We start from the raw sequence: 288,358 nt of genomic DNA, 5'->3' as shown, positions 1-288,358 counted from the left end.
AAGTTATGGAGGAGTTGTCAATATGTATCTATGAAGAGAATTTCCACACTGAAAAATGGTGACTAGTTTTCTGACCTATTAGAATGCCACTTAACCTCTTCATGCCCTCAAGCAATTGTCTAAGACTTAAGTTACAAACAAGGTGCCAATATGTATTAGTGGAGGGAGTTCCATACTGGGAATTTCTTAAACCAATGAAATCATAGATCTCCCCCCCCACACACAATTCCTCCCCCATCTCCACCCCCTTAAAAATGAAAGGAACTATGGGTACATTACAAAGGCTTACAAAGTACTTTTCTCATAAACTTGTGGGAGTAGATAGTACAAGTATTATCACCATTTTAAGGATAAGGAAATTAAAACTCAGAGCAATTATGTAGAGATCAAGCGACTTGGCAAAGGTCGCACTCAGTGTTGTTGCCACTGAGCTGTGGCTGAACCAAATAATATGAGAATTTGCCCAATCCACTCCAAGAAACAGATCTTTGCTTTAGGAAACTTAAATTCACCATGTGTAGATGACAGAGCCCAAATCTTAGCTCAGCCGAGTGGCTCAGGCAGGAAGTATAATTAGGGGAGGCTGAACATCACTTCACCTCTGAGTCTGAAGTCCCATGGAGCCATCAACTCCTCTTAGCAGTTACAGTGCTTTGTTATGAACTGTGGTGAGAGATGAGAGACTGTATAGACTAAACATCTCGTGACTAGAGCAGCCTAAAGCTTGATGACCCTCGCTGATTTCTGCATCTTCTTCTAACATCACTCTTTGGATCGCCGCCTGCCGAGGGACTGCTGTTCCATACGTTCATGGCCTGGGATGAGTCAGTAACATTGTTATGCATTTATTGACCCTGAGCTCAGATGTGGAGAAAAAGATGGTTTCATGACGCATAGCAGCATCGACTGGGACTAATTAGCATGGGATAGAATTAGCGGCTTTTTTTAGGTAGCGACTTGTTCTTTGGAAAGAACATTAAGAAAGCATCTGGTCCAGCCTCCTGCCTTCAGGCAGGTGAACAGTTGAACCATTCAGACAGATCACTATCTGTTCTTTAGCAGGAATTTTTAAAAAATATATTTATTTACTATTTTATTTTTTCCCCAATTATATATAAAACCAATTTTAACATTAATTTTTAAAAATTTTGAGGTCAAAATTCTTTCCCTATCCCATCCAATTCCCCCTTCATTTAAGAAGGCAAGCATTTTGATATAAGTTATACACGTGCAGTCATTTAGCAGAAGTTCTTAACTCAGATCTGTGAACTTTAAAAAAAAATTGATAAATGTATCTCAACATAATTTGTTCCCTTTATAATATTATGTATTTTATTTTATGCATTTGGATTTTTTTTTCTGAGAAGGGCTTTACCAGACTGCCAAAGGGTGAAAAATCCCCACTCTAGATTTCTAGGGATGTAAAGGACAAAATGTTTAATAGTAGCTAGAATTTATATGATGTGTCAAGGTTTGCAAAATAACTTACATGTGTTAACTCATTTGATTCTCACAACTACCCTGTGAGGTAAATGCTAATATTATCTCCATTTTACAGATGAGGAAACTGAGGCTGAAATAGGCTATGTACCTTGCCCAGAGTCATACCACTAATAAGTATCTGAGGCCAAATTTGAACTCAGCTCCTCATGACTACAGGTCCAACACTCTATCTACTGTAGCACCTCACCGTCTCGGAGAATGTAGGGAAAGTGGACAGTTCCCTGAACTTAGAATGAGTTCTTAGAAATTAGAATGGATTTAGAGAAGAATGAAAAAAGAGAAAATGAGTGAGAAGTCCCTTCAAGAAATTCATCATGTGAGAGAGGATTATACTAGGAGAAGAAAAAAGGGAGAGATAGAATGGGGTAAATTATCTCACAAAAAAAAAACCCACAAAAGAAAAGGCTCTTACAGTGGAGGGGAAAGGGAGGAAGTTGAGAGGGAATGAGTGAATCTTATTCTCATAGGATTTGGCTTATGGAGGGAATAACATACACATTCAATTGGGTATGGAAATCTGTCTTACCCTACAGGCAAATAGGGGGAAAAGGGGACAAGAGAGCAGGGGGATGATAGAGAGGAGGGCAGATGGGGAAAGGGGGTAATCAGAAGCAAATACTTCTGAGGAGGGACAGGATCAAAAGAAAGAATAGAATAAATGAGAGGGCAGGATAGAATTAAGGGAAATAGAGTTAGTTTTTCACAACACGTCTACTGTGGAAGTATTTTGCATAACTGCACATGTGTAACCTATATTGAGTTGCTTGCCTTTTCAATGAGGGTGGGTGGGGAGGGAGGAAGGGAGAAAATTTGGAACCCAAAGTTTTAAAAACACATGTTTTAAAAAAAATGTTTTCACATGCAGCTGGGAAATAAGAAATACAGGAAATGGGGTACAGAAGTCTATCCTGCCCTATAGGAAAATAGAAGGGGAAGGGGATAAGAGGAGAGATAGAAGAGAGATAGCAGAGAGGGCAGACTAGGGGAAGGGACATTCAGAATGCATGCCATCTTGGGGTGGGGGGAGGGGTGAGACGGGGTGAAAATTTGGAACTCAAAATCTTGTGGAAGTAAATGTTGAAAACTAAAAATAAATAAATTTATATTTTTTTTTTAAAAAAGAAGTGCATCATGTCTGACATCTTCCACAGACCCTATAATGCCTAGTACAATGCTTGGGTGGAGGAACTAGATACATTGTGATTGGTTTGTCAGGAAGCCAGGACAGCTTGGGTACTAGGACAATTATGAGACAGACTCCTCAGACTGTGTATGGCTCCCCCTAGTGTTGAATCCACTCCTCCTGACAGCAGCCCCAACATGTCTGAGAACAGTAAGATGTTGTAGCTGAAAAGGACTTCACAGAAATTTTCTAGTCCAACATTCTCTTTTTGCTGATGAGGATACTGAGTCCCTGGGAAAGGAAGTGATTTTTTAGGATCCTTGAATGATCTATGATTATGCCTTGTCTGAGGTCTCACTGAGGCAGCCAGTGGCATAGATAGAGCGCCAGGCCTGAAGCCAGGAAGACCTGAGTTCAAATCTGGTTTCAGATACTTACAAGCTGTGTGACCTTGGCTGAGTCACTTCACCCTGTTTGCCTCATTTTCCTCATCTGTAAAATGAGCTGGAGAAGGAAATGGCAAACCACCATCTTTGCCAAGAAAACCCCTAATGCCGTCATGAAGCACTGAACATGACCGAAAAAAACGACTGAACTACAACAAGGTCACATTACTGGACAATGACAGGGATAGGTCTAGCAGCTTAGGTCTCTAGAAGATTTTCGCCCTTTTTCCTAGCTCTGAGTCTTCCGTGGTATGATTCCATCTGCTTTCTGAGCATCTGCTCCTACTTAGAATTCTTAGAAACTTGGAGTCGTAGAATCCCAGAGCTGAAAAAGATTTTAGAGGTCATCTAATCCAAACCCTTTTACTGAAGCATGAATCCTCTCTGTAACATCCTTAACAAATGAGGCTAGTACGGCCCATTTTCCAATCCTCTCACCATCGCGGTCACCCCCACCCCCCACCTTCCTTAAAGGAGATACCTACATGATAGCAATCTCCGGGTGAGGTCTGCTCAGGCCACACAGTACAATGGGACAATTACTTACCTCCCTTATCCTGCCACTATACTTCATAGCACGAAATCTTTGGCTGTCACGTGTCCCTGCTGACTCACATTGAGCTTCAAGTCTACTAGAACTCCCTGGTTTGTTTTGATTTGGGTAGACAAAAATAAAAAAAAATTTAAAAGCCCATGTTTAATATTTCTGTCCAGTTGTTTTTCAGTTGAGTCTGACAGTTTGTGACCCTATTTGGGGTTTTCTTGGCAAAGATACTGGAGTGCTTTGCTGTTTCCTTCTCCAGCTCATTTTACAATTGAGGAAACCGAGGCAAACAAGGTAAAGTGACTTGCCCAGGGTCACATGGTTAATAAGCGTCTAAGGCTAGATTTGAACTCAGGAATAAGGAAGACTCATCTTTCTCATTCCAAACCCAGTACTCTATCCACTATGTCACCTAGCTACCCAAGTTTAATATTAGTCATTTACAGTTACAGATGCATAGAAAGCAATATGGTATTGAAGAGTATGCAGGGGTGGCCCTCTAGGTCCTCAAGTGCAGCCCTTTGACTGAATCCAAACTTCCCAGAACAAATCCCTTTTATAAAAGGATTTGTTCTATAAAACTTGGACTCAGGCAAAGGGCTGCACCCAAGGACCTAGAAGGCCATGTGTGGCCTCGAGGCCTTAGGTTCCCCACCTCTAATTCTAGTGGATGCAGTTTTACACTTGAAGTTAGGAAGACCTAAGCTCGGATACCTCCTCCGACCCTTAACGTCTTAATGTGTGATCGTTCTCAAGTCACTTAACCTCTCTATGCCTGATGAAACTCCTCAGGTTTGAACTATTAGGTCATAGACTGGCTGCGTGTTCTGCCTCTGGTACAAGACGAAATCGTCCAACTTCCTCTTCCTCCACAGCTCAACAGCTGTATCTGCATATCTTCTTAGTGTGTACACTCACATTAAAAAAACAATGCTGTTAGTCACGTCATTTATGGACCTTAGCAGACTGACTGTATCTCCCCAGGAAGAACCTTGTCTCTAACAAATGTTTCAGAACAGGTGTGTTTTTCATTTTCATTGTCTTTGAAGCGGTTCCTGATGAGCAGACAGAGATCTGAGCAACCCACATTCCACAGGTGCTGAGCTTCCATCAATGGGGGGAGAGCAGCTGACTAAATTTTGTTCCTTTGAATGAGAGGGTGTATCTGGATTGCCGATTGCCCCCTTTACTATATCCATTGTTATTTTAAGATTATAGCTGGGAAAGAAAAAAAAAACAACTAAACATCGTGCAATTCCAATGATCAGGCTTGGCCACAGAAAAGAGTTAAGAAAATAAACCTCCCACCCTTCTTTACAGAGGGTAGGACTAGGAGTATGAAATATCGCATTTGCTGTCAGACAAGATTGATGTTTTGGTTAGTTTTGATGAATTTTTTGTGGTTCATTTTTAAACTCTGTTATAAGAGATGTGTTAGAGGTAGTACAGGGCAGTGGCTAGAGCTGGCTTCAAGTCAGCAAGACCTGGCTTTGAGTCCCACCTCTGACACATGACACCCTGTGCCTAGAATGCTCTACATCTTCATCTCTGCTTCCTGGCTTCTTTGAAGTCCCAGCTAAAACCTCACTTTCTACAGGCAGCCTTTTCCCCTTAATTCTAGTGCCTTCCCTCTACTGATCATCTCCAATTTATCCTGCATACATCTTATTTGTACAAAATAATTTGTATGTTGTTTCCTTCATTAGATTGTGAGCTCCTTGAGGGCAGGGACTGTCTTGTGTCTTTCTTTGTATCCCCAGGGCTTAGCATAGTGCCTGGCAAACAGTAGGTACTTGCTAAATGTTTATTGACTGACACATACTGACTGCGTGATGCTGGGCAAATCACTTAACCTTTCAGTTATTAGTTTTTTGAATTTTGTTTATTATTTTATTACATTTTGAGTTGAGCTGTCTCCCTCCCTCCCAACACCATACTAGAGAATGCCAGTGTTTCACACAAACACACACACACATACACACACATACATATATGCATACACACACACACATACACACACACACACACACACACACACACACACACACACACACACACACATATATATATATATATATATATATATATATATATATATGTATGTATGTGAAACCATATAACGCATACCTCCATGCATCAATTTTTTCTCTGGATATAGATAGCATCTTCCTTCATAAGTTGTTTGCAGTTTATCTGAATATTCCTATTGCTCAGAATAGCTTAGTAATTCACAGTTACTCTTCAAGCAATGCTGCTGTTACTGTATCCAACATTGTCTTGGTTCTGCTTGTTTTACTCAGCATTACTTCATGCAAATCTTCCCATGTTTTTCTAAAATCAACCTGCTCATTATTTGTTATAACACAGTAGTATTCCTTCACAATCATATACCACAACTTAATTAGCCATTCTCCAGTTGATGGGCATCCCCTCAATTTCCAGTCCTATGCTACCACAAAGAGAGCTGCTGTAAATATTTTAGAACATATAGGCTTGTTTCCTTTTCCCCTAATCACCTTGGGAAACACATTTAATAGTGGTATTGCTGGGTCATAGGGTGTACACAGTTTTATAACTCTTGGGGCATAATTCCAGATTACTCTCCAAAATGGTTAGATCAATTCACAGTTCCACCAAAAGTGTATTAGTGTTCCAAATTTTCCACATCTACTCCAACATTTGTCATTTTCCCCTTCTATCATTTTAGCCAATCTGATAGGTGTGAGATGGAATCACAAAGATATTTTAACTTATATTTCTCTAATCAGAAATGATTTAGAGCATTTTTTCATGTGACTATATATAGCTTTGATTTCTTCTTCCAAAAACTGCCTGTTCATATCCTTTAACTATTTATCAATTGGGGAATTGATAAATGGCTTACATTCTTATACATTTTCCAAAGTTCTCTATATATTTGAGATATGAAGCCTTTATCCAAGAAAGTGTCTCCATATGCCCCCCCCAATTTCCTGCTTTCATTCTAATCGTGGCTACGTTGGTTTTATTTGAATAAAAACTTTAAAATTTAATGTAATGAAAATTATCCATGTTACATCCCACAATGCTCTCAATCTCTTTATTCATAAATTCTTCTTTTGTTCATAAATCGGATAGGTAATATGTTCCATAGTCTTCTAATTTACTTATGATATTTCTCTTTCTGTCTAGGTTATGTATCCATTTTGACCTAATCTTGGTAAATGGTGTAATATATTGGTCTTTGCCTAATTTTTGCCAAACTGCTTTCAAGTTTTCCCAACAATTTTTACCAAATACTGAAGTCTTATCCCCACAAAACTTACATCTTTACATTTCTCAAACACAAGATTACTATAATTTACTACTATGTATTGTATATCTACTCTATTCCACTAATCTACCATTTTATTTCTTAGTAATAGACGGTTTTGATAATTACCATCTTATAATACAGTTTAAGATCTGGTAGTGCTAGACTGCCTTCCTTTATATTTTTTTTCATTAATTCTTTTGATATTCTTGACCTTTTGTTCCTTCAAATGAATTCTATTATTTTTTCTAACAATAAAATAATTTTTGGTAATTTAATTATAATGGCATTGAATAAGTAGATTAGTTTAGGCAGAATTGTCATTTTTATTATATTGGCCTGCCCCCCCCCAACAATTACTATTTCTCCAATTATTTACATCTGACTTTTTTGTGTAAAAAGTATTTTATAATTATGTTCACATAGTTCCTGGGTTTGTCTTGGCAGGTATGCTCCCACGTATTGTCTATGGCTATTTTATTTCATTTTAAAAAAAATAATTTCCCCTCAATTACATGTAAAAACAATTTTTAACATTCATTTTTTTTAAGCTTTGAGTTCCAAATTCTATTCGTCCCTCCTTCACTGCCTCCTTCCCAGAGATGGTAAGCAATATGAAATAGGTTAAAAATGTGCAATCGTGTAAAATGTTTCCATGTTAGTCATTTTGTGCAAGAAAACTCAAATGGGAAAGGAAGGAAGGAAGGAAAGAAGGAAGGAAGGAAGGAAGGAAGGAAGGAAGGAAGGAAGGAAGGAAGGAAGGAAGGAAGGTAGGAAGGAAGGGAAAAAATAGTATACTTCAGTCTGTATTCAGACAGTATCAGTTCTTTCTCTGGAGTCCTTTGGGATTGTCTTGGATCATTGTATTGTTGAGAATAACTAAGTCATCCACAGTTCTTCATTGTAAAATATTGTTGTTACTGTGTACAATTTTCTCCTGGTTCTGCTCACTTCACTTTCATAGAAATCTTTCTAGGTTTTTCTGAAATCATCCCACTTGTCATTTCTTATAGCACAATAACATTTCATTACAATTGTATACCACAACTTGTTCAGCCATTCCCCAATTGATGGGTATCCTTTGGATTTCCAATTCTTATCCACCACAAAAAGAATTGCTATAAATATTTTTGTATAAATAGGTCCCCCTCCCCTTTTTTAATATCTTTGGGATACAGATCTAACAGAGCTATTGTTAGATCAAAGGTATGTACAGTTCTATAGCCCTTTGGACATAGTTACAAATTGCTCTCCAGAATGGTTGGAGCACTTTACAATGGCAGTAGGGTCTCAGTTTTCCCACATCCCCTCCAACATTTGATATTTTCCTTTCTTGTCATATTAACCAATCTGATGGGTATGGGGTGGTACCTCAGAGTTGCTTTAATTTGTATTTCTTTAATCAATAATGGTTTACAACATTTTTCCATATGACTATAAATAGCTTTGATTTCTTTGTCTGAAAACTGCCTGTTCATATCCTTTGACCATTTATCATTTGGGAAATGACTTGTATTCTTATAAATCTGACTCATCTCTCTATATATTTGAGAAATGAGGCCTTTATCAGAGATACTTGCTGTAAATTCCCCCCCCCCAGTTTTCTTCTTTCCTTCTAATTTTCTTTGCATTGGTTTTATTTGTGCAAAAGCTTTTTAATTTTATATAACCAAAATTATCCATTTTATATTTTGTAATGCTCTCTAGATCTTGTTTGATCCAAAATTCTTCCCTTATCCACAGATCTGACCAATAAACTATTCTATGCTCTCCTAGTTTGCTTATGGTATCACCTTTTATGTCTAAATCATGTCTCCATTTTCACCTTCTCTTGGTATATAACATGAGATGTTAATCTATACCCAGTTTCTGCCATACTGTTTTCTGGTTTTCCCAGCAGTTTTTGCCAACTAATAAGTTTTTTCCCCAAAAGCTTTGGCTTTATCAAACACTCAATTACTATGGTCACTTACTACAGTGTATTGTATACCTAATCTATTCCACTGATCCACCACTTTATTTCTTAGTCAGTACGAGATTGTTTTGATAACTACTGCCTTCTAACACAGTTTGAGATCTGGTATGGCTAGACTACCTTCCTTCACTTTTTTTTTTCATTGATTCCATTGATATTCTTGATTTTTTGTTCTTCCAGATCAATTTTGTTACTATTTTTTCTAGCTCTATAAGATGATTTTTGGTAGTTTGATTGGTGTGGCACTGAGTAAGTAGATTAATTTAGGTAGAATTTTAACTACATTGGCTTGGCCTAACCATGAACAACTAATGTTTCTTCAATTATTTAAATCTGACTTTATTTGTATAAAAAGTGTTTTATAATTATATTTATATAGTTCCCGGATTTGTCTTGGCAAGTATACTCCCAGGTATTTTATATTGTCTATGGTTATTTTAAATGAAATATCTCTTACTATCTCTTCTTGCAGGGCTTAAAATGCTGATGATTTGTGTGGGTTTATTTTATATCTTGACACTTTGCTAAAGTTAATGTTTCAATTAATTTTTTAGTCGAATCTCTAAGATTTTCCAACTACATCATCACATCATTTGCAAAAAGAGATTTGCTTTATTACCTCATTGCCCATTCTAATTCCTTTGTTTTTTTTCCCCTTATTTTTATTGCTAGCATTTCTAGTACAATACTGAATAATATTGGTGATAATGGGCATCCTTATTTCACTCCTGATCTTATTGGGAAGGTTTCTAGCTTATCCCCATTATAGAGAGTGCTTGCTGATGGTTTTAGGTAGATGCTTCTTATCATATTCATTTATACCTATGCTTTCAATTTAATAGGAATGATTGTTGTATTTTGTCAAAAGCTTTTTCTGTATCTATTGATATAATCATGATTTTTATTACTTTTTAAATTTTTATTAGTTTTTATTGATACAATCTATTATGTTAATAGTTTTCCTTATGTTGAGCCAACCCTGAATTCCTGGCATAAATCCCATTTGATCACAATGTATAGGTTTTTGTGACTTTTTTATGTATTTATGATAACTGCTCAGTTACTTGAGCAACTTTTTTTTTTTTTAGGCAATTGGGGTTAAGTGACTTGCCAGAGTCACAAGGCTGGTGTCAAGTGTCTGGTCTGAGTCCGAATTTGAACTCAGGTCCTCCTGACTCTAGGGCCGGTGCTCTATCCACTGTGCCACCTAGCTGCCCGGTTGGGCAACTTTTTAAGACTGGAACTTACAGAGAGTTGCTGACTTGAATTGGTAGGAGTGTCTTCACCTGAGAGTTCTTTTTAACTAGTGAAATCACAGATCTAATCCCTATCCCTTAAAAGGGATAGCTCACTACGTAGAAGGGAGAAAAGGAATATATTTGAAAGTGAGGGTGACATTAAAACAAAAAAAAATCAATAAAAACAAGATTTACACTTAAAAAAGTGATGCCCATTGGATTGACACTTTATTGTTGACCTCACTTTCTTTCATCCATATATCTCTTCAATTTTTAAATGTTTTTGTAAGGAATAAATTGATTTGGAGCTTATAGAGTTTAATATAATCGCAAGATAGATATAAGAAAGTGTCTTTTGTTTCTCCCTTCCTTAAAAAAAATCATCTCTTCTTCATATCAGAAATACTACTGCTACCATGGCTGGTTCCCAGTATTGTTCCTGCTATTGGGGTTGAGGACAAACAGCAGAGGATTCCCTGAATTTGGAGTCAGATGACCGAGGTTTGAATCCAGGATGTTTCTTACTATCTTTGTGACCATGGTAAAGTCATTCTCTGTCTGTGTTCGTCAGTTTCCTCCTTTGTTAAATGAGGAGGTTAGATTTGGTTCCAATTTCAGGTCTAGTTGGTCCTTCCAGTTCTGAGAGGGGGGACAGAGAGTGTGTGAATGTGACTTATGGCTTCCCCTATATTTATATCTGTCTTTTTTCAACGTTGGAGAAATGGGGAGAGAGTAGGAGCCCTAGAGGTCTATCTACTACCTACCTAGAAAGTTCTTCCTGGACCTGGGTATGGGGAGAATTTTTTGGGTATACTTGCGGAGGTCTTAGGTCTCTTACTTACCACTAAACTCAGCCAGAAAGGAGGCCCTGCCCCCTGCAGGCAGAACTGAGAACTGGCTTTTCTTCTCCCGGTTTGGTTTTGGACTGCTTGTCTAATCTTGGGGATAAGTCCCTTAAAAAACAACAGCTCTGGGCCTCAGTTTTCCTACCTGTGTAATAGGGATAGTGATCCTAGTCTCATTCTTAGCTGGCAGGTATAAATGAAGGAGGATAACTGAAATTAGGGCTGTGACTAAGTATTCCTGAGCCGTGGTAGGTTCTTCAGCGTTCCCCCGGCCCCCCCCCCATCCCTCCACCTCAACAAAATCCAGACTTTAAAGAAGTCCACACTGTTTGCTTAGCTTTAGAATGAGCTTACCACTTAGGGGGACACTGTCAGTAAACATTATTTTGTGGAGGTGTAAGCCTCCCAAAACATATGAACCATGAAGATAGGGGTAAGTAGGTAGAGATGGTGTCACCTTTTTCCTTAGTGTCAAGAATACTGACCCCTGTACATGATCAGTGCTCAGTTATTTTGACTGCTTAATGAACAGAGGGACAAACTGCCCCTATTTGGTTCAATGGACTCCATTAGCTATTGGAATTGCGTCTTCTGCCTTTCATTAGAATTGGGAGATGGCATTTTAAAGGAGCCAGTGCTCCTTAAGAGGTGGTGTTGTGCTGCAGAAAGGCATCCCAAACTGAATGGCTGAACAAGCTGTGGTATACAATTGTAATGGAATACTGCTGTTCAATAAGAAATGATGAACAAGCGGACTTCAGAAAAATCCAGAAGGACTTATATGAACTGATGCAAAGTGAAGTGAGCAGAACCAGAGAACACTGTACACAATAACAACATTGTGTGGTGACCAACTTTGATAGACTTAGCCCTCTTAGCAATGCAGTGATCCAAGACAATTACAAAGGACTTCTGATGGAAAATGCTATCCACATCCAGAGAAAGAACTATGGAGTCTGAATCCAGATCAAAGCATACTATTTTTGCTTTATTTTTCTCATGGTTTTTTTTTCCTTTTGGTCTGTTACTTCTTTCACAACTATGACTAATATGGAACTATGTTTTACATGATTGCACATATATAGCCTATATCAAATTGCTAACCATTTTAGGAAGAGGGGAGGGGAGGAAGGGAGGTAGAAAAATTTGGAACCTCGTTTGTGCAAACCCTTTTTAATTTAATGTAATCAAATTTCTTCATTTGACATCCCATAATGCTCTTGTTTGGTCACAGATTCTTCCGTTATCTATAGATCTGACAGGTAAGATATTCCATGTTTGCCTGTGGTTATAATTACTATGAATTTCCCTCCATTTTACTCCCTCCCTCCTTTATCTTCTCTCTCTCCCTCCTTTTACCCTGCTTCCCCTCAAAAGTGTTTTGCTTCTGATCATGGCCTTCCCCAATCTACCCTCCCTTCTATTGTCACCCCCCAACACATACTTTTTTAATCCCCCCTCCCCTCCTACTTGCTGTAGGGCAGACCTGCACAACTTGTAAACTTCCTCTGGCTGCAGATAGGTGAGACTAGAGACAGACTGACAGTGGTTGGTTGCTGTGGGTCACGTGACAGTTTAAACTAGAGACAGACTGACAGTGGTTGGTTGCTGTAGGTCATGTGATAGCCACCTGCAATCCTTTGGTGGGCTGCCAGTGCAGGCCTGCTCTAGGGTAAGGTGTATTTCTATTTCAAACTGAGTGTGTATGTTATTTCTTCTTTGAGTCATTTCTGATGACAGTAAGGCTCAAACATTGCCCCCTCCCTAGCTTCCCCTCCACTGCAAAAGCTCTCTTGCACCTCTTTCATGTGAGATAATTTATCCCATCCTACCTCTCCCTTCCCCCTTCTCCCAGTGCATTCCTCTTTCTCATTCCTTAATTTTACTTTTTGGATATTATCCCATCAGGGTCAACTCGCCCCCGTGCCCTCTAATACATAGATTGTATGACTCTAATAATTAGTAACTGTCTTAATAATGATGAAGTTCTTAGGAGTTACAAGTATCATCTTCCCATGTAGGAATGTAAACAGTTTAACCTTATTGAGTCCCTTATGATTTTTCTTTCCCGTTTACCTTTTTGTGCTTCACTGGAGTCTTGTATTTGAAAGTCAAATTTTCTATTCAGCTTTGGTCTTTTCATCAGGAATGCTTGAAAGTCCTCTATTCAATTAAATATCTATTTTTTCCCCTGAAGGATTATACTCAGTTTTGCTGGGTAGATGATTCTTGGTTATAATCCTAGCTCCTTTACTTTCTGGAAATATTATATTCCATGCCTTCTGTTCCTTCATTGTAGAAGCTGCTAGATCTTGTTTTATCCTGACTGTGGTTCCATGATATTTGAATTGTTTCTTTCTAGCTGCTTGCAAAAATTTCTCCTTAACCTGGGAGCTCGGGAATTTGGCCATAATATTCTTGCGAGTTTTTATTTTGAGATCTCTTTCAGGAAGTGATCAGTGGAATCTTTTGATTCTATTTTGCCCTCTGATTCTAGAATATCAGGGCATTTTCCTTGATAATTTCTTGAAAGATGATGTCCAGGCTCATGATCATGGCTTTCAGATAGTCTAGTAATTCTTATCTTATGTCTCCAGGATGTATTTTCCAGATCAATTGTTTTTCTGATGAGATATATCACATTCTCTTCTATTTTTTTTCCTTTGACTTCATTTTATTGTTTCTTGGTATCTCTTGGAGTCGCTTGCTCTTGCCCAATTCTAATTTTCAAGGAATTATTTTCTTCAATGAACTTTTATACCTTCTTTTCTGTTTGGCCAGTTCTGCTTTTTAATGAGTTCTTCTCTTCAGTGGATTTTTGTGTCTTTTTTACCGTTCTGTTTTTTAAGGCATTATTTTCTACAATATTTTTTGTGCCTCCTTTACCAAGCTGTTGACTCTTTTTCCATGATTTTCTTTTATCACTGTCATTTCTTTTCCCAATTTTTCCACTATATCTCTTATTTGTTTTTAAAATCCTTTTTGAGCTCTTCTAGGAATTCTTTTTGGGCCTGAGACCAATTCACATTTTTTGCTCAGGATTTGCATGTAGTTGTTTTGATATTATTGTATTCTTCTGAGTTTATGCTTTAATCTTCCCTGTCACCAAAGTAACATTCTATGGTCAGATTCTTTTTTGTTGTTGTTTGCTCATTTTCTCAGCCTATTTCTTGACTTTTAATTTTATCTTAAAGTTGGTCTCTGCTCCCAGGGTGGAAAGGACACTGTCCCAAGCTTCAGGTTATTTTTTTGTGCTGCTATTTTCAGAGCTAGTTCTGGGGGTCTGTAACTTTTCAGTTCTTCCAAGGAGGTATGATCTAAGGAGAGCTGTGGTCACTGCTCTCCTGGCCTGTGCTCTGGTCTGTGAGCAACCACAAGCACTCTTTTCTACCCTGGAATTGTGACTAGGGTCCCTACTCTTGCTAGTCACCTTGGGACTTTGACCCAGAACGCCATATGGCAATACAACAGTGCCACTGCCCGCAAAGGATGCCCTGTAATCTTTTCTGACCTGTTGTCTGACCCCCTCACTGTCTGGGCTGAAAGCTCCAGAAGATGCTACCACCGATTCAGCTGTCCCCTAGGCCTCCTGCTGGTTTGCCAGGACATGGTCTGTGCAGGACTCCACTCCACTCTCACCCTAGTGAACCAGACCTTTCTTGCTGACTTTCTAAGTTGTCTTGAGCTAGCAAATTATTTCACTCTATTCTTTTGTTGGTTCTGCCATTACAGAATTTATTTTGAGGCATTATTTTAATGTTGTTTGGAGGGGAATTTAGGAGTGCTCAGGCAAGTCCCTGCCTTTACTCTGCCATCTTGGCTCTGCCCCCCCCCCCAGCCTTTTCTGAAGATCTATAGAGAAGGGAAATCCACTACCTCCTAAGACAGACCACTTCACTTTTGGATAGCTCTAGTTGTTAGGAAGGTTTTCCTTAGCATCAGGCTGAAATGTGCGTCTTTGTCCATTGTCTCCCTAGTTTGACAGAATAAGCAAAATGAGTATACACAGGTTTCAAACCTGAAACATTTGAATTTTTCAAATCGCAAATTTTATTTTCATTGTTTTTTTTTCATTGGCTGGGAGAATGATGATGTAACAGTACTTTCCTGGATGACAGGGCAGAGTTGGTTAAGGAGCTTTGGAAAAGGAAGGGATATTTCATTCTTTCTTCCAGAGGTACACACAGTTTTAGACTCCTTTTAGATAGTGATCCATGGAGAAAGGATAATATTTGGAAAGCACATATGTAGGGGAAAGTTGTCTGCTCAACATATCCATGACTTCTAGCTTACCTTCCTAGACAAGGTGAGGGAGGAGGGCGAGATCAGAGCCTCGGACTGTTTCCCTTGGGTGAGTCAGGGCCTTTTTCTCTTTTGGTTGAGCAAGATCTCAGCCTCCTCCCATCTAAAAAGCTCATTCATTTTGTCTACTTTTTGATATATTCTAATCTGTACAACTTATCTGATTTCTGTTTGCTATCTGCTTGGATAAATGGGTTTGCTTGTTATTCCCTGCTTGTGATGTAAACTCCTTGCATAACTAGCATTTGGGGGAGTCAAGCCTGCAGGTGTAAACTTGTGGTTACTCCTTCCCCTTTGTGATTAGGAAAGTGACTTGAACCTGAAAAATTAATTCCCCTAGATCAACAATATTTAGGACAGTAGATAGATAGAATTCTTACTTGATATACCTGTCTCTCAGAGAAAAACTGTGGCTAGCCTTGTGGCATCTTCTCTTGCTGCCTCCTAGGCAGGAATCAGTCTCCCTTGGAGAGGGATAGTCAAGATTCTAGAAATATGCAGCAATACCTCCCCATGAGCAGCATATGGATAGCCCATATAAACATCTTACATAGGCAGTGCATACACTTTATACAAGTCTAATCCCTCTTTCTAAAGATAAGCACCTCAGATGCATGAAAATAGCTATCATTCCCCCACCCCCTCTCAATCCTCCCTAAATAGAATAAAATTAAATGGGAAAAATAAATAGTTCTCCCTAGTAGAAAGTGAACTGGATTTGTAATCAAAGAACTTGAATTAACTGACTCTAACACTTGTGACCTGTGAGACCTTGGACAAGTCACTAAATTTCTCTGGGCCCCAGCTGTGAAATGAGGGGTTTAGACTAAATGACCTCTAAGGCCCATTCTTGGGGCAGCTAGGTAGCACAGTGGAAAAAGCGTTGGTACTGGAGTCAGAAAGACTCATCTTTATGAGTTCAAATCCAGCCTCAGACATGTACTAGCTGTGTGACCCTAGGCAAGTCACTTAACCTTGTTTGCTTCAGTTTACTCATCTGTAAAATTAGAAGGAAATGGCAAACCACTCCAGTATTTTTGCCAAGAAAACTCCAAACAGGGTCCTGAAGAGTTAGACACAACTGAAAAAATGACTGAATAATGACAAAAAAATCCTTTTCAGCTCTAAACCTATGATCCTATGTTTTATCTCTCATCTGAGCTAAAACATCTCTGTTTCTTTCAACTAATTGTCATATGACATGATCATAAAGTGCTCCTACATCCTACATTGTGAAGTTATTTTTTAACCCTTTGGAAGGCTTAACATTTATTCTTTTAAAAAATACATTTTTAATTGATAGCTTTTTTATACCACCAAAATTTTTTCCAGTATCCTTTCCCCTTTCCCTCCCAGAAAGCCAAACCATATAATAATATTTTTAAAGAAAAAAATTAGCAAAACTGATCAATACATCAAAAAAGTCTGAAAATATATGCAACGTACCATGTCCACGATGGGCCTTCCACCTCTACAAAAGCACTGGTTGAGTATGTCTTCTTCTATCTCTTCTTTAGATTAGTGTTTTTTCTTTGTGATTTTTCAACATTCATTTTGGATTATTTTGTGGTTGTTCTTTCCATTTACATTATTGTAGTAATTGTGTATATTGTTTTCTTGTCTTTGCTTACTTTATTTTACATCAATTCACGTAAATCTTTCCACACTTTATTCATTGTATTAATTGTTTCTCACAGAACACTAATATTTCTGGGGCAGCTAGGTGGCGCAGTGGATAGAGCACTGGCCCTGAAGTCAAGAGGACCTGAGTTCAAATCTGGTCTCAGATCAAACACTTGACACTTACTAGATGTGTGACCCTGGGCAAGTCACTTAACCCCAACTGCCTAAAAAAAACCCAAACAAAACAAAAAAATTTAAAAAAAGAACAATAATATTTTTATACAGTTTGTTTAGTCATTCTCCAATGGATGAGCATCCACTTTGTTCTCAATCTGTGCTATCATACAAAAAATGCTGCTATAAATATTTCAGAATATATGGAGACTTTCTTCTTACCAACAATCTCCTTGGAGATTAGTAGAATTTCTGGGTCATAATTGCATAATTCCAAACTGCTTTTCAAAATGGTCGCACTGATTCACAGTTCCACCAACAATGCATTAGTGCACCTATCTTCCCACAACTCCTCCCACACTGACTTCCCATCTTTTATCATCTTTACCGCGTTGCAAGAGTGCGAGATGAAACCTTGAGACTTTTTTAATTTGTATTTTCTTGTTATTAGTGATTTGGAGTATTCTTTAGTTCACAATTCTTTATTTAAGAGCTGTTAATTACATATATTCTTATCCCATTTGGCCAAACACCATAACCTGTCAATGTATTTCTGGACTCTGACTCTGTCATCCAGTGTGTTAGCTCTCCTTTCCAATCTGGTGTCAGCTACAAATTTGGTAAGTCTAGCACATATACCTCATCCAAGTCATTGATAAAAATGATCCCACATAACACTGCCAAAGAGCAAGTACAGATCTCTGGTGCACTTTCTGCTAGAGATCTTTTTCCAAGTTGGCATTGAACCATTTCATGGGAATTGTACCAGCACCTAGCCCACGTGCCTCCATTATGTTCACAAGAAAAACTAACATCTAGGTAAACAATATCTATAAAATTTCCATCATCTGCCATCTTTGAAACTTTATCAGAAAAGGGAAATGGAGAATGTGGACCACATTTGAGAACCATTGGTCTGATGGATATAGATGCTTAGACAAGCTCTTAGCTCTGTGCCTCTTTTCTGGCCCATCTCTGACAGGAATGAGTCAACTACCTACCCTCTCAGGACAGATACAAAAGAAAATGAGATGATACATGCACTTCTGTGCCCTGTGGAGGGAAAGTACCTCCTTGCTATCTCTCTAAATCTAAATGGCTCATATCTTTTGTTGGAGAATTAGGGCCTCCTTCACCTCTCCCTCTACTGATGTGGCAGACAGGGGGCCAGTATTTGGAATTCAGATATCAGCTCCCAATTCTCTAGGACTAACCTGTCCCATCTCTTCCCTTCCCTCCAGTGAAACCTAAATCCCAGGCAGCCCAGGAAGAAATTTCAGTGAAGCAATGGTTGATTTCATTTAGTGACTGATTCCTTTGGGAGATGAGAATGGTGGAGTAGAAATGAACACAGAGCCTTCAGAAAACAAATAGATGAAGGCATTCCCCATCATCCTGAAGTAGACATATTTTGAAACCCAGCCTTTTGACAATATTAGACAATTTCAGAGATTCCTTTCTGAAGGTTCCTATGATGCCAGAACTTTATTTCAGAGAAGGAAATGTACCCAAGCCTAGATAGGTACATGAAATCCCAAATCATAAAAGCAGAGGATTGAAGGAAGGTTTATTTCAGTGCCTTCCCACCTGGATTTTTGATAACTCTTTCCCTGCCTCCTTGTCCTAAGAGCTGACTCCTTTTACTCTTCTAACCTATTTTCACTGAAAAGTAATCCTTGTACCTCCCCCCTCTCACCCCACCAAGATGTCAGCCAATGTTGGATTAATTTATCCATTCCAACAATTTATTGAATGCCTGCTATGTGCAAGGCATTGTACAGATATAAAAGTCTGTAAAAATCACAGCCATGTTGTATGATCTGACAAATAATTTTGTTTTTGCAAATTTTCTTTAAAATATTTTATCATAGTAAAACCAATTCTATCCTTGATCTTCATGGAAACATGCTCATATTATATATTAAACATGGGTCCTGCCCTAGAGGAGTTCATAGTTTGCTAGGTGGGAATAAGAAAACTATACAAATAACCATTTTCTAAGCAAAGGAGAATTGTGATTAAGTTTGGGTAAGAGATGTAGGAGCAAAGACTGAGAAAACTGAGAGGTGAGGAAGATCATAAGGTGTTTGATACCTCCTAGGAGTATTTATATTTGAATAAGCACTAGAAAATCCTCTGGATCCAAAAGAATTAATATCTAAAGGTAGAATTTCAGGCCTGCTGACAGAGTGGAGCCACATATCACAAAGACAGGCACTAGGTGGGTGGAAGGAGAAAGGAATATGCATTTATATAGTATCGATTATGTGCCAGGCACTATGCTAAGCACTTTTACAAATATTATTTGATTTGATCCTCTTATTATTGACTCCATTTTATAGTTGAGGAAACTGAGGCAGAGTTAAAATAATTTACCTAGGGTCACCCAGTAATAAATGTCTGAGCAGAGAACTGAACTCTGGTCTTCCTAATTCCAGTCACAGTGCCCTATCCACTGTGCCACTAGCTGCCCCACAGACATATTCTGCTTACTGTCATGTGAGTGGGCCAGATTATTACAAAGAATTTCTGGGATTGGCACACCCCTTCCAGCTCTTTAGTTCAGGTTTCTTTGCATTTGTAATTCAATTCAATTCAGCAAATATTTATTTTCCAACCCTCTTCTCACCATGCTGCCCACTCTGGGGCTGACATACCTATCTCTCTCCCACCGAAACTTATCTTGCTAGGTCCCAGGTCTCCATTGCCATTTCCTATCTCTCTCTCCCTCTTCTATCTCAAGTGCCCCATTTGTAAATTGTCTTCTCCCATTAGAATATGAAGTTCCTTGAAGGCAGAGAAGGTATGGCTTGCTTGTATTTGCATCCTCAGGACTTAGCACAGTGTCTGGTACACAGTATGCACTTAAGAAATGCTTTATCATTCTTTCTGCCTTACTCTCTGACTGCCTATCTATGTGTCTGTCTATCTATCATCTATCTATCTATGTTTGCATCTGTGTATGTACCTATGTATGTATCTATCTGTTTATATCTATGTATCTATGTATATACCTATATATGTATCTGTCCATGAATGTATACATATGTATCTGTTTATATATCTATGAAATACATGTATGTATATACATCTGTCTATATATGTGTCATGTATCTGTCTATGTATCTATGTATAAATATTTGTATTTGTCTATGAATGTATGTATCTACCTATGTATCTGTCTATATATGTATATATGTATCTATATATCTATATCTATATCTATATCTATATCTATATCTATATCTATATCTATATCTATATCTATATCTATATCTATATCTATATCTATATCTATATTATTACAATGGGCAAGGCACCATGCTAGGAGCTAGGGATACAGAGATAAAACTGGCAATAGTTCCTATCCTCAAGAAGGTTACATGTTTGTATAGCACTTTATACTCTTCAAAGAGCTTTCTTAAACATATAATCTCCAGAACTGTCATATTACCCTCATAATAAGGATGAATAAACTGAGGCATCAGGGCCAGAGATAACTTGCCTCTTTAGAATTTGTTTAGAGCCATTTTTTACAGGTATTTGGAGGGGTTTGGGGGAGAGCTCAAGCAAGTCACTGCTTTTACTCGTCATTCTCATTTTATCCAGAGATGACTTGCCCAAAGGCATCCAGGGAGTTGACCCATAGGCTGTTATGCAGTTAACCTACCTAGAGAGAAGATAGAGCAGCATGCAGAATAATCCTTGCACAGGATAGAAGGGAGGGCACTTCATTGGGACAGACAAGATTTTCTGGAATGGTGCCCTGCCCACAATGAATATGCAATAATAGTTGCTGGCTGAGTGGCTAACAGAAGTCACTACAGGGTTGAGAGAGAGCATTGACAGCAAAAATAACACTAGATTTTAAGTCAGAAGACTGGTATTCAAATCCCTGCTCTGTCATCTACTACATGTGTGACCTTAAGCAAGTCACTTCACTTCTGCCTCAGTTTCCTCATCTATAAAATGAGGGAGGTTAGACTAGGTGAACTTGAAGGTCCTCTGTATCTACAATTCTTGTAGGGGGGAGTTTATTTCTCATATATTCTTATAAAGGTACAAGTTGTTTCACCAATAGAATGTATGCTCCTTGAAGGTAGAGTCAGTTTCAGTATTATCCATTAACTTTTTTAATCCATATCGCCTAACAGTGCCTGGCACTGGTAGGCATCCAATAAATAAGTCCTCGCTGGTTGACTGGCACATTAGGATTTTTGGACAGAAGCTCAGACTTTTGCTGAGCCTCCCCTGGAGCCTGCAACAGGTGCCCCATGAGGACGGTGCCTTTCCTACTTGGCAAAGCCAATTTGGTCGGCTCACACCTTCAGGGCATTCCAACTGGCTGAGCTGGAGGTGGGGGGTGGCCCTCCTGGGACATGAGCGCTTCCCGAGAAGGCCAGGTGTTCAGAGGCTGACAATTCAGGGAAGTGACTGTGCCCCCTGGCTCTGTGAGCATTGTGAGCATGGGGGGCCGCAGTCGCCAGGGGCAGCAGGCAGGAAGCACTGATCTGTTTACTCACCCCGGCACCTGCACACGGCTGGAATGCATGCCACTGTTTGCGTTGCTCAGCAGCTGCGGACCAGCTCCCTCGTGCTGAGGGTCAACTTCACCAGCCCGCTCCAAGGGTACTGGGGGGGGGGCAGGATGTGTGAGGGGGAAATGTGTCTGGACCCCCGGATATCCCTTGCGGCAGCCTGCACCTGCAGTTCCAACAAGCTCTGCCACCTGTTCCCCTGCCTCCGCTACTTGCCAGGAGCTGGGACCTCGTGGTCGAGGACAGGGAGAAAAGCATCCCCTGCCAAGGCTGCGATCAGGCAGAGGGGGGGCCTGGATCTGGGGCATGTGGATGAACATCCCCAAAGCAGCAGAGATGCATGGACCCTTGGGGTTGGAAGGGACCTACCTCACAGGCCTCCAAGTCCAGCCTGGACATGAACACAAAGAAATCTTCTCTACTCTTCCCTTGACAGATACTGAGATACTCAAATATATACATATATATATATATATATAAGGTATATGTATATACATATATATATACACACTGAGGCTAACTGAGATATATAATATATATATATATACATATACATACATATATGCAAATATATACTGAGATACTAAAAATACTCGAATACCAACAAAAGTCGGTCAGTCAACAATCATTTATTTAGCACTTATTTATTATTTGTTAACACAGTGCCAGACACTGTTAAACACTGGGCTTACAGAGAAAAGGCAAAAGACAGGCCCTGCTCATAAGTGGTCATACTTTAATGAGCTCCCAAGAGGCCTTTCCTGATCTCTGGCATACTGAGCCTTCCCTCTTCTTATTGTCTCCAATTTATCCTGTAAATAGCTTGTTTGCAACTAGTCGTTTACATGTTTTCTCCCCTGTTAGACTGTGAGCTCCTTGAGGGCAAGGACTAGTTTTGCCTTTCTTTCCCTTGAGGCAGCTAGGTGGTGTGATGGATAGAACGATGGGCCTGGAATTAGGAAGACCTGAGTTCAAATTTGACCTCAGGTACTTACTAGCTGTGTGACCCTGGGTAAGTCACTTAAGTTTGCTCTGCCTCAATTTCGTCAAGTAGAAAATGGGGATGGTAACAGTGACTTCCTTGTAAAGCAGTTCATGAAAAGGCATCGCTCACCATTCCCATCAGAATCTGATTATTACCTACAGTGAAGATGGGCTCTTAAAGCTCTGGAAACCTAATTTCATAATTTTATTTCTACAAGACTGCAAGTATATAACTTAAAAGAAAAGACATTTACATGTTTTTTTGTTTGTGTTTATTTTTCAAGGGGGAAAATTGCCTAAATGTGCCACAAGAGTAATTTTGGCTAAATTTCTCATTGAAGTTGAAGTGACCCTTTTTACATATATTTTAAAAATATTAGTTGATCTGCTTCTAAAGAAGCAGGTGCTTATCGATAGTGTTTTCAATAATCTTGTACCTGAAGAGTAAAACAATGTCCTTTCTGTAACAAGTGCCATGCCTTTTGATTATTTGTAATGCCGGCTAATATGTGCTTTCTAAAGTGAAATTCTAAGTATTGAGTAAGCTCCAATTTTCCATCACTGTTTATTAGCCATTTTCAGTTTCATTTCATTTCTTTGAAATCCTATGATACAATACATTTTATTACCCACATGGGGGAGGGTGGACAAAAGGCACAGAATTCCTAGAGCTTAATAAATGCTAGTTCCCTTCCTTCCCTTCTTACCTCCAGCACTTAGCACTGGGTGTGGCAAATTATATGCTTAATAAATGTTTATTGACTAAATGAAATTACCTTGTATTTATTTTGTACACGTAATGGGGGTGATATGGGTACAGGTTGTCTCCCATGAGAGAATATAAGCTCCTTGAAGGCAGAGAATATTTCAGTTTTACCAGTTCTGCCTAAACTGAGGCATCCGGAAATGGACATAATACTACAGCTAGAGTCTGATCAGATAGAAGGGCCAAGGACTGCTGCCACCATCCACTTCCTTGTTCTGGATGTCTTGTTTCAATTAATGAAATTCAATATGAAATTAATTTAAGCTCATAGTCCACCGAAGTCCAGGGATGTGCTGGTAAATGTTTAACAGCTGATCTTCTGTTAAACAAATGTATGAATGACACACTTTTAAGTTTAATCTGTATTGTTGACATCTTGATCACTTTCTTAAGTCTATACAATCAACACAATAATAAATCAATTCCTGGTTTGTGGTGTTTGCTGTATTTCTCCTCCCCTCCCCTCCCTCCCCTTTCCTTCCTTCCCCTCCCCTCCTCTCCTCTCCTCTCCTCTTCTCTCCTCTCCTTTTCCTCTCTTCTCCCTTCCTCTTCCTCTCCTCTTCCTCTTCTTTCCTCTCCTCTCCTCTCCCTCTCTCTCCCCCCTCCTTCCATTTCTCTATCACACTTTTCTCATCCAATATTCCTGGTTGACAAGCACAAAAGTCTAAGACTTTGCAAGTTCAGGATAAGATAAATCTCACAGGGTAAGACAAGACCTGCCCAGGTCTGGGAGCCTAGCTCTCCTGGGTTCTTATCCATACAGTCCTGCATCACAATAGCTACCTCTCTGCATTCTTGAAGATTCTATGTACCAAAAGATATCAGAAAGGCATCCTCCTCTCCCCAACAGGAACCAAGTAGAAGATAGATAAGAGAATGGTACAGAGAATAGCCAGGGACATGGGTACCCCAGTAGGGTTGGCAGCTAGCAGGGAGATGGGAGGGGATATATATCCATGGCAGGCCCTGACTTTTTATTTTTTTCTGACCATAGCTTGACCACAGGCTGCTTTCTAAATGACTACAGCTTGTTACAAGTTCTTGGCTGCTAGAAAGAGGACCTTAGGGAGAAGTCCAGAGGATGAGAGTCTCTTGTTAACATCCTTTCAGAGTTTAGAAGATAGAACTTGAGGTGTCCAGTGGAGCCCAGAGTTAGGCCCCTAGGCAGAGAATAGGTCAGTGGTAGTTATCATGGAAACTTTAGTAGTAATAGTAGTCTTAGGAGTAGTAGTAGTTGTAGTAAGCAGTAGCAATAGCTAACATTTATATAGCACTTTAAGTTTTTCAAAGCACTTTACATACATTATCATTTCATCATTTGATCCTAACAATAACCCTGTCAAGTGTAATTCCTAATTTACAGATGAAGAAACTGAAGCTGGGAGAGTTTAAGTGAGTAGCCCAGGGTCATACAGCGAAGTATATTAGGCAGGATTTGAACTCTGGTCTTCCTGACTTTGAATGCATTACTCGATCCTGAGTTTCTCGGTATGTAAAGAGGCATGCTAGGACTGTCACTCTGCCACGAAGGGTACCTGGCATCAGAGAAGACCTTATGGGAGTCCCAGGGTGGACCTTACAAGAACAGCTCCTCTGCTCTTCTTTCTTCCTCTCTCCCCAACAAACCAGTTCAGTCTTGAGCCTGTCCACTTCCTCCTCATCCTTCTCTTTTCCCGACAACATCCCTTGGGCTTTGTGTGATTTGGGCTTCAGCCAAATTGGCCCCTCTCCAGGTGGATTTAGGGGCAGGTCCCTGCTCTGCTGGGATGAACACTTCCTGCTCTCAATGGATAACAGCCTAGAGCTGGAGGCTGAAGTGACTCCAAAATCCTCTCCAAAATGTTCCCGGCATCGAGAGAGAAGGGAGGCAGAAAAGAAAATGCCCCCTAGCTTTTGAAGCTGACATACCACATGAGGCGACAATATCACCCCAATTCTGACTTTTTCTTTTCACAGCCCTAGTTACCTTTCTCTGAATATGGTCCAATTTATTAACATCCTTCCAAAAATGTGGCACTTCCTTACTTCTACTTTATAAGACCCAAATCAGAGATTCTCACCAATGAAGCCTGGTGTCAACTAGCTGAAGAATTTCTGAGTTGAAAGGAACCTCAGAGGCTCACAAAGTCCATACATTAGATGTGTCAAAAAAAGAGAGGTTGAATTCCAAGAGTAGAGAGGGGCCCACATATGGTGAGGGCTGCTGTCGTGCAGCTCAAAGGGAGGCAGAATAGGTGTCTCTAGCCTCTTCTCTCCCTACCCTTCTCCAAGAGAGACTTTCATTCCTTCTGGGAGGGGAAGTAGGAAGTTGGGGGCAGAGACTACCACTCTGCTCTCCTCAGAGAGAGGAGGTTTGGGATTAGGAGTATATCTGCTCTTTTAAAGGATATGATCAAAATCCAACTAACTCCTGATCACTTTGTCATTTTAAGGAAGAAGGTCGACCCTAAGTTCTATATCCAAGGCTTGACCCCCTTTCCCACTAAATACCAATTTCACCATAAACACACATAGAGAATGGTAAAGAAACCTAATTATGCAAGTCAGTAGCAAAACAAAAACCAGGGAAGATATACATAGAAGAATATACATACCAGACAATACAGAGTGAAGGAGTTCTCCCATTCAGAGTAAGATAATTCAGCTTAACCTAGTGTCCTAGATCTCACCTAAGGAGAAAACTCCCCAAAGTCTCTAGAGTAGCAAGTTGTATATAGGGACATGATGAAGAGTACCAGCTCCTCCCATGTTTTTCCAGAGTCTTTTCCTTTAGCAACCTGAAGTGGGATTGGCCTCTTCCATCTTCTCTCTCTACACTGGAAGCCAGGAGCACCCAAAGTGACGCAATGATCAAAGAAAAATATTTGAAAGTTGCCAAGTCTCAAAGGGGACTGTCCCTGAAAAGTCCTAAAGTCCCCACTCAAAGGGGGCTATCACTTGGAGAGTCCCAGAAGGGACTGGTGAAGGCTGGAGCTCTCTGTCCTCTTGCCAACTTCTCCCCACACAGCAGGATCTTCATCTCCACTAATAAGGAGAGAGTCCCATATCAATGGGCTTTAGAATGGGCATTACATAGCTAGATCTGGCTTTGCATTAGACAGGCAGTGGAGTAGAGAGGAAAGAGTGTTGGATTTGGAATCAGAGAAGCTGGATTCAAAACCTAGCTGTGCCACCTCCTGGTATGCATCATGGTCTAGTGGACAAAGTGTTGAGTTCAAAATCCTGGCTCTGTTGTGTTGAAGAAGAACAGCGACATTTTTTCCCCATACTGGAAAAATCTCTCAGAAGAAGGGTTATGTCCTAGGGTGGAGCAAGACAATGAGCCAGCTATTTGATTAGGAGTCAGAGGGGCTCCTGGGGGTGATTCCAGTAAAGATGGATGGAGAGATTGCTAGAGACAGGGTTGAGGCCCAGAAGATAAACCACCACTAGGGTGGAACCAGCACTGAGGGACAGAAGGGACCAGGAGTGATCCTCCCATACCAGAGTCATAGGGCACATGCCTGGGGCCCAGGTAAGAGACAGGTCTGTTACTGAACAAGAAGACTAATTCAGACGTAGATATTTGCCTCCCCTCCCCCAGCCTTCCCACCCACCATGTTCCCCCACCAGGAAAGAAAGCAGATGTTAAGCCCAAAGTCTTCCTGGTCTTTACAGTTACATTTATAATTTCCACCTAATTAGTTGAGAATTTGCTAGTTAAATAAAGTGATTAATCATAACATTTTTAAAGATCCAATTTTGGCGGCTTGCTACCTGTGTGATCGTGAACAAATCATTTAACCTCTCCATGCCTGAATTTCCTCCTCTGGAGTGGGAAAATGTAAAATGAAAAACGAGGGGTTTGGACTGATGACCTCAGAAGTTCCTTCTAGTACTAAATCCACATCCCCACGATTTGCAAGGGACCTTAAAAGTCATGTAGTTCAACCCCCTCATCTTACAAATGAGAAAACTGGAGACCAAAGAATGACTTGCCTAAGGTCACATATGCAACAAGCATCATAGGCAAGGTTTTAAACGCAGTACTCTCCCCATTATATACCAATAAATACAACTCATGCCTAACAAGAAGCACTCTCTACAATATACTGGAAAAGCAGTCATTTAGCTTTTTCTTGAAGACCTCCATTAAAGGAAAACCCACTACCTTTTAAGGCATCTCTGGTTGTAGCTCATCCTCTTTCCCCTCTGTTCACTGGGATTTTTTAAATTACTTTTTTTTCAATTAACAAAAAATCTGTTTTCTCTCCCATCTACTCCCCCCCCCCTTTTAAAAAACAGAAGAGAAAAACAAAGCCCTTGTGCCCTTGTAACATATACGCATAGTCAAGCAAAACCAATCCCACATTGACCATGTCCAAAAAACAGATGCCTCAGTCTGCACCCTGGGTCCATCACCTCTCTAACATGCTTCATCATGAGTCCTCTGGAATAGTGATTGATCACTGCATTGGTCAAAGTTCTTAATTCTTTCAAATTTGTTAATCTTTACAATGTTGTTGTTATTGTAGAAATTGTCCTCTTGGTTCTGCTCATTTCACTATACATCAATTCATACAAGTCATCCTAAGAGTCTCTGAAACTGTACCCTTCATCATTTCTGTCATCAAGCTGTCCGCTTCGGCACAATAGAATTCCATTACATTCACATACTATAATTTGTTCCAGGCTTGGCTTTTACTCAATAGATCACCATGGTTATCCCAGAACTGCAGCTTAGCTACCCCAGAAAATCTTCAGGCACTACAGTCACTTGAGCCTTTTTTTTTGTATTTTCCCAGGATAGGGGGAGGGAAAAACAGTGATCAAGAGTCTTAGAGATCATGTCTCAGGGCTTGTCACCACTGAGATTGTTCCCACCTGCTTGGCTGAAGTCATTTGATTCTGGCTGGAAATTCTAGCCTTAGCACTTCAGGAGAGCTAAACAGCTAACCAGATCCAGAGCATGGCACCTTCACTTGCAGAAAAGCCTCCTCCTGCCTGGCTACCTGAAGCTCTTGAGCAAAGAGAGCACTTTCTAGGAACCCTGGCAGCTCTATTTGTCCATTCTTCCAAATATTCAACAAAAATTTTTTACTTTCAATTAACAAACTTTTTTATAATTTTTATTTTTATAATATATAATTGCCCCATTTTATAAGTGCTTCCTTTAATCTTTTCCTACCCAATTTTGTTTTTTAGAATCATCCTATCATGTACAACTCAGCCCCAACCTTTCTTTCCAACTCCTTAGTAATGATGATAGTTTTAAGACTACTGATAACATTTTCATATATATGTATATGTATATATGTATATATACACACATATGTATATATACGTATATATATATATGTATATATAAATATATATATGAAATAAGTAAACAGTTTGACTTTAATGAGCGTCTTATAATTACTTTTTAAAGTTTTCCTTATATTTCTTCTGGATCTTTTATATGGAATTTTCCATGGAGTTCTGGGTTTTTTTTGTTACAAATACCTGAAAGCCTTTTAGTTTATCAAATATCCATTTTTTTTCATGCAATATTGTACTCAAACATTTTTTGAGTACTACTGTGTACCAGGAACTATTCTAGGGGATAGAAAGATGTATATAGGAAGGGACCTCAGCCCTCTCATGGGAAGATGATAATAATTATAATGTGGGAGCTGCTAGGTAACTTGGTGGATAGAGTTCTGGGCCTAGAGTCAGGAAGACTCATCTTCCTGAGTTCACATTGGACCTCAGATACTTACTGGCTGTGTGACTCTGAGCAAGTCACTCAACCCTGTTTGCCTCAGTTTCCTCATGTGTAAAATGAGCTGGAGAAGGAAATGGAAAACCACTCCAGGATCTTTGCCAAGAAAACCCCAAATGGGGTCACGAAGAGTTGGACGTGACTGAACAACAACAACAACAAATTATTATGTAGACAAGCAATTTAGGAGTTTCCTCATCTGTAAAATGGAGGGACTAAACAGAATGATTTCTCAGGTCCCTTCCAGATTGTAAGATCACACATTTAGTGTTAGAAGGGACAGGGTCACAGAGGTCTTCTAAAACAACCCTCTCATTTTAAAGATAAGGAAACTCAGGCATGGAGAGTTGGGGTGATTTGCTCAAGGATAACAGAAGTGGCAAAGTGGCAGTTTTGCTGCCACTCCAGTTCAGTCTTCCCTTACCACTCTCACCTTTGTTAATGCAACAGCCTCCAAATTGCTGTCTTTGCTTTCCTCCTCTCCCTCAATATCCCTAACCCCTCCATTGCCAGGTTAAACTTTGAAATGTTTAGTTCTTACTATCTTCATAAAAGCTGACATTTATATAGAGATATGAGATTTATAGAGCACTTTACATAATATTATCTCATTTGATCATATCATTCCCATATTGGAAAACCGTCAATGCTTCTTCATTGCCAGTTCTTTAGCTTGGCATTCAGGATGCCCTCAAACGTGGCTCCAATTAATATCCCACAGAAGAGTAGTTAAGGGGTCTCGCTGAAGCAGCAAGTTACCCTGAGGTTGACAGAGGAGGCAGTATGTGCCAGGCAAAGAAAAACCAGCACCGCCATCTTGACTGCCATCTCCCCTCAGACCCAAGAGCCTTGGGAACAGCAGTAACCCCCAAGCCATGAGATCTACTTCCATCCCAGCTCCCACAGTCATCACTAAGGGGAGAAGTTATTGTGGAGAATAGGTCTACCTTCCTCATCTCCACCAGCAATAACTGCAGACCAACTGCCATCAACTGGAAGAAAAGTACAGGAGCTAGGAATGGGAGCATCCCTCAGACATGGGTCCTGCTTCTAGCCCAGCCCTCATAGCTATTATCCAGGGAAGCAACTCCTGTGGAGTACAGGTCAGCCATCCCCACCAATTGCCAACCCAAGGCCACCCACAGAGCAGGTGAGTCAGCTTAACTGAAGCAGCAAGGCACCCTCAGGGAGATGGAGGAGTCAGTATGTGTCAAGCAAGTCAAACCACTACCACCACCTTGACCACCATCTTCCCTCAGACTGTGATAGAGACAATCCAGGATTCTAAGCCCAAGAGTCTTGGATATAGCCATGGTTCCAACCCAGTGTCTTCAGCCATCATCCTGGGAAGCAACTCTTATGGAAACGCAGCCTGACCAATGTTCCTGCAAGTGCTACAGTACAGCTACTCAAGACCCAGAAAAGTTCTTTTCATAAGAGTCCTTGATATTGTCAAATAGTTCAACATCAGAAACTAATATAATTTTATCAGTGGAAATGGCATTAAAGAAGATGCATTTTAACTCTGTGTGTATCTCTCATTCTTAAATATATTTCTTGTGAACATCATATTGTTGGATTCTGATTTTTAATCCATTATGCTATGCATTTCCATTTTATGTGTGAGTTCGTGCTATTCACATTCAAAGTTATACTATTAGTATATACCAGTAGTATTAGTTATACTACTAGTTATACTCTATGTGAATTTCACTTCATCTTATTTTTACTCACTATTTTCCTTTTCAGCCTCTCTTTTTATCCTATCCCTATTACCTTATTAATGGTAGCCATCTCTAAGGTAGGAGCGAGGGAGAGGGAAGGAAAACAAAAGGAAAAAAAAAGAAATTTACATGATAATTTTATTATATATTTAAAAGGAATAGCAAGTTGTATATAACAGATTTGCAATTTCATGTGCAATCATCTTTTTTTTTATTATACTATGTTATGGAAATGCTTGTCTTATCCCATGAATTAAAAATAAAATAATTTTTTTTAAAAAGAAGAGGCATCAGTTATCTGCTTTATTGCTGCACTGTAAGCTTGATGGGGCCTTTCCATCTGACTTGAAGCTAAAACCTTACATATATGTTGTCTCCTCCATTAGAATGTGAGCTCCTTGAGGGCTGGGACTGTCTTATTTTTCTATCTGTATTCTCAGCATTTAGCACAGTGATTTCTTTGCACTTAATAAATTCTTTATTCACTGATTTACTCACAGAAGCCTGTGCTCCAAACAAACTAGTCTGTTTGCTACCCCTCAAAGACATCCCATTCACTTCCATTTTGATATCTTTGCTTATGTAATTCCCCCTGCCTGAAGTATCCTCCATACTACCTCTTCCTTTTAAAACATTTCAGGGTCCTTCCAAGAAGTGCAATAGGTGAACTGGGGGCAGCTAGGTGGTGCAGTGGATAGAGCACTGGCCCTGAAGTCAGGAGTACCTGAGTTCAAGTCCGGTCTCAGATCAAACACTTGACACTTACTAGCTGTGTGACCCTGGGCAAGTCACTTAACCCCAACTGCCAAAAAAAAAAATAGGTGAACTGGACATCCCTGAATTGTGCCTACCACAGGTAGATAGAGATCTGCTCTGAATCTTCCTATCATGGCAAGACACTGGCTCGCACTCCATTCTTTGAATCTTATACTTCCAGTAAGAAGGGTGGGCACCTTTGGGGCAATTGGAAAAGACCCTGATGTTGGGAAAGAATGGAGGCAAAAGGAAAAGAGGACAGCAGATGAATACATAGTGTGATGGAAGCAATGAACGTGAGCTTGGACAGACTTTGGGAGACAGTGGAGGGTAGAAGGGCCTGGTGTGCTATGGTCCACAGGATCATGAAGAGTCAGACACGATTGAATAACAACAACAACAACAACCTTTAAGAACAAGACCACTTTCCTGGTGCCAGTAGTAGCCTGATCCATTGAAGTGGTCTCTAGGGAGCTTCTGGGACTAGGTGGGAGGGCTCCACAGGATTAGCCTGTCTCTCTTGTTAATGCTCCTACTAATCTCTATTCCCCAGCTCATTCCTCTCTGGACTGACGTGCTGCCCTTCCACCAGCCCCATAGAAGCATTGATTTAGAGCTGGAAGGGACTTTAGAAACCATCTAGTTTATAGATGTTTTATAGATGAGAAAAGTGGACGCCCAAAGAGGTTAAGTAGTTCACCCGAGCCCCTGATCCTCTTGACTCCAAGTTCAACGCTTTATCCAGCAAACAACCAGGCTGCTTCTCAGGCGTCTCCCAGCTGCAAATACTCTGGAGGGCCCTAGGGAATTAGCCACACACTCTCCAGAACAGCTGTAATCTTCCTCTGACACCCAAAACTTCTTCCTTCCCTCCCCTTTCTCTTCCAGCCCCATGCTAATGACTATGGAGCATTCCTGCTCCATGTCCCACCAGATGGTGTTATTAGATTGCCATTCATGTGTGTGTGTGTGTGTGTGTGTGTGTGTGTGTGTGTGTGTGTGTGTATATGTATGTATGTATGTTTGTGGATATTGGGTTATATAACCCAAGAGAGTTCCTTGGAAGGTGGGAACAGATAAGAACAGAAAATCCTCCCTTCACCCTTTCCCATTAGGAGCATTGACTGAAGGATTCTGATATCTTACAGTAACAAATAGCAAATTTCTATGATTTTCCAGGTTGAAACCATGGTAACAGAATCATAGGGTCATGGATTCATAGATGGCAAGGACCTTAGAAAACACTGAATCCTTTCATTTTACAAATGAAAAAGCTGAGGCCCAGAGAATATAAGTCATTTGCCCAGGGTCACAGTTAGTAAGTATCCATGGCAGGATTTGAACTAAGGTCTTCCAAACTCCAAGGCCATGCTTCCTTGTAGTAACTAGCCCTGAGTTGCTAGAAGTTGGCACATGGTAACTTCTCCTCTGCCTCAAGATCTCAGGCCCTGCTATAGTCCCATGCCACAGTCCTATGTCTAGGCAGTGAACCAGGAGGTGAGCTGTGTGGAAAGCTAGTTATAGGTTCATGGGGTCATAGATTTAGAGATGGGGGGAACCTTTGCGGTCAATGAGTACAAGCCCTTTATTTTACAAGGGAAGAACCTGGGGTTCAGAGTGGTGAGGTGATCTTGCCCGAGGTCACACATATAACAAGCAGAAGAGCTGAAATTCAAATCCTGGTCCACTGATTTCAAATCCAGTTTGCTCTCTTCTGTTTCTCTGTGGTTGCTGGAGAGTGGAGTGAAACCTGTTCATTCTGTGGTCTTCACTCCCAGCCCCACAGGGACATGAAAGTACAGAGGGATGTGTGTGTGTGTGTGTGTGTGTGTGTGTGTGTGTGTGTGTGTGTTTGAGAGAGAGAAGAGAAGAGAAGAGAAGAGAAGAGAAGAGAAGAGAAGAGAAGAGAAGAGAAGAGAAGAGAAGAGAAGAGAAGAGAAGAGACGAGGAGAGGAGAGGAGAGGAGAGGAGAGGAGAGGAGAGGAGAGGAGAGGAGAGAAGAGAAGAGAATGATGGGCTATTCCTCCCCCTAGATTTCTGTGATGAGAAGAACTTTGGAGGAATAGAGTAAGGCCTGGGGCCTGGGATTAGTGCTGGATGTTTTAGCGTCCTTCAGAGCTCAAATATCGACTTTCTAGGAGTTGGGGTTACTGTCCCAGCTCTTTCATTCACTGTCTTGCTAATGGACCATGACGGCTCCAGAGGAGAGAGGGAGGCTGGTGACTTGGCACATCCCTCCCTCACATCCAATTCACTTGCAAGTCATGGCATCACCTTCCTGATGCTGTGGTCCTCTTCAAAAACAAAGGGCAAAGAACAGCAACAGCAGCAACCTTGATCAGATCACTAAACCTTTCTCTCTAAGCCTCATCTACTCTATGAGCAGAAGGAATCTGGGCTAGATGCTTCCTTATGTCTCTTACAGATCATTTGTAGCTAGAATTTATCTTTGTCCACTTAGGATGAAGCAAAAGCAGATTTAAATTGTAGCAAAAGAGATTTAGGAGACTAAAGGAAGAACTAAAGGCTACTGGGGGAATGCTATAGAATCTGTTGTCATAGTAATGAAAAAGATAGGAAGGAAGGAGTCCTAGAAGTACCAGATCTCAAACTATACTACAATGCAATAATTATCAAAATGCTTTGATACTGGTTAAAAAATAGGGGTTGATCAGGAATATATTAAGTTCTCCACACACAGAAGCAAGTAAGCACAGTAGCCTAGTGTCTGATAACACCAAAGATTCCAGCTATTGGACATTATTCAACAAACACTTCTGGGAAAATTGGAAAATAACCTGGCAGAAACTAGGTATAAACTAACATCTCAAACCTTATACTAGTCAGGATATGACTTAGACACAAAAGGTGACACCATAAACAAATTAGAGGAGCTACTTTTCAGATCTATGGAGAGAGGAAGAAAGAATTTGTGACCAAAGAATGGAGAAGATCACAGAAGACAAAAATGGACAATTTTGATTGCATGTAAAATTTTAAACTGTTACCCAAACAAAACCAATTTAGCTAAAATTAGAAAGGAAATAGGTAGCTGGGGGAAGAAATCTTTGCAGCAAATTTCTATGACAAAGTCTCATTTCTAAAATATATAGGGAACTGATTCAACTTTATAAAAATAAGAGCCATTCCCCAACTGACAAATGATGAAAGGACATAAATGGGCAGTTTTCAGAGGAAGAAATCCAACCTACTAAGAACCATATGAAAAAATACTTTGGGGCAGCTAGGTGGTGCAGTAGTTAGAGCTCTAGCCTTGGAGTCAAGAGGACCTGAGTTCAATTCCGGCCTCAGACACTTGAAACTTACTAGCTGTATGACCCTGGGCAAGTCACTTAACCCCAATTGCCTCATCAAAAAACAATATTTCAAATCACTAATCACAATCACAAATCACTAATAATTAAAGAAATGCAGGTTAAAGCATTCCACTTCTCATACATCAGACTAGCAAAATTGAGAGAAAAGAAAAATGACAAATGTTGGAGGGACTATGGGAAAACAGATACTTTAATGCAGTGATTGTGGAGGCTATGAATTGGTCCAACAATTCTGGAAAGTAATTTGGAATTGTGCCCCAAAAAGTTACTAAACTGTGCTTATCTTATGATCCAGTGATACTACTACTAAGTCTAAAACTCAAAGAGATCAAAGAAAGAGAAAAAGGACCTATAGGTACAAAAATATTTATAGTAGCTCTTTTTGAGGTAACAAAAATCTTAAAATTAAGGGGGTACCCATCAATTGGGGAATGATTGAACAAATTATTATAATGAATGTAATGGAATACTATTTTCTACAAGAAATGATAAAGGGGATGATTTCAGAGAATCCTGGGAAGACTTATATGAACTGATACAGAGTGAAGTGAGTAGAACTAGAACAATTTATACAATAACAGTAACATTGTAAAGGCAAACAACTTTCAAAGATTTAAGAACTCTGACCAATGCAATGACCAGCCATGATTCCAGAGGATCCACAAGGAAGCACCACCTCCAGACATAGAGGTGATGAATTAAGGATGCAGATTGAGACGTAGGTTTTGCATATGGCCAACGTGGAAATCTGTTTTGCTTTGACTATACATAGTTGTTATACGGGTGATGTTTTTCTTTCTTTTTCAATAGGGGAATGGGGAAAGAGAGAACAGATTTTTGTTCATTTTAAAAAGTTGTAGTAATCTGCCAAAGTGAGGTATAATAAAAAGATATCTATCCTTTGAATAATAATAACTCACATTTGTAGCACTTTAAGCTCTACAAAGCTATATCCGGCAGGAGACTGGACTAGATGAACTTTGGAAATATGCTTTAGCTACATGATTATTAAAAGGAATCAACATGACTGTTGAGTGCCAGACTGAGGCTTTGAAGGGTATTTTCCCACAAATACTTCTCCCCTTTCTCCACTGAGATTTTTACCTCTGGCTCTATCCCTTTCTGTTCTCTGCAGCTGTGAAGGGACTGTGCCTTGTGAGGGGAGTCTGAGGTTATGTCCAGAGGAAAGGGATTAGCCTGATGAACCTTCTCCTCTGTCTTGTGAACAGTATTCTGACTAGTCCTGCAGAATCATTTTATCCTCCATATCCTGATTCTCTCCTCTCAGTACTAAGTCACTTCCTCAGCCAGTACCTTATCCTCATGTCCCCAAACTGGCCCCTTCCCCACTGGTGTCCCAGAGAGTAGCCCCAAACATTTACACAGTAGTACACCCCCACAAACACCAACAACTTAGCCTGCCTCTTCCCTAGGCTGCATCTCTGGCCCCCAGCTATTGCCCAGAGCGTTATCCAAACCTTAAGGAGAGATGCCAACACTGGACAGGATTCTTGGTTGGGGATGAGATGGAATGGAGCCTTGGGTGAAGCTGGGGAAGTCCCCAAATTGAATAACTAGATGCCATACTGTCCACCAAAGTAGACCTGAGTGAAGTAATGTCTATACAACATTGTGAATGATACCAGTCAAAGACATATCTTAGCCACTGTATTTCCTCATCTTCCTATTTTGGGCTGCAGGTATTCTACCATCCTTTCCTCTACTTCAAAAGAATAGAGGAACTTGGCATTCTTGGTTGATTTTATTTTAATGTGCAAATTCCCCAAGTGACTTTCTGGTACATTTTTAGAGACCTATTCCTTAGAAAAATCACTAGGCAGATACCAGGAGGGCACAGGAGACATCTTTGGCAGTGGTCTTTGTTTTCTTCTTTCTCATTCCAGGCTAGGTCCTTCTTTGTGGATGGGAGGTCTGAACTGGCTGCTTCTGGAGAGCTGGCTAGCAGGAGGCTGAGTGGGAGGTGAGTCATTAATCACCATTATTCATGATGTATTATGTAACAAGTAATGCTGTACCAGGCACTATAAGGAACACATAAAAGACAATTTTTGCTCAAGAAAAGCTGTGCTGACAGATGTGTCAGGTAGGATTGGTGGCTACCAGATAAGAAGAGTGGAGAGAGAAAAATAGATTTGTCTTTGGCTTGAGGAATGTATGGTTTGGGGGAAGAGGGGGAAGGGACACACTACTTTGACTTGAGGTTTGAAGATATAAGGAATGTTTGTATGATGATAGATTTAGAACGCAGCTTAGAGACCATCTAGAGGCCTTCACTTTAGCAACGTGGAAACCGAGACTCAGAAAAGTTAAATGATTGACCCAAGGCCACATGGGTCAGAGCTCAGATTAGATCTTGAGTCCCAGGATTCCAAGTTCAACATTCCTTCTGCTGAACCACGGCTCGGTTGTTTTTAAGGACAATACAGTTTTTTCTGAGGATCTCTGTGTGGGGAAATATCTTTCTAGCCCATCATTTTCTGGGATGCCCTCACCATGCCCCCTTCACTTCTGCCGCCCATTCCCAGGCTCAGCTCAGTATTTCTCTTTGGGTGGCCCTGAATTACAGATGGCGCTGTGAAAACCTTGACCCTGAAAGATATAAAATAGAAAAGGCCATGAGTCCAAGTCCAACAAGCAGGGAGATGTTGACAGAAATGTCCCTAGCACCTCCAGGTGACAGGATGCCATGAGACCTTCACAGATCTCTTCCAGCTCAAATTTCATAGATAATTTAAAGCAGGGCCAGTGCCCACCAGAGTAGCTTACTGGCTGCGATAGAAATGTAGGAATCCAGAGGTTCCTGGGACCAGAAAGGGTGGAGAGAGGCCTCCCCATTCTGGGAAGGAGTTAAAGGACCAGATAGGAACTATCTTTTGTAGAAGGACCGCCCCCCCCATCCTTATCCCAAGGCCCTCCATATTCCCTGGTTCTTCCTTCACTTTGCTGTTGCTCTAACCACGTCAGGGAAAGAAGGGTGAATCTTAAGTGTGAGCTTAGATATCTAACTCTGAGGCAAAATTCAAGGAAAAGGAACAGTGAATGAAAAGAGACATTTTTGTGAAGACAGAGTAGAATGATGAAGAAAGAGGGATATACAGAGCTTAGAAAAAGGAGTGGGAAGCAAAGGTTTCTGCTTCTCTCAGACTGTATATTTCATAAGGGCTGCTCCAGAGAAGGTACTTCATGTTAAACAAGCCCTCTGCCCAGCTGGAACCACTGTTGGGGCCTGGGTTGGGACCCAAGGCTGAGCATAACCTAGCCAGGCTGGCGGCAGAGGGGTATTGGGGTGGAGCCCAAGTCAGCAGGGAGGGAGAGATTTCATTTCAATCTTCACTGTGCCTCGAAGCAAACAAATTCTTCCCCCTCCTCTCCCCCCTCCTCCCTGGAGCCCCCAGGGGGGCATTTCTTGCCTAATGCTCTCCGGGTGCTGGCAGCCAACCCCCCTGTCTTGCTAATGCTGACCAGATGGTGCTTGTCTCTCTTCCTCTAGCCCAGCTACCGTCCTACACTTCCCTCCAGTCTCCAGCTGTTCTCAGGCCCCTGACATGTCCCAGCCCTCCAGGGGAGAGAAGATAAAGCTTCATTCAAGGGCTTCCCATTCACGAAAATGACCAGCTAGAGGCTCTGCTAGTCAGCGGAGGGCAACAGCAAGCCAACTCCTTGTCCATGATGGGCAAGAGGTGCCTCCCTCGGCCAGGGCACCTAACAACAAGAATCCGAGGTTCCAGTTTCCAAGGTTAGAAGTGGAGTTAGCTTCCAGGTAAGTCCCTAGGGAAGGAATTCTGCCTCCTCTGGCTCCAGTCTCTTCAAGGTCCTCTCTCCAAAGAGAACTGACCCTGCCTTTGATGGGGGATTGAGCTACATCACTAGTATGAGCCAATGGAAAGGTCACAGCCCCAGAATCCTCAGCCACTGCCACCTAACCCATTTCTTCCCTGCCCTGGGAACTTGGTGAGAAACACTGATGAGCAATGATTTCTATCCCAAATGCAAATGTCTGGTTTCTTCATCTGAGCTCACATTCCCACACGTACCATGCACACACACTCTTAGGGAGGACACGCCTCTACACTTACATCAGTACAAAACCCCAGCAGATGTGGAGAACATATCAACCACTTTTTTGAAACGGTTTTAGGGGTGAAAGAATGAACCCATTAATCTCCAGAAGTTCCTTTGCACCCTGGGATTTTATGGACAAATGCCCATCCACGTGGAGATTAGATACCTGTGGCTCCAGGGATAAAGAGGTGGCAAGGTACCATGGTGGATAGGGAGCTAATTCCAGCCCCAGACACCTATTAACTGTGTGGCTTTGGGAAAGTCATTTAACTTCTCTCAGCCTCAGTTTCCTCATCTGTAAAATGGAGATCTAAATAGCACCCACCTCACTGGGTTGGTGTGGGTAGCAAATGAGCTCATATACGAGCTAACAGAACACTTTACAAACCTCATAGAAATGCTTTGTTGTTGTTGTTCAATCTTCTCCGACAATGCTGTGAGGCGGGTGCTGTTGTTATCATTCCTGTTTTATAGTTGAAGAAAACTGAGGCAAACAAAGGCTAAATTGCTTGCCTAGGTGCTTGCTGAGTAATGTCGATTTATGTTAAATTTTGATTTAGTCCTACTCTTTGTGACCCCAGTTTTCTTGGCAAAGTTACTGGAGTGGTTTGCCATGTCCTCCTCCAGCTCATTTTACAGATGAGGAAATTGAAGCAAATATGATTAAGTGACTTGCCCAAGGTCACACAGCTAGACAGTGTCTGAGGCTAGATTTGAACGTGGTCTTCCTGACTCTAGGTCCCAAGCCTGCTATGCCACCTAGTCATCAAATAAATGCTAGCTATTTTTATCCACCCAGGTATGTAGTAGGCTTTAGAGATCTTCTCTAAGCTAAGTTATAGGCATTCCCTTTTCTAGGGAATGAGTGACGATGTCCTTTCCTAAGAAGTGTCTGGCTAAGAGAAAAAACTAACAGAATCTGAATGAAGATCAAAGCATGCTATTTTCACTTTATTTTTTTCGTGGCTTTTTTTTCCCCTTTTGGCCGGTTTCTTCTTTCATGTGACTAATCTGGAGATATGTTGTACATGATTGCACACATATAACCTATATTAAATTGCTTACCATCTTAGAGAAGGGGGAGGTGCGGGAGGGAGGGAGAAAAATTTGAAACTCAAATTTTTTTTAAAAAGTGGATGTTAACAATTGTCTTTATGTGTAATCAGAAAAAATAAAATACTATTTCAAAACAAAAAAAAAAGAAAAAAGAAGTGTCTGGTTATCCACCTTGGACCTGATGCACAGTAGAGTAGTGATTAAGGTCATTTTACATCTTTGAAGGGACCTAGAAGGGCTAAGGTCATAAGATCATGGATTTAGAAGTCAAAGAGTCTTTAGAGACCAGTCACTCCCACATCCTCATTTTACAGGTGAGGAAGCTAAGACCTGGAGTGGTAAAAAGTGACTTGCCCAGAGTCACACAAGTAGTATGTGAAGATGTGGGATTTGAAGCTAAGTTTTCTAATTTCAGATCCAATCATCTTTCCACTAAATCATGATGTCTGCTCTTTGTACACAAGCCAAGATAGCTGGGACGCCCCATGAACTCACTTGATCAGCGCAAGCAACAGCAGCACACACTGTTCCCCGTGCTCTCTTCCCTTTGTCCCTCCCTCTCCCCCACTCCATTCCCCACCCAACAAGATTTTGGACACAGCTGGACAAAGGCAGTGGGGGCCCATCTCCAGCCCAACTTGGGAGGCCAATAACATTGGATTTAATCATGATGGGCGGTGTCTAGCAACTGTCTGCAATTCTGTCTACTCAAAGAAGAGGGAAGTTACATCTAGCCAATGTCCCCTGTGGCTCCCATCCAGGGTAACGCCTGCCTGACTGCTCTCTCTGTCTCTCTCTCTGTCTCTCTCTGTCTGTCTGTCTGTCTCTGTCTCTCTCTCTCTGTCTCTGTCTCTCTCTTTTTTCCACACTGAAAATTAGCGCTCCCGGAGGACATGCAAAGGGATGAAGGCTCATCTGAACACTGTCCCTCTATTAGCGGAAATGAGAAGGGCCCCATGAGGGAATGTCTTGAGAGTGAACATCCCTTTCCAGTGGCCGAGAAAGCCAGATCCCTCCCCTCCCCCTGTTCTGGCTATGTTGTAGCCCTGGGAATTCAGACTCTCTCTGCCAACCAGAGTAAATGAGGTCCCCGGATAGCCGTGGTCTGGCTGGCATTTCCTGTGTTGGCTTTGGCTGGCGACTGCAATACAAATGGGTCACCTTTCAGCCTGTGCCAGGTCAATTGGGCATGTCTTGGACTCTTGGGCACCACCGACTTCTGTCCTCATGGCCCCAGAGGGAATCCTACTACAAGTATCCTGGGCTGTCCTACTTTGTATACAATAAGCTTTCTCCCCACCCCCCTCTCCCCCCAACCCATCCTCTGCCTTTTAAAGCACTGGTTTCTCCAAAACCTGGCTAGTCCTCAGCTTAGCTTGTCTCAACATGTGCTTTTCAGGGCCCTGAAAAAGGAACTCTTGGGATTTTCAACCCTCTGGAACATTTCTGGGTCAAAGTTCTGCTGTCCCCCTGCATCCCTGACTACCCGTCTTGTCTCTTTGGATTGAGACAGGCTCCCCAGGGACCCTGGGAGCTGGTGCCCCAGTACCCATCCAATCAAAGCCTCCATACCCCACAAGTGACCTAGCTGCAGAGGGAGGCACCTCTGAGCCGGGAAAGCATTGGCCAAAACATTATTTTCCATAACAAACTCTCCAGACAAAGGTCCACAGGCTGCTCTAATCAAAATCCACTGCCTTATTTGGGCTTGTGGAGCAAGCGTTGTTCCTTGACCAACACATAGGTCTCCATATGTGAACATGTGCACATACATTCAAAAACTCACTTTTGGGGGGAGGAGTTATATTCTCCACAGAATGTCTCTCCCCCGCCCCTCTGGGCAGAAAAGCAACCCACCCGAGGTCATTTGATGAATCGCTTTTGTTGTTGTTATTGTTGTTGAATCATTTCAGTCATGTCCGGCTCTTTGTGACCCCATTTGGAGTTTTCTTGGCAGAGATAAAAAAGTAGCTTGCCATTTCCTTTTCCAGCTCATTTTACAGATGAGGAAACTGAGGCAAACAGGGTGAAGTGACTTGCCCAGGGGTCCCATAGCCAATAAGTATCTGAGGCCAGATTTGAACTCAGCGAGATGAATCTATCCACTGCACCTCCTACCTGCCCTCGCTAGCCAAATGAGAGGCGGCTATGGGATGGTGGACAGAATGCTAGACTTAGAATCAGGGTGGACAGAGTTTGAATCCTATCTCTGACACCTACTAGCTGTGTGACATTGGGCCAGTCACCTAACCTCTCTGTTTCCTCATCTGTAAAATTTGAATGATAACAATAGCACCTACCTTACAGCATTATTGCGAGTCTCAAATGAGGTAATGTAAAATGTTTGGCAAACTTTAATATACTATATAAACGTGAGCTCTTATTATCTTTCTTCTCCATCTGGCAACTTTCCCAGCATATCTCAGGTAACAAAATCAGGGGATTCCCTTTTCCTTCCCAACAGTTTAGGCCTGGGGAAAATTTCAATTAATACTCTCAGGCAGGGATTCTTTACCTTTTTTCTATTATAAACGCTTTCGGCAGTCTGGTGAAACCTATGATCCCCTTCTGTGATCTGTGGGTTTTTTAAAATTCATAATTGGAGGAAATCCTACATTCCAGTTAGAGGACAGTGAAAATAAAGACATGATGTTTCCTTCCAAGATCACAGACCTCCCTGAGATTTCTTCACGAACCCCTTGGAAGTCTGTGGACCCCAGGTTAAGAATCCCTGCTCTAGTACTTCCGTTTGCTCTGGTTTCTCTAGAGGAGAGGGAGGTGCTCAAGAAAGGGAGACATCCTGACTCGCTCTAGAAAATGGATTTCATCATGTCCCTGGGAGGCTGCTCTAGGAGGCTGCCAGAGAGGTCTCTTCTTGTCCACCTGCTCCTGTCTCCCTAGGGCATCCCTGACTTCACCTGCAGATCCACTGTCCTCTCGTGCACTGTTTTCTCAATCAACATTTTTTTTGGCTCCAAGTCTCTGGGACGCTGAACTGTCCCAAGCAAGAGGCATTCGTGATGCTTATTTTCCCAAAGAACAGAGTCTGTAACACAATCAGGCTCTCTGTGTGCTGGCGCCACCCTCATCAGCCTTCTCCGCCTGAGCTGCCCTCGATCCCCTCCCCAGTCCCTGGTTGGGGGACAGGCGAGCTCCTCACAGAGTCCAGGAATAGGCCTGACCCCATTCCAAGTTGGCAGCCATCTCTAGTCTGAGATCTGTCCTCCATTCCATGGAGAATAGGATAGAGTACCATCCCTTTCCTGCAAACCACAGCCATCCACAATGTTCCATTAACCTGATTCCCCAGCCTCAGGTCTACAACAGCAGCTCAAGCTTAGCCACTGCATCCCACAGTGAAAAGAGCACAGAACTACATAAATCCACTCTAACTGGTATTTGATAAGTTCAGAATAAAAATTAAAATTCACTTAAAAAAACAAACTCTGAAACCCACCTTAAAAAAATAACAACACAGGACTAGGAATCCATAGACCTTGTTATGAATCCTGGCTTAGCTACCTATTTGACCTCAGTTTCCTCATCTGTAAAATGATCTCTGGATGTTGGGAGGATCTAATGAGTTAGTAAATGTCCCGTGCATTATAAAGAATGAGATGCAAAGATATTATTCCAATGTCAGATCTCTACAAGACAGCATGAGAGGTATTGTGGTAAGCGTGCTAGAACTGAAGTCCAGGGAGACAGTCCTGGCTCTGACACTTAATAGCTTTGTGACTGTTGTTATTCAGTCATTTCTAGCTCTTCATGACTCCATTTGGGATTTTCTCGGGAAAGATACTGAAGTGGTTTGCCTTTTCCTTCTCCAGTTTATTTTACAGATGAGGAAACTGAGGCAAATAATGAAGTGACTTGCCCAGCATCACATAGCTAGTAAGTATCTGAGGCGGAATTTGAACTCAGGTCTTCCTGACTCCAGGTTTGGTGCTCTACCCACCGCACCACCTAGGTGCCCCAGCTGTGTGATAGAAGCAAGTCATTTACGCTTGCTGAGCCTCAGTATACTTAAAATAGGAATTAAAAAAACATGCTCCTGACCTCACAGAATTGTGGGGAGAAAAATACTTTTTAAATCGCAAGGTGCTATGGGGATGTGTTATTAAGATGATTGATTATCCGTCTTCTACATGTCCCCCAACCTACCCTCTCCTCCCAGGGGAAGCAGTGTGCAGCCAGGGGGAATTGTCTGATAATTCTAGCTCTCTCCAAGGCATCCCCCACCCCACCCTGGTCTTTACAGATACTCTTCTCTATAGCCCTTCCCTGCTACTCCTGCCCCCTAGATCCAGAATTGTCCTAGCCACTACTTGGTCCCCAGAGCAGGCTCCAAGCCAGAACAAAAAGTCACTGGGGACCACGACCCTTTGGCCAGCTCAGCACTGCCACCTCCTGGCCAGTAAGCATCAACCCCTCCCTCGCTGGTTGTCAGATGCAGGAACTGGTCTGACTGACGGACTTTGGGACTGGCAGAATGATCCTAGAATCTTATTTCTAGAGCTGGAAGAGCTCCTACGGTCACTTACTTCATCCCTCTAATTTTAAATATTAGGTCAAGTGTTTAAAGTCACACAGGCTGTTAGTTGTTGCTCAGTTGTTTTCAACTCTTCACCCCATTTGGGTTTTCTTGGTAGAGTTACTAGAGTGGTTGGCCATTTCCTTCTCCAGCTCATTTTACAGATGAGGAAACTGAGGCAAACTAGGTAAGTGACTTGCCCAGGGTCACACAGCTAGGAAGTATCTGAGGCCAGATTTAAACTCAGGAAGGTGAGTCTCCCTGATTCTAAGCCTGGCACTCTATCCACTATGCCTCCTAGCGAGTAGACAAACCAAGATTTGATTTCAGGTCTTTTGATTTCAAATCCAGCACTCTTTCTATTGGGAGGGGAAGATAGAGGGTTCCCAGAATCCCTGTAGTTGCCTAGCTTGTTGGGTATGTCTGTTCTTTTTCCGAGGGCCCCTTGTCTCAAGGGTATTGCTAGGTGACCTGAGTGGGTGGGAGACCTGGGCATATCCCAAGCTGAAGTCTATTATCCAAGAAGGCCTCTTTCTCATCTAGATGAGGGAGGGAATCGGTGCTGGGAGGGAGGAGGGTTGAACTTGGATTATTTTTCCCTCCTCTTTGAGTAACCCTTTCTTTGCTGCTAGCTGATTGAATTTTATTTCAGATTTAAACTCTCAGCTGCCACCACAAGTATATGAGGCAATTCATAGATTAAAAGAGTATTGGGTAAGATGTTTAAAGATAAAGTTGAACTGCCTAGAAAGAAGGACCGAATACTCTCAGGCGCCATAATTGGAAAGATGGCACACAGGCCTTTCATAGAATTGGTGCTGGGGAGATGAGGAGCCTGTCCATGGCTCATGCCAGCTAAGAGACCAGGCAGCTTGGGGTAGTACTCTGATTATTTCTGGTCCTGATTTAGCTCTTTCCCCTGCCTTCAGCTCTTTCCTGCTCTCTGCTGCCCCTGGTCGTCTCTCTCCCACCTTAGAGTAGTCACCCTGGTTGGAAAAGGGCTGCCCCTTTTCTCAGTGGGAATGAGGGATCCCGGGTTTCTCAGACAGTCTATACCATGGGGACTTCTTCCCACTGCTGCTGCCGCCCCATCCCAGCTGCAAAAACAACAGCCTGAACCCAAAGCCTTGTTATTGCAGACAAAGGCAGAGCCTCAGAGAAAGCAGAGCCTCAGAGAGAGCGGAAGGAGTGGGGACAGGCCTGGCGGCTGCTCCTATTCAGATCCTGATTTGGGGACATGCGCATGTATGTATGTGTGATGGAGGAGTTGGAGAAGAGGAGTTCTTTGCCCTTCTGTAACCCTTTACCCTGAATGAGCCTAGAAACTGGAGGGTGGAGGGGCCTCTGGTTCCTGGACTGCTTGAACGGAGAGTATGACTGCCTGTGTGGCTGATTCCAGCAGGGCCTCCCATGGGACTGTAGGGAAAGGAAATAAAAATCACTTGGGAACGAGTTAAGCCAAGTCGTGGGCAGGAGGCGGCACCACGGTGGCTCCCAGGCCATGCCAGGGGGCGAGGCTTTCCCACGGGGTGTGACTGGTCAACTGGACCTCACAGAGCCACCCTCCTCCCCAAGCACAGGCCTGCTTGCCCTGGTAGATTTCCTATCAATTTCCTTTTCTGAGTAAGTGGCAAGAGCAGAGGGTTTGGCCAAAATGCTGGCCTTTCTCCTCAGGACTCCCAGTTCCCTCAGACCAGATGTTTCACCCCTCCACCAAAGTCTAGGCGAAGTCTTCAGTGATGGATTCTGTACCTAGGATCTGACTCATGCCTAGGAAGGCCCTGTTAGGTATACAAAGGCATAAAATCCCATTGACTCAGAGTCAATGAAACTGATTTATAAAAACTAATGTTTGTGGGGCCGTATATCAAAAACGGACCACCGTTCCTTCCTTCTGCCCCAAGCTAAAAACCTGAATTACGTGCCTACATGTAATATGGTTATGATCGAGGGAAAGGGGACAAGAAAGAACCAAGCAGCTTCCTAGACTACAGTTTCTCCTCCCACCAAGGTCAACTGCCCTTAACCTTCAGTAATCCCTCATCTTAGACAAAGCCCCAGTCACTATGGCTGACTTGAAGGCATTTCCTTTTAGTAAGGGTGAAAGTGCTGGCTGCTCCACGGTAGGTGCTCCTTTCTGAGAAGGGGTTAGGCGGGACAGTGGATGGAGTGACGTATTTGGAGTCAGGACGTTGTTGTGGTAGTGGTTGTTGATGTTGCTGTTCAAATCCTGCCTCAAATACTTCCTTAACTGTGTGACCCCAGGCAAGTCACATAACCTCTCATAACCTCAGTTTCCTCTTCTATAAAATAGAGATAATAAGAGCACTTACCCATTGGGTTGTGATGAGGGTCAAATTAGAACACACATGTAAAATGTTTTGTAAATCTTAACGTGACATATAAGTGATTTTTATTATCATTATTCAACAAAGGTCCATGCCTTATAATCTCAGGTTTATTTGAGAGGAATTTATGAAATTGATGAGGAACTGTGCTGATCCAATACTCATTTTTCCCCTTTCATTTTAGAGGTGGAGTTCATACTCAGTGGTGACCTATGATTCTTATGGTCCTTTCTCAGGAAAGCTGAGCACTATATAAACAGTCTCCTCCAACCTCCTGCTGGAATACCAAGGGGGATGATATTGCTATTTATTCCCCATTTTGAAGAGAAAACCAAAGCTCACTGGAATAACCTCCTCAAGGTCCTTCTCCATAATGAATCGAGCCAGGAGGGAAACACTGGTCTTTTTTTAATTCCCTGTCCAATTTTCTCTACCACTGACACTTTGCAACAAAAATCTGCTGTCAGACACTGCCTTTCCTTTTTTCTCTCTCTGGCCAGGAACCAGTTAATCAAATTACCATCTGAAGTTAGACAGTGACTAAGTAGCTCTTGTTAACATGTTCTGTGGCTACAGGCATCAAATGTAAAGGAAACATTTTCCAGGACATAGGGAGGCCAGATGGGAGAGGGAAAAGGCCTCTCCTAGCAACAGATTTTGTCCTGAGGTTATTTACCGAATTTCTCACCCATGGGCCTGGCTGTGCTGAGCTGTGGGGAAGACAGCAACTCATTTCAACAGATAGGCCTTCCTACTTTGAGCCATGTTGTCTTGAAAAACCTGAATCATATCTGGAAAGGAAAGAAAATGGAGGACTGTACCACCACTCCTCTGAGATTTTCTTAAGCTCTAGAAGGGGTTCTTAACGTGGGATCCTGTTTTTTCCAAACTTTTTATGATTACATTTCAACATAATTGGTTTTCTTTGTAATACTGGTTTTATTTTATGCATTTAAAAATGGTATTCTGAAAAGAGGTCAATACAATGAACCAGACTGCCAAAGGGTTCCATGACACAAGAAAAATTAAGAACCCCTGGGTAAGGCAATACAGAACCTGCTAGAAAGGCGTAAAGTAAGGCCCAGCGATGGGGCATGTGCTTGTTGTCTGAGGGCCAGCCTAGCTAAATCTGGAAAAGTCTACTGTCAACTTGACCACAAGGTAATGAATTTTGGGACCACAGTAACTCTCAAAAATCATCGAATAACTAAAAACCAAGCTTGGCCCCAGTGAAGAGACACAAGGAGCCACCTTTCTCAGTCCCTTTGCAGAGGCTGAGGGTCCAGGGAGAGGGGCAGGAATGGCTAGGTTGTCCACAGGCTGGAACACTACATACAATATCAGTATTACATTCTGATACGTTAATTGGTTTTGCTAATATTTTAGGTTCTTTTTTTTTTAACTTTGTTATAAGGGATGGCTTAAAACAAGGGGAAGTGGGAGAAAGACACAGGGAGAAATTTAGATAATGTAAAACCAAAAGAAATCAATAATATTTGTTCTTTAGATTTATTATTGGCTGAGGGGCTTAGTCTGCCCTGTGGGTCTTTTATGAACAGCCAAGCAGTTCAGAATTTAGGGCATTGGAGCACCCAAAAGATTCCAACTTCTATCCTAGCAGTGTCCCCAGGATTGACATAATCTATATGGCATTATATTCTTAACCATATCGATAAAATAAACAAAGCTATGCAAGGTAAAAAACATATCAGTGTTTAAGGAAGTGGAATGGTACAAGGATTACCTCCAGACCACTCCATATAAGAAGCACAAGCTACATTAGAAATGTCACAGGCTTCTGCTTCTGAGCTCAGCTGTGAGGGTCCCTGCCTAGTTTTTCCACGGCGCCTCCTCACCCATTAGAGGCAGCCAACGCAGCCAATGTGTTTACAACATGCTAAGCCACAGGAAGGAAAGGAGGACAGGGTAATGTGGAAAATGAAAGCAGTGCAGAAAAGTTGTTGTGGTCGTTTATCCTTTGTTCCCGAAGAGGACCAGGATAGCAAGAAGGTGATGCCATGGCTTGTAAGTGAATTGGGAGGGCTGTGCAAGGTCACCAGCCTCCCTCTCTCCTCCAGAGTCATCTGGGTCTCTTGGCAAGATATAGGTCAGGATGACTGGAGGTGGCCAGATCAACGGGAGACCTTGGCCTTTTTAAACTAAGGTCTTTCCTAGGTCTCAGTTTGACTGAGGCAATGCCTATTCAGTGATTTAAGGTTAGGTAAGAAATGAGGCAAAGAATCAGTTAGCATCACTTAGCTTGTAAATGCCTGAGGCACCCAGAGCTTAGTAGAGGGGAAAGAGCTTCCACATACTGGAGAGAAAGGGCATTGGAAATCTAGCAGGGCCTAGTCCTCTTCTTGGAAGTGGTTCTGGGCTAGGCCCCCACAGTCAGTGTTATGATGGTAAATGTTTGTCGACTGATTCTCAGGAAAAATAAATTTAAATAAAAATAAAAATAAATAAAATATCAATGAATAAAAAATAAGTAAAAAAACACACTTTTAAAGTTTGATCTGCATTAACATTTTCTCCATCACTTTCTTAAGTTTAGACAATCAACAAAACAATAAACCAGGTTCTGAAATATAAAATTTGCCAATTTCTGAAGTGTGAAATGTTCACACTGAAAATTTAACAACCCCCTGCCCACAGCCCACAAAATAGTAAAGCCCAGTCTTAGGGCCATCTGTACAGCAGTGAAAGGTGGAGGAGCCAAAGAGTAATAAGGGATCAGAGACAAGCAACTGAGAATTAATTAGAAAAGCTGAAAACTAAAAGTCTAAGGGAGAAAGCCTGAGTGAAAACAGAGCTGACAAGCAGATAAAGCAACAGAAGGGATTATAAATGTAGAAGGCACAAAGGGTTAGGACATAATGAACTAGTTTCACATTATAAAAGAAGATGAACCAAACTTCTCAATGAAAAATAAAATTCAGGCTCTCCTTCAAGATCACAGACCTATAACAGAATCACAGAATTTGAGAGCTGGGAGGGACCTCAGTAGCTATCTGGCCAGACCATATGTAAAGGAATCCCCCCCTATAATATAACTCCGTCATCCATCCTCAGCTCTGAGATTCCTAATGAAGGACAACCAGCATCTCTAGAGGCTGCCCATTCCATTTTTGGACCACCTGTAATTGTCAGGAAATTTTTCCTGACCTCAAGTTTAAAGTTTCTTCTTTGCAATTTCCATCCATTGTTTCTGGTTCTGACCTCTGTGGTCGAACAGAATAAATCTAATCCTTTCTTTGCACAACAGCTCTTCAAATACATGATCTCTCCGAGTCCTCGCTTCTTTAGTCTAAACATGCCCAGTTCTTTAAACCTATCCTTATATAAACTGGACTCAAGGCCCTTTACCCTCCTGGTGACCCTCTTCTGGACCCTCTCCAGCTTATCAAAGTCTAATTAACACTATATTATCCAGAAACGAACATAGTACTCCAGATGAGGTCTGACAAAGGCAGAATACAGTGTGTCTGTCACTTTCCCATGCCAAGGAAGGAAAGAAGAAAAGAAACAAGCCTTTATTAAGTGCCCACGATATGCCAGGAGCTAGATCTACAAAAAACCTGGGAGGGAACTAGGTGTCCAGCTAGTAAGTATCTAAGGCAGGATTTGAATTCAGGTCTTCCTGAGTCCAGGTCCAGTACTCTAATCACTGGACCACCTAACTGCCATGGCCAAGAGCTGTGCCTCTCAATGCAGCCCAACATTGCACTAGCTTTCTTGGATACTCCATATATTCCATAGCAAGCTTGCAGTTCATTAAAACCCTCAGATCTTTTCCCACAACTGTTGCCTAACTATGTAAGTCCTGTTTTGTACTGGTGAAGGGTTGTGGTTTTTTTTTTTAAGTCCCAAATAGAAGAGTTTAAAGTCATCCCTTTCCAGGTTTGTCTTTTTAGACTCAACTCAGTGTTCTAGCCTGTCAAGATCTTTTTGAATCCTAACTCTATGGACCCCAATTTGTGTCTCCTGCAAATCCAGTAACCATGCTATCTATGTCTTTATATGAGTCATTGGTAAAACTCTCTAATGGCACAGGGCCAAGCAGAGATCCATAGAGTAGATCCACTAAAGACCTCCTACTGTTTTAAAATTAAATCATTAACAATTACTCTTTGAGTCCAGCCATCAACCAGTTCTAAATCCATCTTAGTCATATTACCATGTATTATCATCTAGTCTACACATCTCCATCTTTCTAACAAGAATAGTACATATGTGTAATATATGTGTGTGCATATATATGCACATACACATGTTGAAACACCACTAAAATTTAGATAAGCTATATTCATAGCATTTCCCTCATTTGTTAAGTTATCAATCCTGTCAAATGAAATGAGCTTAGTTTGGCATGATCTGTCCTTGAAAAAGCCATGCTGGCTCTTTGTAATCAAGTCCTTTTCTTTCTTGATGTTCACCAGCCATCACGTTAATGATATATTTTAGAATGTTCCTAGGGACTGAAGTGAAACTCCCTGGTCTATGGTTTACAGACACTGTTCTCTCTTTGGTGAAAAAGGAGGACATTTGCTCTTCTCCAATCATGGACTTCTCTTGTTTTCCGTGATCTTTTAAATATCACTGACATTGGCTCAACAATGGCATTTGCCACTTCTTTTAGTATTGAGGATGTAGTGCATCTGGACCAAGTGACTTGAATTCATCAAGGGCAGCTAGGCATTATCTTACTATCTCCTTAATTATCTTGAGTGTCTATTCGTTCTTAGTCATCTTTGTTCTATTGTTTCCAGTCATTATATTTAGCAGAGAAAGGTATAAAGACAGGACTAGACATGTAATTTAATTAATAGTGGGAGTTCCTAGTGAGGAATTTCTTCTACCAATGCAGATTAGTATCTTCTCTGCAACTCAGAGTCGTAAAGAATTGCCTAGGTAACTTGCTAGGGTCCCATAGCCAGTATGTGTCAGAGATTGAACTTGAACCCAAGTCTTCTTCATTTCAAGGTCAGTTCTCTATCCTTTTTGCTAACTTAGAATTAAGTAGCTTTGTCTTTTCTCTGTTGCCAGTTGCCTTTGTTCTATGAGCTATTTTTGTTGTTCTTAGCTTCTCTTACCAGCCCTGGCTGATTCTGAGCTTTAGAACTCATGGCACTATTGCATAAAACCATGCCATGTTCTTACCCTCATCCTCTGTTACTTGGCCTTGCTTTTATCTCCTGTGAATTCCTTTTCCTTTTCTTTTTTTAAAATCTGACTTGGTTGGTGAGTACATCATTCTATGACAAATCCCATTTTCCTTCCTTGTTGGAATCGCTTCCCTCTGTGTCTTCAGAATTTCCTCCCAGAACTACCTTTCCTTATAGTACTTCAGTCCATGAGATCCTACCAATATTTCCTCCGAACTCTTTGAAATCTGCTTTCCCAAAATCCAGGGTGCATGTTAGAAATCTGGATTTTTTCTTTCTCTCTATCAAAATTCTAAAAAAAAAATTGTCACTTCCTCCCAAGTTTCTCATCTTTTGCACCCCAGCAGCCCATTCCTCCCTATTAATGAGAATTTCCCCCTGTTGTTTCCTCCACTTTTTCAAGAATGTAATTATCTCCAAAGTAAGCCAAGAAGTCATTTGTTACTTTTCTTTTTATCTGAGAGAGCTCCACAACATGTTGGTTAACTGAAGTCTCCCGTCACTATTATATCATGACTCTGTGCAAGACTTGTGATCTACTTCCTAAATTTCTTATCTATTTCCTCTTTCTTCCCAGGTAGACTGTAGTATACTCCAATGACAAAATTTTGTCTGTTTCTCTTTCCACTGACCTTCACCCAAATGCTTTCTGTCAAGCTCCTAGATTTCCTTACATAAATCTACCTTCTTAATATAAAATGACACCCCACCTCTATTTTGTCTATCTTTCTGTGGGGCACAGTCTCCTACAGGTATACAAACATCAAAGGGAAGAGTGGGCTTAAATTTAAAATACAGTGGTAGTAAAAACACTTGTAGAGAATAAAAGTGTTAAAGGAGTACCTCATACAACTCCTGGTACTGGAAGTCTTTTCTCCCTTCCTGGAATCCTCATAATGCTCCTCTTGGGTGTAGTTCTCTGCTGGGCTCCAAGGGGCTATAGCCAGAATTCCTCTCCACCATGATGAGTCAATACTTCCTGAAGCCATCTATCGCAGCGGCTTCCGCTGCCATCAGCCACTACTGCTCCCGTGCCTTCAGCGGACACAACCACCAATGCTGCCTTCACAGACCTACAGGCCTCCTGAATGTCCTGAGTGGAGCAACCTCCCGGACAAGTGTATCAGACAAGTGTCTTAGGATACCTGAGAACAGATATTAGAGACAGAGGCAGCCATGTGTTCTCAGCTCCATTGCAAGTTGGGACATAGGGAAGTCACTCTGCCCCAAAAAGCTCCGGGAAAATAGCTCCAAGTAGCCCTGCCTCGCTCATACTCAAAGTGGGAAAAAGGTGACAAAAGGCAAGTTACTCCTTTTGTTAATTCCTTCGTTCCAGTTCAGCAACCCCTGAGTCTGTGGTTCTGGGACTCTGTGAATCATCCGTTCTTCAGACTCAACAGCCAATTAGAGGACTGTTTGTCATCACACAATACGAGCCCCTCAGTCTCAAACTGTTGGAAGCAGCCCCCCCAAAGCTCCACGTGGTAGACTGGAAGCAGGCAGGGAGTAATCAGTACATGCTCTGTACAACCTGCCAGGAAAGGCAAATCTGAGCACGCTCCATGCCTCTGTTAAACTCTTCCCTCAATTAAATGTGACCTTAACAAATAGGCTGGGGTGTATGTTGATGGTGCTGTGTTCTCTGGGTGCCAGGGAGGCTTAAGCATTTTCCTCTCCATCGTTGTCTCCAGTGTGTTGGACTAAAGCGTCTCAGAAAAAGTCCAGGTGGCCCAGATCTTATGTAATCCTAAACTTAAAGGGGAAAAATCGCACTACCCTAAAATATAAAGTTATGGAAATTCAACAAACAAACATTTTACAAAGCTTATGCCCTTTAGGTTGGGGAAGGTCTTTGCAAGCACTAAGCCAGGCAATTTATAAGTACAGGCACCAATTTTTCCTTCCCTTTCTTCTCTGTGTAATGTTCTTCCGCTCTCCAATGTCCTGAGAAGGGTCAAGTCTCTTCTCTTCCACATCAGATCCTCGTCCTCTTTTTCTATTGAAACCTCACTTCTATATCCTTTAGGAATACTTCACTCACCCTAATAACTTGGAGTGTGAACAAGCATTCTTTGAGTCAATTCGCCTTCTTTTCCTGGAGAGAGATTAGCCTATACTTAAAACACAGATAATAGTCATTTGGCCATTACTGAAATACAAACATCATGAAATCAATGCTATGTCTACACACAATTTCCCTTATTTTCAATACAGATTAAGATTTTTATCCTCTTTTGGGGAAACTATTTGTGGGTGTTTACTTGTCAACCCTAAGAAACTTGTTAAAAATTTTACAGCCAATTATCTCCCCTTAATAACTTAAAAATTCAACTGTTTTCTTTTCTTAGTCTTAACACTATCTCCACACTATCTGCACTTCAGTTTTGCAACCAATACTAAAGGGGAAAGTGAAGGAAGCCATTAAAGAATCTTGCCACAGGGAGAAGGGGGAGATGTGCATCTGTGGTAGGAATTGGGTACCTTAAAAGAGATTGCATCTGAATTTAAATATTAATGAACAATCACTAAGAAAGAGTTATGCTTCTCAGAACTGCATTTCACTCCAGTACTGGGGACATCTGAGTTCCCAGAGGTAGTCAAAAATCAAGGAGGAAGATGGAATATAGAAATACAAACAAAATAACCTGATCTTAGGAGTTGTGAATGGTCATGATGAGGGCTTATGACTCAGGACACAAAATAACTCTCACCACATGACAATGCTTCCATTTGAATTCCATTTCTAATTTGTTTCCTTAATAATTTATATTTCTAAAAGTGTGACACAGTAGGAAAAAGAATAAAAAAGGAGACAAAGCTAAGAACTACAAATTCATTAACATAGAAGTAGGATAGAGGAGTAAGTTCAAATTTGGTGTCCTAGAAACTCTACTCCTCATGAGGGACTCAGAGAGAAGTAAGGTTAAAGCCTATGAACTACAGAATCACAGTCAGAATATATTAGAAGGGGAGATGAATATGGAAATGAGCAAAATGTGTTTTTCAAAAACTTTGGAAAAGGGGACCACAAGCTATCAATTAATCTAGTCATTCTAGAAAGCAATTTGAAACTATACCTAAAAAGTAAACTAAGCTGTATGCATATATCCTTTGACCCAGCTATATCACTACTAGGCATATACCCCAAAGAAATGAGATAAAGAAAGACAAGATCCATACGTACAAAAAAATTATTGCAACATTTTTTTTGATGTAGGAAAGAACTAGTAACTAAGGAGTGTCCATCAATTGAGGAATTATGGAATATGAAAGTAATGGAATATTATTGCACCATAAGAAATGGTAAAAGAGTTAAGTTCAGAAAAATCTGCGAAGACTTATATGAAGTCTTCAGAGTGAAGTGTGATTCATATTGAAGTGATTCAGTGTGAAGTGATTCAGAGTGAAGTGAGTAAAACCAGGAAAACAATTATTTATACAACGGCAACACCATTATAAAGAAAAGTAATTTCAAAAGGCTTCAGAACTCTGATCAATGTAATAAGCAATCATAATTCCAGAAAAACAATTATAAAATAATGCTTTCTATCTCCTCAAAGTGAGGTGATAGACTTCAGGTACAGAATAAGACATGTATTTTCATACATGGCCAATGTATAAATTTGTTTTGTTTAGTTATGATTATTTGTTATAAGAGAGGACTTGGTAAGGGGGAGAACTCCTGGGGGGCTAGTGATAATGACTCCCCTAAAAAAAGATGAAAAGAAAGGAGAGTCAATGAAACATTTTTAAAAGCACAGAAGAAAAGAGAAAAAATTCAGAGGGAGACAAACAAGATAGCTTTGGAACTAATTTGTTGAATTTAACTTAAAAAACAAATAATGTATAAAAGACATGCAGTGTCATATGCAATCCCCTTTTTCTGGAATACTGGCTAAAAAAAAGAAAAGTATACCACACACACACAAAAAAGTTAAACTAAGAGGTGGAGGGGAGTGGGAAGGAAAGATTTTGAACCACATGCTTAGCTAGGCAATGAAAGAGAAAGTCAAGATAGAAGGAGAAATAGATAAATCAATGAATAAAAAGAAAGAAAAATAGATGAAAATTTAAGTGAATCTGAGGAAACTAAGGATAGGATAAGTAAAGAAGAATGAGAAGTAGGGAGAGGGAAGCTGCGGGAATAAACTAGCATTGAAGTAATATAAGCAAAACTGATTTCAGTGACAAAATGCTGATTTTTAAAAAGAAATAAAAAATCGATGCAAATTAAACAAATGGAAGAATATACATGCCAAAAAATCATAATCTTAAATGGCAATGGATTAAACAACCCAACAAATAAAAGAGCAAGGCAGAATAGATAACAAAACCGGACGTTTTCCTCTATACAAGGACATATTTAACAAATAAAGACACATATGGGATAAAAATGAGAGGCTGGAACAAATATCAGGTGATTCCAAAAAAAGCAATAGTTGCCATAATGATATAATCTAATAAGGCAAAGGGCAAAAATTTACAATGTTATGTTTGACAGAAAGACAGGATAGAGTAAGTAGATCTAGAGCTGGCCTTAAAACCAGGAAGACTGGGGTTTACGTCCTGCCTCTGACACCTACTGTTTGTATGATCCTAGGCAAGTCACTTAACCCCTGAGTGCTCTAGACAATCCTCTAAGACTATAAGTTGCAGAGAAGGCACCAACCTGCAGTAGTAGAGGTATTTCTTCACCTGGAATTTCTCTGTACCACTAAAATCACAGGTCCAATCTCTATTCCTATTCAAAAGATGGGAAATTGCATTACACACAAAGACACCATAGATAATGAAACAATTCCAGTATAAAATATATATGCACCAAATGGCATAACATCTAAATTCAAAACTTAAAGTTAAATGAATTGCAATGCTACAAAGATAGAAACCACAATCATAGGAGACTTTAATTTTCCTCAGACTGGATAAATCTAACAGAAAGATAAATAAAACACAACATATAGAATTGAATGAACTGATAGATGTTATAGATCTGAAAGACTTGAGACTTTTCCTGAATGGGAATATTAAAGAACATGCACATTTCTGTGTATCATATGGTACCTTAACAAAAAAAAATAAACTATGTACAAGGACCCAAAGAAATTATAAATTTTTATAAAGCATAAATATTAAGCTTATATTTATATAAGGAGACCATAACGCAATAAAAATTATGATTAATACAAGAAACACAAGTGAAAATACAGACTTTTAAAAAAATTTTTAGGCAATTGGGGCTAAGTTACTTGCCCAGGGTCACACAGCTAGTAAGTGTCAAGTGTTTGGTCTGAGGCCAGATTCGAACTCAGGTCCTCCTAGACTTCAGGGCCAGTGCTCTATCCACTTCTCCTCCTAGCTGCCCCTGAAAATACAGACTTAAATGGCTATTTAATAACGAAATCCTAAACAACAGATCAAAGAACAAATCATAGAAACAATGATTACAAAAAAGAATGATAATGATGAGACAACATACTAGAATTTTGATGTCATTAAAAGAAACCTCAGAGGAAATATTTCTGACAACATATATTATCAAAATAATAAAAGACAGAATTAGTAAAGGGCATGGAATTCCTAAAAAACTAGAAAATAAGAAACAAACCTCAAGTAAACACAAAAATGATATCTTGAAAATTATAGGGGAAATAGATAAAATGGAAATCAGACTATAGACATTATAAACAAAACTAAAATCTGTTTCTTTGAAAAGGCTTACAAAATTGATAAATCTGTAGCTAATATAATCACAAACAAGAGAGGAAAATAAAATTATCAAAATTAAAATGAAGTGAAATAAGATAATTTTTAAATTATCAGAATCTACTATTTGCAATTATATGCTAGCAAAACTAAGGATTTAAAGGAAATGGATAGTTACCTAAGAACATACAAAATACTAAAATTAACAATATGAAATAATGACCAATGCAATCTCAGAAAATTAAATTGAAGAAGCTACAATGGAACTATTAAATATGGAATCCACACAGATTTATAGATGAATTCTATCATACATTTAAGTAGTAAGTAATAACTATATTGCAAAAAAAAATCTCAAAGAAAAAAATACCAAACTCCTTTTATGAAACAAATATGGAGAGGGGGAAGAAAAAAGAGAGAGAGGGAGAAAGAGAGAGAGGGAGAGAGAGAGAGAGAGAGAGAGAGAGAGAGAGAGAGAGAGAGAGAGAAAGAGAGAGAAAGGGAGAGAGAGAGATCTAGCTCAATATCGTTAATGAATATTACTGCAAATGTTTTAAATAAAATCCTAGTGAAAAAGACTACAGCAATATAGTAAAAATAAATTTATTCATTATGACCAAGTTTGATATATACCAAGGCTTAAATAATGGCCCAATATTCAAAAAATAATTAATAGAATTTTATTAAAAATTAAAAAACTAAAACCACATGGTTAATTAATCAACAAATATGGAAAAAAACCTTTAACAAAGTACAATGTTTTTTTCTTCTAATAACCAAAAAAAGTATAGCTGTAGAAGGACGCTTTTAATACCATAAAAGTATATATCTAAAACCAAAAGCTAATACTATTTGGCATGAGGAAACACAAAGCTTTTCTAGAAAATAAGCAAAGATGCCCCCTCTGCCCACTTTTATTTTGACAAAGTTCTAGAAATTCTAACAAAAGTAGCAATACAAGAGAAAGAAATTAAAGGTACAAACATTAGGAAATAAGTAGTATGATAAAAAGACATGTACAAAAATAAGTCTTTCTATTTCTTTGTTAATGCATTTATTTTTTGATTAGGCAATGGGGATAAGTGACTTGCCCAGGGTCACACAGCTAGTAACTGTTATGTGTCTGAGGTCACATTTGAACTCAGGTCCTCCTGAATCCAGGGCTGGTGCTCTATCCACTGCACCACCTAGCTGCACCTATCAGTCTTTCTATATAGCAATAAAAAAGAACTCAGAAAGAAATAATAGAAATCTCATGGAAAATTTGGAGGAAGTAGAAGAAAACTCATTCAAAATAACTAGGAGATTCATAAAATACTTGGGAACCAATATGTTGAGACACACTAAAGAGTCATATAAATGCAATTCTAAAATAGTTTTTAAAGAAACAAAGAATGGCTTAAATAATTTCAGTGCTGATAGTTGGGCCTTGCCAATATAATAAAAATGACTAGGCTACCTAAATTAACTTACAGATTTGGTGCTATTTGAATCAAAGAATGTAGGGATTATCAAATAAGAATAAAATTCATTTGGAGGAACTAGTCTAATCTCTAATCTCAAAGGAAATAAGGTGGGGTGGGAGAGGAATGAAGAGGAAATAACACTTTCAAACCTCCAGTTACATTATAAAATAGCAATCTCTCAAAGCTATTTGGTATTGGTTAAAAAATTTTAAAGTAAAGTCAGTGGAATAGACTAAATAAGGAAGAATCAGAAATAAGAGAATTTAATAATTCAGTGTTTGATAAACCCACAAACATGAATTTCTTGGACAAGTATTCCCTATTTGACAAGAATTTCTGGGAAAATTGAAAATCAGTTTTGCAAAAATTTGGTTTAGACCAGCATCTTATATCACAATCTTAAATAAGTTCAAAGTAGATATTCAATTTAAATATGAAAAGCCATATAATTTTAAAAACTCAGAAAAAGGTATCTTTCACATCTACAATTGCAGGAGACTTCTTAGCCAAATAAGGGATAGAAGAGATAATAAAAGGGAAATATCTAATTTTGATTACATGAAATTAAAAGGCTTTTGCATAAATAAAATTGATGTAACTAGTATAAGTAGCGAAATTAGATTGGGGGAAAATCATTGCATCAATTATCTTTGATAAAGATCTGATGTCCAAGATATGTAAAGAATTAACACAAATGAAAGACTAAGACATTCCTCAATGAATAAGTGGTCAGATGATAGTGACAAATAGTTCTCAAAAGATAAATTTTAAGCAATTTACATTCACATGAAAATTTATCCAAATTACTAATAATAAGAAATGCAAATTAAATATGCAAAAAATTGGCAAAGAGGACAAAAGATGGAAATAGTAAATGTTGGAGGGGCTGCAGGAAGACAGGGACAAAAATGCACTGTTGGTGGTTCTGCGAATTGGAAAGCAATTCTGGAAAGCAATTTGGAATTGCCCTTTAAAAGTGGCTAAAATGTTCTTATCCTTTGATTTAGAGATTCTATTGCTAGAAACAAAGGTCCAATATACGCTAAAATACTCATTGTGGTACTGTTGGAGGATAACAAAATAGGTATGCATTAACTGGGGAAAGGCTAAACAAATCATGACACATGAATGTAATGGAATATTACTTCTCCCTAAGAAATGATGAATATGAAGACATATGAACTAATGCAGATTGAAGTAAATGGAACCAGTGAAACAATATTCTGCAACAATATAAACAAAACAATGACTACAGCAATATAAAAACAAAGAAAAATAAATTGAAGCTGACCGCAGTATAATCATAATGACTCAACTTGGCCCTAGAGAAAAGTTGAGAAAATGCAACTATTTACCTTGCTTCACTGTAGAGGAGGGTGGTCTACGCGTGTGAAATATTGTACATACTGTTGATATGTCGGTTGGTTTCTTTTTCTGCCTTACCCTACATTCTTCATAAACGTGGTATCCCAGAAGTGTTAGTGCATAAATTAAGTATATACTTAATTTGTGACAACATATGAATGTAAATTGTGTGTATATGTATGTATGTGCATATATGTGTGCGTATGTGTATATGTATATGTTTCTATGCATATATGCAGATACATACAGATATATACATACACATATACATACATGTGCACACATACACACACATACAGGTAGCCCTGAGGAGCAATAGGGTGTCTTTCTAATATTACGGCTCAAGTCCCCATTTTGGTGTGTTTGCCCTAACCTCTCAGTGCAAGTGAGAACTGAAATAAGGGTCTCCAGAAATTAAAATATTATACATTTTTCAGTTGAGAACATCATCTCCACTGAACTAGTCAGAAGTAGGAACCAGGTGTGAACGAGGCCTGGACACTTCTATTGAATCAGTCAAAGCCTTTAGACTAAGTGTGAAAAGCAGGAGGCAAGTCACCTTGTTATTTAAAAGAAGAATCTGCTTATGTGGTTCCACATCTTTGACTTTCCTACATAGTAACATCTGTCTCTAGACTACCCATGGGGGGGGGGGGGAGAGGTACTTGCCATATGGGGGAGTCAAAGTAAAGAAGTAGAACCAGAAGTATCTCACATCCGTCCCCCTCCCACTTCCCTGCTCCTCCCCCCATCAAGGAATCCCTCCCAGTGCTAGGCTACCCCTGGGTTTGAAGCAGGCCTCAGAGCTTCCAGAGGTTTACCTGAATCATGAAGGACAACTCCAAGCATGCTCCATGGGACAGTCCCTCCCACAATCAGCAACTTTCCTTATGCCCCATACAGCTGGGGCACGCTCTCCCACAAATACACACAACATCAGGCCAGAGAGTGGACATGCCTCAGAGGTCTACACACTAAGAAAACACATGTAAATCTCCAATGGTGCTGTGGTGCAGATGCTGACCCTCTGAAGCTACAGAGATGTCTCACACTGCCCCACTGACCTTGGTCAGACATTGCTCCGCTGGTTATCACCACATACTTACTGCTCCCCTCAACACTGCTCCACTCAGGATTAGTATTTACTTAAGATCCCTCTTCCTGGTACAGTGCTGGGTCCTCTTGATCAGAGAACTCACTCTAACTTATAACCGCTACCTAATATACTTCCCACAATCCTATCTCTGCCGATAGGGCCAAAAAGGCAGGCAATGGTTGTTTTCCTGGTAGCTTTGGTGTTTGGAGTTTTGTCAGTTTTCACCTCTAAATTCCAATTACTCGCCCATGTATATGAGTGTGCTGGGAAAAGGCAGGTAAATAAACCACATCTAGGGGATAAGGTCATTTACTAACTGCTCACTGGAATTCGTGGCTTTTCCATATGGAAATACAGTCATTTAGAAATTGAAAAGGCTAATGCCTGAAAAGTATTTTGACCCATAACCTCATGTTTGTCTGTCTGTCTGTATATATGTATGTGTGTATGCATGTATATGTATACACACATAGATCATTTGATCTTCATCACAACCCTGTAATTTAGTGCTACTATTATCCACATTTTACAGATGAGGAGACTGAGGCTGAAAGAGGTTGAATAACTTGCCCAGGCCCCCATAGCTAAGTAAGTTTCTGAGGCTGATTTGAACTCAGGTTTTCCTCACTCCAAGTCTATCCTAATCCACTGCACCAACTAGCTGTCTCTAATTTAACATTATGCATACATAAATGCAAATTAAATATGAAATTAATACAGTCATAATTTGCCTTCACTGCTTTGTGTGTTTTTTCATATCATGAATTCTAAACTTGATGCGTGCTACTTGCACAGAACACCTGAATTCCTCATTATGGCTCTGCCACAAGGCAGTCCTGTACAGAGTACTCAATGGGATTCTCATTTCATGAACAAGGATTCTGAGGCACAAAATGGCAAACTTGCCAACCTGGTAAATGGGCAGAGTTAGGAGTTAAACCAAGACCAGTTTTCCTCTTACTATACTATGCTGTGCCCCAACATGAGCTATTTCCTAGCATTTGGGGTGGGGTGTTCACGATAAAGTGCAGTAGTGATTCATTTATTACCTTCCATTTGAAGACTAATTATTGCTACATAATCTTGGCAATCCTTATACCTGCTGGCTAATGTAGATTAGAGTTTCTTAACCTGCATTCCATGGACCCCTAATTGTGTCGGTGGATAGGTTCAGGTGGTCTGAAAACTTGGATGGGAAAACATTACATCTTTATTTTTACTAACTGAAATGTAGATTATGAATTCAATTATGAATTTTTAGAAAATATATTTTGAGAAGGAATCTATAGGTTTCACCAAGCCAGAGAGTGTATTGGGGGAAGAGAAATTCAGAGAAACTTGAGGAAAAATTGATATTGACCCTAGCTGAAAGGGAAAAGGAATTTAGGAAAAGGACTCAAGGAGGAGAAGTAGAAAGCAGAGACAGCAATTGTAGTTGGCAAGGCAAATAAAGAAAGAAAGAATAGATAAATAAAACAAATTGGTAAGATAAGGTAAGGTTGTCATGAGAGAAGGAAAAGAAAATTGCATATGATTATATAAGAGCTGTTGAAAGAAAGGAAGTTCTTATGAGTATATCAAGTCATTAAGACTGATGGGATTAAAAGGGACTCTAATAATTATACTTGCTACTGGGCCCAAAAGGGGTTCCCTTTCTATTCAAGGGCCCCTTTGCTCTGGGCCCACATAGAATGACTAGATTGGTACTAGGAGAGCCTAGCCTCTAAAAGAAGAATCAGATTTTTTTTTCTTTAACTCTTGGCCTCATTACACTCCAATTCTTCCAACACTGTAGGAAAAAAAATGTATTTAAAGCTTGGGTTTGGCTCATGCCTAGGATCTCCCCAAAGGGGAAGTAGACAGTACTCAGTTTACAGTATAAATAAGGTATGGGACAGCTATTTCTTATACACAAAGGAACTGCTTAACACACAAGATCCTCAAGTATTTATTGGCAGGAAGACAAACAGAACGTAATAATTTATGACTACTGATGTATGTTCCCTGAAGGTTGAGGTCTACATCCATCAAAACATAAAACATTTGATGAGACTGCTAACTAGACACTTTACATTTCACAATCAACTTCCACACCCCCCTGTCTAAACAATTCCCTGTAGGTTTATAGCTTCCAGCAAGCCAGGCCAGGGCTTTGGAATATCCTTTTGTTTGGATCATCTCTGATGTATAAACTCCCAGGTTGCAGCCAGTCCTCTATAGAGGGTCCAGAATCTCCAACTTCTTAGAATCATTAGGTGGCCTCCAAGACTGAACATCTCCATTTCACGATTTATATTCAATTGCCTATAATGAGACAAAGAAACACGAGGTACCCAGTGGCCCCGGCCTCAAGCTCACCTAGTGAAATGTCCCTGCTCTAACTACCACATGAGAATGGTCAACATGCTATTATGGTAAGAGGAAGGGCAAAATCCTTCTTCAGAGAGAGATTTTTAAAGCTCCATGGATTCATCTACTATTCTCCAGCCATTAAAGGGATTGTTTTGTCATCTCAAAATACAAGCCCTTCCATGCTGCATCATCCATGTCCCTGAAATCCCTGGAAGTTTCCAGTGAAGCTCTAGCACATTAGGTCAGTTTGAAATAGGACTCAATTTGAAAGGAGAAAAAGGTTTAGGAAAAGGACCCAAGGAAGAGGAGAAGAAATCAGAGACAGCAATTGTAGTTGGCAAGGCAAAGAAAGAAAGAAAGAAAGAAAGAAAGAAAGAAAGAAGAAAGAAAGAAAGAAAGAAAGAAAGAAAGAAAGAAAGAAAGAATAGATAAAATAAAACAAACTGATAAGGTGGCCCCTTTCCCACACATGCTTTTGAAGGAGCAACTTCCAATTTCAAGCCCCGCTACAGGAGTAAGAATGATAACCTGGAAAGGGAATAAAAGGAGTGTACAATTATAAAAGGGTATAAACTACAAATAAGAATGAAAAGCAGGAGGAAGTTTGCCAAGACTTTCAATGAGACTGCGATGTTTGAGTTTCTGACTAGGCCAATAACAATTACTAATGTTCAAAGTGAAGTCTTTGGAGAAGAGAAAATGAAGGAACTTCAGGTTTGGGGGCACGATGAAGTATTTCTTTGGAAACAAAAACAAATGAAGTCTTCCAGAGTGAAAATCAAGAAGAAAAAGGATCTGAGGAATCACAGGGAAACCTGCCCAAATGTGACAGCATTTGTAAAAGTGCTTAGCACAGTGCCTGGCACATATTAGAAACTTAATAAATACCTGTTTCCTTCTCTCCCTTCTACTGACCTGTGTTAGGTGGTTGGAGGATGGAATGATGTCACACAGAGTTACAAAGCGAAAAACTCTGAATACTTGGAGCTAGCAAATCAATGTTATGGAAACAGAGTTAATACCCATTGATAGAGGAATGGCTAAATAAGTTGTGGGAAATGATTGTGTAATGGAATATTACTGCACTGTAAGAAATAATTAATATGATGAATACAGTGAATCATAGGAGGTCTGATGTGAAATGATGCTAGGGGAAATAAGCAAAACCTGAAAAACAGACATAGTGATGACAACATTGAAAATAGAAAAAGCAACACCAACATTGAAACTGAATGCAGTGTAATTAAAACGACCAAGGTTGATTGCAAAGAAAAATATGACAAGCACTTCCTGCTCTCCTTTGCAGAGGTGGAGGACTCTGGTAGACACTGCATATGATGTCAGCATTGATGGGCATGTTGGTTGTTTTACTGACTATTTGTTTTTAAATTCTTTGTCATAAGAGATGGCTCTCTGGGAAGGGAGGATGAAATGATGCCCCACAGGAGAAAGGGAAGGAGGACCCAGACAGGATGTATTTGGAAAGGAAGGTAAGGTGAAAACAAAGTGTTGATGTCTTAAAATGTTTTTAAAGTAACAGATTTCAAGCTCTCTTTGAAGAGAAGGTATCTCAAGGCTCAAAGGGGAAAGCAGTTGCTTGTCCTCCAAGCAATGATGATGTAGATTTCCACAGATTCTGTCAGGTGGAAGAACATTCAGTAAAGATCAGGTGAAGAAGAGAACAGTACTGATAGTTGGTGATTTCCTACTGAGGAGAATTGGGGCAGCTTTTTGTTAATCATAATAGAAATTAATGTTGTCTTCCCACAGAATGAATCCAAGGCATAACAGAGAAGCTCCCAAGATTTATTAAAACAAATGTCTTCTTACTTCTTGTGATTTATGTGGGCATAAATAAATGATACTTCCAGAAGGAACCTGGAAAATGTTGCCAAAGATGACCAAGTCCTGGGCAAGAAACTCAATACCATAGGGATATAGTGGTATTTTTGTCACTACTATCCTTTAAAGGCAAGAGATATAAAAGAGAAAAGTTGATGTGAGAGGTGAACAACTGCTTGGGAAAGTGGTGGCTGAGAATGAGATTTGGACTTCTGAACTGGCATAAACAAAAGGTTTATGATATGAATGATAGGCTTCTGTTCAGGAACTGAGTATGCCTCACAAAGGCTGGTAAGAATATGTTTGCCTGTTGTTCACAAATTCCTCAAGTGTGCATTGACAGAAAAACAACAAATAGAAGTAGATAGAGAATTGGGGGAAGATGGTAGGATAAGGCAGGAAATTACCTGGATCTCTCAAATTCCTCCCCAAACAACTTAAAATAATGCCTCAAAGTGAATATTAGAGCCACAGAAATAATTAAAAGTTGGGGTAAAGTAGTCATCCAACCTAAGACAACTTAGATTTGACCTCAGTGAAGTGCAGATGCCACAAGGTGGACACCGCTGGACAGATACAGTGGAGTCAACAAACAGCTGCCTGGGGGCAGCTGTGTAGGAGGCAGTCTCTGTTTGAGGAACTTTTGCCCCACAGGCTGTGTGGGTATCAGGGAACTGATCAGGAGAAGATTGGGAAGAGTGGCACTTAACTGGACACAGAGCCCAGGTGTATTGACCAGACTCAGTCCCAAGATGTGGCTATGGGTGAGGAAGAGAAAGCACATGCTGGTGAGTGTGGTAGTAGAGGGTCAGGGGACCCACTGGTTGCGGTCACTCTCAGGAGAGTGGAGTCCCTTGTTTGGTTTCCAGGGTGGGGGTGGGGGGTGATGTTTACAGCATCATGAAGGACCATAGGGAGCGAAAGCATTTGTAGTGTTAGTGGTTCTGGGGACCCTGGTTGTAGCTCAGGTGCAGAGAGGAGTACCTGAGGTCACTCATAAACCAAGGCATAAGCCACAGTAGCAGTGACCATCCATGGTCTTGAATCACAGAACAATGGAAGAACCAAAAAGTCAAAGACCTCCAAAGAAAGTTCAGAAAACAATAATACAAAAAACCTGAAGCCTGAGACATTATCCCTCACATCCTGGGAGCAGAGCCTGACCCTAACACAAAGTTAACAGCCAAGAAATAGGCTGCTGAAAAATGAGCAAACAACAGAGAAAGAGCCTGACCATAGATAGCTACTATGGTGATGTAGTGAAGATCAAGGTTCAAACTCAGAAGAAAACAATGAAATCAAAACAGATAAAGCTTCAAAAAAATAAAATAAATTAAATTAAAATGGTCACAAGCCCAACAAGAGTTCTTGAAAGAGCTTAAAAAGGACTTTAAATACCAAATAAGAGAGCTTGAGGAAAATTTGGGAAAGAAAATAACAGTAATGCAAGAAAATCAAGAAAATTATGAAAAGAAAATCAACCAATTGGATAAAGAGGTCCAAAAACTAACCGAAGAAAATAACTCCTTAAAAATTAGAATTGGGCAAGGGGAAGCTAATGACTTCATAAGACATCAAGAAATAATTTTTAAAAACCAAAAGAATAAAAATATAAAAGAGAACATGAAATCTCTTATTAGGAAAACAACTGACCTGGAAAACAGATTGAGGAGAGATAATATAAGAATTGTTGGACTACCTGTAGCTCAATGATATTTAAATTATTTTTTTCCCCTGTTGCTTCCAATATTTTCTCCTTAACCTGGGTACTCTGAAACTTGGCTATGATATTCATTTAGGTTTTCTTCCTGGGATGTCTTTCAGATTGTGATTGGTGGATTTTTTTCTATTTTTACTTTGCCTTCTTGTTTTAGAACTTCAGAGAAATTTTCCTTGATAATTTCTTATAATACTGTATCAAGATTCTTTTTTTAAAATCATAATTTTCAGGTAGTGTGACTATTCTTATATTATTTATCCTTGATCTGTTCTGCATATCAGTCATTTTTCTGATGAGTTGTTTTACTTTCTCTTCTGGTGATCTGGGTGGGCTGGGGTGGGTCAGTTTCCTTGGGCAGAGGCACCAATGATCTGGGCTGCTGAAATGTGTGGGAAATTTCAGGGACTGGGGTTGCTTTCAATGACACAGTATTTTCCTTTTAGGGGTCCAGGTCCCATCACCCCATCAGAACTGGCCAGTTGGGCAACATTTCTCTCTCTCTCTTTCTCTCACCCTTCCTTCCTTCCTTCCTTCCTTTCCCTTCCCTCACTTGCCAGTATTCTGCCCAAAGGTAATGTAAAATTTCATCTCTGAAACTTTTTTTTGTTTCTTTCTTTCTTAAAGACCAGCCTTAACTCCAAATCACTCAGATTCTCAGTGATTGGCTAACAATATGTCTTTACTCTACCATCTTCCCAGAATCCTTTCTGATATTTGTAACTCTTAAGAATGTTATCATTAGTAGGGTAGTTGGAGAGAGTATACCTAGATAGAAGGCTTAAGGTTGGGTGGATGGGATGATCCTAAAAAGTAAAATTGGGTGACGAGAGATAAAATGGAGGAAATTATCTCATACAGAGGAGGCATGAATGGAAGAAATGTTACAGTGAAGTGAAAGATGGGGTGGAGGGCAGGTAATATAGGAATCTTATTCTCATCAGAACTGGGTTAAAGAGGAAAAAACATATACATCCAGTAGAGTATAAAAGTCTTCTTAATTTACAGAAAAATAAGATGCAAGAAGATAGGATAAAGAAGGGAATCTTAGAAGAGTGTGTGGATTAGGGAGGCAGTGGTCAGAAGTAAATTAATCTTCTTAGGAGGGAGAGAAAGAGAGAGACAGAGACAGAGACAGAGAGAGGCTGAGAAAGATAAACAGTGAGGAAAAATAGGATGGAGGTAAATATACAACTAGTAGTTATAACTTTGAATGTGAATGGGATGATCTCACCCATAAAATGGAAACACATGGCAGAATGAATCAAAAACCAAAACTGGACAATATGTTGTTTATAAGAAACACACTTAAAAATAAGAGACACACATAGAGTAAAAATAAGGGGCTGAAGTAGAATTTTTTATGCTTCAGCTGATGTAAAAAAAAGCAGAGGTAGCAATCTTGATCTCAAAGTTAAAACCAAAATAGATTTGATTAAAAGAAGTAAGCAGGAAAACCACATTATGTTAAAAGGTACCATAGATAATGAAATAATATCAATACTAAACATATATGCACCAAATGTTATAGCATTCAAATGTTTAAAGGAAAAGGTAAATGAATTACAGGTGGAAGTAGATAGCAAAACTATAATAGTGGGGGACGTCAACCTTCCCTTCTCAGGTTTTTGTACAAATAAAACCAATATAGCCAAAATTAAAAAGAAAGAAGAAAATTTTATAGACAGTTTCTTGGATGAAGGCCTCATATCTCAACTACATAGAGAACTTTGTCTAATTTATAAGATATGAGTCATTCCCCAATTCATAAATGGTCAAAGGATACGAACAGGCAGCTTTTGGAAGAAGAAATCAAAGATATATATACTCATATGAAAAAAGTGCTCTAAATCATTACTGATTAGAGAAATGTAAATTAAAACATCTTTGAGGTTCCATCTCATTCCTATCAGATTGGCTAAAATGATAGAAGGAAAAAATGACAAATGTTAGAACGCATGTGGAAAATATTGGGATGTTAACACACTGTTGTTGGAACGGTAAGCTGATCTAACCAGTTTGGAGAGCAAACTGCAATTATGTCCAAAGAGTTATAAAACTGTATACCCTTTGACCCCACTAATAGGTCTGTTTCCCAAGGTGATCAGGGAAAAAGGAAAAGAACTTATATGTTCTAAAATATTTATAGCAGTTCTCTTTGTGGCAGCCTTAAACATCTACATATAAATGCTCAATGTTTAAGCAATAAGCAAGAGGAACAAGAATTCCTAACCTAAGTAGACAGATTTGACTTTATAGTTATTATCAAGTCTTGGTGAAATGAAATCCATGACTAGATTGTAGCTCTGCATGTGTATACAGCATAAGTAAAGGGGGAGTGTTAGTTTTGTATATTAAGAAGGTACACAAATGTAAGGAAATCCAGGAACCAGAGTGGTGAAACCTGGTAAAGCACAATTGGATGAACTGGAAATCTGGGGGGATGCCCATCAACTGAGGAATGGCTGAATTAGTTGTGGTATATAATTGTGATGGAATAGTACTGTACTGTAAGAAATATGAACAGGTTGATTTTAGAAAAACATGGAAAGACTTGCATGAAATAACGAAAAGTAAAATGAGGAGAACCAAGAGAATGTTGTATAGAGTAAGCAATATTGTTCAAAGAGTAACTATGAATGTATTCTGAATAATATGAATATTCAAATGAACTACAAGGGACCTATAAAGGAATATGCTATCTACCCCCAGAGATAGAATTGATATATGGTTTCACATATATATCTGTATCAAATGTTGGACTTCTCTACTGTGGGGTTGAAAGGGATGGAGGGAGAAAGTTCAGAACTCAAAATGTAACAAAGAAATAAACAAAATAAATATTTTTAAAAAACAAATAGAAACAATAGCATAAGTATTATTATTCTCTCCCAAGAGATTGATACTTAATACATTAAGACATAATGCAGTTTGTGAGAATGCTAAATACTCACTTTACACTTCACCACTGTTCTCCACTGTCCAAACAATTCCTTAGGTCTATGTCTTCTGGCAAGTTGGGTTGGGGTGGGGGTGGGGAGCTGGAATCATTCTCCAACCAATGATCATTTTCTTCAACAAGAACCGTAGCAGCTGTAAGGGGAGTCCTCCCCAGGTGTAGATAGCATTGACTGAGACTAAGGAGCTACAGACCGCTTGAACACACAGTATGTCCTCCAAGTCTAGACACATCCATTTCAGGATTGTTGTTTCTTTTTTTTAGTTTTTTCTCCCACTTAATAGTATTTTATTTTTTTTCCAATTACATGTAAAGATAGTTTTCAACATTCACTTTTATAAGATTTTGAATTCCAAATTTTTTTTTCTCTCTCTCTCCCTTCCTCCCTCCCCAAGAGAGCAAGCAATCTGATACAGGTCATACATGTACAATCATATTTCCATATTAGTCATGTTGTGAAAAAAAGAATCAGAACAAAAGGGAAAAACCATGAGAAAGAAGAATAAGAGAAAAAATAGTGTTTTGATCTGCATTCAGACTCCATAGTTCTTTCTCTGGATGTGGATAGCATTTTCCATCATAAGTCTTTTGTAATTATCTTAGATCATTGTATTGCTGAAAAGAGCTGAGTCTACCAAAGTTGTTCATCACACAACGTTGCTGTTACTGTGTACAATGTTCTCCTGGTTCTGCTCACTTCACTGAGCATCAGTTCATGTAAGTCTTTCCAGGTTTTTCTGCAATCAGGACTGCTGTTTTATCACCTATGCTCAGAAAAGAAAGAAAACAGAAGAAGCCAAGGGCCCAAGGCCAGACCCACTATTGCCTAAAATTGCTCCCAAATCAACATTTCTCCCAGAGTAGACAAAAGGTCTCTTTCCCCTACTCCTCCAAGAATAGAGTTGCATCTGTAGATAGAAAAAGAAGAAGGTCCCAGGGCAGGGTCATTCCTTTTTAGAGATCCACTGAGTCATTGGCTCTTCCTGCTCAGAGGCCAATGCTTCATCATTTCAAAGTATCAAGCCCTTCAGTGCCAAGCCCCACATTTTCCTTGAAGTTGTCAAAGGAATTCTAGAGCGCACTGTATGGGATGGCCCCTACAAGCTTACTAACATGCATGATCCATAAGATCCATAAGACCCATGCATAATCTCTTACATAATCAAGTGAGTTTTAAACTAAAAAGTGTGGAGGAGAGGAAAAAAAAACAAAACTACTTCACCATGCTAGATATCATAGAGAGGACAATGGAGGAAGAAGAATGTCATTTCTTCCCTTTAAAAGCACCTAGCAAACAAAATCCAAGAAAGGAGTCATGGCCTCAAATGTCTATATATAAATGCCCAATGTTTAGCCAATAAGCAAGAAGAACAAGAATTCCTAATCCGAGTAGACAGATTTTACATTATACTTATTATCAAGTCTTGGTGAAATGAAAACCATGACTAGATTGTAGCTCAAGATATGTATACCTTTTTCAAAAGCAACAGCATAAATAAAGGGGAAGTGTTAGCTTTGTATATTAAGAAGGTACATACATGTAAGGAAATCCAGGAACCAGAGTGGTGAAACCTGGTAAAGCATAACTGGATGAAGAGCAATGTAGGGTGAAACAGAAGGGATTTTGTAGACCACCTGGGCAGGAAAAGGAATCAGGAAATAAACCTAGTTCATAGGTATGACTTCGATTATCCAGGTATCTGCTAGGGTTCTCTCTCTGCCACAGGCAGAACAGTTGATAGTCTGTAAAAAGTTGCCTTAGAGCTAATTTCATTCTTCAAAAAGTGAGGAAATCAGTAGAATTCTATTCTGGATCTCATTCTTACCAACATGAAGAAACTGGTTGCTAGGGCAGAAATGGTGGGATTTTAAGAAGAAGTGACCACTCTCCCCTAGAGTTTGTGGTAGAGAAAGAAATGAAAGCTAGACATAGTCTGACATACACCCTACATTTTGGGAGAGCATATTTCAAAGGAAGGATAGATGAAATGCTGTGGGTGTAAATCCTAAAGGCAAAGTCAGCTGAGGAGGGATGGACTATTCCAAAGAATAGAAATTCTGAAGACACAAAGAGAAATCCAGTGAGGAGGGAAATAGTTCTCTGAAGAGACTAATGTGGGAGGCAGAGCCAAGATGGCAGAGAAAAAAGAAGAGACTTGCCTGAGCTCTCTCCCAAATCCCTCCAAATACCTTCAAATAATGTCCCAAAACAAATTCTAGAGCAGCATAACCCACAAAAGGATAGAGCAAAAAAACCTTTCTAGCCTAAGACAACTTAGAAGATTGGCAGGAAAGGTCTGTTGCACCAGAGAGTGGAGCGCAGTCCAGTCCAGGAGGCACCATCCTAGACCAGGCCCCAGCAAACAAAGAGCAGGCCTTGGGAGGGACTGTATCAGTGGCAACAGTGCTGGTATCTGGACCTCTTCGCCCACAGATGGTAAGGGGATCAGACCATGGGTCAGAAGGAGATGATGTCTAGGCTCTTTCTTTATCATTGCTAGTCCTGAAATAATTCTTATATTGTCTCTCCTGAATCTATTTTCCATGTCACTTGTTTTTCTAATAAGATATTTCTTCTTTTTTTATGCTTTCGATTTTGTTTTATTGTTTCTTGATGTCTCATAGAGTCATTAGCTTCCATTTGCTCAATTCTAATTTTTAAGGAATTATTTTCTTCATGAACATTTGTACCTCCTTCTCCATTTAGCCAGTCCTATTTTTAATGAGTTCTTTTCTTCAGTGGACTTTTGTACCTCTTTTTCCATTTGGCCTATTCTGTTTTTTAAGGTGTTGTTTTGTTCAGTATTTTTTTGTGCCTTCTTTACCAAGCCATTGACTCTTTTTTCATGATTTTCTTGCATCACACTCATTTCTCTTCCCAATTTTTCCTCTACCTCTCTTACTTGATTTTTAAAACCCTTTTTGAGCTCTTCTATAGCCTGGGGCCAATTCATCTTTGGTTGTAGGAGTTTTCACTTTGTTGTCTTATTCCGAGTTTGTGTTTTGATCTTCCTTGATACCATAGTAACTTTCTACAGTCAGGATCTTTTTCTTCTGTTTGCTCATTTTCCAACCTATTTTTGACTTTTAACCCTATGCTAAAGTGGGGCTCTGCTTCTGAAGGGAAGGGGGCACTGTCTCAAGCTTCAGGTTTTTTGTGCAGCTGTTTTCAGAGGTAATTCTGGGGACCTGTGAGTTTTCAGTTCTTCCAAAGTGGTATGATTTAGGGAGAGGTGTGTACTAATCTCCTGTACTATGCACTGGTCTGTGAGTGACCACAAGCACCCTTCACTGGAACAGGGACCAGGGTCCCTCACTCCTTGTGGCTGCAAAGTGTGCTCTTGAGACTCAGAACCAAATATGGGCAATGCAACAGAGTCCTGCCCCTGGTGCCAGCAAAGGGACCCCTATAATCAAAGCTATCTATAGTCATATGAAAAAATGCTCTAAATTGCTATTAGAGAAATGCAAATTAAAACAATTGTGAGCTGCCAGCACACACCTATCAGATTGGCTAATATGACCAGAAAAAGAAAAGAATAAATGTTGGAGGGGATGTGGGAAAATTAAAATACTAATGCATTGTTGGTGAAACTATATACTGATTCAACTCTTCTGGAGAGCAATTTGGAACTATGCCCAAAGGACTATAAAACCATGCATACCCTTTGACCCAGACATACCACTACAAGGTCTGTATCCCAAAGAGATAAAAAATAATAAAAATATGTACAAAAATATTTATAGCAGCTCTTTTTGTGGTGGCAAAGAATTGGAAATGGAGGGGATGTCCATCAATTGGGGAATGGCTGAATAAGTTGTTGTATGTGATTGTGATGGAATATGGTTGTGCTATAAGAAAGGACAAGCAACAGTCACTTAACCCCAATTGCCTCACAAAAAAAAGAAAGAAAGAAAAGAGAAAGAAAAAGAAAGGACGAGCAACATGCTCTCAGAAAAACGCAGAAAGACTTACGTGAACTAATGCAAAGTAAAATGAGCAGAACCAGGAAAACATTGTAAACAGTCACAGCAATATTGTATAATGATTTACTGTGAATAACTTAGCTATTCTCAGCAATACAATGATCCAAGAAAATTCTGAAGGACTTATGGTGAAAGGCGCTGTCCATCTCCTGAGAAAGAACTGGTGGAGGCTGAATGCAAATCGAAGATACTTTTTCTTTACTTTCTTTACTTTTTATGTCTGTGTTTTCTTTCACAGCATGACTTACATGGAATGTGTTTGCGTGACTATACGTGTATAACCTAGGTCAAATTGCTTGCCTTCTCAATGCTGAGGGAGAGAAGGGAGGAAGAGAATTTAGAATTTAAAATTTGAAAAAAAAGAATGTTAAAATTGTTTTTACATGTAATTGGGGAAAAATAAAATATTAATTTTTTTAAAAGAAGAGACTAATGTGAATTCACAGAGAACTCACCAACCAACCCAGATTTTTTAAAGATAGGTACAGAAAATGGAAGCAAAAGCAGATATCAGAGGATTAATGTAAAATCATGGCACAATTCAGTAAGAAAAGAGTTGGGAGTACTAAAACTCAAAATAAGCTGAAGTGGATGAGGAAAGCTATGGATAACAAAAAGGTGGGAGGTTTTAAAACCCTATACTGTGATAAAAAAGGAAAAGTAAAGAAGGGATAGAACCACTGCTTGGGGTGGATACGACAATGATATTTGCATGAGAGAAGGAAGAGACGTTCAATTCTTATTCTCCTTCTATTTATTCTGCCAAGGAGAATCTTTGCCTAAAAAAAAAAAACCCAACCCCCCCTCCCAAAAGAACACTAATACAGATAAATAAGGAAAAAACAAAAGAGCATGTATTTGACATTAAAGAATTCAAGTCACTTGACCCACATAAACTATATCCTCAGGTATAGAAAGAACTGGTAGATGTGATTGCTGAGCTACTGTCATTTACATTTGAACGACCGCAGAGAACAGGAGAGGATTGCAGGACCAGGGAAGGGCAAATGTCTTGATTTTCACCAAAAAAAGGGAAAAGAATGGAATGTGAAAATTGTAGTGAGCTTCAATTTGTGAGATGGTTAATGAACATAGAAAAGGAAGCAGTGATCCCAAGAACCAACATGGCTTCATCAAGAATAGGACATGCCATACTAAACTTATAGCCTCTTTTTGATAGGGTTACTAAACTGGTAGAACAGAGGAATGCTCACTCTCTCTCTCTCTCTCTCTCTCTCTCTCTCTCTCTCTCTCTCTCGATGTAGATGTAGAAGTTACATATACACACATGGGTGCACACACACATGCATACACACATATATAATTTACTTAGATTTTAACAGTGCTTAATAAAGTAGCACATGCTTTTCTTATGGAAAGCATGGAAGATGCAGGCTAGTGTGACAGGACAATTAAATGGATTCAGAAGTAGGTACATGGCTGGACCCACATGACTGGACCCCATTAATGGCTTGATGTTAATTTGGTAGTAAATCTCCAGTGGAGTGCCCTGGGGATCTGTTTGGTCATATGCTATTTAACATTTGTATTAGTGACTTTGATAAAGGAATAAATGGCATCCTTATTAAATGAGGGGTTGCTACAAAGCTATAAGAGATAGCTAACACATTGGACAATAGAGTACACTAACACAATAGGAAGAAGTTAGAAAGATACACATTTAGATTTTATCTTCCTAAAAATGAGAATGGTCTGCCTGGGAGATTTCCCTCCAGGCACTACCCTTGTTAGAGTTCATCTGGAATACTGTGTTCAGTTCTGGGCATCAAAATTTAAGGACATGGATAACCTTTGGGTAATAATCGTTTGGCCCTGGAGAAGAAATCAGGAAATGTATTTCCCTCCCCTCTCTGAAGAAGAGTGTGTGTATGTATGTGTATGTGTGCACACACGTGTGCAGTGTGGGGTTGGAGTGGGGAGGGGGGAACCTATGGGTGTGGAACATTGCATATACTACAAAACTTGGTTGATATAATGGTTAGTTTTGCTGAACTTCTTTTTCTTTCTTCTTTGTTACAAGTGTAGTGTGGGAGCCATGGATAGGTTGATCCTGATTCTTTTCCTTAGCTAGCTGATATAATCACAGAAAGTATGGGGCAAATAACAGAGGTAATGAGGTATGCTCAGAATGTACTAAAAAATGCAAAGATAGGTCTATAATGTCTTGTCATCCTTTTATGAAGCGTGAAAAAGTTATCTGACTAAATTGGAAGGAAATCCTGGACATTAGCTAGGGAAAAGATCAGCTATACTTTAGGTGCTCCTTAAGAGATAAGTCTGGAATTTTCTTTTATGCTTGTTTCATGAAAGGTCAAAGAGGAGCAAAGCCCTCTCGCGCAGGGATTGGACCTGTGATTTTACTGGGATAGGGAATTCCTGTGTAAGGAAAGACCGTCTACCAATGCATGTCAGCACCTTTCTCTGCAACTTTTGGACTTAAAAAACTGCCTAGAGCACTGAGAGGTTAAGCTACTTGCTCAGAATCATTTGGTTAGTATGTTTCAGAGGCAGGACTTGTACTTTCTGACTTTTACAGTAGCTCTCTATCCACTAAACCACAATGCCTTTCCTGCTACATCCATTCTAGCAGAAATCTAGAAAGGGCACCAGACTGAACAAAAATCCAAAAAGAAACAAAGATAAGCTCCTTCATTCAGCCCAGGACCACATAAGACAACCATAAATCTGTGTGCATTGAACAAAGTGTCCTTCCAGAGCAGGAAGCTCAAGTACAGTGTTAAACTCGAGTAAATAGACCAGCCTCTTTTTGTACATCCACTGAATCATCAGCTCTTCCAGCTCTATCACCAGAACTCACCTCAGACCCCTTAGTAAGGAGTTACACATGGCCAGAAACAGCACACACACACCCCTCCCCCACCTCCCCAAAGCTTTCACATGGTCGCTTAGAATCACAAAGGGCAACTTTGAACAAGCTTCCTAGGGAGATGGAAGATCCCACCCCACTTACACACACACACACACACACACACAAACACACATATACACTTATTGAACTCAAAATAGTGTTGTTGTTGTTTTTAAAGGGGGAGTGGCTGCTAGAATTGACTCATTAACTTTGATATTTTTCTTGTCTTTTCTGCAGAATTTGACATTACTGGTCATCCTCTCCTGAATGCTCAGTCCTCTCTAGGTTTTTGTGGCATTGATCTCTTCTGGTTCTCCTTCTACCAGTATGACTACCTGTCAATGTCCTTTGCTGGACCTTCATCCAAATATCACTCACTAACCATGGTGGTACCCTGAGACTCTCTCAGGCCCTTTTCTCATTTCTATACTCTCTTACTTGGTGTACTCATCAGCTCCCTTGGGCTCATTTAGCATCACTATATACAGATGATTCCCAGATCCATGTATCTAGCCCTGATCTCACTGTTTTAAAAAACATTTTTTTTGGTTGGGCAATTGAGGTTAAGTGATTTGCCCAGAGTCACACAGCTAGTAAGTGTCAAGTGCTTGGTCTGAGTCCAGATTTGAACCCAGGTCCCCATGACTTCAGGGCTGATGCTCTATCCACTGCTCCATCTAGCTGTCCCATGATCTCACTCTTGAGATCCAGTTCATGTCATCAACTGCCTTTGCATCAACCTCTTTTTGTCTCACTCTCTTAACTCTCTGCAGTCCGGCTTCCAGCCTCATCATTCAACTGAAACTGTTCTCTCCAAAGCTCCTAAGGATTTTAAAATTGTCAAATCTAATGGCCTTTCCTTAATTCTCATACTTCTGATCTCTGGAAACTTTGATACTGTTGCTAGCCTCTTCCTGATATGTTCTTCTCTCTAGGTTTTTGTGACACTACTCTCTTCTGGTTCTCCTCCTACTTGTCTGCTCTTTCCTTTTCAGTCTCCTTTGCTCGACCTTCATCTAGCTCACAGCCCCTAACTGCGGGTGGCTGACAGGGCTCTGTCTTGGGTTTTCTTTTCTTCTCCCTCTATACTATTTCACTTGTTGATCTCATCAGCTCCCATAGATTCAGTTATCATCTCTATGCAAATGTTTCTCAGACCTATTTATCCAGCCCTAACCTCTCTCCTGACTTCTAGTCTTGTATCTCCAACTGCCTGTTGGACATCTCGAAATAGATGTCCCATAGACATCTTAAACTCAGCATGTCCAAACTAAATTTGTTGTCTTTCCTCAGAGAACCTCCCCTCTTTCTGGCTTCCTCAATACTGTCAAGGGCACCACCACGTGGGAAACCTAGGTGTCATACTCCATTTTTCACATGCTCTCATTCTCCATATCCAATTAGTTGCCAAGTCCTGTCGAGCCTACCTTCATAACATCTCTCAGAAAATCCCCCTTCTCTCCTCTGATACTGCCACCGCCCTGGTTCAGGCCCTCATCCCCTCACATTTAGATTACTGCAGTAGCCTTCTGGCTGTTCTATCTCAAATCTTCCCCCATTCTCCACTCAGCTATATCAGAATATTCCTAACACACAGATACGAGCGTGTCATTCCCTTCCCTCCCCAACACATGCTTTATAAACTCCACTGGCTTCTTATCACCTACTGTTAAAGTCCCTCACAACCTGGCCCCTTCCTACCCTTCCAGCCTTCATATACCTTCCTCTCTTTCACATACTCTGCAATTCAATGACATTGATGCTTCTGCTATTCATTGCACAAGACCCTCCATCTTACAGTTGGGCATTTTCACTGGCTGTGCCTGGAATTGTCTCTCTTCTCATCTCCTGTAGGCTTCCCTGGCTTCTTTCAAGCCATCCTCTTCCCCCTATTCACATAGTGACTACCTTAGTTCAGCACCTCATTGTCTTCCTCTTGGACTATTGCCATAGACCATTAATTGTTTTTCCCTGTCTCTCCCCACTCCAATCCATTTCCCATATTTGCCAAAGTGATTTTCCTAAAGTTCAAGTCTAATCATTATCATACTCTTACTTAACCTCTGGTGGCTTTCTTACCTCTAGAGTAAACTTCTCTGTTTGCCATTTCAGCTCTTCACAACCTGATCTTTCCCTACCTTTCTAGTTTTCTTACATATTACTCTTCTCCATTGACTCCATTGTCAAGCTAAACTGGCCTACGTGCTGTTCTTCACACATGAGACATTCCATTTCCTGTCTCTGTACTGTTGTACTGGCTCTACTCCATGCTTGGGAATGCTCTGCTTCCTCAACTCCTCCTCTTGAAATCCCAGGCTTCCTTTGAGAATAGGCTCAGATGCTAAGTCCTTCAGAAGGTCTTTCTGGTTCTCCCCCAGCTGCTAGCGCCCTGTCATCTGAGGATATCTTGTATCTATTCTGGAGCATGTAAATGTAAGAAGGGTCCATTGAGCATGTTCACAGTTGCCCTTCCTGGTTTTGAATAAAATATCTGTCCCATTCTTAATACCTATTGTACTTCAGTAGAAAACTCCCCCTTTTGGGGAAATCATAGATGTGAGTCATAACCCAAGGAGTGCTTTAAGAAGCTGAAGAGGATGAAAACAAGGAACCTAACTCTCCTCATTAGAGAGCAGGACTCCAGTCCTGCCCTCTTAGGACTGCATACCTGGGTATAGAACAGAAAGTGGGAGCATTATCCCAGCTCCTGTGGACCCAGTAAGTTCCTCAAAGTTAGACAGATGATAGATACATACATACTTATTTACAAGCATAGGTACATAGATACATAGCATAGATAGATAGCATTTGTTAGGCATTAAGCATGTGCCAAGCCAGTGCTAAGCAGTGGGCATACAAAGAAAAACATAGAAACAGTCCTTGACTTCGAAGAGTTTACATTCTAATTGGAGAGACAATACATAAATAAATAGATACATACACATATGTATGCATCTGTTTATTATATATAATAAATGTATATACCTATTTATTGTATCATTTATATATTCTATGATGCATTATTATAAATCTACCTCATATACATGCATACATATTAGAATGCAAGCTTCTTGAGGGCAAGGATTGTTTTTGTGTTTCTCTTTGTTTACCCACTGCTTAGCACTATGCCTGGCATGTATTAGCTTTCTCTCCCTCCCTGCACCAATCCCATCCCTAGACAATAGGCTCTCAATAAATATTTGTTGATGATTGTGATGCAAAACCAGAGAATGTTATTGAAATAATTAATAAAAAGGATGCATCAGTTCAGGTTGGGATGTGGGTACAGTAGAGAATAGATCTTAAAGCTGGGAGAAACCTTAGAGACCATTTCATTTAATTGTTTGGGCTTTTTTTTGTGGGGGGTGTGTGGCTAGATTTTATTTATATCTATTAATTTAAGGTTTATTTTTCCCTTTTCATTTATAGCCTATCATTTCCAGATGTACTGCCTCCTCCATTCCCCTCCCAGTAAATTTTGCTTTATAACAAAAGGGGGGAAAAGACTGAAGCAAAACTAAATGATGTGTATCAACTCTATGTGACAGTGGTGCAGCATTCCATATGTTAGGCTGTAAGCTCCAGTACTTAGCTCAGGGCTTGACACATTTTTGTTGTTGTTATTCAGTCATTTTTCAGTTGTGTCTGAATCTTCATGACTCCATTTGGGGTTTTCTTGGTAAAGATACCGAGCGGTTTGCCATTTCCTTCTCTAGCTCATTTTACTTTTGACCACTGCCTCCCTCAGTCCTGCCTTTCTTCTATTAGCCTCCTTTACCCTTCTATTCTTCCCCTTTACCCTTACTACTTCCTCCCTCCCTTCTATCCTCCCTCCCTTTTCTTTCCCCTTTTCCTTCCTACTGCCTATAAGGAAGTTAGATTTCTATACCTAACTGATTATGTTATTCCCTTCTTGAGCCAAATCTGATGAGAGTAAGGTTCAAACAATGCTCATCTCCCTTCCTTCTTTCCCTTTGCTATATAATAGGATTTTATGCCTTTTCCTGTAATATAATTTACCCTTGTCTGCCTCCTCCTTTCCTTTTCTCTCAGCACATTTCCTTAGATTAGATTAATCCACTTACTTGGATCCATTTAACCCACTTGATTACATTTTTTTTATCATTACATCAAAGTCAATTTACACTCACTCCCTTTAGGTGTACCCCTTTAACATGGTGTAATAACAATACAGTTCTCAAGAGTTCTACATGCCATCTTCCCTTGTAGGGATGTAAACAGTTTGCCCTTATTAATAACATGTTGTTTCTTTCTATCCTCTTTACCTTTCTATGTCTCTCTTGAATCTTGTATTTGAAGATCAAATTTTCTGTTGAGCTCTGGTCTTTTTATCAGGAAGGTGTGGAAGTTCCTATTTCACTGAATATCCATCTCCTCCCCTGAAAGATCATGCTCATTTTCACTGGGTAGTTGATCCTTGCTTGTAATCCAAGCTCCTTTGCCTTAAGGAATATCATATTCTACTCCCTATGGTCTTTTAATGTAGAAGCTGCAAGGTCCTGTGTAATCCTGACTGTGGTTCCATGATATTTAAATTGTTTCTTTCTGGCTGCTTGCAGTATTTTCTCTTTGACCTGGTAATTTTGGAATTTGGCTACTATATTTCTTGGCATTTCCAATTTGGGATCTATTTCAGGAAGTGATCAGTGGCTTCTTTCTATGGCTATTTTAGCCTCTAGTTCTAGGACCTCAGGGCAGTTTTTCTTTATGATTTCCTGAAAGATACTGTCCAGACTCTTTTTTTCATCATGATTTTCAGGTAGACCAATAATTTTTAAATTGTCTCACCTGGATCAATTTTCCAGTTGCTTTACCAAAGAGGTATTTTACAATTTTCATCTATTTTTTCACTCTTTTGTTTCTGTCTGACTGATTCTTGCACTCTCAGAGTCATTAGTTTCCATTTGCCTAATTCTAATTTTTAACAAATTGTTTTTTTTCTATTAGATTTTGTACCTCCTTCTCCATTTGGCCAATTGTATTTTTTAAGGACTTGTTTTCTACAGTTAAATTTTGTCCTTCCTTTTCCAAGCTATTGACTCTCTCTTGCATACCTCTCATTTCTTTTCCCATTTTTAATTCTACCTCTCTCATTTGACTTTCAAAATCCTTCTTGAGCTCTTCTAAGAAAGTTTTTTTGGGCTTCAGACCAGTTCATAATACCTTTTGAGGTTCCAGACATGGGTTTGTTGACAATGTTGTCCTCTTCAGAATTTCTGCCTTGATCTTCACTGTCTCCATAATAAGAATCTATCGAATGTTTTCTTTTTGCTCATGGTGTTTACTATATTTCCTGGCCTTTAAAGAGATTGAGCTCACCTGCTGGGGAGCAGAAGGCACTGACCCAGGCTTCTTGTGTTGTGAGCCTAGGGCCTAGTCACTGGCTTTGTGTGCTGGGGCTTCCAATGTTGGCAGTTGGAGGCTGTAGGGTTCTGCCAGCTTACCTGGTGTTGGGCTGGAATCAGCAACACTGGAACTCCAGGGGTAGGATTGGGTAGTGTGGCCCCTGGAGATTTCCTGCTTACCCCGGCCTTTCCTTCCTTTGGCTTTCTTCAGCTCCTTTCAGATAAATGTTGTAGGATGTTTATCTGCCTGAGGCCCCTTGGAAGGCTGCTTCCCTTAGTTTTGCTGAGGCACTGGGAGACCCAGTTGCTGTAGAATGCCAAGGCATCTGGTGGTTTCCCAAGCTGGTTTCCACTGGTTCCCTCACCCTCACTGAGGCACTCAGGGGTCCTGGTATTGGTGTTTGCCTGCTCCACCACCTGAGTTTCAGGACCTCCTCCTGGTATGCTGAGGTGGGGCTTTCCGCTAGCTTGCTAGGAAGCCTCCCATTCTGTACTGCTCCCCTTCCCCCAGGGCAAGTGGGGGTCTTTCCCGTTAATCCCTCAAGCTTCCTGGGATACTGGACTGCTGCATCCCGTCTTTTTCTGGTTCAGCGGTTTCAGGGTTTTTCCTGGGGCAATATTTTCTGGGCTTTCAGAGGTTAATAACGGAAGGTAAGTGTGACTTACTTCTTTCTCTGCCATCTTGGTTCCCAGAAGTGGAACTCCCTTTTCCAGCTCATTTTATAAATGAGGAAACTGAAGCAGAGTTAAGTGACTTGCCCAAGGCCACACAGCTAGTAAGTGTCTGAGGCTAGATTTGAACTCAGGTCTTCCTGACTCCAGGCCTGGCACTCTGTCTACTGCATTACCTAACTGCCCTAGCTTGGTACATAGTAGGCAGTTAATAAATGTTTATTAATTGGTTTATTGATTGATTGAAAGGAGAGAGGGGCTTTTCTTCATCTATTCTCCAGGAACAAGTTTGTTTATTATGATTACCCAACATTCAGCTTCATGTTGTTCTTTTCATTTACATTATTGCAATCACTGTATATCTTGCTCTCTTGGTTCTGTTTACTTTGTTCTGCATCACTTCACTCAGTCCTTTCCATGTTTCTCTGAGTTATACACAATTATCATTTCTTTTGGTGCAATAACATTCCATTACATCCATAAATTATAATTTGTTTAGCCATTCCCCAAAATCAGTGAACACTAATTTTCTTTTCAGTTTCTTATTTTCACAAAAAGTGCTGTTATTAATATTATGGTATTGTGAGAAGATTCTGGCACATGCCCAGATGACCTAAAATGGTGTTACCCATGGGAAAGAAGACAAGCAGGGAATGTGCTGCAGCCAGCTCAAACTGGGAACCTATTGTTAAAGTTTTATTGTGAGCATGTATACCTTGCAAATTGGTTGTGCATCAAGGCTTGATTTACTGTGTTTTTGATTATTCAGACTTAAGAAAGTGATGGAGAAAATGTTAATAATGCAGATTGAACTTGAAAGAGTGTTGTATGGACACTGGCTCTCCTGACTCCAAACTGGTTGTTAAACACTTACCTGCACACCCCCTGGTTGAGCCTTCCCCTCCCCACCCTACCCCCATACCTTTCAGCCATGTGGTTCCAAGAAATGAGCTTGGGGTTTTGTTTGATCTTTTCAGTTCTAATTTCAGGAAGTGGGGTCCCCAACCCAGGAGCTTGAACTACGGGGATCTCAGAGCCTAGAATTCCAAACCAGATGTTACAGGCAGCCCAGTAGGGATACCCTGAGAAACCAGAGTCCCTGAAAGCTAGCCTGGGTAGGGGGTGGCTTTTAACATAAACTTGGTGAGACAAATGCTGTGCAGAAACTGAATTAAACTGTGAGCCTAATCCTCCTCCCTTCCCTGAGGCTGAGGAGGGTTATAAGGATTATGCTCTCCAGTGTTAAGAAAAGTATTTGTATGTTTCTTCCTGATATGTCTTTGAAGTTAATATTCCTTTGTAAAAGACAATCTGATGTTTTATTTAAATTAAAGAACTGAGGGGCAGCTAGGTGGCAGTGCAGTGGATAGAGCACTGGCCCTGGAGTCAGGAGGACCTGAGTTCAAATCTGGCCTCAGACACATAACACTCACTAGCTGCGTGACCCTGGGCAAGTCACTTAACCCCAATTGCCCTCACCAAAAAAAAAAAAATTAAAGAACTGGGGTGCTACTAACTGGGTCCCTAAAATTTAGGGAACACAGTCAAGGGATGCTGTAGCCTATAGGTTCCCAAAGTGGGTGATACCACCTTCTGGAGGGCACTGGAATGATGGGGGGGGTTAGTAGCCTCAGTTGCAACTGGGGAGGGTGTTGAATAAAAATAAGCAGGCAGCGAAACATAAGAAAAGAAGAGAAGAAAAATTTGAAAAACCCTTTGTACATGTTTCATCTGTTGTGTAACAGAGTTAAAGTCATAGTGATTACATCATTTTCCAAATAAACACACAAAATGCAAGTTATAACTGATCAGTGGTCAAGTCTGCCTACAGGTCTTAACAAGCAAGTGTTGGCATGTGTGTGCGTTGTCTGAAAGTCCAGCATGCATCGGCAGGAATATGTACATGTAATGACTTATTATAATACGATACCATGTGGTTACATGGTGCAATATTGCATCATCAAAATTTCAATGCAGGAAAAACCCCACAAATTTACTATAAATTATTGAATTTAAGATGTGTCATTTAAAAAAAATTATATATTTTTGAAATGCTACAAATTTTTAAAAAAATTAAAGAGTTAAAGAAAGTAGATTTCCAGGGGGCACCAAGTGTTTTTTTTTTTAAAGGAGATGATAGGCCAAATAAGTTTGGGAACCTCCACTCTAGTCAATGGCAGAGAGAAGAGCCCCTCCTCTGCCACCCTCTAATGTACTGGAGAACCTTAGTCTTCATATGGGACAGGGGAAGGGGCTGGAGCAAACTCCCTTTACATTGTACATGAAATTTCTCTTTGTATCTTTGACCTGCTTAGGATATTTGCCCAACTATGAAATGTCTGGGTCAAAGGGTACAAATAATTTAGTGACCAACACCCTCATTTTACAGATGAGGAAACTGGAGCCCAAAGAGAAGATGTTACTATGCCAAGGTCACATAGGCAATTAAATAGCAAAGTCAGGATTGGAAACCAAGTTTCTTGATTAGAAAGTGCTTTCTCTATTAAACAACACAGACATTCAGATAATAGAGTGTTAGACCTGGTAGAGTCCTTGGAGCTCATTTAAACTTCCTTTATTTCACAGAAAAGGAAACTGAGGCCAGAGGGTTAAAGGGACCTGCTCAAGGTCCCAAGGAAGTAGGTATATGAACTGGGATTTAAACCCAGGTCTTTCATCTCTAAATGTGATGTTCCTTCCACTATGCTAAGTTATCTCTAGGGATGTGAAAGAAAGTACTTTGAGACCCCAGCTTCTGGGATAAGAACCCACTCTTTGAAAAAAAATGCTGGGAAAATTGGAAAAGAGTATGGCAGAAACTAGGCATAGACCCAAATCTCACACCATATACCAAAATAAAGTCAAAATGGGTTCATGACTTAGATATAAAGGCTGATACCATAAGTAAACTGGGAGAACAAGAAATAGTTTACCTATCAGATCTATGGAGAACAGAAGAATTCATCACCAAACAGGAGATAGGGAACATTATGAAAAGCAAAATGGATAATTTTGATTACATTAAATTGAAAAGTTTTTGCACAAACAAAGCCAATGCAAATAAGATTAGAAGAAAATTGGGAAAGAAATTTTAAAACCAGTCTCTCTGATAAAGGCCTCATTTCTAAAATACATAAAGAATTAAGACAAATTTAGAAGAACACAAGCCATTCCCCAGTTGTTAAATGGTCAAAGGATATAAACAGACAGTTCTCAGATGAAGAAATTAAAGCCATCTATAGTCATATGAAAAAATGCTCTAAATCATTATTGACTAGAGAAATGCAAATCAAAACAACTCTGAGGTACCACATCACACCTATCAGATTGGCCAACATGACAAAACAGGAAAATGATAAATGTTGGAGAAGATGTGGGAAAATTGGAACACTAGTACATTGTTGGTAGAGTTGTGAAATGATTCAACCATTTTGGAGAACCATTTGGAACTATGCCCAAAGGGCTACAAAAATGTGCATACCCTTTGATCCAGCAATAGCACTTCTAGGGCTATATCCCAAAGAGATCAAACAAATGGGAAAAGGACCCACATGTACACAAATATTCATAGCAGCTCTTTTTGTGGTGGCAAAGAATTGGAAATTGAGAGGATGCCCATCAATTGGGGAATGGCTGAACAAGTTGTGGTATATGAATGTAATGGAATATTATTGTGCTATAAGAAATGATGAACAGGCTGACTTCAGAAAAACATGGAAAGACTTATATGGTCTGATGCTGAGTGAAGTGAGCAGAACCAAGAGGACTTTGTACACAATAACAGCCATATTATGCAGTGACTAATATTGTTAAACTGAACCCTTCTCAGCATTACAGGGATCTAAGACATCTCCAGAGGCCTCGGGATGGAAAATGCTGTCCACATCCAAAGAAAGAACTATGGAAGTCAAATCGCTATCACTTATTTTTACCTTCTGTTGAGTTTTGTTTCATTTTTCTGATGGTTCCTCCTATTGGTTTTAATTTTTACTTACAACTTCACTAATGTGAAAATATGTTTAATAGGAATGTAAATGTAAGGCCTATATCAGATTGTGCGCTGTCTTGGGAAGGGTGGAGGGGAGGAAGGGGGAGAAGAACTTTCAACTCAAAAGCTTATGGAAGTGATTGTTGATAAATCAAAATAAATTAATAAAATTTAAAAAAGAAAGAAAGTACTTTGAAAAGTACAAAGCACTAAATAAATGTGTTATTATTGTAACCCATAGCCTAGAAGCCCAAAGCTCTGTGTTTACACAGACTGGGTTTGATCTTAAAGGATAACGCCAAAAATATTACTCTCTTTGGCTGGTTGTTCCTTCACCTAGACTGGCAGGGGTGGGCAACCTGTGGCCTTGAGGCCACATGTGGCTTTCTGTGGTCCTTGGGTGTGGCCTTTTGACTGAATCCAAGTTTTACAGAACAAATCCTTTTATTAAGCGGATTTGTTCTGTGAAGTTTGGATTCATTCAAAGGGCTGCACTTGAGGACCTAGAGGGCCATATGTGTCCTTGAGGCCACAGGTTCCCACCCTGATAGAGTTTACTCTAGGAAAACCTCCAAATATAATTCTTATCTAGCTCTTCCCAAATATGGGTATATGGCTCCTTTCCTAAAGGGCCATCGTCTCTCACTGCATTCTGGGCCGTCTCCAGTTGTCCTGATCTATATCTGGCCATTGGACCCAGATGGCTCTGGAGGAGAAGAGGGAGGCTGGTGACTTTGCACATTCCTCTCTCACTCAGATCCAATTCAATTGCAAGTCATGACATCATCTTCCTAATGACATGGTCCTCTTCAAGAACAAAGGACAAACCACACACAGAATCTTGTACAAGCACTCAAGGTAACAGTATGCTCACCAGGTATAGAACAGCTTTTATTCTGCTCCATGGAAAATACAAAAAATGCAAAGACTTCATGGGAGCCCATAAAGAAAAACAGAAAATACATAAAGGAATCCCAATTGCCCATAATCATTCAATATTATTCTTTGGTGATATTTCACTTTTCCCAAGATCCTAAAGTCCTCTATCGTACAACTTCACCATTTGGAACTCCCCCAGAACGGAAGCTAGATAGGCAAGCAACCTTTTTCTTATCAAACTCACTCTTTCCAAATAACATACTCTTACAGGGATAGCTCACAAAGCAGCCCCTACAGCTAAGGAATCTCCCTTCTCTGGCTAAAAGTCTAGATTCTGGCATCATGCTGGTAGTGACATCCTTTTTTTTTCCTGGCTAGAATACCTAACTTGATTTCATCACTCAAACTTGGGAATGCTAGAGAAGTAACCCTCAGGACTGGCCAAAACTTAAACAAATGGCACCCCTTTCCATGACTGCCATGTGCTTGAAAGGTTATGCCCCTGCCTCTCTATGGCTGGGGCCAAGAACTCAGCATTGTTCAGGAATTTTCCTGTCATGCTACAGGGGCAAGTGCATCTGGCTTTGTTATATACCTTCCCGGAAATTGTGATACTTCAATTACTGGTTTCTCTTGAACAGAGAATCTGTGAAGCTGAGTGAAAATTGTTGGACTTTGCGGTTCTGAAACTCTCCTCTCGGTTCACACTGACACAAGCTTACAGCTTGATTTTAACAGATTTTAACAGCTCCTAGATTTAAATGTATGTGTGTTTTGGGGGGCGGTAGGGAGAAGAGACCTATCTTATTTCTTTGAAAATCTAAGTCTGCTCTTAGCTCTCCTGCTCTCTCAGAAAAAGAGACAAAAAGAAAATAAGGGCCTGTTAGTATCCTTTTAGGGGGTAGCTCAAAGAGCTGGCTCCTATCATGAGTTTATTATGAAATAGAAGGAACCAATCAGATCACACAGCATTGGTGAAACCCATTCTCTGGAAGGTACCAAGGTCATGTAAGTCTCAAACAAAGGCTCACCCTCCCTGCTCCCAGCTAACTGGAATCTAGTCCATGGGAATATATCCATGATAACAAAGGGATTCAAAACCATGCCATTTTAGGATTAGTTGAAGGAGTTGGGGAGGTTAGCCTGGAGAAGAAGGCTTAGGAGACATATGGTAGTTGTCTTCAAGTATTTGAAGGAAGAGGGATCAGACTTGTGCTTGGCAATAACAGGTATGTGGGAGCAATGCATGGAAGCTTCAAAAAAGCAGCATTTTTCACTCAATACAAGAAAAAAGAAAAAGAAAACGCCTTTCTAAAAATTAAAGCTGACCAATAATTGCAATGTGTGGCCTTGAAAAATGGTGAACTCCAGTGCCACACCAATTAAACTGCCAAAAAATTATTTTACAGCACTAGAAAAAATAATAACAAAATTGATCTAGGAGAACAAAAGGTCAAGAATATCAAGGGAATTAATGAAAGAAGAATGCAAAGGGAAGGAGCCTAGCTGTACCAGATCTAAAACTGTATTATAAACTGGCAATCATCAAAACCATTTGGTACTAGCTAAGAAATAGAGAGGTAGATCAGTGGAATAGATTAGGTACACAAGACACATAGTAGTCAATGACCATAGTAATCTACTATCTGATACACCCAAAGACTCCAGCTTCTGGGATAAGAACTCACTATTAGACAAAAACTGCTGGGAAAACTGGAAAATAGTAAGGCAGAAACAAGGCATAGACCAAAGTCTTACACTGGATACCAAGATAAGGTCAAAATGGGCATATGATGTAGATATAAAGGGTGATACCATAAGCAAATTAGGAGAGCAGGGAATAGTTTACCTGTCAGACCTATGGAGAAGGAAAGAATTTATGAACAAATAAGAGATAAAGAACATTATGAAATGTAAAATAGACAGTTTCGATTATATTAAATGAAAAAGGTTTTGTACAAACAGAGCCAATGCAACCAAGATTAGAAAGAAAGCAGAAAGCTGGGAAACAATTTTTACTGCCAGTGTTTCTGATAAAGGCCCCATTTCTAAAATATATAGAGAACTGAGTCAAATTTGTAAGTACACAAGTCATTCCCCAATTAATAAATGGTCAAAGGATATGAACAGGCAGTTTTCAGATGAGGAAATTAAAGCTATCTATAGTTTCCTGAAAAAATGCTCTAAATCACTATTGATTAGAGAAATGAAAACGACTCTGAGGTACCACATCACATCTATCAGATTGGCCAACATGACAAAACAGGAAAATTATAAATGTTGGGGATAAGAGAAAATTGGAATACTAATGCATTGTTGGTGGAGTTGTGGACTGATCTAACAATTCTGAAGAGCAATCTGGAACTATGCCCACAGGACTATAAAAATGTGCAAACCCTTGGACCCAGCAATATCACTTCTAGGTCTGTATCCCAAAAAGATCATAAAAATGAGAAAAGGACCCACATGCACAAAAATATTTATAGTAGCTCTTCTTGTGGTGGCCAAGAATTGGAAATTGAGTGGATGCCATCAACTGGGGAATGGCTGAACAAGTTGTGGTATATGAATGTAATGGAATACTATTGTGCTATAAGAAATGATGAGCAGGCAGATTTCAAAAAAACCTGGAAAGACTTACATGAACTGATGCTGAGTGAAGTGAGCAGAACCAGAAGGTTGTACCCAGTAACAGCAACATTGTTGGATGATCGGCTTTGATAGATTTGGCTCTTCTCAACAATGCAACAATCTAAGACAATTCCAAAAGACTCATGATGAAAAATGCTATCCATATCCAGAGAAAGAACTATGAAGGCTGAATGCAGATCAAAGCATACTATTTTCACTTTTTATTTTTCTTTCTCGCAGTTTTCTCTGTTTTTTCTTTCACAACATGACTAATACGGAAATATGTTTAATATAATTTTACATGTGTAACCTACATCAGATTGTTTGCTGTCTGGGGGGGGAGAGGGGAGAGAAGGAAGGAGAAAAAAATTTGGAACCCAAAATCTTCTCAAAGTGAATGTTGAAAACTATTTTTACATGTAATTGGAAAAAATAAACTACTATTTAGTGGGGGGAAAGTGAAAAATGGTGAATTCCCTTTCATTGAATGTGCTCAGGTACAGATTGGACAACCATCCCCACTGGAGCTATGGCAGGTGGGAGTTTACAATGCCATTTATATTTTGGATATGAGTTGGCTTTGAGATTCTGCGGCACAGCTACGGTGGACCCCAACTTCATTGACCTCCATGCAGAGGGGAAAAGGAGACAGCCTCCCACCACAGGCCTGGGCTCGGGGCTTTGTCGTTTCCATAGTGACGGGTCATAGAGTCTGGAGGACTGTGGGGACAGACATTACCCGCGGCGTGCCAGGTAAGGGAGACTTCATTCACACTTCCGTTTCTCCTTACGGATGGCAAATGGACGCTCCGCTTCCTTTGCTCTATGACTAGAGCCTCAGGTCTCTGATTGGCTCGTAGGAGGGGGTGGGGGGGTGAGGACCGGAAGCATGCCCTGATCGCCCTGGAAGTAGAAGTCTGCGTCAGTCTCGCTGTGGCGGCGCGTCTCCTTGCCTCGTACCCTCGGTTCTGCGGTGGAGCTGTCAGCCTTCAGGATGCCGGGCGCCGCCGACAAAGGGACAGAGTTGTCCGAGCGGATCGAGGGTTTCGTGGAGGCGCTGAAGCGGGGCGGGGGCCAGCGCAGCTCGGAGGACATGGCCCGGGAGACGGTGGGGCTGCTCCATCGGATCGTGGCCCACGGGCGCTGGAGCAACGCCGGTGAGGGGGGCGGCAGCCGAGGCCGGGGTGGCCTCTAGGGTCGGGGGGAGGATGCAAGGCCCGACAGCCCTCCGCTCATGCTGTCCCCTCCCTGGCTGCAGGGGAGCTGATGGAGCTCATCCGGAAGGAGGGCCGGCGGATGACGGCCGCTCAGCCCTCGGAGACCACCGTGGGCAACATGGTGCGCAGGGTGCTCAAGATCATCCGCGAGGAGTACGGCAGGTCAGCCGGTGGCGGCCCCCTCCCCCCGCCCCGGGGTAAACATTAACTTAGCGCCTGCTGTTTGCCAGGCACCGTGCGAAGCGCCGGGCATAGAAAGAAAGGCAAAAGGACCTGCTCCCCCGGAGCTTGCGGTCTAACGGGGCAGGCGACGTGCAGACAGCTTCGCACAAACAAGATACAGGATCAATTGTAGCTAATCCCAGGTGGAAGACAGTAGAGTTGAAGGGGAAAGGGTGGGTGGGATGTTAGCTGTTGGCAAGCGTGAGTGGCCTGCTTGTGCAAGGCTCCTCTGTCCCAGAGAGAACTGTCCAGAAAGGGCCAAGGAACGTATCACTCCCCTTCCCAGCCCTCTCCCCCCAGTGTTGTGTCTTTTGGAATTGGAGTGGTGGAAAGAGCCCCTGAATGAGGCTACTCTCCAGTCTTGGGTCAGCCACTGCAGTAGCAACAACACTGCCCCGGGAAATCACGTCATTCCTCGGGGCCTTAACCTTTTTTGGTTCTCTGATATAGGGAAAAGTGGGCTGGACTCTTGAGACTGAGGATTTGGGTTTGAGACCTAACTCTCCTACCGGCCTCCTGTGTGATCTTGGCCAAGTCATTTTTTCTGCCTGGGCCTTGATTTCTTCATCTTTTAGTTATAAATTTAGGGAATTTGGACTAGATTATCTTTAAGATCCCTACCGATTATTATGATCTTTGACGATTACTGCCCCTCTTAAGATCCTTCCTCCTTACCCATCCCTCTGATAACGAGTCTTATATCCTCAGACTCCATGGGCGAAGTGATGAGAGTGATCAGCAGGAGTCCTTACACAAGCTCTTGACAGCTGGAGGCCTGAATGAAGATTTTAGTCTTCACTATGCCCAACTCCAAGCCAATATCATTGAAGTTATTAATGAGCTGTTGATCGAGCTGGGTGAGTGTGTGACTGGGCCTTGGCTAATTAGCATGTCTCCTCAGATAAGGGAAAGGGTCTTTATGGGTGTCTAGCAACAGAGATAGAAAGTAATCTAGTCTATGATTCTTCCTAAACTTTTCTCCTCTGTTTTTTGCTGGGAAGCCAGGGTTGAGACACATGGCAGGTTTGGTTACGGCTGTGTATTTTGCTTTCCAGACCAATAACATACTTCTTCTAGACTTGAAGTCTAGACTGAAGATCCCTGAGCTGTGCCCACATTAGGAGAGAGAGACTCAGTAATTAAATTTAACTTGCGTCAGTAATAAAGAAACAAATAAATTCACAGTATGAGACTGTGCTTTGAATTCATGTTTGAGGAAAAAAATACTCAAAACCATGGTTGCTAGGCCTTTAGTCTTGGAATAGCTATATGGTGTGGTGGATGGAGTGCTGGACTTAGAGTCAGAAACACCTGAATTTGAATCCTGACTCAGATATTTGCTCGCTCTGTGACCCTGGGCAAATCACTTAACTTCTCACAGTCAAAGCTTCCTCATTTATAAAGTAGTGATGATTATAGCACTACCTCACAGGGTGGTGATAAAGATCAAATGAAATCATATTTGTAAAGCACTTTGTAAACCTTAGAGCACTGTATAAATGTTATCTATGATTATTGTTATTGTGATATTGCTTCACTGGAGTTGGTCTCTGGAGATTAACAAAAGTTCATCAGTGAAATAAGTGCCCCTGCTAGTAGATTTCATAGCAGCCAGAGTGACGTGGGCTTCAAATAGGGGTGAGTTTTTTTAAAGGATAGGGGCAAGGTGGCTGCACTTTTGAGATTAGGAGTAAAAATTTGGCTTTTGTAATATTTAATTTCAGCCATTTTTGGTGTGGTGCCTCTAAGATCTAGTTTCCCTATAATGTGGCTGGTAGGATGGTGTGTGAAAGACACAAATCTTTCTTCACAACTTGGTGCTTAATTTTCCTATGAATTGACTGCTTACAGAAGGGACAACTGAGAACATAGCAATGCAGGCTCTGGAGCACATTCACTCCAACGAGGTGATCATGACCATTGGATACTCCCGAACTGTTGAAGCCTTCCTCAAAGTGGCTGCCCAAAAGCGAAAATTTCATGTTATTGTGGCTGAGTGTGCTCCTTTCTGCCAGGTACTGTAGGAGCTACGGAAAAATGATAAAGATGGGAGGAGGTAATAAAGGAAGGGATGGTAGGGTCCATTCTGACTGAATTGGTGAGCAAGGGGTAATGATGACTTGGGGGGAAGATGTCTGATATGATGGAAAAAATTAAGATAACTCTATGTAGTGAGATGTTAGTGGAATTAACCAAAAACTAATATGTGTTGCACCTGCATCTGCATTGGGAGAAGGAGTTTCCTCACCAGAAGTGAAATCACGTGACTGGTCAAAAAATGTGATAGTTGGTTTGAGAAAGCAGTAGTGAACTGCAGAGCTTAGGACATAAGAGTTGAGAATGATATAGTGGAAAGTCAGAGGATCTAGATTCAAATACCAGTTCTGTCCCTTACTATCAGTGTGACCTTTTGGGGAAGTCACAATCTCCCCGGCCCTCTGTTTCTTCATATGAAGAACGAAGCAGCTGGAATTAATGGTCTCAGAGGTTGTTTTCGGCACTAAATCAGTAGTGTATGATATCCTCTTTAGGGATCTAAATAGGGCAAGGATTCTTAGAAATGACTGGTACTTGGGCTGACCTCAATTCCTAGGAACATAAAGGACATTTGTCAGAATCCAAGATGGAATTGCAAGCTGGGACCAACCTGACCAGCTGTACCTAGTGGCTCTGTCTAGTAGAACGTCTAGTTTTATGGCTGCTCCAAATAAGTGTTGAGGACTAGTTGCTGTGTTTACTAGCATCCCATCTGCTGTCAGAGTTCTTCCTCAGTGTTGCCAGAACTTACTCCAAGAACTTCTGCCGTAGTGGAATGAACTTTTAGAAACAGATCAGCCCCAATTGCATTTGAAAGCACACTCTTTACCTTCTACTGGGCTTATCAGTTTCTGCCTCTTATTTCAGGGCCATAAGATGGCAGTCAATCTGGCCAAGGAGGGTATTGAAACAACTGTCATGACTGATGCTGCTATTTTTGCTGTTATGTCAAGAGTCAACAAAGTGAGTATGTCTGGAATTACTGGAAATGGAAAAAGGTAACGCAGAGGTATTGGCTGTTAGCATAAGAAGTATTCCTTTCCTATGGGCTCCTAAAGTTTTCATTCTTCCCCGTCATATCTCTGGGAAAAAGGAAAGTTCTTGATATTATTTGAAGATATATATATTGAGACTGTTGATCCAGTTACAGAATTCCCTTCCTCTTTCCCTATATTCATTCCCATTCTCTGTGCCCCTGCTTAGACTCTCTCAGATATTTGGAAGAGCAGTGAAAGGAATGTAGGGCTGAAGGTGGAACAAACAGCATGTATGTGAGCCCTCAGTGTCTGGGAAGAAGAGACTGTGTGCTGTGTTTAGAGTTTCATTGAGAACTTGGCAGGTGAAATGTAGTAAATGAATAGGGGCACCTCCTACTGAGAGGAAGTAAAATTCTGTTCCTTGCTAAGTAGTGAACATGGCTAAAAGTGGTAAGCATAGATAGAACTTTTGTTCACTGCATATATATGGCTATTGAATTTCACATCTTCTCTGGCATCTGCTCACTTATTAACAGCATAGAGACATGCAAACATGTTGAAGCTTTCACTATAGGTAGTTCTTTTACTAGCTCTAATAGAAGGCACTTTAGGGGGAAAAAAATCGATGACAAAGTAAATAAAGTTGCGGGTTTGGTTTTTTACATCTGTCTAAGGCCCTTGCTGTTACTGGCCTAGGGATTTTCTTTCATTTTCAGCAAACTTATTGTAGTGAAAGCTGTCAGGAGACTAAAACTTATCTATCATCAAGACATCACAAGAGTCAAAGAGGCCTTTTGCCTCATTCCCCACCCATTTTCCTGTAAAAACCAGAACATGAAATAGGCAGTTGAGAAAAAGGGATCTAGTTCACTCTTGGTAGTTACAGGACCTGAACTCTTTTTATCTTGTCTACTTGTGTCTGGAAGACTCCAGGGCTTTGATTCTAAATTAGCTGTTGTTCTCAGTGGCCTCTAATTAGACTTGTTTTCTGAACCCTTCCCTTGTCCCCCCCCCCACCCCACTTGCCCATTCTCTAAGTGGCTCGTCACAATCTTTTCATTCCAAAGGTGATCATTGGCACAAAGACCATCCTAGCCAATGGTGCCCTGAGAGCAGTGGCAGGAACTCACACCCTGGCCCTCGCAGCTAAGCACCACTCCACTCCGCTCATTGTTTGTGCGCCCATGTTTAAGCTTTCACCGCAGGTAAGGGCTCTTCTCTTCCTCTGACTCTAGGGAGAGCTGCTTCCTGATTTACTTATGTCATTTCTTGTTATATCTTTTGTTTTCTAGTTTCCCAATGAAGAAGATTCATTCCACAAGTTTGTAGCTCCTGAAGAAGTCTTACCATTCACGGAGGGTACGGTTTTGTTTTTTAAAGCTGATTTGTCGGGTTAGATGGGACTGGGTTGCAATTCAGATTCAGGGTTCCCTGTCATACAGGAATAGTAATGGACTGCCCCATCACTGCCTTCAGTGATGACCAGGAGGAAGGAAGTAGAGGAATTATTATTTTCTAGTGTCTGTGATTCTTACCCCATTTATGGCATTTTGGCACTTCATGGTTTTAAAACATTCAATTTATTTTAGACTAATTGAGCTTTTAGGTGACATGATGGAGGTAAGGATGACTGGATCTGAGCTTGCAAATAGACTATGATACTTTAGTATAACAGACCTGTGGAAAAGATAACAGTGTTAAGAATTACATGAGGTGCAGTAAATTGAAGCTCAGTTCTGATCCTTGTGGGGGTTATTTTGATGATATCATTGCCACAGACGGGTAGCTTTGAATCATTTCTCCTTATGAAACTCTCTGCCAAGTGCTTGTGGACCCCCTTTTCTGTTTTCCTCAGAGGTGAAGCAGCTTAATTCATTAAGTAAAGATCTAGCAACATCCCCAGAAATAATTAATACTGATTTGAAACTCTTCCTGACTGCTGTTGCTCGAGGCCTAGACAATAGTTCTTATTTTTAATACTTTAAAAGAATTTTTGAGTTCCAAATTCTCTCCCTCCTGCTCTTCTCCCACCCACTGAGAAGGCAAGCAATATAATATCAATTATACTTGTGAAATCATGCCAAATATATTTCCATGTTAGCTATGTTGTACCCCCCCCCCAAAAAAAAGGCAAGAAAAATAAGGAAAGTGAGAAAAACTATACTTCAGTTTGCACTCAAAGTTCATTGGTTCTTTCTCTGGAGGTGGATAGTATTTTTCGTCATGATTCCTTTGGCATGTTCTTAGATCATTGTATTGATCAGAGTAACTAAACTAGACAATATTTCTTAAATTTATTCTTGTTGCCTTTCAGGGGACATTTTGGAGAAGGTCAGTGTTCATTGTCCTGTGTTTGACTATGTCCCACCAGAGCTGATCACCCTCTTTATCTCCAACATTGGTGGGAATGCACCCTCCTATATTTACCGCCTCATGAGTGAACTCTACCATCCTGATGATCATATACTCTAAAGTCAGGAGATGATGGAGCTTAGGTAGACATTTGTGTAACACTGAATGAACTAAGTGGAGACATCCTGCTCCTAACTTGGGAACAGGTGGAGTCAAGTTCCCATAAAAGAAGTCTTGAACTCTAAATAGAAACTACTGCCTCTGCAGCCATACACATGCATGGGCAAAATTCCAGGATCTGTTCTTTGGATCTTCATGGAACAACAATGCTTGACCTGTTGATTTGGAAGCCTTCTGCTGACCTGGCTGCATCTCTGTGGGACATGAAAAGTTCTGATTCAGTGATGGGTCACATGGAATTCTTTGCTGAGGTAGACACCTTTGCTCAGAGATTTCTACACCTTCTCCTGGGATATGCCAATAAAAGCTACTTTATGACTCTGGTCTACAAATCTACTGTGATTAAACTGCTGGAAACAGCAGCAACAGGGCTCACTTAATGTGTTTGCAAAGCAGTGTGCCTATAGGAGGGTTGTAATTAGAGGTAAACTCTGACCCCTAGCATTACAAAAGAAAGTGTTTAATTTCCTTTGGAGTTCAGCAGAAAATTATATCAGAAATTTATTTAGTGGCCTAAGGAAACTTAAGAGACAAAAACACTCCTGGTGCTAATAGCTTTTCTGTGAAAACAGATTTTTTTTCTGTCTTTTTCTGATTTTGGGAAAGAAACAACATTGAGCAAGATTCTAAAAGGTTGACCTAGAAATTGTATGACTCAGAGGTGACTGACTTAACCAGGCCCCAGCTTGTCAATTTATGAAGTAAAGAAGTCCCCAAAGTAAAATCTTTACCAGCGTTCCGGATGAAATGTCTTATAGCTACCAATCTCTGCTAATTTTCTCCCTTTCAAAGGCACCAATTCTAACCACTCCCAACTTAGCATATAGCTCATGTGGTTTGGGGATAAAACTTGAGGAGTGAGTCAAGAGACTCGAGTTCTAATTTTTAGCTCCATAGTTTTACTGAAGGACCTCTCATCTACCTTAGTTTCTTTGTAGAGGAGAAGGGCATTCTTCTTAGGGATATATATTTTTTTAATTTTTGTCATATAAAGCATATAGCTATACTTGACAATCCCAGAAGGGACCCTTAGTTGTGATAATGATCCCTTGCTTGGAGTATCTGTTCTGAACTCCTGTTTTTGGTTGGGGTAAATCCTTGTTACCTGCTCCAGCAGATTCTATGGAAAAGATAAGTTCTATAGAATTGAACTATATGTAAAGGGTAGGGTCAAAGGGTTGATGTGCTGGGTTGCCATAATACACTAAGTCTTTTTGCCTTCTCCAAGTGGAGAAAAGTTGGATATTGGATGGAGAGACAGTGATCTGAAGAGCAGAAAACTAGACGCTACATAAGGTGTTTATCTGCTTAGGGTACCATCTTTTGGGACCATTTTCCCACTCCCTCCATCCCTCTTTAGTTTTATCCTCATGCCTAGGGGGAATATTTGTAAATAATACTGTGAAAGTACATGTTCCCTTTTCCAAGACTCAATTCTCACCATCCCCTAACTTTTTTCTTAATTATTATTTTCAAACAAAGATTAGCCTTCTCTCTCCCACCTCCTTCCACCTTCTCCCCATTGAGAAAACAAGAAAAACAAAAACCCTCGTTTCAAACGTGGATAGTCAAGCAGAACATTTTCATGTTGGCTATGTCTGAAAAAATGTCTCAATCTGCTGAGTTCATCACCTCTCTGGAGGTGAGCATTATGTTGATCATGACTCCTCAGAATTTGTGCTGGTTACTTGTTGGTCAGACTTCCCAGGTTTTCTTTTTATACATGTATACACACACATGTACACATATATGACTGTATATTTGTGTGCACGTATGTATTGTATGTGTAGACATACATATGTACTTCTTTTTTGTTTTAATCTTCTCTCCTACCCTAATTCCGTCCCTCTTCCATTAAAAACACAAGAAAAAACCCATTGCAAATGTGTAGTCAACCAAGACAAATTTACAAACTGGCCACATTCTAAAAAATATCAGTCTCATTCTTCTGAGTCCTTCACCGTAATCGGGAGTGGGTGGCATGTTTCATCATTAGCCCTCTGAAGTCCTGGTTGGTAATTATATTGATAAGAGTTCAGCGCAGTAGTACCCTATCACATTTATCTACAATAACTGGTTCATCCATTCCCCAATTTATGGGCACTACCTCTGATTAACATTTTTTGCCACCACAAAAAAGGCTGTAAATAGTTCTGTCCATACTTTGAGTTTATTTTGCTTAGGACTAATCCCTCCCTTATGGCCTCCCTCTAACTCCTTCCCTTTCTCCCCTTTTCTTTCTGTTTTCCTGTTCCAACTCGTGTGTGTGTGTGTGTGTGTGTGTGTGTGTGTGTGTGTGTGTGTGTGTGTGTGTGTGCTTTTGATCAGTTCAGAGATGAGAGGGAGGTTCAGGTTTCAGCCACTTTGCCCCACCCCCTTCTTGTTTTTATTGATGTTTACTTGTGCACCCTGATTCTATGAGATATCTCTAACTTTCCTTCCTCTCCTGCTCCCCACCTCCAATGTATTCCCCTTCCTCCCTTTTTTTTTTAAGGCAATTGGGGTTAAGTGACTTGCCCAGAGTCACACAGCTGTAAGTGTCAAGTGTTTGGTCTGAGGTCAGATTTGAACTCAGGTCCTCCTGACTTCAGGGCCAGTGCTCTATCCACTGTGCCACTTAGCTGCCCCTCCTTTTCTTTCTTAATATCAAGACAGATATACTCTTAGGCCTCGTCTAACTATACTCCCTCTGTGAACTCTGATGGTGACAGGATTCAGAGGGACACATCATCTCATATTTGAATGCACCTACTTTATCCTTTTTTAGTCCATTATTCTAATTCATGTTTACCTTTTTAGGTTTCTCTTTATTCTTGTGTTTGAACTTCAGAGTTTCTGTACAGCTCTGGTATTTTCCTCCTCTGTTTCTTTAAAGATCCATTTTTTTCCTCTCCTGTAGTGTTATACCCAGTTTTGCTGGGTAGGTTATCCTTGGCTCTAAGTCCACATGCTTTGCCTTCAGGAATATTTCCCCACCTTCTCCACTCCTTTATAGGAATGGCTGTTAAGTCGTGTGTGATCCTGACTGTGGCTCCTCAGTAGCTGAATTCTTTCTGGCTGCTTGTAGTACTTTTTTCTGTGACCTGAAAGCTGGATTTTGGCCATGGTGTTCCTGGGAGTTTTCATTTTGGGGGTTTTTTTCCAGGAAGTGACTGGTGGATTCTATTTCCACTTTGCCCTCTAGTTCTAAGAGTTCTGGGAAGTTTTCTTTTAATATTTCTTAAAATACGATGCTGAGGCTCTTTTTATGGTAATGGTGTTCCAACAGTCCAGTGGTTACTAATTTAATTTTTTTTTTTAATTTCCAAAAAAAAAAAAAAGGGTAGGCCTCATCCTTTGATCTGTTTTTCAGGTCAGTTGTTTTTGCTATGAGATACCTTACATTTTCTTCTATTTTTTTCAGCCTTTTGATTTTATTTTAATATTTTCTGTCTCATGGAGTCATTGGCTTGTCTTCATTCCATTTTAATTTTCAGGGAGTTTATTGTTTGGGCAAGGCTTTGTACCAAGTTGTTAATGCCCTTTCCAGTTCTTTCATCCATAGCTCTCATTTCTTTTCCAGTTTTTTCCTTAAACACTCTCATTCTATCTATAAAAACACTTTAAACTCTTCATATCTTTCAGGATTTCTGACCTGTATTTTTCTCTGTGGCATGGCTTGGAGATGCTTTGGAGTCAGTCTTTTCTTCATTTGTTTCTTGAACATCCCTGCCACCATTTTAGCTCATGATGTTTGCCTGTTCTTTGTTGGCTCAGCCTGCTTCCTGACCTCAGGCTTGGTGTTAGGGCTGGACTCTATGACACTTCTGAAGGGAAGGTCTGCGCTGGCCCTGTTGCTGCTTCCTTGAGGTTCTGAGTGTTGTGTTATTCCAGGATCTCCAGGATAGGCTGGGGGCCTGCGAGCTTTCCATACTTCCAAAGTGGTCTGACCCAGGGAAAAGTCTGCTTGCTACCTCCTTGTCTTCCCCCACCCCGCACAGGGCTGGCCTGGATTTGGGTCCATGCAGGAGTTGACTGCTACTGGACTCTGCTTCTATCAGCAGGGCTCCGATCAACAGAATTGTAGGCTTCCTCTGGGTTCTGAGCCACACAGATGCCGCTGCAGCTGCTACAGAACTTCCTCATTTTTCTGTACACCGCCCAGGGCCTCTAGGTGTTGAAATGGATAGAGTTGCCAGGCCTGGAGTTAGGTAGACTTGAGTTCAAATCCAGCCTCAGACACTTCATAGCTGTGTGACTTTGGACAAGTCACTTAACCTTTGTCAGTCTCAGTTTCCTCATCTGTAAAGTGGGGATAATAATAACTCCTCTTATAATTGTTGTGAGAGTCAAATAATCATATCTGTGAAGTATAGTATTGTATAGTATTTGGCACATAGTAGGTGCTATATAAATGTTAGCTATTATTACATCATCGTCATCATCACCACCACCATCATCATTACCTAGGGATGCCACTTTTCTGTATGGGTCCTCTTCTCAATCTGACTGGGATCTAAGCTCCAGTTTGAACTCGTCTCTGGGCGTCGCCCCAGTAGAGGTCTGTGTGATTGTCCTCAGTGTCTGCAGGATTCCACATCTGTCTCATTATGCAGACGTGGGCTAGACAAAGGATTCGCTGTGAGTTTTCCTGTACTTCCCCATCACAATGTGGCTGCAGTTTATGGACAGGAGTTCACTGCACTGCTTCCATCATGCCACCATCGGGTTCTGCTCCTTCAGCCCCTAACCTTTGCAAATGGAGTTTACTAAACTCAATAAAAGCAGTAGAGATCATGATTTAGCTTGATTTGAGCATGCTTTTACAGCAAATAGTAACGACAAGCTAAATGTCTATATAGTGGTTTGTGTATAACAAGAGCTTGTTAACTAGAGCCGACGAACTGGAAGTCTTGTAGCTTGACTGGTGCTAAACTTCAGAGGCACTTATATTCTATAAATTCTATAAATTCAGATGGAAAGAAGATTAGCTCATGTAAAGTCTACATGGAATAGAAATTCCTAGCTATGGCACAGGAAGGAAATCTCTGAAAGATATCCACCAAGAAGAGTTTTAATCAGTACAAAATGATAAAACAAGGAAAAAGAAGCCAATACCCCTGCTTCTTATGTGTTGAATACAGCCAGTTAAACATTTCTCAAACAAGTTATCTTATTTATTTACTGCTAAAATTATGTACTTACTTATATTAACAAATGACTCTATAGAAACACATTTGTGTGATACTCTCAAATTCTCAGAGGGCTCTGTGGCTTCAATTCAGCAGTTTCCCCTAATGATACAGATTGCAGTCCACCAGTGACCTATCCCACGTAACCATCTTGTCCACCATCTCCCCAAAGTTTGCCACAGACGGTCCAACCAACATGCTAAAAGGCCTTCTTTGCTTTCTTCTCGATGTCACCAGAATACCCATGAGGCATTCTGGCTGCCTACCCTTGTTCTTACCATATGACCAGCCCATCATCCTGTCATACGATTCCTTCAGTTCAGTCCTTTCTCCTATTCTTTGGAGTTCTTTGTCAGTTATAATTTATAATCTGCTCATACCCACCACACACCTCTTCACTTCCCTTTGTGTGATACAGTTTTTCAGAAGCAGTGGTGTTCTATGTCTTGCGGGCATATGGCAACTCCAGCAAAATATTAGGATTGAAAAAATGGGCCCTTGCTTTCATGGAAAGCTTAGGAGTTAGTAAAAGAGCTTTACAATTTTTTTGAAACAATTCAGCCTTCAACTCTGGGTCTGGTTCGTTGTCCGTCTGTACTGTCTGTCCCCAGTATACATACTAATAGAAAAGCTCTACAGGGTGCCCATCTGAATGCACGCTGAAATCTGGCCAATGAACATTCTTCATCTGGTTGATATTTTTGGTGTGGCTGGACAGGCCAAACTTGTTTGAGGCATTTCATATTGCTTCCAGGAGGCTCTGTAATTTGTGGGGACTTAAAGTAGTCAGCACAATCTCATCTATAAACAGAAGTCTTAGGATGCCACCATTCCCCGGGAATCCATCCCCAACCTATATTCTGTGCTAGATTTCCCCCATCACAGTGTTGAATACCTCCACTGAGCACACATCTCCCCATTTTATGCCTCACCTAATATTGTCAGAGGATCATGGAACAGGATTGTTTGTTTATGACATCTTCTGAGGAATCTTAACTGATCTTGATATGTGGGGGAGGAGACAATTTGCTGTAAAAGAGTCTGAAGGCGACGTTTGTTCTACTGAGTCAGAACCTTTTATTTATTTATTTATTTATTGGTAATCAACGAACAATAAGCACAGTGAGATCTTATATTTTCTATATCTTTTAGTTAATTGTACGATGGTGAAGATGTGGTCCATTGTTGAATATTGCTTGCCAAAGCCTGCTTGTTCCCTACTAATACTTTCATTCAGAATACCTTCAATTCTTATATAAACGACCCCATAAAGATTGTGTATAGATGGGAGAGTAGGAATAGAGGTCCATAGTTAATGATGTTCTCTGGATCATCTTTTCTCATTACTAAAGCACAAGGTTTTTTTTCTTGCCTTTAGTATCTTCCTCTCCTTCAACAGCCTTGTCTGTCAGGTCCTCAGTGCCCTCACAATTGTATCACCTCTAGCACTAATCTCCTTTGAGCTTATCCTGCTGCTCTTTAATGCCATTTCTATGTCTTTTGTAAGTCATTCAGGAACTGTGATGTTAGGGACTCCATGTGGTGAGCCCACTGTCATTGAGAGAGAAAACAGTTAATTGAAATGTTTTGGTTTTTTGTTTTTTCATATCTTTTCCATTTTTCTTTTGTTTGTAGTCCTTCCGTTTTCAACTTGGAAATCCCTTGGGATAACTTTAGTTGGATCAGAGGCAGTGGAAGGTAAAAGCTTAAGAAAACTTGGCAAGACGTCCAACCAAGCCAAGTCATCCCAATGACACATATGCTCCTTTTCTTAAGAAGTGCTCAATAATAAAGACAGTGCTAGATTATGATTTGTTGTAGAGGTCTTGTGCTTCCCACCTGTCATCCTTACAGATGCTCACGAAGGGATACAAAGAGCTATTCTGAAATGTTGTCTGGAAGTGCTTTGGCTTTGACGTATTGCTTTGAATTATCCCTTCATTCACCAAACAGCTGTACTAGGACATTGTGCAACAGCTAATTAGTTATTAATGATAAAAAAGCTGTATCCTAATCTTTAATGTGTCGATTTTCCAGACACTATCTACATAGCAGTTAGAGTAGGAGATCAGGAGAATTATATATATAGTATATCTGAACTTCTGCAAGGCACTTGGGATGTTCCTGTAAATAAGATGGAAATATATACCTGGGTGATAACACTTAGGTGTTATTCATACCCAAGCAATTCTGATTAATGGATCCTCAATCTAGTCAACATTTTTAGCAATGACTTGAAAACAGATTTCAGGGACAGCTAAATATTGGATGACATAACTAGTATCAGAAAAGATCTGCAGTTTAGAATTATGAACTAAAACAAAGCAATATTCAATTTAATGATAAAAAAATTTCATATCCTTTAAGTTTTAAAAAAAATCCACACACAAGTGCAAGATTGGGGAGAAATCTTACTGAGGAGAGCAAGACAAAAAGTCTTCAGGGTTTTGGCCCCTGCAAAGTCATTATAAGCCAATTATACCCATGTCCTCTTCCCTCCTGGGCCACTGAAAGTCACATGGAAACCTAGAGAAGGCATGGATTCTTTCATTTTTTTGTATTTGCACCCGCAACACTTAGCATAGTACTTTGCACATAGTAGGTGCTCAGAAAATGTTTGAAGACTTTATGAAGTCTCTCCTCAAAAGCCTGCAGTGGCTTTCCACTGCCTACCACATTGAAGTGTTAACCAATTAAGTATTATCCAATCCTAGCTCTCATTCAAGGCTCTCCAGATGCTGGGTACATCTAGGTTATCTAGGCCTGCTCTCATCTCTATGCCTTTGTTCATGTTATTTCTTGTGTCTAAAATGGATCACCCTTCTACCCCAATGTATGTGAACTAAAACCTCACCCTTCAAAACCCACCTCAGGTGCCCTTTCCTGAACCCTGCTCCGCCCCCTCAGTTGAAAGGGGTGATAGCACTTTGAACCTCTTTTTTGAATTCAACGCATTCTCCTTTGTATGACAGTTATTCTGAAGAAGTCTTCAAACATTTATTGAGCACCTACTGTGTACAAAGCACTATGCTAAGCGTTGGGGTTACAATTATGAAAATGAAACATTCCTTGCCTTCTCTAGGTTTCCATGACACTGTTCTGTCCTGGTCCTCTTTTCTATCTGACCACTTCTTAGTCTCCTTTGATGATCTTTATCCGAGGATCCTCAGTAACAGTGGGTGACTCCCTCTGACCCGAGCTCCCTTCCCTCTCTATACTATTTCACTTGGTGAGCTCATCAGCTCCCATGTTTTCAGTTCTCAGTTCTCAGATATGAGATAGTTGTAAAGCACTTGGCACAGTGCCGGCATTTAATAAATGTTTGTTCCCTTCCCTCCATTTTCCAGTCCTAATCTCCCTCCTAACCTCTAGACTTGCATCTCCAGCTGTTTATTAGACACTTCTAATTAGATGTCCCATGGACATCTTAAACTCAACATGTCCAAAACTAAACTCGTTATCTTTCCCCCCAAACTTTCTCTTCTTCCAAACTTCCCTCTTGTTATGGTCCCATCCTTATGGTCATCCTACCACCCTCTCCGTCCTCCACACAGCTTCCTAGTTGATACTCCTGGGCCATAGGCCTGCTCAGAAGACTGCCATGGTTCTCCAAGAGGACAAAATGCAAACTCCTCAATTTGTCCTTTACGGCTCTCTCCACAATGTGGCTCCCATTGACTTTCCCAACTGATTTCTTACTCATTCCTTTCAGATATTCCCCATTCCTATTTTCTGCTTCCCTTACATATCTCCTCCCGTCTGTTAGCCAGGCGTGGGGAACCTACAGCCTCGAAGCTACACGTGGCCCTCTAAGTCTTCAAGTGCAGCCCTTTGAATCCAATTTGGATTCAGTCATCCAAGTCAGCTAAGTTAGGCTTCCTGTGCCTGGGATGATCTTTCTCACCTCTGCCTCTTGGAATCCTTGGCTCTATTCAGCTTGTGTTACCTCCAACCTGAGGCCTTTTCTGAATGCCCCACCAACATGAATGCTCTCCCTTCCACCACCATGAAATATCCTTGTATTTATGATGTATTTACTCATGTGTATACATATAAAGTCTGTGACATAAAGGACTAACTTTTTTTGTCTTTGTATTCAGCACCTAACATAATGTCTTATGCATTGCAAATGCTCAGTCCACCTTCAGAGTCGACTGCCACTCCTCTTCTAAAAGAACAAATTAGCTCAGAGCTGCCACCATGATTGTCTTGGGTCTAAGAGGGAAGCCAAATGACCATCCTTTTATTAATAACATGCTGGCCTTATTAACAAAATGATTAAATTACTCAGAAACGATGTCTCTCAAACCTTTTTAATCATCACAGATCCTAGTGGAATTTCCTGTGTGTCCAGACCTTACTTTACTTAACCTTCATGCCAAAATGCCTGCCTAATTCTAGAACCTCTTTTCCCCTGGCTTTGGCCCTGGCCTCCTTCCATATCTGTCCTCTGTCTTGTGCTCCTAAGCCTTGCCCCCCCAAAACTTGTTGCCATTTATGGTCCTGGGGCTGACCATGGGATTTTTTCAGGTCTCCATCATCTTCTATTAGATGCTTTGCCATGTGCTCTTGAGCTGGAAGAGCCTGCGAGACTGAAGAAACAGAATAAAAAATGCAATTTGTCTTTTGCTATGGTCAAAGTCTCCACTGAGATGAACCTGATAAAGCTGTATTGCTTGTAAAAATGTGGTTTTTATTATTCTTAGTAACTAAGAAGTTACGCATTTCATAAAATTGTCCTCACTTTACACTCTGGAAAAGCCTGTTTCTCTCCAGGGGTGGTGGGACACTGACTTTTATCAGGGTAAGTATCGCGGACAACGCCTCGGCTGTCAGGGTAGTCCTAGCTGCCACAGGTGATGGGGCAGGGTGTAGAATATCGTAACTCTGCCATTGGAGAGGTAGGCCAGTAAGGGTGACTGAATCGTTTAGGAAGGCATTTCGAATCCTGGAATCTATGAAAATGTTGGTTCAATACAAGAGCAATGCTTCTCAAACACCTTCACTTGATGGCCCTCATAAGAGATGCTGTGTCATCTCTCTTTTCCAAATTTACAGTAAAAATTCTCAAAGCAACATTTTCTTCATATCGTCCAGACTGACAGCTTGTTCGCAGGGAGCATTACTGCTTTGTCCATTAAGCATTATTATTAACCAGAGATACAGAAAATGCTTTTCTGAACAATTCATCTGTTAAGGAAGTAGGGATACATAAAGGAGACTGCTTGGAAGCATTCTGCAAGAAGGAAAAATCCTATGTTCAGACGGAATTATGCCATGATTAAGACTGCAGATTATAATTAAGTGTGGATAATAATAACAGCGAACATTTATATAGCATTTACTACGTGCCAGGCACCGTGCCAGGCCCTTCATAATCATTATCTCATTTGATCCTCACAACAACTTTGGGGGGTAGGTGCTATTATTATCCCAACTTTACAGATGAGGAAATTGAGGAAAACAGAAGGGACATGACTGGCTCAGGATCACACAGCTAGGAAGTGTATGAGGCTGAATTTGAACTCAGGTCTTCCTGACTCAAGGCCCATCGCCTCTATCCACTGTGACACCTAGGTGCCTAGATAGAAGTTGGATTGGACCCAAAAGAACCCCTATCCCTTGAGGAAAATGCAGGGGGAAATCACGAGTGATTATACCTGCTTAGGCAAAGTTAGGCATCTTACTAAAAGAATAAATATTGCATTGAGATATAAAGCTTTTGAAAATAAACATATACCAAAAGTTAATGGGCTGCCATGGCCAAAAAATCCATTGCTGACTGGCCAGCTTCCTGGTGATGAGCTTTTCCATACTTAGCTGGGTCAACCCTCAGAACACAGCCTTGGTCTGTGGTGAGGGCCATACCCAAAGCATTTCCAACATGATGGAACCTGCAACAGCTTACACTCCACTGGCATGGCCTTTGAGAACCCAGGATCATCTCCACACCAGGATCAGATATTGGAGAAGGACTTAGGGGAAGAGAAATTGAGGAAGGCCTGTAGCGCTTTGGGTGGGTTCCCCAGGATGCATCCTTATATAAGAGGACATGGCTGAGACTCACACAGGATGGGTAGATATGGATGGGTTGTGATCTGCCCTGTTGGAAGGAACTTCCAAATCAGGGAGGTTACAGATCCATTATGAGTATCCTCCCTGAGGGGGATATGAGTATCCATAAAAAAAGTCTCCACCCCAGACATCTTTAAAAACAACTTTCAATATTTCTGTGGTTATAGATGTGGTTATATATAGCAACATCATTTGCTAGACAACTGTTTTAAAGACAGCAGAAAAATGGAAACTTGGAATTTTCTCCATCCAGTTCTTGTCCTCTTTCTTTTTCTTGACCGCCATGACTTGTATTGGTCAGTTCCCTAAAATCATCTAGTTGAAAATGATGGAAGGGTAAGGATCCTATCTTCAACTAGATGGAAAAGACCCACTGGTTGGGGTTGTTTGTAGAGGAGATCCTTGGTCAGGTATGGGTTGGCCTTGATGGCTTTTTTTATCATCCAAATAATCTAGTTATTGTGGGATCAGACTGGATGGAATAAGACTCTTTAGGTCTGGGCTTTTAAATGTAGGCAAGGGACAGGCTCAGGAAAACTACAGGACAGGGAGGTGAAGAAGGGACCAGCACTGAACATGGATGGAAGGACCTTACCAATCCTTGGTAATGCAGATTAAATGAAAACTGAACAGATGACTTTTCTTTTAAATCAATTATCAAATTTTACTCCAAAATAAGACATGGAAAGGTATTTTCGACCTCCTGATTCATACAAATGCATACATTTATATATATTTCCCCTTATGCAGCTTTCAGAGTTGAATTATTACGTGGCAGTTTGCCTATAGAAGCACCCAGGAAAGGATGTTATGCTTTTGCAGCCAGTTCTGTGCATTGGGCTTGCTAAGGAAAGTGTCACAGCCACAGTGATTCATCCTGCATGCAGCTATATTCAACCAATGTCCCTTCATCTTCTCACAGATGTGGGGCCAGTCTGGAGAGTCCAGTCTTCATGGAAGTTCACAAGGTGGTTTCAACCTTTGTTTTGCTTTTCATCATGAGTCTCTACTTGCTTAAACAAATGCCAGGCCCGGGCCATTTTGCAAAGTTTAGCAAGATTGGGTTTAGGATGCTAGAAAAAAAAAAGAATTATTATAGTTGTTAACATACTAAAGCAAATGCGGATACTCAAATCCCAAATACACTGTTAATTTACCAAAGTATATTTAAATCAGGCTTCAGGGAAGATTAAATGAGCAACATGATAGGTTTCTCCAGGATAAAAAAACCCAAAACTCCTCTAATAGTCGTGGAACCTAGATTCTTTGTGGTTCAGAATGGGGCAAAGAGTCTCCAGCACCAGGGAGTTCAGCTGGGCTGTGTACAACGTTCTAATACCCATGACTCACTGTAAGAGAAGAATCTGTAATTCTTTAGCGGGAAAGGTAAGCACAATTGCTGGCTCTAGAAACACAATAACATGGACATTCTTAATATGGTCTCATGTTCTGTTTCAGTTGAGATTATAACTGGGAACAGAAAATGTTCTTAATTTAAACCACTCTGTATCCTTGCAGCATTATCTACACCAAACTGTCTGGGATGGATCGTGACCACAGCCTCATAATCCCCCAAGATGCAGAGACTCCATAAACTGGCACTGACATTACAATGTTACTTTCATGGTGAGTGACCAGGTAGCATGACCATGCTTAGCCAAAAGCTATTCTGCAGTATTCCAACCAAGTCTCTACAGTCCTAGGAAAAAGGACTGCTCCATCCTATCCAGAAAGACAAGAGCAAGTCTGCACTAGATATGATGGATTCACAAATCTGTGCTTATACCAAACTCAAGAATACTGAACCGGGGGTGGGGGGATGGGGGGTGGAGTGAGGTAGGCGTGTGTGTGTATGTGTGTGTGTGTGTGTGTGTGTGTGTGTGTGTGTGTGTGTGTGTGTGTGTGTGTGTGTGTTGGCATTTCAAAATGGGTGAGAGAAGAAGAGCTGGTAGTTTATTCAAAGCAGGACTGTTCTCTGCCCTTTAAAAGAAAGAGGGACACTCACTTTCCTCTTCTTTACTCTTAATCACTAAGGTACCTGTTTCTCCTGTTCCAAATGGTCTACATCTGCCAGGGGCAGCATCGAAGGTCTCCCGTGAGCACACTGGAAGGGCAGCTGGCACTGGGACAGGGCCTCAATAAGCCGACAGCTCTCCTCAAGGCTCAGGCTGTCATTAAACTTAATAGCTCCTACAAACAAGAAAGGAGCACAAGAGAAGGGTCCCATGGACAGTGGGAAAGCAATCCTGACTATGACCCAAATGTCTCCTAAATAAAGGAAAATACATCTTGGCAACTTTTATGTTGGTCTTAGAATTGCTTGAATCATCACCGAAGACCATGGATGGAACTTGTGGCTTCCTGCTTTACCATGCTCCTCAGCCATTCCTTAAGGAAACTCTCATCTTCATAAGAAGGTTACGTTTTGTGGCTTACACTAGAGCCATATAACATGTTTTCAGAGTTCCTCTGAGAGTGACGAAAGCAGCCTTACATTCTTCGGAGTAACTAAGCTTTGTATAATTAGGATTATTTTTCAATATTTTCTTTCCTCTGGCTCCAGGTTCAATCTACAAGTCATGCTAATCTTTCTTCAAAATGTCCCCTTTCATTTGCCATTTTCTTTCTACTCCAACAGAACTCACCCTAATGTAAATCTTCACTAGCTCTTGCTTATGTTATTATAATACCTTAAATCTGATCCTTCACACAAAAGTAGCAGCCAGAACATTTTTCTCAAATGCCATTCTGTTTTATTTTTTTCCTGCTCAAGATCCCATATCAAATGCCTGGACCATACAGTATGAAGGAATGAGCATTAGATGTGCAGTTGGAGCCCTAATGGTTCAAATCTTGGCTTTGCTACTTTTACAAATACACCCTTGGCCTTAGTTTCCTTCTCTGAAAAATGAGGTGGTTGGAGTTCCAATCCAAGGTCTGTTCTGGCTCTAAACTCTATGTGCCAAAGTGAAACATTCCATTTTGGACTTCACGCCTTCCATCCCTCCTTCTCAATCTAATTTCTTCATACTCCTCTATACAGACCCTTTATTCAAACTAAGCTAATCACCTGGTGTTCCACAAGTGGGGATTTGTTTGTTAGGCCTATGCTCATGCTATTCCTTCCATCCACTATGTTTTCTTTTTTTCTTCTCTCTACTAATTCATGTTGAGTTTCATTCAAAACTCACTTCTTCTAGGAAAGCTGATTCTGTTTGCTCTTCTACTTGGCTCTCCTGCTGAACTCCTATATCAAACATTTGTATTAAACTCAAATGATCTCGCTGATATTTCCCTTTGGTTGTCTCATATGTGTGTTGTTTCTTAATACAGACTGTATGCTTCTAGAGGCAAGGCTCCATTTGTCTTACAGTCTCCTCTTTCTTCCTCCACCCGTCAAGAGTGCTTAGCATAGAGGAGATCTTTAATAACTACACTGAAGTTCTTACCGTGGCAGGCCTGGGACGCTAACACCTTCTGGATGGTAAGTGGCAAAGTCCCTTGAGCTCCTCCTGTAGTCTGAAGCAGCTAAAAGCAGTAGTACATGATTAAACTCTTCATTCATAGTAGGAGTACAGGGTGATAGATGTGAAACCTCTGCCTGTCCTCCCCAAACAAAAGAATTGCTCACCTCTACTTGTTCTCGAATAAATTCCTGGAAAGCAAAAAATAAGTGCAAGTAAGCTGCTATTATTCTGTCTTTTCTCCACTAAAAAAATAAATATTTGAATTGGCTCCTTTAAGGACCAGCAGCCTCAAGGAAAGGAAGCTTGGAATATGAGGTTTTATAAAACATAAAGTGCTTTGAGTAAGGCGTTCTATGAAGATTTAAACACATTTGTGCAAGGGAGACTTGATCCAGACACAGCTCCCAACAGCTTATGAGGACACGTAATTGGTAAGAGCGGCTTTGATCATTTATCAAGGGATAGTCTGTTTCTGTTTAAAACTCTAGCCAGAACAAGTGTAATGTTGGACACATATTGTGAATAAAGGCAAATAAATAAGAAAAAAAATTAATATAATTTTCCACTCAATACAATGCATGCTTTATGATCATAAGCACAGAAATTTTTCACTCAAGTTTCCACAGCAGTTCTTGGAAACTCCCTATCTTTAGATTAAAAAAAAAATTCTATAGTACTTTAAAAAATTGCCTGGCATAATTTTGCCCCTGTTACATCCCTTTCAACAGCCTTATTAGGGCAGATACTAATTTTTCTGGGCAGGGCAACCAGGGTTAAATGATTTGTCCCACCCACAGAGCTAGTAAGTGTCAAGTATCTGAGGCCAGATTTGAACTCAGGCCCTCCTGACTCCAAGGCCAGTGCTCTATCTACTGTGCTACCTAGCTGCTCCCAGCAGATGCTATACTACAAATGCATTTTAAAGACATTTCTACCAGACCCCCTTTCATGCTACCAATTTGTGAAACCTTTGAAAGTTAAGCTAGTCCAGTTACAGGGAACAGCATTGCTTGAAGAAACAATACCACTAGCAATTTCTTTACAATAAATCACAGGACTTCTTTATTAGGGATAAAGTGCTCAGCACAGTGCCTGACACATAGTAAGCATTTAATAAAGGTTTCCTTGGTTTACTGTTTCCTTCCTTACTTCCTTTTTTCAGCTCCTCTAGGCTCCTATCGCTCTTAATTGTCCTTCTTTTAGATCAGACTTAGAAAATACTCCTTCCTCCTCTTCTCCCACAGCCATGTTCTAATTCCCAAAGTTACTCAAAGCCAAATGGTAGACATTGCACGGCTTCAAAATCACAGCCATATTTCTTCCAAGAGGAGGAAAAAAACCAAATAGGAAGAAACGGAGTGACCCAGTTATCAAAGTTATTACAACAGACATATACTAACTCCTCTCACATTCTCTACGATTGGTGTTACCAGAAACTAGCACATTTAGATCACAAAGCCCAGTGAACAAGATCTGGATACAATTCCCTCATTAGTCCCTTGCCCATCATCACACTGAAAGGGGAGTGCATGTGTGTGTTTGTCGGGGGGGAATGTCAGAAAAGAGCTTTGAAAATTATAAAGCATCATATAAATGTGAGCTATCATTATTACTATTACTAATAAGATCAGTGCTACCATTACAACTGTTAGGTTCAAGTAATGTTAAATGATTTGTTCTTTTAACTAGCAGCATGTTAGTGATTTGTTCCATCTGCCAAAAGTCAAGGGGCCACTGCTCCTTGGAGATATAGCAAAGCCATTCCAGTTCACTTCAGAATCAACAAAAAATTATCTCGATCAGCCTGGCTGAACATAAGTAAGATTTTTCTGGCCATCATAAGCTTGATTTCAAACTGAAATAAACTCCTTAACAGCCATCTTTGATGTGTGTGCTGCAAAAGTTTTTGTTCTAGTTTAATAGAGATTGAATAGCAAAGACTATTTATGAAAAAAAAAAAAAGAAGGTGGGGGGAGGGGAGGGTTAGGGTAGAAGCCCCAAAGTAAAGACTGCTGAGAGAATGAGGATAGCAAAGGACAGCTTATCAAATCTATGAAGGTCAACCTCAAGGCCCCTCCAGGCCAAAGGCAGAGGGACGGTCCCAAAGTAACCTTCCCGGCATGTCTCACCTCTAGGATACTTTTGGTCACAGTAGGTCTTCCCCTCCGGACTTCATTGGCTTCTCTTTCTACAAAGCAGAGCGGCACCTCCCCAACAAGGATATGGGAGCTGGGGGGATCTGGAAATATTAATTTCAGGCCCAGATCTTCTAGGCCCTTGTGGTAACACCTAAAGAGATGAAAAATCTCCAATGAACTAGAGTATATCAAAGAGTACTTTTGAAGAAGAGTCCTTCGTTTCTATTTCAGTTACAAATACTCCATCATTTTTTCAGAAATTGCCCTGGTTTTTAAAAGCTTCACTCATCCTCTCACAATTAAAGAGTGTTCTTTTAGGATTTTACTATTATAATATCTCCCCTTTTGAGATCACAGCAACCTCCACTTATTCCCTATTTCGCTCAGGGAAACAAGGGTCCTGAGAGATTTAAAATACCTGGATTTACTTTTCCTCCTCACTGGAGAGTTACTCATTTCTGATAGTTGATTTTCAACTAGCTCTTAAAGAAGCCTGGCACAAAAACAAAGGGCTCAGAATGTTTTAAATCAGCATAAAAGCAGGGAAGTAATTAATGGCCCCTGGATCCGAGAAGTTACTGATTAACTGGATGTAAATAAATGGATCTGCAGCTAATCTAAATTACGCCCCAGGAGAAATGAAGTATTGGCAGTAGCCTTATTTCCAAATCTGAAATAAATAAGAGACAATTCTCTCCTTCCCATTTCCATGAACGTCTGCTATCCCAGGAGTTGGGAGAGGTCTCATCTAGTGAATCACTATATGATTTATCCCTGCCATGCTTCTCTGTGCTAGACACTTCCTTCAACATGATTACGGGAACTATATCTAAGGAATGAGAATACATTGATACAAAGCAGAATGGAAGCAATCACAGCAGTAACGTTGCTTTCAGAGACTACAGAATAAACACTCTCTGTTCCAAGAAAAGGCAAAAATGATCTAAGTTCCAGCCGCTGGACCAGATTACTAGGCACACTCTAATCTATACTCAATATCACATCTTTAAAGTGTTCATCACTCAAGCATGGTACTAACTGTAACAGCCTCCTCTGTTCCTCTGTCACCGTGACCTCCATTGGCGGGTAGACGGTAGAAGACAGCAATTTCTTGCGGTGAAAGCTTTTTGGCTGTTCCTTCTCATAGGAATCTATTGGCAGAAAGTTTAATAGGTGGGAACAAAGAGAAATAAAATCTAGAAGTCTCAGACCAAGCATGAAACATGATAGAGCATAATAATGTTAATTATTCTACTGCCTAGTTTTAGACCAAGAGTTTTTACTTCAGAGTTTCAGGTTTCAGTCTTTTGGCAGACTCAAAATGTAATCCAGCCTCTCCACATGTTTTCATAGTAATCTGGCAATCTAAGAAATCTTCATCTTCTATACAAAAGATGCAATGTCATATACATGTAGACAAATAACTACTCTTTCACTGATACAAGTGAATGATATGGGTAGGTTGGGAAAGAATATGAGGTTTTCTAATACAAATCTTGAGATTTTATCACTATTCTCAAGAGGTCACTAGAGAAGACTGATCAGCATAATAGTCTAAACACCACTGCAGTGAAGTTTCTCTAACTATGATACTGCAATGTTGTCTCTTTCTTCGGCCTTCCTCTTTTAAAGAGAAGTGAAAAATGGCATGGCAAATTTCTATTCAATAGGATTATCCATCTCTCTCCTCTCCTAATTCACTGTCACTAGTGTTTTTCATTACTTAACCACAAAAGTAAAGCTCTTCCTGTAATTTCATCTATTGGGGAGCGCACAGTCTGATAATGTGAAAAATGGTCTATGATGTTTTTTAAAATGCATACCAAGCCTCCTGAGCTTCTAGAAACCTTTGCCCAATGAACACTGAAGTGGAACTACCAGGCTCAGTCACCTAAACTTAATTCAAGTCTTTGCTCTGGGCACCATGAACAGCAGCAGGAAACCTTAGGTACCAGTGGGCACATTTCATAAGCTTCTGACCATAACTACAACCTTCCTGTCTGGATGACTTAGGGCAGAGGGCACGAAAGGGCCTTTATTCAAGTTACCCACTCCCTGGGTACTTCTTGGTGCGCCCCTGCCACCCTGAGGACTTCCTGAGGTCATACCCCACAGACATCTGCTGAGAAGTCAGTGCTCTCTGTTATTCCATGCCTTTTGTGGCTGTTCGGCTGTTTCAGTCATGTCCAACTCCTCGTGACCCCATTTGGAGTTTTCTTGGAAAACATACTGGAGCAATTTGCCAATTTCTTCTGCAGCTCATTTTATATATGAGGAAATGGAGGCAAGCTGGGTTAAATGACTTGCCCAGAGTCACACAGCTAGTAAGTGTGAAGTGTTTGGTCTGGGGCTGAATTTGAACTCAGTTCCTCCTGACTTCAGGGCCGGTCGGGCTCTATCCACTGCACCACCTAGCTGCCCCAGCCCTATTATTGTTACCACAATTAAGTCTTACCACAAATGAGCTGCTCTAAGCGGATCCTCTCATGGGCAGCATGTTGATCTACCAAGACAAGCAGGTTTCCACCTAGGAATATCAGAAGAGATTAGGACCACTTGAATCCCAAACTCGGTAAAATGAGAATAAAAGAACCATTTTATATACAGCAACAAAGGCTAATTGAAATTACTTAACAATATAAGTACAAGATAAAGCAAGGTTAACTAAACAGCAATAGTATACTTTAGCTTTCCAAACTACTGAAATTGTGATAAAGATGGTAACAAAAGATGCTTGCAGAATCAGTATTTCCACGAGCAGGGGCATTCCCTTCAGCTATGCAGATCTTAGCCTTTCTGTGCTTAGGATGGTTTCCACGAGTATCCTGGGCTAAAAAGCTTCCTCACCCAGGAGCCAATCACCTAGGCTCTCTGAATTTTGCTAGGCTGGTTCTCAGACAATTTTGCTGGAGCCATATTGGAAGCCTTTCCAGCTTGGCAGAGGATGTCCAAAGTACTTTACTGGTACATCATTCAAGAACCAAGAGTCACATCTATGCCCTGATGCAGTTTAGGAATATCTTAATGCCTTTTTGAAAAAGGCACTGAATTTATTTCTGACGAGAGAGTGTTGTCATTAGTACTCACTAAAGATTAAACACTACACTTGTATGCTTTATTAATTTTAATTTGACAAAATGGAGTTTCGTTAAACACCACATTAAAATAATCTAAATTGACTGCGTACTACCTTGGGATCCATGAAGATTGTGATTTTTATCTCATTTTATCTCTTGGCAGAGGGCCACAGGATACCACATTTCTGGTTATGTTTCTTTTCCAGTGCTTAGGAAAATGAAGTGTAAAAAAAATCCCATTCTCTTTCCATTACAATAGCACAATTAGTCTTCCTAAATACAATAGGAACATCTGTAGCCATATTCTTCAAGATGTCATCATGGCTTTTTTTCATGAGGACTTGTCATGAACATCTTGCAGTAAGGAGTAACTTTGGCAGAGGCTTACTTTCATAGGTTAGAACTTTATTGTTCTGGCCAAAGTACACTGCAAGAATTAAAGTTTATTAGAACTGTTTTAAAAATGAAATTCTGTTCTTGAAATTGGTTGAAGACGGCTATGCCAAATGGCTATTTGCTCTTCCTCCTACTTAGGAGATGAAAGATACTGCCCCCAGGATACCCTCGAGCCCAGGGCATGAGAGGTTAAGTCTAGAAAAAGAAGCAATTTTTTGTACCGGAGCCCAAAGACAAGGTTGGCCCCCAGTGCTGTAATTTAAACTCCTTTGAGGACAAGAATTACAGCTGGTTGTGATGGATACTCCACATCCTGTGCTGGGCAAAACAACTGAATAAATAATAGACTATGAGGTAATAACATCAGATATGAAACTGATGCCAATGTTCGCTACTAAGAGTAAGGGTTACTATGAAACCAGGACCACACCCACCATTGGCCTATCTAGAAGGATGTTTACTCTTTCCTCTGTTTATAGTACTTCTAGTTTTCATTTCTTAGATATAAAAGGAGATATGACAGTGACCCTATTTATATCAGAAACTATATATATATAATATATGTATTTTTTTATAACCCTTGTCTTCGGAGGCCTCATAACTAGATAACTGTACTTAGCTATAACAGAAAAATGTCAAGCTAGAGGTATTCAGTTATCTGTAGCTTAGAATAATAATTTGTTTGGCCATATAACAAACACAAATGCAAAACCAAAAGTAAAGGAAGTTAAGTTAAGAGTTTTGTACCTATTATTCATAGAACTAAAAAAAAATTTGATTAAAAAAAATCCTGGATAGTAGAAAAACTTTTGATATTTTGACACAAAAAAATACCAGTTATATTAGCTTATCTTAGAGGCGTCTAGTTTAATCCAGTATGTGTCACGAAGTCTAAGAACATTTTTTTTTTGGTTAGGCAATGGGGTTAAGTGAGTTGCCCGGGGTCACACAGCTAGTAAGTGTTGTGTCTGAGGCCGGATTTGAACTCAAGTCCTCCTGAATTCAGGGCTGGTGCTCTATCCACTGTGCCACCTAGCTGCCCAGCATCATGAAGTGTAAAGAAAAGTTTAACATTGTCCTTTTCTCAATAAGTCTGAAACAAAACTCATTCATTTTCTTCCTACCAAATCCTGTCCTCTCCTCCACTTTACTAGCATTGTCAAGGGCACCACCATCCTCTCAGCTACTCAGGCTCCCAATCTTGGTGTCATCCTCAACTCCTGAAACACACTCACCACCATTTTTCCAATTTGTTTTCAAGTCTTGTCATTTCTACCCTCCCAATATAACTCATACATATGCTCTTTTCTCTATTCACACAGCTGCCATACTGTTTCAGGTCCTTATCATGTTATACCTGCACTAATAGAACAGCTTTCTGGTTGGTCTTCTTGCCTTAATCCTCTTCCCACTACAATCTAGCCTCCACTAAGCTTCCAAACAGACTTTCCTACAGTGTAGGTGTGACCATGTAATCCCTCTACTCAATAAACTCCAGTGGCTCCCTGTGACCCCCAAGATCAAACATAAAATGCTCTGTTTGGCATTTAAAGCCCTTCACAACCTGAAACCTTACTATCTTTCAAATCTTTATACTTTATTTCCCTCAACGTACTCTATGATTCAGCTACACTTGCTTGCTTACTGTTTCCATCTCCCAAGATATCAAAGGATTTTTTTTTCTAATGATGGTAGTGGGGAGAGAAAATAAATGCTTGTGAAACTGAAAAAAAAATTAAATGAAAAAGAAGTTGTAGCCTCTAGTAAAAAAAAATTGATAATAATCATAACTTCCCAAATTAATTCATTTTCATTGGCAGTCCACTGACTCCACTTGCCTATATTTTACAGGGAATGGAATTACTTTTTCTTTGCTCTACTGATGAACACTGGGATTATTAAGTAAATTAACGATGCAAACAAGATTGAAGGATATATATTTAAGATGCTAATGAGAATAAACTCTTTCCAAATCAAAGGTTCTTAACCTGGTATCTGTGAACTTGCCTTTTAAATATTTTGATAACTGTATTTCAATATGACTGATTCCTTTGTAACTCTTTGTTTTATGCATTTAAATACATCACTTCCCAGAATGCTTAAGTAATTCCAAATGGTTAAGAACTCCTGGTTTAAAAGTTTTACAGACTGATGGTTGCTATCTTATTTATCATTCTTATCTGTTCATCAGAACAGATCCAACTATATTTATTTTAAAATTTTAATAATTTTGATAATTCTTCTCCCTCGCAGTTGGTTTAAATCAGCAATATTTAATTGTATATCCAAAACTTCCTTACAATGAGGCCATGCATCTCTTAACTGAAGGTCAGCAGAATATTAATCAAGGACAGGCTCTATTCTTACCTGTCTCACCATTCTCTTCCTGCTTTGTACTCATTAAACAGGCAATAAATTTATTATCCACTTGCTGGAGAACCTGCCAAACATTCAAATTAATAGCACAACAATGAATATAGGTTTATAAAGGAGTTAGAAACCATAACAACAGATTTAATATCAATACATCTTTCTATTAAAAAAAATCACGTTAGTGTTATGGTACTGGTTAGAATCTAGACCACTGCTCTAAAATGAGTTTGATTTCAAAGAAAATAACACACACACACACACACACACACACACACACACACACACACACAGATAAAAGTAATCCACAGGTTATACACCAGCCCAATCTGGGGGGAAGGACGGCCTATAGAGGACTATTATATAGTTCATCAATGCTTAGTGATGCTAAGGCTCCAGCCTCCTTTCCTAGCCTTACTTCTCACTATTCCACTGCGTGTTTTTGACAATACACCAATCAAACTGGGCTAGTTCCTGAATACCTTCACCCCTGCACCAAAGCTCATGTTCTTCTCTTCTCTTAGAATGTTTCACTTATTGAATCCTACCAACCTTTCAAGATCCAGTGCCAAGTGTATCTCCTCCATGAAAACTTCCTTCCTTTACTGAAAGGGATTTCTCCTTCCTCTGAACCCCCAATTCATTTAGTTCATATCTCTTTTTATGGCATATACCACATATTCTTCCTTGTACTATAGTTATTTTTTTTTAACTTGCCGTATCCCTCCTACCAGATTAATTGTAAACTCCTGGAGGCTAAGAGTTGTTTCTAAATCATCTTTCTAACATTTACAGCATGTTATAAGCCGTTGTGCTAGTGCTCAAAAGAATTTACTTGAAATGAATTACACACAAATCTAGAATTTAGGAGGAGGGAAAAAGTTCTTTAAAATATACAGAATTTAATCATGATATTAAGTCTTAAAAAGTTTTAAAATCCAAGTTGACTGGTAAGCTTGGTAAGATACAGAATCAGAGGGGCAGCTAGGTAGTGCAGTGGATAGAGCTCTGGCCTTGGAGTCAGTAAGACCCGAGTTCAAATCTGACTTCAGACACTTGACACTTACTAGCTGTACGACCCTGGGCAAGTCACTTACGCCCAACTGCCTTACCAAAAAAAAAAAAGATACAGAATTAGGACTGACATGACATGTTGGGGCAGTCATTGGGAACGATAAGAATGCTGGAGACACAGGGAGTGACAGATATGTAAAGAGAGAAAATAAGAAGGAGGATATAAAAAAACAAGGTAAAAAGATGATCATGATTGAGAGGCAGTGCTTCACAGTAAACAGAGTGCTGGACTTGGAAGCACAAAGACCTGTAATTCACATTCCGCCCCTGCCCCTTGCAATGGGCAAATCACTCAACCTCTTAAACCCACTCTTTTTTTTTGGGGGGGGGGGTTAGGCAACAGGGTTAAGTGACTTGTCCAGGGTCACACAGCTATGTGTCTGAAGGCTGGATTTGAACTCAGGTCCTCCCGAATCCAGGGCTGGTGCTCTATGCACTGTGCCACCTAGCTGCCTCTCTCTTAAACCCACTTAACCTCTTAGTTTCCTCCTAAGTGAAATGGGAATGATAATAAAATCTATAGTAACTATCTCACAGGGTTACTGTGTGGCTCAAATGAGATGTTTATGAAGATTAAATAGATTATATGAAAATGAAAAGCTTCCGCACAAACAAAATTAATGCAAACAGGATAAGAAGGGAAGTGGTTGAATGGGAAAAAAAATCTTTGTATCAAATTTCTCAGTTAAGAGTTTGGTAAGGAATTGAGGTGGGACTTGAACTTAGGACTTCCTGACTCCAGGCCCAGCATTCTATGTACTTACTGTGCCACCCAGCTACCTCAAATAATAAGAGAAGTAATAAGGTAAACATAGGGAGAAATTTAGGTAATGTAAAAACAAAAGATATTAATACAATTTTATGTATTTAAATTTTTTTCATCCCTTAACCTTTGCTTGTGAAGCAAGCTGTGAAAAGTATGTGATCTGTTTCTCTTCTAACTTTTCTACTATGTGATGTTTAATATCCAGGTCACATATCCACTTTGAATCTATTGTGGTACGTGGTATGAGATGTGAGCGGGAGCCTAATTTCTTCCAGACTGCAGTTGTTATAATAGAAAGTCTCATGTTTCGTAATGCTGTCTGCAGCCATCTTGGGCCAGTAAAATCCCTTCCCTTCGAATTCTGGGGCTCTCGCTTGACCCCTGTGTGCGAAGTTGTCACGTACAGCTTTCCCAGCTGGGGTGCAGTGTGCTCTCTGCTGCTTGGTGCCACATGTGGGATCAGTGACAGCTCAGGCCAGTGGCCTGCTGCTGCAAGACTCCAACATCTGCCCCCGGCTTGGAGGAGGGCCCTTGCAGGGGCCCTGAATCCTCTGGCTTCGCTGTTTGCTTCTTGACGTTGGACCATTTCTCACCATCTTCTAGTTCACACACGCTGCTGGCATACTGCTCAGTGGGAATCCCAGTCACACAGTTTGACTGCCATTGGCTTGTAGTATGGTTCCCTGGTTGTCACAAATAGCCTTCATCCCTTCCTATTTGGAATCTCTACAGCTTCAATGTCATATGGCCTTCAAGAGAAGGCATTCCGGGCAGCTAGGTGGCACAGTGGATAGAGTACCCGCCCTGGAGTCAGGAGGACCCGAATTCAAATCTGGCCTCACACACATAAGACTCACTAGCTGTGTGACTCTGGGCAAGTCACTTAACTCCAATTGCCTCATATCAAAAAGAAAGAAAGAAAAAGTTCTTGGGGCATTTAGGTAGGTAGGCGACACAGTGGATACAGCACTGGCCCTGAAGTCAGGAGGACCTGAGTCCAAATCCAGCCTCAGACCAAACACTTGACACTTACTAGCTGTGTGACCCTGGGCAAGTCACTTAACCCCCATCACTTAAAAAAAAAAAGCTGGTAGTGAATGCTGAATTTACAGTGTGTTGCTCCTCATCTCTGGCAAGAAACATCTAACTTGACACTGTCTGGAATATAAGCCAGGGAATTGCTGCGAGCTCACAGCTGCAACTTTGCTTTATATACATAATCTTTGATTCGGATTTATCCTGTATGTATTTTGTTGCATGTAGGTGTTAACATGTCGTCTCTCCTGTGAGCTCCTTGAGGACAGGGGCTGTTTTCGCCTGTGTTTGTGTCTCCAGGGCTTAGTATGGTACCTGGCCCTTAGCAAGTGTTTAACACACGCCTGTTGACTTGACTTTCTTATGACAGCTCATTTCAAATCTTGTCAGGGTAACAACCTTCTCATTGCTTAGCCTCTGCAGGAAAAAGCAACTTACTTCTGGAGAATATGCCCCTCTTCATGTAGGACTGCTCTCAAGTTCTCCAGGGTAGTATCTATTTGTACGCTGGACAAAAGCTTGGCTGTATTCACATGGGCAAATACCGGTACATGTGTGAAACAGCAAATTTTGTAAACCTGTTACAAGTAAACTTGCAAACTCTTTGAAAACTTATTCATACTCGTCTGACTACAGATCTCCAACAGGTAACTGCCCTCTTCAGCACAGATGGCCCCTCAGGGTTCTTTTAATTTGCATTTCTCTAATTATCAGTGATTTGGATACTTTTTTCATAGGCTATTGATACTTGGATTTCTTTCTCTGAAAACTGCCTGTTCATACCCTTTGACCACTTATCAGCTGGGGAAAGGCTCTCATTCTTATAAATTTCAGTCTCCTGAGTATCTTAGAAACAAGGCTTCCATCTGAGAAACTTGCTGCAAAGATGTTCCCCCCACTTACTTGCTTCTCTAATTTTAATTGCATTCTTCTTGTTTGTGCAAAAACTTTTTAATTTTATGTAATCAGAAATTTCCAATTTTCTTTCTGTGTTCCTCTTTATCTTTTATTAGGTCATGAACTCTTCCCTTATCTATAGCTCTGATAGATAATTTATTCCTTATTCCTCTAAATTATGATGTCACAATGACGTATTTGGCAAACATCAGGCTCTTGCCCCAACAGCTAGGATCTTGGGTTTATCAAATACTGGACTCCTGGGCCTGTTTACTTCTGTGTATTGTGTATTTAGTCTGTTCTACTGATCAACCTCTCCATTTCATATTGTTTTGATGACTATTGCTCTTTAATATAGTTTGGGATGTGGAATTGATGACATTGCATGTTACATGCTCAGTCTTCACTATCACTTCTACGTAAGGTCTTATGACTCTAGGTAGAATTCACCCATAAGTAATTAATTATAAAGTAACTGTTTTGGGGACCAGGGCGACCTTTTATTGTTGGCCCCATCTTTCTTTTACTAATGCTGGTGCTACATATAAACCTTGGTTTCTGCAGCGCCAAAGCTGCGTTTTCTTCATAAGTTCATCCAAACTGTGTAAGACCATTCTCTCTGTAGTTGTAATGGAAAGTAGATGTGTCCCTCTTGTTGTCTCCCAGTGATGCTTGTGGATCTTGCCTTCACAACCTTTATTCTTTGGCTTTTGTCTGTGGTTCCATCTCTTGCCAGAGTTCCGTGGTTTTCAGGGCATGAAACTGCATTTACAATGTGGCTTCCTTGCCTTATTTTCTTGGCCTGTACACGAGAGGGATGCTCCAGAGTTAGCTGAGGCTTGGCCTTCCTGGTGACAATCCTATACAGCTGAACACTTGTTGTATGACTTATGTATTATATTCATCAACTGGTAGAAATGTGGTCGACTCCATTGTATCTCAAAAATGGTTGGTGCCATATGCATGCCCAAGCTGTACACCATACCTCTGCTCACCTACTGCAGTATAATCATATTCTCATCCTTGGGTGCCTCTGTTGCTTTGCACCTCAGTCTCTATAGCCTGACATCTATTCAAATCACAAACTCAGCTGTCTTTTCCTTTGTGTTGAACTGTACAATGATTGAATATGACATATGTTTCTTGTAGTCTTACAATCATCAACTTAACTCCAGGCTTTGTACATATTTTTGCCACGTGATGTCAGTCCGTCTGTCCTCTGCCCCTCTACCAGTCCATATGCTTCTCCATGAAGTTTTCCATCAACATTTCCCTCTTTTCTAAGTCAGAGGTCTGACACTTCTGCATTAAGTTGATCAAGGATTGATCTCAGCTTTCCAGCTTAAGATATTCTTCTGCAAGAAGATATCTAAATTCAGTCTCTCGTCCACGAGGTATTTTCCTATCCAACTTTGGGAATCTAGATCCAGCCCAATCTAGAGGTATGGCTCCCTCTTCTGCCAGAGGGGACCTGGCTCTGACCCTGTTCATAGATAAGTTGTCTTTTCTGACTTCATTACTACCCTTAATATCTTTGTCATCAGGCCCCCCTTTGCTTATTTAAGGCCTCTACTCTCCTGACCAACTACTCAGTCAGAGTTCCAGTAGGCAGTACTGGGTCCCAAGTACTACTTTCTACTGTCAATGTATCTGGCACTTTTGAAATTATCTAATAGTTCGAGTAATTCATAGAGCACTGACTGAGTTGTCTCTTCAGCTCTAACTTTGAAGTTTCTTCCTAATACTTTGACTTCTTAAAATGTCTTATTAATGTCCTTATTCTTCATTTATATGTTTACTCCTAAACTCAGGTAACCCCTATGAGTTTCTAATTTTTTTTTTTAAATTTTTTTAGGCAACTGAGGTTAAGTGACTTTCCCAGCATCACACAGCCAGTAAGTGTCAAGTGTTTGGTCTGAGGCTGGATTTGAACTCAGGTCCCCTCCTGACTTCAGGGTCGATGCTCTATCCACTGCGCCACCTAGCTGCCCCTGAGTTTCTAATTTAAAGGTGCCATTTTTCATTTATATGTTCACTCCTAAAGTCAGATAATCCCTATGAGTTTCTAATTTAAAGGTGCCATTATGACCTTCATTTTACAGTTGAGGAAACTGAGGCAAGCAAAGGTTAAATGATTTGCTCAGGGTCACACATCTAGTAAGTATCTAGGCTAGATTTAAACTCAAGTCTTCCTGACTCCAGGCCCAGTGCTCTATTTGCTGTACCACTTAGCTGCCTCCAAACAATTCCTACTGTTATAGGAACTGTCAACAAGGTAGTGTGTTGATTCCTAAATATCTTACAACAGCAAGTGCATGATCCCGTGCAAAATTTTCTGAGCCCTTGAAAACGAGGGTCAGACCACTCTGCAGAGGGGCGGAACATTTCATGGAAATGCAGACTTTTTGTGATATATTGGTTAGTCTGGCTGAACTTTTTTCTTCCTCTTTTTTATTCATTATTAAAAGGGATGGTTCTGTGGAAAAGGTTTGTGGGAGATAAGCAGTAGGAAATGTAGGTGATATAAAAATATCAGACATCAGTAAAATGCAGTTGATTTTTTCTTTTTTGCTTTTTGGTGAGGCAATTGGGGTTAAATGACTTGCCCAGAATCACACAGCTAGTAAGTGTCAAGTGTCTGAGGCCCGATTTGAGCTCAGGTCCTCCTGACTCCAAGGCCGGATATCTATCCACTGCACTACCTACTTGCCCCTACAATGCATTTTTTTAAAAAAGAGAAATCATGGATGAGAACATGCAACTCATTCCTCTGGGATCTTCCACATTCCTAAACAAATTACTTTCTTTGCAATATAAACAACTTCCCTTTGATTTCTTTGCTATCTCCCCTTCTGTGGTAAAAATTATATGAAAACAATGACGATGACAACCTAAGTACTCTGTATCTTTAATAAATGTAATTTGCACAAAATTCAGCAGCTAATTTGGGCACTGTATGTGCTTTTCATTAAGCTTCAATCTGTCTTTTACCTGCATCGAATGAACCATCTCTTTGGTAAAACGATAGGGATACAAGATGTTGTGAATTTTCACTGTTAGACTCTCAGCCTGTTCACTGCTTACATCAAGAGCAACCTATAAAGAAAACCACAAACAACACTCCTTAAATTTAAATTTTTTAGATGTCTATATTGCTTTTTCCTGAAGGTTCTCAATATACTTTTAAAAGCATTTATTTTCATAGCACCTATAGGTAATAAGAATAAATATAGAGAATTAACAGAAATGCAAAAGAACCTATAAATTATAATTTTGTTTAAAAAAAAACACCAAACTTATTGTTTTAAGTAAAATTCTTTTTGAAAATTTCTGATGAAAAAGAAACTGTCACCAACTTTAGCCAAGAACTACTGACCAGCCAGTAATCAATTGCTGGGCTGCTACTTTCATCATCATCATCATCACTGTTAATGAGAACTTATTAAGAGCTTATTATGTGCCAGGCGCTGTGCTAAGTATTGAGAACACAAAGAAAGGCAATAACAGTTCTTACCCAAAAGGAGCTTACACTCTAATGTGGAAGACAACATGCAAACACCTACTGAAATATACACAAGATACCTACCATGTCAATGGCAGCTAAGCTTAGAGGGAAGGTATTAGCAATGGGATATGGAGGTGGGGTGGAGTATGTGAAGCGTAGGCTGTGAAAGGCCTCTTGTGGAAGATAAGATTTGAACTAAGTCTTGAGAAAGCCAGGTAAGCAGGAGGCAGAGATGAGGTGAAAGCTTTCCAGACATGGGGGACAGCCAGAATGAAATCATGGTGTGAAGAGATGGAATGTCATGTACCCAGAATAATAACAAGGCTGTTGTCAATGGATCATGAAGTACATAGTGGAATGAAGTGTAAAATGACTGGAAAGGTAAGAAGGGTCCTGGTTATGAATGGCTTTAAAAGCCAGGTAGAAGATTTCACATTTGATCCTGGAGGACTAAGGACCCACTGCAGAGTACTGAGTAGGAGTGGGTGGTTGACATGGCCAGATTTGCCCTTTAGGAAAAACACTTTGGTGGCTCACAAAGTACGTTCTGCTAATACTTATATTTCAGAGAAAATGTAGTACCCAACTGGAATGACAAGCTATTCCATCACTAGAAGATGTACCCATTTATCTAATGATGCCAATTTTTACTACTACTATCCTATAGTGGAAAAAGTACCAGGTCTAGAGTCAGATGACTTCGAGGCAAGTCTCACCTCTGAAATGGGCCATCTCTACGACTTCAGTAAGTCATTCAGCCTCTGTGGACCTCTTTCCTCATCAATAAAATGAGGGCTTTCGATGGGATGCGCCTGAAGTCTCTTTTAGCCCTATGTCTATGATCCCATGATTGTATGGAGTTCTGACAACACTTCAGGGCATGGACAGTTTTGGTCCATGCACTGGTTACATAAGAGATTTGCCCATAATATCAAAGTCGCCAAAATGTTATTAATTTTAATGCTTTCTCTCTCCACAGATGACATTTCACTTTCCAATTATAGCAGGAATGCTGCCAATTTCCATTACTGAGTCATCTGAAAATTAGTTTAGTCATTCATGTCTTGACTCCAAGACTAAATAAAGTTCAGACTCTAAAATCAGCAAAAGAATAAGTGTGGTAGACTCACCTCTGGATAGCGGGCAAACACTGGATTTTCCCACTCTGAGAACAAAGTTTGGATAGAATCAGTACTAATAGCTTCATCCACAGTATCTTACGTAAAAGAAAAAATGTAAAGTTAGTTTTGGAGGCGAGGAAAATGGCAATCTTCTATTTTTTGTGGTTTAACTTCTGAAATTAAAAGCACATTTTTACTTGCCATATTCCACAATTTTTCAGTGTAAATGATACCCCTAAATGATCCCATGTTCATATTTAAAAGAGTTGATGGAATTATCTTCCGATTTTACAGTTATTACTCTAGACTGAACATAAAATGAAAAAACATGGATCAAAGTATCAGTTTTATTCCCTTTATTTAAACACTTTTGAAAATAGGGTGGGGGAGGGAAAGAGATAGGAAATGAAAACTAAAACAAAAATAAAAACAAAGTCTATAGCTTCTAATATAAGAATTTTGCTTAAATTAAAACATGTGCTGTATTTCCAATCTCTGACATCAAAAGAGGAATAATTTTCCAAATCATAAGGTACTTCAGACCATGTAACTGATCTTGGAGCCTGAGAAAGTAATTTCTGATCTAAAATGTATAACCACTTAGTTCTGTGGTTAAACAGGACCTTGGGGAATTTCTGGTTCAGGTCAGTCACAGCTGGCTCTGCTCAGGAACATTAACACATTTTTGCTTTGTTTTGTGAATTAGGTGACAAGGTACTGTGTGTTCCAACAGTCTGACTCTACCTCCGTATTCCTGTCTCATCATGGTCCTTTCTTCTCTAGTTTTATGAAGGAAGGGCAGGACAAGCTTGCTTCTAAATGGATGGCACCTGAACTGAAATCCTAAATATTGAAAAAACAAACAAATGCACCACACCAAAAATCAAAATAAGACAAAACAAAAAAAACACATTGTGGAAATTTCATACAGGGGATTGTGATCATTTAGATTATATAAAACTAACAGAAATACAAAGTATCTTTCCATATAGAATAAATGATCCAAGATAAAATGCAGTCTGCTGGGTAAGGCACCAAGATGCCCCAGTGAGGAAGAAAAGTTTGGTGGCTCAGCCTAATCTATTTTAAGGATAAAATCTAAGGTCTCACTTTGTTGTCTGCACAAGGAAGATATAACAGAGCCGGCCACAGAACAGGAGTTCATTAAGTACTTTTTGGCACAACATTTTCTTTTTTTTAATTTAGGGATGAGATTCTTAACCCTTCAATTCACATATAAAAGAGGCTCAAATATTTTGTGACCATCAAAGAATAAAGTGCACCTTTCCCACAGGAAAAATGCCTTGGTTAAATTCAAATTTAGGTTTGAGTATTTTTATATATTCATTGACTAATATGTACATTAATTGTACATGGTTGTTTGCATGTTATGTCTTCCTCTTCCCATCCCTCCCCTTCAACTCTGCATTAGACTGACTTCTTTGACAGAAGGACTATCTTTTTTGCCTTTCTTTTTATCCCCAGCACTTATCACTGGGCCCAGCATAGAGCAGACACTTAATAAATGCTTACTGGCTAATTAGTAATTAGTAAATATTCATAGAGTCACAGGATTCCAGAGTTGAAAAGGATGCGAGTAGCCAGCTCTTTGGGTGACACAAAGAATTAAGACATGGTTTTGGACTTGAAAGGGCTTACAATCTAGTTGAGGTACAATAAGTATTTGAATATTTTTATATGTTAATTGATAATATGTAACAGAATTGTACATAGTTATTTACATGTTGTTTCCCCTCTCCCCCTTCCCCCTTAGATTGTGAGCTCTTTGAGGGCATTCTATATGTCATATGCAGAGAGAGAGAGAGAGAAAGAAAGAGAGAGAGGAGGGCATTCTATATGTCATATGCAGAGAGAGAGAGAGAGAAGAGAAAGAGAGAGAGAGAGAGAGAGAGAGAGATCTGACTAAAAATGCAAGGTTCTAGATGAGTGATACAGTAAATGCTAAAAGAGTTCAGATAACATAGAAATTACCATAAGCTTGAGTTCTAAATTTATCCTACAGATAATGAATGTAGAGCTGTTGATAGTTCTTCAGAAAGGGAATGAAACAGTGAAAGAAATGTCTGAGGAAGATTAACCTAGAGCAGAGGCGTGAAGACTAAACAGGAGACTGAAGAGAAAGAGGCCAAGTAGGAGAATATTGCTATGGTTCAGGTGTACTGACTTAAACTAGGCACATACAAGTGGTTAAGAAGGAAGACATTTTGAAGTAAAAACTGACAAAATTAGGTGACTCTGTATTATTCCCTAATATTACTGTCACAATTTCACTTGCCTAAAGTAAGTTTTTCACCTTTTCAGCTCATTTTACTTTACCTCTTTTATCTTTGGTACCATAAGGTCTTTCAACAGTTAAAAAGCACACATTTTTCTAAAGGGCAATTTTCCCTGTCAGCTGAAATTGTTCAGAATAATCTCTTCCTGAAAATCTGTTTGAGTACTTAACAAACTTTATTTTTCATCAGGAATCCATGAGTTGACATGACCTTCTAAAGTTCATTACAAGGTTGACTGGTCTAGAAAGTTATGTAAGTTGAGGTGCTTTGAACATCAAGACTAATTTCACAGGAGCAGATGTTTACCCTGGTTATAACAGCCGAGATTTCCCTCTTTATTAACAACTGCTGCATGGTGTATTGTGTTCCAGTAATTTTTTTTTGGCACTGTACCAGAGGCAAATGCACTTCAATAATATATACTGACATAATTAATGAAGTGCTTTGAGTTTGATCACATAATAAGCATGCTACATAAATTAGGACATGTAAACTATATGTACTGAAAAGGTCATAGGTCCCAATGAGCAAACCTATATTTTCAGGAGCATTGTTAATAGAAAAGATTTCCCCTTAAAAGTGATTCCTTGTCTGTAGCAAAATACTAAGGGATGTTTTGGAAAGTAGTGGTTTTATCCAACACTAAGCATCTCATAGTCTCCTGCTGGCACTACTCACCCTAAAAAAAAAAAAATTAATTCATCTGTATTTAGGAGAAGCCTTTTAATATGTATATTGTTTTTAATATTTATCATTCTAGTGCAAATTTGGTGTTACTGCCAGATGGAAATCTGCTTCACCATTTCCTAACATCTGGGTCTCAACTTACTGCCAAAATACTGTCACTTTTAATCTTAACTGAAAATTGAGAACTCAGAGTCCTAAGCTTCGCTCTACTGCTGTCTTATAGTGTCATCTATGAGGCACCTTGAAACCCTTCAGAATAATAGCAACCAAATACATAAGGCAGTTATGTATAGTTATTATTATAAAATGTTTCTGAAAAGAATGTTATAGAAATACATACTATACTGAAGTCCAAATATCAGATTTTTCAACTTCTAGAATTGAGGTTTTATTTACCAATACACAGTGAGAGAACAATAGGACATGACTAAAATTTGCATGATATAGTATAAAGCACGATAAAGCACTGAATTTGAAATCAGGACATGAGTTTGACACCTGCTTCAGACACCTACTAAAAATATTTTTATCTTGAGGAAGACCCTTAACTATCTATTCTTTCTCCTCATTTATAAAATAGAAATTACAATACCATCTACCTCAAAGAGTTGTTCTAAAGACCAAAAGAGATAAAGCATATAAAGTGCTTTGCCAACCTTAAAGCACTACATAAATGAGCTATTTTTATTATAATTTTAATTTGTAGTAGTCAGTTTTTCCTCCGGGGGAGTGGAGAGAGGGAAGGATTTAAGCTTAATTTTGTACTGATGATTCAGGTATCCTCAGAAAGACCAGTGATAATATTATCCATCACTGGGTCCCTCTAGTTCTTGACTAGAAGCCACAACAGGGTCTATAGTTCATTAAAAATAAGGTCACTGGACTTCTGGGGATGAAGCCAGGATGATGGAGTAGAGAAAGGACTCAGCGGAGCTCTCTCAACATCCCCCTCCAAACAACTTTAAAATCATGCCTCAAATACAATTATGGAGTAGCAAAGCCAACAAAAGGTCAGAGTGAGACATTCTTCCAACCCAAGACAACATAGGAGGTCGGAAAGAGAGATCTGTGTCATGGGGGTATAGTATGGCCTGAAGCCCACGTGAATGAAAATACCAGTGGTAGGACTAGGTGGTGGTAAGTGAAGGAGAAACAGCTTTGGGAGCTCTCAAACCAGAGACGGTAAGGGGACCTAACAACTGGTCACAAAGAGATTACAGAGTACCCCTGTGCTAGCGCTGGGCACAGCACCAGAAGGTGTTTAGCAGCTCCACTGCCTATACCCACTTCCGGGTCATAGTTCAAGGGGAGAGAGGAGTACTTTTGGTCAAGAGGGAATGTAAGCCCTGAAGGGCAGTATCCCTTCTGGTCTCTTGGGATCAAGGACCTTGAAGAAAACTATTATTTCTGGTCCCAAGGGAGCAGGGACCACACCTCGCCCCAGATCACACCACCTTAGAAGCAGTGAAAACTTCTAAACTCCCCCAAACAGCTATGAAAACAGCAGTGCAAAAAATGCCTGAAGCTTAGGACAGACTCTCCTACCCTTTCTTCCCATGCCAGGAATAGAGTCCAATATTAACATAAAGTTCTAAATCAGGAAATACGGCTACAAAAGAAAAAAAAGAAAGAAATAGGATGAAAAAATAAGCAACCCCCCCCCCAAGAATCTGACCATAAAACGCTACTACGGTGACAGGGAAGATCAAGACACAAACTCAGAAGAAGACAATGAAGTCAGAACAGCTACAAGCAAAGCCTTAAAGAAAAAAAAATGAATTGGGTACAAGCCCAATAAGAATTCCTAAAAGAGCTCAAAAAGGATTTTAAAAATAAGAGTGGTAGAGAAAAAATTAGGTGAAGAAATGAAAGCAAAGGAAGAAATTATGAAAATACAGTTAACAGCTTGGTAAAAGAGGTTTAAAAAAATTCTGAAGAAAATAACACCTTAAAAAACAGAATTGACCAAATGGAAAAAGAGGTACCAAATTCACTGAAGAAAATAACTCTTTAAAAAGCAGAATTGGCCAAATGGAAAAAAAAATGTACTGAAGAATATAATTCCTTAAAAAAAATTAGAACTGGGGATTATCCTCTCACAATATGACTAATGTAGAAATATGTTTAATATGACTGTACATGGATAGCTTATATCAGATTGCATGGGAGAGGGGAAGGAGGGGGAAAATTTAGAACTCAAAATCTTATAAAAGTAAATGTTGAAAACTAAAAATAAATAAATAAATACAATTTAAAAGTAATTAGAATTGGGGAAGTGGAAGCTAATGACTCCATGAGACAAGAAACAATAAAACAAAGCCAAAAGAATGAAAAAAATAGAAGAAAATATGAAATATCTGATAGGAAAAACAACTGACCTGGAAAATAGATCAAGGAGAGATCACTTAAGAATTACTGGACTACCTGAAAGCCATTGTCAAAAAAAATAGCCTAGACATAATATTTCAAAAAATTATCAAGGAAAAGTGCCCCCAATATCCCAGAAGCAGAAGGTAAAATAAAAATGGAAAGAATCCACTGATCACCACCTGAAGGAGATCCCAAAATGAAAACTCCCAGGAATACTATAGCCAAATTCCAGAACTCCTAGGTCAAACAGAAAATACTTCAAGCAGCCAGAAAGAAACCATTCAAATATCACTCAGCCATAGTCAGGATCACACTGCTACAGTCAGGATCACACCAGATTTAGCAGCTACCACATTAAAGGAGTGGAGGGCTTGGAGAAGGCAAAAGAGCTGGGATTATAAGTAAGAATAACCAGCAAAATGAGTATAATCCTTCAAGGGAAAAAATGTGTATTTAATTAAATAGAGGACTTTTAAGGATTCCTGATGAAAAAATCAGAGCTGAATAGAAAATCTGACTTTCAAATAGAGAAGCATAAAAAGGAAACATGAAAGAGAAATCATAAGGGACTCAATAAGGTTAGACTGTTTACCTCTCTATACAGAAAGATGATATATGTATCTTCTAAGAATATTATCATTACTAGGGCAAGTGGAAGGATTCTGTCCAGAAAGAAGGTACGGGAGTGAGTTGATTATGTTGGGATGATGTAAAAAAAAATGGATAGAAGAGAAAGAGAGATGCCCTAGGAAAAGGGGGCAGGGAGAGGAAGAATGAGAAAAACTATCTCAATTAAAATTGGCATGGAAAGAACTTTTACAGTGGAGGGGGTAATGGAGGTGGGGATGGAGAGGTGGGCAATGCTTGAACCTTTGAACCTAAATTGGTTCAAAGAGGAAAAAAATTCTCTCTCTCTCTCTCAACTGGTAATAGAAAAGTATTTTAACCAAAAAAGAAAGCCTGAGGGGAAAGGGATGGGGGTGTGTGTGATAAAAGGGAGGGCAGATAAAGCAGTGATCAGAAGCAAAACAGACTTTAGAGGAGAAACAGGATAAAAATAAGCGAGAGAGAAGGATAAACAGAAGAAAATAGGATAAAGGGAAATGCACAGTTAGTAATCATAACTGTGAACGTGAATGGGATGAACTGACCCATAGCATACAGCATAATGGATGAAACCAGAATCCAACAATATGTTGTTTACAAGAAAGACACCTGAAACAGGGAGACACACACAGAATTAAGGAGGGGCTGAAGCATAATCTATTGTGCTTTTGATGAAGGACATGAGTTCAAATCTGGCCTCAGACACATAACACTTACTAGCTGTGTGATCCTGGGCAAGTCACTTAATCCCACTGCCTAGGCAAAAAAAAAAAAAAGCAAAAAAAAAAGGCAGGCGCAGCAATCATGATCTAAGACAAAGCAAAAGTAAAAATAGTCTTAATTAAAAGGGATAAGCAGGGAAACTACATCTTGCTAAAAGGAACCATAGACAGTGAAATAATATTAATACTAAACACATATGTACCAAATAGTGTATCATCCAAATTCTTAAAGGAAAAGTTAAATGAATTATAGGCGGCAACAGACAGTAAAACTATACTAGTGTGGTACCTCAAATTTTCCCTCTCAGAGCTAGACAAATCTCACCATAAAATAAATAAATAAGAAAGAAGACAAGGAGATGAATAAAATCTTAGAAAATGATAGATCTCTAAAGAAAACTGAATGGGAATAGAAAGGAGTATATACTTCTTTCTTAGCTACACATGTTCCTTCACAAAAACTGACCGTGTATTAGAGCATAAAAACCTTACAATCAAATGGAGAAAAGCAAAAATACTAAATGTACCCTTTTCAGACCATAATGCAATAAAAATAAATTTAATAAAGGACTACAGAAATATAGATTAAAATTTAATTGTAAACTAAATAATCTAATCCTAAAGAATGAGTTGGTCAAAGAACAAATCATAGAAATAATCAATTATTCCATTAAAGAGAATGACAACAATGAGACAACATTCCAAAATTTGTGCAGCCAAAGCAGGTACTTAGGGGAAAATTTATATCTTTAAATGGGTATGTCAATAAAAGAGAAAAAAAGCAAATCACTGAAGTGAGCATGCAACTAAAAAAAAAAAAGCTAAAAAAAACCCCCCAAATTAAAAATCTCCAATTAAACACCAAAATGGAAATCCTGAAAATCAAAGGAGAGATTAATAAAATTGAAAGTTAAAAGCAAAACAAAACACTGGACTAATAAATGAAACTAGGAGTTGTTTTATGAAAAAAAACCCAATAAAATAGCTAAACCATTGGTTAATTTGATTAAAAAAAAAAAGAAAACCAAATTACCAATATAAAAAAATGAAAAGGGTGAATTCACTACTAATGAAGATGAAATCAAAGCTATTATCAGGAGCTATTTCGTCCAATTATATGGCAATAAATCTAAGAATTTAAGTGAAATGGATGAATATTTACAAAAATATAAACTGCCCAGGTTAGCAGAAGAGGAAATAGAATATTAAATAACACTACCTCAGAAACAGAAATTGGACAAACCATCATGAGCTCCCTAAGAAAAAATCCCCAGTACCAGATGGACTTACAAGTGAATTCTATCAAACATTTAAGGAACAATTAATCCCAATATGATATAAACTATTTGAAAAAAACTGGTAAAGAGGAAGTCCTACCAAACTTCTTTTATGACACAAATGTGGTTTTGACACCTACACCAGGGAGATCAAAAACAAAGAAAGAAAATTATAGAAATACTTCCTTAATGAAAGTTGATGCAAACATTTTAAATAAAATACCAGCAAAGAGATTACAGCAATATGTCACAAAGATCATATACTATGGCCAGATGGGATTTATACCAGGGATGCAGGGCTAGTTCAATATTAGGAAAATTATCAGCATAATGGACCATAACAACAACAAAAACAATAAAAGTCATAGGATTATATCAATAGATTAAAAAAAGCCTTTGACAAAGTACAACACCCATTCCTATTAAAAACACTAAAAAGCACAGGAATTAATGGAACCTTTCTTAAAATGATAAGCAGTAAAACCAAGAACAAGCATTGTCTATAATGGGGATAAACTTGAAGCCTTCCCAATAAAATTAAGAGTGAAACAAGGATGTCCATTATCAACACTATTATTCAATATTGTACTAGAAATTCTAGCAATAAGAAAAGAAAAAGAACTTGAAGGAAAATGGGAAATGAAAAAACAAAACTATCATTTTTTTGAAGATGATATGATGATGATGCTTAGAAAACCCTAGAGAATCAATTAAAAAACTAACTGAAGCAATTGAAAACTTCAGCAAAGTTGCAGGATATAAAAGAAGCCCACACGAATCATTAGCATTTTTATATACTAACAACAAAACCCAGCAGGAAGAGATAGAAAGAGAAATTCCATTTTTTAAAAATGCAGATAATATAAAATACTTGGGAATCTACCTGCTGAGACAAACCCAGGGATTATATAAACACAATTACAAAACACTTTTCACACAAATAAAGAGATCCAAATAACTGGAGAAATATTAATTGCTCATGAGTAGGCTGAGACATTATAATAAAAATGATAATTCTACCTAAGTTAATTTCCTTAACCATGGCTATACCAATCCAACTTCCAAAGAATTATTTTATAGAGCAAAAAAAAAACCCAACATCAACTGGAAGAACATCTGGAAGAACAAAAGGTGAAGAATATGAAGGGAATCAATGCAAAAAAATGTTAAGGATGGCAGCCTAGAAGTTCCAGATTTCAAACTACATTAGAAAATAAAATGGTAGTCATCAGAATAATCTGGTACTGGCTAAGAAATAGAGTAATGGATCAGTGAGATAGATTATACATATAATACACAGTAGTACATAACTATATAATGTAGTATTTGATAAACCCCCAAATCCAGGCTTTTAGGTGTAAGAACTCCAAATTTGACAAAAATTCTGGGAAAACTGAAAAGAAGCTTGACAGAAAGTGGGCATAAGCCAACATCTCACACTCATACCACAATAAAGTCAAAACGGTTAAATTATTTTAGACATAAAGGGGAAAGCATAAGAAAATTAGGGCAGCATAAAAAAAGTACCTGTCAAACCTATGGATAAGTGAAGAGTTTATGATCAAACAAGGGACAGAGGATCATGAGAAGGAAAATACATAATTTTGATTATATGAAATTTAAAAGCTTTTACACAAACAAAATTAGTGCAGCCAAAATTAGAAGGAACAAAAGAAACTGGGGGAAAATTACAAGTTTCTCTGATAAAGACCCCATTTCTTAAATATATAGGGAAATTGGTCAAATTTGTAAAAATAAGAGCCATTACCCCATTGATAAAAGGTCAAAGGGTATGACCAGGCAGTTTCCATAAAAATTCAAAGCTATCGATGTTGTTGCTGCTGTTCAGTCATTTCAGTCACGTCCAGCTCTTTGTGACCCCATTTGGGGTCTTTTTAGAAAAGACACTGGTTTGCCATTTCCTTCTCCAGCTCATTTTAAAGATGAAGAAACTGAGGCAAACAGGGTTAAGTGACTTGCGCAGAGTCACATAGCTAGTAAATGTCTGAGGGCACATTTGAACTCAGGTCTTCCTGACTCTAGGCCCAGTGCTCTCTCCACTCTGCCACTTAGCTTCCCCAAAGCTATCAACAAACAGTCACATGAAAAAATGCTCTGGATCACTACTGATTAGAGAAATGTAATTTAAAACAACTTTAAAATACCACCTCACACCCATCAGATTGGATAATATGACAGAAAAGGAAAATGATAAGTGCTAGAGGGGATGTGGAAAAACTGGGACACTAATGCATTACTGATAGAGTTGTTAACTAGTCCAGCCATTCTGGAGAACAATTTGGAACTATACCCAAATGCTATAAAACTGTGCATACCCTTTGACCTAGCAATATTGCTACTAGGTCTGTATCCCAAAGAGATCAAAGAAAAAGGAAAAGGACTTCTTTGTCCAAAAAATTTTTAGCAGCTCTTTTTGTGGTGGCAAAGAATTAGAAACTGAGAAATTCTCAACTGGAGAATGGCTGAACAATGGTATGGTATATGACTGTGATGGAAAACTACCGTACTATAAGAAATGTTGAGCAGGATGGCTTCAAAAAACCTGGGAAGACTTATGTGAACTTACGCCAAATGAAGAGCAGAACCAGAATATTGTACACAACAAAAGCAATATCGTAAGGATGATAGACCATGAAAGATTTCGCTACTGTGATAAATACAATAACCCAAGACAATTCCAAAGGACTCATGATGAAAAATGCCATCCACCTCCAGAAAGAGAACTAATGATTTCTGAATGCAGACAGAAGCATACTTTTTTAAAAAACTTTATTTTTACTGTTTTGTTTGTTTTCTTTTGTAATATGGCTAATATGGAAATATGTTTTACATGATTTCACACATATAGTCAATATCAAATTGCTTGCCTTGTCAAGGAGGTGGGAGGGGCAGGATGGAGGGAGAGAATTTGGAACTCAAAATTTTGAAAAATGATTGTTAACATATTTCCAACAATAAAAATTGTTAAAATATTTAAAATAATTTTTAAAAAATAATACCACTATTGGCACTGCAAGGGCACTGAAGACAATTGCTGGGATGGCAGGGACTGTAATGGGCCTTAGGCTTACATCACTGCTTCCACTATAATACGATCATTTATAATATAAATGTCCATCATGTCCCTGATACGTGAGCTACGGTCAATCAGAATTTCACAGTATTTCTCATTTAACTGCTTCTGACCAAGGGAATTTTCAGATATCGTAGGACACTAAATCAGAATAGCTATCTAGTCAGTGTAGGCACTTACTAGCTGTGAGATTCTGGGCAAGCCCCTGAGCCGCAGGCTCCTCATCTGTATAATGGGAATAACAATAGTGCCAACCTCACAGGGTTGTGAGGGACAAATAAAGTAATGTATGTCAAGAACTCTGCAAGCCTTAAAACATTATGTAAATATGAGTTATTATTATTCACTAGAATTACACTTTTCTCCAAATGAACATTTTGTGGTTCAACACTAAATCTTCATGACATTGCTTTTATTCATGCAATGAAAGATTATTTTATAGCTCAAACATCGTATTTCCTTTTACGGCATCTCATAGGTATAATACATTTGCTTTGAAAAGAAACTTTCTACCTACCGTTTCTGGAGACAATATTGACAGCCACGGTTGTTAGGTCTTTCGTACAACTGGCCAAACTCTCCGCCTGGGGGGCACTGAATGTGCTAAGTCCAGTTATTTTGTTGACATAGACCATTCTACCCAGGGACACATCAAAATGCTGTTGCCAATCAAAGGAATGTGTCATTGACTCTTCATCCTTAGAAACTCTTGTTTCAGTATTCTCTTTCTGAAAACAAGCTGCAGTTTGATCATCTGCTGAAAAGTCTATATGATTTATTAAAGCTGTGCTGGAAGGGTTGGCTGTTTCCAATTGATGTTCTGAAGATATGGTGGGGATACTTGGGTCTTCACAGACTTCAAAAGATGAATTTCTGGATGATGCCAAGGGAACATTATGTCTCATTGGGTAGTCCTCTGTTGTATTGATTAGTAATGACTGGTTAGTAAAAGGAGAATTTGTATTTTTATTATAGGTATTATCTTGCACAGCAGTGTCTGAATCTGGGATGAGGGTACTACCTCCTGTTATTTTATGCATGTTATGGGGTGACTTATGAGACTCCTGGGCTAACACATTGCACATTGTATTGGAGCTGAACTGGCAAAAGTCATTAGAATGTCCCATAGTTTCAGTAATTAAAGCTTCTTTGTTGTGACCTTTCATTCTGGAGAGCTTAGATGATAATGATCCCAATGGCCTATTAACACACAAAGGTTTTTTGTTAAACTGAGAATAGTCAGTCAGTGTTATAGGACCTTCTCTCACACAGGCATCCTGGTGCTCCAACATCTCCTTTTTCTTGGAAGCTGGAAACTGTTCTGAGAGGATGTTACTAACTGGTCGGTCACTATCACTGGATTCACTATTTATGGTTGGAATTTCACAAATATTGGAGAGGTCTGAGTGGCTATTCTCTTTCTCGGAAAAGTCAGGTTGAACTTGGGAACCATTATTGGTAGTTATTTCAAAATCATTACTAATATCCCGAATTCCTGTAGGCAAAGGACTCTCAACCTTCCTATGTTGTCTCTTAAACTTCTCTAAAGACACTGATTGTGAAAATAAGTTTAGTTTCTTATGAGCAGAAGGTTTAGAAAAAACAATGAGCTTTTCTGTTTTCCTGTTATTTGAAATGTGTACATTCCAAGGAAAAGCCAAGGAAGCATTAGATAACAAGTTACTCGTATGTGACTGCTTACTGCTTTTCTTTTGAATAAATGCCTTATTTTCATAGATTCCTACGGTGTTGCTTTTTGGCCCATCTTTCATATTTGTTACACAATTTTGGTCGAATGGTTTAGCAGATTCTTCACTTAAATTAATATTTAAGTCTATGTTTGGGGTCTCAACTGAACTTTGGGTTTTGTTTCCAAATATTTGCCTGGCACTAACAGGCCCAGGTTGAAAATTATTTTTTAATGTGAAGTCCATTTCAGATGCTTTTGATTGCTGGGGTTTGCATCACATGAGTTATGAAGCCAGTGGAGCACAACTGAACTTGTCCGTGACTAATAACTGTCTTTCCTCTATCACAGTTAGATTCTCTCTCTGTTCTTTTGCCTTGTTTAAGTGTATCACATGTCTCCAACAGTATTCTCCCAAAAGGTGAAGATCTGCATGCTATTGCAGGGATATCTTTAAGTCTCTGTTGTTGCCCCTCACAAACACTGCTGACAACTACTCCATCATCATTGGTCTTTTCCTTTTGTAGACATGGATTTTCCCCACTGTCCTTAAGGTGATATGGAGTATAAAGAGAACTCTTTAACACTTCTGAACTGGTTCCACAGAGATTTTCTAAATGCTCGAGTTCTAAACAAATATTTTTAGGACTATTTTTTTTAGAATCTGTGAATTTGGCTTCCTGTTGTGTTAAAATACTTGGTCCTGAGCAGGTACCATCTTGACAAGGTACAGATGACTCCATCATATCTTTAAAGCACATTTCATTTGAGTCACTGTTGGTCAGCCCTTGGCAGTCTTTTATTTGTGTGATGTTTTCTTCACTCCTACAAGCCTTTAAAGTAATGTTTTCCACAACAGCTTTCCTTTTCACAGTTTTAGACTTCATATTAAATATTTCATATGAATCCATGATATTTTCGCATGCTTCCTGAAAATTGTTCTGGACACATTTTTCATCAGAGGCCACAGGCTGAAGAATAGCACTGAACAAGCTGAAGCCACTGTCTTCATTAAATTCTTTAATGTCATCACTTGACAATTCTATAAATAATTGTTCTTGTTTTAAAAAAGTTTTTATCCCTTCCTGAATACAAACCAAGACAGTATCCCAGTTCCTAAATTCAATTAGAGTTTTTGCTGGATCTAGGCATACATCATACTCACAAAAATGGCATTTGACATTGATTACATAGATGCCATGAAGTTCTAGGTTTGACCGAGTCCGAGGAGGGCTTGAATTCATTTGCTTACTTGCAGGGCCGCCCTTTGGCCTACAAATAATACTTTCTTTCCTTAATAAAAAGTCAATGAGTTTATGCAATCTTGTCTTTAAAACCAGTCTTTTGTTCACAAACAAAAACTGCAAATTTTTATTATAATGTGCTTCAGAACTGATATGTCCATTTAGTTCAAATTCTTTATGTTTAAAATTGATTTCTCTCAACTTTTGTGACTTACCCAATCCATAAATTTGACAAAATCGAGAACGTGTATCTTTGGTTTTGGGGAGCTGAAGAACCATAGAACCAGAAATATCATTTCTCAAGGAGAAGGAGATGGATGGGTGCATGAGTGAGAGTGCTTCAATCCTCTGCCTAACCTTCTCAAACTCCAGTCTGGGATCCATGCATTTCCTCCTCACTGGTAACTGGTAAAACAGGTTACATACAGTAACTGTCGTCCCTGAACTTGGCCTAGTCAACTCAGCTTCACAAGCCTCCAGGGCTTTCCCATTCTGAAACAGTTTCACAAAAGTTTCCACTGTTCTGTTTGTTTTGGATGAAATTTCTACAGCACTGGCCATATTTACTATGCTTGATATTGCCTCCCCTCGGAAACCATAAAACTTTGGGTTCTCTAAGTCTTGTACAGATTTGCACTTGCTAGTGAAATATTGTTTCCCCACCCTCTCTATATCATCCCTTTCCATCCCAGATCCATTATCTATAATCTGAACCTTGAAAGTTTCCATGTTTACTCTCACAGCCACACATTTTGCTTCAGCATCAATGCTATTGAGGGCAAGTTCTTCAACACACTGGCTAAGGGAGCTGATAGCCACACCAGAACGGAGCTTAGCTTGCACTTCCTCAGACAAACACTTGATCATGGCAGGTAGAAAACTGGTAAGAGATGCGGTATCTTTTTCTGATCAGAAATATTTCCCTAGAGAAAACAAGGAAAATAAAGACTCTGGTGATTTTTAAAACTCTTTAGTTAGTATCAAATTATCTAGTATATAATTACATCTGTTTTGTCATAATCATTGTTTATCAATGTTATTTAAAACAAATATCATTCTCCCATATTCTTAATAGACAACAGACACTGTACTTTGGAACACCTCTTATTTAGTGTAATCTAATAGCATAAGACAATAACCTTCATGACAAGTTTCTTCCCTTTCTATGTGCCACAAAGTAGACATTAGTATTCGATCCCAAAAGTAATCTACAATAGAGACATAAAAAATTCTAGTTATTTCACAATCAATAGCTGAATAAACTCAATCCATTATGGAAAACATTTTTTTAATTCTACTTGTTAGCTAGTTTCATAATATCTATACAAAAACCATGGCTTTGGAATAATGTGAAACTCCACGAAGGATTTTATTAAACTTTTTCTAGTGCACCTAAGATGACTGAAGGAACCTGGGTAAATTTACTTTAAAAAAAAATCACATTGCATGATGTGACAGCCAGGTGGTGTAGTAGGCCTAGCTTCAGGAAGACCTGAGTTCAAATTTGCCCTCAAACACTTACTAGCTGTGGTCTCCATGTGGGTAAGTCACTTAACCTATTTGTCTCAGTTTCCTCATCTGTAAAATGGTGATAACAACATCTCCTTCCCAGGATTGTTGTGAGGATCAAATTCAACAATAACTCAGCATAGTGCCTTGTAAATAGTAAGCACTCTATAAATGTTAGATATTATTATGATTGTGTGGGGGAAAGAGAGTAAGAGGCATTACTACCACTCCCATGTTTATATATCCTAGGCTGCTACATTTGTAAAAAAACTTAGTAGTATCATACCAGTTCTGCCAGTAAGCTGTGACTCCGTTAAATCTTAATTCAATTCATCTCAACTCAATAGCTGAGGTCTCAGTTTCTTCATCTTTAAAATTAATTAAAAGATTGTCTTTAAGAGCTATTCTGGCTCTAAATTCTCTTTTACCTCGTATACCCCATTTAAGATAACTGTTGACAACAAGGACCGAGCTTCCCACAAAAAGAACAGAAAAAATACTGAGTGAACCAGCAACATCAGCCCTGTTGAAGTCTGGGGGTGCTGAGCTTTACAGATGACATCACCTCGAGAACAAAGATTTAATAAACACTGTTTCCACTCAACTCCACAATTATTTACACGAGCCCTTACTATGAAGATGCTCCTTTCCACTGGGAGGGCCCAAAGCCCCAGGGAACAAAAAGGAAAAACTTGCTCTTGCTTAAATTCCTAAGAAACTTACTTAACTCTCCCAAACTGCTCCTCTTACACGGAAGAAATTCCAGCAAGAGCGCAGGCGGGCCACGCCCCTATCTGGGAAGATCACGCCCCTCAGGGGAGACCACGCCCCTTCCCCACTCCACCCCCTCCGGGAGCCTGCTCCAGCCCGGCTCGGGCCCATTCGTAACCCACGTTTACTTAACCCCGCCCCTTACCCTAAACTCCGCCCCAGACCAAACCATCCTCCCTAAACACCCAACCGCCGGAAACTAAGGCATAAATGTTTGCAGAAGACCCTTGCTCGGAGGCTGCCCAATCGCTCCCTGGAGGCGTCCGTCAACGCTCGGCGGCCGAACGAAATGCCCTCGTTCCTTCCTCGCTTCCCTCGCTCTCCAGTCACCTCTAATGGTAGCTTCACCGACCGCCACAGTGACGAAAGCGCGCACGGAGACAGGAAGCGCACGCAAGCGAGGGCCCATGTGCACTCTGGGGGTCGTAGTTCGCCCTTGATGCCCAGCCCTTTCCGAGCGAAGTGGTGTCTTCCAGACAGTCTTCTCTGTGAGTGGTGGATTCACAAGAGCCAGGGTGGAGGAAACGTGGAGGTAGTAATTCATGCCAAGATTTCAGCGTACAAACGATATTTATCACTTTCCAGGCATATGAAACTGACAATCTTTCCCCCCCCCCATCTTGGCATAGTGTTACTAATTAGGTACTAAAAGTTATCGATCTTTTTGGAGGATTCATTTCTTTTAATCAGTCCACTCTTTATTGACGATGTAATAAATCTAACCCGTGTGGATGCACTGAGAGACCAGTGAAGTGACTTCATTGTTTGCTTTCTGTCCCATTTTCACTGGAACCTACTTTATAAAAAAGCTCATAGGGTATTTTCCCATATATTGCTAATCATAAGTTCTTAATAAGTACTTGTTGAAGAAATAGCCAAACTTCTGTAATATCCCTTATTGAGTTTATAATGGGTGTCTCCTGCGTTGAATGAGTGACACATTCATAAGGTGAGTCTGAGCTTCTACTATAGAATGAGAGGCATGGGTAGACTATCCCACAATGCCCTTTCCAGCCTTAATATTACATCATTTTGCACAAAGACTTAAGTCAATGCCCTTTTTGTGTTTGGCATGATCATCAGCAGTTTCAGTGTGTTAGCACTGATGGTTAAAAATTCACAGAATTATGGTTTTTGAGCTTTTCAGTATTTTCCCAAAAAAATTCCTCTTCCAAAATTATTGTTTTGTTAAGGGGACCATCATCCTAACAATCACTGATTTACACACTGTGAATCAAACTGGTCTTTATGTTCTTTATACAAGACACACCATTTTCTGGTATCTGCACTACTGCACTGGCTGTCCCTAACTCCTGGAATGCACCTCTTTCCTGTTTTACAGCAGCTCAAGTGCCATCAAGAGGCCTTTCTCCCAAAGTCACGCTGTATATCTCTTATTTATATTTTTGTTATAATTATTACTATATTATATATTTTATTAGAGAAACTCTGAGTGAAGACAATAAAAAATACCAAACTTAGGAATTCCAGTTGTCTTTTTTTCTTTATTATTGAGTTCCTATTTACAGTTGCAATGCCTTAATGTGGTCCACCTATTAGATGCAAGAAATATCTGAAATTAATTGAAATAACATGTTAAATGACCACCTTAAATATTAACAATAACAAATAGTTCTGCATATTCACAACAGATGACAAAATAATAAATGCAATACACTTTCAAATAAGCATATACTCATATTATACTAGGAAAAAATACTGTCTTTTGATTACTATTATTTCACAATTTGGAAATCTTTGTGTTCCAGCTTTGGGATGACCTTCTCATTGTGGAATTTTGCCTTGTCAATGCGGGATTTAGGGCTTCCTTTTGTCTTAAGCCATTCCTGCATGATTTGAACCTGGACAGTGGGACCCTGTATTTGTCCTTGCACCGTGCCCTGGTCAGTGTTCTGGACCCAGCCTACCAGTCCCAGCTTTTTACCCTCGGCCTAAGGAAAAAAAACAGAGTTTGATTAAGTGAGACTGAAATAAAGTGAAATTACAATCTGCTGTCAGAAATTTGGCCTGGAATCAAGCCATGGGAGCTGCCTGATGTTGCCCAGATCCTCCTTTAGAACACGAAGGCAACAGCACAAGGATCTCGTTGTGACTCTAACATGAGGGTGTTGGCCATCTGAACCCATTTCCGTTCCCTACTCTACTCACTCCAGGGGTTAGAATTTTCCATTAACATAAAAACTGGCAACTGTTAGTATTAGAGATGCAAGCACAAAACCACTCTTTTCAAAAAGCTCCCAGGAGGTTATCCATTTGTTCTCAGCACACTTGATTATGCATGGTAATCTTCCCCTTTCCTAGTCAAGAATCCATTGGGTGTAGGGGAAGAAAAAAAAAAAACCTGGAACCACTAAAAGGTCATCTAGTTCCTCCTCCGGCCTTCCTGACCACTACTCCAAATGGGAGAATATCCATCACAGTTTTAAAAGATCTCCCAACTTTTCCTGGGAACACATTTCATTGTCATCACTATTAGGGAATTCTTATGTCTAACCCAAATATTTCATGGTGCCGCTGAAATCCATTTTCTGTCCTCCAAATCAGAGAAGAGCAGCTGGTCGATACTTTTGGTACAATAACCCTTCATGTGCTTGGGGGATCTTGGGTGCTGTGATAGAAAGAATACTGGATCAGGAATCAGAAGATGTGGATTTTAGTCCCAGCTTTGCCCATTAACTAGCTCACTGACCTTGGGTAATTCATTTAACCTGGACAAATAAGCCTGTTTCCTCATCTATGAAGACGAGACTTGATGATCATTAATCTCTTTAAGGGCTGAAGTCTATGATTATATGAAATTCTATGAAATTGCCCCTCAGACTTCTTTTCTTTAAGCCAAATAAAACCAATTCCCTTAAAGTTGAAAAAGATATATGAAGAAAAAAATACATACACATATACACATACATACACACACATACACGTATGTGTAGATGCATGCTCGCACGTGTGCATGCTCAGCTGAGCTCTTAGCCTTTTTCTAAATTCTTTCCTTTAAAGCAGTGGTATGTTGGAGCCAGCCTGTACCTGTGAGCAGAAGGTTAAATTTTCAGTGTGTGCATTTACACCTCCACAACTGGTAAATGCTACAGACCAGGGCTTTATTGTTTCGTTGACTGTCTTAACAAGAGAAAGTGGTAGAGAAAATGTTATAATATAGATTAAACTTAAAAGTGTGTCCTGCTTCAATCCCCACCACTTCCTGCCTTCTAACCAAGGATGTTAACATTTACCAGTACTCCACTGCCCTAAATTGAAAGACCGGCATTACTTTCACCTGTTATGCATACTTTTTTTTTAATGTACAATTTGCTATTCCTTTTGTTTTATTTTTGTTTCATAGCAGGGCTTCGTTTAAAATTTTTTAAAATTTTATTTATTTATTTTTAGTTTTCAACATTCACTTCCCATGACATTTTGAGTTCCAAATTTTCTTCCCATCTCCCCCATCTGATGTAGTATGCTTACTTTTTAAACAGCAGAATTACATCTGCTGACAGATTCACTTTCTAAGTTTAGGCTGAAAAAACAAGTATTGCACTTGGAAGAATCCCAATGAATTATTTTAATTTGCCCACACAAGCCATAGTTTCTGCTGCACATACATACCAGAGAATTTAAACTAGGTGAACAAACTTCACCACATGACTTATATGTAAATGTCATTCATATAGTTCCAACAGAGCACTCTCCTTCTGTGGCAGATAACACAATAAGACTTCATTATCTTCATGATCAGTTATAATCACTGATTAAACTTCAGGGAAACAAATTTGTTAAAAATACGGTTTGTAATTTGGATGTGATATAACGATAAAGTGAACTTTTAAAAATTTTACTACATCACGTCATTTCCCTCCTTTCCCTGATAACAACATTTTATTCTGAATTGTCGGGAAAACTAGGCCACCAAGCAGGGCCTTGGCCGTTGTTTGTCTTTGAGAGTCCCATCTCCATGTACTAAAGAACTGTGACCAGCCTTAAGGTATGGAGCAATCAGTGATAAAGCTAAGTGGAATGTATATTCCTGGAATGAATGGCTGAAAAAAGCATTTATTAAGTACTTACTGTTGTCAAAGCACCGTACTCAACCATGGAGATGCAATTAGGAAAAAAAAGAAAAAAGCTGGGCCAGCTAGGTGGTGCAGTAGATAGAGCACTGGCCCTGAAGATAGGAGGACCTGAGTTCAAATCTGACCTCAGACCAAACCCTTGGCACTTACTAGCTATGTGACCCTGGGCAAGTCACTTAACCCCAATTGTCAAAAGAAAAAAAAAAAGTAAGACAATTTGTGCTTTAAAGGAGCTCACATTCTAATAGGGGAAACAACACAAATAGGAGGTTTCAGCCCCAGTAGAGGCAGTATATGGTACAGTGGAAAGAACAATGAATTTGGAATCAAGAGGAAACTGTTCAAGTCACTTGTCTCTGAGCTTGTTTGTATATATCTGTAAAATGGAGATAACAGTACTTGTACTACATTCCTGACAGGGCTGTAAAGCTAAAATGAAATAATGTATTTTTATAAAATGCCTTATAAACTTTAAGATATAAATGTCATTTACTACCTCTTCAAACATTTCTCTTTTAGCAATCCTATTCTGATTAAAGAATGCTCTTTGTGTCTGTGAGGGAAAGGGAAGAAGAAAATGATGTGCAAGTGAAAGATGGTGCTTACATTTAGGACTTCTTTTCCTTTCAAGACTGAGATTTGAGTTTTAAGTACCCTAGTTGCAATAAATTAGGATCACCTAGTTTTACAGCTCCAATACACTACTGCTATTTCCACATTAAGTTTTAAAGTGATGGGGTGGTAGAGGAAGGGAAGAAGGGAAAATAGTCTGCCATCTCCAGAATATAAGGGGCAAAAAAGGGAGGAGATGTGTGTATGCAGAGCAGAGATAGTGGAAATCAGCTGGCTACTCCCTTAATTTAACTAAACAATTTACTGCCTTGTTATGGACAAAGCAGTCAGTAATTAGAGAAGTCTCTGCTGGCAAAAACAGTTGTTTGAAAGCTGGAAAATTGTTTCCATTAGAATTTATAATTTCATCAAGGGCTGTTTAATTTCTTTTTATCTTTGTATTCCTAGCACCCACCACACAGAGCCTTACAACAAATACTTGATGAGTTTAATTTAAGTGACAGCTGATACAAGGCAAGGAAGTATTATAGAGGGGAATAACGCCTTGATTTTCTTCTTTAAAATGGTAACACAAGTGTTAAAATGAATGATAGAAACAGGAGAAAATGAAGATACTCAAGCTTGCAGATAAATACACATAAATAGTATGTATTCCATGTACATATAGTTCACCAAATATTCACTGCTGCTGATGGTAATGAAGATAATGTATAATCTGATAGAGATCCTTTAAATTGCAGTATTTCCTCAGAAAATAATGGGAACTCTATCCTACGAGACATTTAAAACTGGACAGAGAATTAGAAAGCATATCTCAGGAAATAATTCTTTATGACATCTAGGTAATAAAAGTACTCAGTACACAGAACTCCTTTAGAAGTTTCGTGTGAAGCCATTCCCCAACTGATAAATGGTCAAAGGATATGAACAGACAGTTCTCAGATGAAGAAATTAAAGCCATCTATAGTCATATGAAAAAATGCTCTAAATCGTTACTGATTAGAGAAATGCAAATCAAAACAACTCTGAGGTACCACATCACACCTATCAGATTGGCCAACATGAAAAAACAGGAAAATGATAAATGTTGGAGAAGATGTGGGAAAATTGGAACACTAGTACATTGTTGGTGGAGTTGTGAAATGATCCAACCATTTTGGAGAAAAATTTGGAACTATGCCCAAAGGGCTACAAAAATGTGCATACCCTTTGATCCAGCAATAGCATTTCTAGGGCTATATCCCAAAGAGATCAAACAAATGGGAAAAGGACCCACATGTACAAAAATATTCATAGCAGCTCTTTTTGTGGTGGCAAAGAATTGGAAATTGAGAGGATGCCCATCAATTGGGGAATGGCTGAACAAGTTGTGGTATATGAATGTAATGGAATACTATTGTGCTATAAGAAATGATGAACAGGCTGACTTCAGAAAAACCTGGAAAGACTTATATGGTCTGATGCTGAGTGAAGTGAGCAGAACCAAGAGGACTTTGTACACAATAACAGCCACATTGTGCGATGACTAATATTGTTAAACTCAACCCTTCTCAGCATTACGAGGATCTAAGACATTTCCAGAGGCCTCGGGATGGAAAATGCTGTCCACATCCAAAGAAAGAACTATGGAAGTTGAATCGCTATCACTTATTTTTACCTTCTGTTGAGTTTTGTTTCATCTTTCTGATGGTTCCTCCTGTTAGTTTTAATTTTTACTTACAACTTCACTAATGTGAAAATATGTTTAATGGGTATGTAAATGTAAAGCCTATATCAGATTGTGTGCCCTTTTGGGGAGGGGGGGTGGAAGGGGGAGAAAAATTTTCAACTCAAAAGCATATGGAAGTGATTGTTGATAAATCAAAATAAATTAATAAAATTTTTTTAAAAAAGGAAAAAAAAACCTGGAAAAAAAAGTTTCTTGTGTGACAAAGCTCTATACTCCATAAGGACACAGACCAGGAATGTTTCCTTTTAGAAACTTCTCTGAGAAGGTAAGTTTGGAAAAGCAGTCTGAAAAAATAGCAGTTATCTATTAGAGGAAGTGCAATATGGAATTACTGAATACAAGAAGCAATTCTGATTTCTTTAGTGCTGAAATTAGTTTAATGCTGTAAAAGCAAGAGCTGGGAAGTGTTCCTTTTCCTTCAAGGAAGGAGCATCCCTCTCTTGTCTAGACAACCAGACATCACAAGTAATACAAAGAAAATAATAGGTTAAAAGAAAAACAAACAACAAAAAAATCATAAAATAAGGCTCACAACCAAACCTATGCCCAGTTCTTTATTCCCAATACGGCCAGCTCGTGTGTATCAACAAAAACATTTCTTATGTCCTTGGAACATTATTTAGCATTTTCCAAATCCAGTATGGAACACTTACCTGTGTGTACTTTCGGAAAAATACACCTTGGACTTTCCCAAAGATTTCATAATCCACTGACATCAGGGTGTGTCCTTCAGCCATGGTAAGACCTGCTGGTGACCAAGCAAAGTGAAAGAAGTAGAAAAACAAGTCCAGCCTTGACAGCCTGAGCCTTTATTTGTCACACAGTTGAGTCTCAATCCTTATTGTTCACTTGTTTAAAAAACAAACAAATAACATTTGTTGAGCCCCTAATGTACTCTTGTAGGTCCCTGGGAAAACTGTTTAAAAAAGAAAGAGGGGCAACTGGGTGACACAGTGGATATAACACCAGCCCTGGAGTCTGGAGGACCTGAGTTCAAATCCACTTACTAGCTGTGTGACCCCCTGACTGCCAAAGAAAAAGGAAGGAAGAAAAAGAAAACAACAAAATGCCCTAAGGAATCTGTTATTAAGACAGTAAACTCTATAGAAGTAGAAATGTTATCTTAGTTTTTGCATTCCCCACTCCTAAATCTGCACAGTATTCTGAACACAGGGGACTGACAATAAATGTTTCTTCAGCTGGAATCCAGTAAGGTAAGCCACAGATATTTATATACATGCATGTAATTATATGCATACATGTATATACATGTATACATGTGTACGTCCGTTGTATATACACATAATAAACCTCGCATATTACAAAGCATTTACAAAACATACATACATGCACATGCTGTGTATGTACATATACATATACAACGCATAGGTATAGAAACAATCTGTATGCATATGTGTACATACAAACATACATGCGTATACTTGCACATCTACACAGTATGTGTACATAAGTGCACACATGTAGGTGTAGGTTTATGAGTACACATCACGTCTATATGCACACATGAATGGTATGTTCCCATATACAGACATGCACAGAATACAGATGTATAATACATATTTATGTATATATTCATAGTAAATGCATACACATATATACTTACACAACAACGTATATACACAGGCACAATGCATATGTGTGTGTACATTGTTCAGTGGTGTCCGATTCCACATGACCCCATGGATACAAGTTTCCTCGGCAAAGATACTGGAGTGGTTTGTCAGATGAGGAAACTGAGGCAAACAGGGGTAAGTGACTTGCCCAGGATCACACAGCTAGTAAGTGTCTGAGGCTGAATTTGAACTCAGAAGATGAGTCTTTCTGACTCCAGGCCCAGCGCTCCATCCACCGTGTCACCTAGCTGCCCCGTGTTTACACACAGCACAGTACATGCATGCACACATGTACACAACACACAGATGTACACGCACACAGATGCACGAGCATTTGCGTGTATACATGCACACACGTATATGACGATATGCACATAAATTGTAACCCCTCTCAGCATCCTCCCCCATAGGCTGTGCATGTCTTCAGTTGGCAGAAATTCGGTCTCACAAGCGTGCTCTCTCATCATCGAGCCGTGCTGCTGGTGGCAGGGGGTACCACGTCGGTATCAACCACTTACTAAGCATCTACAAACTCCACGAAATGCAAGCAGCCATCCGTGCTACCTCCACCCCCTAGCAGGAAGGAGGCCCCCCCAAGCTCCCGGAGGACCCACAGAGGAGAGCAGGCCCGGGCGGGGGTGGGGCATCTCGGTGGGGGGCCCGCCCCCCCGTTCCTCCCACCCCACCCCCACCGCCGCTCACTCGCCTCTCGTCGTCTCCTCAGCCTCCTCCCCTTTCTACTAACACTGCATGCTGATCGCCCCCCGGGGTGGGGGTGGGGAGACCTCCCGGGCTCACCCTGCTCGGCTTTCCCCGGCAGGAGGTCGCAGGGCGGGCCGCGGAGCACTTCACCCTACCGTCGGTTCCGGTCACGATCGCCGGAACCTAAAAAGCATCGAGTTCTAGTCCTCCTCCTCTCCACTCCCGGCTAGAGAGGCCTGTGGCCCAGCTCAGCCAATCAGGGTCAGCCGTTTCGGCGAGGAGCCCGCCCACCCGAGAGGGATGCGAAAGAGCCCGAGTGAGCACTGCCGTGTCAGGGGAGCCTGGGAGTCCACCAAGGCCCCTGGCCTCCCCGACTCGTGGTTCTTAACCTGGGGTCCACGACCTGCGCCCCGCCTTCTATAGATTTCGGGGGGGTCCTTGAACTTCAGTGGGGAAAAATAATCACATCTATATTTCACTATGGTGGGTTTTTTTTTTTACAATCTTATGCATTTAATTTTATGCATTTAAAAACATTCTGGGAAGGGGGTCCATGAGTTTTTTGCCAAAGGGGCCCGTGCCACAAAAACAGTTAAGAACACCTGCACGATCCAGTTCCCTTTCATGATTCCTTAGACAGGGTAGCCGCTGATGAACCAGCTGGAGCCCCCCTTAGGGATGTAATTCGGCTTAGTGACTAGAATCTTGGGCTTGAATTCAGAACCCCCTGGCTGATACTTCCTTACCAGTTCTCTATGCCTCAGTTTCCTTATCTGTAAAAAGAGGAGGCTGGATTCGGTAGCCTCTGCCATTCTTTCCAGTGCCCGATATACATATGATCCTATCCTGAACTTGTGGTTGGATTGGAAGGGTAGGGTATGCTTCTAGCTTCAATGCCCCGTGGAAGCTGCCAACTAGGGTGCCAACTACTAATTACTTTTAGCTTTCCTTATTATGCTCTTAACTAAATTTGGCCAGCCAAAAAGACGAGAACAAGCAACCTTTGATTCCAAAATTACGTTTGAGCCAATCATCTTAGATTATATAGCCCATATATCAAATGTTAAGGCCTTATCTGGGGAAAGGAAAACAGGGAGAATGTAGGGCAGGAGAGATAGTTATACTTAAGCACCATGACTTTGCTTACAGAATGAAACTAAGTGAAAAATATACTGTATCAGTATTAGTCCTGGTAGGATCAATGGTCCTTTAAGAATTAGTCAAAAACATTCTTTAAGTTGCCACTTAAAGAGAGTTTATAGCTTTGAATGCTGAGCTTTATATCCATTGACTAATATTCTGAAGCACTTTCATCATAAGCTGAGGGGGAGGTTATCCCCATTTGATAAATAAGGCAACTGACACTAAGGTTAAGTGATTTGCTCAAGGCCCAAAGCTATTAAGTGGCAAGGTCAGGGACAGCAGTGTGTTGCCCTGAAAAGAACACTGGATTTGGAATGGGAGTACGTGGATTAGAATTCTGCCTCTGCTATTTTATACCATCTATACATGACCTGTACAAATCACTTAACTTCTCTGGGATTCAGATTCCTTATCTGTAAAATACAGGGATTGAGTTAGATCAGTAGTATCAAACTCAAATAGAAATGGGGGCCATAAAATATAAAAATCCTTGTAAGCTGCATATTGACTTAGTTTTAAAATGTAATATTATCCCTGTTTTATTGCATTTTTATTTATTTTGTTAAATATTTCCCAATTACATTTTTTTGTTTTGTTTTGTTTTGTTTTGTTTTTTGGTTAGGCAGTGGGGTTAAGTGACTTGCCCAGGGTCGCTCAGCCAGTGTTATGTGTCTGAGGCCAAATTTGAACTCAGGTCCTCCTGAATCCAGGGCTGGTGCTCCATCCACTGTGCCACCTAGCTGCACCCCCAATTACATTTTAATCTGGTGCAAGCTGCACCTATAGCGTTATGGACACAATTACATTTTAATCTGGTGCAAGCTGCACCTATAGTGTTATGGACACATGGGGCCTTTAGGACTGTTTGACAGCTCAAGGCTAGATAATTTTAAGGTTCCTTCTAGCTTTAAATAACCTACAAAAATATAATCTCCTTGCTCACCAGGGAAGGACGAAAGGGAATGAATATTTATATAGTCTCAGGCATTTCATAAATATTATCAATTCCTTACAACAAACCTGTGAAGTTGGTGCTGTTATTCCCATCTTACAATTAAGGAAACTGAGGCAAACAGATTAAAAATGGTTTGCCCACAGTCACACAGCTGGTACCTCTGGGCAGCTAAGTGGGATATTGGATGGAGTTCTGGGCCTGGAGTCAGGAAGACCTGAGTTCATATCTGACCTCAAACACTTACTAATTGTGGGACCCTTGGAAAGTCACTTAACTCTGTTTGCCTCAATCTCCTCATCTGTAAAATGAACTGGAGAAGAAAATGGCAAACCACTTTAGTATCTGCCAAAAAAAACCCCAAAAGGGGTCATGAAGAGTCAGACACAACTGAAAACAACTTTGTAATTTCAGGTCTAGCACTATCTACTGATCCAATTTCCTTTCCACTGTCATATATGCTCATGTACCTTATATAGCTGCTATCTTCACCAATAAGTTATTCCTTTTTTAGTTTGCAGGACAGCCTAATAATCAGGCTCAATTTGAAATTGGTGAATGACATTACAATATAACATTTTGAGATTTTAAGTTTAACATGTACATAGATTTTTGTGTATTCTAAAAAAAGACTGACTTTTCCAAAGCGTTTGCAAAAGTGAACTGAAGCATGAAGAAAATGCCTTCTGCTGACAATTTACTGAGGCTTTCTTAATGCTGGTGCAAGTGGTTTAAAGGATTATTTTGATTTGCCAGGGGACTTCAATCCTCATGACCTTTACATTTAGCTGAGTCATTTGTAGGCCCTAAAGGGATAGGCAAGCTAGTTTGGGAGTGATCGCAATAAAAATGGCATTAGCTAGTTCGTGACTGGTCATAAAATATGAGAAGAAAGATATTTTTTAAAAAATCATAGCCAGTGAAACCAGCAACACAGCTTACTTATTGGCAAGGTAAAGCACTGCAAGACGAGCAGAATAATAAAGGCATACCTGTTGAACGAACAACACTGCTGAGTGAACTAAGAGAAGACACCAGCATGCCTAGCCCTGCTAGCAGGTAGACACACACAGGAACTCTTCTCCACAAGGATTTTGGGGCGGACCTCGGTTTATCCCTCTCTGATACAATTAAAGCCTCGGCTTCAGTTTCTAGGTGCATTTTCACTCTGTTTCTGGGATGCTCTGGAGTACACTCTCTTCCTTCAAAATATACCTGGGAAAGGCCCTGCGGAGGCTGGGACCAGTCAGTTAGCAGGGGCTAGCTGATTCATGCACGCTCCACTCCCAGGTTCAGAGAGGCCCCGGGCTCAGGTCTAGGGCAAGAGGCGGGCCCTCCTCCCCGCCCCCCCGCCCCCCCTCCGGGCTCCCAGTTTCCAGGCAACGGGAATAACAGAGTAGTCTAGAGCGATTGCGCCAGGACTGCTGTTGGGGTCGGGTTCGGGAAGCTGGCGTCCTGTGTAGGGTTTCCCGGAGCTGGAGCGGCCACAGCGGAGCTTCAGGTACCTGGAAAGGGGCAGAGCCTTCCCGAAAGGAGGAGAGTTTTATCCCCATCGCCGCTCCCCAAGCTCCCCCTTGCATTCCCCACTCTCTCCCTGCAAGGGTAGAGAGCCCTTCTCCTCTGTGGGAGAGCCCCCTCTGCCCGAGCGCCGGGACCGAGCGGAGGGCGTTGTCATGGCTCCCAGGGACGCTGCTGCCGCGCGGAAGATGCCCACTTTAGTGGGACCTCCGCTCGACACACACACACACACCTGGGCGGGGACCCTCCCTCCAGTGAACTAGCCAGGAGGCCGGAAGGGGGCCATCATACCTGCCTACCATCCAGACGTATCTATCTACTTAGCCCTAGGCAAGCGCTTTGTGAGCGGGTGCTCTGGTGGAAACCCTAGTGTAGACTGAGCTTTTGGTTTCCCAGCCCTCACCACATGCCTCCATTTTTCACGAGTTGAACTGCTACTTCTTCGGGGATCCGGGCCAAATGACACTTCCTTATCGAAGCCCGAGTAGATACTCCAGGTAGAAAGGGACCGATCACTCCCTCCCGGGATCGTTTGCCGCATCTTTTAGGCCCCTACATTCATGGAGTAGTGGAACGATCTCCGATTCTAGTGGGAAAACCGGAGTTCAAATTCGAACACCACAGTTTGTTTGCACTTGGGCAGATCACCTCTCTACAACTCAGTTTCCTTATTTGTAAAATAAATGGGATGTACTAGATGGTAGGTATTTCCATTTCCCTTTAAAGTTTGCAAACTGCTCAACATATGTTATTTGGTCTTCATAACAGCCCCTAAGTTGTGGTATTATTTCCATTTTCAAAATGAGGGGAAAAAAATGAGGCTTGGTTAAGTGACTTGCCCAAGGTCAGGCAACTAATAAGTGCAGAAAATTAAAAATTAGGTCTTTCTGACACTAAGTCTTCTTTCCACCACACTACTTAACAGGAAAGTCTGAAACTCTGGGTGCATTAAGTGTATTACAGCCTGTGAACCTGCTCCCAAACCCCCTAATTTCCTAATCTTAAAATAAGATTTAAAATTTAAGTAATTAAAATCTTAATCTTAAAACCCTTTTCCTTTTCATTCTGCAACTGTTATTAGCCAAATGGTAGGACATGAGATTCTGGAGCAGCAACTTTCCCTTTAGGAGACATAATGTACTTTACTAATGTACTAGGTAGCAAAGGCTACATCACCTTTCCACCATGGGCTTTGGAGAGAGACACTCAACTATTTTAAAGGAAAAGGCATCATATTAGTATCCTTTCTCCGTATCAAGCATGGCACCACTAGTAATGTGGTAGGGAGAAAGTAAGGGAGATTGTAGGGGAAGTAACTGGAATCTGCTTCAGTATCCCAGATTCAGCATCAAACTTAACATGAATCTGATTTTGATTCTCTCCCAGGCTTCAGTTCTGGTACTGCATGGCCCGCCTCCAGTTGGCTCCATGTCCACATGTGGACATCATGCTTCCTTTTAACAAAATGGAATCTTCTGAACTCCATTCAAGTAGGCAAACCCATTACGACCAAAGAAGTTCTACCCATCAGTCTCCCAAGGAGAACCTGAAAAACAACTTCCAACAAAAGCTTCTAAGAGACAAAGAAGAGAAGCTGGAGAATATCTTTACTCATAACAGGCAGAACAGCTTTACTAATGCTCATAGCTATCCTCCTTCTCATTCTGCAGAAAACAGCCAACAGGATTCAGGAAACAATCAGCAGGGTTCAGGAAGTGGGGATTTTTATTCAGTTGGGGTCCTTATGAGACACACCAAAACAGATAACCAAGAAAACACAATGCCCTTCACAAAGAAGAGAGCTGGCGTGGATCGTGCCTATCCCCTCAAACCAGTGTTTCACCGAAAATCATTGAGTGCCACTCACATTGGGATTGATTCCAGAAACTTCTCCCAGAAACCCTCTGAATCAAAAGAGGTCTCACTCAGCCACTTCAGTTCACGGAACAGGGGGAATTCATCTTCAGCAAAGATGCTACTTGCTCCCCTACCCGTGGTTCAGTCCAAAACATTCTTGTCAAATCCAGACAGAACTGAGCTAATGCAGATTCAAAAACTGGAGGCAGCAGGTGAGAGCTTAGAGGAAGAGATTCGGAGAAAAGAGACTCTTCTAAGGGAAAAATTGAAGAAGACTGAGGAAGAACTTAGAAGGATCCAAAAAGAAAAGGAACAGGTAGAAGAAGAAGAAAAAAAAGAGCTACAGAGAAAGACATTTCCAAGGAGAAGAGGCACAGGTGGCAGCAGCAGCATTTCCAAACTCATCTTCTCACCAGAATTCAGTTGTAGCAGAGGTGATGAAACTTGGGAACAGTCCCAAGAGAATTCTAGTCCATCCTCAGGATGTTCCCAGTTCTTCAGTCATGGAGTACAAAGACTCAAAAAGGAAAGGTTAGTGGCAAGTAACAATAAAATCCGAGACCAAATTTCAGTATCTTCCCCTACGCTGTTTTCACACCAACAAGATCCTGACAATTCTTTACCCAAATCCCCCAGTTATAGTTCATCTCAGCTATCAGTCTCTTCAGGTTCCAGCTCTTCAACTGAAGAACCAGAGCTTGGTGAGTGCACCTACTGTGGACGAAAGTTTCTCTTGCCAAGGCTAGAGAAACACACGAATGTCTGTAGCAAGACCCAGGGTTCTAAGAGGAAAGTGTTTGACTCATCCAAGGCCCGGGCTAAAGGCACTGAACTAGAACAATACCTGACCTGGAAAGGCCCAGCTCTAGCCAAGGTAAATAATGTTGGCCCTCTAAACTGATGGATTTTTATTTTGGGTGGAGGATGGGTGGGGAATGGGAAAGATAATCAAAGAGATACAGACTGTTTCCTCACCTTTTAAAAGCATTTTAAGTGGGAGGCAGCAAAAATGAATTTGAAATAGAACTTGAGTGTAACACCATCATCTTGTATTTCTGAAAAGTTAAGTAGCCTAACCTCTGTAGAACTTCTTTGTGCATTTCTCACACATTCCCCATTTTTGAACTGCTAGAATTGTAAGACTCATGGTTTTTTGAACAATACTGAAATACTGTCATTTCCCATTCTGTAGCACAAATTTGGTGTTAGGCTCCCTGAGAGTTAAAAAACAACCCTGAAAAAAAAAACAACCCTGACAATTATTAATTCCAAGTTATTCATCTTTTTAAAACTTGTATTTAAAGCAGATACCCAACTGCCAGGACACTGAATTTAATAGTGCAAATTAGAAGGCCTAATAAAAGTAGACCCTGTAAGATAATAGAACATGAAGGTTTAAAAGTCAGTAGGTGAAAGTTTTAATTAGGATTCTTGCCTATAGTCTGTATGTCACGGGAGAACAGCTTTAACTTTTTATTTGACAGATTTTTCTATACAACTTGTTAATACATCTTACAATTTTTCTGTAGTTTCATATGCAAATAGATTCTGAGTACATCAAAGGCATATTTTTTTTCTTGTTGACAGCTTCAGAAAAACTACATTGTAAAAAAAAATATGAGTTGCAAACTGTTTCTATGGCATACTTCTGAGAATTCTATAACCATTTGTCATCTGAGATGATTACATATAAGGAGATTTGTAAATGAAGTTTCTCATCTTGGGGAGAACATTAATGAATATTTACTGAACTGAATTAGAATGGTGGAATCAGAGTCAGAAGACGAGGGTTCTAGTTTTCAACCTACCCCTATTCCTAGTCATTTTAACCTAACTTGGCCTTTTTCCTTATTTATCAAATCAAGAAGTTAGACTAGATGGATCTCCAAGATATCATCAAACTTTAAAATTCTGTAATTCTATGAAAGTGTCAACTTGCTCTCTTTCTCCTACCTCTACCAGTCATGCCCCCAAGCACAAATTTTTCTCCCAGAATTCTGAAGTTTATGTACAGGGGAAGTAGGTTAGCTAGGAGGGCTCTTTTAAAATTCCTATTAATGGGATGCCTGTTTAGAAAGGTACACCCCTAACTGAATTTCATTTATTCAGTATACTTAAAGAGAAAACTGTCTCCCAGATCTGACTTCCACCATAATAACATCACCAAGTTTCAGTCCCTCTAGGTACTTCTTCCATTAATAGAGCTGAGTTCTGATATTTGTATTGTTACTGATCATATTCTTTAATGCTCTATCACAATAGTATTTTCTGTTACACTGCAACTGGTGTATTTTGGGTAGAACCTTAAAGAAGTTTGGTATTTCTAAATTTCTTAATAGAGTGATAAAAAGCAAAAAGCAAGTAATTCCTCCCCTCAAAACAAACAAAACCAAAACACCTGTACAAACATAAACCTTAGGTCTTTGTGACATTGTACTTCCTAGGCTTAAGCAAGTCATTTTGGATGAATGAGTTCCACTGAGGACCTACACTCTAACTTTTATATAATGGGGAAGAGAAGTGTGTCATCATTTGAGTACTCCAGTCATTACCAGACAGATGTTCCCATTAGCCCTTCATCTTCACATAACTACTAGTCTGTCAAGGCTACTTTGTTGTCCCCCCCCCCCCTTATTCTCCCAAAGCAAAAAACAGAGAAATCAGATCTTAAACATTTTTTCTACCTTAGTTCTCTCTATAGGTTCCTATAATTCATCTTAGCAATATTCTCCTTGTCTTTCTTAACAAGGGATGCTTTGGCATGGGGCCTCCAAGAGCCTCACTGTGTCACGGTCTTAGGGGTTTTTTTGTTCTTGTTGTTTTTAATCAGGGATTATATCACATCACTATGTACCTATTTGTGTTGAGGTTGGGGAGAACTAACCTTCCCCTTTACTTTATAGCCAGAGCCACCAAAGAAGAGTAATTGGCGACAAAAACATGAATCTTTCATCCGAACTCTCCGCCAGGCCCGTGAATTGCAGCAGGTAATTGCCCGGGGTGGAAATCCCTTAGAGTTGCCTCCGGTGCCACCTGCAGAAAACCCTGACTACATCCAGTGCCCCCACTGCAGCCGCCACTTTGCCCCTAAGGTGGCTGACAGGCACATTCCAAAATGTAAGACCATCAAGAACCGACCTCCTCCCCCACGGAAGCACTGCTGTTGAAAAGGAATCACCCAAGAACCTCTGGGTGGCCTTGCGAGCAGCACCTTCTCTTCAGCAGCCCACAGGATTAGAACTGGATGAAACTAGAAAGGAATAAGACTTTGTATCTCCCCAAAATGGCTGCAATGCCAGAATTGGGGAGGAACTCCATTTCTAAGCAAGGAGAAGAAAGCTTCAGGTTCTCACTGAACTGTAAATTTAGGCGCAGCTGAAGTGCCTTACATTATGACCACGGGAAGCGAGACTAAATTACAGCCCTCTCTTCGTGAAAGTCTGACTTTGTGATTTGTGACAGATAAAGAGCACTCATCTGGGTGTCTTTTCACGTGTTTATTGTTCTTGTTAAGTCCTCTTGCAATTAGCTAACAATGTGGTTGTCTTAAGTGACCCGTTAAAATGGTATGCTGCCAGAAGAAAATAACCATAGCCAATATCGCTTTTAAAATATGACAAGATTCTTCTCTGAGTCACTAATTTGATACTAGGAATCCAAGAACCTGCAATGAATGTAATGCTGTTTCTGATCCCATGTGGAACATACTCTGTAAATCTCTGGAAATAGGTTCTGTGTATTTCAGGATGTCTGTGAAAACTTAGTTTTATGGCTATCACTTTCAAATCAGTTTCAGATAACACTTTATTATAATTTCTTCCCCATGTTTTCAATTTGAATATTTTAAAGTATAAAAAACCCTCTGAATCAGACCACATAGCTCTTCTCTTCCACCACAGTAACAAAATCTACAGTCTTAGGGAGCTGGAACATCAACTAGCTTAAAATGTCACATGAATACTTTGAGGACAACTCTTTTAGTCATTTCTGCTTATTATCTGTGTCGTGTTTTATGCTTTAGAGTGTAAGCTCCGATGGGGCAGGACTGACCATATCTTTGTAATTTTCAATTAAATAGTGCCTAGGCACAACACAACAAATTACAATAAAAATTGTAATGCTGACAAACACACTAAGCATAGGGCCCAAAAGAAAATGTGTGTCTCATTTCTAAAAGAAAAAAAATTAGAGAATGGAAGAATTATTTAATTTCTGGAAACTTTTAAAGTAAGCTACAATATTCAAGGATGCATTGAGTGTACATAGTAAATTAAATTAGGCAAGAGCAGCAGTAGAAATACTGTTAGAATTATTGCCTTGTGTGCTAAAAGAATCATCACAATGTGTTTCTAAGTTACAGAAAAGCTAATATGACCCAACATCAGCTGAATGAGAGGGACCGAAAAGATAACAGAACATTTTGCCAGTAGCAATGTGTAACTACTGTTTAATCCACATCTGTTGCCACTCTTCCTGAAGCCTATGAAACAGCATCTTGGCTAACAAATCAGCTCAGCTAGAGATGTAAGCTTAAACAGTAAAAATGATATTAAGAATCTGCCTTCTAAGGAACATACTAAATTGAGATCTCTTTTATTTTTTTTCTTACAGTCTTTTAGTTGGCATTTTAAAATCAAGGCACTTTCTAGATTCTACCTGATTGCCTCATTATACAGTAAAAGGAGACATTACCCCAAGGTGTTGGCTGTCTACTAAAGTACACTGTTAATATTTAACATTTTAACACATATATGAAAAGAACTGTTAGTAAGAATAGACTCTGGTATTTAGGTGAGAGATCAATTTTTTTTTTATCTAAACCTGGATCATTTTTTCACTGCAGCAGACTGGCAATTTAACTATAACTTAGAGACTGCGTGGGGCACTGAGAAGTTAAGTGACTTATCCATGGTCACACAGCTAGTGTCAGAGGTAGAACCTGAACCAAGATATTTGTTTCCAAGGCTGACTACAGACCAACCACACTGGGGCTCAGGTGAAAAAATATATTAAGAAAAAATATTATTTATAAACAAAGCAGCACTTATTCTTTCAGAGTTAAATAAGCTGGTTTATGACCACTTAGTTTGCCTTATCAAACAATTGACAAGCATTTATTAAACACCTATCATATGTTAGGTATAGGAGAAAAAAAGATGGTTCTGCTGTGGTTCCATTGGTGATGACCTTTCCTTGATTAAAACTCAAAGGGCCATTAGCTACATCTAGTCTCTGGAGAGGTATTTAACAATCAGACTGCCCAGAATGTAGCCTAAAGACAAAGACCGGGGTATGAGGGAGTAGGGGGGTTGGGAGGGAGAAAGGGAAGGGAGGAGGCATGCTAAGGCATTGCATACTGTGCTGTCTCCAGAACAGAACAGGGAATGGAGATAACATTCTTATTTTATGCCTTCTTTTTGTCTAAGAAGCCTTACTGTTGACTCATTTTATAAAGGATGAAGGGGAAAAAAACTTAAGGAAAAACCTATGTAAATTTAAATTGGACAAAATCTGCTCATGGTAAAGTTCGTATGGCAGCCCCATCTTTAGGGAGATTTAAAAAAGGATCTTGATGAAATGCTATAATATCACATTATTCATATTATTATAACTGTATATTAACTTGCTGAGTTAATGATACTTCATTGCACTTACAAAGTACTCTTTATACAACTCTGCCTTGACTCATTACACACAGCCCCAGAAGAAGTAGACAGGTAATGATGAGATACAAAAAAAATTTCCCTTTTTATTTTCAATAATTCTATGACCTTTAATGATCAGCATGCTTATTTCTATAGTTAGTCATAATTCAACAGTAAAAGGTGTTTTTTTTTTTAAGCTGAGACAGAATGGGATGTGATCCTCTAGTTCTTGCCTATCGCTGTCACACTGGTGGGGAAGCACTCCACAAAGACCATTTCCAAGGAAAGTTCAGGAATGAGTCCTTGAAGAAATGTTTGTTTAAATTACATTCTTGCTCGTCAGGTGCACTTTCCATTGTGCTGTTGGTCAATCAAAGATTTTAAAAGTGCCTACTATGTGCCAAGCATTACACAAAGGGCTGAGGACACAAAGAAAGGCAAATACATTCCTTCTGCTCTCGAGGAGCTCACATACCATTTAAGTAACCATATACACATACAAGATATAAACAAAGTATACAGAAAATAATTTCAGAGGCACAGCACCAGGGGAGACGTGTGGGGGGACCAGGCAAGGCCTCCTGAAGAAAGTGTATTTGGGATGAGTCTTGAAGGAAGCCAGGTAAACCAAGGGGCTGAGCTGAGGAAAAAAGAACATTCCAGGTAGGAGGTAAAGCCTGGAAACAAAAGACAGGAATATTATGTTTGAAGAAGAGCAAGCCCAGTATAGCTAGATCAAGTGCAAAGGGGGCTGGGGGAGAGGGGTAAAGCAAAAGACAAGAAGGGTAGGAAGGGCTGTAAATGCCAGAGAACTTGACATTTGATTCTGGAGGTAACAGGGAACCAGGAGAGTTTACTGAGGAGTGTGTGTATGAAATGGCCAGACATGTGATTTAAGAAAAGTAGTTTGACAGGTAGGTAGAAGATGAAGTGGGGAAAGGCTTGAGGCAGAGAGACCAACAAGGCTATTGCAACAGTTTGAGTGACATGATGAGAGCCAGCAGCAAGGTGATGGCTGTGTGAGTGGAGAAGAGACATAGGAGATGTCATGAAGGTAGACATCAAGGACACCACCGTGGTTGGAAGCTTACTAATATATGGTTGGGATTGACTATGAGTGACTGGTGATAGGAAAAAGGGGGCAACAGATCAGAAGATAATGTAGAGCTCACCAAGGGGTTGGGAAAGGAATGGAGAATTTTCATGTAGGGATAACAGCCTAGGAGAGAACTGAGGTGAGGAGAGAATGGAGGTCACAGAGAGGAAAAAGAACAGTCAGAGATCATAAGACACAGAGAAGGATGGAATAATGAAAGATTATGAGTTCAGATAGTTATTTTGGAGTTCATGAACATGAAAGTGGTACATCTGTGAGTAGGAGTAAAATCAAGGGCATGACCATTTCTGAACAGACTGAGGAAATGGCAAGTTAGGGTATTTGAGGGACCATCAAGATGTGTGTTGAAAGTCCCTAATATGAAGGCAGAAGCTGAGGTGGAGGGAAAGACTGTTAGCCAAGCAAAACAAAACATCCCATGATAACTCTTTAACTTGGCTCCACAGTTTTTCTGGTACTCGGTTCTATGCTGGGAGAATAAATATGGCTTCAAATTCTTCCAGGGAAATGGTTCTAAATAAGGTAGAATTGTCACTCGGAAGCCTCTTCTAAGACTAAACAGATAACACGAAATGAAAAGATTTCCTGTTCGGTGCTTCCTCTTTCCTGCTGCAATCGCAGACTATTTCCAACACTATATTATGAATGGCAACTATATAAATGATTCTGATGTTAAAATACACAGAGTTGAGAAACAAAGGTTTCTGCCTACGTACATTCCTTACAATGTTTCCCTAACTAGAATATCGCAGCTAGGATGTGCTTTTTTTCCCCCCCAGAGAATGAAAAGGCAAGTATAGATCTAACACACAACAAAAAAAGTTGCTTTTTTTTTTTATCATTACTAATGCACATACAGGCTTATTGAGCACTGCACCATTTAAGAATTTATATATTTATTTAAACAAATGCCAAACCATTCCACCCTTAACCCTTCAAACATGAGGCTAATAACAAGCTAGTTCTTCAAGTGTCAGAGCAGCGGTTTTAATCAGGTTATATTATAACTTGAAAGCAATACAATACTACTGGGAAGCTTAACGAATACAAATCTAGTCCTGAAAGAAGAAAAATACAACAGGACAAAATAAAAAGGCGATTGAGAACAAGAACCATTCAAAGGCACTTCTGCCTACGTGCCCTCTGCATATCATCCAATGCACGGCTGCCAGCTCTGAACTGGTTTCTGTTTGCATAGCTGCTTGGCGTGAAAATCATTAGGTTCTCCCAGGCCTATCTTGGGTAAGTGCAAATTGTCTTTAAAGGCACAGAACTGAATTCTCAGCCAGATAAGCAGGAAATTAAGGCTTCTCAAAGGCCACACAATACAGAAAAGGACCAGTGTCATGCTGCTAGTGAATCACTTGCCGTTGGAGTTTAGAGTAGGCCTCTTTCCCCTTTAATGCTCACTTACATCTCACAGTCTTAGCAACATGACAAATTCCTTCATTTCCCCCTCAGGAGCAATGCTCATGGTTTATACCTAACGGACCCCACCTCCCAGTCCTGCTGAGACAGTGAACGTGAAGGTTACAGGAGCAAGGCCCATCAGCCCTCAGCAATCATGATAAAACAAAACACACTAAGTTGTTGTTCTTGTTGTTTTTAGCAAAACCCCAAGTTCCTAGAATTGATATTCTGAAGCTGGGACTGGCTTCTTCCTTATTCAAAGGGTACACTGATTACATTAGAACTACTATAGCTGGCTTCCCCTAACTGAAGATAACGGGAACATGATACAGAAAAGACAGCTGCTCCCACTGAACACAGCTGCTCCCTCCCTCCAAACCCCAACCCCAGCCATGGGGTTTCCAAGCTCTAGTCTTAATATCAGTTTCCAAAAGACTGGAAAAGTATGCCTAGGAAGGAAGGTAGCAAATCCATCTCATAACCCCAAACAAAAATCAAATCTCATCTTTTTGTTTAGGGAAAACGAAACAACAAAAGAACTTGGCTGTTTGTAGGGAGGTAGACATGAAACCTATAAGCAGGCACTTGTGAAATCAAGACACTTCATTTTTCGTAAACTGAAATATAAAGTTCATACCTTTAAGGGAAACCAGCAACTCATAGTATACAACCTGTGGGGTTTCAGATCTGGGGTTCAGGAATAAAGAAGACAATTAACTCTTTCTGAGAAAGGTGGTCTGCTCCCCCCTACAATGGCACATAGACAAAAAGGTCATCTCTTCCATTTCCTAAATTCTATTCAGTCTGTTACATATTCAGGGAATTTTGGTGCTGGCTAACAGCCACATAATAAGGAAAAGATACAGATTCATTGGTTACTACATGGCTTCACAAGAAGCAAAGGAAAAAAAAATACTGACTAGACACAGAACAACAATGGCTAGTGCTGCTGGTGCCAAGATCAGAACGAAAACAAGCTGTGATGGTCGAAGCAGAAAAAGGCCTCCTCCTAAGAGAAGGGGCTGTGGCAGTCACCAGCAGCCTCTCCGAAGCCAAGCACAGCTGCTGAGGACAATGCCATCAGAGGACCTCTTTTCCCTTGGGACTTGGTCTTGAGGAGACTATCATTTCTCTAATGTTTTCCATAGTCAAAGAAGTAACATCACTTCAGGAGGTCCCTTTTCAAGGCTATGAATCTCTCCCTGCCTCATCCACAGTGCAGAAGCTCCAGCATTATGCACCAAGAGCATGACTGTAATAAGGAGAGGCCTGCCCTTCTTTCTCCAATTCTCACTGGAGAAATCCCAGTCAACTTCCAGAGTAAATATCAATCTAGACCCTCTTTCCTCCAATATTTAGCTGCATGTGAGTGTTTCAACTCTATGAAAATAAGCCAAAAACTAGTCTGTGAAACTTCCTTTCCTCAGACTCTGTCTCTGAGATGGCACAGAACACTTTGCCATCTTTTAAGCTGCCTTTGGCAGGACTAGGACTGCGTTACAGCCAGCCAGCTCTTAACAAGCTCTCTTAAGCTTTTCACTTTCCCCTCCTCCACCTAGAAGTGCAGTTGACTGGTGTTGAGCTCCCAAGGTAGTTCCCAACAAGAGGTGAAAATTACAAATGGGTATAAGGGGCTACCAGTGCAAATAGCATGACAGGGCTGTTTCTCTTCTTTAAAGGTGGAATCAACAGATGAGTTACAGAGCTGCTGTTGCTGTGGCGGCAGTCACTGAAGGCAAAGCCAGGGACACAGGGCCTTTTCCCTTCAAAAAATAAAACAAAACAAACGACAAACACTCCTAGGTCCTATCTAAAAGGAGATGCTTCCCTCCATCTGTACTCTAGAGGCACTTCAGAGCCTCCTGCTTTGCTCCTTGTCAGCAACCGAAACGAAGCCAGGAAAGCCGTTCTCTGCATTCAGTAAGTGTGCTGTGAAGTTGCAGGGATCCCATCTTACTGGGGGTATACAGGATCAGGAAACTACAGGCTGGACCGACAGGAATCTGTTCCCAAAAGGCACCAGGAATCTGAATCCAAGTCTGGCTTTGGATCTGTTTCCATCTCTTCCTTTGCTGTCTGAGTTCCTTTGGAATGAGTCTCCAGCTAGTCAGATAAAAGTGTTGTGTTAGAAGTATGCTATCATGTTGTCAGTGTATGAGTACATTCTTCTAATACTAATTCCTAATAACCTTGTCTCAGTTTTGCCAGACGCTCTAGAGCTACAATGGCTCTAAATCTATTCTTCTAGGCTGTTTCAACATCACCTTTCTTCTGTCACAGTTTTGTCTGTCAGTCACCTCATGCTCACTAATGCTTGTACAAGGCTCCTCAAAAACAGTGTCAAATAACGGCAATGAACTCAGCTAAATCCAACTGCCTAGCCTGGTTTCAGTGGTTAACTGCACAAGTTCCATCACTTAGAAGTTATGGACGTTCTATGGAAAGAACATGGAAGTTACGGGGAAGTGCCTCAAAAGAAACCTGTTTATTGAGATGCCTGGTGTTTTGAAAGATTAGTGAGTGTCAATAATGGTACTCCCTTCAATAATTTGAAAGCCACTCAGAAAAGATGAAAAACCCAGCCACATATATTATCACTTCCTTACAACTGGGGTGCATAGGAAGATCATCTGGTGCTGTGACTAAAACGTCTCCAAGCAGGCACAGAAATTACCTATACCTCATCAAATATTCTCACCTTCTGTACTCCTTCTGTCTCTTTGTTGAGTCTTTGGAGCTGGGTCCAAATCTTGAGATTTTCCTGCTGTAGTCTCTGCTGTTCAGCCAAACATTTTAACACCAGTCCTTCCAGCCGGTTCACCTCCACCTGCAGGTTGCTACAAACACAGGCAGCACCCAATGGTGCTCCCTTTCCAGCACATCCTAGTGCTGGATTAAGCCGGGGGAGCTACAGAAGCAAAGAATGAAACAGGAAATCTAATATTACCTTCTCGTGCTTAGCTCACATAATTCCCTTTTTAAAAAAATAAACAAACACGCAACTATCTCATCTTCCTCTAAATAAACTTAACAGATTATGCTGTAAGTTACAGGATTAAAGTTTCTATGTAAGAAGAACCTCAGGAAGGAATGGGAGACTAACTGATGGAGACGAACAGAGAACTTGGTTGTGCCCCATCATCTTCTGACTTAGTTGCTTTTACTTTGAGCACCTCAGATTCTTATCCAATAACGAGAAGTAACAATGACTGACCTTCAAACAAGCATTCTAAGTACACCGAGATGTTGTCTGAAATGCTAAAGTTAGGTGGGACAAATCTTTTTGGCTGCATCATAAGCGTGGAGGCTGCAGAACCTCCAAATGTAATATCTGTGGGACAATGCTGGTCATATTTTAAGATGTCAGCAAATAGTATTGCTAAAGAACTCAATTACTGAAACCTTGGAATTTTAGGCTATGTCATGCTTCTCATGACTGATAAACAAATATTAAATGATGATGACAAAGATGGGTTTTATGTTGGTACTTCTGAATCTGCTAAGATAACCTAAAAACCATTATAAGCCATTAGCATTAGCTCCAAGTAATGGTTTTAGGAGTTACTGAATGAGAAATATAGAACGTGCTAAACTGCTATGGGCCAGTGAGATAATTAAAGCTTATTAGACAGTGAGGGCATCCAGTCAGAATTCAAAAGGAGAGTGCAGTCACTGTTTATCGAGTTGCCACTCAAATAATAAAGCTTTATTACCCAGGCTTCTCTTGGAGACTTGCTGCATTCTGCAGGTTCTTCAGAGGCCACTTTGAGTCCTTGCAGCTCCTCATAGGGCAGGGTATCTTTCTCAGGCTCTGAAAAAGCTGCACTCAGGGGTGAGGGGCTATCAGGCATGGGGATGAATTCTGCATTTTCTAATTCCTAAGCATCAAGAAAAGCATCTCAGTTGGTCTTCTGTCAACAGCCCATTTCTTCCAACATTCTCTTCTCCCCTAGCTATTTACTTTCTATCTGCCCCCTCTAGTGGTGCAGGATAGTTGTGGTTGTTAGCTGTACTTCATCCGTGAAACCCTTCTATCCTTAATAGGACAAGCAGTGATGGACAGTCAAACCTGCTCCTGAGAACAAGGTGATGTAGTGTTAGGAATCTGGTCTTTTACACCTTTCTGATCACTATGCAAGTTCACTCAGGTCTGGAAACTCATTTACTCTGGCAACAGTAGAGAGAAAGTGTCCAACTGACAGAAGATGAGGCTATATGTGTTCTACGTTGCCCTTACTTCCAACTTTCAGAAGAGTAGCCTAGATTAATAAAAACAAGTCACACATCTTCATACTTAGATATCCTCCAGGCAAGGAAGAAATGCCAGAGCGGGGGCTTACCATTCAGCAAGAAATCAGAAAGAGTAACTTGGTATAAAACAGCTGAATGATACACGGGTAGCCCTGGAAGGCCATAACAGTTTCTTTCTCAGGTTTTTTGTAGGAGGTCCAAACTTTAATACAAGCAACATATTCTTCCACTGAAGCAATTACCTTGCGCAGCCAGCCAGGGCAGGAACTGTTGCCCACACTACTGATCCCCATGGCCTCAGTCGGACTGATTAAATCCCCCATTCCTCGGTCTGCCTCCATTGTTCCCCGGAAGCCTCCACTTGGATCAGGGGTCTCAGATTCCTGTTGGCTCTCTTCCTCTTCTCCTCCGCCCCCTCCTCCTTGGGTGGAGTTCTGAGCCACTGACAAGAGAAGACACAGAAAGAGTGGCGTGAATCGGAGAACTGTCATCCTAGCAGATCCACTTAACACTAAAAAAAGATTAAGAAAGAAGCTATATACCCCGATGAAATGGCAATTAGTAAATAACTGATTAGCAGGTAGATGAGATATCCTTTTACTGAATGTTTCTTTAAAAAAGTTATTGTTCATCCAATGTCTACATGAAGATTCATTTCTCTTTTTTAAAAACCTGCTTAATATTCTGATGCTCAAAAGTAATCTAAATGTTACCTCTAAAGTATCAGCCTACAAATAAACAGAATTCCCCTTTACTATCATTAACAGCTACTCCATGGCCCCTTCTCCATCTCAAAAAATCTATTAAAACCACGTCCTATTCTAGTAACAACTGCATTTCTGCCTTTCTCTGAATCTTGTAACTGTCCTTCTTGTGGTCTAAAGAGCTGAACTGAGTATCTCCTAAAGATTCCAAAGGTACTTAATGGAAGCTACTGCCCTAGTAAAGGCCCTTCTGGTCTATGAAGATTCACTGCTTTGTAGATTGTTCATTATCAATCGTTAAGGCTGGCTCTTTCCTCCCCTGAAACAGAGCATGCTTCCAGGCTACTTTAATGAAGCCTAGAGCTGTTCTGTGCTCAGTTATGTAACCAGGACTGTCTTGGGATCAGCTCCTATGGGGTCAATTATCATCTCTTTGAAGAGGACTACAACTGTGACATCCAGTCCTTCATCTCTTTCCCAAGTGCCAGTCTCATATCACTTATTGTCTTATAGACATTTCCACTCCGATGTACCATAGGCATTTCAAATTCAACATGTCCAAAACAGAACTCATCTTTTCCTCCCAGACCCACTATCATACTAATTTCTCCATTTCTGTTGAGGGCACCTCATTCATTTCATGCTGTAATCCAACAAGCCTACTTTTTCTCCCCTATACATGACATTCTGTCTTCTACTTTTATGACCATGGGCTGTCCCCACTGCCTATAATCAACTTACCTCTTGGAATCCTGAGCTTCCTTTAAGGCTCGACTAAATACCACTTCCTGCAACGGGTCTTTCTTGATTCTTCCCAATTGTCAGGATTCTCTTATTACCCCAGAACTTACTTAGCATATATTTATATCTACATATTATTTTCCCCTAATTAGAACGTATGTTCTCCGAGCCCAGAAACGATTGCATTTTGATCTTTGTATACCCAGGAACTAGCACAGTGCTTGGCATTTAGTGAATGCTTACTGAATTGCAAAATGAAAACTAATTTTATTCACTGATAAAAAAAGTAATTAGGAAGGAAAAATTACCAAATAATAATATATTATATTTCAAAGTAAAATACAAAGGAATATTTGGTTAATTGATATTTGGGATTACCCATATCATGATCTTCTTCCATTAATAAGATCAGGGCCAACAAACGATGGCTGACCCGTAGAGCAAATAAAACTTTATTTAAAAATGTAACTTGCAGGCCACACAAAAACGAGGGGCTGCTGCCAGGATTGTGCCCATGCAGGCTGTAGTTTGTGGACCCTTGGTATAGATGATTAGAATAGGCTCTGCCATCATGCTACCCCATTCACTTAAGCATAGAAGTCTCACAAAACCCAGTTTTGCTTCCAATGCCAAAGTAAATTCACAGGTCTGCTTTTTAATCTTTTGTCTCTTTCTCTTAATATTAGACCAGCAAAACAAGGTAGTGACAGAGCAAATGTTCTTGGCAGAGAGATATTTAACCAGTCTGTAAAAGATATTTGGAGTTCAAATGAAATTGAGTCACAGATGCCTTAACAAACTAACAGAAAGTATTGTGATATAAATAAACTGTAGTTCAACAAATTTAAACCAAGTTTGAAGTATTTCCTCTCTCTGAAATTAGCAGGAAAGAGAATTTTTTTCCTCTTGTTCTTTACCTCCTATGGTACCATGTGATACCAGAATCCAAGATCTAAAGTATCACAGTCCTTCAGGGTATTATGACAGGTAGAGATCAAAAGGAACAAAAACCAGTTTCTTGGCACAGTATCAAATAAAGAAGAAATAAGGATAAAACAATCCAAAAGGAGCTATCAAATAGCACTGGCCTGAATTTCCCTGGCATATTTTGGGTTTAGCTGGGTTCTTCAGCACAAGAACTGATTTTGAAGGATGTTCCTATAAACTAAAAATTCTTTCAAGGTCTATCAGAAGAAGGGACAGTGAGAACCTAGAACACTTGGGCTAGGAAGGGAAGGGAAAGAAGATACTTCACTTATTCTTCACACAGCAATGCTGGATGGGTCAGTGAACCTACTTGATATGCAGAAGCAGAGTTGAATTTTTCTACCAAGCTGGGAATACTAAACCTTCCACAATAAGTACAATGTGGTTGTAAAGTCAATCATTCTGTGATTCTTCTAAGCTACCAACAATGCTCCCCACCTCCCAATGAATCCAATGCCCCATTTTCTTATGAATGACAGAGAATACCTGGAAAATCCTTTCACAAAGATGTATCCCTCAGGATACAATCAGTGCCTAAAGTTTGTTACTCACCAGTTCCTATTGATAAGCCACTGCTATTGGAACGGATGGTCTTAGAATTCAGTACTTTCTCTGAGAAAAAGAATATTTTTTTGGTAAGATATATGTATATATGTAAATGTATATGTGTGTCCGTATATGTATATCTATATCTGAAGATAACAAGACTGAAAGAACATACTAAAAGCTGAAGAAGTTATCTACAGCCCGCAAATCTAGGCCTCCGACTTTGTTTGTTCGCTTGTTTTTTTGGGGGGATGGTTAGGAGTAGCTTCTAATATTTTTTCTAAAGAGGCTTAAAATAACAAACCAGCAGATCCTGACAATGGCCTTTGCAGCTACTACCAAATGGTTTTTACGCAGAAAGCAGCTTACCATCGAGTTTCTTTTTAATTTAATTTGTTAAAGTAGAGAATATAAACAGATCACATATTGAATAATGAACCACTTCTAAAAACATAGGAGAAATGTGTCAGAGGAGGTCTGGGACCAAAGGTGTCATGTTGGGAGAAAGGTCAAGTGGAGGCAGGTCACCAAGTGAGAAAATGGAAATGTCCCATCCCCACCGAGGGCTCTGGGAGTTTCAAACTTACATTATGTGATTTTTTTTTAAGCTTCAGAGAATATGCTCTCAGATGTTTTTAAAAATGGTATTTCTTAAATACAACAAACACTTCCCAATATATACCTCCCCCCCCCAATTATATTTCCTGGAAAACGGCTGAGAAAAACTGCCTAAAAGAGTGATTATGACTACAAGTACATTGAGCACACCATATTAAAAGAAGTAACTACTAATAGCCCTATCTCTTCCTTAGGACAACCTTCTTATTTGGAAAGTGGACATGCAGCAATGACCCCTTAAAAGATGGACGGTTTGCCCTGACAGACGCATCCCTATGTCTATTCTACTTATGTCTCACCCTTACCAACATATATCAAACCCTTACCAACAATGAGAATGGTGTGCCAGCCACGGCAAGACAGATCTGGGATGTGATGCAGAGATCCAAAAATAGGCCGAGGCCATGAGGTACATATATCAGAGCCATGAGGTCTCTCTGTGGGAGTCATTGCTAAGCGGCCGTTCCCACCATTTCCCCAAGCAAAAATGTGGTTATCTGGAAGAAGAAAATGTGTACGAGAAGAGAGATTAAACAGGTTACCAACCTTTACCCCATTAGTTCCTCATTTATCTTTTTTTCTTTTCTTTTTTAAAAATCTTTACAGTTATCCCTTCCACATCTCAGGGGTTAGGAGCAGGGTACCCCCTCAATCATCCCCCCTGTACTCCCCCCCCAGAGATCTAGATAATCCAAGTAAAGTTTTTTGGCCCTCTCTTTGTCACAGAGAAGAAGTCTGAACTATTATGGTATTAAAATATAAAATATGTTGATATTATACAATACTATACCTATATTTTATACACTAAACTTTTTAAATATTTTTGTTTTTTGCAATTTTCATGTTTCTAAACTTTTTCTGTGTCATCTGTGGGTCTTCACATGTTATCTGCAGCTTCTACAAAACTCTCCCCAAATTCCCATTTAATTTCTTATGCCAATCCAAGCTATATCAAAACCACAATGGGGAAAATCACAATGTGGAAGGGATAACTGTATTTGTGTCTCTTCACCTCTACTTCCTTCAGAAATACTTTTCTTTAGGTTTGCTTCCTTTCTTTTTCTCCCTCACCCTTATTACATTTTCAATAACTCCTATAAACTATCTCGTTTCGTGACATTTTCCATTTACCCAGTTGGGTTCCTCATTTTTCATCTGTCCTGCTAGAGAAGCTCTCTCAGAACTGAACAAAGGAAAGCTTCTTCCTTTTCTTAATGAATTTTTTTTTTCAATTAGGAAACATTTATGTTTTTCTTCCTCTCACTTCCCCTAAGTCAGTCAGTAGGCATTTACCAAGCATCCATTATGTGCCTAGGCATCATCCTCAAGCACTGGTGATACAAAAAAGGGAAAAAGACACCCACAACAAGCAAAACCCCAAATCCTAATAACACATAAGCATAGTTAACAAAACAAATTCCCATGCTGGCCATGTACAAAAATGTCTCAATGTTGCTTAGTGAGTCCATCACTTCTCTCTCAGGAGGCAGGTAGCATGCTTCATCACCGATCCTCTGGAATCATGACTGACCATGGCACTGATCAATGTTCTTAGGTTGGAAATATTTTCCCCTAAAAACACTATCTAGTGTATGACAAAAAATTTCCAGAAATAGTCACAAAGACAGAGACGCCGAGTTGGAAAATGCTGCTCTACATTCTCCAGTTCTGGGAGTACATACCAATTTAGAGGCAAAATCATATGTCAAAATCCTGTCTAAAAATATCAGTGGATCAAAGAGAAAATCTTAATCAAAACTATTTGCACTGGGTTTGTGTTTTACTACTGCTCATTTCTCTTGTTCCTCAACTGTGCCCTCTGGATAATTTCAGTTTCTCTAAGGCATCCTGAAAAAAAGTCCTCTAAGGTCGCTTCTTAAATATTCCCAAATCTAACCTTTTGAATCAGTATGAAATATTTTCATTCAGAAATCTGTTCATCCATTAAAACCCTACTTATTTGGAATGTTGCCATTTATAACCCTCAACTGAACCAAATGGCCACAAATCCAGAAGCAATTAAAGATCATGAATTGCAACAAATGCAGAAAAATGCAAAGACCAGACAACTAAAAAGCTTGTAATGAGATCTGTTCAGCAACTGGAAGAAGTGGCTAGAAGTCAAAAGAAGCAGGAAAAGTAAAAAGATGATATAAGCTAAAAGGAAAAGGTAAAGCAGAAGAAAAAGAAGGGAAGAGAATACAGGACAACACAAGGGTCAATGAAGGTTAGAAGCATTAACAATGGGAAGAAGTGCCTGCAGAAAACACCTAAAGAGAGGAGAGGGAAGAAAAAACAACTAGAACCAAAGGGTGTTCTGAGGGAATCTAGTGTAAAGAAAAGCAATTCTCCACATTCAACAGGGCTTAAGCATACCAAATGCATTATATGCAGGTGGCCACAGCCATTCAAGGTTAAATTGTTTTCAGTATGCTGAAGGCCCAACTCGATGCCTCAGCAAGCGGTGAAAATGACACTGGATTCTCACAGGGAGGCCAATGAGACAAAAGCTTAAGTCAGTCGGCTAAGTTGGAAAGGCTATGTATATAGATAATAACTCCAAGCAGCAGCCTAGGGAAGCCTGGAGAGGCTCCTCACTAGACAGGCCACCAGGTGAGGAAGTTGTCAGCCGTACCAACTCAAGAAGACCAGCACCTAAGGCATATAAAGGTTGCAACATATACCAATGAAATTACAGATTCTTTAACTATACTTTGTTGATTAAGTCAAGGAAGTATATTATAATAAGTTTAGAAAGATAGCCATCAAAAATAAAAGTTGCAATAACGTGCCTATTACATTTTACAAAGAAAAGTTAGGAGTAAAAAAACCAAAATAACCTCACTGTTCAAATAACCTAACAACCAAGGCAAAGATCTCCAAAAATCTCTTGGAATGAAGTATACACCACAATATCTATACTTACCATCAGTAGCAGCAATGGTAAACTCATCACCACAGGATACTCTGATCACCTGCTTCCCACCAAGGGGTCCCCCCAACAGGTTAATTCCCAGGCGCTTCTTATAATTCCCCACTCCTAGCTGGCCACACTTGTTGCAACCAAAGGTCAACAGGCGACCCCGTTCTAAGAGGAAAGCGACACAACATGGTCAACGTATAAATGCTACAATGAAGACTGTGCAGAGTTCAGTGGTCTATTTTCTGGTTTTTTAATATGAGAAATATAGAAGCAGCTACATTATTCTGTATCTTAAACCTCAGACAGTTAAATTACACAAATATTGAGACAACTTGGGGAGGGTGATAAAATGAGCCTCCTAATGTTGTATTTTTAAAGACTGGAACTTTCTAGAGCAGGGGTTTTTAACCTGGGGTCCATGAACTCGTTTTTTAAAAATATTTTGAGAACTGTATTTCAATGTAACTGGCTTCCTTTGTAATACTGTGTATTTTATTTTATGAATTTAAAAACATTCTGAGAAGGGGTCCATAGGGTTTTCCAGAGAACCAAAGAGTGACACCAAAAGGATTAAGAACTCATTTTAGAGCAACCGCAGGAAATGCAAAACCACTACCACAACCGAGGAAGAGATGGTCTCTGGAAGAATAACTATGGATCCTTCATTATGAGATGGATATAAGGTGAGTGGATCCTCCTCATCAAAAAATACCTAAGTGCATATGACATTGTACTAAATCTAGTCACATGGATATAAAAGGAGGCAAGTTTACACAGTATTGACAAATACTTCTGCTGAAGGTGAGGGATCCTTGCAAGTGGTACAGAGTGGAAAGTCATCTCACCATCAATAGCTGCAGTGTGAGTCTTGCCTGGGGCAATGGTTCGGATCTTGTAAAATGACAACTGCTTGGCCAGAGTAAATGAGGTTGTGTAGGGAACTTCATGGTAAGCCTGAAACAAGAGTTTTATAAAACATAAGCCAAGGACTTAGGGAGAAAGAAGGGGGATTACATATCCCAGAAGAGAGAACGCTAAGTAGAATTTGTCAATGGCCTTCAAGCAGATGAAATTATTACAAGGAAGACAATAGCTAGCTATCATCTATCTCTGATGGAGGCAAGAAGCGAAATAAGCTTAAACTGAGGTCAGAGAATTTAACAGGGCTACTGAATGATAAGAGCAGCTGGCATTGATACAGAGCTCTAAGGTTCAGAAAATGCTTCACAACTATTATTTCATTTGATTTTAATTGGCCCTGTGGGATAGGTATAATGTAGAAGGGATAAAATCCCCCTCATAGGGGATATTTAAGAAGAGAACCACCAGCCTATACTACGATGTGTAACTAGTACAGTCATACAAAAAACTTCTGAGCTCCCTCTCAGATCAACAATCTAAAGGCTACTATTTCAATACTTTAGAAAGTCCTCAAGACTTATTCTTAACTAAACAGAACAGTGGGCCATAGAGTTTCTGAAGACTAACCCAACTCTTAAGAAAATGTCATTAACTGAAGATCCATGTACAAGGACAAGCAGGTCAAAATATTGCAGGCCAGCAATGATTAGACAAGCTTGAGTCAGAGATCTAATTTAATTCCCAGTTTAGTTTTTTGGTTATCTGACCTAGTAAAAAGTAGGAGCAGCACTTTCTGGGCAATAAATCTTATAGGTGCAACATTGAAATATTTCTTTTTATAATTCTGATATATCCGTCCCTGGTTCAGAAAAAAGGAAGAACTTGAATTTCTTCATTTGAGACAGGGTAGGTTTTGCCTCATCTCTTGTAACTGTAATTGTCTAGTTATAAATTACAGAAATTCTAAAGAAATTCCAACCTAGAGAAGTTGTGACACTGTAGATAAGATGGTGTTGAGCAGCACTCACGTCGTGGTTGATGATGCCAGACATGCACTGGTTCAGGCCCAGTTTGTTGAATTCGTTGAGTCCACAAGCCAGCACTTTGCCTGACTGTGTTAGAAGAAATGTTCCATCACAGCTGCACTGAACTGAGACTATAATCAAGGCCTTAGGCACATCTACCTACATGAACAAATCAGAAAAATCCCACGTATACATGAATTAATTTAACTATGTAATGAAACATCAAACTGCCTCAAACTTTATCTGGTGCAGCTACCAGAAAGAATAATGATCCTATTTCTCCTGAGATCTGTTTTGCAGTTTATTAGCCACTATTTTTTAACAAAGAGCCCAAATTCTAAAATATAAATCAAAGAGGTTGACAGTTTAATTGAATTAGACCATTACTAAGCCTACTGCTGTTAAGTTTCTTTTGCAGGCGTTACGACAGCTCTGGGATGGTATGGGATGATCCCACGCTTTCTCCCCTTGACCTGGATAAGAATTTAGAAACAACATAATAGGTCTACAGATAATTTATGTTACCTTACAGAATCCAAATTTAGTCATTTTACAAGCAAGATGACAGATACAGAGAAAGTGACACAGCCTTTATTTTCCTGTACTCAAATCATTCCACATGGAATAGTATCCTTTAGCAGCTCTGGAATAGTAAAACATACAGGACAATACAAAATGGATGGACATGAAAACCCCAGACCTCAATAAAACAAAATCTCAAAATCACAGTCCTACTCTTGAATGCATAAAAATGGGGAAGAAATGATCACAGAATAATGATGTAACTAGTCGGACAGAACACTGGGGGTAGCTTGCTCCCTCCAGAGTGAGAAATCCTGTGGTCGGCTCCTTTAAATTCAAAGAACACAGTGATGACTTCCCATTTCATGAGTACTCTGAAGTGACTCCTCAACCCTCTCTGGAATTTATGACTGGCTGCAAGAATGATAATGTATTGCTATGGGGCAGCAGTACAGGGGAAGATAACCAACCAACAATTATTATTAAGCACCTATTATGTGCCAAGTATTGTGCTAGGCACTGAGGACAGAAGTATGACGAATGAAGTGATTCCCACTAGCAATGAGCTTAAAACAGCTTCTCTAATAGAGAAGATAAGTACACCTCTACATGTGATGGCCAGTGCGGAGATCAGAGATGGAGTGTTGTAAGTGAGCAACAGAAAGAAGGTCAGTTTGGATGGACCACAGAGTGTGGGAGGGAGAGTAATATGCAACGTGGCTGGAAAGACAGGTTGGGGCTGGATTGTACAGGGGTTTAAAAGCTAAAGAAGAATTGGTATTTTATTCCAGAATTAATAGGAAGCCACTGGAGCTGGTCGAAAAGGGTGACATCACATTGTCAAATCTCTGCTTAAGGAAAATCACTTTGGTAGCAGCATACAGACGATACTGGAGTGGTCAGAGACTAAAAGGAAAATAAATTAGAAAGCTGTTGTAATAATCTAAATGAGAAGTTATAAGGGTCTGAATTAAGGTGGTAGCAGTGTATGTGGAGAAATGGGGTTAGATATAAGAGAGACTGTAAAATGTAGAAACAGTAGGGTTTGGCAACTTATTAAATATATAGGGTAAGGGAGGGTAAGGAGTCGAGGATAATGCTGAGATTATACTCAGACACCAGAATGACATCAACAGAAACAAGGAAGTATGGATGAGGGGAGGGTTTGGGGGAAAGATAAAAGTTGAGCTTTAGGTATACTGAATTTAAAAGGTCTCTGAGACATCCAGTAAGAGTGAAAGTGGGGGGGGAGAGAGACGACTAATACATAGATCTGGGAGTCATCTCCATAAAAACAACAGTTAAACCCATAGGAATGAATGAAGTTACCAACACAGAGAATATACTGGGAGAGGGGGAAAAGAACCAGAACAGAACCATAGGGAATATCCACATGATAAGCTAGCAAAGGAGTTAGGGAGAGAGGTCAGGTTACTGGAATCTATGATTTAGATAGGTTTTCGGAAAAAGCCGACATAAATTTTACCTTTTGTGGTGTGTAATAATCTTCTTCTGAATCTAAACCTAGTCGTCCTATAACAAAGAATAAGAAAAAAAGACATACATAGAAGAAAAACAAATTAGTCAAAACACAGGCCCAATGAAAGTCTCCTACAGAAATTTCATCTACTGAACGAACTGATTTCTCAAAGAGGCTGGATGAATAGTTCATTTCTTAGACTCTGAGGTTTTTCAAAGCATAAGGAGCTGATAAGAATTCCAGGCACCACGAACTGCATAAAATAACCTACATTCCACACAGTTCTAATACAACTAGTCCAAAACAGGACAGCAAGCTAGCTTAAATTCAGGTTACATATACATGCACAAGTTGCTAGAGCCAAGGCTCTACCTACCATATTCTCCACAGCCCCATGAATAGACTTCTTTATTTCGTGTCAGAACTGCCACATGATTATCTCCACAGGAGACCTGCTCCACTGGATTGTTAAGGAAGAAGTCTACCTGCATGGGTTCTAGTACCTCAGGCCCGGCAACCTTGTCTACACCCATGCAACCATAATAATCTGATCCAAAGGCATAAAGCTGACCTTCATCTGCCAAAGGAAGAAAAGGAAAAGGCATCAGTGTTCTAAATTCCTTTGCCTTACCAGAAAGCAAGGCAGGGCTTGAATGAGAAGAACTGGTCAATTATTGAAATCTAAGAACGTGAGAGCGGAAGGAGGCCTTAGAAAGATCATATTGTCTGACCTCCCCATTTGACAGATGAGAACTGTGAAACTCAAAGAAGGGAAAAGAAGCCCAGTGTGAGTAAGGGCTATTATCTGTTTAAAGGATGACAAGAGATGATAAATAGAATAAGACATATAGAATATCACTATCTTAAAAATTATAAAGAAATAATAGTCCCTTATAAGACAGTTGTACTAGGGCCTCACACTACAGATAAGAAAACAGAGGCACTAAAGGTTAGTATAAAGAAAGCAAAAATCATAAAGTAGTTAGTGACAAAGCTATAAGTGTAACTCAGCTTTTTTGATTCTGCTCTACTTGGGGCTATCATAATCTTAAAAAACAAATTGGATTATATTCCTGAACAGAAAGTTTCTACCTGAAAAACTCTGTAAAAGGGGACTTTTTAGGCTAAAATTCCACCACTTTGTCACTCCTTCACTAGGTGGCAGAAAGTGAACAAAATACCCCAATCCTATCCATTCTATATGAGTAATCTCCATACCTTTCCTATTCACCGTATAAGGCACACATTCCTATTCAAACCATACAAGGCAACATAGATTGGGTATTCACTTAATGCTTTTTGGCTCTGTGTCTATTTACATAGCTGCTAACTAGAGGGTAGTTAACTCCATGGTACTCTAACAAAACCCATGCAGAATTTAGCATGGTACTACAAAGGTACATGAGAAATGCTTTTGGATAACAATGACAACGATGACAAAGAAAAAGAATACTGATGCTGTGTCTTACCTGTGACGCATACAGTAAAGTCATCTCCGCAAGACACCTGATGGATAGCTTTGCCTTGCAACTTTTCTACATGCTTTGGCTGTCGATAGGAAGCTTTGTCTCCGTGGCCCAGCTGCCCATGAAGTTTGGTGCCCCCTTGCATGTTCTATAACACACATACACGCACACAAATCTTGTGAGGCTTAAGTTTGGTATCTTTAGCCCTGATCTAAGGGAAATTTTGAAAAAAATAGGAAGAACCAGAGACTTACAAACTTAAAAGGGAGTTAGAGGTGAAAACCCTTTTATATTAGTACAAAAACTCCTACCAAAGGGTCAAGACAGAGGTTTGAAAACAACCCCTAAGCTACCTGATGTTAATAAGCTTGAAGAAGCCAATGTCTCAATCAATCAACATTTATTAAGCAGCTACTATGCGACAGGCACTGTGCTAAGCTTTGGAGATAAGAAAAGAGGCAAAAGACAGTCCCTGCCCTCAAGGAGCTTATAATTTAAGGGGGAGACAATATAGAAACAAATATATACAGAGCAAAGTATATACAGGATAAATAGGAAATAATTAACAGAGGAAGGCACTAGAATTAAGAAGGGTCAGGGAAAGTTTCCTATAGAAGGTGGGCTTTTAATTAGGGCTCGAAGGAAGCAAGGGAAGCCAGAGGGCAGTAATAAGAAAGGAGAGCATTCCAGGCATGGGGGACAGCCAGAGAAAATGTCAGAACTGAGAGATGGAGAATGTCATGTGTGGTACAGGCAGAAGACCAGTGTCTCTGGATCGAAGAGTACATGGAAGGGAGTAAGATGTAAAAAGACTGGAAAGGTAGGAGGGGACTAGGTTATGAAGCATTCTATATTTCATTCTGGAGGTGACAGGGAGCCCCTAAAGTTTATTAAGCAGGAAATGACATGGTCAGACCTGTGCTTTAGGAAAATCACTTCAGTGCCAAATGGAGGATGGACTGGAGTGAGGAGAGACTTGAGGCGGGCAGACCCATTAGCAGGCAATCAATATGACACAGGTATGAGGTGATGAGGTTGTGCACTAAAGTGGTGGCAGTGTAAGAGGAGAGAAGGGGGCCTACTGCAGAGATGAAATCAACAGGTCTCAGCCAAGACCAGATATGGGGGAGGGGGCTGAGAAATAGGGAGGAATACAGGATGACCCCTAAGTTGCCAGCCTGTGGTACTGAGAAGATGGTGGTGCCCTCTAAAGTAATAAGGGAAGGGGCAGGGGTGGGGGTGAAGGTGGGGAGGAGACTAGGGAAGCAGTGGTTTTATTAGGACAAAAAATGAGTTCCACTGATATTGAATTTAAAATGTCTGGATATCCAATTCCAGGTATCTGAAAGGCAGATGGAGATGAGATATTGGAGATCAGGAGAGATGGTGGGGAAGGATCGGTACAGTTATCCCTTTCACATCACGGGGGGTTAAGGATGCAGTGCCCCTGTGATCTGGTAAATCTGAGGAAAATTTTTTGGCCCTCCCTTCACACTAGAGAAGTCTGAATTTTTTCTTTTTCTTTTACAGGGTGCTTACAATATTAAAAAATAAAATATGCTGATCTTATATAATACCATACATATATTTTATGCATTTTTGAGGTTCTAAACTTTTTCTGTCATTGCTGACCTTCGTGTGTCATCTGCACCTTCCACAAGATTCCCCCCAAAATCCCATTTAATATCTTATGCCAACCTATGATACGTCGAAACTGCAAGCAGGAAAGCCTTGATGTGGAAAGCATAACTGTAGATTTGATAATCTACCTATCAGCACAGAGATGATAATTACATCCATGGGATTTGATGAGATCACCAAGTCTTCAGCCCCACATCATCATTTCCAAGGTAAGAAGCTATAAAATTCACTACAGATGATGAGAGAAAAGCACTCTTGTTTTAGAAGTTATAAAACCTCAGAGTTGGAAGACACCTCTTGAGGCTATCTAGACAAACTCATACTTGAAAAAGAATCCCCCCCCACAATAGAGCCAATAAGTGGTCAGGCAGCCTTTATCTGACTGTCTCTAGTGAGAAGAAACCCACTATCTCCCGAAGTCATGCATTCACTAGTATTTCCTCATATATGTCTAAATAGCCTCTTTGTAACATCTCCTCATAGTTCCTAGCTCTATACCCTGGGGCTAAGCAGAACAAGTAGATTCTCCACTCATTTCTGGTTCCTGATCTTGGGTTTTCTTGATACCTAATCACGTTTTGTGTGAAGAGGTGTTTAAAAAACAACTGCCAATGCTTGCTCCCTTAATTTCTTTTTTACGCTCTGTTGCTAAGATTTCTAAAACTATACCACATAGTGTACCGAATATTCCCTATTTAATGCCTACTTTTAATAGGAAGACTACTCTTCCTTCACTGTTAGCTTGTGGTTTCAAATACATGCTTTAAAATCATTACGATGAACAAGAACTTCACCTATAATTTTAATGACTTTAGATGGAGCATTACGTCTAATCAAAAAGCTTTCCTGTATCCAATGACATGAGCACGTAGTCTTTATTTTTCTCTTATTGACTAGATTGTGTTGGCAGTTTAATAGCAGGAAAACAATCCTTTAACTGCATTTATATACCCTAGTTGGTCATGATGGATAATTTTTAAGCTCTAGTCTCTGTGTTTTTATTTAGTATTTTTGTGTTGATACTCAGCAGTGATATTAGTCTGTGGTTTTCTTTCTTGGCTTCATCTTCATTAGGTTAAGGGGACAACACCATCAAATAGACTAATTTTAAAAGCCTATCATTTTTCTTTAAACTCTGAAATTGTCTGTACATTGGAATTATCTGTTCATTAACTTGAAAGTCCTTAGCATTGTCAAATGGCTCAACATCAGAAATGGAAATGATTTTATCAATGGAAATGACATTAAAGAAGAGACATTACTATTTGCTTTACTGCTGCAACCTAAAGACCACAGGCTCTTTCCATTTGACTTGTAGCTGAAACTTTCCATATGGGTTATCTCCCCCATTAGAGTAAGAGCCCTCTGAGAAATGGGACTGCCTTATTTTTATATTTATATCCCCAGCCCTTCGCACAGTGCTTTGAACAAAGTGCTTCATCAATGCTTTTTTCATTCATTCATTCATTCATGGAGGCTTGTTTGGCAGAAATTCACTTGTCAATCTGTCCAGGGTTGGAATCTTGTTGTTTGGCAGTTCTTTAATGGTCTGTCTGATAACTTCTTCTGAGACTGGGTTCCTTAGACCATTCACTTCTTGTTTTGTTAATGGAATTTTAGGTTTTTAAAGATGATTTAAAAAAAATTTTTTTTAAAGATTCTCAAATTTATTAGCACAGACTTCAGTATCTGATAATTTTTTTGTTGTTGTTGCTCTTGTTATTCTTCCTCCTTGGGCTCTTTCTCATTTCTAATTTTCATGATTTGGGTTTGTATTTTTAAAAAATCAGACTTAATTGTTAAGCAGGTTTTTTGTGTCTTTTCATAAACCAACTTTTGGGTTTATTTATTTGTTAAATACTTTCTTACATTTTCTTACTTTCAATTGTATTGCTATATACTCTGATCTTGGATACTACTTTTTTTTTGGTTTTCTTTTGTTTACGCTTTTTTCACTAAGTTTTTTAGGTACAGACTTTCTTAATTTTTTCTCTTTCTAATAATAAAGGTATTCAGTGCTTCATGACTATGCTTCTAAGTTTATTATTTAGTATCTCTATTGTCACTATCTTAGGTGTAATCTACTATTGTTTTTATAATTTCCTTTTACTCAGTCAACTAATAACACTTATTTAAAAACATTTTCACAAGAGCCTTTCCATTCCTACTTCCTTTCTCCCTTCTCCCAAATACTGTTTCTCTAATACCCTTCTGAAACTTTTAGTGATTTATCCAATATAATCTTCTGAGGGTTCTCACATTTTTAAAGTAACCATTTCATTTTGTTTGTTTTAATTACTTGTTGATTTTGTTAAGGGGGACTATTTATTATTCTTGGAAACTCTTAACACATACTTTACAATTTCACCCACAGTTCAATGAAACATGGGTGCTGTCCTTTGCTAGTAAATAACTGTAGGGAACCAAGTGTATAATAAGATTAATGTTCACTCCCTTGCAGGTTAATTTTCTTGAGCCCTTTCTTCAGTGATAATCATTTGGTTCAAAAAAACCTACCACCAGTATCAGAGTGTAGTCAGGAGGCTACTTCTCTGATGAATACCTGTAACTTCTCAGTCCACAATGATAGAACTTCCCTTTAAAAGGCACAGTCTCCCTGAATTCATGCCCAGTCTCTCTCTAGTCTTCTTTAATCACTCAAATTTGCAGAATTTCTGATTTCTAATCTTAGGACCCTATAACATAGGTTTTTCCAACAAGATACTAGGGCACTTTTTGTCCAGAAGACATCTCTACTTAGCATGCTATATTAGAGAAGAGTTTCTCTCTCACTTACCACCCAGGTGTATAACTCCTTCTCCACTGTCACCACAGCAAAGTGGGTATTGCCTGCACACACCTGCCGGGCACTACATCCACTCTTGATGACATCTAGCTTCTGGGGAGTGGATTTTCCACCTCCCCAAACATAAACCTCACTGGTCCGTGATGTTACCACTGCAATGGGAGTCTCATTCACAGTACTTGACCTGCACAAAAAACCCACAAAACTTAACACACACTAAATCAAAATGGAATGCTTCTAGTTTCTTCCCTGAAAAGAACTACTGACTATGGGTATTTAAGGATATGGCAGTTTTCTTCCTATCAATACATTACAATCTTAATCCTTGGTTACAGCATACTTGATAATTTTAGCACTGCAGCTCTGTAACAGTTTGGCCAAGGTATCTCACTTTAGTAATACCCACTCATATAGGATTTTGGCCACCTATACCACATTCCTTCTTAGAAAGGAATGTCAGAAGGTTAAGCTAATGAGATCTCCTGGCAAGAAGCAAAAACCAAATACCATCAGACTAAGCACACAGCAGAGAGGTGGTGAAGGCAAAATGAGGGGAAAGTCTCCATGAGATTCTCTGCTAAATGGGGTGCAGTTACCTCGGTCTCTTTGTTGGCCCATTAAGCAGTGTGACTTTTTCCTCCATTTCTCTGCCAGAAGAAAGGTAAAAACACGTCAAACAAGAAGATGACAACATTTACTTTGTGATAACACCCTTTATAGACACTGTTGGGATTCCTACTTTACCAGAAGATTATAGCTTTAGAGATGGAAAAGATCTTGGAGGTCATTTACTCCAACTCCTTCATTACACAGATGAGGTAACTGAGTCTTAGAGTGATTAAATGACTTGCTTAAGGTCATATAGGTAATAAATGGCAGAACCAGTATATGAAACCAGGTCTCTCTGACTTTAAAGCCAGCACTCTTTCCATGGAATCAAGTTGCCTCTATGATTACTCTGAATCCTTTCATAAATCATAAAGTCTATGTAAAAGCATAACCTGTTAAACATGGTTAATTAGTTCCACAAAAACAAAATGTAGGTGAAATGACATTACTGGGGTCAATTAATTCCACGAGAATAATGCAATAAATGATATTACTGAATGATCTACTGGACAATATCATCATGTATTCCACAACTTTTTGGCAGGATTAGACTAAAAATACATTAATGATATTACTGTGAAATGATGCTGGTCAGAGCAACATCACCTTCCCCCATCACAATGTTTGACTAATTTGCTACTGGAGAAGCAGCATGGTATGGACAGATCAGGTACTAGACCTATAGTCACGAAGAACTGGTTCAAATCCCACCTTAGACATGTATTAACTGTGTGGCAAACCACTTCATCTCTCTGTGCCTCAATTCTTTATCTAGAAAATAAGAGGTTTGTTCTAAATCTGACTTTATGAACTTTCCATAGGGTATGCCTTATACTAGTAGATAATGGCCTTGTCATAATTTGCAGCAGTAAACTGAGTTCTCATTCCTTTTGATTCAAAAGTATGAAATAGAGAGCTCTTCCAGATAAAACATTATAGATTCATCAACACACTTTTGGAAAAACATGAGCCAGAGAGGTGAAAGACTTTGATTTCCTTCGACAGACCACAGCAGAAATTCTGGTGAGAAACTAAAACTCTAGACATAAAAGATATCAGGCATAAATCAGAAGATATACATACACACAAATCTTAAACTGAGCATAAGCATTAGAGTGCCTCAGTTAGGCTTCTCTGAGTAGGTTTCTTACCAATCAATATTCTGCAGAAAGGCAGCAGAATGACCTGTTTGCATATTTACCTCCTGCGCTTACTGAGAAGCGGACAATCCAGAAGTTCATCAGCAGTGGGCCTCTTCTCAGGGTCCTGATGGAAAAAAAGTGAAGAGAGGGTTCGTTTTCAAGGAAGTGCTCAACTCGGTATTTTACTTGCACTTAAGACAGGCTCAACAATAGTCAAAGGTCATTTGTTAAACACTGACGTGTCGGTTTGAAAAGATTCAACACATCGGGCTCAACTACCAGCTACATTTGTATGTCAATGGTAGTATTTTATGTTTACCTGCCTTTGTTAATAATACTTACAGCAAATAAATCAACAGTATCAGGAGGTAGTTTGATTTATGTATATTTTGTAAGTAAAATAGTTTGTATTCCTGCAGAGCAGCAGACAGGTATTAAAATGTATATTTAAACTGATCCCCTCAATTCAAATTTGGGGGGGAAAAAAGAATGTTAAAATTGTTATTATATGTAATTGGGGAAAAATAAAATATTAAAACAAGATTTTAAAAATAAAATATAAAAAAATTATAAACTGATCCCCTCAGGAAAACATTCACTACATTTTTTTGGTGTGGGAGGGCACAGTACATAAACCGTAATTTCTTCTGTGTATAGGTATGAACATATAGGGTTCAGTGGCAAGTGCGTTTTTTGTGCAAATACATACATATATGTTATATACAATACACACACATCTCTCACGTACATGTATCTGTACGTATATGTGTGTGCATATCACACACATATATACATTCACACATACATATCACTCTCTTGGTTGCTCTTAGCCTCAGTTTGTGGGGATAAGACAGAAGATGACAAACTGAAATCAACTCATGCTCACCTGATCAAGGCATGAATGAACCATCTGAATCAACTCTAAAGAATACTGGCTGGAATCTACTTCCATGGCACGGATCCCTTGCACGATCTTCACACACAGATTAAGAGGATTCTAGGAGTCAATGATGAATGTGTCATCTTCTGTACAAAAGAACGATGCTATATAGACTGAGTTTTTTGATTTTGTCATCTTTTTAAAGAAGTGGTGATAGTTTTATGCCCAATTTCTCTTTTCTTTTCTTACCCAATAATAGCCCTTTTGCGCCACTAGAATGCATTTCTAAGATACCTGGTCAGAGTCAGAGGTATGGTTTGCCTATTACGTGAATGTTGCTGGCTGACCAACAAGAGGAACAAAAACCTTACCTAAAGACCTCAAAATCACAATACTACAACTGAACTAATTAGACACATAAATGAGAAGAAAACCATGACAAGGCAAGGCAGAAGAGTCAAACCAAAAATTCTGGACGTGAGGGACAGAAAGCATAACTCAGTATGTACCATAATCAGAACCAAATGAAAAGAGAACACAGAACAACGACGTTTCTTTGCCGCCAACGGCTCCTTTGCCCAGAAGTGATTTTGTACTTCGTTTTAGTAGGTAAGGCAATGATTCTGGGTAGATAAATATCAAGACTCAAGATACAAGAAAGATGTTGAATAAGGGAGACAATGAATTACTAAAGAGGAAATGACTCAACGTAAAATGTTAATTCACAAAATAAGACAACTGTTGGAAAGATGAGATGGTTTTGTCCAAAAGAAAGCAAAAATTATGATAGTAGGAATTGGATTTCAGGGCATTGTGGTTATTAGGAGACTATTAAGCATGACAACATATTGTCTTGAATACTAGTAGACAGAAAATTATTTTTTTCTCCTTTCCACAAACACTCGTGAAAATGGTTTGAATTTTTCAGACTCTCCGTGGTTGTTAAAATTTTCACTTAAAAAAGGTAGTGGAGCATTAAATGATTTTCTCAGTACCAGGCTAGATCTAAAACCCAGGTCTACAAACTCCAAGTTCCTTATATTAATTATTTAGGCATACTGCTTTCCATGGGGAACTCAAGTTATGGAAAAATAAAGAGTTATAATGACAAATAATTCACTGACTATTCTAGTAATACCATTCAAGTTCGTGTCTGATGTGGATTTTATGCTGGAAACCTCAGTGTTTTTGAGATGCAGTATCTCTGAGTTTAGACTAAATATCCAATTTCATGTATGTGGTTAAAAGATATAAACAAACAATTCTCAAAAAAACCCTGTAAACCATTAAACACTCTCTTCCAAACACTAATAATGAGAGAAATACCCATTAAAACAACTCCAAGGTTTCATCTCACACTAGACTAGCAATAAGTCAATGCTAGAAGGCCAGCAGGAAGATAGGCACACACAGCACACTATGGGCAGAGCTTGGTCCAACCAATCTGCTAAACAATGCAGACATATGCTTTAAAAAAAAGGGAAGAGGAGAGAGGGGAAAGGGACAAAGACTGACTAGGCTTTTCATGCCTTTGACCCAGGGATCCTACTGCCAGGCATATGCCCCAAGGAAGTCCACAACAAAAAGGACAGACAGGTACTAAAATAGTAATAGCAACATTTTTTTGTGGCAGGAAACAAAGTAGGTACCCATCAGCTAGGGAATGGCTAAACAAGGTGTGGTATGTGAACAGTGTGCATTACCGGTCTGTAAGAAATAATGAATATGAAGAAAACAGAGAAGACTGGAGAACTTAAATGAACCTATGTATAGTGAAGTGAGCAGAACCAGGAAAACAACATACACAATGACTACAGCAATGTAAATGGAAAGCACAGTAAAAACGGAATGCTAAAATGACCAAGCCTGGCCATAGAAACTATGAGAAAAAAATACCTTTCTCCCTTTACTAAAGAGTTGGGATATAGACAGTAAGGGGAGACTATGAAAGTGAAATGACTAATGCCATCAGAACTGACTGATATCTTGTTTGGTTTTACTGAACTGTTTTTTCTTTTTAAATCTTCGTCACCAGGGAAAGCTCACTGGAGAGGAAAGATTGTTGTTACTGTTCGGTAGTTTCAGTCATGTCCAACTCTTTGTGAACCCATTTGGGATTTTCTTGGCAAAGATACTGAAGTAGTTTGCCATTTCCTTCTCCAGATCATTTTATAGATGAGGATACTGAGGCAAACAGGGTTAACTGATTTACCCAGGGTCACACGGCTACTAAGTGATGAGGTCTTCCTGACTCCAGACCTGGTGCTCTACCCACTAAGCCACCTAATTGCTTCTGGGAGGGAAAGGAAGAATGGATATATTTAGAAATGAATGTGATATAAGAATAAAAGAAAACTGACCTAGCTTCCCAAACTGGAACATCCTATCATCATCTTCAATTGATTTTTACAGTTTATATCTGTTTGTAAATGTGACCACCTATAACATGATGATAATACTTGTATTATACTACCTACCTCACAGGGTTGTCATGAGGAAAATCTTTTGTAAACTATAAAGCACCACACAAAAGTGAGCTATCATCACAATACCACACATACTAAAAAGAAAAAATTTAACAACATTAGAGTCTCATAGACAAATGAAGTTTTTCCCTGCAAGCCAACTTTTGCCACCTTTATATAGTGAAAACACACAACTTACTGTTGCATCAAAGGTTCTCTTTAGGGTGAGCAGCTCAAAAATAACACAGCCTACTGCCCAGATATCTGACTTGAAGTTGTACTTCACCCCTTGGCAGAGTTCTGGAGACATGTAGTATGGGGTTCCCACAAGCTGAACAATAAAAAACAAACAAACAAAAAACAGAATTTAAAAAAAAGTCACTTTCTAATTAGTCTGATTTCCTAAGGCTCTTATTGCTAACAGCTCAATGTTAAACTTGATTTTCTAGGAGATGACTTTAGAAGCCTCACACAAAATATTGGAAATAGAATTCAGTTATATGATATATGTATGGCTCATCGGAGAAAATATTATCAAACTTACTGAATGCCTATTACATAAGAAACACCTGCATAGAAAAAGTAGTGAAATCATCTGAGAGGCCCAAGTGCTCTAGGATTTCATTTCCATCATGCAGAGGCCCTTAAACATTTAAGCTACATTTCAAGCTTCACAGACACAAACATATTTACCCAAAGTTCACCAAAGAGGAAAAAATGCTGAAAGTGGGGTGAATAAAATGATTTGGTGAAGTTAATAGCTATCCCAACTAAAATACACTGTTCCCAAAGCAACTTTCATCATAATCCAATTTTATATCTACTCCAATAATCCAGCTTCCTACATTTGCTCTATTTTGACAAGTATTTCCAACTACTAGAATGGCTCTGAAAACATGTTCTAAGTCCATCAGTATGTAGTCCTTCATATCCTAATAGACAGGAATGCTCCAGCATGCCCTTGTTTTTACTAAGTTTGAGAGTCACTATCTTTGTTCAGTTATTCAGTTTAACTCAACAAACAAGTACCTACTATGAGTACAACATTGTTTGAAGCTGGAAAAGATACAAAGATGAAGGTTCCTGATCTTCTGGAGCATACGACATAGTAGAGGTGATATGGAACACAAATAACTTTAACACAAAATAGAATGTGGTAAGTGCAGATGAGAGCTATACAAAATTCTAGGTAAAAGCAAAGGAAAGAGAACTTCCAATTTTCTAGAACTAGAAAAATGAGGGAAGGTTTCAGAGGAGGGCTAACTCTAGTTAGGTCTTAAAAGATGGGTAGAATTTTAATGGGTAGAGATGAAGGAAGGGTATGAATAAAAAGCAGCAAGGCAGATGAAATTTCTTAGAAGAGAAAGGTTATGATAAGTTTTCTGCTTCTATGTAATTTTTTCTTGAATTTTAACTGATCAAACAAAGGCAACTATAAATTCAGGCCTCAATAACGGTCTTTCTCTTGCTGCAAGCTCACTGGCTGGCTGTCACCATCCAAAACAGTCTGAGTCCCTAAAGTAGTGATTTGCAAACCTAGTTCACCCCCAGAATGTTTCCAATTACTTCTGTGGATGTCTAGAAATTGTTTAATATTTTAATCTACTGAAATTTTAAAAAATTCTTTTAAAGGAAGCACTGTAAAATGACCACACAGCTAGGTGGCACAGTGGACAGAGCACCAGACCAGGAGTCAAGAAGACCTGAGTTCAAATCTGAGCTCAGAAACTTACTAGCTGTATGACCCTGTGTGCCTCAGCTTCCTCATCTGTAAAATGAGCCAGAGAAGGAAATGGCAAACCACTTCAGTACCTTTGCCAAGAAACCCCCAAATGGGGTCATTAAGAATAGGACAGGACTGAAACAACTGAACTGTAAAATGAAATGATCAATAGAGTTTATGACTCCTACAGGGATGAACATTCTAAACAATTCCTAAAGTAGAGGAATCACCTCTCTTTTTTACAAATGTTCCTTTGAGATCAAGGTAGAATGCCTTATCTATATCAAATGCTTCTAAATAGACTGTTTTCTACATATTGGTTTTCTTTTGTTCCTTATGGTTTGTCTTTGAGCTAGGAACTTTGAAATACAAGACACAGAAAGATTTCGAACCCCTTGATCCATAGCACCACTGTGTGTGTGTGTGTGTGTGTACACACACACACACACACACACACACACACACATACACATATATAAAATACACACACACTGAAAATTGCTAAAGATTCTAGGAAGGGGAGGATATTAATAATTTTTTAAAAAGTAACACTTTTTAAAGTTTAGATCAGTTTATAACAAGATAGAGGGCAGCTAGGTGGCAAAGTAGATACAGCACCGGGCCTGGAGTCAGGAAGACCTGAGTTCCAACCTGGCCTCAAACCCTTACTCACTGTGTAATCTTGGGCAAGTCATTTAACCCTGCTTGCCTTAGTTTCCTCATCTGGAAAATGAGCTGGAGACTGAAATGGTAAATCACTCCAGTATCTTATCTAAGAAAACCCCAAATGGAGTCACAAAGAGCCAAACACGACTGAAATGACTGAACAACAATGATAACTAGATGGTATTCTGGGGAATGTAAAAATAGGGCTGTGTATGCACAAAGACTCCTGCAAGCAGAAACATAAAAAAGACATTGCAAGCACAAGAAAAAAGACTCCTGAAAACTTGCCTCTGGATGAATTATTACAAAATACTGGCTTGAGGACTGTGAAACATGTAGAAAGAGCATTGCACTGGCTCCAAAGGAAGAGGATCTGAGTTCAAAGCCCACTTTTGACACTAATTTTATGACTTTGGGTAAGTCACTTAACCTCTGTAGGCTTTAGTTTTCACATCTGAAAAACGAGGGGCTGCAGCAACGGCCTTTAAGGTCCTTTCTGATTCTAGGTCTAGGATTATATGAACTAGACGGCATAGAGTCTATGCCATAGACAGAAGATGCAAAATTTCTATATCTTACAGTAGAAAGAAAAGGGAAAAACCACTTAATATAATGGCAATACACACTTACAGTTTCAGCCATGGAGTACTCAGAATTAAGTTTCTTTGCCAGCCCATAATCTCCAAGTTTAATTAGGTTTGCCTTAGTTAGGAAAATATTTAAAGTTTTTATATCTCTGAAAAAGAAACAATACACATTAAATCCCCATACCAGTTTCTTTTTTATCTTCTTTCTTTAGAGTTCAAGGTAACCAACCTAGTGACACTATTAACTGCAGTACAAGCACTATCATATTACTATGCAGATCCTCTTATGACACCCTAGTCAAAGTCTCAATGCAATGACTATTAATCTAACACTCTGTATTTTAACTTCCAAAAGAGGAACAAATAACTTGAATCCTTAAACTCTCCAAAGAATAAGAATGACTCCCACACCAATGAATCCCTAGAAGGGTTGGAGAGAAAGATGATAAAAACCACGTTCTACATCACTTTGGTCCCTTGTGCTAAGCTGCCTTTGTTAAGCACAACTTTTTGGCAAACAGCCGCTTCAGATCAAGAGATATGAAAGTCATTTTTGCTATCTTAACTTTGAATAGTTTCAGGGTCTTTACCATACCAAGGGAAAGAGACTCTAAGTCCCAGCAAGCAATGTGGCCAAGCATGTTACCATCACTTCCTTTACAGGCTACATTTCTGAGTATGTTTTATATACGATCAGCTTAAAGTAAGCTAGTTCATTCTTCGGCTTCCCTTACTGAAGGATGTATACAATTCATAGTAATAAAGCTAATTGCTTTGAGAAAAAAAGTAGCAGGCAACAACCAGGACTCAAATATCAAAAAGAAGACTATAATTAATCTTCATTGGTAAATGATTTACTCAATAAAAGTCTACAGGTTAGACACGGTCTCAAAAGGGTCTTATTCCTTGATTAGGAAATAATGACAATATAGATTGTCATTAACAGGAAAAATAAGAATGTTTTATTTAAAGAAAAATAGCATAAGCACAAAAGAATAGTACTTTCTAATTGTCAGAGTGGCTCACCTGCTTTGCATTTTAATAAACCTAACACAACTTCCTGTGCAAGCATAGGACATGTTCATGAATTTATCAAACTCTAAAGTTTACACAAATGAACGCCAATAGTCTTAATTAGTGCTCAGCTCATTAGGAAGATGTATCTATAGCACAAACATGGTTTGGTCTAACCACGGAACCAAGGATGACACCCACCATTAGTCATTCTTTCATCTCTAAATTTTATTCTATGGAAAAAGATGTTACTATTCTACCAAAAAAGCAAAACATGCTCATGAAAGCACTGTCTATTTGACCCTCTCCCAACCATGGGTCCCTAGTTCTTTGAACTTCTCTTCATTCATTACCTATGGAGTATCCCAGCTCTGTGGATGCAGCTCACTGCTGATACAATCTGAAACAGGTACCAGACCACCATCTACAAAGACAGAAGAAATTACATTTTGTATTGAAACAAATAAATTCACTGTAAAGAAAACACAAAAGAAGCTGCAGCCAAAGTTGGATTTGGAGTCAAAGTAAATGTCCTTCTTGTTGGTTGAGTAGTACATGATAGAACAGCAGACATGGAAGGCTAAAGCAGATCACCATCATAAAACAGCTTTAATGCAGTTACAAAGTACACCAATGACAGACTTTTGTGAACTTTTGGAATGATACATGCTGCCAAGAAACCTAAGTAGGTTTCAAAGGACAGCTATAGATAACAAAGCAATCATTAAGCAGAAATGCAGCCTGGGAGAGCTCATAAAGCATCATTTTCTGGGAGAAAAACTTAAAAACAGCTACAGACAGCCCTCATCTTCATGAGAGACTGTACTCTTTTAGTCCCTTGAAAATCCCAAACCTAGAAAGGCTTGACAGCAGACTGAGAGGAGCAAGTGAGAGGAGAGCAAACATAAGCAAAGAACCCCAGGAAGTTAGAATCATTAAAGAACAATTCTTGCCCCTTCCACGTTAATCTGAAATACCTCTTCCTCAAACAACTTGTCCTTCTGACGCAGGATTTTATCATACAGGTTTCCTCCTAAAATTAAACAATGGAAAAAAGAACATTTAGAGAAAAGCTCTGCTTAGTTAACAGACGGATGTTTAACTCCTTTAGCTCTTGGTGCTTTATCCCCCCACGCAGGAAAGGCAGAGCTCTCAAGGCTTCTTCACAGGAAAGAACATCTCTTGGCTTTTCACTTCTGAAACGCCTTACATTAAAATTTTCTCTCAGGCAGGATTTCCCAAACTATGGAAAGCTGTGGGTCTGAAAACAGGTAGACGGAACCCATAAAACCTACTTAGGGGAAACTGAGGAATACCCCTGAAATACGGTAGGCGAGTCAAGGAAATTTTAATTCAAAACAGAGGGAATTAAGTCTATTGCCACACTGGAGAAGTCTATTATTAAGTCTATTTCCCCACACACATATACGTATATAATTTTACATTTAATATTTTAGGAGGAAAATATAAAAATTCTCATGAAATCCCAATGCACCTTGCATAAATTACTATGGTTGCACAGAACACAGCTGCGCTAAAGAAGAATTCCTTACTCAAACAACAAGTAGATTAACTGCCCAAAAAGCAAAGGTGGTGCTTTTAGAAAAGAGGACAGAGTACAAAAGATCTTTAACTGAAAACACTAGATACAGTAAATAAAACCCAGGTCACATTGATCATAAGATTTAAAGGGGGAAAGACTCTTCAGAGCTCCTCTAGATCTGGCCTTGATATTTTGTTTCCTCTGATGTTCCTTTACCAACCTTTCCTGCTGATGAGATGTTTTGGCATATTTAGGTCCTTCTACCAGACCAATTTTTTTCCCCCTTGCTAAGTGAAAAACGTTTCTGTGTGTAGGCTCCACCCTTAAGTTCTCCCCCAATCATTAACTGCTACCTAAGTCATCTTCTTCCTGCTGAATAAGTGGTTTTGATCAACTCTTTTCTGCATATTTCCCTATAAAGACTGTCTTACCTTCTACTTGCATTTCTAAATCATATTTCAAGCTTAGCTAAACTTTGCATCTTTAATTCTCTGAAATTTAGCAAATAAAAGTTTTATTAACTCAATCATCTGCTTTCATTTATCCAAACCATGGTGAAGAAATTAACTTTTTGCAATTTCTACTAATTCATAAAATCACAATACAACTTTACAGATCTAGGTTTGATTAGGATCAAAAATAATCCAGATATACGAGAAGTGAAATTATCTGAAAAGATATCTTAAGACCTTTCTCTGATGAGAGAAAAGAAACAAGACAAACTTATTAAGTGCCTACTTTGTATATAGCTTTCTATTAGGTACTGGGGAGATATAAAGATTTGAATACAGAGATCCCTGTATTCAAAGAACTTACAGACTAACAGAAAATTATTTAACATCTGAATCTCCCCAGTAAAATGAGATATTCTAAATTGAGGATTTCCTCACAGTCTGATCACTATACAATGGATTATTTGGCCATGACGACAAATGAAACAACTTAAAAAGGAAAATGAATAAATGAACTAAATATTCAGTCATACTATTGTAACGTTAGAGGAGAATATAAGGTTAGTGCTCTCATACCTATGATTAGGGGATGAATTTATGACCAGATGTGATAGATATTATAAAAGACAAAACAGCCCACTTCAATTACATATAAATAAAAAGCTCTTGTACAAAATAAATAAATAAATAAATAAATGCAGCTAGAAGTTACAGACTAAGGAACAAAAATCTTTGAAGAAAACATCTTTAATAAAAAAGTCACATATTCAAAATTTAGAGGTAATTGGCAAAAATCTATGAAACTAAGAACTGAGCCTAAATACAGAAAATGTCTAAGGATATAAATAGTTTCAAAAGAAGAAAAGTAAAATACTAACAACCACATACAAAAGTGCTTAAAATCAGCAATCAGAAAAATTCAAATTAGTACAACTTTAAGCTATCACCTCATGGCTGCCAAATTGGAAAAAAAAATGGTAAAAGATGGAAAAATTCAGTGTTGAAGGGGCAATGGGAAAACAGGCAACATAATTCACTGCTGGTGGAATTGGTGAACTGGTTCAACCATTTTGAAAAACAATTTGGAATTATGCAAGAAAAGTTACAAAACTGTTCATACTCTTTGACCCAGCAAATGTACTCTCGGTTTTATATTCCAATTCAGTAAAAAATGGCACCGGGAAAAACAAAGATACCAAGAAACAGTCCCTAACACTGAAAAGTTTCCATTCTGCTCCAGGAACAATGATAAGTATACATATAATTACTACATAAATATAGTACAATGAAATATGAGAGAGAGCACTAGTAATTGGGTAGATCAGAGAAGGCTGCAACAAAGGAGGTAGCATGTGAGCTGAGTATTAAAGGAAGCCAGTAATTCTGAAAGGTGGAGGTGAGGAGGGCATTCTGGGCCTGGGAAATGGTTTATGTGAATGCATGAAGGCAAGAGACACTGTCAAGTTTGGCTGAAATATAGAGTTCATGAAGGGGAACAGTAACAAATAAGGTAGGAAAAATAGGTGGAGAGGGCCCTAAATTTTCAGGTTAAGCAGTTTCTAATTTACTCTAGAAACAATGAGGAACTACTAAAGTTTTTGAGCAGGCTGGCTCCATGACTTAGGGACCTATGACCTTATTTTAACAGTTATATGGATGATGGATTACAGAATGGAGAAAATAGAAACAGAAAGACTAATCAGAAGACTTTTACAGTGAGAAGTGATGAGCGTATGAATTTATAATAACAGCAGCTAATCATTAGCAATTATACAGCACTTACTACGTGACCAGCACTTTAAGTGCTTTGCAAATATTATCACTGATTAAGATAACCCTGGGACTGTGCTGATATTGTCTCTATTTTATAGATGATGAAACTGAGTCTAACAGAGGTTAAGTGACTTCCTCAAGGTCACACAGCTAGTAAGTATAACAGGCTGAATTTGAACTCAGGTTTTCCTGAGTTCCCTCTAGATCCATTACTTTATCCACTCCATCGCCTGGCTACCCCATTTAAAGTCACTGCTGTATGAGTAGAGAGAAAGGGACAGAAGAAAGAAATGCTATGGAGGTACAAGAGACAAAACTTGCCAATGACTACATATGGAGAATGAGGAAGAAGGAAGAGTTAAGGATGACTGTGAGGGCTGTGAAGCTCGGAGGCTGGAAGTGCTCTTTAGAGAAACATTTTGGAGGAGGAATTTTGAAGGAAAAGTAGATCACAGTAGGCTGGGGTGGAAGGTTGAACATGCTAAATTTGAGATGCTTATAGGATATCCAGGAGATATCTGGCAGGAGTTGATCTATCTGCACAAAAACATTCATAGCAGCATTTTTTGTAATAGCAAAAAAAAAATGTGCCCAAGACTAAGAAACTGCTTAACAAATTGTCGTCCATAAATGTAGTGGGCCATATAGAATGGCAAACCAAAGATTTCAAATATGGGAAGACATGTATGAAGTGATGCAGAAAGAACACAAAGTAGAATCTAAATAACAATAAACACAATGACTACAACTTTCTACAAGAATATAAATGAAATCATCCCTAAATGGCAAGAAAACTCAGATTAAAAACATGAGAGATGATTGTTATAAAGTATATTTCCATTCCTTCTATTAAATGATGGGAAAAAACTTCAGTATAAGGTTGCAGGCACTGTCAGTTTCAAGTACTCTCTTCATGTTATCTTACTTAACTGTTTTGGGGGGTTGTACATCGTAAGGGGGATTCAAATGGGATTATGGTGGAGGTTTGTATAATGTACTGAAACAAAAGTTGCTTAAAAAAATGTGTAAGAATTATGCTTCAGAGACAAAGCTATGACACTGTGGCAGAAATTAATAATCATAGAAACAATTAATCATCCCATTTATTTTGTTGTATCATTTCAAAACATTCCAGGGACCAGATTACTTCCTTTGAAAACATTTAAACTCTGTATTACAGATGACAGTTCTTTTGTGCAATTAATAAAAGTCTTAGAGGAAGTGTCACTAAGATCTCTGCTTACCATTACAATACTCTAGTTCAATCAGCAAGGTGTTGTTGTCCATGAAGTGGTTGTAGTAGGCAATAATGTTGTCATGTTGTAACAGAGCCAGAATAACAATTTCGTTCAAGGCATCACGACGTTCCTTCTCAGACAATCGGGTCAAATCAACTTCCTTCCACACAACCAATGAGTCATCCTACAACACAGTAACATAAGTATGGTGCTTTCTTCTTTCCTGGAAGTCAGTGAAGCCACATCTGCGTCCACAAGCCTAGAAAGGCCAGATGGACAAACACCTGCTTATTTAATTTTTTTCCTTTAAAAGAAACAACACAGACTTTAGACAGAGACTATATATAATTATCTGTATTAGTAATTTTGGTTAGGGACTGGTAAATATTAAACAAAAAAATGTTAGGTATGCCAGATGATTTATGAAATGCAAGATCTAGGTCTGCAACAAGGTAGAAAACGTGGACTAGGAAAGAATGCAAACATCCAACAGAGCAATACAACGAGAATAGTGAGGGTAGAAGAGGTAATAGGGAGGCAGGAAGCAGTAATAATTAGCACCTATATATCCTTTAAGGTTTGCAAAGCACTTTACATATACTATATTTGTTAAGAGAGCATTAACTATTCTAATTCCAACTTCTTAATAATGTGAAAATATCAGATTAAGTTCAAGTGTTATAAAATTGAAGCTAGTGGCTCAGCTTAGTCATCCTCTTCAGCTTGGAACTTAAGTACAAACTAAGTCATGGCACTTACTTTGCCTTCTCATTCCTTCTCCTACCATACCCCTTCACAAATCCTCTAGTCTAGCTACGTAAGCCCACCTGCTACTCCCCAGGTCTAGAATTAGCTTTCTGATACTTCTCCCTTACCACTCCCCCTTCCCAAAAATTGCTCCAATTCTTGAAATAAGCTCAAAAATTCATCTCTTCTAGAAATTTTTAGAGTTGAGAAAGGATTCTAATCAAGCAGAGCACCTTCATTTTACAGATGAGGAAACTGAGGAACAGAGGAATGAAGAGCCTCAGATTCTACATCTACAAGATGGGAATAATAGTACTAATATTACCTGCCTTATGGGACAATTCTGAAGAAAAGGCTTTCCAAACTTTAAAGCAGAGGTGTCAAACTCATAGGCTGCAAACAGCAGCAGGCCTGAAATAGATTAAAATGTAAATAGGAAATGTTTAACAAAATAAAAATACAATACAACATAGATGCTAACTTGTGGTTTTCTAAGTCAATATATGGCCGACAGGGATTTATTTACATTCGAGTTTGACACCATTGCTTTAAAGTGTATATAAACGTGAGTTAGAGACCAGAACCGAACCTATAATTTCAATTACATGGGAAGCCACCCTATGAGGAAACGCCTATCAATGCAGACTGGCACCTTCTCTGTAACTTAGAATCTAAGAGAGTTGCTCAGAACAATGGTGTTAAACTCAAAAGGACGTGCACCACTGCAGTGGCACAATGTCTCAGAAAACCACAAACTAACATGTTGCATTGCCCAATTTTAATCTGGTTCTGGTAGTTTTGCCAGCTGCCTGCGCAGAATCTGAGCCCTCTGGTTTAGAGCATAAAGAGTTTAAGTAACTCGACCAAGGTCACATAGCCAATATGTGTCAGAGAGAGAACTTGAACCCAAGTCTTACTGGCCTCTTGAGCCAGCTCTCCGACCTCAGTTGCATAATACCTTTCATTTCCCAACAATCTAACAGTGAGGGCAAATTAAAAAAATAGAGAAATAACAGTATCTTACAAATGCAAAATTTTTTTTTTTTGCTTTTTCAAAGCATTTCTGCAATCCTCTCACAAAAGATGCTTCATGAATACAGGATATTTATGGGCCTCTTCAAAAAGTTCTAGTATGGGGGGAAAAGACCTTTCTAAACAATTATCTAACCTGTTTCTTCTGCCCCCTCTCCTCTTTTCACTAATTCTTTGAAGGTCTCAGTTTCCTCATCCTCAAATGAAGAAACTGGACTAAACTATTTAAAGCTCCAACTGGCTCTAAATTCTACAAATACAAACCAAGGCTTAAGTTCAAGACAGAGAAATATGGATGAACAAAATACATAATGCTTCCAACACATTTAGGTCATCAATAAATGTTTAAACGTTCAGAATTTAGACTTCTTTGGATCTGTAACATGTGGCTTTAGGGGTACAACCAAGAGTCCTTAGCTTACTTCAGGACTCTGAGTCATCAATACAGGGTAAAGGCTTATGATAAACACTGCTGGAGAAACCAACCAGAATCCTAAAGCAGCTGGAACTTCCCAGCGGCCTTCAAGAACAGTCCTAGGTGTGTGGGTGGGTATGTTAGAATTTAAAAGCAATAACTGCAAGGACTTTTTTGGAGGGGGGGGTGGGGTGTAGAAAGGCATAAGACTGGGAAGAATACTAGAGATCTGGCCATTTGGGAAATATACTACCAAAAAGTTGTTTAGAAACTTGGAACAGTATGAAAGGAAGGAAAAATTAATTAGTGGGAAGGGAAGACAGCAGGCATTCATGACAATGCCCTAGTTCAAACTTTATCAAGATGGCAGGTAACTAATGAAACTTGTCTCCCAGTGAAGGTGATGTTAAAGTTAAATGGTGAAGATGACACCAGGGACCATGCCCTGTGGGAATCTGATAAATATTAAACTGATGCTGAGCTCTAGTTAAGAGATGATGATGCTAGAGATGTTGGGACAAGACAGTAGGTAGGTAAAAATGCTCTACAAAAGGTAAGAAAAGGGAACAGAAAGGAGAGAGAAAGGTAGGGGGAAAGGGACGGAAGGAAAGGAGGAATTAGAAAAAAAGGAAAAAGGAATGGTTATGGAAAATTCTTTTTTTTTTCTTTTTACAGTTGAGAAAGGACTGGAGACAAATCTAGCAGAGCTCCTTCATTTTACCAATGAAGAAACTGAGGAACAAGGAAATTAAGAGCCTCCCTTTCTACATCTATAGGACAAGGACACTATTTGGGAAAGGGAAAAAAAAGGAAGAGAAATAGAGACCAGAACAGGAAAAAAAGGGAAGAGGGGAAAGGAAGATTAAGGGACAATGGAAAGGGAAGAATTAGGGAAATTCTCTTTTTTCTTCTGTTCAGAACTGAAAAGGACTCTTTCGGTAACCAAGTAGAGCTCCTCCATTTTACAGATGAGGAAACTGAGGTACAGAGAGATGAAGAGCCTCAGTTTCTACATCTCTGAGATGGAGATAACAAACGGGAACGGATGAAAAAAAGTGAACGGGAGAGAAAGGAACAGGTAGAGGAGAAAAGTAGGGGGAAAGGAGGAGTAAGGAGAATGGCTCTGGTGACTTAATTCTAGAGACAAGATAGTGGAGCTCTTTCATTTTACGGATGAAGAAACCGAGGAAGAGAGATGAAGAGCCTCGGTTTCCACACCTAGAAGATGGGGCGATTGGAAGGAGAAGGTGAAAGGGGAAGCGGAGAGAAGAAACGAGGGGGGAAGGAAGAGGAGGGCGGGCAGGCCGCGGGCAGGCGGGTCGGGGGCTCCGGCTGCGCTCTACCTCGGTGCGGCGGTACAGCGTGGCTTCCCCGAAGGCGCCCCGGCCCAGGACGCGGATGGGGATGTAATGCAACTCCTCCTGCTCCATCGGGAAGCCGCCGCCGGGGCGGCCGGCCGAGCCGGGGCCGGGGCTGGACACGGAGCCGCCGCCGGACTCGCTCCCGAAGTCGGAGTTGATGGAGTCGCAGTGTCGCTCGTACTCGCCCAGCACTGACATGGCGGAGGCAGCTTCGCCGGGACCCGCCGGGCAGGAGAGGGGAGGGGGCGGACCTCGAGAGGGGAGGAGGCGGTGGGGGGGAGGCCCCGGCAAGGGCCAGATCGGGCTGCGCGGCGGCGGCGGCGGCGGCGGCGGCGGATGCCCGGGTCTCAGAGACTCCACGGCAGCTCCGCTACCTTCGGAGATGCGCGAGGTTCCATGTTGGCCCTCTCGCCTTCTGACCCGGAAGTACTTGTGTCCTCTTCCGGTTCCCGAGCCTTTTCCTCGACGCCTCCCCCTCCCGTCTGCATAGTCGTAGTCCGTCCTAGCTAGGGGCAGAAAGTATGGTTACCCGCTTGCGTTGGTGGCGGGAGTAGAGGGAGCGCAGGCACGTCGGGGTACCTCGGGGGTTAGCAGAGCGCGTCGATCGGGAGGACGGAGCGCCGGGGACTTTGGGACGGGGGGAAAAGTGGGGGGTTGGGGGATTGCAGGTGTGGTTGGGATACGAGGGACCTTTGGAGGTCACCTCGGCCAAGCTCACGCAGCCTGCAATGCCCACCCCCCGGGTACCCCGGGCCAGGGATGGGAGGCTTAGCTTCACCGAGGAGGCTGCAGCTTGTTGTCGGACAGTTATTACTGTTAGCAGAAATGCTGTCAGCAACAACTATATTGTTAGCAATGATATCGTTGTTGTTGGCACCCCACCCACGTTGGCCTCTACGGGTTCACAGTGCAATCCTGCCTTTTTTTTTTTCTAGCCAAAGACGAGGTTTATCGGAACATTAGTCATATTGGGTAGACTCTTAAGAAGTCTGAACGTTTGTGAGCTATTGGCAGGATTTTAAGAATCTAAGCCCATGGCTAGATTATGAGAATCTGAGCATCTTAAAGGAGACAAGATGGACCTTATATACAGAAAGACAATGGGAGGGCTCTATGAGGGGCCAAGTAGTCTATAAGGTAATAAAACTCCAGGGACCTGGGCCATGTGGCCAAGGGGGAATGGAGCCTAGATAGTCCTACCTGTCTTAAGCAGAAGAGCCATCTTCATCCCTCCCCAGCCCGGCCCATGTTTGATAAATCAAGTCAAATCAACAAACATATTTATTAAAACGGGGCTGTTATGGGCCAGACACTGGGCTAGACTAATTGTTGGTTGTTTTTCCTTATATTGGGCTGAAATCATCATTTATCATAGCTAGCATTTACATAGCATTTACATAACTTAATTAATTTGATCCTTAACAACAACCCTATGAGTTGGGAATTATCATTCCTCCCCTATGTTACAGGTGAACAGCCTGAGAGGATCAGTGACTTTTGTCCCCTATGTTACAGGTGAGGAAACAGCCTTAGAGGATCAGTGACTGTTGTCCTCATTATCACACAGAAAGTGTCTGAGGCAGCATTCGAATTTGGAATCCCAAGTCCGGTGCTCTATCACCCATTCTACCTAGCTAGCTACCTGCTTTAACATCATAATATAATATTAACAGTCCCAACTATGGAACTTTTAAGTGATGGGACAAGCAAAGGGAAATTCTATTCTGGTTTTGATTTTCACCAACGAAGAGGAAGGCTTTGCTGGGGTGGAAGTGCTGGGAACCGTTGAGGAAAGGAGATGACCACTCCACTTGTGAAAGAAAAGTGGAATATGAGAAGTAATATGACATATATCCTAGATCTTGGGGAAATAGATTTAAAATGTATCCTAGATCTTAGGAAAGTAGATTTAAAAGGATTTAGAGAAGATAGGAATCCAAAGAATAAAATTCTACATGGGAAGTCAGCCCCAGAAGATGGGAGGCTGTCAAGAATGAAATTCTTTAGATAGAAATAGCTGTGTTTTCTAAAGGAAACTCACTTAGATGCACAGGGAATTGACCTGTCACCTTAGAATGTAAGAAAAGGCAAGTACATTTAAGGAAAATGGAAACAAATGCAAGTAATGGAAGACAAATAAAAGTATATTAAGGTCCTGTAAGAATGGGGTTCGGTTGAGCCAAAGCTGCCAAGCAAAGCTAATGCAAAGGACAAAAAAGGGGGGAGCTCCTTTTTTTTTCTTTTAAGTTATATTGAGAAAAAAGGAGGATCAAAGACGGGATTGAGCCACCCCTTCGTGGGTAAGATGGCACAGTTATTCAACTCATTTTATGCCCATTCTCTCTACTAGGAGAATGATCTTAGCTGTAGTAATTTTTCTGTTTTTTTATCCAATACCAAATGCTTCAGATGGTTACTATTTTGTAGTATAATTTGAGATCTAACAATCCTTCCACCCCACTTTTTTCATTATTTCCCTTAATGTTGACCTTTTGTTCCTCCAGATGAAATCAGTGACTTCACACATTAAAGGGATAGTTATCGAACACCTAGAAAAAAGTTATTTGAGAGAGTCAACTAAGATGGCTTTGAAAGACGTAAGAATATTCATCAGTGCAATGATCAGCCACAATTCTAGAAGTCTATTGAAGAAACATGCTACCTACCTCTTGACAGAAAAGTGACAAATTGCAGAAAGACATACATTTTCTTGGATGTAGCCAATATGAGAATTCATTTTGCCTGATTATGAGCATTTGTTACAATAGTTTTGTTTTCCTTTTTCTCAATTTGAGGACATGGGATAGGAAGGCAGAGGAAAGGTGTGGATAGGACTTAAAAAAAAAAGAGGCTCTTCAAATGTTTTGGAAACATACTAAAGAAAAACAGGAGCAAGACCAGATAAGCAGGACAGCTTTGAAAGTAACATGTTGAATTTATCATATATATAAAAAGAAAAGCCAGCTGTACATAATAGATATTTATACTTTCATGTACAATCCAATTTCTGTTCTGTGTATATGAAAGTGCTCATTTTATTTGATGTCTGTTAAGATTTTTTTTTTCAAAAGTGGGGAAAAAAGGACATCGTTCTGAATAAATGTATTTCCTTTGTGGACAGTCACTAAATTGGTAGATGAGGCAAATGCTGTAAATATGATTTACCTATGTTTTAGCAAAGCATTAAGCTTCTAATGTTATTCTTGTGGGAAGATGGAGAGACATGCGTAGATGGATAGAGGAATTAAAAAGCATTTATTAAGTGCTTACTATGTGCAAATCACTAGGGATACCAATAGAAAAACTACACAATCTGCTTGTAAGGAGCTCACATTCTGAGAGGGAGAGACAAAACATAGGAAGTTTCGGCCAGATGGAAAGCAGCCATGATTCTTAGGGTACAGTGATAAAGCAGATGGTAATATTTTTTGAATGTTATTTCCATCGATAAAACCATTTTCATTTCTGATGTTGAACCATTTGACAGGATTTTGGCAGCCAAAGATAGAGCTTTAATCCAAATTACAGACCTAACCAGTTATTAAGTAAACAAATAACATTTCCACCAGGACAAAGCAAGCTGAGAGAGCCAGATGTGCAGAACTGGCAGGAAGGGTGACAATCATTGAATAGAAAAGGCAGAAATGTAAATTATTTGCATGTCATGCAAAAAAGCAGAATAATGCATTCATATGCACTCTATAAGGCAGGTTCTATATTTCAAGGTCCAGTGCTCTAGTACGTTTTTCCAAGTAACACTTTTCAATACCATTATTCGTATAACTTCTTAGCAAAAAAAAAAAATACACAAATATATGTGTGTATATATAAATTTTGCCTAAGATATGAACGACTTGGTCACACCTTGAAATGATTATTTTAAAGTAAACTCAATTCAAATAACAACTCATATACACAAAAGACAAGTTGATAAATCACTAAGCACTTACCATCTACCACATAAAAAAAACCTTGTTAGCCTAACTGCTCTAACTACTACCTTCATAAATACTTTTAAATTTGGATGCGTTTATAGCTAAAGTCTTTAATTAAGTAATCTTGCACATATGGCCATAGTGTAGAGGGAAAAGTACTCGATAAGAATTGGGTCATATCCCCAGTGCCTGAAATGCACTACTTCCTTACATCTGCATCATGATAGCCCTCTCTTCCTTAAAGATACAGTTCAGACACCATCTTCTGCGTAAAGCCTTTCCTGATTCCCCCAGGTGCTATTGCCCTACCTCCTATGGTACCTAGTATTATGTATATTTGTTAACTTTATATTGTATCTATATATGTTTGTTGTCTCCCCCATTATAATGTCAGTGAATTCTGAGTAGGGATCTTTTCAGTCTTTGTATTTGTATCTCCAGTGCTTATTAACACAGTCCCTGACACAGAGTAGCTGCTTAAAAAATACTTGATTGTTCACGGTATCATTAAAAGTTATTGATAACTTATTTTCACTAGACATTTCCCTCTATATTCCTTCCTTTTCTTCTTCTGCTGCAGTGATGCTCCCCTTATAACAAAGAAAAAGCTAAGCAAAACTAACTGGCATATGAAGTGTCTGACTGCATATACAGCATTCCATAATCAAGAGATTACCATCCCTTTAACAAAAAGTGTGAGCTGTATTTCTTCATTTCTTCCCTAGGATCAACACTGGTTGACACAATTATTGTTTTAACTTCATTTTACTGTTATTATATATGTTACTTCATTTATACTGTTGTAGTCTCTGTGTATATTATTTTCCTGGTTCTGCTCAATTATGCATCAGGTCATATAAATCTTACCATGTTTCTATGAATACTTCATATTCACAGTTTCATACAACACATATTATATTACATTCACACACCACAATTTGTTTAGCTATGCCCCAATTAACGGGCACTCAGCTTTCCATATTTTTGCTAAAGTTTAGGTATAATCTGTGTAATGAACCAAGCAGTAGATTGCAGGCACTTTCCAACAATTCCAACCCCTTCTTGAACCAGATCCCTGATCTTTGTCCCTTAGCCCTGGTACTTTCATCTTTCACTAGTCTCTAAACCTTAACTGTTCAATGAACCCTAACTCAAAGTACTTAGCCCTCTAGTATTCTAGGTCCTCAAGCAGCTTAACTCCTTAAATTCAGAAGTCTGCTACCCCTAAACCCCTAATTACCTGTCCCTTTTCTTCTAATGGATTCCTTATTCTCGGATCTATCTACCTTCCTATTACCCGCTTATCTCCTTATCTGATGATACATATTCCAGACCACAATATTATTCAGAAATAATATACTAAAGTAAGGTAATTAAGGAAACCACATGAGGTCCTAGACTGGACAGCACTCAGCACTCAACTTCTAAACTATAAATTCTAAATCCAGTTACGATTCTCCACCTCTCTTGGCCTATACCTTGATTTAAATTATGATACAATTAGGTAGATTCAGAACTGGCTGGACAGCCAGATCCAAAGAATGTCATTAATAGTTTTGATGTCAACTTTGAAAAAGGGCTCCAGTAGATACCTGTTCTTGGTCCTGTGCTGTTTAACATTTTTATTCCCTAACTTGAATAAGGAATGTATATTGAATTTGCATGTGACATGATGCTAGGAGGCACAGTTAACATACTAGATGAGAGTCAGAATTCAAAAAGATCTTGACAGGCTAGAATGGAGAAAGCCAACTTGGGTTTAAAAAAATCAATTTCATGAGTATAAGACGTGGGAGTTATGGCTAGAAAGTAGTTCATCTGAAAAGGATCAAAGAACTTTAGGGACCTTTGAACTCAACATGAGTAATTAAGTGCAATAAAGCAGTCAAGAAAGTTAACATGATCCTAAGCTACATAAGGAGAGGCATAGCTTCCAGGAATAAGAAGGTGATCATTCTTTATACTCTGCCCTGGTCAGGTCACATCTGGCTATTATGTTTAGTTTGGTGTGGGAGAGGGAGGTGGAGAGAACAAGGTGAAGGGCCCAGAGGTCTGTTGAAGGAACTACATGAAATGTAAGGAAAAAAATGCAAAGGTAGAAAAGGCCTTAGTTGAGAAATAAACTAGAATGGGGTGGGTGTGGGGGTGTGGGAGGGATTAGACTTACTTAGCTTGGCCTCATAGGGCAGAATTGGAAGCAATGAGGGGAAGTTGCAAGAGGCAAATTTTGAATTGATGTAAAGGAATTTTCCCAACAATTAAAGCTATCCAAAAGAACTGTTTCAAAATATTTCCCCCTGATGACAGATTTTCAAGAAAAGGTTAGATGACTTCTTGTTGTGAAATTCTTTTCCATGTATTTGCTGGACTAGAGAGCCACTGAGGTACAGCCCAACTCTGAAAGTCAGGGTCACACAGTTAGTAAATGTCTCAGGTGGGAAATGTTTCATTACCTGTTCTCTAGAGTCAAGATTTCTCCCTGAATCTGAGGATCTAGAAGGGGTCTAAGGAATTTTCTAGTCATGATAGGCCTTCAGATATTAGTAGGTGGTTATCATGACCTTCTGGAGGGTAACCATCCCTAGTTCCTTCAATTTTTCTCATCTTCTCTCATTCATAATCTCATCATCTATTACTGATGTTTTTAAAGTGTAACTGCCAGAACTAAACATAGTTCTTCAGACGTAGTCTGACCAAATACAGAATACAGCAGGAGTGTCCCTATCCCAATCTGAACAGTTACTTGGTGTAATGGAAAACTAAATTTCAAGCCAGAAATCTAGGCTGCTGTCTCACCTCTGACACTAGCTGTTGTGACTAGGGAAAGTTAACTCCCTCTCTTATTTATCCAGCTCAAATCTCTCCTGACCTACAGTCTCACGTCTCCGATACCTCCAGAACATCCCAATCTGAATGCCCCATAGACATCTTAAGCTCGACATGTCCAAAACAACTTATTCTCCCCCACCCAAAACTTCCAAACTTCTCACCATCCTCACAGTCACCTGTGTTCAAGACCTAGTGTTATCCTTGACTCTTTCCTCCACCTTCCATATCCAATCTGTTGCCAAGTCCTGTCAATTCTACCATTCTAAGAGTCCTCATATACTCCCTTTTCTGACACAGCTGCCATGCTGGTGCAAATTCTAATCATCTCACACCTGGATTACTGCAATAGCTGTCTGCTTGGTCTCCCTGCTTTAAGTCTCTCCTTGCTCTAGTTCATCATCCACTTAGCTGTCAAAAGGGTCTTCCTAAAGTGCAAGTCTGACATTACATGCCCATACTCAAAACTGGCTCCCTATTACCTACAGGATTAAATATAAAATCTTTTTATATTTTGTCTTTTAAAGTCCTTTACAGTCAGGGCCCTTTCTACTTTTCCAATCTTACATTTTACTAACTTCCATGTCCACTACAATCTAGGGACGTTTGTATCCCTACTGTATCTTGAACAGGAAACTCAATTTTCTGCTAAAATCCCACATTTTGCAAGAAGCCTTTCCTGATCTTCCTTATTGAGAAGTGCCTTCCCTCCAACTTATACCAACTGTATGTATTCTTTTTTGTACATAGTTTGCATGTTGTCTTCCTCAAACTGTGAGCTTCTTGAGAGCAATTTTTTTTTGGGGGGTGCCTTTCTCTGTATCCTCAGCACATAGCACAGTGCCAAGCACATAGTAAATGCCTGTTGACATGACCCCTAGGTATCATGAGGTTGTATGGTATAGTGGAAAAAACCATAATTGGTTTTAAATACCTAATTTTAATCTGATTTTGCTTTTTAAAAAAGTGAGAAAATTTATTCTCTCTTCATCAACCCTCTCAGTCACTTTAAACTCTTCCCTTGGTGGGGGGGAGGAATAATTACCAAGTTTTAAATGATTTTTTGAGTTATGATTCTGCCATATATTAACCATCTTGCCACCCCAGCCTTTCCAACAAATTTACTAAGCACGGATTCAATGTCTTTAAGTCACTGAAAAAAGTGTTCATATACAGAGAGCACTATGAAAAGCTCCCTCAAAGCTGGTACTTGTTTTGGGGTATGATTGTTTGACTAGTTATATATCTACCTGCCTATTCCACCATTCAGTCCATACTTCTCTATCTTGTTCTCTAAGATATGACCATGGTATAGTACTAAAGATTGGCAGCTAGGTGGTTCAGTAGCTAAAATACTGGGTCTGGCGTCAGGAGGACCTAAGTTAAAATCCAGCCTCAGACACTTACTAGCTGTGTGACCCTGAGCAAGTCACTTAACCCTGCTTGCTTCAGTTTCCCCATCTGTAAAATGAGCTGGAGAAGGAAATGGCAAACCCCTCCAGTATTTTTGCTTAGAGAACCCCACATAGGGGTCACAGCTAAACAATAACAAACAGTACTAAAGTGAAAACTAAAAGTCTAAGTTTAAAAGTTATCTAAGAGTCTGAGTCTGGGTAAGAGTAAATGATAGATGCAGGGGATGGTATAACTTCAGCTAACACTTTGGTGTAGGATTGGAATGACTTCTGGTGATTTAGCTTTTAAGAGGTCTAGGGAGGAAAATTTACATTTCAGACATTTCTAAAGATCAAGTTCTAGTCTGTACTATGTTCAGACTCATCAAGGGACAAGGGAATATGGATTTCAATCACCAAAAGAAAGTGAAATAACTGCATTTACCCATAGTCAAACACTTATAAAGATACATAATCCAGAGATAGGCTTGCTGAAAGCCTGGAAATTACCTTCCACTAGTTTTGCAAATTCACATGGAAAAGGGGGGGAAAAAGCACCTTTACTTATTATTTAGTCTTCCATTTGAATAGCCCATCAAATGTGTTAACTGAAAATTGTGAGGCATTAGCTGATTAATAGAGAATATAACTACAAATCCACCACCATGAAAAGTATCTTTGCCTATACTAGAAGCAACTAAGTAGGAATAACTATACTGAGTTATTCCTTATGTAAGAACAGTAATCAGATATGGAACTATTTACCTGTCAGTAAACTTTTCTAAGTCTATTAATGATTATGTTTAACTTCTATTATCTGATCTTAAGGAGAGATTAAGTGAATATGCATATTCCCAAGATTATTGTTAAGGGAAGGACTTCAAAAATGCTTTATTACAGTAAATGAGAGTAAACTATCTTTTGCTTGCTAGGGAACGTAACATTAGCTGCTACGGACTACTCATTCCAGAGGTGAACTCCAAGTGTGGTTATAATTTGGGGGTGCCTTTTTTGGGGCTGTTACTTAGGAAGAGAGAAGAAAGCCTCTAGCAACAATCCACATGAGAACTTTCCTGAAGTGAAAATTCAGCTTAAAGGGTATCAATTGAGTCTTCCAGGTGACACAACATAGTGTCATACCATATGTAATAATACAGGTAGAATTCTTCAACAGCTATGTTCACTGGTTTTATTGCATCTAGAGCAGGGTTAGTGTTTCCAGATTGAGGAGTGTGATCTATCTGTTCTAACAGCAGATGGCGTTTAGTAGCTCACCTACACTTCATCTTCCTCAGCCTAGCTTGAAATTAATGAAAGCAATACTTTTCTCCTTAATAATCCATATAAATATGTATGTACGTATGTATGTACATATATGTGCCCCATTACAACCGAGGAAATCTCACAAAAATAAAACCATATAAACTGGCAAAGATATATACCACACGCATAAACACACAAGTAAAATGGTTTCCCCTAAACTTTATTTCAGAAAATTTACACAAAAATACCCAATCCAATACTTACAGGTAAATCTGTACAAATCCCACATGCTTCTTTCCTATAAAACAAGTTGTGTGAAAACAGCTTTATGACAAGAATGGCATTTAATTTATGACCTTGGTACAAGTAAAGCTTACTATAAACCTTACCACCTCATTTACATTATAGAGGCCATTTTGAATAATATACTCATAAGAGAGAAAGCAGAGAACTCAATATGCTCTTATTTTCTAAGCAGACTTAGTCTAGCACCAGTCTTTCAATGCTAATTAATTCTTTTTAGATAAAAGCAAGCAGTGTATTAATTAGCTGTAGAATAAAAGCAGAGGGTTCTGGAGAAAAGTTCCAGCATGGTTTAAAAAGGGAACAAACATGAAACAGAATTCCAAACTGCACAAACAAATCGAGGTTCTAAAGTAACTGTGGAAAGAGAGTTAATAAAATGAAGATTTCTCTTTTCTGCCTGCATTACAAATTCACAGAAAAACATTTTATCAAATGATATCATAATTACCTCGGTGACTACCATGGCTAAGACAAGAAGAAGGATATTGCAAGCAGTGAATGGTAATGAATAGTTTGTCATATATTTTGCTTCGGTAGGGAGCCCTGATGGTATATTCTAGCATTTCACTTTGAAACTTCTCTGGAAAGTGCCTCAGACAGATATTTGCTTTTTTCTCTTCCTTCTGGACAAATGACATTTAACTCCAGAAAGTCCCACGTGTAATATTGTAGATGGTCAATGACTATTACTGTGGATTTTTTGCTACACTGAGGCGGATATTAGCACAGCTGGATTTTCAGGAGCAGAAACTCATAGCTTTTACCAGCAGATGGCGATGCCGCACTAGTTCTCAAAAAGCAGAAAAAGGGAATTCACACAAATGGCCCCAAAGAGCTTCAACAATTGTCACTTTATCCAGTGGGAACATTGTTCAATTTCCCTTTCAAGTAAGTCCCCCTTCCTGGTATCTTAGGCTTCGATCTCAATTCTTTCATAGACTCTACTCCCCATATAAGATACAGAGAATCAATCACATGACTGAGGACAGTTCTTCCAGTTGCTGCATAAGAAATCTTAATTAGAAATTGGTTTACCAAGACAAAATAAGCCTACAAAGGAGCTACAAATCCTCAAAATTCCCAATTACTTAAAAATGCTTGGAAGATGTATAACTTTGGGCAAGTTACGTGGTCTCTGGAAGAAACTACATAAAGGGCAAATTCCTCCTAACCCAGGATCAACTGAGAAATCCTATTTCAAAATGAAAACACTATCTATTTTTTTGTAACTATAAGAACATGGTCACCACATCCTTCCTTATACCAATGGACATACATAAACACACCTGACAATGGCCTTTACTCACTCTTCAATCCCACAATGATTTTTGGCCCTGCATTCACACCCCGTATTTTTGGGACCTACTTTATTCACGATGCTCTCAGTTGTACAACTTTACGCTTCACTGAACCAAATTCCCAAACACAACATAAAAATATGGAAACTAAATAACTAAGGTAAGAAAAGTTATTCAGTTTTGCTTCTGTAGGTCACATTAAGAAATTTAGGAGGCTGAGCATATAAAGCTTAGTTCCATATCCAGCTCTGAGTTTTCATGGAACTACAGCTCTGAGTTCAAGCCCTATCAGGAACCTTATCCTTAATCTTTCCTTCAGCTCTTGGATTTTTATATCACTTGAAGCCACCCAACCAAATTCAATTCCAGCTAAAATGCAATGGTCATACTGCTAAAGTAACCTCAAAGAAGAAAAACAAACAGGACAATCAAAACACAGCAAGTCATTCTGTAGCAAGGTCAATATGGGCATACAAATCTTGGTGACAGAACTAGAGTGGAAGTCCAAGCCAGTGGGTGGGTAGGAAAAGGAAAGAAGTCACACGGTTCAAACAGATCATTCTGAGGAAACCCAGTGGCAATGCTGGCTTCAGCATCTGGGAAACCTATTTCTTATCATGAGTGGCCTTAATGATAGTTCCAATATTGCAAAACCAGCCCAACCCCCAAATACCCAGCAAATTAAAAAGAGTCTCCCTTATTGGCCTGTATTGGAGTCTAGGTGGTTTCCCATTCCCCCCCACCCCAAATGAGGCCAGTTCTGACAAGAAAACTCCAAGGTCAGCAGATAGAATGTGCTGTCTGTGGTGTGGCTCAGGCCAGGTATGTCCCCGTGGTGTCCTCCTGGCTGCAGGACAGGGTGGGAAAGGATTGCCTCATTATTCAATCAGCTTCTTGGCCTTGAAGAAACGTCGAAGATAGAAAACTTGCCAGGTGGCCAATCCAATAAGGCAAAACATGGAAAAGATACTGAAGTACAGGACCCGGGTGTTTGTTGACTCTAAAAGAAAAAAAAAACACAAAGCTGTAAACATGTCTTTCTGGAAATGGAAGTAGAAAAGCTCAGTTGGCTGAACTATGCAGAAGACTCAAAGAAGAGTTTAAATTCTACCATCTCTAATTATGTGATTTTTAAATTAATTACTTAATCTCAATTACCTAATGTATAAAAAGGGATAATAATACTTAACCAAAAAAAAAGTACTTAATATGTGCCACAGACTGTGCTAAAGTGCTTAGGATACAAAGAAAAAACAAAAATACAAAAATACAAAGTGAGAAGGACCTCAATCCAATCCATATCCAGGAAGAAGGAATCAAAACATTTACTGATGTGCTATGTCCCTGTCACTGTGCTAAGCTCTTTACAAATATGATCACATTTGCTTCTCACAACAACTCTGAAAAGTGTTAATATCCCTATTTTACAGGTGAAGAAATTGAGGAAGACAGAGGATAGGTGACTTGCCACATAGCTACTATCCAAGGCAGTATTTAACTCAGGTCTTCCTGATTGCAAGCCCAATGTTCTATCCATTGTGCCATCTAGTTTCATTCTGTCCAATGATACCCAGATGCCACGTTGTAACATACCAGAAATGGTCACAGAATCTTTGCTTGATGACTTCTAATGAAAGGCAATTGACCACTGCTAGATGCAGCCCATTGTACTTCTGGACTGCTCTACTGTGTGTTTCTGGATATCATGTCTCTTTGTACCTAATGCTGACTGTTCTCAGTCTATTCCCTGGAGCCAAGTAGAACAAGTTTAATCCCTCTTCCACAAGACAGCCTTTCAGATAACTGAAGATATTTATCCTATCTTTCCTTGGCAGTCTCTAAGCATCCCCAGTTTCCTCAACTTCTCACGGCCATTCTCATCCTAGATGCCCCATTTTGGATCAATGTCCTTCCCAAACTATGGCTTCCCGGACTGAACACAACACTCCAGATGTACTCTGATCATGGAAATCTGACTCCAGAGGATTACTGCCTCCTTATCCCTGAAAGCAATGCCTCTCAATGCAGTCCAAGAATGCATTAACTTTTTAGTACCCGTATCACAGTGATGATTCCCATTGAGATCACAGTTCACTAATCACTCCCAGAGATCTTTTTCAGACAATTGCTGTGTGTCCCCATCTTGTACCTGTGACAATCTTTTTGAACCCAAGCATATCCCTAAGATTGAGCACAATGTTCTAGCTTGGAAAGATTTTCTTGGATCTTGTTATTTAGCACCTTAGCCCTCCCTCCCACTTTTATGTCATTTACAAAAGTGGTGAACAAGCCTTAATCCAAGTCATTGGTAGAAATATTAAACCCTTTCCCACAAGAATACCATAAGCTAGTTCATCAAAGAATTTGCTAAGATACAGGTAAACTACATCTACAGTATTCCTCTCATTTGCTAGTTTAGGAACTCTGAAGGAAAAAAAAGGAATTAAGATTAATCTGGTATGAGTTATTCCTGATGAAACCATGCTGGGTGTGTGTGTGTGTGTGTGTGTGTGTGTGATATAATATTTTAATGCACACACAGAGGAAGAAAGAGACAGAGAGAGATCTCACTTTACATAAATTCGAACTACACAAATTTGACAGGTGGGGCGGGGGCTGAGGACATGCAGCCCAGTGCTAGGAGTCCTAGCTCCACAACCTCAGAGGTGTGGTCATTCAGAGCCCTTCGAGGGGAGGAGCAGAAATGGTCTACTTATGTTAAGCCAGAGCTAGCTGTATATACACCAACTCCTTCTCTGGAGGTCACTAACGAACTTTAATGATCTGTTCCAGAATTTCAAAGTTCATTGGCCTGCGCTTTACAGGACCTGTTCTCTTCCCTTTTTTGAAAAAATTGGGACATTTGCCCTTCTCCCGTCTGCCAGTCCACTCCTATTTTCCACATCCCTTTATAGATCACTGACAACAGCTTAGCGATAACAACCTCTGTTCTTTCAGTACCAGAGGATATGATTTGGATTAGGAGATCAGAGCCCATCAAGGTTAGCTAAGAGCTCTCTTATTATCTCTTTTCTTATCTTGGGTAGCCAATCCTTGATAGCAACTTTTGTTTCCAGAGCAAAGATTATTCTACTTGGCATGGAAACAGAACTAAAACAAGAATGGAGTAGCTCTGCTTTCTGTTGTCAGCTATCATCCATCCATCTGAAGCAGGGACCTGTCCCTTCTTTGATCTTTGATCATTGACCCATTAAAAATCTTAAAAAACTCTCAAACCTTTGTCCCGTCCTATCCTTCCCTCATAGCCTTAGTTCATTTTGAGCTCTAATCGTCCCAACATCAGTTTTATTGGACCACAGTATTATATTCAATCAGTTAAACGTTCTTGCTTCTACCTTTTGTACATGTTTTTAAATTAAACTGTAGGTTCTCTGGGCATACACAACTATCTCCCTTCAGACACTTTCCTTTTTCCTTTTCAATGGAATTAGTTCCCATTGTGTGTTCCAACATTCATTCTTGAGTTTCCTATCTCTCCTGAGCCGACTTCCCCTGTAGAAATGGGATCCTGCCTATCCTTTCTTTAAACCCTTAGAAATCTGCTTTCTTAAATTCTAAGTTGCATGATAGCCTATGCCCAGGATAGCTGTCACTTTTCCTCAAGGTTCACCTATCATTCCCACCTACCAACTCTCACCTCCCTGTTAAATTAATGAGAATCAAATCCAGGATAAAACTTAGCCTTGCTGGCACCTATCTTCTGAAGGATGAAATTATTAAGGCAAGTCAAAAAGCCATTGGTTCCTCTGTCTTTAGTAAAGAGGGAGTACCATAAGATGTCTAGATAACTGAAGTCTCCTATCACCACTATATCGTGGTTATGTGACAAGCTTCTGAACTCTTCATCTAGTTCTTATTTCTATCCAGACAATACACAGCACAGTCCCATGATAAAATTGTGTCTCTTTTTGATCTCTCTGATCTTCACTCAAGTGCCATCTACTGCTTCTTGGATTACTTCACAAATGTCCCCTCTTAATATAAAGTGCTAACATTTCTACCTATCATGTTTCATTCAAATACGGTAAAATCCATCCAGGGCCATATTTCTAGTCACAAAGTCTCAGTGGTACCTATATGAAGTCAAATTTCCTACCTTGCATTAGGATTTTTAGTTCCTCTTGCTTGCTGCCAAAACTCTGGGCATTTGTATACATTGTTTTTGAGAACAAGCATTTTACTACTGGCTCCTTTCTTGGATTTGTGTTTCTTGAATACTTCCATGTATTACAGTTGCTTTTCCTCTTCCCTTATTGCAGCTATGCTCTATAGTATCATGTTTGAAGGATTATAGTTAGCAGTTTTCTATTTCATCCATCTTTTACTTGAAGCTTTTTTGATGTGATCTGCACAACATTTGGTAAACATATTCTTCATATGTCAATTCAACATGTTACTTTCAAAAATGTCCCGCTTATTATCTGTGTTTTTTAAACATCTTTCAGTTAATCTTCTATGTGTTTTTAAAAATGCTTCTTGACCCCCTTTTTTGGGTGACCTATCACTACACTCCTCTAACCCCCATATGCCCTCACCCAAATACAAAAAGAAAAACACAAGCCTTGTAACATAAGCATAAAGCAAAACAAATCTACACACTTGCCTCATTCCTCTATCAGGAAGTAAATAGAATGCTTCCTTATTAGTCCTTCAGAGTCATATTGCATTGATCAGAATTCTTAAGTTTTCCAAAGCTGTTTTCAATACAATGTTGTTGCTACTGTATAACACATTCTTGCCAACCTTTGTTAGGCATACTTCATCCCTGACCAGGAGTTCACCATCCCTATGTTTTATGCCATATTCCAGAAATTTAAATCCCATTCTCAGACATTTTAGACATGTTCACTCCCAAATCAGTTTTCTCTTCTCTCTCCTTGACTTTCAACAGGCAGCACTGATGAAAATACAACTAGTGTCTCTGATAAGGGCCTCATTTCTAAAATATACAGAGAATATAAGCTTTGGCCATATATTTTAGGTCTCTTCTGGCAGTATCATTTGTGTCCAAGTGAATCATTGGAAGTGAATACTAGTCATTGGTTTTTATAAATCTTGGAAATTTCTTAGTTATGCCTTGGTTCCATGCCCCAGAAAGACAACAGACCTTTCTATTGTTGTTATCAGGTCAAAAGCTTCCTCAGAATCCCTGTGCTGAGAGTCACTAATCACCACAATTTTTTTTCTATCTTCCTTACTCTTACAGGATGACTTCTTCACAAGTTTTGTGGCTCTACTATATCATTCTTTGGACCATAAACAGCTTCTCTCTCCTTAGAGCACCCAGTTGCCACCTTAGGAAGAGACTAAAATTATATTTTAAATCCAATGTACACCTCGCCTTTTTTCTTCCCTCCCTTTATCAAGTGTCATTCTTTTACTCTCTAACTTACTGCCAAGGATCAAGTTCCCCTTCCTTTACTTCAGGTCCCTTTTCCCTCCACTGAATCCCTCTCTCTGTTTTTGCTTTGTTTCTTACATAAGGGAACACTCCATCTTCTTTAACAACTTGATTGTGCAGAGGCATTTCTCAAGTGCCTTTCACTTTCTCTACTAGGAGGAAGATTAGCCTATACTTGGAACAGACAGAGCAGCCAATTGGCTGTGTTAGAAATATACTCAACATTCAACGCAAGTTATTGCTAAGTCTTCCCTGATTTATATAACGACTAAGATTTTTATCCTCCATATTAATCTCTTTCACAGTGTGATATAAGAAACTAGAAAAAAAATCTGTAAAATTTTTAGAAATACAATAATCATTGTATATTGATTGTACTACTATCAATTTGATTTGCAATAAACTAGATGACCAAGTTTATAACAATTGGAAGGAAAAAGACTTTAAAGTGAATCAAAATGTCTAAGTGGCAAAATTCCTACTTTGTGAATCCTACTTGTTCACATGTAGCAAATCAAAGTGTGAGAAGTGAACTCCTTTACTTCATCATAGCTGGCCCAGTGAATTTTGTGAGGTTTTGCTAAGTCCAAGACCAACATTTAAAGTTCTAGGAGGTACCCAGGGGAAAAGCTAACTACTACTGACCATTAGTGTCCCTCATCTCTTCTTCTCGCTTCTTCATGTAGGCAAAATCATTAACAATAGATTCTGAAAGGTCCTCCAGGCGTCGAAGCTCAACTTCCAGGGGTTTTAGTTTCTCCACTTTTGCAATCTGGGAAAGAAATGAACAGTGGACTGGCTGATACAGTATTGTCTACCCAAATTGACTCTGAAGAATAAAACATTTCTACTTAAAATACAAGACAATGCACATTCCTTTCAGGTTAAAATAATTATAATAATAATGATTACCGAGTTTATTGACTATAGTAATGTAAAACTTCAAAAAAAATCTCAATCATCTAGCACAGTACACTGGCACATAGTGGGGACTTACACCTTCATTGACTGACTCCAATAGATGGCAAGAGCTGTTTTATTTTTGTCTTTGCATCTCCACAGTCTAGCATGTATAGATGCCTGACATACAAAGGATTTCTTAATAAATGTTTTCTCAGTGAATTAATACCCAATTACTCTCTACCACTGTTGTAGCATATCTTTAACCTAAGCCTCTCATTTGTTCTCCCTCCCCAGAGCAGCTTATGTAGCTTTTTATTAAAAGTCCATATAAATAACATTAGCTAACATTTACATAGAACTTTCAGCTTTGCAAGCACTTTATTAGATGTACTATGCCATTTGAAACATTATAACAGGACCTATACAAAGGAAAAAAACACTGGGCTTTCACAGGATATGTGACATCAATAAGATCATTCACTTCCTCACATGCTAAGGAAACACATGCAACAAGGTAATTTTTTTTAAAGGAAAGGAAAAGCAAGAGAAAACCTGGTATAGTATATTCACTACCATAACAATGTTAAGCCAAACCAATTTTTGGAAGAGAAACTAGTCAGTTGATAAATATTTATTAAGTACCTACAACATGTCACACACTGGGCTGGGGACAAAAAGAAAGGCAAAAGACAGTCCCTACCCTCAAGGAGCTCACAATCTAATGGAGGAGACAACATTCAAACAACTCTATAAAGGATAAATTGTAAGTAATCAATAGAGGGAAGGTACTAGGATTAATTAAGAAGGCTCAGGAAAAGCTTCCTAGACTGTGAGATTTTAGCTGGGACTTGACAGAAGCCAGGAAGCAGAGGCGAGACAGACAGTGAAAATGCATTGAGTTGGGAGATGGAGTGTCTTGGAGGATGGTGTTACTGGATCTCAGAATATGCGGGGCAGTGTAAGGGGTAGGTTATTTTAAGGGCTTTGAAAGCCAAACAAAGTACTTCATATTTGATCCTGGAGGTGGATAGAGAGCCCACTGGCGTTTATTGAGAGAAGAGAGAGAGAGAGAGAGAGAGAGAGACAGAGACAGAGAGAAAGAGAGAGAGAGAGAGAGAGAGAGGAGAGAGAGAGAGAGAGAGAGAGAGAGTGTGTGTGTGTGTGTGTGTGTGTGTGTGTGTGTGTGTGTGTGTATCCCACATTTTAGGAAGATCACTGTGAGAATAGAGTAGAAGATGGCTTGGAGAGGGGAGAGATTTGTAGCAAGGAGGCTAACCACAGACACCTAGTACCAAAGATACAGCCTTAAGATAGTGAATCAAAGTGCAGAAGATGAACTGCTGTGCCTGTTAAAGCCCTGAAGCAAACTAAAGATGTATGCCATGGAGAATTCAATTCGGCAATAAAATTCAATAAACAGCTATTAAATTTTGCATTGTGTTGAAGAAATTTAAGTTAAGTAACTCTCCCATGGTCATATGACTGACAAATAGGTTGGGACTTGAGCCTATGATTATAACAAACTACCTCCCCAAAGAAGTTACTCATTAGTTGTTGAAAACTATCTATCTAGGTAACACCCACCCCTCTTTCCATCTCCCCAAATCAGCAAAAGTAAGAGTTCTTCATTGTCCAAAATCAAAGCCTTCTCAATTAGTACCGATGTTGTAAATCTAAGGTATTTTCAGTACAAACTATATCAAAGCAGTTCTACCAAAGAAAGGTGTTAATTCCTTGAAAAATAGTTTCTTAAAGAGGATATGTGAAGACAGCTTGAAAGTCTCTAGATTTCACACCGAAGAGTTTTATAAAGCTCTTTTCCCTCACTTAGCATCAAGACCTAAGAAAGAAATTTCTCTGCAACAAGCCAGATTTAATGAAAGCATTACATCAGTCTGAAACAGACTTTTGAAAGGGGCAGAACATTCTTACGATGGATTCCAGACCACAGCAGTAAGCGTTAACTACACGAGCCCAACTTCACAAAGACAAGAACAAAATATACTTAGAGACAAAATCCATGCACGTTTGTCTACCTGTGTCTGAGCACAGCAAAACGAAGCAAAGGCCTGTCTACTGGAGTGTTAAGAATTAATGGTGTCAAAATTAATTCTGCAAATGTTCGTATCTCAAAAGAAATCTGACACTTTCTGGAATATCAGATTTTGGTCCTGGTGTTTTAGAACAATAGTTCCTCCTTCCTTGCTAAGCATACTAGGAAAGAGAGCTATGGAAAGTCCTCAGCTGTTGTTCAAACCAAGAAACTGTGTTTCTGTCATGTGTTCTATAATCATATTTTCTTGAGAAGCCCACAAGCAGGATGTTAGCATTAAAACTGCTGAAAGAAGGGCAAAGTGGATAGAGCACAGGCCCTAGAGTCAGGAAGTCCCGAGTTCAAATTCAACCTCAGAAACGTAATACTTCCTAGCTGTGTGACTCTGGGCAAGTCACTTAACCCCAACTGCCTCACTAAAAAAAAAAAAAGGCTTCCAGAGAAGCCTGTCAGGATTGGGGGGTGGAGGGCATAAGAATTAAAATTTAAAGCAATTAATGTATTTTTTTTTCAATCAATGCTTTCTTGATAAGAAATGACAATCTTCTCTAGAAATGTACTTGACCAGTATTAGTTCCCGCTCCAGAAACATGCTAATTCACGTGAATCAAGCAAAAGGCAAGGTATTGAAAGGCAAGCTTAACGACAAAGTTGGACACCTGGATAAGCTCTCCTTGAAAAACAACTTGAGAAATCAAGAACAAGCCCTATCTTTCTTAAAACAGAAGTACATTTTCTCCTTATAAACATTAAGTTGGGTAGCTTTGTACCTTTTCAGGCAGGAAAACTAAATATTTCACCTTAGCTGTGCTGAACTCATTTTCTAACAGACCCACAAGATATCTGACCATGTAGGAGACTGACTAAAGGGGCTTGCAAGTAGATCGAAAAAGATGACCGATGGATGACCTTCAAACCCTAGAGCTAGGTATGAATTCAAAGAAGGGGGAGATGTATAGAGTATCAAAAGACTAAAAGCCTAAACACATACCACTTTCTTAAATTTCAACAACAGACTCAAAAGATTCTGACCTTTCTGTCTAATGCCTCCCTACCACATTAAGGCCTATCATCAGCCATCTCAGGAACACTTGAGCTCTCCAGACAAAGCCTGGATCAGGGTGGGTTCCTGAAAGTTAATTCCTCCCACTCTTTTCACGGCCTCACACTTTATTCTAGTACACAATAGGGGCAAATGTTGTCACAGCTTGGCTATGATACATAGGAATAGCACTAACAATATAATGAGTGGAAAAAGCATGGACTTAAGAGTTAGGAGGGCTTATGTTCAATTCCTGATCTTTAATTTGTTGTGTGACCCTGGGTAAGTCATTTAACTTCTCTGAACCTTAATTCCTTCATCTATAAAATGGAGATTACCCACCTCACAGGGCTGTTAGGAGCATATATCTGGGTTCAAGGCCAGACTCGGATACTTAGCTGTGCAACACGGGGCAAGGCACAAATTCTCTGAACCTCACTTCCCCTGTCTATAAAATGGAGATAAAAATACTTACACTACTGATCTCATGATGTTATAGGAAAACTGCTTTTTAGACCTTAAAATGTTCTATAAATATGAGCTATCATTATTTCTAAAGACTGCATGCAACAGTTGTCTCTAAACAAAGGAACAACAGGGCCTGAGCAAAAACATGAAAGCACAGCCTTTGGGACACAACCAAACCACTCCCTCTTTTCTGGCTGCTGCTAAGTTCCCATTTTCCTGAGCCCCTATAATGGTATACCATATTGGGGCAGAGGAATTTCATAATTGGGAAGCAGAAGCTTTGAGCTATGTTGTAACCAAGTACGTAAAGACAGGCGAGGAGAAGCTGAGGACGTGCCACACATGCAAAGCAGGAAGTAAGGAAAGGAAGAGTGGTGGCTTCCTTTCTACTAGGGATTCCCCAGCTGGATTAACTAGTCAGAAGACACTAAGCCCCTTTTCCCAATATTAACAACAAGGCTCAAAGCTTATGGGAATTCCACAAGGTACAGAAGCACCAAAATGTTAGAGAATGGTACCACCTATGGGTCTTCTAATTTAGAGAACAAAAGAAACTGCTACATAAAAAGCCTTATGGGATACTTAATAAATATTATTTGATACTAATAAAATAGCTATCCATCATGCTGAGAGAAAGAAGAGCTCAACCTGAACTGTAATTCAAAGACCCAGATGAGATCCTGTTGCTTGTTGTTATAAAAATCTAGCAGTGTTGCCTTGGGAGCTGCTACAATTCAGAACGAGATTAAGCAGAAAAATTACTAACACTTTCAGTGTCACAGTCAGTTAGTTTAAATGTCTTTGAGGACACCTATTTAATGTCTGACTAAAAGGAGAAAGATCTGGGCACAGCCACTCACTACTAAATAGAAAACATTCTATTCCTCCCTTACTTTATAAGAGTTCCTTGTCTTTGGGATTATGAAGACCTTTGAGAAGATCTTTTTCTTTATTCTTAAACCATCTAGTGAGAAACAAAAATCTGTTCTTTTCTACTGATCAGAATGTAGTTAGGGGCAAGCAATCCAGTGTTTCCAGGGAGCATCTGTTGGATCATTTGCTTAGATTTACTGCTGACAAATAACTCAGAGTGGTTTCATTTGAACACTTGGCAGGACAAACTGTTTGGGGCTCAGGACAGAAAAAAAGCCGAAACATCTCAAGGAATTACCATTCCTACTTGACTACTTCCTATTTCAAAACTAGATATTCACTTCCATTCCTCATTCATGCCAGGTCATCTCCCTTCCAATGTCTGGTTCAAAGGCACAAATCTCAAATGATAGAGGCTCCCATCATTTCCCTAATAAGATTATTCCATCTCTTACCTCCTGGTCACTTTATTACATTCCACCTACAAATTCCTTTAAGTGGTTTTGAACAACTATGCTTCCTCAGTTTGGAGTCTTCAAAAATAATTTATACTTCCTGTTCTCCCCCTTTTCCATAGCCTAAACTGTTGCTCAGCCAAATAAAACATATTCTTTCATTAGAGATTAATACCTCCTGTCCTGGTGGTTCCCCTGTGTCTCTTCTACTTTAGTAAATCCTTTTTGCCACCTCTAAAGTCTTCCAGCTGGGCCCTCATAAGAAGAGATGAATCTCTGTGCTCCTTTGTTCTATGATGTGATGCCTCAATTCATTATATGCAACTGGCCACTCTCCTAACCTCCACCCCCAAGTGCAACGACTTGTTTGAGGTTCTGTGGTCGAATCGGTATCTTACTACCACTTATCACCAAACTAGTTTCCTACAATTTTTCAGCTTTCTACCTTTAGTGTTTAATACTATTTTCACTAAAAGTGACTTCTGTCCTTTGTGTCTCAGAGAGCACTGTTGCTCAAGATTAAATAGCACTGAATTCAGGCCCCCCAAGAAAACAGCTCTACTGGCATTCAAAAAGCCAAAAGAAACCACTTTCCCCAGCCTTGGACTTCGAAAACACAGAAACACATTCCAAGCTTTTAAAATTAGAACTATGCATATTTGAAGTCTGCCTCAAGAGAAGTAATGGCAAGCATAAGAGGGTTTTATCACCCCAACATTTCCAAAGGACTGTCAGCAGAAGCTTTTTGGCTAACACCCAAGCCTGGAATGTTTTTCAAGACTACTAAACCAACTTTCCATATCAGTAAGACACCAGATTACAAACAGCTGGTTGTCATGTGACTGCTGAGAAAAATACAGTATTCTGGGCAAAGCACAGCCTACTTAGCCTTAGTGGGTCACAGAGTCCTAGTAGCATAGTTGGCTGCTGCTTAACTGGGTATCACTGTAGGACGTACCTCCTCGTAATTTTTCGCTTCCACCCCATGCTTCATGTCCAGGATCACGAGCTGGTCAGGTGTCCGCCCTGTTCCCTGGAAACGAAATGAAAGGATTCATTGTGTAGAATATTTAACATTCCAGGAAATCACCCACCCACTCTCTCTCCTTTCCCCCACCCTTTCAATAGAGGGAAACAGGCAGTCCCTCCCCCTACTCAGCTGTAGAGAATTCCCGTCTCTGCCTAAAATCACAGGCACTCCAGACAAAGCCTGGATCTGTGTGGGACTCCGGAAAGCAAAGGGAACAGGCTGCTGGCAAACAGTACTAAGTGTGTAAGACACAAAATGCTGCAGCTGGTGGTAGAGGGAGAGAGAGGAAAAAAACAACACAGGACTATGGAAATGTGAAATAAAGCTTACAAAGTCAAAACAATTTGAATTAGGGTGGGAGATAAATCAGCTGGTGGTGACCATTGGGTTTAGGCAGAAACATACATTTTACTCATCTAAAGGAACTACACTGACAAATTCCCCCAGGGAGGTCATACTCACAGAGATTTGAATTGTTTAGAATTAGATACAACATAGTCAATAAAGACACCAACCTGAGAGACCATGGATTCCATCATGCAACACAATATTTTAAATCAAGGTATTTAGGGCCACAAAACAACAGAAAACTCTCTCTCTCTCTCTCTCTTACATACAGCATTAAAACCCTTAAAATTTAGAACAACTTAAAGTAAAGACAGAGACAGCCTGGTAGCAAAGTGGATGGTGTAGTGCACATCACTTAGCCTCAGTTTTCTTATTTGTAAAATCAGGGGGGTTGGACTCCATGGCCTTAAGTGTCCCTTCCAACTTGAAATCTATGATTCTATGATCTCTGATGTGATGGAGATGATGTCATTGCAAAGGAAGGTCTCTGTTCTTCAGAAAGAAGAGGTCTATTTATGATGGCAGGGATCAACAAAACAATGGTCATATTAACAAAAAGTTCACCTATGACCCAGAGTGGCGAAATGGAATTCTTTCCTCATTTATCAAGTAGGTGAAAAGGAAAAGGCAACCAGAAGGTTCTGCGATCCAAGACCTTAAAATTCAGCAGCTCACAAAGCATTGAAGGCATCAAATAATAACTCACATTTATATAGCAAAAAGTGCTTTGCATATATTTATCTCACCTGATTTCTTACAGCAGCTGTGCAAGGTAGGTCACCTCTTGCAGGTGACATTCAGGCATAATGGAGAATTCTGTGTTTGGAGTTCAAATTCTAGATCTATCCTTTTACAACTAAGGTGGATGTTAATGACTGTGGACAAGTCACGTAAACTCTCTAGGCCTCAGTTCTCTCATCAGTAAAATGAGGAGGTTATACTCATTGACTTCCAGGGCTAGATCCACAATCTAGGATCCAAGCTTTGCCTGAGTCCAGTATTCTCTCTATTACACCATGAAAGCCAGCCAAGCTATAAGGAACACATCCTGAAAATAAGATTTGGTCATAGGAATAATGTGGAGTTAAATTCAACAAATATTTACTGATTCCCTATGTGCTAGGGGTATGATACTTGCACTCAAGGATCTCATTGATTAATTGTCAAAATCAGTGGCATAAACAATAAAAGAGGTCAGAGGAGGGACAATATGGACCAACATAGGGAGTGAAGACTTCATGAAGAAGTCAAGATTTGAGAAGAATCTGGGAGGAGAGAATTTAGAAAGGAGTAGGGAGGACACTCAAATTGGGGGAGGTGGGATAGGTTTAGGAAGACAATGAAAGGAGGGAAGAGTGCATACAGTTCAGAGCTGGGAATGAGCCCAGCCTGTTCAGAAGACAGTAATGAGTCAACCATGGCTAGAACAGTAGGTTCACTGGATAAAAGATAGGCAAGCTAAGATAAAACTACAGGAAGCTTTGAATGCCAAGCTGAATATTTGACTCCCAAACCCATCAACAACTAGTGATGCTTTGGAAGGACTTTTCCTCAAAACCTAGGCATGCAACCCTGATATTGCCATAGTTCCTACAGGAGATACAAAAGCATTTTTTCATTTCCCCTTCCTCATTTAAGGATTCATGAAATCTAAGCAGCTCATAAAGGCACCTGATCCAACTGCCCAGGATAACCTCTGCCTAACAGTTTCTTCTCACCATCTCCCACTTTGCCACTGCATAACATTAATCAATCACAAGTAAAACCACAGCCCTCTGCCAGGTCTGGTTCCAGATAACATAGGCCCTAGAAAGTCCAGTGTTTTACCACTTTTAAAAACCTCTTCCAGCATTATATCAGTTTGTAAAGATAGACTTTAGTCTATGTGGTGTCAGATCCTGACACCAGACGCCAGGGAAGATATTAACAAAACTAAAAATGGTTTTCTGTAGGGTATGTAATCATTCATTCCAAAAGTGTCTTCTACCCTCAACTCCAACTTTCATTAAATTTTGCTTTCTCTAACTCATTTTCTTGTACAACCGCCCCCTTTTTTTTGCCATTGCTGTAAGTACACCACCTGACACAATGCTGAATAACTGTCTACTGAATTCTTATGTGCCCAGAACTATACTAGGTAGTGTAGGAAACTACATAATAAACATAGGACCCAGCGCCTGTCCTTCATGAGCTTAGCTGGTGAGGTAAGACATCCCCATGGAACACTTAAATAACATAGTAAGTGAAAACCCTTCAAATTCCAGGCCCAGGGACGACTTCCAGGTCTAAAATTCCTTAATTCCATAACTTTATCCTGTATGCATCAGTGAGCTCACTAAGTTTCTAAACAGGGGGATAACATGATCCCAGTATCACAAGTTTAGGGTTGGAAGTGGCTGATGAAAGTAGTTTGAGGAAGATTAATTTGGCAGTGGTTTGCAGGATGGGTTAAGGCAAGGTAGCAAGTTAAGAGGCTAATGAAATCCAGTCATGAAATAATTAGGGCATGGACTTACAGGGTTAAAGTGAGAATGGAAAAGAAAATGAAAATTTTGAAGGAATTATTAATAGAACTGATGACAGATTTGATATAAGCAGTGAAGAGGAATGAGACCAAGAAGACTTCCAATATTTTGAGCATATCATGACTGAGAAAATGATGGATCAGGAAATAATCAGTTTGAAAAAGAATATAATGAATTTTGAAATGTGTTACATTTGAGTTGGTAACAGACCAAGTAAGTGGAAATATTTAGTAGGCAATGAGCCATATGAGTACTGAGGGGAATATTAACACTAGAGAAGTTTTTCATTTCTTTACATAAAAGCCAGTTCATAGCATGATACAATGGGAAAAGCACTAAATGTGCATGGCAGGCAGCTCCTTGCTCAGCCTTTTACTGGCTGCGTGGACTTGAGCAAGGCATTTACCCTCTTTTGGGATTCAGCGCCTACTACACCTGTAAACAAGCAATAATAATACCTACTCATAGGACTGTTGTGAAAAGTAAATAAGATGTATGTAAAGTACTTTGAATCTGGAAAGATGCATAGAAATGTAAGCTATTATCATTGTTAATATCCCCATTAGTTTTTATGCTAAGCATGGCTGAAGCTGATCAGTTGCACTCAGTTCTTGGTTGAGCTACTAGGAACTCTAACCTGCTTAATGAAGCTGCATGTGCTGCTTACTGGACAAGAGCCACTTTCTCGGCTGAGTCTAGGAAAATATAATGAATGAAAAGTCTAACCATTTGGGGGCAAGAGTTGCTGAAAAAAGTCTTAAAACCAAGGCCTAGTCTGCATATAATGTTATCCTTGGGGGATGTGCTGGGTAGTTTTGCTGAAATGGTTTTTCCTTTTTTCATATGGGATGGCTCTTGGGGGATGGGAGTAAAGCTATCTTGGGAAACCTAAGTGGTGTGAAAACAAAAATTATCACTAAGAGCTTTTTTTAAAAGGCACAGCACAGCCTACCATGACTCCAGAGGACTGACCTATGCTACCCACCTCTTGACAGAGAGGTAATAGATTCAAGATGCAGAACGACTTACATTTTTGGACATGGACATTAACGGGATTTGTTTTGATTGACTATGCATATTTATTACAAGGGTTTTGTTTTTCTGTTAAAGCAGGGGAGAAGAAGAAATGAATGTCCTAACAGAAAAATAAAATGAAAGATAAAAAAATAAGTAAAAGAATTTCAACTAAAGCACTCATACTCAGAAACAGCCAAGACCAAGAAGGAGTTGCTGGTTCTATCACATAAGGAAAGAAATGTATCAAATCTTGTTCCAAATTACAGAAAACAAATTGTGCTCAAATGTGAATGTACTGTTTTCTGGACATCTGTATCAAAACCAGGGCTAGCTATACAACCTAAGGCACGTCACAGGACTCATAGAGCAATTCCAGTTACCACACATGAGGAAAGAGGCCCAACTGACTAACTTTCACTTCTATTTACGTGAGTAGATGCTCAGATCTCATTTCCTCTTCACAGCCATCCAGGACACAGGAAGTTCATGCTCTGCCTAATTTCTGTGAGCCCGTCAGGAGTTCCCTGCCTCTCTGACAACTAACTAAAACAGGGGAGAGCACCTACCATCTGGCCACTTACCCTTGCTCTCAAAACATGCCTCAAACATATCATAATCCTCAGTGGTGAAGGCAAATTTCCCTTTGGTTGCATCCTCCTTGGAATATAGGATGTGGCCAGCTGAATCTGTAATCTGCAAAAGAAAATAAGAGTAGATGATAAATGCAGTTTTGGAAGGGAACAACAGGCAGCAGAGACCTTTCCCTGTCATCTCTAAAGTATAACCATGAAAAGTAGTTCACACTTGTCTTTGTTAGGGCTTATCCAACCATCCCCAGAAACAGGTTCTAGATTGAGGCAAGAAGTCCAGGCAGATTCCAGTTTGCAAAATTTGAGCTTTGTCCTGTCAGCCTAACTATACTACATACTGAGCCTAGGGGTTTCCACAGGTTTTCCTACCACACTGAAGAGCTGCTGTAACACTGTTCCATTTTATATGATTACATGACTCCCCTGCCCCTTTATTGACATATGAAAAGTTTATTTACTCTACACAACAAAGACTACAGAGAAGGCTCATGGCCAAGGTCATAGTTAGTTAATAAATTCTTCTCTACTGAACTTTATCTTCCCCAGTGACCTATATAGTTACTCCAGACTTAGAATGGTACCCTGGGATTGAGGCTTCCCAAAGTAGGAAAGCAGGGAAAAAACTTGAGGTTTCTAGGAAGTCAAATATCCTACAACTCTACTGAGTTCAAGTGGGGGGTGGTGGGGAGAAGAAGGGGAGTTCCTTTGTTATGCTGAAATTTTAGGAGTATACCAGGTGTGGCAGCACACACTTGTGATCTAATCCCTGCTATTGGAGAAGGTTGAGACCAATGGATTTATTTGAGTTTGAAGTTCTGAGCTGCAGTAGGACAAGGGCCAATCAGGCGTCTGCACTGGATCTGGCCCTATAGTGGGAGCCCCTGGGATGGGGAAGGGACAGGGCTCATATGAAGCTGAAGTGTAAGGTCATTAGGATGCCTAGAAAGGGGTGAAGTGTCCCAGGTCAGATACAGAGTAGGTCAAAGCTTCTGCGACAATTAGCAGTGAGATGAGGATCATGAGAGGCCCCTGTACTTTCAAGCCTAAGAGAGACAGGGAGACCCAGTACTGATGGGGGAAGGGAGAGGAAGAAATTCTAGGAGTCTATAAATTTGGTACGAAAGCAAAATCTCATTTTTACAGAAATAGCTGGGTCTAAACTCGTTCTGTTAAAAAAAAAAAGAGGAACAGCTAGGTGGTGCAGTGGATAGAGTTCTGGCCTTGGAGTCAGGAGGAATTGAGTTCAAATCTAGCCTCAGACACTTGACACTAGCTGTGTGACCCTGAATAAATCATTTAACCCTGATTGTCTCACCAAAAAGAGAGAGAGAGAGAGAGAGAGAGAGAGAGAGAGAGAGAGAGAGAGAGAGAGAGAGAGAGAGAGAAAGAGAGAGAGGGAGAATTTTCAATTAAAAAAAAATCAAATAACAATCCTACAGAAGTACATGAAAAAGCAGGTTAAAAACCAACAACTTTAAGGATACTTAAATTTTCTCTGTGGAACTAATTCTTACCTCCAGGGGATGGGTAACCGCCACTGCCACAAGGAAATGACAGAACATAGGAAAAGAGATGGGCCCAAAGAAACTGGATATATCATTTCAAGAAGACAAACTTTCTAAACTCTGTTTGATTTTTTTATTTTTTGGGGGGGAGGGTGGAGTGGGGAGTGCTATGGCTCTTTATTCTATTATGGTTTTTCCCAAAACCTAAAGAATAGTTACAAGCTGTTAAGAGTCCTTAACCTAAGCCATAGTAGACAAATTACCCCAATCACTGTTTTGAAGGCCACCAGCACATAGCCATAGAAAAACAAATAGTAATGGACCCTCTATTACAAAGTGGATCATCCTGGCTAACCAAAGCTTTATCAGAGTTCTTTAGTTGGTCTACTTGTACTACGGAACTCCCAGTCAAGGTGAGGCTTAAAGACATCTTTTCAGCCATTAATGCTTAAAGTAAAGATCATCGAAATAAGAATTCATTGAATCAAACTACATATTATAGCAGTACTTGTTAGAAGCAAGATTCTATTTGTATAAATTTAGTACAACTGTTAAATAGAAAACTTGTCAATTTTAATTCAAGAAGTTACTACAGAAACTCAATCAAGACTGTTGAACTCTGAGTACAGACTGAAGCATTTTTCCCACTTTATTTTTCTTGACTTTTTTTTTTCATCATGCCTCCTATGGAAATTTTTGCATAACTTCACTGTATAATATATATTTATTGCTTGCTTTCTAAGTGAGGGCAAGAATTTGCCATTCAAATTTTTTAAAAATGAATTTAAACATTAAAAAAAAATTTTATTAATGCATTAAAAACAGCTTCCCCTAATCCCACCCCTTTGTTAGGCAACCTACATTGAAAAAAAAAGACACCAAGATTTTGTTATATCTCTTTTAAGTTTCCTATGCTTCAACACTCACATAACTAAGGAATGCTGAAATAATCTGAGGCATCCTTAGAGTCCAATCAAAGTTAGGAATTTGGAAACTGTTCAGAATACTGGTTGGCCTGCATACTCTTGGATACATGATAAAAGTTGTGAAACCAGCAAATGTATAACAATTTGAAGAGGTGAAAGCACTGCCTTGACTGTTTCACAAATATGTTTATTGATACGCTTTTCTCTACCCCTTACCCCTCTAAGTTCCTAAGGACAGGAGTTATTTCATTCATTAAAGGCCTGCTGACTGATCAGAAAGATCTTCAACTTGGGGGTGTTGGGTAGTAGCTGTGCAGCTACAAAGAAGTTAATAGTACCGAATGGCAAGACTTTGGGATCCAGACTAATGTCATTCTTCCATCACTCCAGAATCAAATGTATCAATAATAGAAAAGTTCAAATTGATTAAGGAAGTAGTTCAAGAAGTTAAGAATTTATATACAGATAGAGTAAAGAAAACTACCTGTTCTCACCAGATATCACCTTCTCCTTCTCAAGAATAAAAAAATTCTAAAAGGTGAATAAGGATATCTGACATTTACATTCTGAACAGAGGTAAAAATCCCAGTTTGAATGCAGCTAAGACCCAAAGCTTTAAATAAAGTCAGTCTCTCCCAAAGCACATTTGTATAAAAACCAGTATTTTAGACCTGATCACTGTACCAGCTTAGTTCTTAAGGAAGGTAGTAATGATTAAATAGCGATAAACAATATTTAAGTGTAAATGAATATGGTTTATGCATTAAGGATATGCTACTGAGTGGAAAAAAATTAAAGAGAGATTTAATCTCCTCACCAAGTCAAGTCACTGACCTAGGACAAATGAACCAAATAAACCAAGGTTAAGATGAGTCCAGATTTGGCACAAGCATACCCTTCATGCTTTCCTAAAATACTCAAAAAGGTCCCCTTTAAAACATGTAATATGCAATTGGGGAATGGCTGAACAAGTTGTGGTATATGAATGTAATGGAATACTATTGTTCCAAAAGAAATGATGAGCAGGCAGATTTCAGAAAAACATGGAAAGACTTACATCAACTGATGCTGAGTGAAGTGAGCAGAAAATTGTACAATGGCCACTTTGATAATCTTAGCCCTTCTCAGCCATGCAATGATCTAAGACAATTCCAAAATACTCATGATGGAAAATGCTATCCACTTCCAGAGAAACAACTATGGAGTCTGAATGTAGATCAAAGCATACTATTTTCTCTCTTCTTTTCTTCTTTCTTGTAGTTTTCTCCTTTTGTTCTGATTCTTCTTTCACAATATGAGTAATGTGGAAATATGTTTAATATGATTGTACATGTATAGCCTATATCTGATTGCATGCCATCTTGGGAAGGGGGAAAAATTCAGAATTCAAAATCTTATAAAAGTGAATGCTGAAAACTAAAAAATATAAATTTAATTTTTAAAAAATGTGACACGATAGTATGGTGATATATACCTAGCAAACAAGAAACATATTTTGGAGGGGAGGGGTAGAGAAAGAGAAGAATGTGGGGGAGAAGATGGAAAGGGAGAAAAACAACCTAGACTGGAGGACTGAAAAATTTTAATCTCCAAGGCACTGATGACTATGTCAATGACTTGTTAATTCTTTGTGTATGCAATAAATTGGGTGGTCTTGACCTAATTTTCCTAAAGGACAACCAAAACTTCTAAAAAAATGACGTACACAATGACCTTAATCAACCAACCAACATAAAAATGTAAGGAAGCAAAAGTGAAAAACATCAAAATTCTGGTCAGTGCAATGACCAATCTTGACTCCAGAGAGCAGACAGTACAACATACTTCCCTCCTCTGAGCAAATAGGTAACTATGGGCGTGGAATGAAGCCATGTTGTCAGACATGGCCAATATGTTTATTTTGCCTAACTTGACTTTTTTGGTTTGGTTTGGTTTGGTTTTGAGGGATGGTTCCATGGAAAGTAAAGAACTGGGGAGTGATACAGTTGTTTTAAAACCCTCCAAAAACAACTTATACATATACAAGCAGGCATGAACACACACACACATTTATTTAAAGTAATTCAAGGTTAAAAAGTCCTTCCATTCCCACTCAAACTTGTACCTTTTATTACCAAGAAAGGTGCTAACCAGCACTGGTGTGTCTAATAATGACCATGGCTCCCCAGAGGTGTCTCCTCACTTTTATATTCTCTATATATTCTCAAGCTGACAAAACTACTGGCATCATACATGTCTCTGAAGATTAATTTTTAAATCTGAAGTCAGACGAGGCCCTGCTAACTAATATGGATGGTTTGGAATTCTTACATGTGCTAGAGATTTCCTGTCCCTCAATTCAGTAGGCTCTTCCATCTCTCACATGGCATTCTGAGGCTGCTTACACATCAAGCAACAGATCTTCTCAAAATTCCTTACCCTGCTCCCTCCCTGGCAATCCCATTACACAAAACCAGCAGGTAGCTAAAATTAGAGAGTAAGAAATTGGGCCAAGGTTGGTGACTAACCAGAGTTGGCAAAGGCTAATAGACTGAAATAATTGTTTTTAATTTTCTTTAATTAAAATCTTCTAAGTACAGATCATTTGAGAAGGTCACCCAGTTTCTCAGGAGTTCAATTTGGTAATTTCATATTTTCTGTTTAAATGCTATTCAGATAACATATCCAGAGGTAATTTCTCCCTCTGCCTCTTACGTATAGATAGTATACCCTCAAAGGGATTCTCTTTTCTTTCCTTCTGGTAAAAAAAAAAATTAGTTTTCAATTACAGAGGTATTATATTAACCTTTGCTTAGATGGAAGGTGATATTAAACTACAGACTTGTTCCAGCCACTCTGCTTATCCCATATCACATCCTGGAAGCAATACAAAGATACAAAGATTTATTTTAAAATAACACCTTCTGGAGAAAGCCAAGCAAAGCTCACAACTTAAAAGGTAGGAAGAGAAAAATGTGCTAATTGCACCTGCAGAGTAGCTGATGTCAAGAATATGCTGTAATGTAAATACTCACCCTAAATAACTGTGAAAACACAGATTAAACACAGATTATTGGGAGGAAAAGTGAAAAAGAGAAACAGAAGAGGTACATAAAGAACTGCTATGCAACCTGTCCTGCATGGATTTTTGAAGTTTTCTGGGGTTTGCTTCGTCTAGCTCAGCTCTGCTCCCAGGCACTTCCCCAATCCCTTGCCATTCATTCATTCAAAACTTGTATCCACCTTACTTCAGAAAGGATCTACAGATGTTTTCATGTTAAGCATAGTACTAGAAAAACATCTAAGAATAAAACAAAAAGATACAGAGCAGCTGGTCACTTAACAGATGGATGACTAGATATTTTCTCCAGTCCTCTCAAATCTCAAAAATACAAAACAAAACAAATTATGCAACAGAGATTAAGCAATTACAGCTGTACACACAGGACAAGAAAGGAAGAAGCCTAACAAGGCAAGGCCCACAAACTAATTCTCAAGATTGTGTTTTGGGATACACTCAGGGATTTCCCTATTGCTCCAAGTTCTCTGCCAACACATCCTATTCTTACCCTTCCCCCATTGTCCTGTCAACAAGCAGAAAGCCTCAACTCTACCCAACCTCAGTAATACGTGTGTGTGTACCTGTATGTGTATCAAAGGGGGAGACCACGCTTCCCTTCTGCCTGGGGCATCCCCACAGACTCAGCCTAGCCAGTGAACTAAAGAATGTGGGGAACTAGAATAGATTACTGAGCATGACTATACCAGGCTTGAAGGAAAGAGGCCTGAAATTCAGCTGGAACTAGTACAGTCCTATCCCACCCAAATCTACCTGGATCAGAGACCAAGACCACTCACTGTTAAATAAATTCCTCTAATGGCTAGGACAGCACTGGGGTCTAATCCTCGTGGCAAAGCTACTATCCAAGGGTGAGGAGTCAGAAACTGATTAACAAGGAAAAATATCAAAACTACCAATGATTTCAAAAAGAAGAAAATCCTATTAAAAACTTAGAGTAGAAGCAGATAAATCAAGAGATGATGCTATATGTAGAATGGAAGATGAATACTAAAATATACACAAGATTACAAACCTATCTAAACAAATATTGCAAGCCAAAGGAAATCAAACCACACCTGATAAAACATGGAACTCCATGGATTTTCAAGAAAGCAAAGGAGCATGGAAGAGAAAAATCATAATCTTGAGAGAAGTCACAAGGGAACAAATGGCAGAATTTATGGGTAGCACAAGCAGAAATAATCTGTAGAACAGAAAAATTTGAATCCACAGTGGCGGGTCTCTCCAAAAAAGTGGAAAACAGATTGGGAATGCAAATATATTGAAATGAAGGACAATCTGTAAGGAAAAAATAAGGAAAACAAGCAGTAACATTAAAAGGACGCATGATCTCTATACAAGCAAAACACATGGATCTGAAGATAGGATACACAGAAAGAACTTATACATGTCCATAATAATCCAAAAAACCACAAACACCATAATTCAAGAAATAATACAAGAAAACTGCGGAGGACTTCTGAACATTGAAAACAAAGCACCAGATTTGAAAGAATACATTGCCTTCAGAAGAGCATTTAATACTTCAAATTCCAAGACATCCTATGGTTAAATTTAACAATTCCAATCACAAATTCTGCAGGTGACCAGGAGAAAAGACTATCAAGCGCAGAGGCAAGGAAATAAGTATTTACTTATATAGCACCCACTACGTGCCACGTACTGTGCGAAGGGTTTTACACAGATGTCATCTGATCCTCCCAACCCAAGGAAGGAGGTGCTATTATCTCCCATGTTACAATTGAGGACCTAAGGCAAACAGGCAAAGACTGACTTGCTCAGCATCACGTAGCTAGTTAAATGTCTAAAGCCAGACTTGAACTAAGTTCTTCTCAACTCTAGGCCCAACAATATATCCACTTTTTACTTAGCTGCCCCAGATTTCAATAACATAAGATTAGTATGCACCCATCAGAGATTGCAGAAGGGGATGGAATAACGTATTCCAAAATGCAAAGCAGTTCAAGACACAACAGAAAATGACATACTCTGCAAACCTGAACCTGATTATCAATGGAAAAAGGATGGGCTCAATAAAAGAAATCTGAAGCATTCCCATGAAGCAAAAATGAACATGAGAACAGAAAAAATAAGAATCCATGTGAAGAAGCAGGAGTATCACTACACACCTCAACTAAGTAGATACTAGGGCAATATAATTATCTCTAGCAACAACTAAGGCAAAAAAGGAAACAATGAATTGCATAGACTTCATTTTCTGATAGAAAGCAAACAAATTCATCAGCACAGGCAAAATGTTTCATGAAATCAAACTCTAGCAAGAAATTTATAATGAGGGTCTTTGTTTAAAGGATACTGAACAATGCAGTGGACAATGTCTTCAACTAGAGTCTTATGAGAGAGAACTGTTCAAATGGGTGGTTCTAAGGGCAGAGGGCCATGGTGTTACATTGTAGCTCCATTAAGGCATTTCTGAGGGCTGCTGGACAAACTCTAGCAACTCTTTTCTGGTAATCCAACTTGAGGGATAAAATGTGGGACAAATCTATATCAACATTACATTTCACCCTGTTTTCCATGTTCTCCTATTATAGGCCTGGATAACTGTCCTGCTTGCTACCTGCTCATACCTGCCCAGCCCTAGTTTCCTATTCTCTCTTGTACATGCTGGGGTGGCGCTGGTCACTGCCACTAGTAATTACTAAATTCGGTGAAGTGCCCATGAAAGGCAATAAAGTACAGAGCTGTATCAGTGAGTAAAGTGTGAAGGGGAATAAGCTATATGGGGAACTAGATTAGCTATGTTTTGCATACTGAAATCTCTCCCAGGTACTCCTGACAAAGTTCTATTGTACTACAGGATCTCTCATGCCCTTTCTTTAAGAATCGAGAAAGGTCAGTGTCTCTCATCTGATGCTGACTTAAAAGGTAACTGTAAAATAAATAAAGCTAGGACATATCGAGTGTGTCCTTATATCAGTAAAAAGCTAGATGACTGAGCTAAAACAAAGCATAGGTCTATCACTTCCCTTCCACAACTATGCAGGGTCTGCAGAAGTGATGGGTCCACCTCTTCCTACCTGTAAGAAAGTTGAAAAGATCTTCTCTCTACTGCTCATTAAGGTGGTCTATAGTTTTATTTATAGGTTTGAGGTTGTTTTGGGTTTTTTTACACATTCTAAGAACATGCTAGTCTCCCTTTCTACTTTGCTTTACTCGATAATGAAGAAACTTATAATTCTGTACTGGTGGTGAAATCTTTTAGATGTTATTTCCCTAGTATATGATGCTATAAGTCTTTTTTTTTCTTGGAGGGGGGAGAGGAGTTATCATCAGTCTGTGGTGCTATGCAGTCTACACAGAGTAGTCTGTAATCTTTTGCATATTCTCTTATACACAGGCTTTGAGAAGCAGTCATCAGTCAAGAACGTCAAACACTTCAGAGAGGTCAAGGAGAATGAAGACTGAAACAAGGTCAATGTAGTTGACTCTAGTCCCGGTGGCCTCTAAGCCAGTTGTAACAGTAGAGTGGCAGGTACCAAACCCAGACTGCAAGGGGCGTAAAAAAGTAGGAGCAGCGGATCTAGATAACCAGACCTCATCAAACTGGATGGTCTTTCATTAGTTCTCCTCTTTGACTTCTCTACTGCATCCGACACTGCCGATCAGGCCCATCCTTCCCCAAACCTGACCTCTGTGCAACATGGTATCCTTATTCTCTTTACCTCTCTGGCTGTACCTTCCATCTACTTTGCAGACTATTTTCCTATTCTCTAAAAGCTAATTCTCCCTAGGGCTCCATTCTTGGTACTCTTCTCACATTCTCTCCTTTTCTCATCTTATTCATTTCCACAGCTTCGATGATCACTTATGGGTTGATGCCTTCTAAATCTCCATCTTGGGACCCAATCTTTTATTTGAATTCTAGAGTTGTACTTCCAGTTCTTTCCTGGATATGTACATACACAGCACCTCTAACTTACCAGTCTTTCCTCTAAAACCTACTTTTCCTCCAAACTTCCCTATTTCTATCTATCATTCTATTACCTTTCCAATCCTATTATACATTACTCCCCTTCATAACATTGATCCCTATTAGCTTTCTTACTGTTCCTCTCCCAGTATACTCCATCTCCAATAGACTGCAAGCTCCTCATAGGCAAGAATAGTTTTACTTTTGTTTTTGTATTCTAGGTCCCTAGCATACTGTACTCTTCTCTTTATCTCCATCCCCACTGCCTGATGGCCCCACCACCCTGGTTTCAGCCAGAATCATCTCCTGCCTAGATTACTGCAACTGCCTCTTGATTGATTTCCCTGCCTCCAAGCTCTCCTTATTCCAATTCTTCCTACATATATTGTTACCAGATCAAGATGATCGGGATCATCTTTCAGGAACAGTCACATCCTTTCCCTACCTTATGCAGATCTATTTTAGTTCTCATTCTTAGAATGCTGCTTAGATACCACTTCTGGTATGAAGCCTTCTCTAGTCCTTCTGTCAGAATTGTCTGTCCTCTAAATTAATATAGTATTCTATACCTCTTTTAGCTCATTTCCACATTTTATGTGTACAACAAAAAGTTTGGGAAAGAGGCTCTATAGCTACATGGAGTGCACAGAGTGATAATGATGACAACTGAGGAAAGTCCTTATTTTTCCTGCTTTCTCTGGAAAGGAAAATCAGCTTTGGACTGTAAAGAACTACAGGGAAAAAAAAGGACTAACAGGGAGTTGAAAGATGAGGTGAGTAGAGAGACTTAGATGACCTTGAGACACACAAGCCACCTGGCCTAGATGACTACAGGAAGAACTGGTGGATATGACTGTTGAGCCATAGTGAACAATCTCTGAAAGCCTGGAGAACAGAAATAGTGGCACCAGGACTAGAAAGGGGCAAATGTTCCCATTTTCAAAAAGAGGAAAGAGAATGGAGTTAACCAACTATAAGCCAGTGAGCTTGATTTCAATGCCTGGCAAACTTCCAGAATGTACTATAAAGTGATAATTACCAAGAGCCAGCATATGAACACATGTCACACTAACCTTATTTCCCTTTTTGCCAAAATACTAGACAGGTCAAGGTAATGTAATAACTAGTTTATCTAACTTTTTAGCTAGATAGCATTAAAAGTCTCTAATGCTATTTGGGTGGATGAGACATGTCTCAAGGATAGTATGTTAGTTTGATACAGATCTGGCTGAATGGCCATTCAGAAAGAATAGTCATATATAGCTCAATGTCAAATCGGAAGGAGTTCTCTGGTAGAGTCCCCTAGGGATTGAGATCCTTGGCCCTATGCAAATTCATATTTTATCAACAACTTGTAAGATAGAAGAATCAAGGGGCAGCTAGGTGGCACAGTGGATAGAGCACTGCCCCTGGATTCAGGAGGACCTGAGTTCAAATTTGGCCTCAGACACATAACACTTACTAGCTGTGTGACCCTGGGCAAGTCACTTAACCCCACAGCCTAGCAAAAAAAAAAAAAGACAGAAAGAAAGAAAAAAAAGATGGAAGAATCATTACTAAGAGGTAGCATGTCTAAACAAGATCTGTGCTAGTGGACTACAAGTTCAAAATGCATCAAGAGCAGCAGCCAAAAAGGCTTATCTGATCTTAAGTCTGCACTGGAAGCAGACCATCCTGACTGAAGTCGGTAATACAGTCTCTCTGGTGCATTGTGGTCATGCTCTAGCTAGAACAATGTTTAATTCTGGAGGCCACACTGAAAGAAGTACATTGGTAAGCTGAAGAATGGTCAAAAGAAAATGGCTGGGAGTAGGTGGACTTCAAAAAACCTGGAAAGACTTGTATGGACTAACGGTGAGTGAAGTGAGCAGATCTAGGAGAACGCTGTTCACAGTAACAGCTACATTATGGGATGACCAACTTTGACAGACTTAGCTCTTCGCAGCAATGCAAGGATCTAAGATATCTTCAAAGGTCTCATGACGGAAAATGCTATCCACATCCAAAGAAAGAACTATGGAGTTTCAACACAGATCGAAGCATATACTATTTGCTATTCTTTTTTCTGTTTTGTTTTGTTTCTTCTTTCTGGTGGTTCCTCCTATTGGTTCTAATTCTTCCTTACAGCATGACTAATGTGGAAATATGTTTAATACGAATGTGTATGTATAGTCTATATCAGATTGTATGCCGTCTTGGGGAGGGAGGGAGAGAAAAATTTAAAACTCAAAAGTTTATGGAAATCATTGTTGATAAATCAAAATAAATTAATTAAAAAAAAGAAAAAGAAAAGAAACTGACAATCAGAGCCAGCAAAATATAAATGCAGGCAGGAGATACTGCTAAAGATCCTCAAGCAAAAGCCTGGTCAAGTGTGCTGTAGAAGGAAGGAAATCTGTTCTGAGCTGCAGTATGGCACAAACAGTGCTGGAGTCAGAAAGACTTGGGCTTATGTCCTGTCTCTGACACTTCCCAGCTCTGGAAAGCCACAGAAAAGTCACTTATTTGTATCTGTTTTCTCATCTATAAATGATGATAGCCATATGTACAAATATTCGCCTCATAGGATTATTGTGATAATACGTATAAGGTGTTTTGGAAATCTTTAAGAGCTACATAAATGTCAGTTATGATGGCTTCTCAGGGGCTGACATTCTATGGTTTCTTCATATCTTTCTTCTCTGTAACCCCCTGCATAGAAAGCCTAAGTCTCAATTCTTGTTTTTAATCATTCATATCCACATCCAATATAGGGGTTTGTTTCTTAACACCGAGGATCATAGGACTTGGAGCTAGAAAGGAATTTAGATACCATCTAATCCAACCCTCTTATTTTATGGATAAGAAAACTGAGGTCTAAAGAAGATAAAATGTCTCACCCCCAAAGTCAAACTGGTCTTAAGTTTCAAAACTATGATTTGAACTCATCCTGACTCCAGATCCAACATCCCCACTGTAATTAATTTACACTTAACTTTGACTCCACAGACAACATTCCCACTGTTAATTATACTTTGATAGATGCATATTTTTCCATAGGGAAAGTCAAATTTGGCATAGATAGGCCAGAAGTAGTGTATGACAACACCGAATGCTTTTAACCCGGGAACATAATTCATCTTTGCACCACAAAGTGAAATACTACTAAAACTAGTATATGATCAAGAGCTGGGAGACACTCTATACAACAAACATGTTCAAAACCAGAAATAGACTGTTTCCTGGCACTTGTAAAATAACGGCCAGAAGCAGCTCTCCCAGCTTTATTCAGCATTTGCTACAATACCCAAACATAGACAATACGTCACTTCAGACTAGCTTAAAGGGAGCAACAAAGACCAGTTGCTGCCCAGACAATGCTGTTGCGGGGGTGAAGCCAGATCAAATGTTGGGTTTTTTTCTCTCTCCACTCTGTTCCAAAGTTATTTACGGTAAAAAACCTTCAGCATGACCCTTTCAGTCACAAGCAAAGCCTTGTTCTATCTTAACAACCATGCCTTTGATTGGAACATGGTCACACTGAACAATGAGGTGGGGACCCAGGATAAAGCAGATGACATCAACCTCCTTTAGCCCAGAAGCTTATTTGAGAACTCAAATTCTGGTCCTTGGTCAGCTGGCTGACTTCACAGAGGACTCCCCTGTCAGAACAGCCATGTGGTGTGTGCATGCAGAGTCTGTACTCTGGGACTAAACACTAGTCAGCACTTCATATAAAAAGAACAAGCTTTAACACACCAGTGACAATGCTTTAGATTTGTTCCACTTCCCTAGAAGCCGTATTTGATCTCCAGGGCCAACACAAAGAAATAAAGTGGCAAACGCAAACTGTAAAGCATGTCTTTTCTTTCTATCATAGCTAAAGAAAGAAGCCAATCTCCTCTGCTTTATCATTTTTTGAGTAAGAAAGAATATCAAAAAGACAGCCATTATTTTAGGAAAGGGAAGCACAACTGTTAATTTTTTAAATTTAAATTTAGAAATTTGTTTATAAAAAGGCAAAAGAAACTAGCCATTTAGCACTTTAAGCCATTTAACCCCCAGGACACTGAAGCCCCTGAGTCTAAAGAAATACAGTATTCTGAAAGGGCCCTTCCCCTCCCCTCTCCTTTCATCTCCTCCATCCTCCAGTTGATCAGTCAACAAGCATTTATCCAAGTGTTTACTATATGCCAGGCACTATGGTAAGCACTGGGGATACAAAGAAAGTCAAGGAAAAAAAGAAACTAGTCTTAGCCCTCAAGGATCTTATATCCCAATAGGGGAGACAACACATAAACAACTTGGTACACACAAGGGGTATATATGTATGTATGTATGTATGTATGTATGTATGTATGTATGTGTGTGTGTGTGTGTGTGTGTGTGTGTGTGTATTAGATGAAATGTAAAAGGCAGAGTGGTGGGGAGAGTGTCCAGAAAGTCTATATGCTGAAGTGACACGAGAATTAAGTCTCGAAGAAAGCCAGAAAAACTCAAGAGGTAGAAGCAAAGGGGCAGAGCATTCTTGGCAAGGGAGACATACAGTACAGTGGCATGTGGAGATAGTGTTATGCTTTGAGGAACGGTCCATGTAGACAGATGCAAGAGTGTGTGGAGGGGAGTAAAGGAGAACAACACTGGAAGGGCAAAAAGGAGTCAAATTATAAAAATATTTAAATGCGAAACAGAAGAGTTTTATTAGATCCTGGAAGGAAAAGGGAGTCACTGGAATTTAGTGAAAGGGAGTAAGTAATATTGACAACTATGATAGACTTAGCTCTTCTCGGCAATACAATGATTCAAGACAGTTCCAAAAGAGTCATGATGGAAAATGCCATCCACACCCAGAGAAAGAACTATGGAGTCTAAGTGCAGACCAAAGCATACTATTTTCACTTTTTTTTCTTGTGGTTTTCCCCTTTTGTTCTGTTTCTTCTGTCACAATGTGACTAATGGGGAAATATGTTTAACATGATTGCACATGCATAACCTATGTCAGACTGCTTGCAGTCTTGGGGAAGGAGAAAAATTTGGAACTCATAATCTTATAAAAACCTTACACATCTTATAAAAAATGAATGTTGGAAAAATAAAATACTATTTATAAAAAAAAAGGATATTGTGATAATTTTTTTAAAAAGAGGAAGTGATATTGAATTGGAAAGCCCTGAGGCAGAGAGATCAATCAGAAGCCTACAGTAATAATCCAGGCAAGAGGTGAAGAGGACCTAAATGATCAAGTCAGGGTTTTTGAAGAATGGGGGAAGCCTGGGCATACATGCAGGAAGCAAGGAAGGAGCCAGCAGACAGGGAGAGATTGAAGATAAGAGCATGGAGATGACAGTGGGGATGTTGCTGGAAAGGTCAGGAGGGGATAGGGACAAAGGTACACATAGAGGGTTTGGCAAGAAGAACCATCTCTTGATTGGAGACCAAAGAGAATGTGAAGGAATTTGTCTGAATGATATATAAGGAAGGGGGGAGAAGGGGGAACTCTCACTAAACAGCCTCAATTTTTTTGGTGAAGAAGGAGGCAAAGTTCTCAGTTCAAAGGGAAGGGGAGAAGTACTATGGACAATGCCAGAAAAAAAAAGGCTAGAAGACTCCCTGTGGTGAATGGAAGGACTAATTGATTTGCCTCACTATAGTAATTTGAGGTGTAATAACATAAATCTGTAGGGGATGGAGTAAACAAATTTTTATGATTTCCTCCAGCTCCACTCAGAAGGAAGGAGAGGAGAGGAGTGATCCAGGATTGGGGTTTGGCAAGGTACTATTGGCAACAGGGAAAAGGAGCAACAGATTTGATAGCAGAGGACAGTATAACATTCAGTTGGTCTACCAAGGAGCTGAAATAGGAAAAGGGAGGAAACAGTTCAAGGCTGATGGCCTGGGAATGAAAAGGAGTAGAGGGAATGTAGGTCACAGTGAGGGCAAAGGACAAAGTTAGGAGTCATAAATCATGGATAACGATGGAAAAAAATGATTATGATCAAATTAAGGAAATTTCAGAGTTAGTGAATATTTAAGTGGAATAACTGTAGGAAATAGGAATGTCAAGGGTGAACCATCTCTGTGTATAGCAGAGCAATGGAGTAATTCATGGGAAATGACCAGGTATCAACACGTACGTTAAAGTTCCCCAAAATATGAGAGTAGGAGATGGGGAGGAAAATTTAGTATAAGTAAAGGATTCAGGAAAAATGTCAATAAAAATAAATGATTCCACTTCTGGACTGACCATCAAGAATTGTTCTATTTCTTCATATGTGCCTTTTTTTTAAAAAACAAAATCTTGGGGGAGGCATATACCTGACAGTTGTGATACACTGAAATACTTTGGTCTTTGGTTCTTAATAAAAAATTGTTTTAAAAATGCAGTGAAAAACAAACATACAAACAAACATTTGTAGCCTTTGGTGAAACTGATTCTGTAAAACCAATGTTTTCCCATATGCCACACCATTTCATTAAAACTTTCAGTTTGGTCTTATGGTGGAGTATTAATAACCCAAGCCTGAGCTGTTCTTGAAGTCATCTGTTTAGCTCACCTATTTATAAGTCACCTGGCAGTTATTTATAAGGGTCCTACACGTGAACAACACAAATGATAATTTCTTTAGTAAGATACATTGTTAATTAGCATTTATGGGAAATAAGTATTTCTGGGCATTAGACCAATTAGATTATTAAAGAGGGACTAATGAAATATATAACTCACAAGGGATGTGGATTAGCATCAGTCTCAGTCTTTCGTGATGATATATCTATATATACAATCTGTAAAGTCTTTCACAGATGACTTTTCATTGAAGCTCCACAAGCACAGACCATTCAAAAGCAGTTCTAGTTCTAGTTCTTGCAGTCATTTGATTGATTCCAATATCTATCCGGCCAAAATTTTGTGATAGCAAAACTTTTTTGTACAGGACCAAATGATTCCATTAATGGAGAACACACAGTTAAAAAACCGAACAAACTGCCTCTGGCAATGCAACTTAAGAGTCTCAGAGAGTTGTATGGAGGTCCTGAAATGTTAAGTGACTTGTCCAGAGTTACTGGACCAACACACATCAGGCATGGGACTTGAACCCAGTCTTCGTTTAAACTTGGGCTAGTACTTGATCTAAGCACTTTAAAAAGTAAATTATCTTTTGCAATCATCTTTTTTATTATACTATGTTATGGAAATGCTTGTTTTATTCCATAAAATTAAAATATTTTGTAAGTTACCTCTGGATCCTGTTAAGTTCATCTAATAGAAAAATTAAAATTCTATTTTGATTGGCAGTGTAGTTCTTAACTTAGCACAATATAAATGATGACCAGAACCATCCCATAAATACAAATTTTTATGAGATATAAATCAAAAGAATTCAGAGTGTCCTTGCAGTATGTAGAAGAATGTGAGCTCCTTGAAGGCGAGGACTATCTATCTCACTTTCAAATTTGTAATCAGTGTCTAAAACAGTGCGTGGCACACAGTAGGCGGTTAATAAAGGCTTGGTGGACTTACACAGGACTTGAAGTCTACAAAGCATTTCACATACATTATTTCCTTTCATAACAAATTTTTTTAAAGCTGGACATGCAGGCTCGAGCTGACGACCCAGACGGGAATATGAATGAATGAAAAAGCAGTAAGTCCCTAAGTCCCCACCCTCAAGGCCCTGGGTTCCTTACTCTCCTCCTCACTCTCTACCAACTCTTGTCTTGTCTTTCCACTTCCCACATCATTTCAATCAGTCCCCTTTTCTCTGTTCACGTGGCCAACACCCTAGAACATGACTGACTACATCTCACTCAGACTACTTCAGCAGCCTCCTAACTGGCCTCCCAGCCTCAAGTCTCTCCCCTCTCCAATTCATCCTCCACAGATGCCAAAATGATTTTTCTAAAGGGCAGGTCTGACCATGTCATTCCACCATTAAATCAATTCCAGTAGCTCCTTATTGCCTTCAGGATCAAATATAAACTCTGCTTAAAACCCTTCCCAACCTGGCCCTAATTTACACTACTGCTTCCTCTCTATTGCTCTCTATCACCCAGCCAAACTAGTGTTGCTGCTGTTTCAAACAAGGAACGCTTCATCTCCAGTTTTCATGCCTTTACAGCAACTGTTCCCTATGCCTTGTATGTAATCCCATCTCACTACCAATTCTGAGAATCTCTCTCATCATTCAGAACTCTTCTTGAGAGACATCTTCTTCATAAAGCACCTCCTGTTCCCCTCAGCTCCTCTAAACTCCTGTTACAAGAAATTCACCTTTTTATTTTTCATCTCCTCAGCCAGAACATAAGCTCCTTAAGGACAGACTGTTTGTCTGTTGATTGGTTACTCAACTGCAACCTATGCCTAATTAACACTCAATTCTCTTCTGTCCCACAGGGGTTGTTTCTGGCCTTGGGCATTGAAAGCCACTCATTTTCTTGAATCCAACAGCAGATACACTTTATCTGTTGCTCTCCGCTTATGCTGCTCAAACAACAGGCCTATAAGAATGGGACCAGAGTGTGGTGTAGTGGAAAAAGAGCTAATTTGTATGAATGAGATCAGAGTCTGAATTCCAGCTCTGCCACTAACTATGAGCAGACCCTGAGTAACTCAATTTGCTGCTCTGATTCTGTTTCCTTAACTGCAAAATAAGGAGAGTAATACCTGCAGTACTTACTTCACTGGGTGGCTGTGAACCTAAAATGAAATAATATAAGTGAAATCCTTTGTAAACTTTACAGCTTAGATCAGCACTTAATGAGTACCTATACCACAAGGCAGTGGATAGAGAGCTGACCTCAAAACTGGCTGTGTGACCCTGGGCAAGTCACTTAATCCCTTAGTGCTCTAGGCCCTCTAAGACCATAAGGTACAGAGAAGGTGCTGACCTGTAGTTAAAGTCTCCTTCTCAGGGAGTTTCCTATAGCACTGAAATCAGGCCTGTGCTGGGTGCTGGGCACTAAGCAGATACGTGCAAGAGCAAGATAGATGATTCCTGACCTCAAGCTTACATTTTACTAGAAAGATACAACGCAAATTGGTGAGTGCTGGCCAAGCCAGGGATCTTTGATCTAAGCAGTTGGGAAGATATGCAAGTTGATTTATAAGGCAGGAGGTTGTCTCACCATTTCCAGTAGCAAGGATATTTGATTCCTGTTCTCTTATCAAGAGGCGAAAAGGGAGAGGAGGGAGGGGGATTCAACCTCCAGAAACAGCAGGGTAGATGACAAGATGCCCATGATGGCTAAGCCCTTTTGTTCTGATGGATAGGATGAAGCATGTCTGGTTGTGGCTAAAATTAGAAGGCTGAAGTAAGGATTGATTTACTTGACCTCCAATCTAGGTAGCATCACTTAATAGACACATAATAAAACATAGAAGGGAGCATTCTAGCCCAGGCATAGAAAAACTAGAGACTCCATAAACTGAAAGCCTTGGAGTCTCCAGAGCAAAGCCTTCCTTGCTCAGTACAACATCGGGATTCTGAATTCAGAAAGATCAATACTTAGAATTCTTGGTGGTTGAAAGTATCCCTTATCTGCCACTACCACAGAGATTTGTTTCAAATAGAACAAGAGATTCAGGCTATCCACTCAGTTTTGAGCCAAGAGAGGAAAAATACTACTAAAATTTTTTCTGTGAAACAGTTGAGCACTCCTAAGATGTATCTTACTATCTAAGAATAAAGATCAGATATGGTTCTTTCCTGTAACAGTCTTCTTTGCATAAGATATATTGTGTAAGATGTCTTTTTTCAAAAAAAAATTTATATCCTCAGCACTTAGAACACTGCCTAGCATATGATAGGTGCTTAATATATGTTTACTACTGCCTATTGTTGTATGCCACTGCAGAAGTATTTGCCCGTCTCATGCCTTCTTTCTATTCAGCAACACAGCCTAAAGACATTGAGCTGGTGTATAGACCCTTTAACAAACTGCCATTTTACCATTCCCCAATGCATAGCCGAGAAATATTAGCTACGTTTCCTGGAATACTTCAGTAAGTAGATGAGCTGGAGTCAGAACTCACTTGAAATCTCATCTTTGTTTAGCAACAGACTCACTCAATATGTAATTACATAATAGGTAAATTCAAAACATTGTTATTGTTCTAGTTAGGTGTCTTGCACTCACAGAATCATAGAATCAGACACAGAAACCATCAACTCTGCCACTAAAAAGCTGTGTGACTTGAGGTAAGTCACTAACCTTCCTGAGCATCAGTACCATCATCTGTATAGTGAAGGGGTTGATCCAGAGAAATGATATCAAACTCAAATAGAAACAGGCCACAAATCCATACATAAGGACCTTGGTGGACTGCATACTGACTTAATCTTAAGATGTACTATTATTTGCGCTTTATTATATTTTTATTTATTTTGTTAAATATTTCCCAATTACTAAGTAGTCTGGTTTGGGTTACACTCACAAGTGGGCTATGTGTTCAGACAACTCTGATCTAGAAGATCTTAAGGTTCCTCTCGGCTGTAAACTCCTGAATCTATGAGATGCTATTATCCATGAACTTTCACTTTAAAGTCTGCCCAAAGAGTCATACCTGAGCCTCTAAAATTTTTCCCCAATCACTTTCTTGGTCTATCTAGAGTGGACAAAGTTTGTGATGGGAGAGTAACTGAAGAAAAGATCACCTGCAACAAAAGGTAGAACAAAGAATAGTGAGAATGAGTGGATCTTTTATTCAAGCCTAATGATAAATTCAAATAAAAAAGTTTTAAACCAATGATTGGTTACCAAGACTTCAAAAATGAGTCATGGTCTTATCACACAGAAACTTTGAAAAATTATGTGGTAAGACTTTGAAATAATTGAAAAGAATTGCCTTGCCCTAAGACTATTTACTTGGCTCACAGGAAGCTCCATTCTTTGTTTTATTTATTTATTTATTTTTATTGTTTGGGGTTTGGCATTTGGGGTTAAGTGACTTGCCTAGGGTTACATAGCTATCATCAACTGTCTGAATCTGGATTTAAACTCAGGTCTTCCTGATTCCAGGGCCAGTGCTCTATCTACTGTGCCACCTAGCTCCCCCTGGGAAACTTCATTCTTTAAAAAAAAAAAAGGCATGAGGAAATGAAAAAGCAGAGTAAACTACCATATAGTTCAAAAAATGCTACTCAGTGTGAGGATGATTTATTCTTTTTAATCATGAAGTGCCAACTATGTGCAAGGAATTCTGATGATGAGGGAACTATACAGATGAATATGATCCCTGCTCTTAACTTGAAATCTAGTCAGGGAACTAAAACTAGTACAAAAATCACTATGATATGGTACAGAGTAGAGTATGTTAAATGAATGAGAGGTACAAATAAAGTGTTACAAAAATCCAGGGATGGATTCCAGTTTGCTGACTTGAATCTTGTTGCCTAGGTGATAAATTATTATAACATTTTGGAAATCAAGTGGACTTAGCTTCTACTGGCATAAAATTGCATTACTCTTTCAGTGTAAGAAATAGAAACTGGGATGTGTGACAGACACCCTGTCACCAATTCCATTCTATAGTTAGGGCTTATATCAAACTTGAAGCAATACACACTGAGGGATAGAGAAGTCCTATTCAATAGCATTAAAGACTGAATAGGTCTTACCATATGGTAGCTGACAGCCTAACACACAAGTTAGATAATAAATAGGGTGGAAGATACCCTGTTGTTTCTGTATGAATTAAAAGTGGAAGGCATACTCTAATCCCTGATACCGAGATGTAGAAACGTGAAAATCTCCCCACCACTCTCTTCCCAAAACACTAAGAAATAAAATTTAATTCTTGTTTCCTTTCCTTGAAGAATGGGAGTCCCCAAAAATACAAAGATGAAAATTACCACTACAACTAAGTAAAATTTGCAGTTATAAAGCTAGAAAGAATTTTTGAGATTATCTAGATTCCTCCCACTTTTTTTTTTTTTAACAAATGAGGAAACTGGGGCTGAGAGAGAGGTAAAATGACTTTCTCAAGATCCCACAGGCAGCAAGTGACCCTGCTGGGGATTTGAACACCCAGGGGGGAGACTCCTGTGCTTCCTGGGATGAGACTTCTCCGAATCCCAAGTGAGCCACAATAGACCAAAAGCGGGGCCAATCTCAGACTGGGGCCCCGGGCCCCGGAGAGGTGGGACAAGAGCCGGGCCTGCCCGGGGTGGTTAGGAAGGGGCGTTCCGGTGAAGCTCTCCCACTCCTGCCTTCGGGGCAGGGGTCGTGGGCGCCTCTGTTACCCTTAACAAGAAGGGGGAGCGGGGTAAGGGGCGGCCCCGGTGACACGCCCCAGGTGATTCCCCGCGGACCGGGCCCCGTCTGTAGGCCTAGGCCTCGGCCCGCCCAACCCTTCTACCGCGGCCGGAGTCCGTGGCCGACCGCGGGCGCGCCCTCGCGGGCTCCTGGCCCGCTGCCCCCCCGCACCTTGAGGTGGGTCCGCAGGCTGCCGGCGCCCCCAGACTGGTCGGTGATCTCGTACTCGCCCGTCACCAGCAGGTCCTTGTGGATCTCCTCTCGAAGGCACTTGCGGGAGTTGACGGGCAGGTGGAAGGAGATGCTGAGGACCGAGCTGGGGCCGAGCAGGAGCAAGAGCAGCAACGCCAGCGGGCCGGGGCCGCGGAAAACATGAGGGTCAGACAACCGGGACATGGTGCTGGCGACCGCTTCAGCTCCAGGGGCCTCCACCGCGCCGGAACCGGGGGACCATGGGACCGGCCTCCGACGCTGCGACGCCGCCGGCGCCATCTTGGAGTCTGGCAGACGGCGGCCTGGGGAACATTGAACTCTGGACGAGAACAAAAATACCGACAACAGCGCGGAGCCGTACATTAAAGACGTTGAATTGGGCTAAATGTCAGTTAGTCGCTTAAATTTCTGAATTTCTGGTGTTGTAGACCTTCTTTGTCCACCATAATTAGTAAGGGCAACCCTGGAAGTAATTTCTTTTTGATTTCCGGAAACTCTTCCCAAGAGTTCTAAGATCACTGATACCATGACAACCAAGCCCCAATGGGGAAAGGCCACAAAGCCGTTCTGAGAGCCCGCCCCGCGCGCCGGGGCTGACTATGTGGCTGCTGCTGCTCACGCGGGTCTGGGCCTCGGTCTTTGGGGCATTCCAGACGTCGCCAGAGAGCGGCCTTTAGAGCCCGTGCTGGAGCGCAGGGTGACAGCCACAGCCCGGGGCCGGGAGTTAGTGGGGGAGGGGGAGAAGAAGAGTGATGGCGCGTAGGTGGGAGGGGCAGCCTGAGGCCACCGAGCTCCCAAAACCCCAGGGAGGAAGCTGGGACCAGAAAGACTCCTCGTGGGCCCAGAGAGCGGCTGGGCCCGCGTCTGAGCTCGGCTGCACCCAGCCCTCGGGGAGAGGAAGGGGCCCCGGGGCCTGGGCTGCTGGCCCACTGGTTAGGAGTAGGCAGAGCGCTCGGGCTGTGCTGGCTATGCACTGGCAGGTGTGGAAGTGAAAGCCCGCCACGGGCGGAGGTTGTGGGCGACCGTGAATGTGTGTACTTGTGTTCTGCTTGTGTGTCCGATGTACAGGGCTTATGTGCACGCGAATGTCCCAGGTGCAGGGTGTGTGTATTGGAACCGTCTGTAATTGAAAGTCACGTCTCTAAGGTGTGTGTGTGTAGGTGAAAGTCCCAACTGGTGTGTGTGTGTAGGTGAAAGTCCCATCTCTAAGGTGTGTGTAGGTGAAAAGTCCCATCCATGAGGTCTGTGTGTAGTTGAAAATCTCTCGGGTATATTCATAGTTGAAAGTCTCAGCTCTAAGGGGGGTGTGTGTGTGTGTGTGTAGTTGAAAGTCCCATTTCTAAGGTGTGTGTGTAGGTGACAAGTCCCATCTATGAGGGGTGTGTGTGTGTGTGTGTGTGTGTGTGTGTAGGTAAAAGTCCCATCTCTAAGGTGTGTGTGTGTAGCTTAAGGGTCCATCCGTAAGGTGTGGGTGTTTGTGTATGTGTAGGTGAAAGTCTGTGTGTATGTGTGTGTATATATGTGTGTATATATAGGTTTCAAGTTCATTCAAAATAGTATTATTGCTCCTGTAATCAAAGCTGATGTGTTTAAGGTTTGCAAAATATTTTATATGTTATCTCATTTGAGTTTCACAAAACCCTTTTCATGTGGATTATATTATTTTCATTATCCCTATTTCATAGATGAAGAAACTGAGGCTCAGAGGGGTTAAATAACTTGTCCAGGGTCATATAGTTAATAAGATAGGATTTGAACTGATATCTTTTTGATTCTAAGTCTTGTACAATCTTCTGTGTCTTATTGTTTCTTTGGGAGAATGCCTTCTGAATTCTAAGAATTCTAGGGAGATATTCTCTCTCTCTCCTTTTTAAACTTGGGAGATATTCTAATCCTCATGGAGTTTAGGAACAGGATTCATACTCCTGGTCATCCCATTTGAAAAAAAAAGTCTTTACTCTTTTCTTGTTTTTAACTTGGCAAACATTGATGAACATTAGTATTTCCATACACAAAGAACAGAAAAAGAGGATTGCATATGAAACAACATCTTCATTACATTCATCTTGATTTTTTCTTTTCAAAATTACTATAATAAATTCCACATGTTATTTTCAAAGCTGTCCTGTTCTCCCTCTGAAATTCTCTCTTTTCTATGCTTTTAAAAAAATACACTAACTTTCTTTTGTTTCTTTTCTTTTGGGGGGACATTACTATCAGTGCTGTTCTCTTCCCCATGTGCCCCGCTCAATAGAAACAAACACTCTTATAACAAATAAACATGATAAACCCAAACAAATCCATATACTGGCCATATCTGAAAATGTATATCTCAATCTGTACCTTGAGTCCCTTATCTCTGTCAGGAGGTAGATGTGATGCTTCACCATTGCATCTCTGGAGTCATGGTTAGTCATCAAATTGATGACATCTATCAGATATGTTTTACTTTACAATGTTATATAAATTGTTCTGATTGCTTTTTTTAAAATCAATTTTAAATCTAGGTTTTTCTGAATCCATCCTTTTGTCATTTGGTGTGGTACAATAAAATCCCATTACATTCTGTAATTTGTTTAGCCATTCCCCAATTAATGGGCACCCATTTTGCTTCCAATTCCTTGTTAAAATGTAAAGGACTGCCATAAACATTTTTTTCATTTCCTTCTTTCTTTGATCTTTTTGGAGTATAAGACTAGTATTGGTACCTTAGTATATAGTTAACACTTAATAGGTGCTTTATGTTATCTCTGAGTCAAATAGTGTAAAATATAATGACTTTAGGGATGTGGTTCCAAATTGCTTTCCAGACCCACATCAAAAATATTTATAGCAGCACTTTTTGTGGTGGCAAAGAACTATTTTTCTATAAGAAATGATGAGCAGGCAGATTTCAGAAAAACATAGAAAGACTTACATGAACTGATGCTGAGTAAAGTGAGCAGAACCAGGAGAACATTGTGCACAGTAACAGCAACCTTGTTCAATAATCAATTGTGATAGACTTAGCTCTTCTCAGCAATACAATTCCAAGGGACTCATGATAGAAAATGCTTTTCATATCTAGAGAAAGAACTATGGAGTCTGAATGCAAATCGAAGCATACTATTTCCTCTTTTTTTTCCTTTCTTATAGTTTTCCCCTTTTGTTCTGATTCTTCTTTCACAACGTGAGTAATGAAGAAATATGTTTAATATGATTGTACACATAGAGCCTGTATCAGATTGCATGCCGTCTTGGGGAAGGGGGAGGGGAGAAGGGAGAAAAAAATTGGAACTCAAAATCTTGTAAAAGTGAATGTTGAAAAGTGTCTTTGCATGTAATTGGAAAAACATAAAAACAAAAAACAACCAGCAAAAATTGCTTTCAAGAATGGCTGGACCAGTTCATAGTTCCACTAACGGTGTTTTGGCGTGTCTGCCCTCCCACACCCCTTATAACTGTTGTCATTTTACTTTTCCTTTGTTCGTCTTGTGAGTGTGAGGCAGAACCTCAATTTTGTCTTAATTTGCATTTCTCTTGTTGTTAATGACTTGGAGCATTTTTTAATATTGTTGATAGTTTAGATTTTTTCTTTTTTGAACTGTGTGTTAGACAATTTATCTGTTGGAGGAATTTATCTATTGGCTCTTCTAATATATTTCTGTCAATTCCTTCTATATTTTAGAATCAGGCCTTTAGCAAAGAAACTTGCTGCAAAGATTTTTTTGCCCAGTTAACTGTTTCCCTTCTAATATGAACTGCATTGATTTTGTTTGTACAAAAACTTCAGTTTATGTAATGATAATTTTCTATTTTACTTTCTGTAACCTCTATCACTTGTTTGGTCATGAACTCATTTATCTATAGTTGTGAAGGGCATCTTTTTCTTTCCTCCTGTAATTTATGGTATGATCTTTTATATCTAGGACATTTATCCATTTGGAGCTTATTGTGGGTGTGTGATGTGAAATGTTGATCTTAACCTAATTTCTGCCACACTGCTTTCCGGTTTTCCCAACCAGACAGGGCTGCACAGGGAAGCTGCATGTCAGCCAGCCACTAAGAAGCCATGAACTCCTCTCCGCCACCAGTATTCTTGTTTTAATGATATATCTTTGCTTACGTAAACATTAGCATTAGAAAGGAAAAGTCGGGGCAGCTAGGTGGCACAGTGGATAGAGCACCAGCCCTGGATTCAGGAGGGCCCGAGTTCAAATCCAGCCTCAGACACATAACACTTACTAGCTGTGTGACCCTGGGCAAGTGACTTAACCCCATTGCCTAGGGCACCCCCCCCCAAAAAAAGAAAGCAAAAGTCTTGTGCCTGTATTACTTGAATATTACAAAAAGAACACAACACAATCTTATTTTACATTGTCTTATAATAATTTGTGTAGTGCCTACTAGAGTAAGTTTCCCGAATGGCAGGGATCTTTTATCCCTTGTAAAAGAGATGCTTTACATAATGGGAGGAGAGTCACTTAATATTTGCTGAATAAATCAGAAACTTCCTGGTAATTTGGGGTTTTGGAGTAATGGGTTGATAAGGAAGCTTATTTGTGTTTAGAGAGTTGAATATTCTCTTTTTGCTTTTATCTCCAAGAAGTTTGTGAATTTTCTAATTTTCATATTCACATTCTCTCAGTTATTTTAATTTCCATTTTCCAAGTGGAGAAATTGAGGCCTAAAACAGTTAAGTAACTTGCCTCAAACCATACAGTGAGTCAGTGCCCCTGACTTCAACCTAGACTAGTATAATACTCTGAGTGTATTTTATTTATATATGTGTGTATACATACATATGTTTTTGTAAACCTAATTTGGTTTTTAATTTTTAATTCCCACATTACTCATTTTATGGGCCTAGCACGATGCCTGTCACATAGTAGGCACTTAATAAATACTTTTTGATTGATTGGAGGTTCTAGTTTGATTGGTTGACTGGATATCTTTCTTTAATATTCATAACACATCTTTTATGATTTTTATCAGTGCCTTTTGCCCTGCTAGAACGTCATTGAAGATGTTTATATCTAATGCAAAGACATATAACATCCACCACCCCTCAACTCTACAAATAACTGTACCTTGAAAAATAATATCTATCTTCCTAGCTAGGTTTCATGTGAGGATAGATTTTCTGTTTTCTAGGCGTGAAACATGAACTATATGCCAGCTATGCATGGTACTCAGTGTACTTCATCAATGCTATTTACACTATGTCCTGAAGATAAACTAGCAGGACCCTGCCCTATATGCTAAAACCAGGAAGTACAAATCACCAGGATCAGAGTTCTGGTAGTGATATTGCTGGATGATATCACTAAGAATACCTGATTTAAAAAAAAAAACATTAAGGAAGGCTCAAGAGAGGAGTTAAACAAAATACAAAAAATGGGTAGGGGAAAAGAAAATCTCATTTCCCTTCCCCAATACCCTACCTACCCCCAATCCCGTATGACATGCCTCAAACAACATCCTGAAATACACAGTTCATTTGTATGTTGGCTATTCTCTACAAGCTGTACTTCTCTTAACAAAGACATAGGAATAGGAAGCAGTGAAGAAGGAAGGAGAAAGAGGACCTTTCTCCACAAGCACATGAGAGCCTTTTTTTTTCCTTGCCAAAGGTCATCCTGGCACGTGGACCAAGGAAGTATTAATAACTTTTCTAAAGAGGTACTTCTCCAGGATTTGGTGTCTCATAGACCACAACCAATGCTGTCAACTCTCCAGATGGTCAACTTCTGCATTATGAGCTTCAACTTCCAAAAAGCTCAAAGTGCATCTCAAAATCGGAGGACTCGGTTATGGGGAAGAGCATCATTAGAGTCTGTACTAGAGATTAAATGCCATATTTGTCCAAAGCAAAATTGTCAGAGGTAAAAAACCTAAAGATAACTATCACAACCTTAGCTCTGAGCAAAGAAGAGGGAAAAGGACAGAACTGAAGACTATATAGAGACCTGGATCCTTGCTTATGTGCTAGGTACTGGCGTGAGGAGGGGGTGGAACTATAGAGGGAAGAAATGCAACATAGATATAAAACATGCTTCCTGCCCTTAAAGATTTTATAATTATTTGAAGGAGAAACAAAATACACATACAAAACAGACAACATACAAGACAAGGCAGCATGGTGTGGTTAGGATTGCACTGATTTTGAGTTAGAAGATAGGAGTTCTTATCTCACCTCTTTGGCTTAGTAGCAGTGTAATAGTGATAATAGCTAACATTTTTATAGAGCTTACAGTCATCTTATTGATACAACAACCCTGGGAGGTGGGTGCTATTGTAATCCTCAATGTACAGATGAGGAAACGGATTAAATGACTTGTCTCAGGTCATGTAGCTAGTATGTGTCTGAGGCACCATGATCTTGACAAAGTCACTTTATCTCTGGGCTGCAGTTTTTTCATCTGTAAAATTAGGCGGTCAAATTAAATGATCTCTAAGGTGTCTCCTGGTACTGTCTGTATAGGATCCTATGAATTGTGCAGCTACTAAATACAGAGACAATGATTTGTGACTCTAAATAATCAAATATCATGTGACATTCCAGGAGCCAGAGGAGCATTTAGGAAGATGTTGTGAGTCTGAAATTGTCAAAATTTGGGTTCACCCCCGTTTTTGTACTAGCTCATATGATATTATGGATGGGACTTTTGTGTAGGAGTTTTAAAATTAAACTAAGAATCAATTTCAAGAAGGTGGGATGATCTGCCTAGCCCTTTGCACTGATTAGTGAATGTTTATTGGATTGAATTGAACTGAATTGAATCAAATTGACATAGGAGAAAATATCTGGAGTCAAAAGAATAATGTTGGACTCCTAGCTCTTTCATTTTCTGTATAACTAAAGACAAGTGCCTTCATTACTCTAGGCCTCAGTTTCTTCATCTGTGAAGCGAGGGAGTTGAATTACATGGTCTCCATGGCTTCTTTGCATTTTGATATCCTGCGCTTGGGTACATAAACATGTTAATTTTGGGGGTATAGTTTCTAAGTGCTTTAGAAATTTAAAGAAGAGAGATAGCAATGTAGGCAGGAGTTGTTGAGGCTTGTTGTCATCTACCAACCTCTTTCCTCAGTGCCCTTAGAACTTGACTCACAATCTTCCTTTCCATTCTATATCTTACCATCTTTAGGGTCTTCAGTATTCACAGTGGCAATTCTTTTAACACCCTACTCCATTGCTCCATTCCATCCCACATCAGTCATACACTAGCTTGAATTTCACTATCTTGAAGAACTACCATTTCCAAGATCCTAAACTTCAAAGTTCTGCTGTTGGAGTACCATCTACTTTTGCCACTCTACTCACACTAGACCCCTTCTTCATACCTGTGGCTTTGAGGCCATATGTGGCTTTCTAAGTCCTTGGGTGTGGCCTTTTGCCTGAGTCCAAGTTTTACGGAACAAATACTTTTATTAAGTTTGGATTCAGTCAAAGGGCTGCATTTGAGGACCTGGAGGACCACATGTGGCTTGAGGCCGCAGTTTCCCACCCCTGGGCATAGGGTTAGACCCAAGTACGTGGTACAGACAGGATCTAGTGCTGGAGGACTTGACCAATTAAAAGAAGGGTCAATTCATTTTCTCATACTCTGGCTCTTTTTACTACCACCCCAATGCCTTTGGGGACAGATTTACTTAAAGTTTAGGTTTTGCTCATGACTAAGATCTCCCCGAAAGGAAGAGTAGAAAAGTATTCATTGTGCAATGTAATACAGGTATGGGACAGGTATTTTATTTCCTCCACACAAAAGAAATGCTGAACAAAAAGCTATCACAATAGTGCACTGACAGAGACTTAAGCCACAAAAATAACTACCATTTCACTCTCCCAGGAGGTTGAGTCTTAAGTATTGGAACATGAAGCAGTTCGCAGGACTGCTGAATAGGCATTAGTACATTTCACCTTGGCTCTGCAAAACAGAACAGTTTGTATTTAATCTTAAAGGCAATTAGAAGCCACCAGGACTTCTTGAGGGGAATACCTTGGTGGCTTTGGGAATTTGGCACCTAGATGGGGTATGGATTGGAGAGAGGAGAGATGTTATTTAATATCATTGACCAAGTCAAGGTCACAACTGATTCCAGAGGCTAGTCAGATAATTTTCCACTAGCCTGTGGGATGTCATCACATCTTCACTTGAAGAAAGAATAAAACAGAGCCAGCAGCTGAATGAAAATTACCTCTAAATCTTTCATCAAACTTTCTGCTCGTAGGATCAGTTAGACCTAGAAGGGACGTTAGAAGCCATTTAGTCCAACCCTCTCATTTTACAATTGCTGCTTACCTTTACCAGTTTTGAGTACTTTTAGCTTTTCAAAGCTTTATTCCTACTTCACTGATTATTTTTCTTCAGCTATTATTGTCAACCGAAGAGGTTTTCCAGTCGGTTGTATATATTTGGTTGCCTTGAAAAAAACAGGTATGCATTTTCTAGCATATACTTATCTTTTTTTAATTATGTATGTATCTTTGTATATTCTCTTGTAGAGAAGGGTAGCCGTGAACTCAAAAAGAGATGGATTTGAGTCCTGCTACTGAGACATACCAGCATTGTAACCATAAGCCTTCAGTGCCCCCTAGACATTCAGTGAGACTATAAGTTACAGAGGGGTTACAAATCTGTCCTGATGTAGATAGAGGGAGTTTTCAACACTGATAAAATCACAGCTCTGGGCCAATGAATGACATATGGGTGGTAAGTAAGAAATTCAGAATTTAAACCTAGTTCCTCTGTCTCCAAAGCCTGTGAGTGCTCTTTTCAACATGATAGAGCTGCTTTCTCCTGCCTCCTCTGGGACCTTGCTACAATAATCATCCATTCTCTCTCATGTGTCTCCCCCTTTCCTCAGGCTCTTTCCTATCAGGCTATAAATCATGTATCTCCCCTTCTCCTTGGGCTCCTTTCTATCAGCCTATAAATATGCTCTGGTCCTTACCTTGATCCTTCTACCTCATCCCATAACTCTCCTGTCCTTAACTCATAAACTTCTTAGAAAAGTCGTCTATGTTAATGTTTCCATTTCCCCATACTCACTCCCTCTTCAATCCCCTGCTCTCTGGCTTCAGCCCCCATCATTCTACTGAACCTACTCCCAGATTGGACCAATGAACTTCTAATTGACAAATCTAATGATTTTCTTTTTCTTCAGGCTTTATCCTTTGTGACTTCTCTGCAGCTTCTGATACTGTTAAGTGCCTTCTATTGGTTATTCTCACCATCTTTGGTTTTAAAGGCATTAATCTCTTATCTTCTTCTACCTGTCTAAGTACTCCTCCTCTTTCCTATCACTCTTCTGATGCTCCTTTCTGAAAGGGCTCTGACCAGAGTGCTCTAAGAGAGAATAGCATGGCTTGCCTGGTGAGCTCTCCATGATTGAAGAATATAAGCAAAGTCTAGGTTACAATCTGTTAAAATTTGAATTTCCCCTTTATTCATGCATTCATGTTGAACTAGTATTTTAGGGAGTTAGCTACCTTAGAAAGAGGTGATGGACTCGGAATACAAACAGGGAATTCTTTCTTTCTTGACATGGACAGTGTGGGAATTTGTTTTTCTTGACTATACATGTTTATAACAAGGGTTTTGTTTTTCTAGCTTTCTCAATTGAGGTGAGAGAAAGAATGTAGATCTGAATATTTTAAAAATTAAATTTTAAAAAATTAGAGTTAAACTAATTGGCCAAAGTTTCATCATGACTACAATTTTGTGCATGTTTTGTTTTTATATAGTCACATATGTATATGTCTGTATGTTTTTAACCACATCTCTGATTTCAGAGGTATAGGGAAGTTCCTCTACAAAAGCAGACCAGCATCTGCTTTGTAACTTGTTATGTACGTGTGTGTGTATGTGTTTGTGTGTGTGTGCATACAAACACACACATATACATATACCTACATATACATGCATACACACACTAATTAGAGGCAGAGTGACTGAATGAATGGAAAGCTGGCATTAGAGTAAGGAAGAACTAGGATTCAAGTTTGGCCTCCAACACAAAATAACTATGAGACCATTGCTTAACTTTTTAATAACATAGCCAACCCTCTAAACCTAAAAGTTAGAGAGAGGAGTTACTATTCTGTATTGGTAATGGGAATTTCCGTACTGGGAGTTCCTCAGAACAGTGAACTCATAGGTATAGATGATGATGATGATAATAATAATAATAATAATAATAATAATAATAATACACCTTTATATACTGCTTTAAGATTTGAAAAAGTACTTTCCTCACAACAACCCAGTGGCATAGATAGTACAAGTATTAAAATATTACTCTGACTTTATTGATGAAGAAATTTGGCCTCCAAGAAATTATATGACTTGCCCAGGGTCACATAACTAGTAGGTATCTGAGGCAAAATTTGAACCCAGACATCCAGACTCCCACATTCCTCCCACTAAGCCACATTACTTCTCCAATATTTTCATTCTCACTTCCCTACTTTTTCTACTTTTCTGTCTGCTTCCCTCTCCCTTCCTTCCCTTTTTCTTTCCCTCTCTTTTTTTCTTTGGGAAATTCATCAATAAGCATATACTGAATTCCTGTGAGATATGGATGGGAAGATAGTTGAATGGGTGACTGCTTGGTGGAGGAATTATCCTCTTTTCTACCCCTCCCCTAACCATCACCTTCACCCTTACAGAACTACAGACTGAAAAGAGTTGAGAGGTGCTACTCTAGCTATTATTACTAGCTAAGGGGTGACTTCAGCTAATAAGGAGAGTGAGGGAAGAGAGTGAGGTTATGTATAAGAATCATTAGGTCTGCCCCAGGTAAAAGAAAATATCTAGAATTCGCCCTGTCTCCAAATTTTAAAATTAACTATGATTGTTTTCCTTTACTCCCAGTGCAATGTTGCATTTTGCTTAATTTGGCTTCCAAGCTACCCACATGTCCTTCTGTGAATTTCCCTTTGCTATATGTCTAACGCTGAGGAACCACTGCTGAGACCATGGGGACTGGAATACAGTGCCATTCCTTTTTTGACTAGGAGGATCCAGGCATTGCGTTTGACTATGTTCAGTAGAAGGGAGTGGGGGGGGGTTAAGAACGGGGGGGGCGGGGGGACTGTAGAAGGGTACAGAAAGGAGGAAGAAGGAAGCCTGGTCTCTAATGAGAATGGTTAGGTTCCCTTTTATCAGCCTTTTAGGCTCATTAAGTTCCCCACAGCATCCTGGAAACAATTTTACTTAGAGCAAATTGAATTATGGTACGTATCTAGGGTATCCCCAAAAGCAGGGAGTAGAAAAGTATGCAGTACGTTATATGAATCAGATATGGGACAGGTATTTATTTCTGACACACAAAAGGAATGCTAAATATAGTACACTCCAAGCATACATTTGACAAAAACAAAACCATTCTGTAACAACTTGTAATTATAGTTACAATCTCCTGGAATGCTGATACTTTAAAAAAATTTAATTAAATTTTTCTTCAATTAACAAAAGTCTGTTCTCTTTCCCTCCCAATCTACCTCTGCATTTAAAACAAAAATAAAACCTTTGTAACAAATATATATCATTCAGCAAAACAATTTCCCACATTGGCCATGTCCTTACATATACACACACACATATACATATATACATATATACATATATACATATATACATGCATATACATACACATACTATATATATGTTTATATATATATATATATATATTTCTTCACCCTGCGTCCATCCCCTTCTCAAAGCATATTTACCATTGGTCCTCTGCAATCACTGTTAGTCATTGTGTTGATCAGAGGTTCAAAGTTATTTGTCTTTGAAATGTAGTTGTTATTGAATATATTGTTCTGATTCTTCTCACTTCATTCTCTATCAGTTCATGCAAGTTTTTACAGGTTTTTCTGAAACTGTCCTTTTTACAGTTTCTTATGTTTTCTCTTATGTATTCCATTACATTCATATTCCAAAATTTGTTCATTGAGAGACTGATACCTAAGTCTCATCAGAGCTTTAAAAAGTTTTCAGGACAGCTGATTAGGCAGGGTTTTTTTTTGTTTTACCTTGGCTCTGCAGTGTCCAAACATCTACTAAGTGGCCATTTTCACCAAGAACACTGGAGTGGTTGCTGGGAACTCCTCCCTAGATGCCATTCAGCTTCACCCCAGGAATTTAGGACCTCTTGAATTCACAAGGTCACCTCTAAGCCTGGACACATCCATTTCAGATAGGTACTTATTCACCCAAGATCACGAAAGGACAAATGTAAAAGAGGCAGCCTAACCCAAGCTCAGGCTTGCCCATGCAGGATATATGCTTTAGCTACCATGTGCTCATAGCAGCCAGGGTGGTGGTGGTGGTGGTGGTGGTAAGGAACATGAGTATCAGTAGGATAAAGTTTAGTTGAAGTAGTATCTAGCTATTCTATACCCTTATGTGTTCTCTAACTATCCTACTAATCCTTGTCAAAACCTTAGGGAACATTTTTTTTTCTTGAATGCCCTCTTAATCAGTTGACTTATCTTTATGCAGCCATAACTCTGCATTATCATGTACAACTTTTAAGTACTCACAATCTGTATTCATATGTAGAATCATATCCATAGTTCCAGTCTTTGCAATATTTCTTGTCAAATCTTAGGAACAAGTTCAAGTAGAAAGTGGTGTCAGGACTCCTAGATGATACCTTACTTTGTTTGCATGCCTGAAGTATGTAGTGCTTGCAAAAGACTCCCGGGCTGTCATTGTGCCAGCTTTTCCATGGACTAGAATAGCCCAATGTTCTCACACACTTTCGACACAGTAAGTCTCCATAACAAACACACCCAGCACTGAAATTTCTGAAAGCTACTGAACTGTAAATGCATGCCACCCCAGAGCCAAGTCAAACTTCTATTCTTCCAACTGGTTGTTCTGATGGACTGGTTCAAATTAGGGCATATGATGCCCTGTAGGTCCATGAAAATGGAATGGTGAGGTATTCCCAGGTATCTGAGACATCAGAACCAACTTCTAAGAAGTAACTGAGTTTCAAAAATATTTATTAAACCAAAGGAAAAGGTAGGTTCAACACAGGTTGAAAAATGTAGTCTGAATGTTTTAGCCCTGTGTTTGTGTCTATTTGTTCCTTTCTTCAGTTATAAAATGAGGGGATTGACATAGGTGATCTGTAAGGTCCCTCCAAGCTCTGATATTCTATATAGGAAAATCACTTCAGTGGCTGAATAGAGGATAGACTGGAGTAGGAAGAGACTTGAGTCAGGCAGACCCATCAACAGGTTGTTAAAGTAGTTCAAATGAGGTCATAAGGGCCTGCACCAGAGTGGTGGCAGTGTCAGAGGAGAGAAGGGGGCATCTTTGAGAGATGTTGTAAAGGTGAAATTGACAGACCTTGGCCATAGGTTAGATATGGAGGGTGAGTGAGGGAGTGAGGAGTCAAGGATGACTCTCCTAGGTTATGAGCCTGGGGGATTAGGAGGATTATAGTATTCTCGGAGGTAATAGGAAAATTTGGTAGTCAAGAGGGTTTAGAGGAAAAGAAAAGTTCAGTTATGAACATGTTGAATTTAAGATGTAGTACTGGATATCCAGTTTGGGATGTAAGAAAGGCAGTTGTAGAAGTGAAACTCAATGTCAGCAGAGAGGTTAGGGCAGGATAGGTAGATTTGAGAATCATCAGCATAGAGATGGAAATTAAATCCATAGGAGCTGATGAGATCATCAAGTGAAGTTAAATATAGAGGAAGAAGAAAAGAGAGCCCAGGACAGGGTCCTGTGTGACACTCACGGTTAATGATTGTGAACTGAATGAAGATCCAGCAAAAGAGACTGAGAAAGAGCAGTCTGATAGGTAGGAGAACCAGGAGAGTGGTGTCCTGAAAACCTAGAAAGAAGAGAAGATCCAGGAGAAAAGGGCAATCATTGCTGCCAAAAGCTTCAGAGGTCAAGAATGAGGATTTAAAAAAACACCATTGGATTTGACAATTAGGAGATCATTAGTAACTTTAGAGAGAGTTCTTCTGGTAGAATGACAAGGTTGGAAGTCAAAATATAGGAGGGTAAGGCAAGAGTGAAGGGAAGGGAAGTGGAGGTTTCTATTGTAGATGATTTTCTCAAGTTTAGCCACAAAAAGCAGAAGAGATATAAGAGAGATACAGGATGATAGCAAGGATGGAAGGATCAAGTGAGGATTTTTTGAGTATAGGGGTGACATGAGCATGTTTGTGGGCAGTAGGAAAAGAGCCAGTAGATAAGGAGAGAGTGAAAATAAGTGAGAGAATGGAGATAAAAGAGGGGCAGCCTCTTGAAGGAAACAGGATAGAATGGGATCACTTGTGCAGGTAGAGGGCTTTGCTTTGGCAACGAGTACTCTTTGTGTGGGACAGGGATGAAGGAAGAGATAGTGTCAGAAAACATTTGAGTGATATGAGATGAAGAAGAGGAGAGAAGGAGCTCACAGAGAATGGCCTCAATTTTTTCTGTAAAATATGAAGCAAGATTCTCAGCTGAGAGGGTGGGGGAAGGGGGTACTGTGGAAGTTTGAAGAAAGATGAAAATCTTGAGAGTTGATTGATATTAATCATCTTACTTCCAGCTTACCTTCAGACCCTCCTTTCCCCCACAAACTCTTGGTGGTTTTTGTTGTCCATCTTTTGTTTTTGATGTGGACCAATGACATCACAGGGTAACATCCTGACGTGTGTTAATTGGATTTAAGTGAGGCAGAGTTGCACAAAATTGTCAGTCTCACTCTCTTAATCCAAGTCCAGTGGCAAGACAAAAGTCAAGACCACTATTGTTCATCCTCTTGGTTGGTGGATTCTGTCCTGCTTTCTAGTTCCTATCTCTTTGACCCCAGACTTTTTGTCTGGAACCTTGACTTCCACTGCCCATGTAAAACATGTCTCTTAGGACTAAAAATGTCAAGCGTTGCCTATATACTTGGTCTGAAGAATTCTGCCAATGTGCTCCTATGCTCACTGGAATCTGTGGATACTAATTAGAGTGTGTTTATTTAGATTCTACACCTTGCCTGTCCCCTTTGTTTTGGCCTGACAACCCAGACTCTGATTTCAACTTCATCCATTGACCACACAGTACTCACAACATCCCTTGTATACCGAGTGTACCCTTCCATTCCCCACCTGTATCCCCCTTGCTTAGCTTACTGTATGAACTGGAGACAGCATGAACCAGCTCTTGAGAAAGTTCTGAAAATAAAATTTCAGTATAAACATCTACATTTTGGAAATCAGTAAAAAAAAAATACTACAAATCAGAGCTTGATTTATTGTTTGGCTGATTGTTCACACTAAAGAAAGTAAAGGAAAAAAAGAAAGTGGAGGGGACTTTTTTTTAAGGAATTATTTTCTTCAGTGACCTTTCGTACCTCTTTTTCCATTTGGCCAATTCTGCTTTTTAAGGCATTCTTCTCCTAATTGGCTTTTTGTACCTCTTTTACCATTTGGCCTAGTCTGTTTTTTAAGGTGTCACTTTCTTCATTTTTGTGTGTGTGTGTGTCTCCTTTACCAAGCTGTTGACTCATTTTTCATGATTTTTCTTGCATCTCTTCCCAATTTTTCCTCTACCTCTCTTACTTGATTTTCAAAATCCTTTTTGAGCTCTTTCATGGCCTGCAACCAATTCATATTTTTCTTAGAGACATTAGGTATAGGAGCCTTGACTTTGTTTTTTTCTTCTGAGTATGTGTTTTGATTTACCTTGTCACCATAGTAACTTTCTATGGTCAGAATTTTTTTCTGTTGTTTGCTCATTTTCCCAGCCTATTTCTTGACTTTTAACTCTATCAAAGGAGGGCTCTGCTTCCAGGGTGGAGGGCTCACTGTCCTAGACTTCAGGGGTTTTGTGTAGCTGTTTTCAGAGATACTTCTAGGAACTTTTAAGTTTTCAGTTCTTCCGAGGTGGTATGATCTAAGGAGAAGTGTGTTTACTACTCACCTGGCCTGTGCTCTGGTCTTTTTGTGACCACAAAGCACTATTTTCTGTCCTGGAACTGTGAGGAGGATCTCTGCTCCGCTGTTGCAATGAGCTCTGGCGTGCAATGAGCTCCTCCTTGCCTTGTGACTGCGACCCAGGACTGTGACCCAGATCTGAGTATGGGCAAAGCAACAGAGTCCTGCCCCCAGTGCCAGCAAAGAGACCCCCATAATCTCCTTCTGACCAGTTGTTTCACCTCCTTACCATCTGTGGGTTGAGAACTCCAGAAGCAGCTGCTGCCACTGCTGATTTAGTAGCTCCCCAAGGCCTGCTCCTGATTTTCTAGGGTTGAGTCTGTGCTAGTGAGACCTGTGCTGGACTGTGCTCCACTCTCACCCAGATGTGACAGACCTTTCCTGCTGACCTTATAAGTTTTTTTTGGCTGGAAAATTATTTCACCCCATCCTTTTGTTGGTTCTGCTGCTCCAGAAATTGTTTTATGGCATTGTTTAAAGGTGTTTGAAGGGGTTTTGGGGAGACCTCAGGTAAGTTGCTGCCTTTTCTTTACCATCTTGGCTCTGCCCCTGGAAAATGCTAATAACGCAAAATAAACTAAAAAATGTGTGCTGTTGTGCATATCCCAAAGAGCCAGTTGTTAAAGCCTAGGGAAGAGAAAAATTGGGAGTGAAATATGCTAGGAGTTTTAAATTATTTGAAGAGCTCATATAGAAAAGAAAGAAGGAGCAGCTAGGTGGTGCAATGGATAGAGCACTAGCCTTGGAGTCTGCAAGACCTAAGTTCAAATCTAGCCTCAGATACTTGATGCTTACCAGTTGTGTGACCCTGGGCAAGTCACTTAAACTTGATTGCCTCCAAAAAAAAGAAAGAAGAGCGATTAAACTTTTTTTTCTTCTTGATCCCATAGGACAGCAGTAGGAACAATGGGAAAGTAGTTGCCAAGAGACTGATGTTGTCTCTTTCTAAGTACAGTATAACCCAAGTCCCAAAGCCCATAGGTAAGGGACTCTCCTCATTGCTGGAGATCAATGCCCTGCACCTGCATGAGACTTTTCTCAAGTCTTTTCAGGAGTACCAGTCACTTCAGGCAACTTTTGGCTTCCAACTTAAAGAGAGAAGATGGAAGATATCAACCCCACTTCAGATTGCTAAAGGAAAAAAAAACTCTGGGAAGAAGCTGACATGAAAGGAGTTGGCAGTCTCCATCATATTTCTATCCCCAGCTTGCTACACTGGAGATTTTGGAGAATTTCATCTTTAGTGAGATTAATAAAAGCTTCCTAACAATCAGACCAGTCTAAAAGTGGGATCACCTGCAACAGGAAATACTGAGTTCTCCATCAATGAAGGTCTTCAAGGAGAGCCTAGGGATTAGATTAGATTAGATTAGAAGTCCTTTGTGGTCCCTTATAATTCTGAGATTCTATTGTTCAAGCAGGCCTCTCTGGTCTAACTGGATTCCTGGCCCTTTCCTATCTCATTCCATCAGTTGCCAGTCTTATCTTTGACCACTATTGTCTTTAAGCAGATGCTACCATGTATGTTAATATTTTATGTATGTGTTCTATCTCTATGACTAGCTTGTAAGGCCTTCAAGGGTAGAGACAATCTCTTGAGTTCCCCAAGGGCACTAGGCCCTACCTATAGCAAATACTTAGCAAATATTTGTTGATAATTTAAGATGCCAATGAGGGAAATCATAAGAGAAAAGTTCACAGATAGTTTCTTCCAAACATTTACAGAAGCTGTTCATATGTAACAGTAATATATTTTGAGAAGCCAGAATGCTGTGGTATAAAGATTTCTGGACTAAGTGTCAAAAACACCTGAGTTTATGTCCCAGTTCTTTAGCTTAGAAGTTGTTGACCTTGAGTAAGTAATTTAACATGTATTGACCTCAGTTTTTTGAATCGTAAAATGGAGATTATAACACTTGCATCATATCTCGTGGGGTGGTTGTGAAAACCAGATCATCAAAGGATTGTAGATTGAGAGCTGGAAAGGACCTAAGAAGTCATCTAGTCCAACTGCCTTATTTTACAAATGGAGAAACCAAGGATCAAAGAGAAAGAATCATTTTCCCAAGAGCACAGAGGCAGTAGGTGGCAAATCTAGGATTTGAATCAGGTCCTTTAACTCCAGAACCACCATTCTTCCCACCATATATATAAAGTGCTTTGCAACTCTAAAACACTATTTGAATATAAGTTATAAATTCTTATTTATGCAGGGGATGCTGCGCACCCATTGTCATTAGGTTATGAACTTTCACTTGTTTTCCTAGTAGGTGTGTGGAGTTTGGGCAAGAGTAGCCCATTTTTTTCTTTCCTCGAGGTGTTCTGTGGCTATTGAAGAACATTTTTTTCTCTATGTAAAGACAGCCAGCTTATATACAGAACTCAAACCTGTGACCTTGGCCTCATTAACAGCACACTCTAACTAACTGAGCAACTTGATATGGACCAAGAAGTAAATGCATTTGAATGATTTGAGTCCCAACTTTTTCTTCCCCTTACTCACACACTAGTAGAGGTGCTAATGATCTGTGAAATGTCTAAAAGGAAATCAGCTAGAGGGAGGAAAAAAGGCATGGATGCTTCAAAACTGAATAATCAGTTCTTGAACAATCAGGAGCTGAAATATAAGTGTGCCTCACTTTACAAAATAATTATAATAAGGTTATCTGTAAAGCAAATCCTATATTCCCATCAACTTCAGTTATACAATTGGAGACATACTCCCATGGGGGAAATGTTCTCCCCCCTCGAGGAATAGGTTAATTAACATAATAACCAGTCTATTCTACCTCCATCTTTTTCAACAAATCCTTTCCCTTTGCCACTAGCTCTCTATTATCTATCCTATTTTTGAAGATCCATGCCTTACTTCTCTCCTTTTCATTTTGTTTGGATACTTATGGCACCCAGTGACCCTGGGCTGCAGCATCACACCGTGCTAGCATAATAAAAGTTGACTTCAACAAAAGTTAAGTGCCCACTGTGTGTTTCTACTGTATAAAGATAACTATGAAGTGGGCCTTGGATCTAAAGAATTTACAATCTAATAGGGGGTAGAGAAAAGATCAAGTACCGAAATATAGCTAAGATACGCGGAAGAAGGGAGTAAGGACAAAGGAAAGCTAGAGAGAGAAAGGCCCTTAGAAATTTGAATGAGAGTTTGTGCTCCAGTTTGAAATTCCTTAAGGTTGAAGTGTTGGGTTCTGTGAAGTAAATTTATTTCCTAGTTTATCATGTTGAATTTAGTTAAATGTGTGCGTGTGTATGTATGTATTGTGTATATTATATATATGTATGTATTGTGTATATGATATGTGTATGTGTGTGCGTGTGTGTATACACACATATAACTTCCTTATAAAACACTTAAACTCTTAATTTGGTATGCAAACTGATCTCTCTAAAGGTACTTCCAAATTTGACAAAAAACACAAAATGGGCCTTTCCAAATGCTAATGAATCCAGATAATTACTCATAAACATTTTGTTTACTTTCATTTAGATCCAGCAAACATTTATTTTTTAAAATATATTTTACCTTCCCCCTAGTACATGTTAAATTTTTAAACCTTTTTTAAAGTTTTGAATTCCAAATTCTGTCCCTCTGTCCTTCCCTCCCCTCCTCTCCCTGAGACAGTAAGCAATGTGATATAAGTTATACATATGTAATCATGTAAAACATTTCCATATGATTCATTATGTACAAGAAGACTCCAATAAAAGAAAAAGAATGAAAGAAAGAAAGTGAAAAATAGCACACTTTAGTCTGTATTCAAACAATATCAGGTCTTTTTCTGGAGATAGATATTATGCTTCATTATTAGTCCTTTGGGATTGTTTTGGATCATTGTATTGCTGAGAATAGCTAAGTCATGCACAATTCTTCATCATACAATATTGCTGTATATATGTGTGTGGGTGTGTTTGGGATATAGACCTAGCAGTGGTATTATTGGATCAAAGGGTGCACATAGTTTTATAGCCCTTTGGCCATAGTTCCAAATTGCTCTCCAGAATGTTTGGGTCAGTTCACAACTCCACCAACAATGCATTAGTGTCCCAGTTTTCCCACATCCCCTCCAACAACCATCCTTTTCCTTTTTTGTCATATTAGCCAATCTGATAGGTATGAGGTGGTACCTCAGAGCTGTTTTGTTTGCATTTCTCTAATCAGTAGTGATTTAGAACTTTTTTTATGTAACTATAGAGTGCTTTGATTTCTTTGTCTGAAAACTGCCTGTTCGTATTCTTTGACCATTTATCAATTGGGGAGTGACTTGTATTTTTGTAAGTTTGACTGAATTCTCTATATATTTGAGAAATGAGGCCTTTATCAGAGATACTTGTTATAAAAATTTCCCCCGTTTTCTGCTTTCCTTATAATTTTGGTTGCATTGGTTTCTAGCAAACATTTATTAAGTGCCTACATGGTATAGTGTATAGAGTGGCCAGGCCTACGGTGAGGAAGACCTGTGTTCAAATTTGGCTTTAGGCACTTAACTTCATCACCCTAGGCAAGTCACTTAACCTCTGTTGGCTTCAGTTTCTTCATCTACAAAATGAGGATAATAATAGTACTTTCCTTCCAGGGTTATTGTGAGATAACATTTGTAAAGTGCTTAGTATCATGCCTGACACATTGTAGGGGTTATATAAATATTCAGCTATCATCATCATCACTAAGTGTAAGACACTGGGCTAGGTGCTAAGAATGCAAAAATGATAAACAGTAACTGCGCGTAAAAGCAAGAATAGCACCCACCACTTCACCTAACTACTCAAGTGCCAAAAAGTACTGCAGGAGAGACAACTTCGATATGATATAGACAAAAATATTGTGCTTTGATTAATGTATTGATTGGTTTTGCTAATATACTTCCCCCCCCTTTTAAAAAAAAGTCTTTGTTATGAAGGATGGCTTGCTGTAGGGGAGGGGGATATATTCAGAAATGAAGGTGATATAAAAACAAAGATATCAATAAAAGAAGATTTCCCCCCAAATCCAACATATTTCTTCTTTTTTTGTCTCCAAAATAAAGTCACGAGTTTCTAGACATTGTGGGAGGAATTCTTTCTTAGTTCCCCAAATTTTCTAGCTTCCTCAAAACTAGGTCTCCAGCTTTGCTTCTGAAATAAGCTCATTTGTCCTCTTTAATTTCCTGCTAGACACTTCAGTGAACATGATTGCTTTGTTGTTGAGTTTTTGCTTTTTTACGAAATGCTCCCAATCATATCTTGTTCACCCAATGACTGCAATCACTTCCTTTAAAAAAAAGTCCTCCTCCAATGCTGCATCATGACATAGGGATGTTCGTTTATTATTGAAGGCCACGTTAGTGGTATGTATGCTCTGGTTCTACCAAGCTAGAAATATTGTGAGTACAGGTCTGGTAATAAACTGTACATTTGTCCTCTGTGGGCTAGCCCAGGTTCAGAGAAGTTCATCATTGGTTAATTGGCCACCAGGGGATTAGTTATGCAGCCATAGCAACTAGTGAAGGTTATCTACTAAGGGGCAGAAAGGTTGTGCAAGGCACAACCTTTATCTATACCTATTACTGTTTCATGGGAGACAGCTATACCAATTAAACCATGGCTCATTGAAATATGTGTAATAAGGAGACTGGCCAATGAGGGCCTCATCTTTAGAGCATATGTAATGTGTTCTACTTGGTACCAACCTTTACAGAAGCTTGGTAAACCTGAATCTAGAAATGTGTGACCTTTTCCTTAGCGGCCTTTACCCAGTTCAGAGCATACACAGGTATCCTTTGACTGTTTCCTGTTGGCTTATTTTATGGCAAAAGCTTTTTACTTGGTTACTGAGCTAGAGCAGAGTATACATACAAAAGACTCTGAAAAAGATAACTCTCTCTGCCGGTGGCTTTTGAGTGAGGAGAAAGGAATGTTGTAGGCCTCTGGGTGGGGATAGAGAGAAGCAATGGTAACCACAGGCCGTGAACCCATAGTCCCTACGTTCTTTTGTCCGTGTTTCATCTGTTCTTTCCTAATTTTAGGTAAATGAGTATCGGAAATAGAATGGACAGGTTATAACCTCATGAACTGTGAAAGGTTGGAAGAGCCACTGTAGGTCCAGCATCTAGAATCCATAGCAGAGTTTGCCAAGTCATAGCAACTGAGTGCAGTGAGAAGTCAGTCCTGAGGAACAACCTGGTTGACCATGACCAGTAGTGAATTGATCCAGCTGTTGAGAACACTGTATCCTGCAAGTAAGGCGACTAATTTATTGGCTATGCCATACCCAGTTGGGAATTTTAATCTCTCACTGGAGGTTCTGGTTGTGGATGCCAAGAAATAATGTGGATATATTGGTAGTTACTGCTTTAGGTTTAAATCCACTCTCCCCAAGGAACAAGGTGGTAAAAGAGGACGGACTCCCAGTTCTGGAGATTTCTGTACTTTGATTCTTGCTGTATCATTTCTGTAAATATTCCTTTGCAAAAGCTAATTGATATTAATTGGTTGATATTGAAGAAAGATCAACTAGTCAAAATAATATTGAGACAGTATCTCTAGTTGGTTGGCATTAAGAAGATGGAAACTGGTCTATTAATACTGGGGTGGTAATCACTGGTTAGATGATATTGTGGAAATATTACTAGAAGGGATCTTATAAACGGTAGTACCAGAATGATACCCTTTAGCCCTTTGGGGGCTGCCCCTAGAACTCAGAGGGGAAATATGGTAACCTAGCTCTGGGGATCCAACCTGCTAGTCCAAATGTAGGTTGGGAGAGTGTGCTTATAAGTAATCACTTCTGTGAAGGCAAGTTAGAAAAGGCAATAGTTGAGTTAGATGAGCACTCAACCTATTTCATGGGAGGAAATATTTTTAGGTATCTACATATCCCAAAACAGGACCCTTCAGTGAGAGATTAAAGCTTTTCAGATACCACAGTGTGTGTGTCATGGTAACCATAGGCTGTGTGAATGCAAGGGTCTTGCAGAGGATGCCAAAAATTAGGTCTTGAGGGAAGAGTGAGGAGTTACCAACTGCCTGTACTACTCTCTCGTGTTTCATGGTATGATAGATTCGGAGCTAGAAAGAACCTTAGTAGTTATCTAATCCAACCCCCTAATTTTATAGATGACAAAGCAAAGGCCCGGAGAGGTTGAATGATTTTCCCAAGGTCATAGGGGTAACAAGGAGCAGAGACTGCATTTGAACCTCGGGACCCTTGTTCCAAAGTTACTGTCCTTTCCACTAGAGCACACTGTCCCACTAGTTCTTAGTATCCTTCTTTTCACATATCCAGTGACCTTTTCTCAGTCCCTATTTTCATCAACCCCTCCATCATATTTAATGCTGGGGGCCACTCCCTTGCTTTTAAAGATTCCTTACCCTTGGCTTCCGTAGTACTATACCTCTGGTTTTCTTCCCACCTCTAACTACCCTTTTCCTCTTTTTCCTACTTCTCTTCCTATTACCACACAATAACCATGAATGTTCTCCAAGATTCAGGCCTCTGTACAGAACTACCCTCAGGGAACTGATCCTAAATCATAGCTTGTTCTAGCATCTTGATGCTGCTAACAACTCAGGGCCCTAACTTCACAAGTTTTGTTATAAAAAATAATAATAATGAAAAAAGTGATGACAAGTAGATGAGTACCACATAATGTTGATGAAACAAGCTCCATAAATCTTTGTGAATATGGTCACTGGAAGAATGATCATGATTCAGGAATGATTTTTACTCATTGTAATGTTTATTATTATGATGTTTATTAAGCACCTACCTTGAGCAATGCACTGGATAGTCTCTAAGGGTAGGAAGATGGAAGAAGGTACAGCTTTTGCCTTCATAAAACCTTACCTTTTCAGGAAAATTCCTTTCTCTGCATGGTTTCTTTTTCATGGGTACAGGTGAGATGAAAGGGGTACAAATCTGTTATTCCCAGCAGGCTATCTTATTTGCAGCCATAATCTCCAGGGACCACATGAAATAATTTTTCTCATGAATGAAAATAAAGCCCATACGAAGATCTTCCTACTCACTCACATTTCTGAAATGTCATACCAGTTCTTAGATTACTCAGCTATTTCCAGAGTTCCTACTCTTGTCTTTTGATCTTTTCCAGCAAATTCCTTAGACAGTCTCCACTCATTAGTTATGAGGTGGGAAACCTGTGGCTTTGAGGCCGCTTGTGGCCTTCTAAGTCCTTGGGACCAAGTCCAAATTTTACAGAACAGATCCTTTTATATGGGGATTTGTTCTATGAAGTTTGGAATCAGTCAAAGGGCCACACTGGAGGACCTAGAGGGCCGCATGTGGCCTGGAGGCTGCAGGTTCCCCATCTGGACTAGTATGTACAAAATTTAAAATCTCCAAGACTGGACTGCTTAGAACGCGGAGTCAGAAGAGCCAGATTCCACATCTTGTAAAATACCACCTTTGAAGCTGGAGAAGGAAACGTCGAACCCCTCCAGTATCTTTGTCAAGAAAACCCCAAATGGGGGCACAAAGAGTCAGACACGACTGGATAAAACAACTCACAACAACAACAAGACAACTGCTTGTGTGACCCTGGGTGAGTCTCAATTTCCTCTTCTGCAAAATGAGGGCATGAGAGACAGCCTGTCATATTGAGAAGAGTGCTGAAGTATGAAGTCAAGACCTGAGTTTGAATGTCAGCTCTGCCTTCTAACTCCTCTGTGTCTCTCTCTTATAAAGCTCCCCTTCTCTTCTCCGACACTGCCACCCTCATACAGACCTCGATCACCGCACACCCAGAGGATTATAACAGCTTTGGGTCGGTCTCCTTGTCTCAGACTTCATCCCACTCCAGTCTATCCTCCACTCAGCTACAAAAGTAATCTTCCTAAAGCACAGGTCTCCCTAGGTCACCCCTCTCTTCAATAAAATCCAGTGGCTCCCTATTACCCCCAGGACCATATACAAAATCCTCTGTTCAGCTTTTAAAGCCCTTCATAATCTGGCCTCTTTCCAGTCTTTTTACATGTTACCCTCTTTCATGTATGCTGCAATCCAGCCACACTGGCCTCCTGGCTGTTCCTCCCATAAGACGGTCCATCTCCTAACTCCAAGCATTTTCACTGATATGGTCCTCCATGCCTAGAGTGCTCTGCCTTCCCTTCCTAGTTTCTTTTAAGTCTCCATTAAAATCCTACCTTCTACAAGGAACTTTTCCTAGTGTCCCTTAATGCCAGTGCCTTCCCTCTGAGATTACCACCTCTAATTTTTGCATGTGCATATGTAATATAGATACCAACACATATATACACATATACATATATGTGTGTGTGTATGCATGCATATACATATACACACACACACACACACACACACACAAAATGGAACTGGTATTTTCAGAAGGAAGGCACTAGCATTAAGGGACACTAGGAAAAGTTTACATACACACCTACCTTTCTGCCTACATATGCATATGTATACACATATACCCTGTATATCATGCAGTTGTGGTTCAATCACTTCTTAGTTGTGTCTGACTCTTCATGACCCCATTTGAGGTTTTCTGAGCAAAGATATTGGAGTGGTTTGCCATTTCCTTCTACAGCTCATTTTATAAATGAGGAAACTGAGGCAAATTGGGTAAAGTGACTTGCCCAGGGTCACACAGCTAGTAAGTGACTGAGGCCAGATTAGAATTCAGGAAGAGGAGTCTTCCTGACTCTAGTGCCTGGCACTGTATCTACTGTGCCACCTAGCTGCCCCCATATTATACATGCATATATGTGTATGCATATACACATATGCATACATACACACACGCAATATCATGTTTGTACATAGATGTTTGCATATTATCTTCCCCCATTAGATTCTGAGCTCCCTGAGGGCAGGGACTATTTTCTGCCTTTCTTTGTATCCCCAGGGCTTAGCATAGAGTAGGCACTTGATAAATACTTGCTGACCTCTTGCCAGAGATTCCTCATCTGTTGAATGAAGAAATTGGACTAGGTTACCTCCAAGGCCCCTTGCAGCTCTGTTATCTGTGGTTCTATGATTTATGATTCTAAAGCTAGATTATCTCTTAAGGTCCCTTCCAGCTCTAAATCCTATAATGCTATGAAAACATTTTTGCCTATCATAGAAACTCAACAAAAACAAGTATTTTATCTGAGCCAGTTCTTGCAGGAATTTCAGGTGTTTAGAGCCGGGAAACTGCCTCTGGGTGATTTAGACTTTGTAATGAAACTCCAGTTAGAGTTTGCGTTTTTCTCATTTCCAGAGGGAAGACAGAAGGGGGAATGAGAGGCCTGAGCTACTAAGTAACAAAATTGAGTTGGTCATTAAAATGGGTAGCCTGAGTCAGCAGTTACTTTGGACTGAGGGGATTTCCAGGGGGAACTGTGTGGGTAGAATTCCCCTTGGATGATGGTCTAGACAGGGAGCTCATCCTTCCCTCTGTATTCACTAGGAGCTTCTGCTTTCCCTTTAGGGAAGAAGCACCCCAGAAATTTATTTTGGGTTGAAGTACCATTTTGTATGAAGATGTGTAGAGTTGGGGGTGGGGAAAAATGGGTTGTAGCTGAAGCAAATTTTCATTTAGAGGTGATTTCAGGAAGCATGAAGCATGGGTCAAGATTTTTCTTGATATTACTCCAGAGAAGGGGCTCTTAACCTGAGGTCTAGAAACTTGTTTTTCAAAAATATTCCGATAACTGTGTTTCAATATGTTTCCTTGGTAATGCTAATATATTTTACTTTATGTATCTAAAAACATTCTGAGAAGGCCTCACCAAACCACGACACAAAAAAAGTTAAGTGCTACTCATTAGAAAATGAATGAAAGAAAAACTAAAGTCATTAGGTCTAATAATAATAATATTTCAAGGGTATTTAAAGGATATTTTAAGGATAAAGGATTTTATGTGTGTGTATTCATTCTATAAACGTAGACCATAACTTATTCTGGTTCTTAGTAATTTCATAAATAGATAGAGCTCTGTACCTGGAGTCAGGAAGACCTGTCTTCAAATCCAGCCTCAAGCATTTACTAGCTGGGTGAACCTAGCCAAGTCACTTAACCTCTGTCTCAGTTTCCTTAACTTGTAAAAGGTAGCTAACAATAGCACCTACTTGCCAGGGTTATCATGAGGATCAAATGAGACAATATTTTTAAAGCGCTTAGCACAAGAAGGTGCTTAATAAATGTTTGTTTCCTTCTTTCTTTCCTTCCTTATGATAATAACTATTAATATCCCTCCCATTTCTATAACACTTTACAGTTTACAAAGTGCTTTCTTAAAAAAACAAGCCTTGAATTAGATATCATATAACCTAATTTTACAGATGATGAAACAAAGACTCATAAAGGTTAAGAAACTTGTCCAAAGTCACAGAGATATTCAAAACTGGGTCTCTTCACTTCAAGTTCATTGCTTTTTCTGCTACTTTAGAAGGCTAAATACATGTTGATGAAATTAAGAAAATTTTATTTTTCAAATAGACTGAAATTCTCCTGAACTCTTTTAGTCTTTACAAGAGACAGTCTGGTGAGGTAGAACAAACACTGGACTGGGAGTCAGAACTCAGCTTTACTCTAAACCCCACCAGCACTGCTAACTTCAAATGCCATAATGTCTCTGAGCTATTTTCTCATCTTTAAAATGGCATTACGAATAGGTGTGGGGTTGTGACCTCTTTTACTCTAGGCCGCCCCTTTTGTGACAGGAACCCAGCATGGTGATGTAGAATGGACCCAGAATCACAGTCATTGGTACTCACTGTCCTTAAGCTATTAAGGCAAATTCTGTGATGACTACTAGACTAACAAACTAAAATGGGATTATTTTGGTATACATTGGAAGGAAGGAAACAAGCATTTATTAAGCACCTGCCATGGGGCAGTCGCTATGCTAAACGCTTTACAAATATTATCTCCTTTGATTTATTTTCACCACAACCCTAGGAGGTAGGTGCTATTATGATCCCCATTTTACATTTGAGGAAACTGAGGCAATCGGAGATTAAATGCTTTCCTTGCCCAGGGCCACTGTAAGTGTCTGAGACTGGATCGGAATTCAGGTCTTCCTGACTTCAGGAGGAGAGCTCTTATCCACTGTGCCACCAAGTTGCCTGAGAAAGGTTTAGGATGGGCTTGCCAGCATGATGAGAAGGGACAAGTACCTTGAGCCCCTTGTTTTGATCAAAATAAAAGGAGAATATTCACAATAATAAGAACAGGATTTGGAGATCTCTATAGAAGTCCTGGTGGAAGTTACTGGGGAGAATCATAGCAATCACGGCTTTCTCCATATAGATATTTTTTTACCATGTGTCTCCCCAACCTGCACCAGATGGGAAAGTCTGCATATTCAAGGAGTTTTGGGCCCCAGATCCTCACAAACTGGCTATATGATAATATTACTTCAGTTGTCCCAGCGCTGTGTGCCAGAAGAACCAAAAGTAAAAAAAATTATGCAGCAGACAGGGTGAGTCAAATGGTCAATAGGGTCTGTGTCATTCCAGCTGGTTCACCAAGCACTTAAGGAAGTGCCATCTTAACCCCATAAGAAGAAGGCTGGTCCTGGGCAGACTCAGGAAGGCAGCTTCTTCCTTCTCTTTTCCTCTCTCCTTCCTGTCTAGGTGTTCCAGTTCCTTCTGGCTCCTTCCTCCAGTTCTCATGAGTGGATATGATGTCATTCCTAAGTCATTCGGTTTCCTTTCCTAAAGGAATGTGCATTTTGAGTCTTTCAAATTGTGGGATGACAGTTAAAAGAACGTTAGGAATTAGAGATAAAAGCAAATACCAGCACCAGAGTAGAGAAGAGTCCCAATGGGACTTCCCAGAATTCCTGAAATCACCCCATGTCACAGTCACCTCGTCTGCCTGTGAGTAAGACCAGCCATGCACTTTAGGACCCTGCTTAGTATGCTGAGCCACCTTCCTACCGAGTGACAAGATCATTCTGTGAAACCCACTTTCCGGTTCTTCGTTTCCCGAACCAAAAATGTGGCTTCTATCCCTTTTGTCAAGTGATAGAACAACTCATTTTTCAGTAGGGGAAGGGAAGGGAGGTTGGAACAAGCATTTTTTAAGTGCCTACTGTGTGCTAGTCATTGTGCTTTACAAATATTAACTCATTTGATCCTCATAACAACCCTGGGAGGCGGGTGCTGTTAGCTATTATGTTAACCTCAGGTCTTCCTCACTCCAGCCCATTGTTCTATCCATTGTGCTATTTAAATACTGCCATCATCATCGTTAAAATAGGGATAATAATACTTCTGGCCACACAGAATAGGCAAGTGCTATGTGAGGCTACATACAAATTGAGCTATTGTCACTACTATTACTGTTAACTGCTACCACTACTACTACCATTGCTACTGCTACCACCACCACCACCACCACCATCACCACTACTACTACTACTAATTTAACAATGACCACCCTGGTCCACACCACTTGGAAGGTCAGGCATATTACATTTTGCTCTTCCCCCAGGATTCTCCAGTACCCTAAAGGAGAGTACACTCAACTTTGGAGATCTGGGAATGCCTAGACAAACTCTTCACAGCACTTCCATGTTAGATGATCTGGGAATGCTCCAAAATCCCATTTCACTAATAATAACTTGAACTATCAGAATCAGTTACACCAGATTACCAAGCGTAAGCATTATTTTCAACCAGCCAAGAAGCATTTATTAATACATGCCTAGATTTGTGCAGAGGGCTGGGGATACAATGACTGGCAAGACTCTAATTGGGCATGCCTACGTCAGAGGAAGCTTTCAGACCGGAAGAAGACCAGCCAGGTGTAGTCAATCTGATTACCAATAACATGAGATAAGGCAAGGTGTGTAGCCATATCAAGTTAACTGTGAGTCAGTTTCATCCCTTGGCAGAAATTCAAATGATTTCAATCAAGAAACAGAGGAAGGGGAAGAGGGGTCCAGGAGGTACAAACAATAGGAAATATAGGACATGAGCATTTTAAAATGAAGGGCCTACCCTCGGTTCTCCTCATTTTATTTTATTCTTCCTAGAATCACGAAGCTTTTGTTTATTATGTTGCTGGATCTGGAGTGAAAAAATGTCCCTATTGTGATCCTGGTTTAGGCTGATGGATTACATCCTTGCTGAGGATCATAAAACAAAATGTTATATGTCAGGGGCCTTTGGAACTTTTATGGTCTAGACTTCCTGTATCACCATTCATACCTGTTATCTAACTCCTGATTGTCTTGCTAAACTTGCTCTTTGCCCCTCCCAACTCTGGTGTCTGAGAAAGGAGAAAATTATGAATGGTCTAGACTATTCCTACTTACCTCACAAAGCCCCTAAAAAGGATGAAGTAATAACTGATAAAAGAGTTGGAGTTCCTCCTTAGAATAGGAGGAACTTGCTTGTTTCTATAAAATTCTAGGGTCCCCAGGCCTCTTTGGGGATTCCTCATCATAGCCTGATACAAGTAAGAGAAAAAAAATGCTTTTTCCCAACGTACTCTCCCTCCCCAAGACATCCTCTTCCATCTGAGATCTTTTGCTTAGATGCTTTTGATTCTTTCCCCAATCAACTAACATTTATTAAGTGCCTACTATGTGCCAGGCACAATGCTAAGCCCTGCAACAATTCTTTCCCTACATTGTAAAATAAGAGATGAGGGGCAACTAGGTGGCACAGTAGATAGAGTGCTAGCCAGTCAGGAAGACTCCTTGAGTTCAAATCCGACTCAGATGCTTACTTAGCTATGTGACCCTGGGAAACTCACTTAACCCTGTTTGCCTCAGTTTCCACATCTATAAAATGAGCTAGAAAAGGAAATGACAAACATTCTGGTATCTTTGCCAAGAAAACCTCAAGTGGGGTCCCAAAGAGTCAGACACAACTGAAATGACTGAACAACATCAACACAATAGAAGGTACGGCCAGAACACTACTGAGAAAACTGGAGTCAATCACATTTTGCCTTAAATTAAGGATGCTTAACCTTTTTTTGTGTTATGGACCTCCTTTGGAAATCTATTGAAGCCTATGGATCCTTTCTCAAAATAATGTTTCAAATGTTTAAAATAAAATTCCCAAGATTACAAAGCTATGGAAGTATATTTTAAAACCCCCTTTTCAGTAAAATAAAAAATAATTAGAAATAATATTTTCTTCTAATAATAATATTTAAAATAATAATTAACATAATTTAAAAAATATTATTTTCCTAGGAAAAACCCCTTGGAGGAAAAGCCCCTTGGAAGATGGAATAGATCAGAACAAAGTTTAAAAAATATCTTTCATTAGGTGAATGGATTAAGAGCAATTTCCAAATTTAACTTTTGTTTATTTCATTGTCCTTTCCATCCCTGAAATGCTGTACTTACTGTTCCACCTAAAAGCAGTCTCCTGCCTATCCTAAAGGGTTTTGTTTTCTTAACTCTAGAATGTTGATCCAGATTGTATTTCAAGATATCTTTTCCTTGTTCAAAATTCCCGTAAATGTTACCTGAAGTCAGAGAGGAGACTATTCCAGTTTGGACATTTTTTTCTCTAAGCTGGAAATGACTTGGATACGGATTAATTAAATTAATCATTAATGGTAATTATTAAATTACATTTTGGGGTCAGATGGGCCTACATCGAAGAGTACTATATTAGTATTTTTCTTTGACAAAAGAAGTCAATTATATTGAACTGTTTATCAAAAAAGTTTTGGGTTTTTTTTACACAAAAGGTAACAGACTCCAGGTTACAAACTCCTGCTTTCAATCTTCCTTTCCATGCTTCTTCACTTCCTGATTCAGACAGTGGCCTTGGCTTTTTTCACAATTTCCCTCAATCACCTCTCCAGACTCCTTAGGAAATTCAACTTAATTCCACACCATCCAAGAAGCATTTATTTAGTGCAAGGACTGCAAAGACAAAAAATGACCAACAGTTCTTATTCTCAAGGATCTTACATTCTATTGAGGGGTGCACCCAGATAAGCATATATGAAATAATTTGAAGAGGGAGAGAGCATTAGCAATAGGGATCAGGAAAGCCTTTTGATAAGTCAGTACTGCTGGTGATGGAAGCCTGGAGTTCAGTCAGTTAGTCAAAAAATATTTCTAAATAAACATACTATGTGTCAGGAATTGTGCCAAGCAAGTACTGGGCAAAAAAAAGGAGTCAAAAGACAGTCCCTGACCACAAGAAGTTCACAATTCAATAAAAATTCTGGAAAGATATTGGGGCTGGACACATAGTTTGGGAGTCATCTGCATAGACATGATAATTGAACCCATGAAAGTAGACAAGAGGTTTTAGAGAAAGGAGGGCCTATAATAGAACCTTAGAAGACAAAGTTAGAGAGTAGGTGATGGATGGTGTTCCAGCAAAGGAGACTAAGAAAGAGTGGTCCAACAGGTAAGAGGAGAAGCAGAAAAGGATATCATCATAAAATTCAAGGGAGGAGAAAATGTGAAAGAGGAGGGAGTGGTCTATAGTGTCAAAAGCTGCAGAGAGGTCAAGAATGATGAACACTGAGAAAAGGCCATCTGATTTAGCATGTAAGATACCGCTGGTAGCCTTGAATGGAGTAGTTTCAATAAAGGTGGGTTAGACACAAGGGGTTGATATGTGCACAGGAAGTAGAGGACACCACGTATGGACATCTTTTTCTGGGTGTTGGCTTTGAGAAGGATGAAATTTATAGGATAATAGTTGGAGAGAACAATGGGATCAAGTGAAAGTTTTCGTTTTCTTTTTTTAAGGTAGAAGAGATTTCCATGTTTGTAGATTGTAGGGATAAAGCCAGGAGGGAAGGAAAGATTGGGACGAGAAAGATAGGACATTGACTGAAAGGGCAAGCTACCAGAGGAAATGGGGTTCAATGGGATGGGATTAAAGGCACAAATTGAGGGATTGGC

At 39.7% G+C, this 288,358-nt stretch overlaps 6 protein-coding genes across 17 annotated transcripts; 2 read left to right on the top strand and 4 right to left on the bottom strand.

The window, feature by feature from the left end:
* Window positions 1-91,889: 91,889 nt before the first annotated feature.
* EIF2B2 (eukaryotic translation initiation factor 2B subunit beta) lies at window positions 91,890-98,320 on the top strand. 2 transcript variants are annotated; one of them, XM_020986277.2, is made up of 8 exons: window positions 91,896-92,173; window positions 92,275-92,395; window positions 93,164-93,312; window positions 94,307-94,470; window positions 95,360-95,455; window positions 96,537-96,674; window positions 96,762-96,828; window positions 97,784-98,320. In XM_020986277.2, exons 1-8 carry the CDS (start codon window positions 92,011-92,013, stop codon window positions 97,939-97,941), a joined length of 1,056 nt encoding a protein of 351 aa, XP_020841936.1. In that variant the 5' UTR covers window positions 91,896-92,010; the 3' UTR covers window positions 97,942-98,320. The 2 variants fall into 2 exon arrangements, with proteins under 2 accessions (XP_020841937.1, XP_020841936.1); XM_020986278.2 differs by lacking the exon at window positions 96,537-96,674 and having other exon boundaries at window positions 91,890-92,173.
* Window positions 98,321-109,885: 11,565 nt separating this feature from the next.
* On the bottom strand, window positions 109,886-145,391 carry MLH3 (mutL homolog 3). Its single transcript, XM_020986276.2, is given in 14 exon segments — window positions 109,886-110,320; window positions 111,286-111,437; window positions 112,697-112,775; window positions 112,879-112,902; window positions 114,844-115,003; window positions 115,892-116,003; window positions 117,308-117,379; window positions 120,693-120,765; window positions 127,459-127,563; window positions 129,103-129,188; window positions 129,838-129,936; window positions 140,664-142,101; window positions 142,103-144,000; window positions 144,873-145,391. Coding segments are annotated over 13 exon segments (4,341 nt in total). The 5' UTR covers window positions 143,945-144,000; window positions 144,873-145,391; the 3' UTR covers window positions 109,886-110,221.
* Window positions 145,392-146,842: 1,451 nt separating this feature from the next.
* On the bottom strand, window positions 146,843-157,508 carry ACYP1 (acylphosphatase 1). Of its 11 annotated transcripts, none has more exons than XM_078151467.1 (4): window positions 154,186-154,256; window positions 153,378-153,507; window positions 152,407-152,501; window positions 146,843-147,309 (listed from the first exon to the last, which is right to left on the bottom strand). In XM_078151467.1, the coding sequence occupies exons 2-4, from the start codon at window positions 153,445-153,447 to the stop codon at window positions 147,094-147,096; spliced, it is 381 nt and encodes a 126-aa protein (XP_078007593.1). In that variant the 5' UTR covers window positions 153,448-153,507; window positions 154,186-154,256; the 3' UTR covers window positions 146,843-147,093. The 11 variants fall into 11 exon arrangements, 9 of the variants coding, with proteins under 9 accessions (XP_078007593.1, XP_020841926.1, XP_020841927.1 ...); XR_013485441.1 differs by lacking the exons at window positions 153,378-153,507; window positions 154,186-154,256 and adding exons at window positions 147,873-147,986; window positions 148,272-148,405 and having other exon boundaries at window positions 147,222-147,309; window positions 152,407-152,496; XR_013485442.1 differs by lacking the exons at window positions 153,378-153,507; window positions 154,186-154,256 and adding exons at window positions 147,873-147,986; window positions 148,300-148,405 and having other exon boundaries at window positions 147,222-147,309; window positions 152,407-152,496.
* A 65-nt stretch (window positions 157,509-157,573) lies between these two features.
* On the top strand, window positions 157,574-163,851 carry ZC2HC1C (zinc finger C2HC-type containing 1C). Its single transcript, XM_020986266.2, has 3 exons — window positions 157,574-157,685; window positions 159,089-160,433; window positions 162,463-163,851. Exons 2-3 carry the CDS (start codon window positions 159,108-159,110, stop codon window positions 162,724-162,726), a joined length of 1,590 nt encoding a protein of 529 aa, XP_020841925.1. The 5' UTR covers window positions 157,574-157,685; window positions 159,089-159,107; the 3' UTR covers window positions 162,727-163,851.
* A 1,437-nt stretch (window positions 163,852-165,288) lies between these two features.
* NEK9 (NIMA related kinase 9) lies at window positions 165,289-206,383 on the bottom strand. The gene is made up of 22 exons (XM_020986262.2): window positions 205,932-206,383; window positions 202,401-202,578; window positions 198,366-198,421; window positions 197,742-197,812; window positions 196,418-196,523; window positions 193,598-193,729; window positions 190,940-191,050; window positions 190,113-190,177; window positions 188,899-188,949; window positions 188,294-188,486; window positions 183,859-184,003; window positions 182,766-182,966; window positions 182,396-182,442; window positions 180,391-180,546; window positions 179,347-179,455; window positions 178,505-178,666; window positions 175,905-176,075; window positions 174,967-175,026; window positions 172,225-172,424; window positions 171,445-171,609; window positions 170,430-170,639; window positions 165,289-169,834 (listed from the first exon to the last, which is right to left on the bottom strand). Exons 1-22 carry the CDS (start codon window positions 206,145-206,147, stop codon window positions 169,712-169,714), a joined length of 2,928 nt encoding a protein of 975 aa, XP_020841921.1. The 5' UTR covers window positions 206,148-206,383; the 3' UTR covers window positions 165,289-169,711.
* A 9,183-nt stretch (window positions 206,384-215,566) lies between these two features.
* TMED10 (transmembrane p24 trafficking protein 10) lies at window positions 215,567-255,810 on the bottom strand. Its single transcript, XM_078151466.1, has 5 exons — window positions 255,526-255,810; window positions 233,692-233,800; window positions 229,146-229,222; window positions 223,039-223,165; window positions 215,567-217,971 (listed from the first exon to the last, which is right to left on the bottom strand). Exons 1-5 carry the CDS (start codon window positions 255,748-255,750, stop codon window positions 217,850-217,852), a joined length of 660 nt encoding a protein of 219 aa, XP_078007592.1. The 5' UTR covers window positions 255,751-255,810; the 3' UTR covers window positions 215,567-217,849.
* Between the last annotated feature and the right edge of the window lie 32,548 nt (window positions 255,811-288,358).

Source organism: Phascolarctos cinereus, unplaced genomic scaffold (genome assembly GCF_003287225.1).
Source record: "Phascolarctos cinereus isolate Bilbo 61053 unplaced genomic scaffold, phaCin_HiC Scaffold_3;HRSCAF=262, whole genome shotgun sequence".
In the NCBI taxonomy this organism is placed as follows: Eukaryota; Metazoa; Chordata; class Mammalia; order Diprotodontia; family Phascolarctidae; genus Phascolarctos; species Phascolarctos cinereus.
The sequence above is the reverse complement of the archived record's forward strand: the minus strand, read 5'-3'. Positions and strand labels throughout refer to the sequence as shown.

Excerpts from the sequence above, each read along its gene's own strand:
- ACYP1 (XM_020986267.2), bottom strand. The coding sequence starts at position 157,345 with ATGCACCTAGAAACTGAAGCCGAGGCTTTAATTGTATCAGAGAGGGAT. Across the intron at positions 152,502-157,176 it reads CAGTGTTGTTCGTTCAACAG|CAGGTCTTACCATGGCTGAA; the intron begins GTATGCCTTTAT and ends CTTGGTCACCAG. Across the intron at positions 147,310-152,406 it reads TTTTCCGAAAGTACACACAG|GCCGAGGGTAAAAAGCTGGG; the intron begins GTAAGTGTTCCA and ends TTTTTTCCTTAG.
- ZC2HC1C (XM_020986266.2), top strand. The coding sequence starts at position 159,108 with ATGGCCCGCCTCCAGTTGGCTCCATGTCCACATGTGGACATCATGCTT. Across the intron at positions 160,434-162,462 it reads AAGGCCCAGCTCTAGCCAAG|CCAGAGCCACCAAAGAAGAG; the intron begins GTAAATAATGTT and ends TTTACTTTATAG.
- EIF2B2 (XM_020986277.2), top strand. The coding sequence starts at position 92,011 with ATGCCGGGCGCCGCCGACAAAGGGACAGAGTTGTCCGAGCGGATCGAG. Across the intron at positions 92,174-92,274 it reads CGGGCGCTGGAGCAACGCCG|GGGAGCTGATGGAGCTCATC; the intron begins GTGAGGGGGGCG and ends CCCTGGCTGCAG. Across the intron at positions 92,396-93,163 it reads ATCCGCGAGGAGTACGGCAG|ACTCCATGGGCGAAGTGATG; the intron begins GTCAGCCGGTGG and ends TTATATCCTCAG.
- NEK9 (XM_020986262.2), bottom strand. The coding sequence starts at position 206,147 with ATGTCAGTGCTGGGCGAGTACGAGCGACACTGCGACTCCATCAACTCC. Across the intron at positions 188,950-190,112 it reads CTTCTCAGTAAGCGCAGGAG|AGAAATGGAGGAAAAAGTCA; the intron begins GTAAATATGCAA and ends TTCTTCTGGCAG. Across the intron at positions 170,640-171,444 it reads AGTCTCCAAGAGAAGCCTGG|CTCCCCCGGCTTAATCCAGC; the intron begins GTAATAAAGCTT and ends TTGCTTCTGTAG.
- TMED10 (XM_078151466.1), bottom strand. The coding sequence starts at position 255,750 with ATGTCCCGGTTGTCTGACCCTCATGTTTTCCGCGGCCCCGGCCCGCTG. Across the intron at positions 233,801-255,525 it reads GCCTGCGGACCCACCTCAAG|ATTACAGATTCAGCTGGCCA; the intron begins GTGCGGGGGGGC and ends TTTCTTTTGCAG. Across the intron at positions 223,166-229,145 it reads AAGCGAAAAATTACGAGGAG|ATTGCAAAAGTGGAGAAACT; the intron begins GTACGTCCTACA and ends TTTCTTTCCCAG.